The sequence below is a fragment of the Odontesthes bonariensis genome, chromosome 1, assembly GCF_027942865.1.
Source record: "Odontesthes bonariensis isolate fOdoBon6 chromosome 1, fOdoBon6.hap1, whole genome shotgun sequence".
NCBI lineage: Eukaryota > Metazoa > Chordata > Actinopteri > Atheriniformes > Atherinopsidae > Odontesthes > Odontesthes bonariensis.
Genome location: NC_134506.1, coordinates 41,304,488 through 41,542,640, shown reverse-complemented (window position 1 = coordinate 41,542,640; position 238,153 = coordinate 41,304,488). Strand labels below are relative to the sequence as shown.

Sequence of the window (238,153 nt, the reverse complement as noted above, 5' to 3'; positions counted from 1 at the left end):
CTCCTTGAACCTTGAACCGAGCAAATCGTCTGCTGTAGGATTACTTCTCTGAGGATGATGGCAGCAGAGGAGCAGCTAGGAGTACGAGTCCGCATTCGCTTAAGAGGAACAGAGCCGCTGCGCTTCAAATTAGCATCCACAACCAGAGCCATACTTCACCTGCATCAATCCATTTAAGATGATTAAAGCTAAAGCAACTAAACGGAGTTACCGACAGATTTGAAAGCAACAAAAATAACATCAAAAACACAGCAAACTACCAAAAGAGAAACAAAAGGAGATAGAAAATGACCATAAATGCCACACAAACAACTTCAGAGGCAAAAATGAGCAAAGAACACGACACAAAAAACTACAAAGTAATGCGAGATGAGCACACCAAAAACATTAATGAAAGGAAGACATGAAAAATCTTAAATGATCAAACTAAGAATCTTTAAAATCGTTCAAATCTAATGCCGAATGACCGTAAAGAGATGCAAAAATACTTAAAGATGATCCGATATAACCACAGTGAAAGTCAAAGATAATCCAAATGAGACACATAACGACTCAGAATAGATTCAAATGATAAAACAGCCACAAACAAATGGCTGAATGGCTCAATGGAGACATGTAGAGTGATGCAGCAGAGTTTCAAATCAGCTACAAATCAGTTCAGGAACATCTGTCAGATAAACACTCAGTGACACAAACTTTTCTAATGTCAGAGCCCATGGTTCCCTAATCCGGCCATGCTTTCAGCATTTGTGTTCAGTCCAGTCAAGTCCTGACAAGCCTGCTGCTGAAATGTTAAAAACTGTCTCCATAATGCATCATTATTCATGAGCAACATATAATAAGCTGAAAATATAGTTTTCACCAAAACCTGCTACAGCTCGATAGATGGCGGCGTTGGTGTCCTGCACCAGGATCATCTACTGTATTTACTGCAACATTACTGGGATATTTATGCAATTTAGAAGGGTTGTTAATCATCTCAGAAGCTCCAGAGATCCCGAGAAAGTTATAAAAATAAATTACATAACATGAACTTGGCACTAGCTTCATACATATATTCTTAAACTGAGCAAACATTGTTAAAATATCTGTAATTATTCGTGATCTAAAGCCTGAAAACATCCCCACAGGCTTAAAAACAACTGTCTGTTTGGTGTACAGTAATATAATCTGATTCCCTTTGGAGTATTTACTCTAAATTCAGGGGGTTGTAAACCAGTCAGTGTTGCACCGAGCGGTCCAGTCAGCCACTGCCCAACATTCCTGGGGGCCCCTTCACTTTTAGATAATTGCTGCTGCCTTGTGGGAGAGGAGGAAGTGCCAAAGAGGACAAACAAAAGCAAATTAGTGGATGCAAATCGTCGCTTGAGTGAAAGCACTCAATCTATGGTTTCAATAGGCTTGCGCAATAACAGCTGGCTGAAGTCCAAGCCTTGTTTTACGATAAAAAAGCAAAAGAAAAATCATTTATTCCTCATTAAAGATTCGATCTGAATGCAACTAAAGGTGTCTGATCTGTGTTTTAGTTTGATTTATTTTTCCTGTGGCTACATAAATAGTTGATGGTTGTAAATGAGCACATGCAGCTGCTGCCGGTAAGTATAGTCGCTCCCATGGAAACACAATGATGCCATTCATAACTGATGATTCGGTTTTATTGAGCGCACTTTAAGTACATTAAAATTTTTGGAGGTTTTTGAATAAATAAGAGCCGAATACAAGTTATCTGTGACAACTTTGAACTTGTATGTCCCCCATCACATTCATTCTGAGAGCCTGAGGTTCAGAACCTAAGCTTGGACTGTTATTTGGAAATTTGCCTACACACGACACCCATCCAACACCTTTGATCTGAAACCCTGCAGTGAACCAGACCGCATCACTCACATGCTCTCATGGCTGAACTGGTGCCGATCCCGACTGTCAGACAGAAAACTTAACCTAAAGAAGTCAAAATGCCCTCATATTGTAGAGACATGTTCACCTTTGACAGCACAACACAGCATAGAAGCGTCAGACCGCCATTTGGCTCTGCTTCAGTGTGACTTGGCACTGATTCTACAAACCTGCTGGAGGGATGGAATCCCATTCTTATTAAAGATGAAGGAGGTTTGGTCCAAAATCTGCCATTTGAGTTGCTTATTCTTAAAGTCCACAGCATATCATTTACCTAAATGTTCATCCTCATTAAACCATGACAGACCTCCTCGTCCTGAATAAGAATTGTTCCTGTTTTTCCTCACACTAATGTGGGAGTGTCAGTCATTAAATGTCCACGGTCCACATCGGTTTCTGTTTATTAATGTCTCATAGATCTAAAAAGCTTTCGGATAACTCCTGCTTTACTCAGTTCAACGATGACTTTCCAATTAATTGCTTCTTTTTTCCTCTGCAGTACATGACTAAACTTAACTTTACTAAAAATGTTTCAGCTGGTTGCTTTAAATGGGAAAGACAGCAGGGTAAGGGTGAATTTACACAGTTATACAGGTTGGTGTGTATGCTGGTATCAATAAAGAATAATTCAAATTCAAGTTTAACACTGTGACACTTCAAGGGGCTTTACAAGAAGTGATTGAGTACAATATTATGGGCTGTTTTCATTCTGTTGTGTGTCACAGTAAAGAGAAATCTGAATGGAAAGGCAAAGGTCCGAACAAATATGAAAAGCATGTGCGTATCGAGCTGTGGGGGGACTTTGTGGAACAGTCTGGAGACAGAAATAAAACAAAGTGCAAATATAATTCTGTTTAAATAAAAGGTACAAAAAATATTTTTAAACAAGTACATGGAAGAGGAAGGACGATGAGGGATAAATATATGAATAGAATAGGGTTAATTGTTATATTGTAATTTAATTAGTATATGGTATATATTTATTTATGGGGATAGTTGTATATATATGTATATATATTTTCATATTTACATTTATATTTACAAGGATATTTGTGTGGTATATATTTATTTTTGTGATTATATATTTATTTAGATATTTAGGAAGTGTATGTATGGCATATATTTATAAAGGTGTATTGTAGTTAGGATATTTACAAACTGAAGAGTACTAAAAAACTATTGTATTTCTTCCCATTCCTTTTTCAAACAATGTGCGGTGTTTTGTTATGTATTAGCACTTTAATGTGATTTAATTTTTTTATTTCTCTTTTTACTTCTTTTGTATGTACAAATAGTTCCATACATTTTCTTTTTTATACATGTTCGAAAATAAAAATCTAAATCTAAAAGCTGTTAATTTACCCGTGGATCTGGGTTCCCTCAGCTATAATTATGAGCTGTGGGTACTGGCTGAAGAAATGAGACTACAAATTAAATTCAAAATGAATTCACATTCATAATGTTCATATTCATATGCACAGTGTACAATGAATGTTATGTTGCTCTAGTGGTCATAACGCACATACACAGACATATTGCACATTTCAAGGAGGTTTAATCCCTAAATCCTCTGAGGGGTGTTTATGTTCACACAAAAGGAAAAAAGCTCTTTCTCACAAGAGAGGCTCAGAGTAGAGTCACTGCTCCTCTGCATCAAAAGGAGTTGGTTTGGGAAGCTTTCCAAATGCCTCCCAGAGGAGGTGTTTTGGTCACCTCCTACCAGGACGAGGCTTTGGGGCATACGGCGACTTGCTGCTGAGATTACATTTCTATACCCACTTGGGAAGATCTCAGCGCACCCTTGAAAGAGCTGGAAAAGATATTTGGAGAGCAGTAGTTCTGGGGATCTCCGACCAGACTGTTGACCATGCAACCTGGTCTCAGCTGAGTGGCATTTAAACGGATGTATGCATGTTTAAAAGCTGCTGCAAGTGATCAACATTTGTAGGGAGCACCATGCTTCTACAGTGGCCCAGAACAGACAAATCACACATGGACTGTCGTTAGGTCCTTTTGCATTCTTAAAGGGATAGTTCGCCTCTTATGACATGAAGCTGTATGACATCCCATATTAGCAACATCATTTATGAACATTTTCTTACCCCCTGCTGCGTCCTGTGAGCAGAGTTCCAGCCGAGTTTTGCACGCAGTGATACGAAGGGAGAGAAAATAGGGCCAAGCGATTGTGAGGTCTGACTTTTTCCTGGACAACGATTTTGTGATGCAAATGTATTACTCTGTTGGGGAGCGGTCTGTTGCGTAGTGGGTTAAGCAGACGCCCCATGTACAGAGGCTATAGTCCTCGCTGCAGCTGGCCCCGGTTCGAATCCCGCATCGGAAAGCCCTTTGCTGCGTGTTATTCCCCCTCTCTCTGCTTCCTGTCTCTCTCCACTGTCCTATACAATATAGGCATAAAAAGCCCCCAAAAATATATATATATAAAAAAATGTATTACTCTTTTGAACGCATATTGTTTTGAGAAGCAAAACACTTTATTTTTTAAACCCCAGCCAACTAGCCGGACTACTTTCATCAACACCAAAACGAGGCTGGAACTCTGCTCACAGGACGCAGCAGGGGGTAAGAAAATGTTCATAAAAGATGTTGCTGATATGGGATGTCATGCAGCTTCATGTCAAAAGAGGCGAACTATCCCTTTAATGACCTCTGTAATTCCCCCCCCCACACACACACGGTGTCCAGGGGAGACTGATGAAATGTGAAGTTTTCAGTCAGAAGTAAACTGTAACTTAGTCTCCAGATGTCAGTGAATCCTACACACTACTCCTTTAACTAAGATTAAAGAAACAACATTACATAGATAGAAAAAAAATAACACACAAAAGTGTGAATGTATTCAGTAAACTGTTCAACTAAAATACACTGTGAGCCCCGAGACTGGAAATGAACATTCAGGTCGGGAGTCATGTGATCAGATTGAGGTCATGTTAACAATGGCTCAATTTGACTTTGACACCCAGAGCATTTTTATACTTGCAGATAGTCCCAACCTTAAAATAGGCATTGATTGTGTAACATATGGGTGTTCAGTGCCGCATCAGAGACATGATGAGGTCTGTTCAATCAATGGTCAGTGATACTAAATAATTAAAAGCTATATTAAAATTAAATGCATATAAAAGAAAGTTCCTTTACTCCTTTTTTCTCTGGTTTTTCCTTTAATTTGTCACTCCAATTAAATGTTTGGCACATTTGTTCAACAGGCTTATTTCCCTTTTAGTTGGCTAACAAGTGAACAGATTTGATTTTTTCCTCCTTTATTAATTTGTATTCTAATGTGAATATTAGAACCACAGCAATAGAAGGATACTCTCTAAACACTGAGCAAAATCTGAGCAAATATCTGCCTCACCTGAGCTCCACAACAGTTTCCTGCCATAATGTCCCCGAGTCTGAGAGTGCTGCAAGATCCAAACAGGCAAACAGCATTCAGTCATACAGCAGGATGAAGGGGTTTGTATGATGGCAGTGACTTCTCTCCAGATCTGGTGCCATTCCTCCGACTCATCAGAACCACACACATCTCTTGGAAGAGCAAAGAGCAAAGAGCACTGGTGTGGTTTTCAGTCTCGCTCTCGGCTGACAGCTTGAGCAGGTTTCCCTTTCCTTTAATCTTATTATGGTGGGAGAGAAGATAAAGCTCAAGTTCACTAAAGACCTAAAAAAGTCCGGAGACAGGAAATCTGAGGTTGACGTACAAATAAACCTCTTAAAACAGACAAGAATAGAGTGAGGTGGAGCACAGAGGGATTAAGTCATCCGGACAGTTAGAGGGTCACATAGTCCAGCTACTGTATTTTTCTAACCATCACTCAAAAAAATATATAAAAAGAACAGATTTTTATTTTCTTCAAGTCTGTGGATCACTATGGAAGCTGAGAGGGTCCTTACATGCATATTATTTATTTTGATGCTGTTATCTTAAGATCATGTGAATAATATTCTGTTATTTTGAGATACAAACCTACATATCAGTGACTTTGGCCATTATTTTAAGGGTGGCGATATTAAAGAAATGCTTCAAGCATGGCTTCTCTTGGCTTCTGTAAGATAACACCCTAATAAATTGGCTTTCAGAGCACTCAAATTCACTGTACCTGCTGTGAAAGTGGTAAAGGATACATGAGGGTGGATTACCTGCTGAGATGCAATGCTTTCCAGTTGATATGGTGTATGACAAGTTTCACAAAGAGAAAGTATGTTTTATTCGGGTCTGTTCTTTTTCTTGTTAGACGGTAGTGATGTTAATTTATAAATTAAATAGAATAAAATTGATTGAACAAAATTAAATTGAATTAAAAAAATGTATCATGAATATTGGTCAGGGAAGTTTGGTTAGACTGACTTCTATGTTTTGTTTGCTTGCTTGTTATTGTCTAATATTTTATCTTGAGTGTTATAACAGCCCATAATATTGTCTGTTATTCGTAATATAATTAATTAATTTATTAACATAAAGTCCGTGGTGTAACCTAATAGTTACACCACATGGCCATGTTTAATCCTATGTAGTTTAGCGCCAAAAAACAAGCAAACAAAAATAAATATGCATCGATTTTATTTCCCTTTAAATTTTGCTTCCGGTACGCCCGTGTATTCACTCCGATGCTTGGTGGAACCGTTCTTTTTGTTCCGGTCTCACTGTAAGCTAACATGGCAGCGGAGGGAGACGTCGATTTGGACCTCGAAGCCGAGGAAAATTGCACTGGAAAGCCGGTAGAAAAGCCTCGGAAACATGACAGCGGGGCCGCTGATTTGGAGAGAGTCACGGACTACGCTGAGGAGAAAGAAATCTCCAGCTCGGATTTAGAAACGGTGAGAGCTGCGGGCTAACGTCAGCCAACAGCAGCATGCGGCCGCCACTGCCTTCACTGTCTGTGCATCATGACTGCTACAAAACCACATCATATGTTTAGTTTGCTTTAAGTTTGTTGGCCTAGTTCCTTTTTCACAGTTGAGCTGTTTTCATCTTTTAAAAAAACAAAGTTTATTTGTGGTTCTATTATCTGACAGTACAGTCCACTTTCCGGCTAACTGAATCGCAGCTTGCTAGCTAAATCCATGTACTTTGTTACTTTAGCAAAACAAATGTTAAAGAAGCTTTAAACTTCATCAGCACAAGAATGGTGGAAGGAAGCATGGTGAAATTAACTAGGCATCAAACAGCTATGAACTATAAATATATATAGAAAACGATCAGTACCACCACTGTTAGTTATGGACGAGGGGAGATCTACACGAAAAGTATTTTTAGGCTTGTGAACTGTTTGCTGTTTTCTACCAATTTAAGGTTTTTAGATGGGACACACGAAAACTGCCCTCAGAAACGGCTTTTTTGTAACCAATAAACTCATTTTATTTCTGTACAGAAAGAAGCAGTCATGGACTGTGGATGATTGGACTAGAGTGGTATTAATATAAATCAACAGGGGAGATATCATTACCTCTGCAGTAAATGCACAGGTGGACACTGACATTCAGGCCACTGGAAAACAAAAAAAAAAACTAATTATTTTATTAAAAAAAAAAAAAATGTTACCTAAAAATTTGCCATAATGTTGTTTTATGATTTATTCATTTTTCTTTAGTTTATTATTATTATTTTTTTAAGCAGATGAAAAAACGGAGTGATTGAGTCCAGATTTAGTCAGATAATAACTTCTTCTACCCTCAACTAATTCCTCATGTCTGCAGAAGTCTGTGAATTTGAAAATGAATGCTGTATAATTATAAAAGAACTGAAAAGTTTGCTTTATATTCAAGTCAGAGCTTTTTAATTCTTTCTCTTTGGTGTTTTTCACTGAATCACCACAGCAGTTCATTTTGTTTTTAATTTGCAGCCTGGATCAAACGGATCAGCATTTCTGATTGAGTTTTTAAAATGATCTCCCAATTCAGTGTACACCACTTTAGCTGCATTACATGGCATAGTTGTATGTTTGTCTGTTATTGTAACAGGAAATAAATGGTATTTTCACCTGTAAAACCGAGCTCATGAAGAAAAGAAATGGGAGTTTCTTGTCTCAAATATGCAGGTGACAGATTTATGTATCATGACTCTGATTAATATAACAAAAACGATCAATTAGGAGCTTTAAAGTCAACGGATGTTTGATAATTATTAGACGTTTGTGTGAGAATAACATGAAGTGTTTCTTCCTTCAGGCCATGTCAGTGATTGGAGACAGAAGGTCAAGAGAACAGAAAGCCAAACAAGAGAGGTGAGTTCAGTGAGCTGTTGGCTCTGAATTGAACAGCCTTTTTCTCCACATGTTCAGGGTCGTGCTTCCCTGACAGAACTTGAAATGCACACACGACATGGGCTGCTGTTGTTTGTGCTTTCAGAGAAAAAGAGTTGGCCAAAGTCACCATCAAGAAGGAGGACGTCGAGCTAATTGTAAGTTGTTGCTTTTTTTTCTGTCTTTCTTGTTAAATGTCAGTTGGGGATCATTATGTCCTCTTTATCAGTTCGGGTAACATAAAACCCACACGCGTGTTTTTTCTGCAGTCCATGACCGAAAACATCCAGAGTTTAACCCACTTTAGACCATCCTGTTCCGTAACAACGGGCATTAATCCGTTTGAACAGACCCTGGTCTTCTGTATTCTTTTTTTTTTTTATTATTATTCTTTTTTGGGGGGGTTTTGTGCCTTTTAATGGATAGGAAAGTTCAGAGAGACCGGAAGCAGGGGGCAGAGAGAGGGGGAACGACATGCAGCAAAGGGCTGTCCGATGTGGGACTCGAACTGGGGCCAGCTGCAGTGAGGACTATAGCCTCTTGTACACTCAACCCACTATGCCACGGACCACCCCATGATTTCTGTGTCCCTTTAAAATGTCTCTGCAGAGATTTCTCTGTTTCAGAAACAAACAGACTTTGTAAACAAAGCATCTTAACGGTCATTTTTTAAAATATATTTTAGGGAGATCTGGGGTTGGATGCTTAAAACAGGAAATGATTTTTCCTTGGAATCACATGCATTTATTGAATGAGAATGCACGTGAGCCTGGTGTCTCCTCCCATCTTCAGCTGTGAATTTATGCAGTCGCTCCCTCAATTGTTAAGATTTAAAAACGATCTGCGACAAAGATGACGAGACGTTCCAGAAGGCAGAACCAGACTAAAATATTTGGATTTCATGGAGCACCGAACATCGAAACTAAAGTGAAATGTGGGTTCAGTTTGTTGAAGGATCTCAACCTACAGGAACATTAATACAACAATCATCTGAAAACTCAGGCACTGTACTGTACACTGTGTGGTGTAACCATGGCAACAGTGTATCCTATTAAAAGGTTGATCCCTTACGGATGTTTAACCTCAGCCGAAAGGCATCGCTTGAGCTGAACTGGGGCGTGCCGTTCCTTTAAATACTGAGACATAAACTGGGGGAATGAGTAGAAGGAAATGGGTTTTATTTGTCTGTAGTCACAGAACAGAAACTAATGAATAAGGAACCAGTTTTGGACTCCAGCAGCTCTGTGGCATCCTGGAAGAGGTGATAAAGAAATAGTTGGACTTGATCAGCGAGGTCCTCCAACACCAGAGCAGCCTCACGTGTCCATTACATACCTTTTATTTCAGCTAATGTCAGGAAAAAGAAAATATTTTCAGCTCCTTTATTAACGCAGGCTCTGTGGTACGGGCTGAGTTTGAGTCTCCACTTCATGTCGGACAGATTTTAGAACACACACTGAGTTCTGCACTTTATTCCTGTTTAAATGCTAGTTATCTTTAATATAATTGACTCGTGTAACCTCCAGTATTGACAACTTGCTGCATATTAAACTCGTTATTATCGTGTTAACTTGTTAATTATTTAAAGCCGATAAATATTTTATCGCGCATTAACGCAGGTTTTATTATTGTAAAAGTCTGTTGAATGCATCACATTCACACAGTTACAGCAAACACCACGAAGCATGGAGTAATACAATAAAGATAAACTAGCAGGTAACATCACCGTTACAGGTGCTCCTCGGTCTCTGTGTGAAGCTAACGGAGCTAACCGGCACTACTTCCTGTTTTACTTGTTTCAACATAAAAGCACGTATTTCAAAATAAATTTAAAAAAAACTCCTGCATTTATAGCCAAGTTGAATTGTCTTCTCAGCGTAGTAGTTCCAGTCTAAAATATCACTTAAAGGCAAAACACACAACTGATAGCAGCAAGTTATTCAAGGAAACAGACAGTGGAGCGAGGCTTCTACATAAAAACTACAGAAAGATGCTGATGTTAAAAGTGTGTTTGCACAGCAAATGTTATGGCACTTTCACTTTAATCGTTGCCCAGACCTAATATATTTATATACAATATGTCGTATTTAAAGAGCATCGTTAGTGTCGGCTGAAGCACCAACTTCTCTGCTCTTTGGGGATGAAAAACAGCTCCACATCTAAGTACATCACACATTTTGTTGTGATGAACAAAAAGAGATTTTTGTTTTCATCTGTTTAAAGTTCAAAAAGTCGCGTTAGTTCCTTTTCAGAATCGCTTTGCCCGTTGTTCTTTGTTTAATCTCTCGCTTTTAGCCCTAATTTGATTCTTGAACCTTTTTATATGTGGACATTAATCCGATTTTTGTGGCTGTGCAGATGTCTGAGATGGAGATTTCGAGGTCGGTGGCAGAGCGCAGCCTTCGGGAACACATGGGGAACGTGGTGGAGGCTCTGGTGACTCTGACTAACTGAGCAAACTTTCTCACACTGTTGGGGGAAATCTACCCAAGTTTTTTTTTTTTTTAAATAAAAGTCAATGCTTCAATTTTTCTCCTGTGTTTGTTTGTAAAAAGGATGAGAATAACTTTAATTAAAACAAAGTTACAGAAATTAAGCAGAACATCTACAAACTACAAGCCGATTATTTACAAAACAAATCGCTGCTTTCAGCTAAAATCTTTTTTATTTTCTTCGGTTAACGTCTCCCATCCAGCTGAATCAGTCTGTGGGCTTCCCTGGATGCGGCTCAGTCTCTGACTCTCCCCGATGAGCATCTCAAGTCTTCCTCTTGTTGACGGTGGGCCGGTCGAACACGTCCCTCACGCCGGCCGCCTTCTGCTTGAAGAACTTGCTGTTCTGAGCGCTCTCCTGGGCCCAGGCCGAGTCGAACGACGTGGTGTCCTGGTCCACCAAGTGGGTGTACTTTGTGCGTCCGGACCGGCCAAAGTTTTTCACCTTGGGAGGAAAACGAACCACGTCAGATGAATTTCACCCCAACAGAACAGAAGGCATCCAGAATCAGGAAGCTCCGTCCCGACAGAAAACACTCGAGTGTGGATCTGCTTTTCTAAACGTGGTTTCACCCTAATCCCTGATGGGGGACATTTTTCTCCACTTGGGATGTACTTTCTCCTCTAATTTCACACAGGAAATGGTAATACTCATCATATTTGGTCCAGTTGTGCATTTGAATTTCAAACACACATCATATACAATGCAATATTTCATTGTGTACAAATTTTTTATTTTTTTTTTTAAAAATCAGTCAACAGAAAAATTCAAAATCCCTAAAAATCAATGTTGTTGCTAATCATTGACATATCCCAGACCATAATTATCCCTACTCAATAATTCCACTTTGCATTCCATATTTTGAAAATACCGGCACCTAAAGGCTTAAAATTTGGGCTAAAAAGTTCAAATTGGCAGCTAAAGGGTAAATTTTTTTTTTAAATAATTGAAAACTTGGTAGTTATGATTAGAACTGAAGTGGAATAAAAGATTTATGAAAAAAAGTGGAAAAAAATACTAATATATGTTTTTAGGTCGTTTTAAAAGGGAAAAAAATGTCTTTTCAGAAATTTTTTATATCAGACATAGCAAAAAATTTTTAAATCCCTAAAAGTCAATGTTGTAGCTGATCATTGACATATCTCAGACCATAATTATCCCCGCTCAACAATTCCACTTTGCATTGTATATATTGAAAATATAGCAGTCTTGGTGGTTTTTTTTTTTACAGAAATTTGGCGTTTACATCATAAACCAGTATTTAAAGGGTTACATTTTTGAAAATAATTGAAAACTTGGTAGTTATGATCAGAACTGAAGTGGAATAAAAGATAAGCGGAAAAAAATATTAACATATGCGTTTAGGTCGACAAAAATGTCCCTTTTCAGAAATTAAGTTGTTTTAAATCAGGTTATTCAAATGTCTACCAACAAGGAAGTCTGTAAGTCTTCAACCTTCCCAGAGTTCTGGATAACTTTAAACTGTCTTCCACCCAGAGACCAAACAACTACAGAAACAGTTTCACAGCAGAGCTGCAGACGGTTTAATCACCTGAACATCACATCGAGCTTTGACGGGTTTACGGTAAAATTCTCAGAGTCCAGCTCACAACAAACATGAAACGTGGCTGGAAGCGGCTCACCTGCATGACTTTGGGTAAGATGGTTTTGTTGAAGTGATCCTCCAACGTCGGAGCGCTGAAGTCTCTCTTGTAAACGTCCTCCTCTTCATTCTGCAACACAGATCACACGTTTAAAACTACACACCAATCACTTCTTAAGCTGGATTTCCAGCCGGCCCGTGACGTCAGAATGGCGTTTCAGGCCTGGCGCTTTGCTTTGAAAAGACGGCGCAGCGCGTTGTCGTGCACCGGTCGATTTTTGTAACTCGGCTGTGCCGAGAACGACGAACCGGATGGACCGATGTGAGACCGGCTCAGTCAGGAGGTGCGTTTGTACGACACTGCAGTGAAACAGCACAGGGACCAACGTAAACTCCCAAAACTGGTGGACAGAGATTGGCAGAACTTTGGGGAAAGAGGGAGAGTTCTGTAAGAATCAGGGCTCTAGACTAACTTTTTAAAATAGTTGCACTGGTGCGCACAACGTTTTTCCTTAGGTGCACCAGAACAAAAGTTAGGTAAACCCAAATTTTCAACCGCATTGCATTTAACACAGCAGTTTTACAGGTTCACTTTATTTATTTATTTAAAATCGGTGTCCATATAGGCAATATTGACTTGTAAATGATTAACGAGCAATCTGGTCAAAACAAAGTTCTTTATTTGAAGCACAATTCTACAAACTAACTGAACATAACTTACTAACTACTTAATGAAACTTACTGAAAAAGAGTTGGCGCTTAAAGTGCCTCACTGGCCTGAAATTTAAACTTAAAACATCTCAAGATAAATGAAATAAAAAGAAAATCTAAATTAAAATTGCAGGTGTTTTAAGGGCTTCAAACTGAACATCTCATGGCTCAATGTCTTATGGACTCCCAGTGGTGATGCCGGGGGCTTCAGGCCTTCACCTCTATTGGCTGAATCGTCTTGGCTCACGAACTTCGTGAAACACACGAAGCATTTCATCTCCCAGATACTGCAGCAGCATCATTGATGACAGAGTTCCTGCTCTTCATCGTTTTCTTCTCCACTTTCGTGGTTGTAGAGTAGCGGTAACCTTCACGTAGCAGCGCCACCTCTGTGACGGAGAAGATTGCAACTACGTCATGACGTCATCAACGCCGCTCGCGCTAGCTGACGCGGCGACCATGCTAGAGCCTTTAAACACTCAAGGAGCCACAAAACCCCTTTGACATCTAAAATGAAGACGAAATTATCTCAAACTTAAATTATCCACCTGCAGCAAATCCAATCCGGATACGTTTCAGCAAAGTCTGTGTTTTTATTCTGGAAATGTGTAGCTAGCTGACGCGGCAACCATGCTTGAGGCTTTATTGTGGGACCGTTGTTCTGACGACTTTTAGAAAAATGAGTAATTCTCTCAGCCAGGAGAACAAATTGCTGCCCAAACGCTCAGAAATACCGACGTATTCTTACGTGGCTCGTTATTTACGGTGGGCTCACATGCTTTAAGGGGTGCCTTTCATGGTAAATGTGTTCAAATTCACTGCATATTAACTGAAGTTTGTCCGATTGTGTGAGAGAAAGATGATTCTGCTGCTTCAAACCACCTCTGTGGGAGAGCATGGCAGGTGTAAATACAGCTGAACTCGCTGCACAGACGTCTTTAAGCCGTTAAGATGGTGAATTTGTCAGGTGAGGTTATAAAAATCAGGATTTCATTCGAGCAGAAGGCGACCGTCTCTGGGAGCAGCTTTGTTACAATTAGCTGCACAAAGAAAGGAGCTGAGCAGCATGTGTGGAGCGCCCAGGTCGCTTTTACACACCCAACATGTCTGCACGGATTTTAAAAGCTCGGTTCTGGTTGGACTCAAACATCTTGATGTTGCATCCTGATGAAGATGGAAGCGCATTTAAAATGTGACAAAAACAGAATAACGGAGGATAAACCTAACGAGTAAACACAAGTCGGCCTGTCTCCATAACAAATTTTGCTGGACGATAAATTGTCTCAGAAATTATTGTGATAATATTGTTGTTCTGAGATAATTTTCATCTAATACAATGATAATGGTCTAATAATGCCGGCTTTTCCACGATGCTAAAGGTCAGCATCTCTTTAGCACACCCCGACTTTTTTGTCTTTATTAGGCGTAGCCGACTCGAACTCGCAGCTAGCTTTCTCTCTGCCTGGTGCCGACCGGTATACTTCTCACGTGGCTCTTTAGCTGCACTCTGTGGTGGGCTACGCCAGTAGTCCCGCCTCCCCACACACCATGTGACTGACATGAGGGTTCACTCATCGTTACTCTTAAGGACGAGAGAGAGAGAGAGAGAGAGAGAGAGAGAGAGAGAGAGAGAGAGAGAGAGAGAGAGAGAGAGAGAGAGAGAGAGAGAGAGAGAGAGAGAGAGAGAGAGAGAGAGAGAGAGAGAGAGAGAGAGAGAGAGAGAGAGAGAGAGAGAGAGAGAGAAGCCGGGGGCTGCCGGGGGCTGAGAGAGAGAGAAGCCGGGGGCTGAGCGGAGGCAGCCGGGGGCTGAGCGGAGGCAGCCGGGGGCTGAGCGGAGGCAGCCGGGGGCTGCGCGGAGGTAGCCGGGGGCTGAGCCGAGGCAGCCGGGGGCTGAGCAGAGGCAGCCGGGGGCTGAGCGGAGGCAACCGGGGGCGGACAGACCCACAGCGATAAGAGAAAAAGCTGCACTCACCATGAAGAAGGCTCCTCTGTGGTAGTACTTCTGCAGGAACTTGTATTTGCCCTTTGAGGCTTTGTTGGTGATCTGCTTGTTGCTGTTGCGCAGCTCGGCCCGGCGCTCCTCCTCCGTCAAGCTGTGGAATCTTTCAATCTCGGACTTCTCCTTCTCCATGCTGCAGGGGGGCGGGGCACGTTATCATCCTCAGTGCGTTTTCATAAAGGCACAAAAACATCACCACTTCCCGTCACCGGGGATTTTAATCGGTTTAGATACTCACACTTCTCGGGCTTCTCGGTCCCTCTTGATCCGCTTCAGCTCTCTGACCTTCCAGGCTTCGTATTCTTCCTCCTCGTTCTCTCCGTCGGTGTCCAGGGCGTCCAGGGCAGCCAGAGTGCGCCGGTTCTCCTCGTACTCCTTCTTGGCCTCCTCCTCCACAATCTTGAGGGTGTAGCGCCGCCGCTCCTCCACCTGCTTCTTGGCCTCGGCCTCCAGCTCTCTCTGCCGCAGCTCCTCGGCTTCCCGCTCTGCCACCGTGACCCTGTCCTTTCTGCAGCACAAACACCAGCATCACACACGCACTCCAGCAGCTTTTTACTACTTCTTTATTTATAAAACACTTTAAAACAACAGCAGCTGCGACAAAGTGCTGTACAGACGGAAATCAATAAACATGCAAAATATGGAAAAAGACAAACAGAAACAATAAAACACGATTAACAGAAGTAAGAGCAAAAGTCTCAACATGTGTTAAAAGCCAAAGAATAAAAATGTGTCTTAAGATGAGTTTTAAAAGTGGACGATAAAGGGGCAGTTCTGATATGTAACGGCAGATCGTTCCATAGTTTGGGAGCGGCAACACTAAAAGCTCCGCCTGTGTTCGAAACCGCATTCTACATACTTCCATTCTGCATACTCAACGATCAGACAGTATGCAGAGCGTTTACCCACAATGCATTTCGCTCCTGCCCGAGCCGAAATCAGCCGGCCTGAAGCTGATTTCACTTAAAGGATAAGACCGATTTTTTGACATTGGGCCCTTGATTTCACATTATAGCATGATGTTCTACTCACCCCTGCGTGTTGTTGGTCATTTGGAGCTGTTCCGAAGATATTCGAGAGGCGTCTGGCTGCTCTCTTGAGATATTCGGCCATGAAACGGTTTCCTATGGGCAAGCTTATAGAGGCACAAACTATGCTGTTTGTAATTTATTAATTACTCTACACTAGCACTGATAACGTGGAGGTGCGTCGCTTACTTAAAAAAATCCGGGTTATTGTCATTTTGATTTTTTTGTCGTAAAGTGGGTGTTACTGACGTCCTTGTCGTGCTACTGCCACAGACAGCCCACAGACCTGCTGCCTATTTATTCATTCGGCTAAAATTCAAAATTAGTAACCCGGATTTTTTTAAGTAAGCGACGCACCTCCACGTTATCAGTGCTAGTGTAGAGTAATTAATAAATTATAAACAGCATAGTTTGTGCCTGTATGAACTTGCCCATAGGAAACCGTTTCATGGCCGAATATCTCAAGAGAGCAGCCAGACGCCTCTCGAATATCTTCGGAACAGCTCCAAATGACCAACAACAAGCAGGGGTGAGTAGAACATCATGTTATAATGTGAAATCAAGGGCCCGATGTCAAAAAAACGGTCTTATCCTTTAAGCTCTAAACTCTGTAAACTTTAGCAACATTTGAAACATTTTCAGGCGAGAAAGTAGTCGTTTAGATCCCCAACGTGTTGAAAACCTGACAAAATACCGGCTGTTTACAATTTTGTTCCCACGAATTCGGCGCTACTAAAGCCAGCCGCAGTGAGCAACGCACTTCCGGTTATTTTCACAAAATAAAATACCCGTTGCCTTTTATCATAGGGAAAGCATTACGATACAATTGGTGCTTTTGTTTTGAAAACAGGAAGTGAACCTACCCTCGTTGTAGCTAGCTTGAAACTGCCGTTTTGACAGGAAATGACTATCGGCGACGTCACGTTACGTTGCATCTTGGGTAGTTTGAGTATGAGTAGTAACCTCATAATGCATACCCAACATTTCAGAGAACCTAGTATGCATCCGGCTAACTCTAAAGTAAAGAGCGTTACAGTAATCCAGCCCAGTTGTGATGAAGGCATGAATTAAAAAATCTTGTCTTAAAAGAATTTGCTTAATCTTTGCCAGCAGCCTAAGATGATAGAAACGGGACTTGACCACTGCTCTACCTCCATTTAAGCCTCAGAGGCAGTTCATGCCACATCTACTTTGTCTTCCATGTCTTCTCTGAATGATGAACATGAAATTAAACTTATTTTAAGGTAACTGGATGCAGCAGAAGATGAGCTGCAGCATGTCTCCACTCTGCTTCACTAAACAAACACACAGCTCAGAGATCTTCTCAAGCTTAAATATTTCAGACGAGTCCTTCGTCTCAAAGCTTCCCAAACTGGACCTAAAGTGGAACCAGCCATCAGAACCCAAGCCTCCCTGCTTCACTTTGGAGCTCTGCATTGGTTCCCCATGCCGGCTCTTCTGAACTAGTTGCTCTAAGACATAACTTGCTCTACTCTCTCCATCATAACGAAAGGCTGTAATGATGATTTCTGGACATTTACATGAAGATGTGAAGCAGAACACCTGACACAGACTGCTGAGCGCGTTTCACTCACTCAGTGGGGTCACATGGCCCTGAAAGGATCGGATTATTGGCTAAATTACAATCAGATTGAGTTATTAAGTGCATGTCGACACCTTGATCTGACAAGAAATTGGATCGGATTAAGACCCCGAGATAACTGGGTTGAAAGTCACACTAAACCTGCTTGTAGACGCTGAAGCACGTGGTGAATTAGACTTTGCGTTCTGCGCATGCTCCAGATGTTTTCCCGGGGTCGTGACCCGGAAGTCAAAGGAGACGATATTCCTGTTGCTGTCGCCGTCAGAAAGAAACAAACAACGCGATGGAGAATGCTCCGTTGGGCATCGAGTTTGTGCAACAAGCAGCTCATCACAGACCAAATGTAGAGGGACGTAGCTTCATCTTGCTCTGCGTTCTCCATCTTTCTCCAATGCCTGAGTTTGTTGTTGTTGTTGTTGTTGGTGAAGAGGTCAACAGGAAGTGGCTCTATTAGCAACAGTTGAAATGGGTACAGCGCCACCTATCATACCGGGGTATGACACGCTTTGTGCCTCTGATCCCATTCATTCACCGCCATATATCCAAGGATAATTACCCTTGCTCAACTCATTCTTATTGTAATTTAGCCAATAATCTGATCCTTTCGGTGCCATGTGACCTCACTGACTGACTGGAAGCTGGAAGCACATTTATGGCTTTAAAGGAATTTCTTTTCGGTGGTTTCGGGTCATACTTGCGAATGAAAACAGGTTTGAGTCTCGGCTCTGCTTCGTCCTCGCTGTCCGTGTACTCTTCATATTCGGACTCGGACTCGGACTCTGCCCCCGACTTCCCCTCCTCCTCCACCTCCATCACCTCCATATCTTCGTTTTTTCTTTCCTGCGCCCGCTGACGCATCATCGCTCGCCTCCTCTCTATTTCCTGCGCGGAATCAGACGTGATTAAAAGTTTGTTCACAGCGAAACGAAAGAAAAAGAAAAAACAGAGAAGTGTTTGCATTATAGCGACCTCATCATCCACTTCTTCCTCTTCTTCCTCCTCCTCCTCCTCCTCCTCCTCACTGCTCTCCTCGCGCTCCGGGTGCCACGTGCCTTCGTCAGAGTCTTCGCTGCTCTCAGCCACGACTTCAGGCTCCACGATCTGTCTGTGTCTCGCAAGTCTGTGCGCAAAGAGAAAGGAAGCATTTCAGCGCCGCTAAACGTCGCCGCCACTTCAGTTTTTCAGCTTCTTCAAAAAGCCGAGTGATACCTCTCTTCCACGTCCTCAGAGACGCGGTTCAGCAAACGCTTGAGACGTGGGTCAGAGACGTCCTCTTCCTCCAGCTCCACCTCTGGCTCCGCCTCCTTTCCCGTCTTCACGAACTTGAATTCCTCCTCCTCCTCATCCGACGACTCCATTGGAGCGTAGTCGGGACGTTTACCCGACACATACCTCTTCACCTTCACCTTCTCCATGGAGAGCTCACCTGGCATACGCACAAGATGGGAAAGATAGCTTAGATCTACTACATCCTGAAAGAAGACACTTTGATCAGGATAAACAACCAAACGGATCCAAAAAAGCATCAATTCTTTACGTTACGTCACATCACTGTTAAGACTGAAAATAAGACATCTTTATTAACTGATTTTTCCTTTTATGCTCCAAAGTAAAATCTGCAACCACACTGACAATTACTTCCTTTGTTAAATAAAAGTTCAAGCATATTAAGAAACTACAGATTCAGGTTTGGTAAATGTTGTTAGCAGACTTAAAGCAAATTCATCACATTAATTGTTCCAGTTTCAGCTTCTTAAACGTAATGATTTGATGTTTTTAATCTGTTATGTGCAAGTTTAACCTGAAAACTATGTACATGCTTAATAGTTGATTGGTCAAAACAAACATCTGAAGTCACATTCAGCTCTGGGCAATGACTGAAAGAACAGGAACAAAAAGAACTACCCGTTACATGATTGAAAATCCAATATTTTCCTTTTCCAAAGCTCACACTGACGCATCTCAGTTGAAATTCAAGATGTACACAAACTTCAATCTAGTGCTTTAATACTTATTCTCTAGATCTGCATGCAACATATGACTTATGGTTGAAATTTAGAGTGCCAGAAAGGCATTACCTGCTTATAAATGAGCTTATACATTTATTTTCCTCATGACCAAAAGTTTCCTTTTAATCTCTCAACATCTGAATTCTAAAATGTAGTTAATGATTTCTTAAGTCAAAATGGTCTCTTACTAAGGTAATAACGTTAGTGCTCATTTCCTCACTTCAATACAACCTGCAAGCTGATATTTTGCAGGCAGCATTTCAGATAAAAATGTGTGTTTATTAGCTTAGCGATGCTAACGTAGCTAGCTGGCGAACCAACAAGTCTCACCTTTCTCGTTCCGGATCGGCACGGCACCGGCCGTGGACTGGATCGGTGGAAGCTTCATATTGATGGATTCGTGACTAGACATGATTGCCTGGTCAACGATTCAGAGCTGGACAAAAATTACACAAAAAGGGATATTTCACCGAGCCAAATGCGCTCGACTTCAGCCCAGTTAAACGGAAGTGCGAGAACGGACAGGAAGTGGATTTATTCCGGCAGCGGTTTCCGCCTGTTTGAAAGCAGTTTGAATTTCAAAGGAAATAATTTGCGATTGTTTTTTAATAACTATAACGCAGATGTGAACATTTTCCATCCTTACTCTATTATTTAAGACAAATTGATGAACAGGAGAGTAATTTTTTTTTTGAGCGACAATCTGATCCACACTCCACACCAGTTTGGTGGCGGTAATGCACCTATTCATTGTTTGCCAACTGCAAATAAACACAGAGAATGATAAATATAACTCACTACAGTTTAATTACCAAAGCTAATTTCCTGGATAAACACCAACTACAAGTGACAAAATGAGAAGAAGGATGTGGATACTTCGTAGAATACCGCCCTCTAGTGGTTCTTGTATCAGATTTTCTACACAACTCGGGTCACTAATACGGTCTCATTTTGACCTCATGAAACTTTTTAACTCTTTTTAACACCGACAATAATAACTTTCATTAAGTTCAATCTCGTCAAACAAAAGCTACAAGTAGAAAATGAATCAGCATTACATCTTTTATCCGACAATAACAACTCAAACATGCAATCACTAAACCAACAACATGAATTCAGTTGGACCCTTCTGGCAGAATCATGCAATAAATAGTAAACTGTTAAGCTGAAGGACTATTATTCCACGGATGTTACTTTGCTGGCATGGTTTGGGGCAGGGTTACTCAAAACATTTGTATCCTGATGGAATGGGGTCTCCAATGCAAACATCAATGGGGTTTCTGAATGGATTAATGGGTATAATGGGAATCAAAACCACCAGGTCTGCATCTAACTTCCTTTATTTTGTCACCTGCAGGTACATCAATCTGTGAATTCATATTTTACAGAATTTACCGACAATATAGACAAAGTGTAGCAAAAAATGTGTATGAAATAATATGCGTTATTGCTTTAATTGAGAATGTTTTTTATTTGGGATTGGAACAGTCTGTTCTCCAGTGTGCTGCGACTTTGCCGTCAAAGCTGGACTCCTCTCTGTCTGAACAGCTCGTCCAGCTTCTCCTCCAGAGCCGGGTTAGTTCCTTTCAGGCCTTTCACCACCTCGCAGGCCCACAGAAAGTACTCCTGGACTCGCTCAGCTGTCCAACCTGCCAAGCACACACACACAAACTGTGGGAACTGAATTCATTAAAAGAACTTTACTGGTATCAGTACTGGTTCTAGCATTGGAAGTTTTCCTGGAATACAAGAATCTGACTTCTTTGAAGGGCCCAGTTTCATGAAAAATTAAACAAGCCAGCAATCCATGAAGTAGTCATGGTAACGGATCTTGTTTACACTTTACTGTGTAAAACTGTCTGAAATGAAAAGAAAAGCAAAAATCTACACAAGAATCCCATCATATTCTTCTTTCTTTTGCCATACTGTCACGACTTTGTCTGATTTAGAAGTGAATACAAACCATGTTTCCTATCAGTTATCTAACTGTGCTACATCCTTATATAACTACATAATAACTACATAACTGAGCAGATAAGATCTTGGGCGTGGCTGCAGCTTAACCTTTGTGCGGTCTTAACATTGTGTTTACTCCCTTTGTCCTACGGGTCAAAAATGACCCGCCCTACCAAAGCCCCAAAATACAGCAACTTAATTGAATTTTAAATCCAAAATCTAATTTGTATGATGAAACCACCTGTTATTTATCTATTCAACTCAATTAAATACATTTTTTATCATGTATTTTTTGTTACACAATACAAAAAGACAATCACCAGTTTTCAGGATTACACTTTTTTTTTTTTTTTACCACCAACTGTCAGTTGGACCAACAGTTTTCTTGTTTTCTCAGTTTTCTTTTACATAATAAAGGTTTATTATTGCTATTATATATATGTGAAGTAATTACTTCTGAATTTGAGAGAGTGTGCGTTGCCTTTGAACTTTTTTCTGGTGTTTAAATGCTTTTATAATTCACGGGTCAAAAATGACCCATAAGACAATCTTTGTACCCTAGTGGTGTACAGCCCACATGGACACATAAACAAAAATAAAGTATGACTTTTTCTAATGATGGGGTCCCTTTAGGAAAAGTCATAACATTTCAAGTTGGAAAAAGATAGTTTAAGGTATTTTTTCTACAGCTAAACATGGTAGTGGGTCACTTTTGACCCGCAGGACAACAGGAGGGTTAAGTGGCGACAGAACAGAGAAGTGCTGACCGACGGGTGTGCAGCGGTTCAGGTCCCTCAGGTTGTACAGCTTGTCTGCCAGCTTCACCAGTTTGGCTTGCCGGCTGCAGTGGGCCGCGTGCTCCACCTGCAGGTGCTTCCTCTCCTGCTTCGGCAGACTTTTGTCATCCGTCACTTCCCGGACGATGCGCGAAACAACCGGCCCGAATTTAGCTTCCAGCTCCGCGGGGGTGGTGTCCGTGTCCTCCACTGTGTCGTGAAGCAGAGCGGCCTGCAGAGACGGAAACGTCACACAGGCTCAGCAGACAGACAGGAGACACATTACCCAGAGTGCATCTGACCAGGTACGATAACAACGACGTACTTGCAAAACCTCGATGTCCGTGACTCCTCCTTCATGGCTGAGGATTCTCGCCACTCCTTAAAAGTACAAGAACAGAACTATATCAGAGAGGAAAATCAGCAAGAGATTCTTACTGTTTCATCACTAAAGCTGCAGATGACACAACTCATGGTCCTTACAGCAGCAACAATGAGGACGTAAGGACTACTAACTGCCCTGAGCTTTCCCTGAACACACGGAGGTTAGTCAGAGATTTTAAATCGATGGCCCTGCTGCGTAGGCTGACAGCTGCAAATCACAGAGGACTGGAAAACTGACGGCACTCTCAGAGAAAACAGAGAAGCATTTACACTTCAAAGGTAAACAGTGAAACCCTCCACCAAAGCATTCAGGCCACATGGATCACTATCAATCAGCATACCCCGAAAAAAATATGAATGGAATGCTTTAAAGGGATAGTTCGCCTCTTTTGACATGAAGCTGTATGACATCCCATATTAGCAACATCATTTATGAACATCTTCTTACCCCCTGCTGCGTCCTGTGAGCAGAGTTCCAGCCTCGTTTTGGTGTTGATGAAAGTAGTCCGGCTAGTTGGCTGGGGTTTAAAAAAATAAAGCGTCTTGCTTCTCAAAACAATATGCGTTCAAAAGAGTAATACATTTGCATCACAAAATGGTTCTCCAGGAAAAAGTCAGACCTCACAATCGCTTGACCCTATTTTCTCTCCCTTCGTATCACTGCCTGCTGTGTAGACCGAGCAGACCGAGCAGCAAACACCGTAACAGGCGCAGCTGTCGGCAGGCGGCAGTGATACGAAGGGAGAGAAAATAGTCCCAAGCGATTGTGAGGTCTGACTTTTTCCTGGAGAAAAGTTGCTTTTGAACGCATATTGTCTTGAGAAGCAAAACGCTTTATTTTTTAAACCCCAGCCAACTAGCCGGACTACCTTCATCAACACCAAAACGAGGCTGGAACTCGGCTCACAGGACGCAGCAGGGGGTAAGAAGATGTTCATAAATGACGTTGCTAATATGGGATGTCATACAGCTTCATGTCAAAAGAGGCGAACCATCCCTTTAAAGTCGTACTCAACATATTTTCTCTTGCAAATATGTTCAAAATTCTGTGACACCTTACTCAGTTGAAAGCATCTTAGAACTCTTACAATTTCTTCACCAGTTCGTTTTAAAGTACGCAGGTCTGTTTGTGTTGATAAAATACAGAAATCACTGAGATTCCAACAGAGAGAAGAGGATTCCCAAACCGATAATAAAGAAATAATTAAAGCCTCATTACGGAGAACAAATGTTACAAAGGTGCAATCTTAAATATCTGGTTACAACTTTTAAAGAACAGCTCTTAAATGTTATGCTGTGTCGCTGAATAAGTCTCACTGGTCAAATCTAATGCAGTATTTTTGAAGCCAGCATAATATCAATATGTGAAAGCTTTCAAATGATAAATCCAATTATAGAAGTTTGAAGCAACTATAAATGAGACACAAGTTTTATGTCCAGTCTGTTAAAAGTTCATTTCCACAGCTGTGATTTAAGAACAAACCCATAAGAAAGTTTTTTTCACATTCAATTTTAACTTTGTATCTAAAACGTTTTGAGGGAATTTCTCAAAATTCTGACTTAGTGTCTTCAAATTTTCATTGATTATTTGAAATTTTTGCAAAGTAGCTCAAAATTCAAACATCTGACGAAGTGTGCGAAAATTAAGACTAAGCCTATAATCTTGAAAATAAACATTTATGCCAAGTGTCTCAAATATTTTTCGCTAAATATCTCAGTATCTCAGAATTTTAGAGATACCATCTCAAAATAATTTTGACTAAGAAACTACTACTTAGGCTACTACTTCAAAATTTGTAATAAGACGTATTTCGTCAATCAACATATCAACATTTATGACTCACAGTCTCAGAATCAGAATTATAAATGTCCCATAGATAAAATGAATAGTAAAACCTGGTTTTATTCTACCAGCACGGGCAGGTTTCCAACCCACCAATGGGGTGGTTAATGTACGGCGTTCCCTCTGGATCTTTCCGTCGCTGGTTACGATGTTTGTCCGCAGCGAAATTCACAGTTTCTAACAACAACGTCGCTCCTGAATTCATTCTGAAACCCACTTCGTGTCCAGTGCCTTATCTTTTTACGCCACTTTGGTAGTTTCAACTGAGCAGCGTCATATGGTTTGAGTTGTGGACTCGCTCTGTGACTCGCTCTATCGAAAGTGTTTTAGTCCGTTCCTTGTTGTGTCCGGAGGGAAACAGCAGCTCACATGATCAGTTCCGTTTTATTACTTCCGGAAGCAGGTAGCTACTACTGTCAGCTTAACGCTTATTGCTGACGTTTAAACAGAAAAACCCCATCTTAATTTATGTTATATGTTTAATGATTTCTGTGGTAAATTGTTTCACACCGATGGCATCGTTTTGTCGCCAGTTTTAGGCGGCTAAATTGATATGTCAGGTGTGTTTTTAGCCTATAAGCTAACACAGCTGTCAGGCTTACCACAGCACAGATCCCTGCCCTGTACTGTGTGTTTCTGTTCCTGGTAGCATCTCCGGATTTGCTTGTCATCTTTGTGCAGTAGTAGTGGTAAATGAATATTTTTTTTGTCTTCGAGCAGTAGGTGATTGATTGTTGTCCTTTCGTCGTTCTCGTCCAGAATGGCTCACAGTGCCAGGAGAGATTCCCCGGAGCTCCCTGACTTTTCTCTGCTGAAGAGACTGGCCAGAGACCAACTCATTTACCTGCTGGAACAGGTAGGAACGGGTCTCCTTACTTTGTGCCGGCTGGGTGCCACCTGGCTTCAGCTGAGGATTTTCCACTTGTATTTTCACTGGCTTTATCTCACTTACTACACAAAGAACATCAATAATTCCACACCAAACATTGCTATTGCAGTGGAGATATCGCACATCTGACCACATCCCACGTACAGTGTAACAGCCAAGAAGTGAGGATGAAACACTTTGTGTACTTTTTATTTATTTATTCATTTTTTAAAATATTTTTTTCATTTTGTTTTTATTTAAAATGGAGAACAGACATAACGATAACAACAACACTAACAACATCCCGGCTTAGACATTTTATTTTCCTTTTTATTTTTTACTCAAAGTATTTTCTCTAGGGCTGGGCAACGATTAAAATCTTTAATCTAATTAATCACATGATTTCTCTGATTAATCGCAATTGTACGCAAAGTCCAAAAATTAATTCAAAAGTAGTGTATAGCTTTTAGCATTTAGTTTTATTTTAAATGTGCTGCCATATGAATGAAAGTGCCATAACATTTGTTGTGCAAACACACTTTTAACATCAGCATCTTTCTGTAGTTTTTATGTAGAAGCCTCGCTCCACTGTCTGTTTCCTTGAATGACTTGCTGCTATCAGTTGTGTGTTTTGCCTTTAAGTGATATTTTAGACTGGAACTACTACGCTGAGAAGACAATTCAACTTGGCAGTGTTTACAGATGACTTTGGTTCTGTCGACTCCGCCGTCTGGAAGAACTTTAAAATGAAAATGGCCGAGTAAAAGTTCCGTACCCTTCTCCATGTTTGGTGGATCCGCCGATTACTTTCTTTTCCGGTTCCACAGCAGCAGACTTTTACAAAATAAAAGCCAAAATAAAAATCTGGCCCCCGGTTCGCATCGGATGGCCCTGTGCTGTGTGTTGTTCCCCCTCTCTCTGCCCCCTGCTTCCTGTCTCACTGAACTTTCCTATCCATTAAAGGCACAAAAGCCCCCAAAAAATAATAATAATAAAAAAACCTGCATTAATGCGCAATAAAATATTTATCGGCGTTAAATAATTAACTAATTAAAGGTGGGGTAGGGGTTCTTTTTCTGGAGCATTTTTTTACATATTGCTTGAAATACTCTTCACACCCCCATTGCAACCAATTAATTAAAAGTTTTGACACAAATATGAAAAGTTTTAGTAGCCTCTAGAATGTACAATCAAGGAAAAACACTATCCAATCATACTTAACAATGATTGGATTCTGATGCCGTCTATCAAACTACAATCTGCTCCTCCCTCCCCCTCCTCCCCCCTGTGCACGTACCCTGCTCCGTGAACGAATTACGCGTCCAGAAGCTTGGCAGGAAGCTAAACTAGAGCCAGCTTGGCTAGCACATAGCATTATTAAACGTATAGTTAGCATATACTAAATACTAAATACGGCAACGATCGATGCTTGCTGTCAGAACAGCGCTCGTGCACCTTCGTGCTCTTGCGCGTTCATGTACTCTAGAGGCGTGCCTTCGGGGGGAAAGTGAAGAAAAGGGTTGGGACTTTTTACCTGTGTATTTTCAAAATGCAGCTTTGCTGGACTCAAAATCCAGGTTCTCCTACCCTACCTTTAACTCGCCCAGCCCTAATTTTCTCACATCTCGCCCCTGTTTAGGTGTATTTGTATGAATGTCAGTGTCAAGCTGTTTAAGGATATTTCTTATATTTAAGTCAAATCAGTTCTTCAGTCAATTTTATGATATATCTACTTGTTCAGGAGGCAACAGTGGACTCTGGGTTGGTATACAGATTAAAATGACCTGCCTAATATTGTGTGAGTTCTCTTGCACTTCCCAAATATCTCTAAGCTGTTGGTTTAAAGACGTGGAACCTCTGAATGAGTCCTGTTGTGTCTGGTCCTCTGCGGATTGCCTCGGGCTCTATGACATGCTCCCCAAGCCAGTTTGTGGTAGTGTGACACGGCACTTTGTCTGGCTTCTGGAGGATGATGCTGTTAGAGGCTGATGTTACTATTGGCCGTGTGTGTCGGTGGGTTTTTAACGCTATTTAGTTTCATCTCAAAGTAACCTCCACATGAATGCCAGGACCCAGGGTTCTATAGGTTTTACCAGTGCATTGTACGAAGATAATCCACATTCCTCACTTCATCCAGCAGTGGTTTTATATTCCAAAGAGGAAGAGGTCAGAACCTCGTTTGTGACCTCGTCTCTTGCTTCTCTTGTCCCGCAGCTTCCAGGGAAGAAAGATCTCTTCATCGAGGCAGACTTGATGAGTCCACTGGATCGCATTGCGAATGTGTCAACACTAAAGGTGAACCATAGGAATCTCATCAGATTCTGGTGAAAAAAAATGGATTTCCAGCAGCTTTTTAAAAAAAATCTCTCTTTTGTGCAGCAACACGAAGTCGACAAACTCTACAAAGTGGAGCACAAACCCATCGTCAGCACCTCGGATCAGTGAGCTGTTCGCCTTCACACTGCTGTAACACACAGTTTCACACACACACCTGACGGGACTGCCTGACAATGTGGTTTTTAAACATTTTCTACAGGCTTTGTTTTCTGATCCGGCCGAGAATAAAAACTGTGAAGTGGATCTGTGGTGAGTACAGCCGTTTTATCTCAGCTCAGCAGTTTTATTGTGGATATTTTAAAGAATTGTGTCGTCAAAATGGATGAAACTGAAATAGCACACGTTACACATCTTGTTTTGTAACTGGTTCAACCCAGTTTTTCCATCTGAACAGCCTTGATTCTTTGTTGCAGAGATTCAGCAAAGTGTTGGAAGCACCCAATTAGAGGTTTTGGTCCATATTTATTTGAAAGCATCAGACATAAACTGATTGTCACGTTCCAGAAAGCAGTTTTAGCTGTTGTGAGCTTTGTAATGTGGCGTGTTGTTTCCACATTTAAGATTTACAGGTGGACATGCTAAGCAGTAGGGCTTTGCAGAATTTATTAAGTGAATGCATCAATATGCAAATTTGAATGAAAAAAACTTGAATTTTCATGATTATTTAATTATTTTGTAAGTGTTCCTTTACTTAATCATGTTTATGATGATAATAAAACACAGGAAAAAGTTTTCAGGCAAATAAAAATACTCGTATTAAGTAACTCAGAAATGTTTATAGAAAACTTAAATTTCCCTTTTGGGGTGCTAATCTCCATTTGCAATGAACAAACTCAAGATTTTTTGTGTGCTTATATAAATTTGTGGTGTTTAAATTGAAGGCGATCAATGACTTTTCCTTGTAGGCTGCTGTCTTTTTTTTTTTTTTTTTTTTTTTACCAGCTGTGTTACAGGCACTGTTCGAAAAAAAAAAGAAGCATTTACAGTGTGTATTTGTGCATTACGGATAGGTATTTAAGTTAAAACCAGCCGTGTTACAGGCACTGTTCGGAAAAAAAAACATTTGCAGTGTGTATTTGTTTCGGTTACCATATGCATTTAATTAAAAGTTTAAAAATCCTCACATGTAACATCTTTCTGTGTAAATATCTCATATTACTATGTGGCCACCCGCGGCTTATAATCCGGTGCGGCCTATACACGTACAAAATGGATTTTCTTTTTAAAATGAGAGGGTGCGGCTTATATTCAGGTGTGCTCTATAGTCCGGAATTAACGGTAGTTTTTCCTTAAAACTGACACTCATTGGAGTTCTTTTTAACTAATCCTTATAAAATTCCAACACTAGTTAAGCAGTGTCTTAAATACTTGAGCCAGCCAACAACAACGTCACATTCAAAGTCACGTAAACCAACATCTTCTGCGGCATCACGCCTGTAGAGCCCAGATCTGCTCACTCGCTTCAGTGTCTCGCTCTAAATGACTTCTTGCTTTTACTTGTATGCTGTATATTTAACACATGGAACGATGGCCGGCGTTTCATGCAATGTAACCACTTGTTCCAGATGTGGTCAACGCTGACAAGGCAGCAGGAAAATTCAGAAGATACAAAATAATCTTCAACCCCCAGAAGGTACGCCGCCCCCCCCTGCTGCTGTGTCCAGCTTTAACGAGTTGTTGGTGCTCAGCTGCTGTGTTTCTCTTTCTGCTCCTCAGTTATATGCATGTGAGGCTGTGCTGGAGGAGCAGGGCATCTTTGGGGGTGAGCGTTTTTTGCTTTTTTAAATTTTTATTTAGCAGCAATAATCGGTGTGTGTGAGAGGAAGTGCTGACGATGCTTCTGTCTCCTCACAGATGTAACCGCTGATGAATGGGCTTTCTACCTCCTTCCACTTGATGACGACATTATCAGTCTGGAGCTGCCAGAATTCTTTCGAGACAACTTTCTGGTAAATACATGGTTGGCCGCAGTCATTCACCAGTTCGTGGCTTTTTAACTGGTCCTTCCGAGAGGGATAGTTTGCCTCTTTTGACATGAAGCTGTATGACATCCCATATTAGCGATATCATTTATGAACATCTTCTTACCCCCTGCTGCCTCCTGTGAGCCGAGTTCCAGCCTCGTTTTGGCGTTGATGAAAGTAGTCCGGCTAGATGGCTGGGGTTTAAAAAATAAAGCGTTTTGCTTCTCAAAACAATATGCGTTCAAAAGAGTAATACATTTGCATCACAAAATCGTTCTCCAGGAAAAAGTCAGACCTCACAATCGCTTGGCCCTATTTTCTCTCCCTTCGTATCGCTGCCTGCTGCCGCCTGCCGACAGCCGCACCTGTTACGGTGTTTGCTGCTCGGAAGCAGGGGACTGCTCGGTCTGCACTTCGGTCTGCACGGTCTACACAGCAGGCAGTGATATGGAGGGAGAGAAAATAGTGCCAAGAGATTGTGAGGTCGGACTTTTTCTGGAGAACGATTTTGTGATGCAAATGTATTACTCTTTTGAACGCATATTGTTTTGAGAAGCAAAACGCTTTATTTTTGTGGCCCCAGCCAACTAACCGGACTACTTTCATCAACACCAAAATGAGGCTGGAACTCTGCTCACAGGACGCAGCAGGAGGTAAGAAAATGTTAATAAATTATATTGCTAATATGGGATGTCATACAGCTTCATGTCAAAAGAGGCGAACTATCCCTTTAAAGAGCATCGCTGTATGCATGCCAGCTTGGGAATGTGGTCATGGATACCAGATTTAAATTTCAGCATACGGTAAAATGCCTCAGTGTTGATAGGTTCTGTCGGCATGGTGGGATTTAATCGACTCTCGCTGCTCCTGTGAGGTAGAACAATCGGCACGCTGCCTGCTGGATCCTCAGCAGCTGGCAGACATGGAGGCTGAAACATTCTGCTGATGAAAAGCCTGGCCCCCTCCACTTGGAGGTAGAGACCAAAAGCAAAGTCAGGGAAGAATAAACGAGGCGGAAATATTGGATTTACATTCACCACATGGGCACAGACACGCCCCATGTGAAACTGGGACAAACCACAAAACTCACTGGTTCCACCATTGTTTGGTGGATAGTTGCTAAGTTTCTTAGTTTTCTTCTCTGGTAAAATGAGTGTCTTTCAGTTTTTCAGATTTTCTACGACTTTGAAGGACACTTTTGTTCTGGTTGTTGACAGAAAATCATTTTTAAAGCCAGTTATCTAATGAATCAACATGAAGAGGACTCGCTTATAGTCAGACACTAAGAGAAAAACAGTGCCGTGCTTAAACATTTATAAGCACAGCTTAAAATGATGGGATGATGCTTTACACTGGAACATCCTGTTTTCCATGTTTTCTGCTCAGTTGAAGTATGAGCAGCCAAATGTTGCATGTAAAACCTGAACATTTCCAGGCAGGAGACCAGCGCTGGGTGAGGACAGCTGGCAGCGCTCTGCACCTCCTTCACTCCCTCTATGGCCCATTCTCAAAGGTCTATGGGATTGGACGCTATTCTAAGGTATCAGTGACTAAAAGACACATCCTGTCATGAAGTTAAAGTTTTTATTTTTAACTTTAATCATCTTAGATTTGGTTTCTGTGATCATTTTTGTACTGAACTGAACTGCCAGTAAATATCAGTGTCTGACAACAGATGACTTACGAGTCGTGGAGGGAGCAGGTGGAGGAGGGAGAAAAACAAGCTCATCGAGCTGAAATCGGGAACGTTTTCCTCATCGACCGCGGTGAGAATCCACGCCTCCTCAGAGGCGGCTCGCACGCCGGGCTGTTGTTCCTTCCCACCCTAACAGCATCACTGTCTTTGCAGATGTGGACTTTGTCACTCCTCTTTGCTCACAAGTCGTCTATGAGGGACTCGTGGATGATATTTTTCGAATCAAATGTGGTGGGTATTAGTTTGTCCACACTCATGCTGCCGTTTTAAAATGCATCTCAATGGTGGCCCCTTAAAGGCCATACATTCATACAAATAACTGGAAACTGGTTTCCAGGCTATAATGGCTGCAGACTTTCTGACGGCATCAACATAAATACTTAAACAGGCAGTGAGGTTGGTTGTTCTAACATGTAGCATAGGTGATCAGTTTAAAGACGGTCCTTACGAGCCATGCAAATGCTATATTGCAGAGAAGTAGTATTCCAGGAAGGGTCGGTGTGTGGAAAGAAGTGAGCACAGCAGCTCGATGTGGACAAAGACACCAAAATGTACCACGTTAGCTGTTTGTGAGACCTTAAAGGGATAGTTCGCCTCTTTTGACATGAAGCTGTATGACAACCCATACTAGCAATATTATTTATGAACATTTTCTTACCCCCTGCTGCGTCCTGTGAGCTGAGTTCCAGCTTCGTTTTGGCGTTGATGAAGGTAGTCCGGCTAGTTGGCTGGGGCCACAAAAATAAAGCGTTTCACTTCTCAAAACAATATGTGTTCAAAAGAGTAACACATTTGCATCACAAAATCGTTGTCCAGGAAAAAGTCAGACCTCACAATCGCTTGGCCCTATTTTCTCTCCCTTCGTATCACTGCGTGCTGTGTCGATCGTGCAGACCGAAGTGCAGACCGAGAAGCAAACACCGCAACAGGTGCGGCAGGGGGCAGCAGGCAGTGATACTAAGGGAGAGAAAATAGGGCCAAGCGATTGTGAGGTCTGACTTTTTCCTGGAGAACAATTTTGTGATGCAAATGTATTACTCTTTTGAACGCATATTGTTCTGAGAAGTAAAACGCTTTATTTTTTAAACCCCAGCCAACTAGCCGGACTACCTTCGTCAACACCAAAACGAAGCTGGAACTCGGCTCACAGGACGCAGCAGGGGGTAAGAAAATGTTCATAAATTATATTGCTAATATTGGATGTCATACAGCTTCATGTCAAAAGAGGCGAACTATCCCTTTAAATATGTCATCAACTCAAAGAAAAATCAGATGTTTGTGTGGGTAAAAACAAACGTTTGCATCTGATTTGGAAGTCCTGAGCTGCTGTGATCCAATCAAAATAAAATAAAATGTTTTGAATTCCTTGTATTTAGATGACAAAATGTGTATATTTGATCATTTTGTCAGATTTTTCAAGACAAATCCACTTTGTAACTTATAACTCCGCCCCCACCTGTGTGGTTTTTCTTGGTGTCAGAGCGTTCTCTCATTGTAGCATCTCTTCTGCAGGATGTGTGGAGTTTGGTCCCGATGGGACCTCCTCTGACAAAAGTGTGAAAGTCATGTTGAACTCCCAAGATAAGGTAGGATTGATGTTCGAGCTGAAGTCTCTGTCGCTGCAGATCTGCACAGGATGATTTGAAAGCAAACGTTTGCGCTGTCGCGTCTCGCAGGTCTTCAGTGAAATCAGAAACGAGCATTTCTCCAACGTCTTTGGATTTCTCAGCCAGAAAGCCAAGAACCTCCAGACCGCCTACGATGTGAGGAGGTATCCCTGATCCTCATCCTTCACTGTAGCGGAGGTGTCTGACGCGGCTAATGCCTTCTTTTCTGTGCAGAAGCGGCGGGGGATGGACATACAGCAGATGAAGACGTTTGTGTCAGAGGAGCTGAAAGGCTTGAAGCAGGAACACCGGCTGCTGAGCCTACGTGAGGGTTACCGCGGTGAACCACATACTGGAGGGATTCTTCCGTTTTCCGATTATGACGCTGCATCGTTGCGTTTTCTCTTTCAGACATCGGTGCCAGTGAATCTATAATGAAGAAGAAGACCAAGCAGGATTTCCAGGAGCTGTTGAAGACGGAACACTGTAAGAATAATCTGCTCATACATCAGGTCCAGGTTTTAATCAGTGTTCTTTTCAACTTCCTGACAGATTGGTGCTTTTTCTGCACATGATTTGATAAATGCACCTTTGTCTGATGTGTTGTCTGTATAACTGAAACCAAACTGTGTTCGAAACCGCATACTTCTCCTACTACTCCTACTAACTTTTTGAGTTAGCATGCGAGTTTGAGTAAGCGAGAAGTTCCCGGATGCATACTAGATTCTCTGAAATGTTGGGTATGCATCATGAGGTTACTACTCATACTCAAACTACCCAAGATGCAACGTAACGTGACGTCGCCGATCGTCATTTCCTGTCAAAACGGCAGTTTCAAGCTAGCTACAACGAGGGTAGGTTCACTTCCTGTTTTCAAAACAAAAGCACCAATTGTATCGTAATGGCTTTCCCTATGATAAAAGGCAACGGGTATTTTATTTTGTGAAAATAACCGGAAGTGCGTTGCTCACTGCGGCTAGCTTTAGTAGCGCCGAATTCATGGGAACAAAATTGTAAATAGCCGGTATTTTGTCAGATTTTCAACACATTGGGGATCTAAACGACTACTTTCTCACCTGAAAATGTTTCAAATGTTGCTAAAGTTTACAGAGTTTAGAGCTTAAGCGAAATCAGCTTCAGGCCGGCTGATTTCGGCTCGGGCAGGGGTGAAATGCATTGTGGGTAAACGCTCTGCATACTGTCTGATCGATGAGTATGCAGTATGGAAGTATGTAGAATGCGGTTTCGAACATAGCCCATGAGTTGAGCTTGTTTGCAGACTGAAGATGGTGACTTTTTCTGTTCCCTCAGCTTTACTTGAAGGATTTGAAATCCGTGAATGTATTTCTTTCATAGAAGAGCACATCAACAGACAGGTGGGTGGGGTTGATCCTGGTCAGTCTGCTCAATCAGTTGCTCCCAAATCTTTCATTCTGATTTTTTTTTTTTTTCCCCCGTAGGTCTCGATGATAGAAAGTCTGAGGCTGCTTTGCCTTCTGTCCATCACAGAAAATGGTAATCTGTCTTTCTCATGATAGCAAAAAAAAAGGAAATTATTCACATGTTCACAAATCTGTGATTCCTTTTTTTCTCACAGGACTTCTGCCAAAAGATTACCGCTCATTAAAAGCACAGTATCTTCAGGTGAGCATTGGGAATCAGGCCTGCATTCATCCGCTGGTGCACCATCCTGAAATGAATGTGAACTAGTTAATTTTAGGATTATGAACTTGCTTCAGGAATTTCAAATGCTGAACTTTGAGTTTGAATGATATAAATTTTTAATCTGTGTGAACCAAACTTTAGTTCTTGTGAACTTCTGAACACTCAGTGGGTCTACATGGTGAGATTAATTGGATAATAGCTATAGTTGGGTTATGCTCCTTATTTAAGCAAAGGTAATTATCCTTGGATATATGGCGGTGAATGAATCGGATCAGAGGCACAAAGCGTGTCATACCCCGGTATGATAGGTGGCGCTGTACCCATTTCAACTGTTGCTAATAGAGCCACTTCCTGTTGACCTCTTCACCACCAACAACAACAACAAACTCAGGCATTGGAGAAAGATGGAGAACGCAGAGCCAGATGAAGCTACGTTCCTCTACATTTGGTCTGTGATGAGCTGCTTGTTGCACAAACTCGATGCCCAACGGAGCATTCTCCATCGCGTTGTTTGTTTCTTTCTGACGGCGACAACAACAGTAATATCGTCTCCTTTGACTTCCGGGTCACGACCCCGGGAAAACATCTGGAGCATGCGCAGAACGCAAAGTCTAATTCACCACGTGCTTCAGCGTCTACAAGCAGGTTTAATTTGACTTTCAACCCAGCTATCTCGGGGTCTTAATCCGATCGGGAGTAACCCGATCCATTTTTTGGTCAGATTAAGGTGTATACATGAACTTAATAAATCAATCTTATTGTATTTTAGCCAATAATGCGATTTTTACAGTCAGTGGGGTTGCATGACACTGAAAGGATCAGATTATTGGCTAAATTACAATAAGATTGAGTTGAGCATGGGTAATTATCCTTGGATATATGGCGGTGAATGATTCGAATCATTGGCACAAAGCGTGTCATACCCCGGTATGATAGGTGGCGCTGTACCCATTTCTACTATTACTAATAGAGCCACTTCCTGTTGACCTCTTCAACAACAACAAACCCAGGCATTTGAGAAAGATGGAGAACGAAGAGCAAGATGAAGTTACGTCCCTCTACATTTGGTCTGTGATGAGCTGCTTTCAACTGAGTTATCTCAGGGTCTTAATCCGATTCAATTTCTTGTCAGATTAAGGTGTCTACATGAATTTAATAACTCAGTTTTATTGTAATTTAGCCAATAATCCGATCCTTGCTGTGCCATGTGACCCCACTGAGTGTGACTGGGGTCAGACAGCCCATATAAACCACAGGGATGACTGGAAGAACCAATCCTGACCGTTTCTGGGGTGGGGCTTGTCAGCTAATTTACATACCTTGTGAAGAGACTATCAATAGCTACTGTAAGCTACGAGGAGAAGTTTTCTGGGAGCTACCTACCCAGTACAATAGTGGCCAGAAGCTATCAGGAACTGGCTGCTAGTTGCTGGGCGGAGATGTGGTTGAGGTCAGATTAGTTGACCCCCATTCACTGAATGAGAACGAGTCATAGTTGAGCCAATCTAAGGCCATGAGAGTTTTTTCTTGGGATGGGACTTTAATTTAATGGGAGGTTAGTTTTTAACTCTGTGTACAAGAAAATTATGAAACATTATTACGTTTCTCAGAATCAGACCACCTGTGTTTGTGATGTCCTGTTTAGTAACAGACACAAGCATCCAGGACAGTCCGTCGGAGAGCATTTAGAGACGGATGAACACGTATCAGTTTGATTCTTTGTGATCCCTACTGACAGTGAGAGAAATATGCCTCGGCCTCACTTTGATCACATGTCTCTGGTGTAATCTGTAATATTCTCGCTACCTGACCTCGTCAGAGCTATGGAGTGGACCACCTTCTCACGTTTTCCAACCTGAGACAGTTGGGCCTGCTGGTTGAGCAGCAGCCTGGGGAGACTCTGACGGCTATGGAGAGCAAAGTGGGCAAACTGGTCAATGACCGAACTGCAGGTGAAACAGACCTTAATCACACTTTAAAGGGATAGTTCGCCTCTTTGGACATAAAGCTGTATGACATCCCATACTAGCAATATCATTTATGAACATTTTCTTACCCCCTGCTGCGTCCTGTGAGCAGAGTTCCAGCCTCGTTTTGGCGTTGACGAAAGTAGTCCGGCTAGTTGGCTGGGGTCACGAAAATAAAGCGTTTTGTTTCTCAAAACAATATGCGTTCAAAAGAGTAATACATTTGCATCACAAAATCGTTCTCCAGGAAAAAGTCAGACCTCACAATCGCTTGGCCCTATTTTCTCTCCCTTCGTATCACTGCCTACTGTGTAGACCGTGCAGAACGAGCAGTCCCCTGCTTCCGAGCAGCAAACACCGTAACAGGCGCGGCTGTCGGCAGGCGGCAGCACGTAGTGATATGAAGGGAGAGAAAATAGTGCCAAGCGATTGTGAGGTCTGACTTTTTCCTGGAGAACGATTTTGTGATGCAAATGTATTACTCTTTTGAACGCATATTGTTTTGAGAAACAAAACGCTTTATTTTTTAAACCCCAACCAACTAGCCGGACTACTTTCGTCAACGCCAAAACGAGGCTGGAACTCGACTCACAGGACGCAGCAGGGGGTAAGAAAATGTTCATAAATGATATTGCTAGTATGGGATGTCATTCAGCTTCATGTCAAAAGAGGTGAACTATCCCTTTAATCACAGTTGCATGTGTATAAGACAGATGTTATAGTTGTGTTTGTTTGTACTGGTTTGATTCTTTCTTTGTTTGGTTTTGCAGGAAAGCTGACCGATGCCTTTTCCTCTCTGGCAAAGAAGAGCAATTTCAGAGCCTTGAGCCGAAAGCTCAATCTGGTAAATGGCGGTAATCATAGCTGTGTAAAAAACGACTTTAATCTAGGGCTGGGCGAGTTAACTCGTTATTATCGCGTTAATTTGTTAACCATTTAACGCCGATAAATATTTTATTGCGCATTAACGCATTAAAATAAAAATAAACTAGCAGGTAACGTTACCATTACAGGTGCTCCTCGGTCTCTGTGTGAAGCTCACGGAGCTAACCGGCGCTACTTCCTGTTTTACTTGTTTCAACATAAAAGCACGTATTTCAAAATAAATTTTAAAAAAAACTCCTGCATTTACAGCCAAGTTGAATTGTCTTCTCAGCGTAGTAGTTCCAGTCTAAAATATCACTTAAAGGCAAAACACACAACTGATAGCAGCAAGTCATTCAAGGAAACAGACAGTGGAGCGAGGCTTCTACATAAAAACTACAGAAAGATGCTGATGTTAAAAGTGTGTTTGCACAACAAATGTTATGGCACTTTCATTCATATTTAAAATAAAACTAAATGCTAAAAGCTATAACTGCTTTTGGATTTTGCCTACAACTGCGATTAATCAGGGAAATCACGTGATTAATTAGATTAAAAATTGTAATTGTGTCCCAGCCCTACTTTAATCATGGTGAAAAATACCTTATTTGTCCAAACCACACTGAAAAGATGTATGTTATTAAGATTAGTGTAATGTCTTGTGTGAAGGTGCCGAAGTCTGATGAAGAATACGACCTTCGTGTCCCCCGTGACATGGCTTACATCTTCAGCGGCGCTTACGTCCCTCTGAGCTGCAAACTCATCGAGCAGGTGAGTCCATCAGCTGGGCTCATTCGCTCCACTTGGAAGCGACTTAACACAACTTAACATTACATATTATTTTATTTCCGGTGTCTTTTGTGTAGGTGTTGGAGCGGGATGGTTGGACAGGCCTGGAAGAAGTCACCAGACTCCTAAATGGCCATGAATTTGCTGTTACAGGTTTGATTACCAGGAGAATTAATATGTTATTTGAGGAAGCTGGAGTCACTGTTTACAAATCCAAAGTAAATCCGCATCTAACTGCTTCGGATCATTGAGCACAGAATGTTCTCTTTCACATCAGGTAGCAGCGGAGCCGATTTAAAAGCAAAGAATGACGCTCAGCGGATCATTCTGGTGATGTTCCTTGGTGGATGCACATTCTCTGAGGTTTCAGCTCTCCGTTTCCTCGGCAGAGAGAAAGGTAAACATGGTCTGAATGAGGAGCTTTTAGGTTACCACACTTTAACATTTTTTGTATTATCATTATTATTATTATTCTTAGTGATCCCGTGCCAGTATCCTTAGCACTACATGTCCGTTCTGTTGTTGCACATCCAGATAGTTGAGTTTTTTTTATTTATCGTCATAACTTCCCTACAATTAAATAAACTGTCAGACAGAAAAAAAATCAATAAGTTTAACTACGGTTGACTTGTTAACATTAGTTAATTCAAAACTATTTCTTTATTTGCCAAGAATTAGTAGTATGTCCTTGTTTTAAAGATGAGTACTTTTTAAAACTACCCAAGTAGTGTCCTGGTATAAATGTATTTTCCTAAATTAAAGAAATTCATGCAATGTAAATGTGTAAAAATGTGTTTTGCATTTAGTATTTGACACTTAATTGTCTGACTAGGTGTATCCCATAGGATATATATATATATATATATATATATATATATATATATATATATATATATATATATATATATATATATATATGTATATGTATATGTATATGTATATCTACCACTATAATGTAGTACTTACAGGGAAACTTACTATAAAATTACCCAATGAAAGTTATCCAAAAATTACAGTCACAACAAAATATCACCTTATTGTTGTTGCTGAAATTAAATGTATGAAAATAGGTGAAAAGATCATTTCTGTTGTCTCGTTCCAGGTTATAAATTCATTGTGGTAACAACTGCCATCACGAACAGTTCAAGACTAATAGAGGCTCTGCTGGGCAACCAGGTATGAAGCCGGACTGCCTGACAGAAATAGGACGCATTCCTGCTACCGTTTGTCAAGCATTTCTCTCAGCACAGATCTGTAAAAATGTACAAAGCGAATAAATGTGTGTGTTTTTTAAAAAAAACGTGTGTGTTGTTGTTCTTTGGATGTAATTTGTTGCATAACCTCAATGTTTCCGCTTGGGTCTTCTGTGAGTTCATCGGTCAAAAATGAACAACGGTCACTTTCGTGTTGGAATGCTGCATCTCACCGCACCCTCCTTGTAACCGTTGCGTTTCTTTTGGACTACCAGAGCAGCCGTAACCGCTCGGCGTTGGGCGGTTGCCTTTTCCTGATCAACTGAAGAAACGGCGGCCCGTTTTGGTGTGCTACAACACGCGCGCTCTCAGAACGAGCCAATCACAGAACAGAATGCTGTTGCACGCGTATTTTGAACCGTACAAACGGACTAAACTGAGAGCAGGCAGAGAGGAGTCGATCTGCAGCTTGTTCTTCGGATAAGTTTCGGTTATTTTGTATTCACCACCGTCTGGTCTGGGATTTAACGATGAGAAAGAGGTAAGAGTAAAGTTTTTTTTCCACGGTTAAGTAACGTAAAGTAAGACTAAATTAAAGTAGCCACCTTTAAATGAGATACAAAAAATGATAGCTAATCTGTAGTCAACGTCTATTTGCTTAAACTATAGGGCTAAGACCGTTTAATTTGCTCTTAATATCAAACGCGACTAAATGATCTATTTTCTGGAATATAACCTTTGACAAACGAGCTGATCGTGTCCGTCATTGTAGCGAGGTGCTCGCAGCAGAGGCTGTGTCGTGCCTGAATAAAGCGCTGTGCCAGTTGAAGGACATTTGGGAAGAGATCGGCATCCCAGAGGACCAGAGACTACAGAGAACTAATGTTGTCAAGAACCACATCAAGGTGAGCTACCGTTTTGAATGTCTGATAACCCCAACAAATTCATCTGGTGGGATTGTGACGAGGTCAGACACGTTTAGATGTGTTGATGTGAGAGAGCAACAGGTTGGTTGTGCTTGGAGAGGAAAAAAATCACTAATCCACCTGTTTTCTGAGACCTGTTGCCATGCAACATCTAGTCCTTTATGAGCAACGTAGTTATTTCCCGTCTTAGATTTTTGTACCCTACTAGTTTACAAAAAAAGGTTATCTTTACATCTTAAAACAATTTGAGTTCAGTTTGCTGGAAAAGGACATTAAGACGTTCTTAGATGTTACATCCAGTTCGCTATATGTTTCAAATATGATTGTCCTTTTGATCTTTAAACATGGGGACTTTGTATGAGCTATTTTTCAGTTTGTTAATCCATCCACTTTTTGCTGATAACTGTTATAATTAGTAATGAAGCCGGAAAGAATTTATAAAAGTTGAATACTCATCAAATATCAAAAACTTTATGCACTTTGCAAAGTATTTGACTTGTATCATCCTTTCCTGACTGCTTTTTATTTATGTTCTCGATCTTTGGCTAGTTTGACCGTAACATTTATTTACACATAACATTTATTTACAGTTACAAAATTTCCGGAGCTCATTTCATTAGTATTTGCAAACAGCTGTGGTTAAATGTCCAAACACAGTTATTACGACGCGTACCTGAATCAGACGGTATGTTTTCCTGGAAATAGACAAAGTCTACAATAAATGACTAATATGTCTCTATTCCTGACAGCCAAAACGATCTTCACAAAGCTTTGTTCCCGGATGCACAATCATCTACCCAAGCTGATTTAATTTCCCACATTTGTCCAACAGAACTTACTGGAAATGATGATTAAAGAGGAGGAATCTCTGAAGACGAGACTCATAAGCAGCATTCAGATATGCAGGACTGAAATGGAGAAACTCTGCTTGGAACTCCATCTTTCTGTCTTTGAGGTGACGGCTTCTTTTTCACTGTTATTAACTATTGATGAACAACTGTTGACTGGGTTAAACCTTTTGGACATTACAGCTCCTCCTAAATAACATTTTCCACAACTTCTGTTTACAGAAGATCCTGTAGTTACTCTTTTTTATCTCAGATTTGATCTCAGAATGAATTTGTTATCTTTTGCGTGTGTTCAGGAGGAGGAAGGCGTCAGCATGCTCCAGCAGGAGAAGAACATCCGCACACAGGTGGAGGCTCTGATGAAGGAGAAGGCTCAGCGCATGCAGCAGCTGAAAGCTCTGCTGGACCAGGAGCAGGACCTGTGTGACATTTTGTGCTCCATACCATACGGCATCACTCCAGACTCTGTCCCCACCGTGGAACAGCTGGATAACTTCCACCAACACATCATCAACCAGAATGCAGAGAAGGTCGGGGCTCTTTCATACATCTACATCTCCTCTGCTTTGTTATTTTAACTGTGTGGACAGAAAACCTGTATTTCCTGTTGCAGACACTGTAACCACGGGGCTTCTGCAAAGCTTTGTCATACGAGTAGTCCGAGTGAAATTCACCAAATTCTCTTAACGACACACGCTCGCCATGAATAACTGGGTCCACTCCTTTTCCTGCTGCTGGTGCATTAGCTGCCTGGAGGGTCACCATGAGCAGTGAGGGAGGAGACTATTTCTGAAATGGAGGGGAATAAAACTAAAGCTAACTTAAGCTTTGAATGAGCTATTTTCAGTTTGTTAATCCATCCACTTTTTGCTGATAACTGTTATAATTAGTAATGAAGCCAGAAAGAATATATAAAAGTTGATACCCATCAAATTTCAAAAACTTTATGCACTTTGCAAAGTAATAATAATACATTTTATTTATAACGCACTTTACATTTACAACAAAATCTCAAAGTATTTGACTTGTATCATCCTTTCCTGGCTGCTTTTCATTTATGTCCTCCATCTTTGGCTAGTTTGACCGTAACATTTATTAACAATCTTTAAAAATAAAAACTAATACTGTACATTTCAGATACCTTATTCAAATTTTTTTTTATTATTCTTAATTTATATTTTTATTCATTTTTACTCATATTTCAAATTTAATTTTAATGATCTTTTTATTGGTAGCAGGACAAGGAAGAATTTCACTGCACATTGTACTGTGTATGATTGTGTATGTGACAAATAAAACTATCTTAAAAACAAAAAAAAACATTTATGTTTACGCAGGAGTTAAACTACTAAAGTTTCAGCAGATTAGTTCAACTTTTTCGGAGCTCATTTCATAAGTATTTGCATACAGCTGTGGTTAAATGTCCAAACACAGTTATTATAACGTGCACTTTCTGTCATGTTTCCAGGCGAAGCGTTACGCTGAGTTCATGGAGCTGAAGAAGCAGATCATCTTGCACATGGGGGAGCTGGACCACACCCCCGAAACCAGCTTTGAGAAAGATATCGTCTGTGAGGATGAGGACTCCTTCTGCCTTTCCAGAGACAATATTACATCGCTCAAACTGCTCCTGTGTCAGGCAAGATTGTTTTTATAATGGACCATTATCTCCATGGGATAAAGCGCTTAGTGTTTGATAGAAATTGTTTTTAAGGTTTCCATCACACTCAGGTCTCGCTGCATATGACAGTCCTGCTGATTCTTGTCCATTCTAATTGAGATTTTAATCATAAACCACCCAGTTGAGGGAGTATTTTGCACCTGAGCTGCTGAGTGATTTTTTTTTATTTTTATTTTTTTTCCTTGGTCCGTGTTTGTCCTGCAGCTGGAGGAACGTAAAGCAGAGAACGAGGCGATGTGCGAGAGTCACAGAGAAAAGATCCAGCGGCTGTGGGACAGACTGCAGGTTCCCCAAGAGGAGAGGGCCATTTTTAACGAGCACATGGTCGCATCCAAGAAGAGGAACCTGCAAGCGGTGAGAAGACTGAACGGACCCGTCTCAGAGCTGCTGATCTCTCCAGTTCATCTATTCTTCGTTTTTTTTTTTTTTTTTTGGTCTGTTATCCACGATCAGCTATGAACTGCGGTTCATTTCACGCTTTTATTTTTCTTCCTCAGTTACAAAGTGAAGTGCAGCGTTTAGAGGAGCTCAAACTGCTAAACATCCGCAATGTCACAGATGCCATCCGCTCGGAAATCGCCGTGTTTTGGGAAAAATGCTTCTTCAGCATTGATCAGCGGCAGGAGTTCGCGCCTTATTTTAGCGGTGGGTTCTCTTGTTTGATGTCTAATCGCAGTTTTTAGAAAATTTCTTCCAGCTGACACTGAATTGACCCTTTTTATTTATTTATTTATTTTTATAGAGGATTTTAACGAAGAGCTGTTGGCTCTGCATGATGATGAGATTCAGCGCTTAAAGCAGCATTATGAGGATCACAAGGAGCTTTTCGATGGGGTCCACAGATGGGAAGAAAACTGGAGACACTACCTGGAGCTGGAGGTGAGTGTGCTTGAGGTTTTTTTTGGGGGGGGGGGACTGCAACAAAGCTTCTACTGAAAACCTAATGGATAATCTTAAATATTTGACTTACTGTAGCTGGCAGACCTTCCTGTCTGCTCTCAGCTGTCGCCACTGAGTCCAGGCAGGAAGAAAGTATGAGAAGAGTTGTGCTGTTGTGGGGAGCCTTTAAAATAAAAAAAATGCTTTGCAGCTTGTAGGTTGAAACATCTTTTTTTTTTTTTTTTTTTTTGTTCAGGGCTGGGCAAGTTAACTCGTTATCGCGTTAATTATTTAACGCCGATAAATATTTTATCGCACATTAATGCAGGCGCTACTTTCTGTTTTACTTGTTTCAACATAAAAGCACGTATTTCAAAATAAATGTTAAAAAAAAACCTCCTGCACTTACAGCCAAGTTGAATTGTCTTCTCAGCGTAGTAGTTCCAGTCTAAAATATCACTTAAAGGCAAAACACACAACTGATAGCAGCAAGTCATTCAAGGAAACAGACAGTGGAGCGAGGCTTCTACATAAAAACTACAGAAAGATGCTGATGTTAAAAGTGTGTTTGCACAACAAATGTTATGGCACTTTCATTCATATGGCAGCACATTTAAAATAAAACTAAATGCTAAAAGCTATACACTACTTTTGGATTCATTTTTGGATTTTGCTTACAAATGCGATTAACCGTGATTAATCAGGGAAATCATGCGATTAATTAGATTAAACATTTTAATAGTTGCCCAGCCCTACTTTTTTTTTTATTTATTTTTTTTGCCGTCACAAGGGAACCTAAACCATAGAGCTCAATGATGCACTGCAAACTGAATGCACCAGTGAACAGGAGATGCTATTGTAAGATCTTGTCTCACCTGTTCATAGCCGCCACGATATGATTGGTCTGATCTACAAATGGATTGTTTAGAGCTCAGCGAGATGAGCTCTCTAGCGATCGTGATTGGGTGAATCTTGAGAGAAGTTATGACCCCAACACGGTCAAACTGCTGTGGCAAGAGTCACTGTCATTTCCACGCCATAAAACCCCGACTATTTCTACATCACTAAATTAATTCAATGTCCATGCTACAAATGCTGCATGCTGATGTGACGATTTCATCTTCACCATTCACAGAAAAAAGCGACGGATCCCACGAGGTTCGCTAACAGAGGAGGAAACCTTCTAAAGGAAGAGAAACAGAGGTCGGACCTGCATAAAAACCTGCCCAAGGTAAAACACCAACGCCACGGTTCATTTTCTAACTGCAAATGTAAATGTACTTTATTTATACAGCCCTTTATAGACAATCCTTACGATGTACCAAAGTGCTTTACAGAAGGTAATAAATAGATTTTCAAGTTTATTTATTTAACAAAAGGACAGCATGTATTACTAGCATTTAAAACAAAATGCAAAATATACAAGATTGTAGCCATAAGGCTACAATCTAAAGAGAAGAATAAGTATAAACAATAAAAGAACAGTGAAAGCAATAAAATAAAATGAGATAAAAGTGTCATCATTCTACTGGGTATTAAAAGCCATCCTAAATAAGTAGGTTTTTAGCCTAGATGTGAAGCGGCCCAGGTCAGAAATAAGACGCAGCTGGACGGGGGGCTTATTCCAGAGCCTGGGGGCAGCTTTGGGAAAAGGCTCGCTCACCCCAGGGTTTGTATTCTGACCTGGGCACTTCCAGCAGAAACTGATCTGTTGACTTCAGAGCTCTACCAGGACTGTTAAAAGCTCAGATAAATACGACGGGGCGAGGCCGCTAAGAGCTTTAAAAACAAACATTAAAAGTTTAAAATCAGTTCTATAAAGGACAGGAAGCCAATGGAGGGAGTTCAGAACAGGAGTGATGAGCACACGTCTGTTGGTGTTGGTTAAAGACGGGCAGCAGCGTTCTGCACCAGCTGAAGGCGGCTGAGAATAACTTGAGAACTGTCCCAATTCTGACGGTAACGTTTTTTTTGTGTCTATTTTCAACAAGCTGGAGAAGAAGTTAAAAGCCCAGATTGATGCCTGGGAGAGTGAGCAGGCTCGGGAGTTCCTGGTGAACGGCCAGAAGTTCCTGCAGTACGTGGAGGAGCAGTGGGAGCTGCACCGGATAGAGAAGGAAAAGGAGAAGCAGGAGAGGGTGAGCAAGTTGATTCTGATGATCTCCGCCTGCGTTTGCTGCGAAACGTGTTGACTCCTCCTCTTTACAGCAACTAAAGAAGAGCAAGCAGACCGAGGAGGACATGCTGTACGGGACAGCAGTGCGGACCCCGAGCAAACGCAGATTCCTCGGCACTACGACTCCAAACAAATCGCGAAAGATGGTAAACTCGCTTCCTGACTAACTTGGGTAGACTGGAGTCAGCGCTCGCCGTCTCTTCAGCACTAACCCGTCTCGTCTCTTTTGCCAGTGTAATGCAACCTCCAGCATTTCTAGTGGCACCTCTAACAGCACCATGCGCTCCATGTATGGTGGAACTGTCTGTCGATCGCCTGTGCCTCGCCCTCCCCTCTCTGCAAATAAGGTTGGTTTAATTCTTAAAACTTTAAGAAAGGGTGGAGGGACACAAATATACATGATCAAGCAAGCTTTGGGCTAATTTAGCGCTCGAAAGATGGATCTTCAGGGCTCTAGAGTGCAACCTTTTTTTCTCAATGGTGCGACTAAAAAATAATCTGAGGTCGCATCGGTGCAACCACCCATTCGAGGGGGAAAAAAAAGTCTCCGCGACTCTGGAAGTCTCCCTGTGGTTCAATAACAGACACACATTGGACCCATAGCGTGGTCTAAAGCAATCATCCGAGGGGCATGTGACTGCAATGGAGGATAGTCCATAAGACATTGAGCCATGAGATGTTCAGTTTGAAGCCCTTAAAACACCTGCAATTTTAATTTAGATTTTCTTTTTAGTTCATTTATCTTGAGATGTTTTAAGTTTAAATTTCAGGCCAGTGAAGCACTTTAAGCACCAACACTTTTTCAGTAAGTTTCAGTAAGTAGTTAGTTTGTTCTGTTAGTTTGTAGAATTGTGCTTCAAATAAAGAACTTTGTTTTGACCAGATTGCTCGTTAATCATTTATAAGTCAATATTGCCTATATGGACACCGATTTAAAAAAAAAAAAAAAAAAATTAAAAAAAAAATTAAATAAATAAAAACAAAATAAAAATAATAAAAATTTAATTTAAAAAGAAAATGAACCTGTAAAACTGCAGTGTTAAAATGCAATGTGGTTGAAAATTTGGGTGCACCTAACTTTTGTGCTGGTGCACCTAAGGAAAAAAAGTTGGGCGCACCAGTGCAAAAAGTTAGGTTTAGTCTAGAGCCCTGGTCTTAGTTTATCAATCAGACAGCAACTCATCAGAATTAACAAGCTTATAACATTCACATTTATCCACCTTCTGGGGTGAAATATGGCTGATTTGTAGAGTTCTGCTGCACCACTCTGCATTTAAACCACTCAGAGCAGCATACATGTTCTTTACATCTGATTATATATGCTTTTACATTACACGGCAATGCATGTTTTTAAATCTGTCCTTGTGTTTGTGCAAAATCTTTCTTAAACGGTCAATTAGAACCTGAAAATCTCCCTTCCTGTGCTGGACTCATCAGTTCATAATCGTGATTTTTGGGGATATGTAAGACTTGTCTGACGCCTTCTCCCTCCTGCTGTGGATCTTCCAGACTCCAGCAGCACGGACGCCAGGTGGCAGCAGACCGCCGCACCCAAAGATTCGCGGCTGCAACAAGGAGAACGAGGCCCAGTCGAAGGGGACCCCTCTGAGCGGTGCGTTGCAGACCCCTCCCTGTGCACAGCGTAACTTCAGCATTGCCTCTGTTGCCAGCACATATTCAGAGTTTGTGGTAATGTACACTTTTGTCTCTAATCTACCCCCCCCCCCCTCGCTGTGCCATAACACAATTCAGTATATCGTGAAAAGGAAAATGTGAACATGCTAATAATGTAAATTTATATTTTAGAGGGACTTGGTCAACACTGAATCTGTTCAGTCAAGGTGTGTTGGGAATCCTAAGACTTTGCGTTAATCCAACTAATCTCTGTTCTTTGTAACTGCATGGATGCTGCAGGCAAAAAAAAAAAAAGAGCTCTACAGAGAAACTTTGCATGTTTTTTAGCTTTAAAGTGTTTGCTGTAAATAAAATGAGGCATTAAATGGGATCCAGGGGGTCAAGTTCAAGAAACAGATCTGTGAATTTAAGGGATTTCCAGACACTAAAACACAGAAACACACTCGTATACACAGCTCAGCTGAAAAGAAGGACAACATGTGGAGAACACATGTGACTTTTATAAATGGAATGAATTTAATTAAGGGAGACTAAATCAAACATGCGGTCAGAACTGAGGGGGGAATGTTAGTGGCTTTCAGTCGTATTGGTCACATGGTTAAATCTGCATGTGCAGCAGGGGGAGGCGGCACATTACCTTCCTGAAGGCACAGTCTCAATCTCATCGGGATTTATTGTCAATTGTACTTTAAGGTTTTTTACTTCTGAGTCTGGTCCATTTTTTTACATTTTTTTTCCTTTAGCACAAGTTTCTTGGGTTTACCTTGAATAGCTAACGCAAATTAGCTGGCATGAACAGACCCGACTTCGGTGTACTGTTCACCTGAACTAACGCCACCGCTCTCCAACCTGCATAAGCAGCTATTTTGTCCTCTCACTGTTTGAAACTAACAGCCTTCACAATGTAAAGTGCAACTTGTATCTGTTGTTAAGGCTTCCCGGTTTCTCTCCTTAAATGGACACACTAGCGGTTTCATCGGATCCTAAACGATTGGCAGCACGTGTCATATTATTAGCCTCATTTCCACTATGCAGTCCGGTATGGGTCGGTTCAGAACGGTTCGCTTATTTCAGTGTTTCCACTACCACCAAAGCGTACCGGTCCCATGGAACCCGTTATCATTCTGTAACCCTTCTGCTTGGGGTACCGAGCACACAGGACCGGTTCCAGGCTCTGCTCTCCGGTGTTGGTGAGGAGGCTGTGCAGCGGGAGCTCGATGGCGCTGTGCCAAACCAAAAAGTTTTCCAGCTGATTGCTGCAAAAATGGCAGAGTGGTTTCAACCGGACCACGAGCCAGTGTGGCATTAAAGGGATAGTTCGCCTCTTTTGACATGAAGCTGTATGACATCCCATATTACCAATATTATTTATGAACATCTTCTTACCCCCTGCTGCGTCCTGTGAGCCGAGTTCCAGCCTCGTTTTGGTGTTGATGAAGGTAGTCCGGCTAGTTGGTTGGGGTCCCGAAAATAAAGCGTTTTGCTTCTCAAAACAATATGTGTTCAACAGAGTCACATTTGCGTCACAAAATTGTCCATCCAGAAAAAGTCAGACCTCACAATCGCTTGGCACTATTTTCTCTCCCTTCGTATCACCGCCTGCCGCGCCTGTTACGGTGTTTGCTGCTCGGAAGCAGGGGACTGCTCGGTCTGCACTTCGGTCTGCACAGTTTACACAGCCTGTAGTGATACGAAGGGAGAGAAAATAGTGCCAAGCGATTGTGAGGCCTGACTTTTTCTGGATGAACGATTTTGTGATGCAATTGTATTACTCTTTTGAACACATATTGTTTTGAGAAACAAAACGCTTTATTTTCGGGACCCCAGCCAACTAGCCGGACTACCTTCGTCAACACCAAAACGAGGCTGGAACTCTGCTCACAGGACGCAGCAGGGGGTAAGAAGATGTTCATAAATGATATTACTAATGTGGGATGTCATACAGCTTCATGTCAAAAGAGGCGAACTATCCCTTTAAGCTGAAGAAGCTTGGAGGTGGTTCCAAATTATGGATGTTATTTGCTGTTATTTGCTATTGACGCTTCGGCACGCACTCCGCCCACCCCTGAGGGTCCCCTTTGTACAGTGGGAACGCAAAGCTGACCCGACTCGTACCGTACCGTTCTGAACCGACCCGTACCGGACTGCATAGTGGAAACGAGGCTTTAGTTTCACTGAAACCGACCTCACGTCCACTCCTCTTTTTCCACAGCGAGACCTGTCTAAGGCCTCTGACGCCAAGATCCAGCACAACATCCTGAACTCCACCTCCACCACCAACCTCTGACTCCACTCTGATGGAAATATCATCGTCCTTCCAATGAGGTTCCAATCTCATTTAAAAAAGCATCATTACCGTTCACTCGTATCAGCGTTTCTAAGTATAAGAATGTAATATATTAAGTGTTAAATCAGTGATGAAACGAGAGCAACGACTCTTTTATTGAGGCGTTGAAGGTGCCGTCTTTGTTTGGTTAATCACCGTCGGAGGAAAAAGGTTTGTCGTCAACGAACACTACTTTGGCTTCCCGATTCCGTCTGTTATTGAAATGTATTAAATGTTGTCTGTATTTCAACTGCACACTTTTTTTTTTTTTTTTTAAGACAAACGGAAGAAGGTTTAGCTTTCTGGGGTTACAGACAAAATATGTTATGAAGACATTGCACTTTTTATTGAAAAAAAAATATTTTGCAGCATGTAGTGTAATTTTACACAAGCTCACACTGTTCTTTCCAAATCTTTTGTTATAAGTGTTTTTTTTTTTTTTTTTGTTTGTATATATTTCTCTATTTCCTGGTTTCTTTATAGGAATGTACTGCTTTTTCACAAATGTTTGGCCATTAACTGTTGAATTGATGCTGTATAATAGTTTAGTTAAATCATATGAATTCACTATTATGGCTGATTTGAAGAAAGCTTTTCAAAATATAACATACGTTTTTCAATCATAAAGACTGGTGTGGTTCTTGTTTCAGTTTTGTGTTTGAAAGTGTTTAGTTTGACTTGCTCCAGCTTGTTTTTCAGCATTTTGGAGTTTTTATCTTTTATTATCTCAGTCGTAAGAGAAAATATCAAAGATTTTCTCCATTTTGCACCTTTTTTTGTGGCTCAATACAATCAAGAGAAATATAAAATGCAAGATTAGGTATCGATTCCAAATTCTTTTCAACCTTATTTTAATACTGATATTTTTGGAAGATTAATTTAAGAACTTTAAACTAAACCATTTATCCACTGAGCCATTATAAGCCTCTTATGCAGTTTAAATTAGAATTCCTCTGACATGGTTCAAAGCTGTAGTTCAACATTTAAATGAATACTCTAGCAGTGTCTTTAGAACAGGAAATAAGCATAAATAGCTGATTTAATCTAAACCACTTAAGCTATTTAACAGAAGACTCATTTGACTTTAGCAAACAACATCTTAAGCATCTTTAATTTAATCAGTGTTGGTTAAACTAGTTTGCCGTTTGTAACCTTATCTTGCTTTGAATTTGTTCTAACTTCACTGACCTGTTGCAAGCTCATGTGTATTTTTTTTTTTTTTTTTGCATAACTGGACTTCTTTCACAGACTTTTCTGGCAGGAAAAACTTTGTTTAAATGAATAGTTATCAGTCTTCATTTTAAGTTGTCTTAGACTGAAAAGCTGCATCTATGCAGTCTCCAGTCAACCGTAGATCCTATTAAGAATCACTAAATAACCTACTCCACACAAACTTTGGCTGCGCCCGCAAGCCAAATAGTTAAGGCTGTTATTATCAAAGAATATTCGAGGATTCTTAAAATGGAAAAAAGTTGCCTTAAGATTCATGAGCACCTCAAGTAATGAAATGGAAACGTGGTAAATTGCATTATTTAGGTGTATTTTTGCTTCTTTGTCATTTTTAGCCTTCTTGCTCTTTCAGTTGACCTGAAATGAGGTTGACCTTTACGCCAGGGCATGGTCACAGCTCACTTTGTTTTTTAATAAAACAAGCTGAAAAAATGTATATTAATCTGAAAATTGTTCCGAGATTGATTGAAAGAGAACAGACAACTTCAGCAACATAAATATATGAAAAAAGTCATTGCCCTGTTGACAGTTTAATTGCATTGAATGTGTCTTTCTGTTTGGAGATCATTGCTCTTTATGGAAGCCCCCGGGTTTTATTTTGAAGGGTTGACACCGGAAGTTGTTTTGATACCGGTGACAGACTTCCGGAGGAGGAACCTGAGATCAACGAGAATCAGCATGCAGGCTGAACACGACAGTGAGTAGCGATGAAAGGTTGACTCAGTTTTTTAACGAATTGGTTGTGTCCAGCTTGTCACGAACATCTCAGCCATGTCAGGAGCGTTAGCGCGGCTGCTCTTCTACCCGACGCTAGCTTACAATGTTGTCATGGAGAAGGTGTCCTCGAGGCGGTGGTTCGACCGGGTCGACGAGACGGTCATCCTGGGAGCGCTGCCGTTCAGATCCATGACCAAACAGGTCAGACTGTCAAACACAGCTGGGGGAAAAGTGGCTCTGAACTCACAAACTGCATGTGTGTGTATAGTGTGTGTTTTGTTAAAAAAAAGAGGTGAACATTTAGAGTTTAACAAATAATTAAGTAAGATCCTCGAAAGGATCCTTTAAGTTTTTCACTCTGTTTTAAACACACATCACATGTACAGTACATAGGAAACTAGCTGAAGCAAGATCTCCATGGAGCAGCACTTGGGAATAGGGAAGAGATTTAAATTTTAATTGTAATGAGAAGAAACAACCAAAATATAATTTATTTTTATCTTGCAGTTTTGGTTGTGGTGCAGGATTTTGGTTTTGTATCTCATCTTGCCACAAGTTTTATTCTAATTTATTTATTAATTCATTTGTTTATTTAAACAAAGACTAGATTTACTGTTCATTTATTCCATCTGCTGTATAACACACAGCACAGCACAGACTGCATGTGTGTGTATAGTGTGTGTTTTTGTTTAAAAAAATAGGTGGACATTTAGAGCTTAACAAATAATCTGGGACAGAGACGTGTTTACCGCTGTGTTTTCATGAGCTCTCTGTGTTTGGGAAGTGAATGAATCTGTTGCTGTTTGAGGCTGTTTTCCCATTGTTGTTGGATAAAAGGTTTCAGGGCCTCCTTTGTCAAGTTTTACATTTCCTAAAATACCAGATTGCTCTCAATAGGTGACAGGTGCGGTCTGCACGCAGGCCAGTTTAGCACAGGTGGAGTCCTAAAATGATGCAGCCACTCGGCTGTAATATGTGCAGAATGTGGTTTGTCTTGTTGGAATTAGCAAGAATTTCCATGTAAAGGCAGCACAGATCCTCTGCCGTTCAGATGTACAATTTAACCATTTCTTTCACCAAATGTAGACGTTTTTAAATCCAGGTTAAAAACACTTATATTCTGATGTCTAAGCATGAGATCTGCACGATATATTTGAATTTATCTGGACTGTTGCTTGTTTTTAAATTCATTTAAATTATTTTATTTGTTTCTCTTTATATTCTTTTATGTATTTTTCATGCTTCTTCCACTCCCTGCTGCAATGCTTTTATTTTTATGTAAAGCACTTTGAATTGTTTTGTACTTGAAATGTGCTACAAATAAATTTGATTTGATTTCTCAGTGTTCACTCATACCATGACCAGTTTGACTTGTGGACTGATAAGAAGCTGTTCTCTCATCTCATGGAGGATTCCCAAAAAGAATCTGAGATATTGGACTAATCAAATCACATGTCAGTTTTTCCACTTGACCTCATATCAACTAAAATAAGCTAAGGTTGTACTTGTTTCAGAAGAGAGACAGTAATTAAACGCATAGACTGTTTGAGCAGACTGACACTGAGGACTGATCCCGTAACCTTCCGGTTATCTTAAGCAGCAAGCAGCAATGTTATTGGTCCCAAAGTGGTGACCAGCTTTTCGACTGAGTGTGTTTAGCTTAAACTGATAATGGCTGTTTATTGTGTTGCAGCTGGTTGAAACAGAAAATATTCGAGGAGTTATCACCATGAATGAGAATTATGAGACCAAATATTTCTGCAACTCGGCCGAGGTGAGTCTGCCTGAACGTCACTACGCTGCATGTTTTACTGTTTAATTGGGCTGCATATGTATCTAAAAGCCTTTAAATCAAATGGACAGTTTTCTTGGTTGGTGAAATCACACCATTGAACGCCACAGGTGTTAAATAAGGAATCCGTTTGTGTGCGCTGTTGGGTGCAGGAGTGGCAGGCTGCTGGTGTGGAGCAGCTGAGGCTGAGCACCGTGGACCTCACCGGCGTCCCCAGCCTGGAGAACCTCCACCGCGGCGTCGAGTTCGCCCTGCTGCATCGAGGGCTGGGAACCAGTGTGTACGTCCACTGCAAGGCGGGGCGTTCCCGCAGCGCCACACTCGCGGCTGCATACCTCATACGGGTCAGTACAGCACCGTGAGGAGATGGGCTCAAATTCATTCTGGTCACCAGCGATGATTAGATGAGAAAAAACTGAGTATACAGAAGGATATTTTTAGTGTTTAAACTATTGAACACAAATAGAGTGAAATGGGAATTAGTTAAGTTCTTATTTGATTGATTGATAAATTTTTATTTTCGAACATGTATAAAAAAAAATGTGTGTAACTATTTGTAAATACAAAAGAAAGAAAAAGAGAAATTAAAAGTTAGTTTCCCACCCCTTTTTAACTACTCTTCAGTTTGTAAATATCCTAACTACAATACACCTTTATAAATATATGCCATATATACACTTCCTAAAAATCTAAATAAATATATACTACACACATATCCTTGTAAATGTAAATATGAATAAATATATATATATATATATATATATATATATACCATATACTAATTAAATTACAATATAACAATTTAATTCACAAATGTTGTTTTTGAAGTTTATCTTGATGTAAAATAAAAGTCAGAACTATAAGTTGCGTAATGTTCACATACTAGGGACAACATGTCGTTTGGGTGGATCTTTTGCATTTATTGGCTTTATTATAAATGGTCTTGGAAGATGGCAGTTATGTGAATAAGGCATCTCCTGCAGCGTAGCACAAGTGAAGCGCTGAACTTCAGACTCAAAGTCTTTACATAAACACTCTTTGGCACTTTCCAAACATTCGTCAGTACTGGTGTGATGTAATCTGTTTCTTTGCAGAAGATTTCCATCTCGGCAGCTTATTTATGAAGAACAGATTACATGATTGTACCTTTTAATAATTTATTTAATAATCAACACAGTTAAGTGATGAAACTGCATAGTTCTGATCAATGACCTTCTTTCAAATCAGTTTAAGTGGCTGTTAAATTGGATTTCTAGTCTTGTGGGCAAAGAGCACACAGTGCCTCCCTTTGTCTTTCACTGATTGGTTTAAATTGAATGTTGACTGAGTCTTTTTGTGAGATTTCCCACCCTTATGCTCTTTTTATTTATTCACATTTTAATCTACAACCAAAGTGGTGCATTTGTAAGGTTACTGGTCCCAAACATTGTTTCTTTGGTAACATTGGGAGTCCATATGTTGTAGTTTATTGTTTCTTTTAACCTTTTCTTTAACAAAACTGGCCACAAACCAGATGGAACAACTTCCTAACTAACCTAGCTTCTCCCCTTTTATTATTATTTGTCACCTTTTAAAGGAGAAGTTCGTTTTTCTTTTTTTTTATTTATATATATATATATATAAAACCTGGACCTTATTTCTGGCATAAAATACGTTCATCTACTCACCGATAACAGTTTGGTGAAAGTCGGCGTCCTTCGGAAGATCTTTAGATCACTGGAGATCGGCGTATATCCATATAACGGGAGAGAACAGAGCAGAGACAATACAGCCTCTAAATGAGGCATTATCTGTCTTTATTTCACCAATACTTTAAGACCAATGAATGAATGCGTACTATTGCACTGTTAGCTCAGAGCTGCCGTGTTGCTGTTATCGGGGCTTATGGGGGCTCATTTAATTCTATAAAACTGGTGGAAAACTAAAATAATTAGCCTTTCCCGTCACTGCAGTGAAGATGTCATTGAACCGAAAAAAGAAATCATTTTCTTGCTTTGAACACAGGGTGCATAGTCTATATATAATATGGAATTGCAGATAGATTTGGAAAGTACCACTAAAGTTATGACATTAAGCTGCACAACAAACTTATAAACTTACTGCACGTATAAAAAGATCTAGTGAATTTAATCACATAGAAACCTTGTTTCAGAACAAATTCATCAAACGGCACCACTGCAGGATAATGATGTGTCACTGGCAAATACTAAATCCAGTTAAAATGTGCTCATTTAATTGAGTTACTGAGATAAAACTGCTAAAGATGTTGTTGTTCATCTGTAGCGTGGAAGCTGTTTCTGTTGCAGCTGACAGTGGAAAATAAATCTGATATTTTCATTGCTGAGTCTGAGCTCGTCGTTCCCTTCTGCTCAGTCGGTTGGTTTTGACACTTTGTGCCTTTTTCCTGCTGACAGTTGCACTGCTGGACTCCGGAGGAGGCCTGTCAGAAGCTGGCGTCTGTTCGACCGCACGTCCTGGTGCGCTCGGCTCAGCTGGAGATGCTCAGGACGTACCATCAGCAGGTGTGCGGACAGTCCAGCTGAGGGGGCGGAGAGGCCGCTCTGAACCTCGCTGTGTTCCCACTGAGGCTGGAACACTGGGCTCAGAGCATCAAACACGGCTGCTTTCAGCCAGTCGTCCACATTTACAATGTACAAAATGTTCACCTTTGTGTTTTTTAATATCGGGTTTTCATGAGTTTTACCTGAAATGGCAGGGTTTTTTTTATTTATTAATGACAAATCAGTAAGCAAAAAGACAATTTGGAATCCTGTAAATCATATTACTTTCACATATTTCTATTTCTTCCAAACCCTTTGTCTGGTTTAATCCAACGACACCTAAATACTTTATAAGAAAATCCACATGGTAATGCTATCAGCATCTATTTTTAATGATTCACTCAACTCCAAATTGTATGCTTTTGGCTGAAACTGGACTATATAAAGAATTTTTAATTATTAATGTTCAGTGAAGACATTGATGTGTTTACTGGAGAAGTTTTATTGCAATTTAAGATATTTTCCTACAGTGGCCTTTAATTAAATTACTTTAAAAGCATTAACAATGAAGTTGAATAAATATTTGTAAAATGAATACAGAGTCGTGGTGTTGTTGCTTCTATTGTCATCATTTTGACATTTGAGTCTTTATTTATTTTTTATTTGTGACATGAGTAACAATTCATCTGCAGTACGTTTGACCACTTGTAGTACAAGCTACATTCATAGACTGCTTATTAATCTGTAAATTGGGCACATTTGTTTGTCATACACAGACACTGACACTTGTAAGTCTATCAGGGGAAATTGTATTAAGTATTTTGTCCAAGGAGTCTTCCAAATATGGAGTAGATAATCTGGAATTTGAACCACCGATCATCTGACTGGTGGGTGACTTCACCTTCTGATCTACAGCCATATGAATAGTGGTAAATATAACGGCAACAACAAAGATGTTAAAATATAGCCTGTCTTCAGTTGTTGGTACACTGTTCTTATTTCATGTTCATTCTGATGTGCAGATGAAATTAAGATCCTCGAAAGCATGCTTTTAAGTTTTTCACTCACTTTTAAACACATATAACACCTGTACAGTACATAGGAAAATAGCTGAAGCAAGATTTCCAGCACTTGGGAATAGGGAAGAGAAAAAAAAAAAATTCCATTGTGATGAGAAGACACCACCAAAATATGATTTATTTTTATTTTAAATCTTGCAGTTTTGGTTGTGGTGCAGGATTTTGGTTTTTTACCTTATCTTGCCACAAGTTTTATTCTCATTTATTTATTAATTAATTTGTTTATTTAAACAAAGACTAGATTCACTGTTCATTTATTCCAGCTGCAGTATAAAACTGCGGAGCCCTTTGGGATGTGCACTTTCCTTTATCCTCCGCGCCGGTAGGGGGCGACAGGTCGTTGGCGGTCTTTACCATCATTCAAGTGAGCAAAGATGGCGGCGTCGCTAGTGAAGTTTGTCCGCGGAGGTCTTGGAAGGAGCATTAACAGTAAGTTGTCTTGACATTCACTTGTGGTTATGCAGACTGTGGGCTGAAATGTCTAATTTCAGGCGGTTTCCATCCGCATGCTTCTGAAAACGGTATGTATTGTTTTTTAACCGTCAAATGTCTCAGGTTTGACCTTCCGAGCTAGCTAACGCTGCCGTTACATGACGGAGCCGAACCGCAGGCATGATGGGCAGTGTGTTGTTATTGTGACAGAGATTATTTGAGTAACAACGCATGATTGTGCAGATGTGTTTTGAGTGGAAATAGTACGGAACTTTGTTTTTTGTCAGCTCCTCTGTGGTATAACGTCAGTGTTTTGACTCCTTCCTTCTGCTTCTTCCCTTCAGTCGCCCGGAGTTCGTGTCTCCTCCAACAGCAGGTCAGACCGCAGAGCTCCACCACCGAGACCCGCCGTGAGTAAACACTAAAATAAAAAACCGAGGCAGGGATCTGAGACTGTCATTGATCATTTGAGTACTCTCTCCCTTTAACAAACGATCAAATAATTAGCTTTATTCCTCCAAAAAAACATACAGGTATTTATTACAACTCCAACACTTGGCTCCAAAACTAAAACCCATTTATTGCAACTTACCCATTTAGTGCTTTTAAGGGCCAGTGCCAACAATTAGATAATAATAGAGTAAAGTCAACTTACTGTGCAACATGGCTAACATGTAAAACTATGAATACAAACTTAAATAGTAAAGGCCATTTGGCCTTAGTTTTGTCTTCTTAAAACAACGTTAAAAAAAGGATTGCACCTTCTGCAATTACCCACCTGAGAATGAATGAATGAATATAAAAAATTAAGATGAAAAGGTATTCAATTTATGAAAATAAATGCATATAAAATAATTATAAATAAAAATCTGACTTTTTTCAGCTGTAATCTCAAAACAAACTTTTAAATGTTCCTAGCTGAGGTAGAGAGTGTAAAAGGGGTTATTTGATTTTGGCTATACTGTCTTGCAATTGAACCTGAATAAGTTTACAACTTAAAAAAAAAAAATCAAAGCTAAACATCATATCTAGTCAAATCACATCACGTCATCACTACAAATACAGTATGCTCTGGTACGTTAAATCAGCTAACATCAATGTATACGTTACTTTGTGTCGGCGACGCTTGATGAACTCGCGTTAACAGCTGGATGCTTTCGGTTCAGCTGTTGAATCACAGACGTCGTGCTGTTATACGCCATGTCTACTTTGCAGTAGTCACATTGCACCTTGTTGTCTTCTTTTTTTTTTTAAGTGTGAAATGATCCCAAACTTTGGACATTTTCTGCCGTTTACGGACTGTTTCTTGGCTCAACTGAATTCCAAATGTAACACGCTCTGATGGCGTGCTTCCTCAAAAACGGTCCGCGTGGAACAATGATCCCTGCCCTGAGCATGGAGCATTATGCACGTCATAGGAACTTACCGAAGCTTCGAGGCAGGGTTTTTCCATCGAGGATTTTTTGTAATCGAGTTACTCGAGTAACTCGAGGAATTGTTTCAGCCCTACATCAGAAACTGAGGAACAGGGTATCAAAATCTCTGGAGACAATCAAGTTAGAGCAGATTTGTAGGATCACAAAATACTGACCTCATGTCATAAATCTGGAGGTTCAGCTCGGACTCGCATGTAAAAATACACAACATGCATACAAAGAGTCTGTCAAGCTGAAATGATCTGAACACATCCCAGCAGCTTTAAAATCTTTACTCTGGCTTCCAGTCAGTCACAGAATAGATTTTAAAAGCCTGCTGATGGTTTACAATCTGTGATCTGTTCAGAGAATATAAACCCAGCAGAGCTCTTAGATCCAAGGACTCAGGTCAGCTGGTCCAGTCCAGAAAACTGTTGCTTGTTTTTAAATTCATTTAAATTATTTTATTTGTTTCTCTTTATATTCTTTTATGTATTTTTAATGCTTCTTACACTCCCTGCTGCAATGCTTTTATTTTATGTAAAGCACTTTGAATTGTTTTGTACATGAAATGTGCTACAAATAAATTTGATTTGATTTGTCTCCTCTGTCCTTTGTGCAGCCACCGTCAGGCCCAAAGATGCCGTCGCTCACAACCAGCTGGCAGCATTTGGAGAATATGTGGCTGAAATGATGCCCAAATACATTCAGCAGGTTCAGGTGAGTTCATTGGCTCAGAGCAAAATAAAGTGCAGCCTTTTGTACTGCTAATACTGGAGCTCATGCTGGTGCACTTCAGATTTTAAAAAGGTCCACCAATATGCTGTTCAGCTTTGAAAGGTTTGAAATCACAGCTGTGATGGTGTTGTCAGCAGCCATGATTCTTCATATGCTTTTAAAGTGGTCTCAAAGTTGAATATCTTGAATGAAAGACCTGGAATGTGGCTTTTTGTAGGTGACGTGTTATAATGAGCTGGAGGTGATGATCCATCCCGACGGGGTGATCCCTGTGCTCACCTTCCTGAGAGACCACACCAACGCCCAGTACAGGAACATGATTGATCTGACGGCTGTGGATATCCCAACCAGGCAGAACCGTTTCGAGGTAGCTGTGACACCACAAATTACATCTCCATCCTAAAAGGAACTGATATAAGGTTACTCAAACTGGGTCGTCATGTCATGGTTAACGCCCTGCTATTCCTAATGAAGCATTAAGTGCCGGTGTTGACCGAAAAATTTAACCCAATCAGAACCCACTAGCTGCCTAATATGTGATTTTATTTTTGTTTGTTTTTAGAATAAAACTGCATATGATTGGTGTTTGAATGCAGCATACAGTCACATGACAAGGGGCTCCATTTAGTTTAGTTTTAGGAAGGCGACAAACTCACCCGCTAACCTTGGTCTGAGGTTGATAGCCAAGGCTTTTAACCCTTTTTTTTTTTTTTTTTTAACCCATAGCGTTGCCGTGGTAATGCCCAGTGGAGGCAGCAGATGACTAGTTAATATCTGCGTAAACTTGGGTATTAACTAGTGCAGTGGTTTTCAAAGTGGGGGCCGCTAGGGGGGCCTCAGAAAATTGGAGTGAAGATAAATTCTAAAAATAGAATTCAATTTTTTTTAAACATCATTATAAAAAAATTGTCACATTTTTTTTTTATTCAGTATTGTAAAATATAATTTATAATAATATATCATATCGAAATGTTATTTGCCATGCTTGTCTTTCTGATTGGCTGCCAGTCAAAACATCGTAGACCTGGCGGTTTGCGCCTGTTCTCAAGCAGCTCTGCTCCTCAAGCTAGCGTGTAGGTAGCTTAGCCAAAATGGACAGATTTTTGACTAGGAAGAGACCGAAAGAACTGGCCGACTAAAATCAGAAAGTATGAGGCAGCATACATTAAGTTCTGCTTTACAGCCATACAGAAAAATGGCGTCCTCTCTGGAGACCCTCTGAAATGAGTGTTTAAAACCTTCGAAACTTCAGCGTCATACAATACAACACAAAAACATCCGGCAGAGTCTGACTTCTTCAGACGTAAAGAAGAGCATTTAGTCAGGCTGCATTCACACAGAAAGCTACTGTCCGTGAAGAAAAGAAAGAAAATGCGTTCTAAAAGTTGTAGCATTGTCTGTGGTTTGCAAAGGGGGTCCCTGGCCAGAAGCTAATACTGTTTGGGGGGCCTTGGCATGGAAAAGTTTGGGAACCCCTGAACTAGTGCTTTAGATGCGCTTGTTTCCGCCTGGGTTGAATGAGTAGATGTCTTCTCATTTGCCACCACCGACCATTTAGTTTCCAGTGCCAGCACATAGTTGGTGTCGGTTGGGATAAAGTCTCAATAGTTTGAATTTTGTCCCTTTTACTGCTCCCTAAAGTTGGACATCCAAAGTTTATCGCTTCTAATATGACTCGTGCTCAACTTGTGATAAAATATTCATGCAAATTCAAACAGACAAACAAACCAGTCAACCACAAAACCTTCCTCGCTCTGCATTGTTTGTATGTTTGTTAATCTGTCTTTAACCCATAGGTCCAAGTACCTTTCCACCATGCACCCCTGGTACTCCCAGGTTAACCAGGCATCTGAATGTTTTGTAGTGATTATTTGTGTGTGTGTGTGCTGGTTTATAGATTGTGTACAACTTTCTGTCGCTGCGCTACAACTCTCGCATTCGCGTCAAGACGTACACGGATGAGCTGACACCGGTGGACTCGGCGGTCTCCGTCCACACGGTGGCCAACTGGTACGAGAGGGAGGTGAGTCACAGCCTGCAGACGCACTCTTTAAGATTCACTACAGCTTGTATTTATTACCTACATCTGTCTTTAATCGAAGCTGTGTTCAACAGCAGTGAACATTGAAGCTGTTTTATTCTCCACACTGGCAGATAAAACCAGAGTAAACTCTGCATTTAAGGCCAGACACTACAGATGAACAGGGTAATATTTTAAAATAATAGATATCACCATGAAACTTCCTTAGTTGATTACTTATACAAGTATGGAAAAAAATCTATATTACAAGTTTTAGAAATGTGCATGTTTAATTATGCAAATTATGCATTCTCATTAAATATGCGCAAATTTGTATATATTTCCTGAAGCTAGATCTGAACATATGATAAAGCCAGGTGCAAAATTATTTTTTTTCATTTTTGTTAACACAGAAAATGAAAAGAAAATTACATCATTTCCTAGGAAATCAAAATATACTGTCCATAGCCTAAAAAAACATTGATTTTCGTCATATTTTTTTTTATTATAATGTCACATAAATCAGGCCAGGAATGATTTATCAACAAATCCTTCTGTAAATATCTTTGGAATACTGTTAAGCGTATAACTGGAAAGTTTGGTGTTAGTAGGTGCTCCATAGGCTGAGATAATGATACTGGAAAAATACAAAAAACTGATTTTGAGAAAACGACATTTAAAGATTTAAATAGGGGAATTCAATACATTTGTATCAGAAACAATAGCTCAAAAACAGAATAAATGCTCAGGCCCTTAGTAATACTAATATTGAATAAAATAATCTTATTAATAAAGAATAAAAGCTCAATACAATACAATAAAAGATCGCATATCAGTTCATTGAGACGTGTATGATGTCATTAACTCCCCTTGGTTTCCTAGCAACAGTTTACGGTCAGGTGGGCTGCTTCCCAATGATTCATCGGCTAATCTAATAGATTTTCTTTTATTGCATCTTGCAAAGCGCAAATTGTGGCTTTCTTTTCTTTGAAAGTTGCGGTGTTATGGGGCATTTTCGGAGCGTCAGAGTCCACCACGTGATGCGTCCGAGCGAATCACGTTAGCAGAAACCAGCAGCAGCCAATGAGATTTTGTCATTAGCTATAAATCCGCCTTTAGACATTCACGATTGGTTAGTGATAGAAAGGAAGTGCCGTTATTTGGGTGACATATCATTGTGCAGGAGACTCAGAGCTTTGCAACGATACCGGTCATGACAGACTTCAGTAAATAGACGAAGCTCGGCATGGCGCGTTGGAATGCTAATTTTTTGGTAAATTCGGGCGAAATGTACTGCTGCGAGTAAACGAAATGTAATAAAATAAACATTTTAATTTATGTTTTCAACGTTTTCTTTATAGCAGGTTGAAAGAACACATATTGAAGGAGTAGACCACTGCATGAAAAATCACTGTTTTTGCCTGCCGTGTCTCGCCTTAAACAGGTGTGGGACATGTTTTATTCTCCACACTGGCAGATAAAACCAGAGTAAACTTTATTTAAACAGGTGTGGGACATGTTTGGGGTGTTTTTCGCCAACCACCCCGACCTGAGGCGCATTCTGACAGACTACGGCTTCGAAGGTCACCCCTTCAGGAAGGACTTTCCTCTCTCTGGATATGTAGAGGTGAGTTCTTTTTTTCCTTTTTCAATTTTTAGAAAAACGATCTTTATTGTGAGATCTTTACTCTCAAGGCTTCTTATTCGGTTGGGTTTTTATAAGGAATGATGGTGAATTCAATCATTGTTCAAATAACTGTTTGATTGTGTTCCCTATTTTTTTCTGAAAGACGTGACCGTTGAATGTGTGAACATCAGAGTGACTTAGCGAGTGAATTAACTTGCTTGTGTGTGTGTTTCTGCAGGTGCGTTATGATGATGAGTTGAAGCGTGTGGTGGCGGAGCCCGTGGAGCTGTCGCAGGAGTTCAGGAAGTTTGACCTGAGCACACCCTGGGAGACGTTCCCCGCGTACCGGGAGCCCAAAGAGCCCGCCCCCAAACTGGAGGCCGGCGACACGGCCCCAGAGAAGAAGTGATGCCCCTCTGTCATCACATCGTTTCGTCCGTTCTTGTACTTGTGGGATTCCAGCTCCTCGAGAACCTCCTTCAAATATTTATGTACATAAAAAATACTAATAAAACTGTCATTAAATGGGTTTTATGGTGTTTTGGTTTTTTAAATGGGCCTCATGGGACATGTCCCTCCCCCCGTCCCGTCCCGTACTTATGGCGGCAAACATCGCCGATAAAACCCATGATTAATGTCCCGTTAGTTTGACTAATTTACATTGCAGCCTGATGTTTGTGTGCTACAACTAATGATGCGTTCCAGTTGTACAAGGATGTCGGAATTTCCTCGATCCAAGTCAGATTTTTAATCTGAACCCCATGTGAAGTCTGATCCGGCTCGGAAAGTCGGATTAATTTTACCAGCCCTACATAGAATTTATGCTTTTTTTAATGTTTGTAAGGCTGGGATGCGCTGGGACTGCTTAACTTTGGGGTCACATTGTGTCGAACTCCAAGTTCCGAGTTTCATTGTGAATGAACGCACCAAAGGGACGACCGACGCTCCCCAGGGTCCTAAAGAGGAACGGGTTGCTGCACGTGTGTCTGTGACAGAGCGGATGATTTCAGTTCAAGAAAAAAAGAAAGAAAATGAAGCAGCCTTTGTTTAACAAAGTTTAGTGTTGTTTATCCATGATTTCTAATAATTCTACAATGGCTTTTTAGTGCAAATATTGCAAACTATGCAAACTATTGGATTACAAAATGAACTACTTGAGCACCAGTTAATGCCCAAATAACTCAAAAATAACTTATCGAGTTAAAATCCCATCTGTGCCCCTGGGTGGGATAGTTCTAACTTACAAACTTTTTTTTTTTATGCAGTTGTACTAGAGTCAGCAGGCTGTAATATATTTAGTTTTCCAGCCTTTTTTTTTTTTTAACCATCCTGAGTTCATGGGGTTTTTCCCCACGTTTTTAGTTCTGTGTTTTGTCATGTCACGTCTTAGTTTTTAAGTTCACGTTTAGTTTAGTTCTTCCATTCTTTCCTCAGTCCCCATGTTCAGGTCATCAGCTTCACTCACTCACCTGTGTTTTCCCCATCAGCTGCACTCACCCTCCACAGTACTTAGTCTCCCGGTTTGTTCATGTTCATTGACAGATCCTCACTCGTCACTGTCTCAACCAAGTTGAGTACCTTTCTAGTCATTCCAAGTCATAGCCATGTTTTGTTTTCGTGTCGGTTTAGTTTTTGGTATCCGGCTCAGCCGCGCTTTTTTGGGAAAATAAACCAAGTTTTGTTTTTGAAGAATCTGCATCCGTGTCCTCCCACGCCTCGCACCCACCCTTACCTGACACTGAGTTACGATTTCATGTCTTATATTTCACTATCTTGGTGGTATATGCAGGTAAAGGAATGTCGTTTTAAAATGAAAGCATTTATTGATTGATGTAAACTCATCTATATATTTATAAACCTCACTTATTTACTTAATAAGACTAGTTATTGCTTACTTTGGCTTATTTATGTGTTATTGATTGAATCTGATGTACGTGCAGAGTTTCTGCCACACAAGAATCATCCACCAGGTGGCGCTGCATCACTAAATATGAAATCACGAAACTGAAGAATTATTTTTTTTTAGATCTCTTTTCTGCATCGTCAAAGCAACAGCTTTCACAGATAGAACAACAGTCCAGGTTGTATGTCTCCTGTTTTATTTCATCAGACATTTTCATTGATGCATTCATTTTACATGTAAGAAACAAACCTTTTCAAACTGCGTGAGCCAGACTACAGAAAACGACACGTGGGTCAAAATGTTTACCAGTCATTTCTTCCGGAAGGGTTTGTGTTGTTCAGTTGTTTTATGAACTAAATTAGCATTAACCGGTAAGCGCTGAGCCACATTTTGACCCGTGTCAGCTCCACCATCTTTCTTCAGCACGATCAGAAACAGAGAAGCACGGACCAAAAACATCAAACATATTTCCGAGTACTGTACAGAAAATCCACTTGTAAACGATACACAGTTAACAGGCAGCGGCTGGGCCTGTGATGCTGCTCAGCAGTCATGAGAAAGTTTTTTTTTTGTTTGTTTTTAAATGTTATTTTCAGTTTCATGCATTACACACAGTCCCTCTGAGCGCTTCATAATTACACACCACAGGTTCTGAGCGGGATTTGTCAACACTTTTGCAGACGGATCATAATTTCCTGAATTGCGGGTCTGGCTGAGGCAATCGGAGGTCCATCCCTGTGCACCGCTGCTCGCTCTCTGAAGCCGACACGGAGAAACCACCGAGGGCCAGACCGTCACTAAATATATTAACTGCAGTGGGACACAGTCGCAGTACCATTTCAGACTGTGGAAGAATGGAAATGTCTGGAGTTTTAGTCACTTTCTCAGAGGTCACGGCAGCCGAGAACGACAGAAAAATGTTGATTATGTTGACTATGAGACTCACTGACAGTTCCAGTTTCCCAGGAAGGTTCCTGGTACCCAGGAGCTCACAGCGAGGTTAAGACCACTCTCTTCAAAGTGTGATGATAGATTTAATGTTTTTTTTTTTTTAAGTATTTTTTTGGGCTTTTTATGCCTTTAATGAGAGGACAGTTGGAGAGAGACAGGAAGCAGGGGGCAGAGAGAGGGGAAAGTTAAATGTTTGAACTCATCTCTTCAGGAAACACTACCCTGATCTGCCCTCTTAGGACATCACCTGTTCTGTCCCAGAGATCAGTGACAGTTTGTTCCTTTTACAATTCAGAAGCACAAAATAGTTCTAAATTCATAAAAGTGACAAAACTCTGACATTTTTGTTGTGCATTAGTGTGTTTAAACCATAGTTAATGTCAAACATCACATCACACTGTCATCAGCAGTAAAAAAGAAAAACTAGTGTTTAACAACACTGAAGTGTGGCATTCTGCGGTGCCGCTCCACTGGGGAAGGTTATTTCATAAAAGTCAAGGTCCATGACAGTTTAAAGAGTATCATCTTTTTCCTGGCAGCGTGAAATCAAGCAGACATGCATATTACAGCAGCCCGGGAGAAGCAATTCAATTTTCCCCCCAGTGGTCGCAGTTTGAAGACGCGAATTAAACGCTGCTACAATTAGAAATCAAATTATGGTCCAGATCCCCGCAGGCTCAGAGGTGGCATGTGGTCAACAGTTGGACGGATATGGAGTCTGCACATTCTTCCAAAACGGTGTCAGATCTCTCCTGGTGTCAGCTGCTCCCCGCTACAGCCGAGAAACTCCCAAATGACCAAAAAGAAAGACTCATTTCGACACTAAACACACACTTCACATAATATCACATGCCTCTAAAGACAAACAAAGGGACTTCTTACTTACAAGCAGAAACACCAAGTCTTTGACAAGGATAACAGTAGCACTTAAAGGAATATTTCACTTAACAATGAAGATTAACTGCATGCACTGAGGTGTCATGTAAAGCTCCACTAAACCCTCATTACTTAGATTAGAGCCTAAACTGGGCTTTTATTCATCATAATGTAACTTTACACTGGAAAAAATGCCCCTCCAAAAATAAGTAAGAAAAACAACAAATACAAGACGTTTTTGCTTGAAATAAACAAAAAAAATCTGCCAATGGAACTAGTGAAAATCGGCTTGTCAAGATTTCTTGAAATAAGATGTGATATTTGGGACTTTTGAGATAAAAGTGATCTTGAAATTAGCTTAAAAACCTCTTCAAATGTAAAAAAAAAAAGCTTGTTTCATATGATATGTGACTCAAAACAATTTGTTTTCAAGACTTTTTCATTTAACAAGATATTCCAGATGTATTAAAACAAGTCCCTATATCTGGCTGAAATGGTACTTGTTAGGCAGTTGTGTCTTATATTAAGTGTAATGAGATATTTGACTAGAAATGAGACAAATATACTTGGTAAGACTGATTTTTTTCCAGTGTAGCTTTAGTATTTTCATGTTGCACTACTTTATCCTCTACCTTTCAGAGACAAATGCTTCCTACATTTATCTGACATGTGGCTTGGTTTGGTAAGAAAAGGCTCAGCAAGGCTTGTTGTCTTCCATTACAAGAAGTTCCATTTTTACCACTTGTCACAGAGATCAACTTTTGTCCACATTGGCACTGAAAAAATGTCTGTACTTGCTGAACTGACCAATATATGGATTTCTTTCTTAAATGGTGCCATTTAATGGGTTCTGGTGCATCTCTTGTCCAATCAGGACTTTCCATGTCTTTACGTTGGTTTGGTCCAGCTTGCTTGGAACCTCAAATTTTAAAAAAATCCCCCAAAAAGTTGAGATTTGTCTATTTTTACATCAAGCGTATGATAGGCTTTTAAACTATGACGCAACACGCCAATAAAAGTAAAAAATGTAAGTAATTTTGGTAACACTTTACTTTAAGACACCTTTATCTTAATGTAATTAAGAGATGTACATATACCCATCAAAGGGATTATAATACTCTAATTTAGTTGCAAACAGATTCGAGTGTTAATTAATTATTAATAATATGTTAAATTAGTAAAAGAACAGTTGAAAGATAAGCTTTAGTAAAAATACAAATAATGTCTTTTAATAAATACTTCAACACCCTCGTATCTGCTTATAAATACATTTTGATATTCATGTACTGGGAGAGTAAAGTGTGCAATGATATGCAGTATTAACAGTGTGGTACAGCACAAAAGTCGTGATCCAGCCCTCATTTCTCTATCATTTGCTTCCAAGAAGCCAGACTTTCCTGACGTTTTTTTAAAGTGGTCTTCAGCAACAGTTCTCCAGCTTTCTGAAGGTCTTTCAAAGTTTCTCTTTGGACATTTTTCACTCATTTTCAGTGTAGTCCTGACCATTTTCAGATGAATGTGTGCCTTTACTCTGACCTATGACTCATTCAAGCAGAAAAAAAGGCTCCTAACTCAAGGGATGGACCAGTGTTGTGTCGACACATAACAGACAACTCAGCAAAGAAACAGTTTTAAATTGGATCTTTTGGCTCTTTGTTACCAGCAGCCTGTTATAAATACGCATCATTTGTTCTCATTTTGTTGCATCTGTAAAAAATGTCAAAGATAACAAAGTTTGACAGACAGAAAACAGGATTTTTTACAAGGTGATTTGAGGAAACTGGGCAAGTGGAGGACAGAAGAAGAAGTGTCAGGCCTAAAGAACTATCTACAGCAGATGAACAGGATCTGAAAGTGATGTCCTTAAGAAAGAGGAAAAAATCCAGCAAAGACCTGACACAGGAGCTGAGAGATGCATCTGGACCTTCAGCTGATCCATCTGCTGTTGGCCCAAGCCTCATCAGAAATGGGCTCCATGGAAGGGTGGCTGTCAAGAAGCCGTTCTTAAGGAAGGGAAACAGAGAGAAAAGGCTGAGCTGTGCCAAAGGACACAAGAAGTGGGCTGAAAATCAGTGGCAGCAGGTCTGATGGAGGGATGAATCCTCCCCAGAGCCCGGAGCTCAACATTACTGAAGCAGTGTGGGATCATGTTGGCAGAGAACGGAACAAAAGGCAGCCCACATCCAAAGAAGAGCTTTGGGATGTCCTTCAAGAAGCCTGGAGAACTATTCCTGAAGACTCCTTAAAGAAAGGACAGAAAGCTCGTCTGAGAGGGTTCAGGTTGTGCTGGAGGAGAAAGATCAAAAAGCAAATTAAAATAAAGCAAATCACTGCACTTACTTCCCATTTTCCTGGCATTTCATAAAGAATTGAGGGGCTTTTACAAAGTATTGTCATTTTACTAACACAACAAGGTGCTGCTGCATGATGAACATCTATTCTGCATACATTTAGCCTTTTACACATTTGTACTTTTTACTAAGATTTTGGATTATTTGTAGGTTAAAGTTTTCTATTTTTACTGAAGGACCATGTTTGTTTCTTCCTCTACGAGGACACCACCAGAGAATATATATGTGTGTGAGTTTTCATTGTAGAGTGAAATATTCACTTTTGAGTGATGGAGTCTTGTCCTGGGAAGCCATGAGCATAAAAATTGAAAGGAGATATTCTTTAAAGCGCTGCACTCGGTCCAGAGAGGTCCGAGAGATTTTGTGAAGGAACTCGTATGAAGAGGAAAGAGCCATAAAAGCAACATTCATTACAAATAACTCGGAGACCCTCCCAATGCCCTCTGTGGACTCTCAGACTTGACATGAATCCCTCCCACAGTGTTCTGTCCGGCGCCGATGCGCCGCAGTTAGGGCCTCTTGTCGGCATATGAGTGGCTGCCGGCGGTGTTGATGGGAGAGGTGGAGGTAATATCTGGGTAAACCAAGAAGCCGGTAAAGGTGATGTACTTGGCGTGGTTGCTGTAGGCTCCAAATCCATCTCTTTGGTGTGAGTAGAGCCAGACTGTGTCTCCTGGTTTCAGTGCCAGCATCACGCTCTGACTCTGCAGAGCCTTCTCGCCCTGGCTGTCATCGTAGATCATCGCCTGCACCTCCAGGTGGTTTTTCATCAGCTTGACGGACAGCGTCTTCTGGGGCAACTTGCCTACGTTGAAGGAGAAGTAGTACGCCCCGGGTATGCGGCAGGTGAACAGCCCCTCTGTCACGTTAAAGTCCTCTCCGATGTTGACGAAAGCCGTGTCGAAACTTATGGGTTGGTGCTGCGGCATGCCAACCTGGTCTACTCCCAGAATGCTCTGGGTGCGCCCCACAGAAAAGGCAGACCTGTGGTCATCCTCATCGTCATCACTCTCCTCCTCTTCTTTGTGTGTCGGCTCCTTCTCCCCCTCTGTGTCCCTCGTCTCGGAGCTCGTGTGCTCTTTGGCCTGGTTGCTGTTCGGCAGATGGACGTCATCCTGCTGGGGCTGCTGGGAGTTGTAGGCAGGGTGCTGTTGGTGGTGGTGGGTCTGGTAGCTGTAGGTGTCTGGGTAGATGAGGTAACCGTTGAAGGTGGTGTAGTGTCCGGTGTTGCTGTAGAGCGCATAGCGAGGATCGCCATGGAGACGGAGCCACACGGTATCGCCAAACTCAAGCTGCAGCATGACACTCTGGCTCTGCACCTGAGGATAGCAGCAGATTTTATTATCCTGCTATCAAAGCATAAATAGGCCTGTTTTACATCGGGGCGCTGACAACACACACACATAATCCAATCACGTACCTTCATTCAAAGGAATAATCCCCAAACTCTTTCTGTAAGAGCCTCTGTAAGCTCTGACATGATAAAAGAAGAAATAAATATTGGAACCACAGGCTGAGAGGCCATGTCTAGAATCCTATAGCCTATTGTATAAAAATAAGTACACCCCATGCAATATCACTAAATTGTTAAATTGTCTTGAATTTCCTTTGGGATCAATAAAGTATCTATCTATCTAAATAACAACAAAGTGTTTCCCCTATAAATAATCGATTATTTCTAAGGTGAACAGTTCTCCTATTTGATGTCAGTAGCCGCATTCGGACAGAGCCGTTCTAAGAACGGTCCTCCTCGAATTTCGTTCTGATAACTGTCCTTCCCCAGGGGAACCGTTTCAGTTTGCACTGAAATTCGCACATGAGTCGGGACCCTGATAGGGACTGATGGGACGCAACCGTCTGCGACAGCGACGTGTTACTTTAGCGCCACATGCAACAACAAAACAAAACCCGCGAAAAGTAAGGAGAGAAGAAAAAAAAGAAGCTAATACCTTCTCTCTACATTGGTATCACTATGGGCTGTGTAGACCGTGCAGACCGAAGTGCAGACCGAGCTGTCCCCTGCTTCCAAGCAGTAAACACCGTAACAGGTGCGGCTATCGCTAGGTGGCTGTACGCATTGATATGAAGGTAGGCAAAAATAGCGCCAAGCGATTATGAGGTCTGACTTTTTCTGGAGGGACGATTTTGTGATGCAAATGTATTACTCTTTTGAACGCATATTGTTTTGAGAAGCAAGACGCTTTATTTTCGGGACCCCAGCCAACTAGCCGGACTACATTCGTCAACGCCAAAACGAGGCTGGAACTAGACTCACAGGACGCAGCAGTGGGTTAGAAAATGTTCATAAATGATATTGCTAATATGGGATGACATACAGCTTCATGTCAAAAGAGGCGAACTATCCCTTTAAGAATACAGTCTTTCATTTATTTCTGTACTTTGTCTAAAGCAGTGTTTCTCAGTTCTGGTCCTCGGGACCCACTGCCCTGCATGTTTTCGATGTTTCCCTCCTCCAACACACCTGATTCATATGATCAACTCGTCATCAAGCTCTGCAGTGGCCTGATCAGGAGCCATTCATTTGAATCAGGTGTGCTGGAGGAGGGAAACATCGAAAAACATGCAGGGCAGTGGGTCCCAAGGACCGGAATTGAGAAACACTGGTCTAAAGTATACCAGTTGGAGGATACCAGTGTAGCAACCATCGTCAGACTCAATCGACGTCTTTTTTTCAGCCGATTCAACAAGTAAAATTGGAGCTCACTCTGACTGATTGTCCACTGTAGCGAGTGAGTGTCTGAGAGGAAAGGCGGTACTGACGACCGAAGGCCGACAGGTTATCCAACAGGTCACACAGCATCTCCTCTGATTTGTCATCTTCAATTCTCCAAAACAAGCAACATTTTCAGAACCACGTGGCCATGAGCAGTGAAGACGCAGAAAACAAACTGGTAATCATGACTCAAGAGAGACCAACTCGATTTGACACTTTGGAAAAACCCAAAGCATGTGCTGCTTCACGTTGGTTCGGTGGGCATAATGGAGGGAAAGTCACAATCCCAGAACTGGCGACTGGCGTAACTATGACTACCCTGAATTGAAACTGGATTCTGAGCTGGTGAGCACTTCTTCTGCACGGCTAAGTCTCTAAAACTGGATTCTAGCTATTTCCCATTGTGTTCTAGTGGCTTGTTGCAAGCCGATAGCCAGAATGAGCGCCTGTGTTGATTGTTGCTGATGGTGTAGTGTTCTGCCAAGATCGTGCGACTGTGGTGGCTAATATCTAAAGGGTCTAATACCATATAAAGTGTGTTAAAAGTGCATGGCTGAATTTAAATGAGCGTTTCGCTGTGTTACTACACCCGATTAAAGCTTGTCTGCTGTAAAGAAAGCTATGTGTAGTCTTTTTTACCAGTTCAGTCTTATCAGTTCGCTAACACAAGTCGCATTTTTCACAACTGTTTGTCAACTTGATGTGAGAAATAAAACAAATAAGTTTTAAAAGCTTTTTCATCTTGTGCTTTATATGATTCAACCACATCATTGGCTGTATTTGTATGGGGGCTCCTAGCATAAACGTGTCTGGTATGTGGACTTCCACTCCGAATTTGGGAGTGGCTTAGATCAGAGAAGTTAGTTCTGGTTCTGGTTTCCAAGATCTTTGCCAGCTTTAATAGATAAGTTTGACACGATTGTCTACTTTTCTTGTTGACATTGACGAAAACTGCTCATTTCTCAGTCCTTGTCAGCTCTCTAACTCAGTTCACTGCTCCCAGCCACGATGGCTCCTGCCAGAGACAAAAACATCTTGGCTGGCTGCTGTAGTTATTGGAGGATATTATTCAAACAGAAGGAAATCTTATATTTGTTCAGGACTATTTTCAGCCGGGGATTAGTGCACCTGTGGTGCTCTGGTGAATTGTTCTAGAAGCACGATGGGTGTGTGTGGGATTGAGTGAAAATAAATCTGAATGTGTTGTTCATAGTAATGAAGAGACCTGGGACCCAGTGCAAAAGTGTTGCTCACTGATCTGCTTCGTTACACAGGAATAAGCTCTGTTAGGATTTGTATTTATTATGGCTGGGCAACGATTAAAATTTTGAACCTAATTAATCACATGATTTCCCTGATTAATCACGATTAATCGCATTTGTACGCAAAATCCAAAAGTAGTGTAGTAGTGTATAGCCTTTAGCATTTATTTTTATTTTTAATGTACTGCTATCAGTTGTGTGTTTTGCCTTTAAGTGATATTTTAGACTGGAACTACTACGCTGAGAAGACAATTCAACTTGGCAGTGTTTACAGATGACTTTGGTTCTGTCTACAGCAACAGACTTTTACAAAATAAAATAAATAATAAAAGGGGGTGGTCCGTGGCGTAGTGGGTTGAGCAGGCGCCCCATGTACAAGAGGCTATAGTCCTCGTTGCAGCTGGTTCGAGTCCCGCATCGGACGGCCCTTTGCTGCGTGTTGTTCCCCCTCTCTCTGATGTTTCCTATCCATTAAAGGCACAAAAGCCTTTAAGCCTTTTTTTTAATAAAAAAAATAAAATGAAATAAAAATAAAACAGGCGTTAATGCGTGATAAAATATTTGTCGGCGTTAAATAATGAATGCGTTAACGCGTTAATAACTCGCCCAGTATTTATATAAAATACTTATTTGGATCAGTTCATTGTTGGTTTTGGTATTCTCATGGAATTTGTTGACACCAAGAGTTATGCAGAATGTCACCAGTGTCGTTCTGATGACTGGCTTGTTTGCGACACCAACCCTTATTTCTGAGCCATCAAAGTCTGAAACTTACCTTCCTCTCCTCTCCAGCGTTCTCCTCATAGACGATGGCCTGCACCTCATTTCTGTTCTTCATCAGCATCACAGACAGATCTTTGTGGGGAAACTTTCCCACTGTGAAGGAGAAGTAATAGGCCCCGGGGATACGGCAGCGAAACAAACCAACCTTGGCGTCAAAATCCCCCCCAATGTTGACATAAACGGTGTCAAAGGTCACGGTCATCTTTGGTCCGCCTTCCATGCTGTTGGTTCGTGCCACGGAGAAAGCCGAGCGTAGCTCCGCGTTGTCCTGCAAACGGGCGAAACCCATGGCGCCGCTCATGTGACTCAGGCACAGCAGGCCAGTCAGCACGCTCGCTTGGAGCAGCATTGTATCTGTAGAAATCCAAAAAGAGAAAAGAAAAAAGGGTTTCATTACATAGAGTTTGTGCAGCATTGTAAAGTTCACATAAAAATCCACAGATGTGACATGGCTAAGGTTTTAGTTGCAGGACGTAAAGCCGGCAACGTGTAACCAATAAATAAAATGTACGTTATGAAGCTCGTTTTGCTGGCTGTGCTTCTGTTCTGAGTGGATGGAGCCCATCTTTCTTACGTCTCCCTCATCATGTAACTGAAAGAGATTTAATGAATCTTCCGGCTGCCTGAGGACTGTTTATTCATTTTGTCACTTGACTGATCATAGCATTTGTAATGCTATTTTTTATTTATTCATACAGGATAATATCCCGTCTCATAATTTCACGCGCCACTGCTCATCTCTGTTCCTTACAGATCATAATTTTTTTGTTCAAACCACACAGCACTGAAGAGTTCTGAACTACAAAATAACCCTTTGCTGTGCATGACCAGAAAAGGAGAGTATCTTTAAAACTGCTGATTGTGAAAGAAATAAACAAAATATCAAAGAGTCAGGCCCCAGGGTACTAATGTATGTTAGTACTTTTACTTCTTATTGGAAGTCATCAAATAACAAGAGTGGAAAAAAAAATGAACAGGAAGAATATGTCATGGTCTTTGGTTTAGTGCTCTGGTCACTTCCTGTTTTAATTTGAAGAGATTCCCGCTTGTTTGTTCTGTTAAGTTTTACTTCCTTTCCTGTGTTACACCTGGTTTGAGTTACTGATTAACTCTCAGGTGTTTTCTATCCCCTCATCACTCCCTCAGCACATATACTCCCAGGCTGTGTTCGAAACCACATACTGCATACTACATACTAGCAAACTGCATACTTCCATACTCCATACTACATACTGCAACAATCAGACAGTATGCAGAGCGTTTACCCACAATGCATTTTGCTCCTGCCCGAGCCGAAATCAGTCGGCCTGAACCTGATTTCCCTTAAGCTCTAAACTCTGTAAACTTTAGCAACATTTGAAACATTTTCAGGTGAGAAAGTAGTCGTTTAGATCCCCAACGTGTTGAAAACCTGACAAAATACCGGCTATTTACAATTTTGTTCCCACGAAGTCGGCGCTACTAAAGCTAGCCGCAGTGAGCAACACACTTCCGGTTATTTTCACAAAATAAAATACCCGTTGCCTTTTATCATAGGGAAAGCCATTACGAAACAATTGGTACTTTTGTTTTGAAATCAGGAAGTGAACCTACCCTCGTTGTAGCTAGCTTGAAACTGCCGTTTTGACAGGAAATAACAATCGGCGACGTCACGTTACGTTGCATCTTGGGTAGTTTGAGTATGAGTAGTAACCCCATGATGCATACCCAACATTTCGGAGAATCTAGTATGCATCCGGGAACTTCTCGCTTACTCAAACTCGCATACTAACTCAAAAAGGTAGTAGGAGTAGTAGGAGAAGTATTCATTTGCTCCTTGTCAGATTGTTTCATCTTCTGTGCTTCCTGTAGTTTTTTCTCAGTGCGTTTATTCAGTTTGTATTTTCCCTCTTCTCTGATTTTTTTTTTTTTTTCTTTGGATTAATCATAGCGCCTCAACCATCTGCCAACTGTGCCCGTTGCCAATTCAGGACAGGATAAGGCTAAAGAACTATATAAGGACTTATAAATGGGAAGAATGAAGTGCAAACCAAACAAATACAATATGCCACAAGAAAACCAGAGAAAGTCAATAAAAATGTGCAAAATGACCTACATGAGTCACAACATTAACCCAGAGAAGTGATAGAAATGACTGCAATGTGAAACAAAAAGACATTAAGATTTTGGGATTTTTATCCACGTCTAAACAGGCTAACTCAGCACAGTGGCTGTGAGAAATCTGTTTGAACAAGCTGAGTTTCTGCACCCTTATTTTCCAGGGTTGCCCTTAATCAGTTTGACAGTGGACTTTCTGGAACCAGGCTGACACAGATCAACACGTCAACACCATAAATTTTTAGCATTTGACCATCTCAGAGTGGTACAAGCATTACATCTGATATGGCTTATTCAGAAATACTATCAGTGGATAAGATTAGACCTGAAAACTATACATTCGAAAGCAGCGTCTCCTCATCCAAACTGACCCGAGGCACATGATTGCTTTCCTCTGGAGGTTCTTCTTATTGTTAAATAGTTTACGCTGTTATGAGGTGCTTTCTCAAAGAAAATAGTTAGGTTTGCTTCTGCAAAAATGTATAAAGAAAACTTTAATTATGATCTTGAGTGATCAACACGATTATGACTGGAGCAGAGGAATGAAATTGGGGACATTATTTTTCATTGACCTTATAAATTGACTGTGGGTCATGAAGCCAATGTAAAAGTGTCATAAAGTGTGATATCACTGCCATTTGATGCTGGATCCAAAACATTTCTGGCTCCAACAGACTCGCATTCAATGTATCGATTCAGTCCTTTTGTTTAATGTTCTCATCGTCATTCTGAAAATAATTTCATCATGTAAAAGAAATAAGTCCTTAAAGAAACACACAGAGCTACTCCCCAGGTCCACCCTCCACTCCAAATATGGTTACTTCTGGCTCCACAAAGGCCAGCCTGGGTTTGTGTTCGTCCATTCATTTATATACAGGCTATGGTTGCTATAGAGCCGCAGAAATGGCATCTGGAGTATATGAACAAGTCAGCAAGACACTAATATTCAAAAAGGTCATTTTAAGTTCTAAGATTTGATTATCACATAGAGATTTTTCTTTATCCGTATTTATTTATATCTTATTCATTTCAACTTCATAATGTGCAATATTTTTTATACTACTTTTTGGTCACTTTATTTTTTAGTACTTGCTTTTTCTCTTTTTTTAATCTCTTGTTCATGTCTGTTGTTGCATTTCTTGCTGTATTGCTGCTGTGGCAAGTGAATTTCCCCGTTGTGGGATAAATAAAGTATAATCTAATCTAATCTAAGCCTAACCAAGTTGGTTCTGCGCCAGGAGAAGAAAAATATCTCTGCTTTATAGATGCGTTGTCATCTTCCATTGTTTGTTTTTTTAATTTACATTTCAGCACACATAAATGTTGATATTTTGCCTAAACATCACACCTCCTGACAAGAGAAATAAGATGTGATCATCAGAAAGAGACAAAACCTCATTCTTAAACAAAGACCAAAAAATAAATGAATAACAAAAATAATGAGTTAATATAACATGTGATCCTAACATAATAGAACAAGCATATATTTTTCCATAAAAAAGGCGGTATTTGTATGTACCTAGATGAAAGACGCATGCTAATTGCTGAGCTGTGTTTGAGTCATTCAGGCAGATTGCTCTCTGTAGAGAGGCTATTAATGTGTCTCTCATTGTTTCATTGTCCTCCTCTAATTAACCGACAGAAAATAGACACACACAGGTGGAGCTGTCAGCACTCTCAAAGTACCGAAAACAAAAAAGGTCTCAGCTTATCATCTACAAGCTAGCGACCCAGAGGAGCAACCTCAGCGTTCAGTTGATGTCACAGTTTCCCTGTCATATTATCAGTCTTTATTAGCATGTTATGTCCTTCAGGAAACACTTTATGCGATATCTGCAAATGGAAACGGTCTAAATCCAATAAGAAAACGTGCTAAAGAGTCTCTCACGTGCCAGATGGCTCCGTTAACTAGCACAGTGATGCGCTGTGCTAATGTGTTCAAACTGAAAATGCTAACATGGGCTTAAAACGTTAGCACTTTAGCATTTGCAAGTTTTGTTAAGAGCTAAGTGAGAATTAGTTTTGGGGAAATATGTTTTCTAAATGAAAGATAAATGCATTGTACATGGTGGCACAGCTGTATACAGCTAACCTCAGGTAGTCAGACCCAACTGTGTCATCAAACTTTATGAATGTGCATTTTGAGTCTGAGAACTAATGACCCATAAGATCGAGACCTATCAGACCCTCTTTTATTTTTTATTTTATGTTAAACACGACCATAGTTTACAAAACCAGCACAAAGCTGTTCAGAAGACGGCTTTCAACTGGTGTTTGATGCCATAAACTCATTAAGAAAATGTGTCCTTAGGTATAATAGATCAACAAGTGTTGTCATTTTCTCTAGAACTTCTACAATCAGACTTCTTTTTGCAACCAGAAGTCTACCTGCTACGGCACATTTCCACTAACAACAAGGCAGAGTGACTGTGGATAGATGGTACGACACAAATTGCTGGTGCTTAAGTCTTTTTTTTTTTCCAGCTTCCAACTACACCAACGAGTTTTTACATTTATCTTCTTTACCAAAGCAATATGTGATAGTTTTTCTTTTCAATGTAGAGGAGAGGATTCAACTAGCAGCTATTTCTTTGTTCTAAGGACGTTGAAGCAAATTAAACTTTTTCTCGAGGTGATACTACCTAAACTGAAACATGAGATGCCTACTTCCTGAGTTGAACCATGCAAAGCTGTACCCTGTTTTACTGTATCGATCCAAGGTGAGGTACACTCACACAAATGTTCTAGACTTAAAACTTAAACATAGTGGAAGCACCCTCAGTTCATGAGTATCCAACATGGAGGTGAAAACCCAGTGATGGCAGCACCACACCCAGCAAAGTTTGGCCTCACTCACACAGTACAGACCTAAGAAAGAAGCCCAACAATTTGTGTTATCAAATACATGATAAACAATGCTGCTTAAACTGAAACTACTTCATAGTTTTCCTACTTCATTATGAAGTGCTGGTGCTAAACAAAATGAGTGCTCTGTACTGTATTTCAGTCTCGTTTCTGGTCATAATGCAGCCTGTCATCTCTGCAAGACACAAAGGAGCAGCACTGGTTCTAGGCTAAGTGAAAAATGACTTTATTTTCAAGAGTTGATGATAACTTTTCTAATACCTCCCATGCTGTACTATCTGGCCTCCAGCAAATGACAAATGGATCTTTTTGTCACTCTTGCGGGTATGTCTGCATGAAGTTGTGGGAAACATTTACATAAAATAACATATCTGATGACTGAATGCGATCACTAAACCTGACAGATAAAGCCATTAATGTAATGAATCTGATGTCAGAAGAGGGCATTCGCTGCATATTTGGCTGTAGAAAACACATCAGACTAATCTGTCATGTCAGAAGCTTTAATGGTTGTTTCATCATTCACTATGAATTAATTCTATCGATTCTATCATACCACCGTGAAATCAGGAAGTCTGGCATGTCAGCTCATGAAATCTACTGTCTAATCATTAGTTTTACATGTATATAAATGTATATATTAGGGCTGGGCGAGTTAACTCGTTATTATCGCGTTAACTTGTTAATTATTTAATTCCGATAAATATCTTATCGTGCATTAACGCAGTTTATTTTCTAAATTTAAAATTTTTAAAAAAATGTATTTTATAATTGTAAAAGTCTGTTACTCACAGGCTTTTATTTTGTAAAAGTCTGTTGCTGTCTGCTGTGGAGCCGGAAAAGAAAGTAATCGGCGGATCCACCAAACATGGAGAAGGGTACGGAACTTTTACTCGGTCATTTTCATTTTAAAGTTCTTCCAGACGGCGGAGTCGACAGAACCAAAGTCATCTATAAACTCTGCCAAGTTGAATTGTCTTCTCAGCGTAGTAGTTCCAGTCTAAAATATCACTTAAAGGCAAAACACACAACTGATAGCAGCAAGTCATTCAAGGAAACAGACAGTGGAGCGAGGCTTCTACATAAAAACTACAGAAAGATGCTGATGTTAAAAGTGTGTTTGCACAACAAATGTTATGGCACTTTCATAGCACCAGTAACTTTCATATGGCAGCACATTTAAAATAAAACTAAAAGCTATACACTACTTTTGGATTAATTTTTGAATTTTACGTACAAATGCGATTAATCGCGATTAATCAGGGAAATCATGTGATTAATTAGATTAAAGATTTTAATCGTTACCCAGCCCTAATATATATATATATATATCCTTTCCTGTCTATAATGTGTACTCTGTGTATTTTTGCCGGTTGCAATATATCACCACCAAAGCCTTAAGTTATTTGCTGTTGAAACTAAATGTTCCTCTTTTATGTTTAAACTAAATCGACCGCTTTAAATGTAAACTAATTATAGTGTTTAATTGTACTTCAGGCACTGAGGCACAACTGATCGTTTTTTGTCTGATTTGTCCCTCTGCTGTTGGGGGAGAAATCCATTCTGCCAGAGAAAGACATGCTGCAGTATCAACTTACCGCAGACATTATAACTGTCCACAGCCTGAATAAAAACATACGCAACTGACAATGCAGCACACATGCGTGTATGTATAATGGCTGCAAGAAACACTGTTGAGTTTGTGTGCCAGTGTAGCAGCAGCATTTATAACTACTCATGTTGACAGACTACTCCACAGAGAGAGTGAAGCTTCAGGTTAAAAAAAAGCTCTGAAAGTATAGATCAAACAAACATCTTCCATAATGAGCACCCACGAGAGAGCGGCACGGAGAAAAGACCGGAGAGGAAAACAGTGCAGCTGAATTAGTTCATGCAAATATATAAAGAAAAGTGTGGGGCTATGCAATTTTTTTTGTATTGTACAAAACAGGCTCTTTCTCTTGTCCTGTCCTGTTCCACGGGGAACAGGTAAACGGCATCACTCATAACTGTTGGCAGTTTCATCTTTACGTTTATCTAGATTTCTGCCTGACATTTATACGTTTGTTTGATTTAAAAGTGTATAAAGTATGTATGCAGCAAAATTCTGGAAACGGTAATCAAATTATTGCTTTGGGATTATAACCATTTAATTACCTGCACAACTGCATAACTAAATTCTAACAGAATTAATGTCATTGTTTGCTGATGGGGGCTTTCTTTGCCTCGGCTTATCAGTCCAGTAAAACGCCTTAATGCATGTTTTTCCTCTAAATTATTCATCAGGGAACTAATGGTAACACTAACAGCCCCATCGTGTTATTCTTTTGCCTACAATGACATCGTGCTCTGCAAAACAATTCGCCGCAGATTACCCACCATCTTGTTGGAAGTGGAAACATAAATACCACGGGAGGCGAGTGCAAAGAATTTATGGAAGACGATATGAGGATGCAGGAGGTGGGAGTTGCTGCTCTATGTAAGCGGCTCTGCTGGGGTGTTTTAAAAAAAAGTTGGTTCAAACAAATGTGTTATGTTCACAGGAACAAAACATCACAAATAGAAAATGGATAATAAACTGATCAAAGCAGGGGGGCTGCACCGTTTCCTCACAGAAAGAGGGTTACTGGTTCGAATCCCAGCTGGAGCCTTTCTGCGTATGTTGTCCCCGTGTATGCGTGGGTTCTCTCCGGGTACTCTGGCTTCCTTCCACTGCCCAGAAACTTGCATGTTGGGTTAATTGGTGGCTCTAAATGGACCCCAGTGAGTGAATGTGAGCGTGGATGGTCGTTTGTCTCTGTGTGGCCCTCTGATGGACTGGCGACCTGTCCAGGGGGTACCCCGCCTGTTTCCCAGTGACAGGGGATAGGCTCCAGCCCCCCCTTGCGACTCTTGGTTGGATTAAGCGGGTACAGAAAATGGATGGATGATCAAAGGGAAAAAGACCGGTAATGAGGATGTTTCTGTCAGTGGTGACTATTATTTCTGACTATGCTACATGCCATGAAGAAAATACATTACTGGCATCTTGAGGGAGTTAAAGCAACTCAGATTCACTAAAGGCCTCAGTATGCTTCTCCATCACCTCTCCGTCCTTTCGAAGTTCTCCGTCGGGCTGTCGGATACGCAAGGCAGTTCACCTCCCAATCAGTAGGCGTCGCTACATTAAAGGGATAGTTCGCCTCTTTTGACATGAAGCTTTATGACATCCCATATTAGCAATATAATTTATGAACATTTTCTTACCCCCTGCTGCGTCCTGTGAGCCGAGTTCCAGCCTCGTTTTGGCGTTGACGAAGGTAGTCCGGCTAGTTTCCTTGGGTCCCAAAAATAAAGCGTCTTGCTTCTCAAAACAATATGGGTTCAAAAGAGTAATACATTTGCATCACAAAATTGTCCCTCCAGAAAAAGTCAGACCTCACAAGTGCTTGGCGCTATTTTTGCCTCCCTTCATATCAATGCGTACAGCCACCTAGCGATAGCCGCACCTGTTACGGTGTTTACTGCTCGGAAGCAGGGGACTGCTCGGTCTTCACCACCAGGCAGTGATACGAAGGTAGAGAAAATACGGCCAAGCGATTGTGAGGTTGTTTCTGAGAGGAAGGTGCTAAACCAGAAAAGTGATTCCAGAAATTATGTTGTTAGCCGACCAATCACAACCCTTGCGGTCTCTGTAGGTGTTAAAATTGGCTTAAATGGCAGACCGGGCTTTTTCCTGCGCTGCCCCTCAGCTGTGGAACGCTCTGCCTCCACATCTGAGGGCTCCACAGACTGTGAAACACTTTAAAACCGGCCTGAAAACCTTTCTTTTTACCCAATGCTTTTAATGATCTCCCTTCAAATACATTTGTGTATTTTATTTGCATTTTACTGTCCCTGCTTTTGATCTTAATATTTGTCTTTTATCCCACTGTAGAACTTTGAGATTTTGTTGTAAATGTAAAGTGCGTTATAAATAAAATGTATTATTATTATTATTAAATCAGCCTTTAGACGACCTATGAGTAACTGCATGTAAAACATTCAAAGACTTACAGTAGTGACGTACCTATTCATTAATTTCCTATACCTGTGGAAAATATACCTTGCCAAGCAATGCACAAACCTGTCTATTGGGTGGAAAGTCTTCTTGTGAAGTTTTTACACCAAAAAGAGAGGTGTTTGATTGAGTTTTTAAAACCTGGCTACACCTGCTAAAACAAGTTGATTGAATCCTTTTCCGCAGCCAGTAATAATGTTTTTACCCTCAGTGCTCTGAGGGCTACAACAAACACCCAACTGGAATTACATCGAGTTTCTGCCGATCCCAGGGGACAAGCCTGTAGCTGCGGGACAACATGAAGGGATGGCATTATAGTACATATTGCAGACAATATTAGACCACACTTTCTGAAAGGCACGATTCTGAAACACTTAGACTGGTAATATATTTGTGACTGGACCACAAACAGCAGTGCTGTGAGCGAGCTGCCAGACCATTAAAATCAATTAGTTTTGCCTCTTTTTGTCGAAAAGTTGTTTTACTTTGATTCAGTGCCTTCTAGTGAGGTAATGCATTTGGGAAATCCACTTTCCTTACTTCCACTTTTCCACTTTACTTTAAAAAAGTACCCCCACTGAAAATTTGCACGTGTTGTGATTCCATCAATGCCGATCGGAGCCTGAGCCGATAAAAAGTTGCTACTACTGCAGAATCATTTGGTGCGGGACCGAATGCAGACTGAACATTTTTCCTTATGTAAATGCCTCTAATGTTGTGTTCCTGGATGACAATTGTGTTGTGTTTCTACTCGAATCTCACCACTCAGCTGCTTCACTGGAGCACTCAGTCATTAATTACCTTAATGAAAAATGTTTACTTGTTTCAGGAGAACATACATTCATTTTCCCCTCTACGCTCCTTAGCCCTTCAATAGATTATAGCTGATGTAAACCTAATGTGACTCTAGTAGTTGAATGCAGTTTAAAGCTAATTGTCAGTCTGACATAGTTTGGATAGATATAAAAATAAGACATTAATTTACTGAATTTCTATTTACAATAATAATCTATTAATCTGCCTTTTGTCTGCCTTTCTCACTAAGATTTCTTTGACATTTCATGAAAATATTTTGCGCTGTAAGTCAGAAAAGAAAGAAAAAGGCAGTGTGACAATACTGGGAGCTGTGAGTAAACACTCAGTGGGGTCACATGGCACCGAAAGGATCAGATAATTGGCTAAATTACAATAAGAATGAGTTGAGCAAGGGTAATTATCCTTGGATATATGGCGGTGAATGAATCGAATCAAACTGGCGAAAATGCGAATGAAGAGCAAGATGAAGCTACGTCCCTCTACATTTGGTCTGTGATGAGCTGCTTGTTGCAGAAACTCGATGCACAACGGAGCATTCTCCATCGCGTTGTTTGTTTCTTTCTGACGGCGACAACAACAGTAATATCGTCTCTTCCGACTTCCGGTTCACGACCACGGGACAAAAATCATGAGCATCCGCAGAACACAAAGTCTGATTCACCACGTGCTTCACCGTCTGCAAACATGTTTAATTTGACTTTAAGACCCCGACATAACTCGGTTGAATTTGATCCTATCCAATTTCTTGTCAGATTAAGGTGTCTACATGCACTTAATAACTCAATCTCATTGTAATTTAGCCAATAATCCGATCCTTTCAGTGCCATGTGACCCCACTGACTGGTGCAATATCCTCAAAAAAGCTTTCAAGCTGTGCCAATAAATGTTAGTTTTTAAAAAGTTTTTTAACTGAAGTAAAAAGACAAAATTGTAAACAAGATTTTCATCACTGTCAGTGTGGACGTATCAGGGGGTGGGAGACTGTATTGAGAGAAAATCCACCAGAGCTGACTTTTAAAAAAAAATCAAACAATTTCTGAAGAAAACCTGAAGAAAGTTTCAAATCCGACTTTCAATTCTTTACAATTCTGTGGTTATGTAAAAATTGGTGATGTAAAAATTACTTGGCGATAAAACCTTTTCTGATTCTGTTTCTGATTACACATTTTTACATTTTTGTTTAACTTCATGCCAACACAGCACATGGAAATGCTGTTCAAGTGAAAGCCTGCATGCCTCAGTATCAGTGGCAGCTGTGTCATCAGGACAACATGATCCTAAAGGGGGATGACTCAAGGTCTCAGGCGAGCAGTTGCTGTCTGCATGAACGAGTGACTCTGGCAGCTTTGCTCTGTGATGCCCGAAGCAGAAGCAGCAGCGCAGAGCTCCTGGTGTGTGTGTGTTGCAATGTTGGTGTGTTTTCTGACGCCTGTTAGAGAAAACACAAGACAACGCTGCTTAAAGAGTGATCGATTCTCTGTTTGATTCTCAGGTTTCCTGCCTGTTTTTTGGGCTACAAGTTAAACACACTTTAATACACGATACATCATGACAGCTATAAAGTTGTGATTCTCTCCAGTACCAACATTCAGAACCATGGCGGGGTGAAGAGTCTCTTATGTAGGTGGAAGTGGGAGGTGGCGGAGCAAGGATATAGAACATGAGATTTAGCATGGCAGCTGAATATGTAACATGACTGAAAGGTACCTTTAAATGTGAACAATTACTTAATTCTTTCAGAATGGATAATATAATTTTGAGGCATCTCTTTAAGACACAGTTGTGTTGACATAATTTAAGACTTGTGAGTTAAATTAGTGCGCTCCTGTCCTTCTTTATTGTCTGGATGTTTGATGTCCTTAAGTCCCATTACAGCAGAAATAACACTTTTCGTGAATGCACCTTTTCCTAATTCAGTGAATGGAGATCTGTAAATATGCTAATCTGATCTACCTGTCTTGTTTAGACAATTATATGTTAACGTAGTGGACCTATGGGTCTTGAACGCATCCCAGGTAGTCAACACTTAAGCACCTCCCTTGGCTCCTCCCCATGTTGTGTATATAAAGCCTCAAAATGGCTCTATTCAGCCTCTTGCTGAGCTGGTGTGGTTACCTAATCCTGGTGGTGAGTAGGGTCCCCGTTTCATCCTGCATGTGTGATGCAATCTTTGGTACTAACATGTGTTTTTGTCTTTTTAGGTTTACTTGCTACTGTGCTGTGCTGTTTTGTTAGTTTGTTTGTACAGTTCTGTTATGCAGTTTTGTTTGGTTCGCTCTACTTTTGTTTTGCTTGTGTAGTTCTTTGTCTATTTCAGTTTGATTATTGATTAAGTGTTAGGTTTGTTAACCTTTCCTTTTGTCATTCCTTTTTTTTTTTCCTTTAGTGTGTTTGTGGTGGCTTTTCAATTGTAGTGTTGCACCCCAGCTTGAGGAGGGACACGCATCCAGTAGTATGCCTTCCACTGAGGCATCAGCCCACTGATTTTAATTCTCTGTTGGTCATTTGCCTCTTTTGGTATTGTTATAGCTAACCTTTTAGCCTTCTGTTAATAAAAATATTTGACTAAATTCGTCTTGTGTTTAACCCTTTTTTCCTTGTTTCTTCACAGCAGCTTTACTCAAGTTTTATTCATAAATATAAATATATTTGCTTTCTTTACTGTCTCTGCCTCCTCAGTCACGACCCTGTGTCCTTACAGCAATTGTTTTAGTTGTCATATCCTGGGGTGCAAGTCCCCAGGTGGCGTTGTTGGCTCTAAAATTCCATCCTTTACTCCGCTCCTTACCACATTAACAAGAGAACAGTCTCAGCCTCACAAATAGCCTTTTTCAATGACGATGGGCAGCAAGCAGGTCTCTGAAAGCTAACATTGCATAGGCTCCAGAACTTGTGCTATGTGTTGATCAAACGCTAAAGCTCAAGTTGGCTGGAACCTAAAGGGGAGACGACAACCAATTTCATACCTTAAAAACCATAAACTGTAAAGACACCCTCTTTGAAAATAATGAACACGTTGTAATGGGCAGTTTTTTTTTTTTTTAAATTATATTAACACTAAATTTAACTCCACCACGAAGATTTTTCTCAGCTTTGACTTCTGTCTTTTCCACAGAAGCGAAGCTAAAGGACTAACACCAACACACTAAAGCAGCCCACAGCTCAGATTGGCCACACATTTATGAGACTACCCCCAAATATAACATGTAAACTTGTAAGCTAAATTATTCAAGGACATATGTAGTGGTAGTATGAGAATGACAATATAAGACTGTGTCAGTTAAGAGTCAAAGCTGCTGGATTAGCAACCAACCAAAGCCGCAGCTATTGACGGATGCTTTTTTGCTCAACAGGCCAGTGAGTGGTGCATTTCCAATTTTCTGGTATGTTTAAAGTTTTAGGAAGGGAATGCGTCAACATTTTGATTTGACTTCAGTTTCTGCTGCAGCTGTGGCATCTTGGAGCAGCTCGCTAACTTCTCATAATAGCCTCTACAAATCTAAGGCCTGATAAAGTCTTGTGGTCTAGAAGTAGAATAAGAGTCTATTTCATAGAGCTAGTAGTAAAAGCATATGAAAGGAAAAAGCTTAGGTATGTGGAGTTGGGGGCAGAAGCAGAGCAGCGAGGATGGAAAGTTAGGATCTGTCCAGTGGAAGTAGGATGTAGAGGATTTGTTGCAAAGTCTGTTGTCTCATTGTTGAGGGAGCTGGGTGTAAGTGGACAGAGTGTGAGGAAAATAGTGAAGGAAGTGTCAGATGAGGCAGTAAAGTCTAGCCCGTGGACTTGGATTAGAAGAAGCAATAGTAGCTGGGGGCCCAACAGGGGGAGCACTTAGGGTAAACAGACTCTTGGAAGAAGCAAAGAAGAAGTTCAAGATATATTTAAGTGGAGGGTGTGGCCCGTGTGAGCCTATTGAAACCAGGCGGCCATTTCAGGTGAGTTGGCCTGTATGGCTTTGTTTTTGTTGGCATTGTTAGTGACTGTAGGACTGTTTAGGTGAGTTTGTCTGCTGAATCTGCTCATGTGTCTTGTCCTGCCTCCACCTCTGGCACCCTCTATACTTTCATTACCCTCTACCCGAACCAGGGTTTGAATCTCCAACCCTGCTGTGACTGGTGTGCAGTTGGTGAGACGCTGGGGTAGCTTGTGGAAATAAAAAGATGGTTGTTGTGGTGTGAGGGGCAGTGATGGCTGCATTAGGGGAGTGATTCTGGGACGCCAGTGATCACTGTCTAGCCTCCTGGAGGTGTCGTGGGTCCAACTAGACGAAACACTGATGAAAGGAGGTTCCCACCTGATGACCCCAATGACATGTTGGTCAGCACTGCTCACTGGTCTATAGGGATTATAGGGATCAAGAGGTTCTTCATTAGGTACTGAGCCAGTATTAGAAGATTAATTGTTGAATTTAGGGAATTATTCGCTGAGTCTGGTCCATTGTCTTTTGCAGCACAAGTTTCTTGTGTTTACTTTGAATGCTCCTCATAGCGTTCATCAGTTCCTCACAAAAGTGCAAAGCCCCACCTCAGAAACAGTCATAATTGGTTCTTTCACATACGGGTTTCCTGAACATGTACTTCTAAGACTGTGGTTGATGCTCTGCAGATTCCAGCTCTCTCTTCTGATAAAGAAGAGCGGTGGGTGATTATTTTTCCTGCCATATGATCTTGACAAAATCCCTCTGACTATGATCATAACAATGTTTGACATTTAGTCAGTCCAGTCTGGCTTATACTGTCCAAAAGCATGAGCCCTTTTTGAAAAAGACAGAGGGATACATCATCTCATGTTTGTGTGTTTTTAAGACAGCAGAAACATGTGAGCTGAACCCCTTTTGTCTTTCGTAAGGTCAGCCGATCAAAGATTTCAGCACCAGCTGTATTTTTAGATTGACCTTCATGCATTTCTGACTGTATGTGGTTGATTTTGAAAGCATCTCACAGACTTAAGAACTGTTATCCCCTAAGCCCTGAGGTGCGATCACGACTCTTAAACTATATTAAAGGACCAAAATGTGTGCGTATCAATGTGGGCATCCTCCTTGTTTCGCCGGTTGCACCACAGTGAATCAGACATCTGCAGGTTCATTGCTTTACAGGCGTCCTATTTGTTCAACTCATATATCACCTCACAATCAAATCAAGCACCGCCTCGTAGTATCAGCAGCATCTTAGCTTCTACTCCATCTTCCTCTCATGTTGCCCCTTTTCCTGAGATTTGTCCTGTGTCTAAAAATAGAGGGAGGAGAAAGGCTGATTTTTACTCCCTGGGGAAAGATCAATAACTGATGATTGAGGAAGAAAAGGAGGACAGGAGGAGGGAAAGGGAAATGGAAAGCAAAGAACAAGAGAGAGTCGACAGTGAGAATCAAAAAGGTTTCCTGTGAGAGTGGATCTCGTACATAACGAGAATGTATGGATGTGCGTGTGGCCTATATATCTTTGGTGCGTGGGTGGAAATGTTTGTTTCTGTTCTCGCTGTGTAGGTTGCTTTTGGTGAGCATATGAAGAGATATGTGCATGTTCAGTGCTGATTAAAGCTTTTTATTGTGCAAATGCATTGCCTTATATAATATTGTTTTATGCAGAATATTTGGCATGTGGATATATTTTCTCTTGGGCTGGGCAACGATAAAAAATTTGAATCTAATTAATCACATGATTTCCCTGATTAATCGCGATTAATCGCATTTGTACGCAAAATCCAAAAATGAATCCAAAAGTAGTGTATAGCTTTTAGCATTTAGTTTTATTTTAAATGTGCTGCCATATGAATGAAACAGCCGCGGCTATTCAGAGACAACACGGGAAGCCGGACAGCCTCTCCCATTCTCTGGCGAAATTGCTACATCTTCAATGTTAAATTGACGATAAAACAGTTATTCACAAAACACAAGATATGCCCAATACTGCATTTACTTTCATAACTACAACATGTTGTCCTGTAGCTTAATAAAGTGATTTGTTCTGAAATCGCCGCCGTTCACTGAGGAAATCATGATATGAAGCCGCCACTAACAGCCAGGCTTCCGAGCCGAGGGCTGCCCGGCTTCAGGAGGGGGCGGGAGAGTCAAGTTTTTTTCTACAATTCTAGGTCATCATTGGCTAAATCGACAAAAACTCATAAGTTCCGAGGCTGCCCGGCGTCTCTGGGGGTAGATTAGACGTGGGCGTGTCAATATGAGGGGCTGTGTCGTGATGATTGGAGTTAATGTTTGTCCATCATGAGAGATGTGGCAGCCGAATTTTTTAAGCGGGGAGAAGCACGCTGGAACTTCAGTCCCAAAGCAGATATGAAAGAGACTGGTTGTCTGTGAAAGTGCTGTCAGAGTTTCACTCATACTTTTAGTTGTTTCTTTCCAGAATTCATGCTGCCCATTCACAAATGTTACCTTTTTTAAGAATAAGTATTCATTATGACAGGGAAAAATGCTCCACAGATTCTGATCCAGCCATTTACAGGCCTTAGATTCGATCATACTTGATTTTGGCCTTGCTGTGTGAATTTTCAAAGTCACATTCTTTCTGTGTGTTTGCTGGGCATACTTGTCATACTAGACACAGCTATGTTATAACTAATTCTTTTTAACTTTGCTATCTTCTGCTTTGGGATGGCACGAGCCACTACAACCCTGAACGCGTAATATGGGCTTCCCCTGTTTTAAAAGTCAGCAGCCGCTACTGGAATGAAAGTGCCATAACATTTGTTGTGCAAACACACTTTTAACATCAGCATCTTTCTGTAGTTTTTATGTAGAAGCCTCGCTCCACTGTCTGTTTCCTTGAATGACTTGCTGCTATCAGTTGTGTGTTTTGCCTTTAAGTGATATTTTAGACTGGAACTACTACGCTGAGAAGACAATTCAACTTGGCAGAGTTTACAGATGACTTTGGTTCTGTCGACTCCGCCGTCTGGAAGAACTTTAAAATGAAAATGGCCGAGTAAAAGTTCTGTACCCTTCTCCACGTTTGGTGGATCTGCCGATTACTTTCTTTTCCGGTTCCGCAGCAGACAGCAACAGACTTTTACAAAATAAAAGCCTGTGAGCAGCAGACTTTTACCATAATAAAATAAATAATAAAACCTGCGTTAATGCGCGATACAATAATTGTCGGCGTTAAATAATTAATGCGTTAACACGATAATAACGAGTATACTCGCCCAGCCCTAATTTTCTCATGTTGATGGATATGTGATTTTTACATGTCTTTAAACTTGTGGAACTGCTGGACCTTTGGCAGAGGAAAGTTGTCCCATTCACGTCTGATATAAGATTCGGTTGTTGTATTCTGCATTTTTATGAAGCTTCAAATGTTGTTGGGCAAAGGTCTTGCACCTAGACTCTTCCACTACGAAGCCATGCTGTTGGATTAGAGGCAGTTTGTGATTTAGTACTGCCTTGGTAAATGACATCATCTTGATTGGAGCATATGTTGCTCTAAAATCTATATATGCCTTTCAGCATTGATAGATCCTTGTGAAGATGGGAAAATTTCCAGCTCTGTAGGCTCAAATGCATGTCCATATAGTATAGTTTAGTATATGAGGTGCTAAACACTGGAAACATCCAAAAAAACGTGCCCCCAGGCCTGCAGAGGAAAGTCTGAGGGATAATTCACTGATAATCAATAAAGTTTACTGCATATGTACAATGTGTGTGCAAAACTCTTTGGTTTTTTTACCATCACAGATGCAGGATTTTGACCTGAGTGTCAATAACAAGATTACTTATATGACTTATTTTTTGCATGATAGAGCATTAACCTGCATTTGTGAAGGGCACAGAGATCTGTGTTCACAGACAATGATTCCTGCGAGTGTTCCTGAGCCCATGCAGTGATTTCCATGACAGAATCAGTTCTGTTTTTAATGCAGAGCTGCCTGAGGTCGTGGGTATCCAGTTTCAAAAGACACACCGAGATGTCTCCAGATTCTCAGAATCTTTGGATGATATCATCTACTGCAGATGATGAAATATTCTTCTCAATTTTACATTGAGCAACATTATTTTGAAATTTCTCCTTGACTCAGAGATGCAGTTTTTTTGCAGATTGCCGAACCTCTGAAAATCTTTACTTCAGACTCTGACTCTCTGACTCTGAGGTCCTCTTTTTATACCAAGTCATGGTACTGACCTGTTGCCAATTCACCTGATTAGTTGCAAAATGTTCCTCCAGATCTTTCTTTTTCCAACCACTTACTTTATCAACTTTTCATTGCCACTGTCCAAACTCTTTTTGAGGCCATAAAATTTAAGATTAACTAATATTTTTCATGAAATTTTCAAATGTTTCACTTTCAACGTTTGATATGTTTTACATGTTCTATTTTAGATTAAAACAAATGTTTCATGAGATTTGGAAATCTTTGCTTTGTTTTGAAAATTTAGTTTTAGCTTCAGCTGACATGAAATGTGTTTGAACCACAAGTTTGCACCGACCGCTCTGACTTGTTTTCTTCGGCTCCACATGAAAAACATATCTGAATGGGATCATATGAATGTTAAAGGGGCACTAGGTAGCATTTTCACCTAAAATTATAGCCTTCAGGAGTTTACCAAAGGTTAAACAAGTCAATAGTGAGCGAATGAAGCCTGTCTCGCTCCCAACAGGGGTCTGTATGCTGAGAATCCCAAATGTAACTTCGGCAGGAGCGACCCGCCTCTGAAGTGTGGTGATGCGCGAGAAGAGTCGTTTGTGTTTACGGCACTTAGCTAGGTACTGTATGCTAGTTGTAGTTGTAAGCCATGTGTTCGCTTGCGTTGAAGAGCCAACACCAAGCGTTTCCTATTCTGCCTTTCACAGACTGAATATGAAACGTTCGATGTTGGCACTTCCCATCTTTGTGAAATTTCTCCAAGCGTGATATTGTTCATCTACCATAGTGTCTGATCTGCGTTTTAGATCGTGAAGAGACAGGTGATGACGGTGCTCTAATTCCTCCTGAGTTCGAGACGTAGCCTAGCTTCAAAAATACACGGACTGACCTGATTAGAATAAGAATAACGTTTTGATCCGAACAAGAATTGTCATCTACACATGAAAATGGATTAATTTGTTCGGATTATGATTGTAATCGGAATAGTGTAGAGCTAGTCTGCGTTTATTGCGGCGTGTGTTGGTAGTGCCTGCGCGCATCTGTCTAAGATGTAACTTTTGTAAGTGTCTGCTAATACAAAGGAATCACTCCACGAATACACCATGATGAGGGAAGAATCCCATTCAAGATCAGCAACAGTCCATCCATACATCCATTATCTTCCGCTTGTCCGGGGGTCGGGTCGCGGGGGCAGCAGCCTGAGCAGAGAAACCCAGACGAGCTGTCCCCGGCCACTTCCTCCAGCAACAGTATTATAGCATATTATCTTGAGTTCTCTCTTCAGAAAATCTCTGATCATAGTATCTTACGTGGGCAGTCTACACTTGTGAATCAGATGACCTAACTGCACTGACTAAATAACACAACGGCAGCATTCGCCACGATGGTTAGTTAGTGGATGTGTATAATACAAACATGCAAAACAACCAAATTATCATAGGACAATGTACAGAAGACATGGTCGCTGTCATTTATCTGCCAGGTTGCACGAATAGATCAGAGGTCTCATACATTCATTGCGCTTTCGGGGAAGGGGGGGGGGCATTTTTACGACAGTGTAGAATTTCAGGTTACTGCCGCTATACTACCTTGTATCCCTTTAAGTGTGAAGTGAGAATCTTTAACTTTCTGGGTAAATTCATGTCGTTTTTCAAGGTTTTAAGATCTGAACGGATTTAAAATACAGACACAAATGAATAAAAACGGCAACAGCTACGGTGGATAGAGTAAATTTGAGGGAAGTCTTCTTCAGGAATTAATTTAATCTCTTGGAATATCTGTGATATGCTGTTAAATCTGGGAAAAAGCAGGTCAGTCTGAGTTGATTGTTTATCCAGCTCAGATCAGACACAGGTGGTAAATAACGTCATTTCAACCTTTGCCAGATCAGTCGATTTCCCCTTCTGAGTGTCGAGTCTTCTTTGGAACGGGTGTAAACCGTCTCAAGTTAAAGTATACAATTTTTTACACAAAAATGGTAGTTTTCTTTATTTTAACCACCTACATTTAATCTTATTCACAGATAAATCATGTCCTCATTTTATTGTAAATCCCAGATTTTCTTTTTAGGTTATAAATGAATAAGTAGTTTTGTTCGTCCTGAGGGAGTTTTTGCAGTGCATGCATACAGATCGTGTGCTGGTGTGTGCATGCATGATGTGAGTGGATCTCCGCTCCACGCTGGGCCATCTGCTGTAGGTGATAACAAACACATTAGACCTCAGACTGAAGCTAAACAACCACCCTCCAGCTCTCCCCTGCTAGCTCAGGATTAATACTTCGTATTACCTTTAAGTCTGCTCTTAGAACTTGTTAACATGTTTTCATATCTCTTCCAACTACAGTGTCACCATTAAATGTCATGGGAGTCCATTTAACACATAACCAGACACTCCTGAATTCATCTTACAGATAGGACTGGAGTTAAGGGACATTTCCTCCGTGATTTGAGTTTTCTGCCTGGAGCTTTAATGATATTTCATATTAACGCCCATTGGCTATATTTAAGGTGAATGGTTTGCTTTGAGGTTGGCTTTATTTGAGCAAAAGGGCTATTATTTTGTGTTTGCAATGATTAATTGAAACGCTTGATGTAGATGAGCATTAGTTTGGAATAAGATCTGCATTTTAAAATGTACACATGATGGACACATGTTGTCTTTGTTTCTAAACTGACGGATCATTTTCTGTCCAATATGTCCTCTCTGACTTCAAAAGCCAACGGATGTCCACAGATTTTAGTGGAGGATTTAAGCTCGTTCCTCCAGTGAAATGCAAAAAAAGTTCAGGCACCGTTTAACCAGTCGAAATTCTGTCTCTTCAAACAGAATAAAAAATGACCTGATTTAAAAAAGAAGGCATAAAGTTCAAAGTGAGGCATTTCTTTTATATTTTCAGCCAGATAACTTTTTCCTTTTACAGTTTCAAAACTTCAAAAGAACAAAAAAGAACGGGGCCTGAAGGAAGAGTCTTAGCCCCCCGCATGATCGGTGCAAGTGAAGCCCCCTTTTGGCATGTAACACAGCTTATTAACTCTTTTTGGAGCAGCTAAAGAGCCATTTAGTTCTTGCTTTTGAGCGATTCCTCCTGCACCACACTTCCTGTTCTGTGAGGTCCTTGGGCTCTCTTGCACGCACTACTCTTCCACAGTTTTGACAATCTTTACGATGAGTTGCTGTGAGGATCAGCTCACGAAAGATTTCCTGTATAGGATTTTATTTGCTGTTGTATTGTTGAGTTCAGACCCTTCTTCAGCTTATTGTGTGCAGAGCTGGCCTCATACTATACAATCTATCCATTCTTACAAACTGTCAGGATGTCTGAAACAGTCCTGTTCAGAAATGCACATACAAAATGTTCATCGGTGCAAATTATAGCTATATTTATGTAAAGTTGAATAATACAGCACATAACCAAATTGCACATCTCAACAATTAATAGAAAAAGATTGACTTGAATTGTTTTGCTACCTGAGTTCTTTTCAAATTGATTGATTGATTTTTTTTAAATTTATTTATTTACTTAGTCATTAATTATTATCATTATTATTATTATTAGTTAGTAGTAGTATTTTTATTAGAATTGTTATTATTATTGTTGTTGTTAACATACAATCATTGTAAATATTAACAATTTTTTGAGCTACTTGACTAATTTGAATTTCCCCCATTGGGGAATGAATAAAGTATTTTTCTATTCTATTCTATTCTATTCTATTCTATTCTATTCTATTCTATTCTATTCTATCAATAAGAAAAAATATATCAAGACATGTCTCCTCATAATTTTTGCTCCTTAAAAAGAATCAGGCTATAAAAGCCCATAAATATCAATAAGAAGGGGGACAATCTGTCTGTTGCCTAGCAGATGTAAAAATATCAGTTACCAAATAATCTATGATAAACTGTAATATAAGCAGCAAGGGAAACTGCCAGAACAATGTAGTTTAGATGTCCTATAAAAAGAAATTAAAGCCCTCGTTTAATTCCTTTGTGATTAATTACACCGAGCAGAGAAGTTAAATCAACCCGTTTCCATGGATGTTTTCCTTTTGTAAAATTAACAACCACAGGAGGAAATTGCATTGTTGGCAATGTGCACATGGATATTTTGGATGGATAATTGCCACATGGAATGTCTATCTATCTATCTATCTATCTATCTATCTATCTATCTATCTATCTATCTATCTATCTATCTATCTATCTATCTATCTATCTATCGTTCTATCTATCGTTCTATCGTTCTATCCTTGTTTATCCATTCCAGGGTTGCGGGGGGGCTGGAGCCTACAGTATCCCAGCTGTCTTTGGGTGAGAGCTGCCATATGGAATAGAACTAAGATAATGTGATGGTGCCGGAGGATAGAGATCTTCTCAGTACTAATTGAGAAACTGCTACCTGAAAACACTTTGCTTCTTATCTTTGAGTTGCTCTTCAGGAATCTTGCATTAGGCAGCTGCTTAGAGGAGCACTTAGCTGCAGATCGTTGGGATAAGGTTTGAGAAGTCAGAATGGTTGTTCAGAACTGGTGCTAACGAGCATCCTGGGTGTTCTGACTAATGATGGGTCATGTGCACTCTGAGAGCCGGCTCTTTGTAGTGAATCAGAAGTTTTTTCCCATTCGCTGCTTAGGTTTCACTTTCAGTGCTCAGTCCCAGCTCTGGTTACGACAGAGCTTTGTTATGATTGGCCAGCATGACGACCAGCATGCGGCATTCACGTGAGAATTAAGGATGTATGGGAGCTACCTTGAGGAGCCCCTCATCCAGAAAGCAGAAGACCCACTGAGCTGGTGGCAGGCCAAGGCCTCTTTCCACGCCTGGTGAAGGTGATGGAGGGGAGACTATTGCCCCTTTTCCACCGCCAAGCTAGCCCTACTCTACTCGGTTCGATATAGCCCAACACTACACCACACGACACGGCACCAGTAACATTTTCTTTTCCACCCAAACTGTGGCCTGGAAGTGGGCGGAGTCGGCCCGTTCACCACTAACGTGACGTCGGTTTCAGTTGACTACAAAGTGTCACGCTGCGGTTAGTCAAACGTAAACACAACGATGGAGTGTAATGTGTAATGCAGTTGACAGTTCATATTGTTTAGTTAAACCAAGCTCTTTATTAAAAAAGACAGTACGAAAGTAAACAGCAGGCGTGTTGGTGCCGGTGGAATGCAGATAGCAGCTGTTGCCTCAGCTGCAGATTGCGATGCCAGTGTCGGTTCTGAAGCCTGCGGGATTGGAGGATCTTCGCTGACATTATTAATGATAGCTTGAGTTTGGTTCTGTGGATTTGTTTGAAGTTTATTGTTCATTTGTCCAATAAAAAAGTTTAATTGAGGACATTATTAATGTTAGCTTGAGTTTGGTTCTGTTCTGTGGATTTATTTGAACTTTTTTTGTTAATTCGTCCAATAAAAAAGTTTAATTGAAATAAACAAATGTAAGAGTGATTTTGTCACAGAATAAATGCACAGAATTAGGCATAAGGTCTCTCATAAAAACACTGAAAGCAAAAGGGTTTTCAACACATAAACCATGATTTTTTTTTTTTGCAAAGTTAAGGTAAAATGTAGGCTACAAAAGATCCTAAATAAATAGCCGTTTGGGAGTCGAAAGAGCCGGCTCTCGGAAAAGAGCCGAACTTCCCATCACTAGCTCTGACCACACAGATGGACAGCTCTAAATGAATGCACTCAGGACGCATTGAGCTCCAGTTGCTCGGGCTACATTCAGAGCTGGTCCAGAATGCTTTCAGTTGTTTATCGGCCTGCTTATAAAGTCTGTGCCCTGGACCTTAATGAAGGACCACATACAGACCTGACGTAATGCTGCAAAAAAACGCGTACAAACCCACAAGATGTATCACTGATAGAAAACTTGTCCGTCTTTGCTGTTCATTTCTGCAGCGACAGTGAGCACAGCAGCTTGCACAGCATTAAATCTGTCCTGTCAGTCCCAGGAGTCAGCTTGTAACAGACCTTTCTTTAAACAAGCTCCATTTGCTGCAGCAGTTTGGCTTTCTCTCTTTCTTGCAGGTTTTTCTTCATTATTGTGGCCTGCAGACCCAACTTGGAAGCTTCTGTTGTCTCAAGTGGGATTTCAGTCAAAAGCTAAGTAGACTGGCTACATTTTGATGTCGCAGGATCAATAGCGTTTATATTCGGACTAAGAGGAGCTCATTTACATACTTAGAAACTACTCTTTCTAATCTATCAGTAGTTTACAAAGTGGCTTCATAGGTGAGATTTTTTTTTTTGGGATATATTGTACCCACTGCAGTCACCATATTGTAAAATGCTTTGCATTAATTAAATCACAGTATTGGTTTCCAATGGTAAGTTCATTATGGAACCACCTAAACAATCTTCAAACAATTAAATCCTTAGCTTTAAGTCGTTTGGATATCAGCTCACGGAACTACTCAAATTAACAGAAATTCTGAGGATACATTTACATGCCACTGTAGCTGTGCACCTAAAGCGGTGAAGGTAGAAGCGTTACTTTCAGTCAGTTTAACCAGCTTGGGCTCTATAACTTTTTGAAAATGAGAAGCCAGTAAGTGTAATTTGGTCTAAAAATAGCCTAATAGTCACTATTCAGTTCTGATCTACTGCAAGCAAAAAATCCGATCTGTACTTGGTGGAGCTGGTTTCAATCTCTTTGTATAAATCCATCTATTCTCTTCACCCTGAACAATTCCCTCCCCGCACTCTTGCACTGCCACCCCTTTCTCTCATTAGATCAAAGCCATACAGAGATCTTTTGTTGCGCTGCTGAGGCGAGCACGACTGGAATAACAAAGAAACACTCATCACACTTACGCACACACTCTCACAGACTATTGTTATTGTTTTTTCAATGCTCCTTCATTTACATATAGAGATGATATTTCAGCTGTTTCCATTTTGGTACCATTAGCAGATGGTACCAAACACTTCGTGGAGATGTTCAGAATCTCTCCCTTGTTCCCTTCTCCTTATATTACAGACAGTGAGAGGTTTATTCTACAGCTGACGGTAGATCAAGATTTCAGACAGTTATATCATGTCAGCACTTCACTTACAGCTGCAGAGGGGTTCTTGGTGTAAAACATTTTCTTTTTTTATGTATCTGTATGATAAATAATCAGTTTATACTAGGGCTGCCACGATTGGTCAACTAGTCACGATTATGTCGACTATTAAAATCGAATTTAATAATTGAGGCATCATTTTTTTTTTAAACTTTGTTTTTCTCTTAAAAACTGCTGCAGCACCTTCCACTGTCTTTACACCAGTTATACCAGACGGGCTCTGGTATCATGGCTACTCGGCAACGGAGCTCAAAGTGTGGGATCATTTTAAAGGGATAGTTCGCCTCTTTTGACATGAAGCTGTATGACATCCCATATTAGCAATATCATTTATGAACATTTTCTTACCCCCTGCTGTGTCCTGTGAGCAGAGTTCCAGCCTCGTTTTTGCGTTGACGAAGGTAGTCCTGCTAGTTGGCTGGGGTTTAAAAAATAAAGCGTTTTGCTTCTCAAAACAAAATGCGTTCAAAAGAGTAATACATTTGCATCACAAAATCATTCTCCAGGAAAAAGTCAGACCTCACAATAGCTTGGCGCTATTTTCTCTCCCTTCGTATCACTGCCTGCTGCCGCCTGCCGACAGCCGCGCCTGTTACGGTGTTTGCTGCTCGGTCTGCACTTCGGTCTGCACGGTCTGCACAGCAGGCAGTGAAGGGAGAGAAAATAGCGCCAAGCGTTTGTGAGGTCTGACTTTTCCTGGAGAACGATTTTGTGATGCAAATGTATTACTCTTTTGAACGCATATTGTTTTGAGAAGCACAGGTCGCAGCAGGGGTTAAGTCAAATTTGATAAACGATATTGCTAATATGGGATGTCATACAGCTTCATGTCAAAAGAGGCGAACTATCCCTTTAAGAAAACAAAAGAGAAAAGTGTGCAATGCAATATCTGCAAGGCAGAACTTGCCTTCCACGGCAGCACAACTGCGATGCACGATCACCTGAAAAGGAAGCACGCTGTAGCTGATTGGGACAACGATGAAGAGGGACCGTCGTCTCTGTAAGTTAACTCGCTAGTTAGCTGCTAACAGAGAGCTAACTTACTACTTACTCATATTGATAGCTGTAAACGTTAAAATTAGCTATGACGATTTGATTCATTAGCTTTTGCACATATGTTTCATTAAAGGTTTAATGAACTATCATCTTAATTCTCTTTATTTTTATTTAGCATATACTTTAAACACTTCAAGCTGAAAGCTAATGATGGTTATATAAGAGCAGCTGCATGCTGGTGCGATAAGCTGTATGTTTTATATTCAATGTATGATATGATTAGTCGACTAATCGAAAAAAAAAAATCGGTGATTAGTCGACTATCAAAATAATCGTTTGTGGCAGCCCTAATGTATACTGCGTTGTACAGTTGCATACAGTTTTCATCGTTTATTTCCAAAAGGTTTAGGAAAAAGCATCCAACAAAGTGACCTTCCATACCTCAACCAGATTCCATCATTCCTAATTTCCAGGCTCCTATAAAAGACTCCATTTATGTCTCTGTTTGCCAAATCACAAAGGATCTTTTTTTATGAGTTCAGACAAATATCTATTGTGAGGCTCCAGCTCAAGGCCAGGCCCCCTTCCTCCTCCCAGCTCCACAACAAAAAGGAGGGGCAGTGATCGGGGGGCTGTTGATTCCATCTCTCCCGCCGCCATCTGAGCAAAGAGCGCCTTTGAAAATGACTTCCACTAGAACTGCAGCCTTGCAAGCCACACAAGCAGAGAGTCAACAAGAGAAGGTCTACATCCTCAGCGGCTCAGAGGAAAGAGGCCTGATCCTGACTGGAAAATAACCATTGCCTTTGACTGTTTTAAGTGGCTTTGATGCTCTTTGCTTGCTTTTGTTTTAAACAGTGTCGGTGCTTTTTGAAGGATTTAAAACAGCAGCTATATTAGATTCTGAAGGACACAGAAACTGACAATGTTTTTTTTTTTTTATTTCTGCTCATAATATATAATAGCTGAAATCCATATCTGGGATTTTGTGATTTTATTTTTTTTTTGTTATGCAGCAACGTTTAATTTCCTGGCATCTTAAGAACTCGTGTTTCATGACAACGAGGCTGAGATGCAATCTTTCAATTCAAGACATTTTTTAACAGGTTAACTCACAGTTATGAATCTACAGCTTCAGAGTTCCATCTCACTACTGTTTAGCTGCAACCGCCACAGCTTTACTGTTCTGGTCCAGTCTCACTGCACCCAAAGTAGCATTTTCAGAAGCAGCTGGCAGTTGCTGTCAGTGACAAGATTTGGAAAACCTACTTTATTGTCCATACTCAGCATTAAACAGCAGGAAGCTGCAGGCTTTGCTATACTTCAGAGGCCTCATTTATAGTAATGTACCTTGGATTTTACTTTTACTTCGTCTCAATCATCCTTAATAGTGTGCTTACATTTGACTTTGCCTTCAGAAATGAATTCCTCATGTTTTTTTGACTAATAATTCCCCGCACGTTTCATAAAACTCATGTAAACTTCTCCACCGGTAATTTCTCCAAACATATATGACACAAACTCCAAATTGAACAGTGTGAAAATCCCTTAACATCAAGCTGAGACTTGGATAGAAATAAGAGCATTTCCCTGACCAAGTTTAGAAATAACCACAAGACGTTGTTTTCTCTTCTTACTGCCAATGTGCATGTTTAAATACCTTGCTGACAATAAGATCCTTTGTCTGTTCTTTCAGCCCGGTCTCATGGGGAAATCTGAAATACTCATCTGAAAACGATGTATTTGGGCGAATGAAAATGAAATCTGTTTCCGTTTTTTTTTTGTTTTTTTCCGTTTTGTACTATGGGGGCGGGACTCGTCTGCCAATAATCATGAAATTAATAATTTAATGTGATGTGTTATTAAAGGCTCTGTTTTAATCAGAGGTGGGTAGTAACGAGTTACATTTACTTGAGTAAGTTTTTGAAAACATTATACTTCTAGGAGTAGTTTTAAATCACTATACTTTTTACTTTTACTTGAGTAGATGTGTGCAGCAGAAACTGTCCTCTTACTCCACTACATTAGGCTACAATGAGCTGGTTACTTTTCTTCTTACCTCTTTGGTATTCTACGCCTCATTATTTTTATCCCCCCGCGTACGCCTCATTTTAATGTTTTATTCTGACAGAGAGAGAGACTTCCACCAAAGGCTCTACCACCTGACTGTGTTCCACCAATCAGACGCAGCCGTGCAGTCTGGTCACGTGACCATACTCAATCTCAGCGGCGGGACGGGTTAGCTTTAGCATTAGCAGTCGTAGCAAACAAACAAAGAAACAGATGAAAAATGTCAGAACCAACGGTGGGAAATGAAGACGCAGACGAGGCCTCATACTGAAAGCATGTTTACCTTACAAAGAGTGAGAAACAGCAGCTACATTATGTGTCTTCTGTGTCAACCAAAACAAACGCACATTTCAGCAGAAACTCAACATCTAACTTGAGGAAACATGTAGCGCTAAGTTTCCTAAATTCATTTTTCCCCCCATGGATAGGTGAATGTTTGTTTTTTAGGTTACATATGGGTTACATATGTTTTAAACATTTCCTATTCACTTTTATTTTTTATTGAAGTTCTTGAATTTACCTGGATTATTTTAATTTAAGCTATTTTGTTATTATTGAATTCATTTTAATTTATTTTATCAATTGGATGAACTCTAATTTGCCTAAAGATGATTATTTAGTATTTTTGTCTGTCTGATTGAATGCTTGTGTTAACAAATAAATCAGACGTTACTCAACAGTTACTCAGTACTTGAGTAGTTTTTTCACCAAGCACTTTTTTACTCTTACTGAAGTAATTATTTGGATGACTACTTTTTACTTTTACTTGAGTAAAATTTTTGGCTACTCTACCCACCTCTGGTTTTAATGCAAGCCGGGACTTTTTTCTAGCCTGAACCACCTTGTTTTAAATGCCTTCATTGACTAATGTGTAAAACAGTGAGTGAAAACACAAGGAAACATCAACTCAATGCAAAAACATGTCAAAGTTACTTGAAGGCCTCAGTGATCAGGATGGCATCCACTTGTAATAACACCCCCACCCTCTCTGACCTCCAAATGCAGACGTCTGAGCCTCAAAAATCTGGTGCAATACTGAAAATGTGACAAAATGATGAGATGCTGTTACTCTTTGAAGTTATTTTGCTGTTGAGTAGCACAAAAAATAAAAGAACAGAGACTCATGTCTGCAGACACAAATCAAAAGATTGAATTTCTGTTCATTTTTATTCAGACGAGTTAACGTTTTGTAGTTAGACCGGGTTGTTTCGTAGGACCCAGCAGTTTACCTACATTTCTACAGCAGCCCAGAACATACGAAACAAACACTGGCTCTTGTGAGATGTCTTTAGCGATGTCTAAGTTTAACAGTTTAGCTCTGGAGTTCAGTAGGTTGCAACCTGGAACCTAACCAGTAGATGTCACTACATCCATCGCTGCTCTTAAAGTCATCCTCAAAACGGTCGTATCTATGGAAACGTATATTTCAACAACATTTATAAGACGAGGAGCTTTTTTATTTGCTGTGTTGTTTGGCGAAAGAATAAATTAAAAAAAAAAATGGTAACAGTTTCTACCTGGTTCATTCGACTTAGCCTGAGGCTGAAAATCAGCTCTGCTCTGCAACATATTTCATATCCAACCCTCAGAGTGCAGCACCCATAAAAAGACACAACGTTGCTTTTCTGCAACCCTGTTCCTCCCCCTGCCGCCTGCCTGTACATGTGTATTTGGAAATGTTCTTTTCTTCCAAAATGCATTTCAGCAATTTCTCATCTGACCTTGATCTGTGTCATAGAGTCCAGCTGAATCTGTTGTGCTCGCAACAGTAACAAGAAAGGGTGGAAAATGTTGCTGTGGGTAAAAACACAGAGTCATTTGTCATTTATTTATTTAAAACAGGGACAATGCACAAAAGCATTAATCGTGAGAGAAGAGATGCCTTGTGCCAGGTTGTAGCAACATTTGCTAATTTCCACCTGTAGTAGAGAGTGCAGTGGATTCCCCTTGGTATCATCATGTTTAACTGGTACAAAATGGCGCTGCTGACACTTCACCTTGGAAAGTTTTTTAAAAGACTAGAAAAATGCACAAACACTTAAATGTTATTTATTTCTTAAATTTGAAATAAAACTGATCATCTTGTCAAAGTGCAATTTCCTGCTTGGGTCCCGACTTCCTTGTGGTTGCTTTTTTGACATGGACCACCCACTAAAACATTATTAAAGGCTGAGCACATCCTGCATAGAGTCCAAGATGCATCCAGACAGCAGCAGCCACACTGAGTACGAGCACCACAACACTAAAAAAAAAAATTGCTCTCATTGGATGCAGAGGTAAAGCTGATCCAGGAAGGCCCGACTGCACAATCTACTGACCGGACTGGCTGACAGCCCAGTGCCACACACCACCGAACACCCCCAGGTTTCCCATGACCACGCTCCGATGGGTCCCAGCTGTTTAGCAGCACAAATCCTGCACAGAATTCCACAGCCGGCTGTAAATTGTGGTTTGGTGGATTGGTGAATAGAACAGTTTTGTGCATCACTCTTACAAATGGCCAGAGGCATTAGGGAGTCAGACAGACTGTAACGACACTTTGAGATAAAGCAACTTGAGAGAGCAATAAAAGAGAACATAATTTTCAAAGTGTCTGCTGTAAACACAGCTGCAAATAAATTATCTTGACTAGTGCAACGGATTCATCCACAGGGCACCATGAATATCAGTATGTCGAAATCCATCCAGGATTATTACAAATTACAACATCATTGTGGTCTATCCAGGTCAGTTAGAAAGGTTAATTCTCTTATGACCATCTGAACTTTCATGGTAGTTGCCTAAAGCAACCATTGATATATTTTAGGGCTTGGCAACGATTACAATCATTAATCTAATTAATCACATGATTTTCCTGATTAATCACGATTAAAGCAATACTATGTAACATTTCTACCTTAAAATAACAGCTTGAAAAAAACTGTGCGGCTAGAATGAGTTTTAATATTACGATTGGCCTGTCTCCTATGCCCTTCGGGGGTCTGAGTTGGAAAAACTGCGCTATGTAACTTTGCTGGACCGGCCCGGGAGCTGAGCGGAAGTACTTCGACTTGCTTTCTGGCACACCTACTGCAAAAAAAAATAGACCCCTCTCACGCTCCCAGGTATAAGGCTAAGCTAGCGCAACATTGTCAGTACGATCATCATGGCAGAGGCACCTAAGAAACAGAAGAAGACGTTGACTGATGAAGCAAGGAAGAGAAAGAGAGAGGCCGACAAAGCAAGAGACCGGACTAGAGTTGCTCTCAGAACAGCCTGTAGGGGGAGCTCCATAATGGGCTTTTTGAGAAGTTACATCCATTGCTTTAATCGCATTTGTACGCAAAATCCAAAAATGAATCCAAAAGTAGTGTATAGCTTTTAGCATTTAGTTTTATTTTAAATGTGCTGCCATATTAATGAAAGTGCCATAACATTTGTTGTGCAAACACACTTTTAACGTCAGCATCTTTCTGTAGTTTTTATGTAGAAGCCTCGCTCCACTGTCTGTTTCCTTGAATGACTTGCTGCTATCAGTTGTGTGTTTTGCCTTTAAAGGGGAACTCCGGGGCATTTGAAGCGCATTTCCATTGCTAGAGGTTGTCAAATACTGACGGTAGGACACAGACCGGTGCAAATCTGCGCTCCCTGTGCGGAGATTGCGCTGTTTGCGCAGCCTGTCATGCTAACCAAATACGTGGTGGCTAAGGGGCAAGAACTAAACCTTCCACATAAAACAACAACTTGCACACTGCAGAAACGTCACACCACTTTATAAACCATCCGACAATAAAGTCACAAGCCTTACCATCAAAACCATATGCATGGTTCTCACATTACTGGCATGGGGACGTTACAAAACAACGTTATAAACAGCATGTCACTTACCGGTTGTCGGTAGGCGCGCGCATGTGAAAGCCCAAAAGAGTCAATGGACGATAATCCCATATACAAAACAATTATCTTCTCTAGAAAAACTGCGTTCAAGTATTTAAAACATTACAACAATACATGCCCAGTAATATTGTTGTAATGTTTTAAATACTTGAACGCAGTTTTTCTAGAGAAGATAATTGTTTTGTATATGGGAGTATCGTCCATTGACTCTTTTGGGCTTTCACATGCGTGAGCATACCAACAAGAGGTAAGTGACATGCTGTTTATAAAGTTGTTTTGTAACGTCCCCATGCCAGTAATGTGAGAACCATGCATATGGTTTTGATGGTAAGGCTTGTGACTTTATTGTCGGATGGTTTATAAAGTGGTGTGACGTTTCTGCAGTGTGCAAGTTGTTGTTTTACGTGGAAGGTTTAGCGCTTGCCCCTTAGCCACCACGTATTAGCCTCGTATGACAGGCTGAGCGAACAGCGCGATCTCCACACAGGGAGCGCAGATTTGCACCGGTCTGTGTCCTACCGTCAGTATTTGACATCCTCTAGCAATGGAAATGCGCTTCAAATGCCCCGGCGTTCCCCTTTAAGTGATATTTTAGACTGGAACTACTATGGTGAGAAGACAATTCAACTTCGCTGTAAATGCAGGAGTTTTTTGTTAAATTATCATGAATACGTGCTTCCGAATAATTCCGAATAATTGAAATGTGCTTTTATGTTGAAACAAGTAAAACAAGAAGTAGCACCGGTTAGCTCCGTGAGCTTCACACAGAGACCGAGGAGCACCTGTAACGGTGATGTTACCTGCTAGTTTATTTTTATTTTATCACTCCATGCTTCGTGGTGTTTGCTGTAACTACGTGAATGTGATGCATTCAACAGACTTTTACAATAATAAAACCTGCGTTAATGCGCGATAAAATATTTATCGGCGTTAAATAATTAACAAGTTAACGCGATAATAACGAGTTAACTCGTCCAGCCCTAATATATTTCAATCTGGACTTAAAGTGAGTGTTTCAGGAGCGCACTTTCATGCCCTTCTTACTCCTAAACACTTTACTAATTGTGAGTCTTTACATATCTAGATTAAGCGTCTAATGGGTCGTAGATGATAAAGTGACTATTAAGATGTTAGGGAGCACGCCTTGAATGCAAGTGATTCTGTAAGATTAGAGCTGGATCAAGAAGTTGGACCTATAATGGATGTTTATACCAAATCTTTTTCTTTCAAACTGAATTTAGCCAATGTGTAGGCTCATTTCGGGGACCTGACCGCCCGATTATTCATATTTTGCCTGTGTCCAACATTTAATCAGCGAGTATAATGTGTAGGATTGGAATTATGGCCCAAACCACACAAATAAGGTCTTAAGTTGTGAAGTATCCTTCCTGTGAGCTTGGAAATGTGCAACATTTGTACACTAAAAGAGAGATCCTCAATATTAAGGTCAATACAGTCCAGCTCAGCATAGAACATAATAAGTGCAAAACCTCCCAATAGACAGACTCCTGTGACCTTTCACACCTATCCAGTGTTTTAGCCTGCTTCTATCAGTGGTTCTGAATGACTGAACCCTAGAAAAGAAAAAAGACCCCCTGAGCTCATTAGAAAGAGCACAAAAAGGTTTTTAATTGAATCTTTTCAACATGCACTTTACCTCGACAGAAAAATCTCTGCTCGTAGATATTTTTGGAAGGATCAATGCTCTGTTTGAGCGCCGAGGGGTTTGACTGATGTTCTCAAGCTGCCTCAGCTGGACACCTACCTGCTGGGAGACCGATATCAAAGAGCCAGCATCTAGGGTTGGGCAGTCATGGAAGTCCACACCTCTGAGGAGAAGTCAGTTTCAAAGTCCCTGAAATCACAGGTCGGCCCTAAATGATTACACCTTTTTGCTGTTTATGCAGCAAAGATTTCTATTCTAAAGAAATGTTCTCATAGTTAATACATCAGATGTGTTAAAACAAAAGTTTTGTGGGTAGAAAAGTACCTGGAGCCCAACCTGAATATTTTTTGTGGCCTTTGGTTTGCATTTATCAGTCTCACAGCCTTAGTTAGGAGGTATTATTATTTTTTATCAAATAGGCCACAACAGGTCAAGTTCAATTCTACTTTGTCTGATATAACCTCCTGCAGTATTGGCGCGCCCCAAGGTTGCGTCAGCTCACCATTTTTGTTTACGCTATACACTAACGACTGTGTCAGTTCTGGGCCAAATCAATACATTGTCAAATTCTCAGATGATACTGTTATTCTTAGCCTGCTCACTAAACATGATGATTTGAACATTCACCAAACAGCAATAGATACGTTTGTTAATTGGTGTGATTCACACTTCTTACATATTAACACAAAAAAAAACAGTGGAGATGGTGTTAGATCCTAAATCCCTCTGTGGCCAGGGTACAGTGGCTGTACATGGCCAGGCTATTGATCAGGTGAACACTTTTAAGTACCTGGGGGTGCATATAGACAGCGATCTCAGCTGGCGTACCCAGGTGACCAATGTCTGTGCCAGAATACACCAGCGTCTACATTTTCTGCACAGACTTAGAGTCTTTGGAGTATGTAAAAACATCATGTTAATCTTCTACAGAGCCACGATAGAGTCTGTCCTCCGTTATGGGATTACCTGCTGGTTTGGTAATCTCACGGTAAAACACAGGGCAGAAATCTCAAGCCTCATCAAAACAGCAGGCAGGATTATGGGGGTGATGTCCCCCCTTAACCCACAGGAGCTCTTTGAGCAAGCCACTTTCAGTCAGGCGAATGTCATTGCATCAGATGGTGATCATGTACTAAATGGGGAATATATTCTTTTAAACTCTGGGAGGAGGTTTAGACTCCCTCTGTGTAAACACAATCGCTACAAACATTCCTTTATACCTCAGTCTATTAAGATACTGAATAAACTTGGGAAAAAATGGGATTGAGTGGGACAAAAAGGGACCTCTGCAGTTAGTGTTTGTACTGTAGGTGGTGATGGTATGGAGTAATGACCATGAGGGTACTAGCTGAGAGGGGGGTATACATGGATGAATGTATCCTTGTTTTTACTATTTTTCTTAAATTATGGAATGAAGAAATTCTAGATATTTATCATAGAGTGAATGTGTGTTTGGTTCTGGAGGATGGGTTGGTATTGGGAATGCTTATGCACCGAACAGCAGTTCAGAGTACCCACCCTTTTTGGAGTCCCTGGAGGAGGCACTGGAGAGTACTCCTCCAGGAGTCTCCCTCATCCTACTGGGGGACTTCAATGCTCACGTGGGCAATGACAGTGAGACCTGGAGGGGTGTGATTGGGAGGAACGGCCCCCCCGATCTGAATCAGAGTGGTGTTTTGTTGTTGGACTTCTGTGCTCGTCACGGACTGTCCATAATGAACACCATGTTCAGGCATAAGGGCACCAGGACAACCAAGGCCGTAGCTCGATGATCGACTTTGTGGTTGTATCGTCGGACTTGCAGCCGTATGTCCTGGACACTCGGGTGAAGAGAGGGCCGGAGCTGTCAACTGATCACCACCTGGTGGTGAGTTGGCTCCGCTGGTGGGGGAGGAAGCCGGTCAGACCTGGCAGGCCCAAACGTATTGTGAGGGTCTGTTGGGAACGGCTGGCGGAATCCCCTGTAAGGAGGAGTTTCAACTCCCACCTCTGGCAGAGCTTCAACCATGTCCCGGGGGAGGTGGCGGACATTGAGCCCGAATGGGCCATGTTACGTGCCTCCATTGTTGAGGCGGCTGACCGGAGCTGTGGCCGTAAGGTGGTCGGTGCCTGTCGTGGGGGCAACCCCCCGAACCCTATGGTGGACACCAGTGGTGAGGGAAGCCGTCAAGCTGAAGAAGGAGTCCTATCGGGCCTTTTTGGCCAGTGGGACTCTGGAAGCAGCTGATGGGTACCGACAGGCCAAGCGGAACGCAGCCTCGGCGGTTGCTGAGGCAAAAACTCGGGCTTGGGATGAGTTCGGGGAGGCCATGGAGAACGACTTCCGGACGGCCTCGAAGAGTTTTTGGTCCACCATCCGGCGGCTCAGGGGGGGAAAGCGGTGCACCGTCAACACCATGTATGGTGAGGGCGGGGCTCTGCTGACTTCTACTAGGGACGTCGTGAGTCGGTGGGGGGAATACTTCGAGGGCCTCCTCAATCCTACCGACACGCCTTCCGATGAGGAAGCAGAGTTGGGGAGCTCAGATGTGGGGCCTCCCATTTCTGGGGCTGAGGTTGCCGAGGTGGTTAAAAAACTCCTCGGTGGCAAGGCCCCGGGGGTGGAAGAGGTCCGTCCTGAGTCCCTCAAGGCTCTGGATGTTGTAGGGTTGTCTTGGTTGACACGCCTCTGCAGCATCGCGTGGACATCGGAGGCAGTGCCTCTGGACTGGCAGATCGGGGTGGTGGTCCCCCTCTTTAAAAAGGGGGACCGGAGGGTGTGTTCCAACTATAGGGGGATCACACTCCTCAGCCTTCCTGGTAAGGTCTATTCGGGGGTACTGGAGAGGAGGATCCGCCGGAAAGTCGAATCTCGGATTCAGGAGGTGCAGTGTGGTTTTCATCCTGGCCGTGGAACAGTGGACCAGCTCTATACCCTCGGCAGGATCCTGGAGGGTGCATGAGAGTTCGCCCAACCGGTTTACATGTGTTTTGTGGACTTGGAGAAGGCGTTCGACCGTGTCCCTCTGGGACTCTTGTGGGGGTGCTCCGGGAGTATGGAGGACCCCTTGATATGGGCTGTTCGGTCTCTGTATGACCAGTGTCAGAGTTTGGTCCGCATTGCCGGCAGTAAGTCGGACATGTTTCCTGTGAGGGTTGGACTCCGTCAGGGCTGCCCTTTGTCACTGATTTTGTTCATAATTTTATTGGACAGAATTTCTAGGCGCAGCCAGGGCGTTGAGGGGGTCCGTTTTGGCGACCTCAGAATCGGGTCTCTGCTTTTTGCGGACGATGTGGTTCTGTTGGCGTCGTCAGGCCGTGACCTTCAGCTCTCACTGGAGCGGTTCGCAGCCGAGTGTGAAGCGGCTGGGATGAGAATCAGCACCTCCAAATCTGAGACCATGGTCTTCGGCCGGAAAAGGGTGGAATGCTCTCTCCGGGTCGGGAATGAGATCCTTCCCCAAGTGGAGGAGTTCAAGTATCTCGGGGTCTTGTTCACGAGTGAAGGACGAATGGAGCAGGAGATTGACAGACGGATCGGTGCGGCGTCTGCAGTGATGCGGGCTCTGTATCGGCCCGTCGTGGTGAAGAAGGAGCTGAGCCAGAAGGCGAAGCTCTCGATTTACCGGTCAATCTATGTTCCTATCCTCACCTATGGTCACGAGCTGTGGGTAGTGACCGAGAGAACGAGATCCTGAATACAAGCGGCCGAAATGAGTTTCCTCCGCAGGGTGTCTGGGCTCTCCCTTAGAGATAGGGTGAAAAGCTCGGTCATCCGGGAGGGGCTCTGAGTAGAACCGCTGCTCCTCCGCATCGAGAGGAGTCAGATGAGGTGGCTCGGGCATCTGGTGAGAATGCCTCCTGGACGCCTCCCTGGTGAGGTGTTCCGGGCCCGTCCCACTGGGAGGAGGCCCCGGGGAAGACCCAGGACACGTTGGAGAGACTGTCTCTCGGCTGGCCTGGGAACGCCTCGGGGTCCCCCCAGAAGAGCTGGAGGAAGTGGCCGGGGACAGGGATGTCTGGGTCTCTCTGCTAAAGCTGCTGCCCCCGCGACCCGATCCCCGGACAAGCGGCAGATAATGGATGGATGGATGGATGGATGGATGGATGGATGGATGGATGGATGGATGGATGGATGGATGGATGGATGAATCGAACTGGTCCAGAAAATCCGGAGATATCCAGAGCTCCTCCACAAACTGAAAGAATGAGGACTGGTTTTACTATTAGTTGTGTCTGCCATGTGTTAAAGACCAAGACCTGTGTTAAAGTAACAACTATTGAGTGTGGCTTCGGTTCAGGGAGGCCAGAAAAGTCCAGTTCAATGTGCATACCGATACATTTATCAGCTGATCAATCAGCAGACAAGCTTCTAGACTATATATATTAACCTATGACCAAGCATTATACACTGAATTTATTCATGCCAACTCATATAAACCTCCCAGTTCATGTCATGAATTCATGTGACCATGCGATATCCTACAAGTAACTTAAGTTTGGAGGTTTATGCATTTGCCAGACGCTTTTATCCAAAGCGACTTACAAATAATCGTGCAACTGATGAATATTTGGAACAACAAAAGTTACTTTATAATTGGCTGGTAGGTGGCTGTTAGCTCCTGTTAACCCCTTGTATGCCTGCACCTCGTCCATTAATTCTACGTAACAAGACAACCTCAGTTGTTGTCATCTGGGTTTGCCAACTCTCTGAAATGAAATTAAGAATTGAATGAGGTGATGATGCTTTTATCGATATACAGTATTTAGCTGTAGGATGTCCCATTCATCCTGACCTTAGGCTTATAGGCAGTGACTTCAACCATTCGATAGGCCCATGTGTTGTACATACATTTAATCAGCAGGGTTTCCACAGATCAACCATCTTATCCTTAATATTCATCTCCAGCTGTTTAACACGGTTTTTCAAAAATAGGGAACAAAGTTTGTTCCTTACCTGCATGATAAGGAACAAATGTTTTGGTTTTCAATTATGGGGCAGTTGTGGTTTGTAAGGAATAGTTGACAACCCTTTTGTTATGGCTTACATGGCAGTGTGAGAAATAAAAGATGTGGTGTGTGAGCCTCACGACTAGAGATTGAGAGATCACCTGAAGTTTCCACCTGAAGTTTTCCAGAATATCCATAGAAATAACTGGGTCATTGGTGAGCTGCATGGCAAGTCTTTTGGTTTCTTTGTCTTTCGCTGCTCCGCTTTAGTTATTTCTTAGTGCCCTGGTTTAGTCTGCGTTCATGTTTGGGTTTTGGTATTTTGTGCTCTAATTGTTTCTTGTCTTTAAGGTTTCGGCTACTCCGTCGCTATCCGTCAATCCGACTCCGTGGTCACGGAGAGGCTATTAAACATTCAAAGTTCTCCGTCGGGATGTCAGATACCCAAGGCAGTTCACGACCCAATCTCGCGTCGTCTATCGTGAAAGTGGTTGATTGATTGTTCACCTTCCGGCTCCGTTCCACTCCTCACAGTGAACGATGGCGACCGAGAGAGAAAGACTGTTGTTGGAGTTGGAGCTTGTTGATATTGAAATGCAAATAATTTTGACCAAATGTTGACCGGCACACAGTAAACTCTTTCAAAAATGGCGGTTGTTGTTGTTCTGAGAGGAAGGCGCTAAACCGGAAAAGGGATTCCGGAAATGATGCTGTTAGCCGACCAATCACAACCCTTGCGGTCTCCGCGAGTCTCCGTCGCTCTCTGTAGACGACCACAAATCAGCCTTTACCGCTCGATGTTTTCTGTTTTCTCGGTCTCGCTTCCTGGTAATCACTCACCTAATGTCACTCTACTCATCAACCCTCCCAGTATTTGTAGCTCCCTAGTCACCTCAGTCATTTGTCAGATAACATTGAATCGTAAACTACATGTATTTTAATGCCAGCGTCTTTAACCAGGTTCGATTCCAGGCATTTTTTCCAGTGCCTTTCTGTGTGGAGTTTGCATGTTTTCCCTTGTCCAGGGTGTACCCCGCCTCTTGCCCAATGACAGCTGGGATAGGCTTCAGGCTCCAGGCTCCAGGCCCCCCCACCCGCGACCCTAAATTGGATTAAGCGGGTATATAAAACGGATGGATGGACGGTCATTAACCTGGGCTTTTTGCTGTGTTCTGCGCACCTCTCCTCAGCAGTTTCTGTGGTGTGCGTGTGTGCTTGGTCTGCAACAATCTCTTGGCGGGTGATTCATTTCAGATAACATCCACTTAAATGCAAGGACACAAGGTTTCCCACCCAATTATCTGTAGCATCTTTGGGTGGTGAGCCAGCAGTTTCTGTTGTTTTGGGGATTTTCCACATCTTCCTCCTGCACACTGGAAAAAATGCCCCTCCAAAAATAAGTAAGAAAAACAACAAAAACAAGACGTTTTTGCTTGAAAGAAGCAAAAAAATCTGCCAATGGAACTAGTGAAAATCGGCTTGTCAAGATTTCTTGAAATAAGATGTGATATTTAGGACTTTTGAGATAAAAGTGATCTTGAAATTAGCTTAAAAACCTCTTCAAATGTAAAAAAAAAGCTTGATGAAACAAGCTTTTTTTTTTTACATTTTACATATCATTTTCACACATCATTTGAAAATGATATGTGTCTCAAAACAATTTGTTTTCAAGACTTTTTCATTTAACAAGATATTCAAGATGTATTGTCTTCAAACAAGTCCCTATATCTGGCTGAAATAGGCAGATATAGGGGACAGTTGTGTCTCATATTAAGTGTAATGAGATATTTTGACTAGAAATAAGACAAATATACTTGGTAAGACTTTGATTTTTTTCCAGTGCAGCTCTTTGTGAGCAGTAACATTCCTCACACAAACAGTCAGGGGAGAATGAAGTGGGTGCAGAACCTGCATGCACAGATAATAGAAAATAAACACTTCAACTCCTCCACAGTTTTATATCGTTCAATCTTTTTTCTTCTTCTCTGTTAGTGGACTAATTTCTTTTTAATTACAAAAGAGCTGACACAATCGCTCACCTCTTTTCCCTCCTCCTCCCTTTTAAAGTGCACAAAAAGATGAAAAAAGGGAAAAGCCGGGGCGCCTAATGAGCACCTCTGCCCCTGCCTCGCAGCTACAGGCTGATGTAGCAACCTGGTCACTTGGGAGAGATATCAAAGGGAGTTGGGGTAGCTGTTATCTGGGGGTGCAGTGACAGAACCCTGCTGCCGCCGTCCCTCTCATTAATCCCTCTTCCTCCCTCCCTTCAGTGTTTCTCATCCTCCCATCCTCAACACTTGTCACCGTGCTGTCAGCTGCCTACTCAGCTGTAGACACGCGGACCTGCCTGGGGACCGGATGCACCGAATCAGAGATGGAAAGAAAGAAAATAAGATTTTAAAGTGAAAGCCAATATTTTCTGTCATAGCTCACAAGAGAGGAAGACACTGGAAAAAAATCCAAGTCTTACCAAGTATATTTGTCTCATTTCTAGTCAAAATATCTAATTACACTTAATATGAGATACAACTGTCCCCTATATCTGCCTATTTTTTTTTACATTTGAAGATCACTTTTATCTCAAAAGTCCTAAATATCACATCTTATTTCAAGAAATCTTGACAAGCCGATTTTCACTAGTTCCATTGGCAGATTTTTTTTGCTTCTTTCAAGTAAAAACGTCTTGTATTTGTTGTTTTTTGACTTATTTTTGGAGGGGCATTTTTTCCAGTGCATTCTATAAACTCCAAATCCATACTGTGGAACCTCCTCGTTCCTTTGGTGTAGTGTGAGGACAAAGAAATCCCAGAGGAGAAACACAAAGCTGTCATTTCACCAACTTAAAGCTGGAAGTGAGAAAGAAAAGGAAGGGAGAGAGGTAAGTTGGTATGCAGCCAGGAAACCCAGCAGGGTTTGATCCGTCCATGACAGATGGGACACAAGCAGCCTGGACTGGCTGGCTGCTGCCTTGGCTCATTATGAGTGTGATTACACGGAGCAGATACGTGTCAGTCATAAAAAGGGGCTGGGTGGGATTTCTGAGCTTTAAACATTCATTTAGGAAATATGTTGCATTTCTTTTGGCATGCTCTCATGATCTAATGCAGAATTGTGTTAACAGATACTCAGCGCACCTCTCAGATATATATATATATAAAAAGACACATTTTCAGCCCTGAACATATCATCGGTGAACTTCATGTGCTGGTGTCAGATTCTTAGAATCAAAGAGCTTCCTCTCAGAAACGCCATTTTACGTTTACACGAGGAGTAATCCTTGTATGCACGCAGAAATACACATGAGCGATAAGATTAATCAGTCTAATGCGTAAAAACAGACCGATTTTATCATTCACCTTCGTTTAGTGCAAGTGAGAACACTGAATGGGAGATGAGGAGAGGGTATTGATGCAGCGTCCCTCTCCAGAGACTGAAAGGGAACCACACACAAACTCGGCTGTAAGCCTCATAGAGACGCTCGCAGCTTTGCAAAGCTCTCCAAAGCTTTGCTTTCCACTAAATTCCAGCATTATGCCAGCGTGTTGATTAGCAGTTACAATGTTTATCAAATTTAAAATGTTTGCATGTCAATGTCAACAGTTCAGTCTTCACACCGAAATAGTTGGCATCAATGTGTGAAGTAAATATCTGAATGTCATGATGGTGCTAGAGGAAAAAAGTTACCTTTTCCTTTCTGCTCACTGTATTCACTAATACTGTCTCTGAAACGGCTGCTAATGATGCGCAATATGTCCCATGTACCGCATATTCAGCAGTGTGAGGCTTAAAGGGATACGCCACCCCCAGGCATTGTCCGAATCTCACAGCACTGACCACTGCATGGTTTCGCGTAATACATACATGCTTGCGTCACCGATTGAAATATTACTCCGCTCAATAGTGTTGCGTTGGCCGATGATTTTTACGGCCCGCCCCAACCTGACCCATCGCGCAGCCAACCCAGCCCGCCCGACCCGAAAGATTACACAATGATTTTTAACCCGACCCCACCCAACCCGCTTAAAAAAAAAAATTAAATGAATAAGTATTTATTTATGTAGGCCTATTAAACACAAATGCACTGTCTGCGGCCGCGCAAGGGGGTGCGTAATGTCATAGGCTGCCAAAAGCTGCGCGCATTCATCCTTAATTTCCCTTGCATCAATACAGTTGCTACTCTAAAGTCTTGACCGCAGCACATCCATCTGATGATTATGGTTGTAATTCCCCTTTTCGTTGCCACATCAGACACCCAAGCTCTGTGCATGTCATATGAATTTAGAGAGAGAGAGCTTCACGTGAGTAGGCTGCCTGTTTGCTTGCATTCTGCGATCTTCAGCATTGGTGCCGTGCGCAGAGGGAGAGAGAGCAAGCACACAAGTGCAGACGCTGTCGATTGGCATTCTGCTGTCTTGGATGTGCGTAGGTGTGATTTTAACGGTGTAATTATGATAACTGTCTGTGATCTGACCCGACCCGACCGCAACCCGTGGATTCTAAGAAAATAATGGCCCGACCCCACCCGGCACTGGAGATCGCCGTATATCCATATAACGGGAGAGAACAGGGCAGAGACAATACAGCCTCTGAATAAGGCATTATCTGTCTTTATTTCACCAATACTTTAAGACCAATGAATGAATGAACACGTACTATTGCACTGTTAGCTCAGAGCTGCCGTGTTGTTGTTATTGGGGGCTTAAGCCTCATTTCCACTATGCAGTCCGGTACGGGTCGGTTCAGAGCGGTTCGCTTATTTCAGTGTTTCCATTATCACCAAAGCGTACCGGTCCCATGGAACCTGTTACCATTCTGTAACCCTTCTCCTTGGGTTACCGAGCACACAGGACCGGTTCCAGGCTCTGCTCTCCGTTGTTGGTGAGGAGGCTGTGCAGCAGGAGCTCGAAGGCGCTATGCCAAACCAAAAAGTTTTCCAGTTGATTGCCGCAAAAATGTCAGAGAGTGGTTTCAACCGGACTGCGAGCCAGTGTGGCATTAAGCTGAAGAAGCTTGGAGGCGTTTCCAAATTATGGATGTTATTTGTTATTTGCTGTTATTTGCTTTTTACGCTTCGGCACGCACTCCGCCCACCCCTGAGGGTCCCCTTTGTACAGTGGGAACGCAAGCTGACCCCAAAGCGACCCGACCCGTACCGTACCGTTCTGAACCGACCCGTACCGGACTGCATAGTGGAAACGAGGCTTTATAGTAAGCTTTCTACACATTCGTCTACTGCAGCGGCACGTGTCGATGACGTCATCCCTGTAGACTCCTTTGTAGAAAGCCCTCTTAAGCCCCGGATAACAACAACACGGCAGCTCTGAGCTAACAGTGCAATAGTACGCGTTCATTCATTCATTCTTTCATCGGTGAGTAGATGAACGTATTTCATGCCAGAAATAAGGTCCAGGTTTAATAAAACCGAACTTCCCCTTTAAAAAAGTTTTTCCAGATTGTCTTCTTACGATAAAGATTTTTCCTCTTTGTCCCTTTACAGTTTGACTGTTTATAAGATGGATTAATAAAGGTCATAAATCGATTTCTTATGTCACATTTACTCAGCTCTTGACAGGAAAATGGTTTTAATTTTTTTCTCCCAATCTGTCCCTGCCTGCTGATACATTTGCACTTGCCCCCACTTTAGAGGTTCAGAAAACAGAGAACACAAACAGAATAACGGCCATTTTAAAGCTTCCAACTGGAATGATTTGCTGCTCATCTGACCAAAAGTAAACCCAGGATTTCAACCCTCAGTGACAACCAACACACTCACAGGTTAAAATGTTTCCATGCTACACATTCAGAGCACCACATACAATATGTGCACTTGTTGTGTTTCTGTTTGTCTTTTTAATTAGATTTTCCCTCCATGCACAAGCAACTCTTAGGTCTGGTGATATATATATATGTTTTTCTTTTCTGTAGCAACAAAGAAATGTAAATTAGACATGCTTGACTAATTCGAACAGAATAAACGAGCATGTGTGGTGTCACCAGAGGGTGACAACATAGATAGTTCAGAATGTAAACAAGCCTGAAGAAGGAAAAATAACTGCGGTAGAGGAAAAGAATATCTGGGAAATAACATCATACCTGGGAAGAAAGCAGTCAGACTTGTGAGTTCAGACTAGAAACAGCTCGTGAGTCACATGATTTGAATATTTACCAGGTTGCCGGGGTAGAAGCGATTTGCAAAGGTGTCTCTCTTCCCCTCTAATCCCAATCAAGTGTCACAGATTCCATACAGCTCACCGTATTCTGAATATGAATCTAAAACAGCGTAGAAAATCTGGCTAATATTACATGGTGAAAGACACTGAGGAATGTGAGAAGTTATTGGGATTTTCAGAGAAATAACCACGTGGCCGTATCATTCTCAGGGAAAAGGCGCTGAAAAACTCACCAACAAAACAAACCAGCTGCTAAATTATTTCATAGTAAATGACACATCAAGATATCTTTTAATTTATCTGGACTGTTGCTTGTTTTTAAATCCATTTAAATTATTTTATTTGTTTCTCTTTATATTCTTTTATGTATTTTTAATGCCTCTTACACTCCCTGCTGCAATGCTTTAATTTTATGTGAAGCACTTTGAATTGTTTTGTACATCAAATGTGTTACAAATAAATTTGATTTGATTTGAAGAATAAATCCCTCAGAATGAGTTAAATCAAATGATTTGTGGCATCGCAGAGGGAACACATTTCTCCTTCTTCTTTTGGTCTCTCCCTTTTATCAGGGGTTGCCACAGCGAGTCGATCTCGCATCATGGATTCGGCACGTGTTTTTACGCCGGATGCCCCTCCTGACGCAACCCTCACCGTTTCCCCGGGCTTGGGACGGGCTCTAGAAATACACTTTCTCGTGCTCCCCACAGAGAGAGAATGCATTCCCACTTCTGTAATTAAGGAAGTCAATTTAGGTTCAGCCGGTTCTCTCATAAACTTTCAAGTTTCTTATTAAGCAGCGATGACTTATCTCCAGCAAAAGCAGCAAATTCCCACCATTTCTCATTCTGTTCTGCATAATTTAAGTAAAGAAGCAATTAGTAGTGCGCCGGCTTGGCATCATTAAAGAACTGTACATGCAAACCAGAAGTCAGTGACTCCTCAGTGATTTCTGAATGCAGGGCTGCAGAAGGAGGTTTGGTTTGTGGAAACTGTTTGCAGCCTGTGTGAGTGTTCTGAGTGTTCAGGGTGTTGGATAGAGACAGATTAGTAGCACAGAGGGATTATGTGAAGATGACACCATGCTACCGATGTTTGCTGCAGTACCGGCGTGTTTCTCAGCTCAGAGCTTATTCTATAACCTGTTTATGCACGCTAATCCAAACCTTGAGGTGTAAAGATTAAAATAACCTGTTTGATCTTTTTCTTTTTCGTTGTTTTCACACTCGTTGTTTTCACTGCTCCAGAGTTGGTCAGGTATCTCACTTGATTGATTTCCTTCTGCTCCTGCACCCTGTGTGGGTTGCTTGTTGTGCTATCAAGCTTTCCAAGCCCAACCCTTCACCCCGCCTGGTTTGAGGATTCTGCTTGGTGCTTGTTCACTCTCAGAAAATAAAGTACAGAAGTGTACCTTTAGGGGTACTATGGCTTGTCGCTGGGGCAGTACCCTCAGAAGGTATAGTTTTGTACCCTCGTGGTTTGTACCTTACAGAGACAAATCTTGTACGTCTGGTGTAAATTTTGTATCCTTATACTGAATAGCCTAACACAGAGTGTTTATTGTACCCCAGCATGTATATATGTACCTTTTACCACTTGAGTACATATATGTACCTTTTGGACCCTCAAAAAGGTACATATATGTACATTTTACCACTTGAGTACATACATGTACCTTTTGGACCCTCAAAAAAGGTACATATATTTAAATTTTACCACTTGAGTACATACATGTACCTTTTGGACCCTCAAAAAAGGTGCATATATGTCCATTTTACCACTTGAGTACATACATGTACCTTTTGGACCCTCAAAAAAGGTACATATATGTCCATTTTACCACTTGAGTACATACATGTACCTTTTGGACCCTCAAAAAAGGTACATATATGTCCATTTTACCACTTGAGTACATACATGTACCTTTTGGACCCTCAAAAAAGGTACATATATGTACATTTTACCACTTGAGTACATACATGTACCTTTTGGACCCTCAAAAAGGTACACATATGTACATTTTACCACTTGAGTACATACACATACTTTTTGGTCCCTCAAAAAAGGTACATATATGTACATTTTATCACTTGAGTACATACATGTACCTTTTGGACCCTCAAAAAGGTACATATATGTACATTTTACCACTTGAGTACATACATGTACTTTTTGGACCCTCAAAAAAGGTACATATATGTACATTTTACCACTTGAGTACATACACATACCTTTTGGCTCGAAAAAGGTACATATATGTATATTTTACCACTTGAGTACATACACGTACCTTTTGGACCCTCAAAGGTACATAAATGTGCATTTTACCACTTGAGTACATACATGTACCTTTTGGACCCTCAAAAACGTACATATATGTACATTTTACCACTTGAGTACATACATGTACCTTTTTGAACCATCAAAAAGATACGTATAGGTACCTTTAGGACCAATAATTAACCCTAGGGGGTACATTAGTATAGATTGTACCTCAGGGGACAAAAAAGGACTCGTACTGTACCCTTATTTCTGAGAGTGTTGAGGTGATTTTGACTGCAGCAGAAATCCCACATTCAGTTTTTTTGTGGAACATATTGTTACTGCAGCAGCAGCCTGGTTAAGCATCAAGAACAGCCCTCAGTGCTCCCGCCACAGCTGTGCAGATGAAAAACTCCATAACACCAGCTGTCAAGATTATTGGACAGTCAGGAAGGACCTCTTTAATATGGCCAAATATTTTGCATAATGCTTCATGACTGCAGTACAGCAGTTCTTCCTGCAGCCCTTTTACATATTTCAAAGATCAAACCCCCCCAGATGATGAAGTGAAGGTCGTTCAATCAATTAGCTGCTGCTGTTGTCTCACCCGGCAGTATTAACACATTCGTGCTGATGGACATCAATGAGCGAGACGGCCTACTTTCATGAAAGTCGTTACGTCTTAAAGAAGGAAAAAAATTAGACTCAGGCGTCCAGACCGGAGCAAACAAAAGGGATGTTTGAAACAAAGACGAACAGCTGATTTAGCCATTTAATTGGCACTTTTTTGCATGTTAGAATATTAATCATTTAAAGTATTTTCCTATAATGCTGTCGGGCTGTTATTTGCAGTTATTAAGTCATTCAGCGGGCTACAAATCTTTAACTTTTAATGTTTGATGAACTTGGAATATGAGTGAAGCTTTAGTAAAATAAAGAAATTACTTTTCTTTATTGTCCCTACTATGGGTCTTTGAAGCTCAAGGGCTGGTTTGGGTTTAAAGTTTGGGATATTTCCAATAATGAAGGAAAAAAAAAAGAACAATCTCACAGTTTTTAATTGACATGATTAGAATCTAATGATATTTATGTTGTACTTAGAATAAACGCATCTCATAACTACGATGAATCATAATCACCAGATAAAGGGGTCACATCTATTCAGTTCAATTAATTTTTATTTATACAGCGCCAAATACAACAAATGTTATCTCAAGGCACTTAAATAATACAGTCCAATTCAAGCCAATTGGAATTAAATTCATTGTAATCATAATTATTTATAAAATAATCTGTGAAATTATATCCGATTTCTTACTTTATTTGTGAATAAGTTATTTAAAAAAAGATCTGACATGTCTACAGTCTCAACAGCAGAGTGATCAACAAAGAAGCTGCTTTCTCAGTGTTATTTTTAAGCTTTTTGACCTGCCCTGAGGTGACCACTCGGCTTATTGAACCCCCTCCTGTTGACTTGGGCCCCTCGGTGCAATACAGGAAGCCAACAGTCCCAAACTTGGGTTTTATGATGGAGAGTGATTTTAAATTGGACCGGCAAATTGGTGCAATGGTGAAGTCCAGCTTATTTCTTTTATCTTCTTTTAATACGCACTTTGAAACAGTAATCCACGCCTTCATTGCACCTCAGCTGGATTACTGTAATACACTTTATCTTGGAGTCAGCCAGGCCTCCCTCACACGTCTCCAGTTAGTCCAAAACGCTACCGCTCGCCTCCTAACTGGAACACGTAAGAGGGAGCACATCACTCCCATTTTAGCCTCCCTCCACTGACTGCCAGTGCACTTTAGAGTCCATTTTATCCTTCTGCTCCTGCCCGGTGCCTCAGGTCAGCTGATCAGCTGCTCCTGGAGGCAACGAGGGCCAAACAGAAGCTCAGAGGAGATGGAGCCTTTGGTCCTAAACTTTGGAACGACCTCCCATTTCACATCAGACAAGCCCCTTCACTGTCCATTTTTAAAACTCGTCTTAAAACCCATTTTTATTCCCTGGCTTTTAACCCAGCATGAGACTCTGTTTCTGTTTCTGTTTTTGCTTTATTGTTTTTATCGTTTTAATATTGTTCTTATACTCTGTGTTGTTATTCATGTACAGCACTTTGTTTCAGCTACAGCTTCTTTTAAAGGGTTTTATAAATAAAGTTGAGTTATTGACTACACACTAATAATGTCATAGAGATAAAGGTTAATTTTCAAGGCATTGGGGTTTAATGGTCAAAGGTTAAAAATTCTAAATGCAACATAGAAAATAAAACTGTCCCGTTTGCAGATGATGGAGTTTTGTCAGCGGTTGTAATTAAGCTTAAGCTGAAAAAGGAGGATCTGCTCCATTTGCTCCTGCACTGCTACTCTGCGTCACTTCCCTTTTCCCACGCTGTCAGACTTTCCTTTCACGTCATTTTGATGTCACCACTCTGGTCAAAAATCTGCCTCCTCCTCTTCTCAGGCACATCCTCTCCTATTCCCTTCCTCCATAATGTCATGCTCAGCTGGGATGTCCCATTGGAGTATAAGTGCAAAACATTTCTAATCTACTTCTTTGCACCTTGATACATTTCTTTCCATATTTTTAGTTGAACTCATAATCATATACAACAACTTGGTTTCACAGCAGTTCATTAAACTGTCACAAAACTTTTCTGGATTGATGTCCATAACTTTCCTTTTTCTTTGTAAACGTCATAAACTGAGTGATTACAAGATTTAAAGAGCCAAAAAGTCTGAAGTTGGATGGTTGTGTTCGTTCCCGTTTGTCCCATTACTCTCTGCATATATATTTTTTTTGCTGGTTGATCCTTTCACTGGTTGTTTGGTTAGATTTAGGATCATTCCATGGCTTGTCTTTAAATAAACACTCATCTACAGCATGTTTGAAATCTCTTTGGGTGACGAGTCTCGCCCCATCTGCCAGACACACAAACATGGCGCCAGCACGAATAAAACCTCCAAACGGGACGCATTTATTCATGCTGGCTGTCACAAAAAAAAGCCCGTTTCACGTCCATCTGCACACAGAGCCATAGCAGTAACCATGGATTTGTAACATAAAGGCCAATCAAAGGAACCACCACAAACATAATGTTCACATTTTTCATAATTCAGCTTGAATGGTAAACAAATGTACAGTACAGTGCCGTAAACGACTAAGTGTTTACGGTACTGTACTGTGGTTTTGGCTGTCTGTATCACATCACCTGACAGCCATCTTTTACTGTCTCTGGGATTTGGAGGCAGAAGCCTTCAGTTTTTAAAAGTTTAACAAATGTTTGGACTTGAATCGACAGGAGAGTTTTGCCATCTTGTTCCAATATAAATATCAGAGATACAGTTTTACATCTATGCACTGTTGAACCACCCAAAATCACCATCACAGCCCGATCTGCCCTAACACAATGGTTTTTGTTTCGTGCCTTCTTCATTTTTTCATGTGAACAGGCTGTTTATAAAAGTGGCCGCGGGGGTTATCGCTGAGGAAAATCTTTCACTCAGCTCGACTGAGCCCAGCATTTTATCCAGACGGGGGGACTATAGCACGGCACAAATGTTGGCGTGACATAAAAAAAACATGTACAAAGCTACACAGCTCCAGCTGAACTTTGTTAAATCTTCAGAAATTTATTCTAGTCAGTTAAAATCCTCATGAAATTGAATTAAATGTATTTTTTTTTACATTATCTGTCCTGTTTCATACATCATCTACACATCAGCATGTGTTCCATCAATGATAAAAAAGTTTTTTTTTTCATTTTTTTTTTTCAAACAGCTCACTTAGGAGAATATACTTACTTTACATCCAATTAAACGGGGCAATATAATTCTGATTTTGATAGAGCAGATACGGTAAAGTGGGCGTCGCCTGATCAGGTCAGAATAATTAGTGCAGAACACTGAGACAATAAAGGATGTTTGTGATATTTAAGGCCTTTGGACCACAGATGCGTCATATCCAGTCACATTTGCCCCTGCCGTACCCCTAAGTTTAGCTCCATATTGCCTCTTGCGGATTTCTGAGGACATGCAAACCGACATAACAAACAAACGTAGGATACACAAGGCAGCCGTTGTGAACACGCAAAAGCATAATTAAAAGAAGGTAAGTTCTCGGCCTGACACTAATCACCAATTAGTGCTCATATGAAAGCGATTTAATTGGGTTATTTGGCTCTTAAGTGATCAAACAGCCAGTTCTACTAGTTTTAAATAAATATCACTAGTGGACACTGTGTTATTATGGTTTACAGCATATTTCTTACAATATACATTGGGGTACTCTGCACAAATAAATGGAAAACAACAAATAATATCTATTTTTCTTTTCTCATCGTTTAAATCATTCAAAGGACTGTGTTTCTACTGTAGATCCACATCTGAAAAACTTTTCAGAGCCGGCTCTCATGCCCACAGGGGTGGTGTTTAGGTGGAGTATTCCTTTACTTGTAGGGTTGGGTTCTATGCTGTGTGTCTCAAAACTCTCTGGTCCTTTGTTTGCTTTTAGAAGAATAGAATAGAAAAATACTTTATTCATCCCCCAATGGGGGAAATTCAAACTTCAATTCAAAATTTTTTACAACATAAATAACTGTTAAAAAAATATATACTGCTATTCAATTAAACGGGAGATTTACGAGCAGCTGGATGCAGGCACACAAACACTCCCAGATGCTGTAAATAACACAAGCATATGTGCTTACAAATGTTTAATCTGCACACGCGCTGTGCCAGATGATCAATCTGTAGCCTGCAGCAGCCATGTGTTACTCTGATGTGGATTAAGATACTTTATCTGCAGACAAAAGGGCTCAACCTCTATGTGAAAACCCCGTCTCAAGATAAGCGAAATCTCATCACTTCAGCCTTATTCATAGCCTCTTCCGGGGGAACTCTCTGGTATCTCCAGCAGGGATAATGACAGATGAATAAACCATGGGATATCCGTGCATACTGCCTCTGCCACGCTGCTACCTGCTGTGTAAAGATACTCCAAACAGGACGAGGCATGTGTGGCTCAGCTCAACATATAAAAGATGCAGGTTGTCCCCCACTTACATCTCTGTAACCATCACCTGTGATGTCAACACTCCGTGAGTACATTACAGCACACACATCCCCTCCTCTGTCTCTGTTGAGATATTGCTGTTTCTGGAGATCGGTGCAGATAAATAATGCATGCTGCTCAAACGCGGCACGACTGCTGAACGCACACAGACTCCACGGTGCTTTTTTTCCCACCAGCACTTTTAAAGCATTAGGGAAAGCATCCTTAAAATATCACAGCAACACTTTTTACGCTGCCTTTTGTGTTCGGAGCTCATCTGGAAAACGATGCTCTTGCACTTATCGGCAGAACAGAGAAAGAGCCTTTTCAGTGGTGGATGCTGACAACCAGCCCTCAGGATGCAATGACACCTTCACTGCTTCGTGTTCACGCTGCATGCCTGCACACTCCCAACTTAGACTACGCCTGAAGTTCTTTTGTTTTCACATTCACACCTGAAGGTCCACATCATCTTTCAGCATGTTAAAAAAAAACAGCCTGAGAACCCAGCCAACAGAGGAGGAGGAGAAGAGATGTCTCACCTGGATGTGTGCGTATGCTATCCTTTGTCCTGGCTGTGTGTGGAGCGCAGAGCTGAAACTTCTGTCTCACCAGCGCTGTTGGCTGCACCTCCCCTCCTTCTTTACTCTGCCTCCTTCTCCACCAACCCTCCTCTCTCTGCCTCTCTCAATCTGCTCTCCCACCCTCCACACTCTTTTTTTCCCCCTCCATCTGCCTCTTTCTCCATCCTTATGTCTTCAATCAACCTGCTGATGATGTTGGCTTTGAAGATTTATTAGGCGACCCCCCCAAAGACGACTTAACACATAGACGTGCACTCACACAACCACACAATATATATTTATGTGTTTAAATGTGCTAAGTAGGCTAAGATCTGTGGTTTCAGAGGTGCAATGCGTACCACTGCAGTGGAGCTACTAGTGAGATTCACTCAGATATGATGCTCTGTGTAACCTAGATCCAAGTGTGTGTGTGTGTGTGTGTGTGTGTGTGTGTGTGTGTGTTCACCTGTGTTTGCTGGTTGTGCATGCATTTGTTTGCGTGTGTTCGGAGATAATAGAAGGGGAGGAGCAGCCATGCAATAACAACCATTCTTTTTGGTGACGGGCTGCCAACTTGCCCCCCTTTGCTCATTGTTGGGAGTCATTATCTCACCTCTGGGAGGCTGGAGGGAGGGGTGGGCGATTGAAAGGGTGAAGAAACAAAGAGGGAATACATGTATTGCCTTGAAATTGAAATTCATCCTACCCCGTCTCTCTGTATAATCTCATTCAGATTCCACAGTCTGTTGCTCACTCATATTTAAATGAGCACTTGACAAAATCCCTCCCGTGCTTTTGCTTTTTCTTGGCCAACGCTTGGCGGGCTGCCGCGCTCTGTTGCATCCCAGCTCGCTGGCTGCCTCAGCGAACCGTCGCACTCTTTGTGTTTTGGCCAAAGCGCAGATATAGAATTAAAAGAGTGGGCAGCACACAGCGCAGCGAGGCTAAACAGATCTAATGTCACACTGGCAGCATGCGTCAGCTCGGACCGGGGCGGTAATGGAGTGTGAAGCCACCAGAGCTCAGACACCGACACCGACAGAGGGTTTTGTTTACTCATTTCAGTTATTCTTGGAGGAGTTTACACAACCACACAAACCCACTGAAACATAGCTGTAGTTGCAAACATCCAAGTGAATAACCGTTCATGAAATGTTTGCGTTTTGGAAATCTTTGTTCAGCATTTTCTGGCCTTTAAAATTTAGAATGACTTTGATGAACTATTTTTCTTATTTTCAGGTCTTAGTAGGATAAAATATGAGAAACATTTAAGTTGTTCCTCTTATCTACCCCCAAAAGGAACAAAAGCCTCAGAAGGAGTGGTTTTCACCCAAGTTGTGTGAGAGTGGACCAGATCTCAGAGATGGGGACTCAAGTCGACTCGAGTCTCTGTTTTGATGACTTGTGACTTGACTTGACAAAAAATAAAAAACTTGAGACTCGACTCGGACTTGGAAGTTAAAGACTCGGCACTTGACTTGACTTGAGACACGATGACTTGAATGACTTGAGTGTTAAGCATCTGGCATAACTTCGAACTTTGTTCTGACCAGTAAGTGCTTGTCAAATTAGCTAATATTTTCCTGTTAGCCTAGTCAGTAGTCAGCTAACGTTAGCTTGATATGCTACGGGGTGGACAGGTTGGACACATTGGCCAATGATGTTTACTGACAGTTACTTATATCTTTGTGATTCTGCAGGTAAAATTGCAATAATAAGGTGACTTGACTTGTTACAGGACTTGACTTGCCGAAGAAAAAATTACTTGAGACTTGCACATACGACTTGGTCCCATCTCTGCCAGAACTTCACCCCTGCAGAGTTAACTGAGGGGATCGTGGGAGTTTGACCGTAAAGGCTTACGACTGTGTTCCTCGAGAGATTCTGTGGGGGCTGGTGAGGGAGTATGGGGTAGCCTACCGGAGCCGCTTTCACGAACTATCCGGTCCCAGTATCGGCAAAACAACAGCTGCGTCCGCATTCTTGGCACTAAGTCGAACTCATTTACAGTGCGTGTTGTACAGTGCAGCGGCTGCCCCTCGTCACCGATCCCGTTGGCGTGGTTGTGGAGAGGAGGACGTGTAGTTTGGGAACCTCAGGGTTGCTTCTCTGCTTTTTGCGGATGATGTGGTTCTGTTTGTTTTTTTTCAAGCCATGACTCACAGCTTGCACTGGGGCAGTGCGCCATTGGGGCTCCGTCAGCTGTAAAGAGGGTGCGCTGCTCCTCTGCGTCGAAAGGAGTCAGCTGTGGTGGTTCGGGCATCTGGTTAGGATGCCTCCTGGTCTGCTGGGAGGAGGCAGACCCAGAACTCGCTGGAGGAATTATATATCCCTTCTGGCCTGGGAACGCCTCAGAAGTGGTATGTACAGGAATAGTATTTATTTATTTTTTTACTCCAGCCATGTATTTTGCAAAACCTAATGTAACCTGGCTAAATAGGCTCAGGACACAAAAATCTTCTTTCGGGGTCTTTATTCTGAACAGAAAAATTGGTGTTCAGTTTACGTGAAAAAGAAAGAATAAAAATACAACTCAAAGTTGTTTACAAGTATCTCTGGTACAATCCTTCCAAAAGAAGACAAAACAAAATAAACCACTTTCAGAGGGCTGTCCTCTATACACTTGCTTTTTGGCAAAGCAAAGGTTTCTCAAGACACAAGTTCTGACAACAGAAGTCAGTATACAAGTGCAAACGAAATATAATAAGAGTGCAGAATAACTACAATGGCTAATCACTTCAAAACGAACAGCGCACAAATTCACAGTTAAACATCTTACATTCAAAGACTTTAACAAACCCTCATTGAATGTATGAATATACTGACGTGGTTATCCGTCCACAACACAAGACAGGGCAGACACGAGGCTCTACGCCATTACGGGAATCAGACTCGTCCCATGAATCCGCTATGCATCAGCAAAATACAGAGGCATCAGTACAAAATACTTAACAAAAACATGGTCATGAGTTATTTCTAACAGTCTTACAGCTATTATTTCATGCCACTTGTTGCACTTAGAAACACATTTTACCTTAAAACAACAGTCCACTTTATCCTGAGCCAAACCCACATGTCCGTGTGGCTGTAAACAATATGGCGTCTGACATGCGGGTATTCTTCCGGACCGCTAACCAAACACCACACCCAAAGGTGGGACTCCCTAATTGAGACAGTGCCATCCGGTGGCTTAAACGTATAGTCCCCTTTTTCCACCTGGCTACACTAAACCTAACCATGTACATTAAAGGCAGGGTAGGGGATCTTTTTCTGGAACATTTTTTTACATATTGCTTGAAATACTCTTCACACCCCCATTGCAACCAATTAATTAAAAGTTTTGACACAAATATGAAAAGTTTTAGTGGCCTCTAGAACGTACAATCTAGGAAAAACAGTATCCAATCATTGTGAACGGACCGTTCACAATGATTGGATTCTGATGCCGTCTATCAAACTGCAATCTGCTCCCCCCCCCCCCCCCCCTCCTTCCCCCTGTGCGCGTACCCTGCTCCGTGAACGAAGCTTGGCAGGAAGCTAAACTAGAGCCAGCTTGGCTAGCACCTAGCATTATCAAACGTATAGTTAGCATAAACTAAATACTAAATACTAAATACGGCAACGATCGATGCTTGCTGTCAGAACAGCGCTCGTGCACCTTCGTGCTCGTGCGCGTTCATGTACTCTAGAGGCGTGCCTTCGGGGGGAAAGTGAAGAAAAGGGTTGGGACTTTTTACCTGTGTATTTTCCAAATGCAGCTTCGCTGGACTCAAAATCCAGGATCTCCTACCCTACCTTTAATTCTGACCTTTTCATTCAATTTTAACTTCAAACACCAACCATTTGTGAGTTAGAGCAAAGAAAAAAAATCAATTCTGGCAAAAATTATTGAAAAATTTACAAAATCTTGTGATCTTTTGCTTGAAGGACAGGAATTTAAGTCCACCCACCAGCCCCGAATACCACATTTGTGTCCTTGTCAAGAGTGTTGACATCAGCTGTCAAGATCAATAGAATTATGAGTGTAAAAGTCATCAAGTGACAACAGTAGTGGAAATGTCATCAGTAGCGCAGTGGGAGCTTTATCACAGAATTGTTTGAGGTTTGACTGTTGAGTGTTTGACTGAACTCTGTTAATAAAATCGTGTTCCTGTTGTGTCTGCTCTGCAAAGCCACCTGCCTGGAAGGCTGACAGGGCCAACTGTTTGAATCTGGATTAATCAGATTTCTAGCATCTTGGATACATGCATTAATAAGCATGTCTTTTAGTGTATTTATTATTAATTAGAGCTCAATGTTGATGCAAACCCAGCCTCTGGTTTTTAAAGACCTAAATCAGCCTTATAATTACCAATGTGTTTTTCTTCAACACATCATGTTTCCCACTTTGAAGATTATAAATGATGTTAGCGATGACACACTCAACACTGTTTTTAAATGATCAATTAAAAAAAAAAAGGAAAATAGAGCAGGAACTGAATCAGCTTACATTCCCCTAATGGCCATCTATTTCTGGGCTCTTTATTCTGCCATCTGCCACCTTCGGCAGGTGTTCCTCATCCCGCACGATGAGGCCAGCGTACAGCAGAGACTCAGCTAATGACCAATCCCAGCTATCAGTTAATAACGACCCCTGTCCCTCTCATCTTTTTTTTTTTGCCCCTCTTTTTTTATCCTGCTCAACATCACCGTCAGTCTCTCGCTCAGCCTCTCTTTGCCGATCCATCGTCATCAATTCCTCGATCCAGTTGGGTTCAGCCAATTAACCTGCAGCAGGTGTAACTGTGCCAAGCAGAGATATGAACAGCAGCAGTGACTTGCTTCCACTCTGTGTAAGCGTGGGAAACAGAGCGCTTGTGTTTCTGTTGCTCTTGGTGGGAGAATGTCAGAGTTGTCTTCGTTGGCATTAATTAGTGAGAAAAGCATCTGCTGCAAATGAAACTGCTCGTCCAAAAACCTTTGAAATGTTACGCCTCAGAAATACTGATTTCAAGAGCGGAAGATGTGGGAGATAACAGGGATATTTCATCATCAACACAAACAGCAGAGCTGTGGTTCTCAGTTTTCCCTGTACAGGAATTAAGACTCGTCCTCGGATAGAAGGTGACATGATGCATCGGCTGCTTCAGGCAACCTTGATAATAACAAAGAAAAGCCTCATGAGGAAAAAGAGACACAGCAATAAGCCTGCAATGACATCTTCATGCTCCCTGGCATTATGTTTTATTACTGTTCCTTGCCACCCACGTGGATGGATAGATGGAGGGAAGATGGATGGGTTCATAGATGAGAAGAAGAGTAGATATAAACGTGTGGAGATTTAGAGGATAAGTGTATAAAATTGGAAGAGAAAGGCGAAAGGAAGAACAAAAAAATCTTTGGGAAAACATTTACTTTGCTCTTTATTAGTCTTTACTAATACAGGTTGACCACAGAAACAATAAAGAAGGACAAAGCATTGTTAAAGCAGCAGTTTGATTTGCCATCTTTCGTTTATTCTCTATAGACAAATCCATTGATTGATTTTTTTTTTGCATGATTTTTTTTTGTTTAACTATCATATTTACATGCATCATTTAAAACAAAAGCCAAAGTTTTAGCCTTTTCAAATGTTAATATATCTAGATTTTTCAGAGTTTGAGAAATTAATTTACTATGCAGCTTTAACTGTTTTTTACATTGTATTTGATTTTTTTCTTACATTTACAATAATTGTACTTATTTGTATTTTAATGGGCTGTACAGAAGCTTTACAAACACAACTTAGGGGTGGGCGAAAAAATCAATTCATGTACATATCGTATTTTTTGTATGGGATTATTTTAAAAATCGATTTTTCTCCCCTGAATCGATTGTATTACGTCATATCCGTGTCCAGAAAAACTTCATGAATTCATTACATTAAGTTATGTTAAAACTAGCCCACATTTGTGCTGTGTGGACATTTCAATTAATTTTTAACTGTAAACTTTAAAAAATGCCTCGTTTTGTCTCAGTTGAAATAAATGTCAGCTGCTGGACTGTCTGACATGGACTGATGTGCATTGTTTATGGGAACGACATTCATTCTAGAAGTGTATGATTCAACTTGTTTGTTTTTTAAGGAGGAAGAAAATTGCAATTTCTGGTTATATCAAATCGCAATACTTGTAGAATCGCAATGATCAAGAATCATGATACAAATCAAATCGTGACCAAAGCATATCGTCCCACCCCTAATACCACTTGCATGCTGCAGGACAGGTTATAAAAATCAGGCGATGCTGTAGGAAACAACACATAAAGGCTCCAGTATGTCAGGTATTGTGACATCAATTGTCATAAACATGATTTGATATTGTCCTGACTCGAGTTAGGACAGAACCTCAAGAAAAACCTTGCAGGAAAAAGAAGAAGTTTCACAAAGAGGAGCCCCAGCTGGGGTTCATGCAGGTGCTAACCACTGCAACACTGCCGGCGGCAGCCGGTGGCAGCCGGTGCTATCTTTCAGTAGGAGATAGATATATTTTTGGACATCTGGAAGCACAAACCTCAACTTGATACACAAAAAATGTTAATACTCAGCAACTGGGAGGAGCCACAGAGCTGTGATGTTCAAATTTCCGATGTGGAGCTTGTTAGCCGAACTTCCACATTTATTAGCATAATATTAGCGTTAGGGCTGGGCAACGATTAAAATGTTTAATCTAATTAATCACATGATTTCCCTGATTAATCACGATTAATCGCATTTGTACACAAAATCCAAAAATGAATTCAAAAGTAGTGTATAGCTTTTAGCATTTAGTTTTATTTTAAATGTGCTGCCATATGAATGAAAGTGCCATAACATTTGTTGTGCAAACACACTTTTAACATCAGCATCTTCCTGTAGTTTTTATGTAGAAGCCTCGCTCCACTGTCTGTTTCCTTGAATGACTTGCTGCTATCAGTTGTGTTTTGCCTTTAAGTGATATTTTAGACTGGAACTACTACGCTGAGAAGACAATTCAACTTGGCAGTGTTTACAGATGACTTTGGTTCTGTCGACTCCGCCGTCTGGAAGAATGAAAATGGCCGAGTAAAAGTTCCGTACCCTTCTCCATGTTTGGTGGATCCGACGATTACTTTCTTTTCCTGTTCCACAGCAGACAGCAGCAGACTTTTACAAAATAAAAGCCTGTGAGCAACAGACTTTTACAAAAATAAAATAAATAATAAAACCTGCGTTAATGCGCGAAAAAAAAAAACGATCAGCGTTAAATAATTAACGAGTTAACTCGCCCAGCCCTAATTAGCACTAATTCTGTCAAGGCTTCCTGTTTTTTTTAAGTATTATTAAATGCCTTCCTACATCTTTGATGCTCTGGTGAAACACAAAGCACTGCAGACACATAAATTAATGTTTTTTCCTATTCGTTATTTGCCCAAAAAAGGACCAATAATATAAATGAACTGATTTCTCTGCAGTGTGGGTAGTTTTCGTACCATGCAGTGAAGCTGCGCTGAACGTGTAACCTTCCACATAACACGCACAAACTCTCTTTTCCTCAGCCAGGGCCTATGTCTCAGTGGAAATGTGTGCAAATAGAAATGTAAATAGATGAGTAAATGACTGAGTGTTCCTCCACCGCAGTGCTGTAACAGTCTAGTTTCATTAAAGGGCTCCTGATTTCCTTCTGGTTAATTATTCATCACAGTGATTCCACACAAGTGCTCAGTCTTTAGTCGGAGAAAGGTAGCGCCTTCCACTTTATTCAATATTTAAAATATCTGGATCTCTTGCAGTCAGACTGAGTCACTTTTGATTTGTTGCATTTCATTTTTCCTTATCAATTCATGTGGAAAAATTGTTAATATCTTTAATGGCTTTTTAAAAATCTCGGATGCATATCACATGTTTTATTTCCTGACTTTCCTAAACACAGATGGCAGCCAGGTGTGCATCGTAGCCCGTAAAACCCTTTGGCACCACATTTGCATGCTAAATGTCTTCCTGGAGCCATAAATCATCATCTGTCTCATGCATATATTTCAAAAACTCAATTAAGAAAAGATCAGGTCTTATGATTACACTGCTGCTTACTGATATACTGCAGAAAAATCACAAGGACTTAATTCACCTTCAACAGTAGAAGGTGGTGTTAGAAAACACGTTTTTCAGGTTGTTCAGGAGTTGTTATAATGAACATCAAGGACTCCAGCGAGCATTTCTTCAGGTTGCACGGGGCTGTGTCACTGTGGGCTGCCCTAGTTTCATCATTAGGTCTGTTTTTATGGAACAAGCTGGCAAACTAAATATAGCTGCACAGTGGGCACAGACTCACAGCAGAAAGAACAAAACCAGCGCTTTTTTTTTTGCTTGTGATGAATGCCGACGATGCTGCGATGTGGATGAGTCAGAATTAGAAAATAACTCTTTCCTGTTACTTAAACAATTAGTCTCAGGATGCTCTGTAGGTGTTTTAGTGTCATTTTAGTCTGAATATTGTAAACAATAAGTTATGGCAACAAAAAGCAATATGACTGAAACATACTAACATACTTTTTATAGTGTGTGTTCAACTTCTACCGACTCCCTTTTTGACATAAAAGATCCATCATGAGTAGTGATGGGAATTGTTGATAATTTAGCAATTCCGATTCCATTATCAATATTGCTTATCGATTCGGTTCTTATTGGTTCTGTTATCGATTCTCCCCCGGTAGTAGAAATGGCTTTGGTTGCATTAACACTTTAATTTCAAGTGTGCACCAACCTGCCTGCCTCTGAGCCTGAAGCTGTATGACATCCCATATTAGCAATATAATTTATGAACATTTTCTTACCCCCTGCTGCATCCTGAACTCTTTTGAACGCATATTGTTTTGAGAAGCAAGATGCTTTATTTTTGTGGCCCCAGCCAATTAGCCGGACTACCTTCGTTAACGCCAAAACGAGGCTGGAACTCGGCTCACAGGACGCAGCAGGGGGTAAGAAGATGTTCATAAATGATGTTGCTAATATGGGATGTCACACAACTTCATGTCAAAAGAGGACAAACTATCCCTTTAATAACGCCATGTCTCCTTTTTTATAATACTGTGTGTTTGACCCTCGGTGCTGTGACAACAGGTCAGAGCTGTACTGGAAAGCCTTCTGTGTGACACAGGTGGAGCACCACAGCTGCTGCTCTAACATGTAACAACGCCACAGCATTTATCCACTCCTTCGTGATGTCATCTGATAAATTCGTTTTTAAAATCTTATGATACAGATTACCTTGCTATTTTTAGTTATTACTGCCGTTATTTTTAACAGCGGTCCAATGCGTTTACACCTTCTGAACAACTACGCGTGACTATAAATGGCCGGCCTGAAAAACAAACGGCATGTGAGCCACGAGTGACGACAGAAAATGTTTTCATGGACGATGCAATCTGCTGTTTATCATCCGTGTGGCATTTCAGGACTTCGATGTGTAAATTAAAGGCGGGACACATAGGCTCATCCATGGAGATGTGTTTTCTCTGTCATCAACAGCGTAATGGATGATGAATGTGAGACACACAGCCAGATCATTTCAACGTGACTTTCAATCATTTTTCATTCGAAAAGTCCGAACTGTGAGTTCTCTCAGTGCGACACACGCCGGCTTCATTTCCCAACTTGTAACTGTAATCCTGTTAGTGCACGTTGAAGCCGTTGCAGCTGAAAATCCAGACAATTTCACACACCTGTCCTTGACACCTCTCTATTCCCAAGTTTCTGCCTGTCCTCCTTTTGTTAAGTGTGTGTGTGTGTGTGTGTGTGTGTGTGTGTGTGTTCATTCACCCTGACGATAGGCGGAGTTGCTGTCACAGTGTGAGCGCAAATATCCTTGTGCCACATTTTGAAGATGGTGATGGCAGGCAATCATCACAACACACACACCCCAGCACACACACACAAACAGGTGGTAGTAATCTCTCTGTGCTGACATGACCGTCTCAATCTGCCTCTCTGCCCCGAGGCCTCCATCATAGACTTGATTCAATTTGCCTCCATCAAAATGCAATTTCTCAGCTTCGCCATTCCAGCCCGCCTCTCCTCTTCCTCCACCCCTTGATCCTCCTCTTCTTCGTTCTCCCATTCCCTCCTTGAATCTCTTTATCGTCCTCTTATCTCACACCTCGCCTCTTTCTGTCTCGCTGCCATTTACATTCTGTCTCTCACCTCATTTCATCTCTCTCCCGCTGTCCATTTCCATCTCTCAGGTTGGATCCTGATATTTCCCCGGGGCCTCTCTGCCGGCCCGCTTTGTGTTGTTTGTCTCAGGATGATCAGCCCAGCACAGGGGAGACGGGATTCTGTGGCAACTTTATCCCCTTTCTGACCGATAGATGCTTTTACATCTCTGAGGTCCGTGGTGATAGCGGTTATAAAGAGGGGAGGTGTGGCACCGCAGTTTCAGGGCCTGGAGTCTCTCCAGGGTTTCTGCTATTTAGTGGCTGCAGGAAGATTTTCGACAGCCAGCAAATGGGCACATTAAAGCATATGATACTCAAGTAAAACAGTTTTAAATCGGGCACCTTAAAGGCAGACTTCACAGTGTTACATAACACGTAGAGTTCCTGTCCTCAGGGGGCCAGTAAGACGGGGTATAAGTAGTATGAAAGGGTATTTAGTTAGGACTGTGCTGGCCTGGTTGGCCTTGATGTGTCTATTAACATGCTTCCTCTAACACACTCTGAATGGTTACGTGCACAGCTGAGTTGAGCTACTGTGACAGCTTGGCTTGGCCATTTAACTGGATTGCTGTCCATATTCCAACATATATATATGCATGGAAAGAGAAACAAGTTATTGACTGGAGTATGTCTGATACTGCAGTGCTATGGACTGTGTTCAAGATGTTTTGCTGCTTCTGACTCTTTCTGTGTGAGATCATGGCACATGTAATTATAGCTGAATTCACTGCACAGATGGTGTGTTTAAGTTACTTGAACGGGGACTTTTTTTTTTTTTTAGATGATGCTGCAGTCGTCAAATCAGATTTTTATAAGATCACAGTATCTTTTGACATGAAGCTATATCACATCCTATATTAACAATATCATTTATGAACATTTTCTTACCCCCTGCTGCGTCCTGTGAGCCGAGTTCCAGCCTCGTTTTGGCGTTGATGAAGGTAGTCCGGCTAGTTCACAATCGCTTGGCCCTATTTTCTCTCCCTTCGTATCACTGCCTGCTGTGTGGACCGTGCAGACCGAAGTGCAGAACGAGCAGTCCCTGCTTCCGAGCAGTAAACACCGTAACTGTCGGCAGGCGGCAGTGATACGAAGGGAGAGAAAATAGGGCCAAGCGATTGTGAGGTCTGACTTTTTTTGGTGAACGATTTTGTGATGCAAATGTATTACTCTTTTGAACGCATATTGTTTTGAGAAGCAAAATGCTTTATTTTTTAAACCCCAGCCAACTAGCCGGACTACTTTCGTCAACGCCAAAACGAGGCTGGAACTCTGCTCATAGGACGCAGCAGGGGGTAAGAAGATGTTCATAAATGATGTTGCTAATATGGGATGTCATACAGCTTCATGTCAAAAGAGGCGAACTATCCCTTTAACTGGCTTAAAATTGTGTGTTTAGCCGTCTGACAAAAGAAATATGTGGAAGAGCAGCTTTACTGGGAGTTTGGCTGTGTTAGTATACACCTACACCCTGCTGTTTTTGCAGAAAGATTTAACTTTGGAGCATGTACAGGCCCATGTGAGTCTAACTGAACATATACATACAGGAATGATTAGATTCTGGGTGTGACAGCTTGTTTTTAGAGCTCAAATGTTATAGGATTTTATCATACTGACACATTTGCATGTTTTTGTTGTGGTTAGCACTGTTGTCTCTGCAGCAACAAGATGTCTTATGTCCAGGGATTTTAGTGACTTTGCACCAGAGATGACCCCTTCTGCTTGCTGTAGAAATTGACAAAATCCAATCAAATCTGTAACCATAATAGTGCTTTATTTGATATTCAAATAATTCGATTGGGTGCCGAAGTTCATCACTGAATTTGTATGAAGAACGAGGACATGGAAGCACATGGAAAGAGGATGCACTCCATTGGTTAATGGAGCCTTTATAGTTATTATATTAACACCAGACATCAGTAATTTGCATGGGCAGATCAGTTATTCTGTTGTATCTTTATTGCCACCTCCGAAGATGCTTTATTTCGGCTTCAAATTGTCTCTGACTTAGTAAAGTGTTCAGCATGTTTACTGTTCACCACAGCTAATTTATACAACTGCTCTGTTAAATTGCTGATTACGTTTTGATGATAATAGTTTATATCTGCCTCCAATTTTCTCTCAGAGTAAACAGACTTGCAAAGAGCTTATAGCTAACAGCTTTTTTATGGCACCTTCTTCAAGTGCCTACTCTCAAAGGAACAATAAATAGCTGCACTATGACGAGACCCACAAACTGAAACACCTACGTGTTTTTCATGGCTGGATTTTGATTAAATTTTTACTGAAGGGAAGTTTGATATCAGAAGCCCCTTTCACACTGCCGAATAACCCGCGTTTAATTCGCGAATTTAGCGTGTCCGCTGTTGCGTTCACACTGCCGACCCGGGCTGCCGCGTCAACTCGACTCGCCTTTCGACCCGCGTCGGACCCTAGTCTTTTTGCCGAGCCGAGTTTGATGTGAACACAATCGACGCGGGTCGGACGTGGGCGTGACGTGAGGAGTTTAAAAGACAGAATGGACAGCTGATTCAGAACAACAGCGACAGGTGAGGACAAGTTTTACTCTGTTTTAGCCTACATCAAGTTCGAGACATTTTTTAATATGGCCAACTGGGGAGACAAGGAGGTCCGCGAGCTCCTCAGCCCCCGAGCAGAGGACGTTATTTACCGCCACATGTCGGGGACGGTGAAGGATGGACATCTGCTGGAAGGGCTGGCGAGAAAGATGGGAGAGCTCGGTTTCCCACGCAGCAAGACGCACCGTAAAGTAACATCTCCATGAACTGCATTGCAAAAACGAGTTCTCAAGGTGTCCCGCCATCGTTTGTTTGAAAAATTTGATGCAGACAGGTGTATTTAACCCTACCTCCGGCGCATGGCTTGTGCCTACGTCATTGTACACGCCCAGCATTTTATGTGTTTCGTGTGACGCTCTGCCACTAGGCAACGCCCCCTGAACTCGGCTTCAGGCGACACGGGTCACCCTGACACCCCAAGCGTTCACATTGCTCGACGCGGGTCGAAGGTGCAATTTGGACCCGCTAAGGTAGCGGGTCGCAGTGTGAAAGGGGCTAGAAATTACATGACCCCTTTCACATCCCTATCAATGACATAGCAAAAAGTTTCAGCCAATATGATTGCTTGCCTGTGAAGAAGCCTGCCTGACGACACCAACGCCTTTCTGAAAAGTTCAGAGGTTTTCTGCTCTATATGTTTGAAGAGGCTGCACAAAAAAAAGGGGGCTCGCTCTGAAAAAAGAAGCTGTGTGCAGCACGTTTTCCTCAAGGCAGAAATACACTCTACTCATTGGGAATTATTATCTTTAAATGGTGCTGGCACTCAGAAAGAAGCATTCTGGACAAATTACGTCAACTCCATAAACAGAAGTACATATTTATTTGCACATCAATGAACTCACTGTACCAAGAAAGTTTTAATGCAAACTGGATCAGAAAGAATAGGCGATGGAGTGGGCCCAGCCGCAGTCTGTCCAGCCATAGTTGAAGAACTTATGTAGGTGAGTGAAACGACCACTGATGGCATTGGAAATGGCTTCTTTTTCATCCTTTTTTGCACTTATGGTAATAGTATCACTTTTAGGGTGAGTTACATCCATCCATCCATTTTCTATACCCGCTTAATCCTTCAGTCGGGTCTCCTATTGAGCAAGAGGCGGGTGCACCCTGGACAGGTCGCCAGTCCATCATGGACACAAACAACCACACACTTTTAGAGACACCAATTAACCTAGGCAAGGCAGGTTTATTTGTACAGCACAATTCAACAACAAAGTGATTCAAAGTGCTTTACAGAGATATTAAAACAGTAGAAATAAAAAGCATGATTTAAATTTTAAACAAAAAAGGAAGAAATAAGAACAATGGATAAAATTAGGAGTTAAAATGTGATTAAGTTTTGAAACTCAAGCTTCAGATTTGGAGCTTTATTCAAATGCAGCTGAAAACAGGTGTGTCTTAAAGACACTGAGTGTTTCAGCTGATCTGAGGCTTTCTGGGAGTTTGATCCAGACATGTGGAGCATAGAAGCTGAATGCAGCTTCTCCACGTCTGGTTCTGACTCTGAGAACTGATAGAAGACCGGATCCAGATGAGCTGAGGGGTCTGGAAGGTTCATACTGGGTCAGGAGGTCACTGATGCATTCTGGTCCTGGACCATTCAGAGCTTTATAGAGCAGCATCAGAACTTTAAAGTCTATCCTCTGATGGACAGGCAGCCGGTGTAAAGACCTCAGAGCTGGACTGATATGGTCCACTTCTTTGGTCTCAGTGAGGACTCGAGCAGCAGAGTTCTGAATAAGCTGCAGTTGTCTAACTGACTTTTTAGGTAGACCTGTAAAGATGCTGTTACAGTCATCAAGCCTACTGAAGATGAATGCATGGACTAGTTTTTCCAGGTCCTGCTGAAACACATCAGATCTTTTAACCTTGAAATATTCTTAAGGTGATAGTAGGCTGACTTTGTTACTGCCTTAATGTGTTTTTCCAACCTAGCATGCATGTTTTTGGACAGTGGGAGGAAGCCGGAGTACCCGGGGAGAACTCCACTCAGCCGGGAGTTGAACCTGGAACCCTCTTGCTGTGAGGCGACGGCAGGGGCGTAGCACCAAATTTGGGGCCCCAGGAACAACCACTACCATGCATATTTGAACCAACATCGACCCTATGTTAGGCTTTTGGGACACTTGTATAGGCTAATAGTTATTTTGAAAATAAATACATTTAAGACAAATATGGCTTATATATCACAATTATGTGGTAGCCAACAAAATGGGAGATTATTTTTTAATTATTTGACTTCGGCTGCTATCACAGTGGTATGCAACGGAATGGGATAATCAGTTACTGTAGGCTGTAATTTTGACATTTGGGCTCATCTTTCTTGGGAAAGAAATCAGTCAGCAGTTGCTTTCCTTCATTTTGTTTCCTCTGTTTCTCTTCCCTTTCTTTTCTTTCCTGAAAGCCTGATTTTTTTTTTTTTTGGATGACATCTTTCATGTGCCGGCTGCTGCGTTTAATGCCTAATAATGAAGTGAGTGAAATTTATTCATTTACAATCAAAAGTCCGCCAGACTAAACCAATGCCCACAAACCACTTCCCAACTACTTTGGTATTTCCACAACTCAATGACAAAATTAAAGAGAAGTAGAGGGACAAGCCAAATTGCCAGTGTTTGTAATTTTATTTGAGTTAATTTGTATTTTGAGTCATTATTTTACATCAATTTTATCAGGAGAGATTTGAACAAAAAAAAACAATCTGCTAAGAAAGAGAAACAATATGTCATTTGATCGTGACATTAGTCCATTCTGGGTCATATTTCTATGAATAAGGGTTTCTAAGTTTTCCTCCCCACATGCTAAAACGTTGCCTGACCACCAACCTCCACAAACACAACCTCAGCTGGTATTACTCTTGGATCACCAAGTTAAAAGTGTTTCTCAGGAGGCAAGAAATCCATTCTCCAGTCGAAACTCCACCACGGCAGATATTGGTTTTCCTGATAGTGCTGCAGCACATGTGGCCCGTTGCTGCCCTGTTCCTGCGCGTTCTGCTCCATCACACTGATCAGAGCCGACAGGGACATCTGAAGCTGCTGAGCCTCGGCTTCTGGACCAGCAGCTCTCCACTGGCAGGTCATCAAGACTCTCGGGCACCTAAATTGATCTTCACGCATAAATGCACAAACACAAAACTCACGACTGCTGCGGTGGAGTCCTCATTAAAGAGCAAATCGGCTCTAAATCAGGTTCTGCAGAGGACATATTGTTGCATTCCTGGCCCGGTTGCCCCACGGTCATGAATGTCAAAGCTAATTCACAGTTTGCCGTTAATGAAATCAGAGTAAATGCACATTGAGTTGCCAAGTGAGTGTAAAGATATTTACAAATGTATTCTCTCAAGTTTTACTTTGCAGCAGCATTTAAATTCTGAATCATTAGGAAATTATGATCAAAATCACAATGTAAAGGTTCAGAAGGTCCTTTGTTCCCACATCCATAAATTACTGTTAAAAACAGTAACTGCTGAGTTCTTCTCAAATTGATGATTGATTTTTTTATTTTATTTATTTAGTCATTCATTATTATTATTAGTTAGTAGTAGTATTTTTATTAGTATTGTTTATTATTGTATTATTATTGTTGTTGTTAATATACAATCATTGTAGATATTTTGAATTTTTTTGAGCTACTTGAATAATTTGAATTTCCCCCATTGGGGATGAATAAAGTATTTTTCTATTCTATTTCTATTCTGTTCTAAAGAAATAGGGGCTAATATACAGATATTACTTGGTGCTATTGTCAGCTTCTATGGCTGAATGAGGGGATGTTCACAGAACTCGTAAAACTAAGAGTGTCTATCCTAACTACTTATTTTTCCGTCATCACAGATTGTACCAACTTTCAGTCAGTAATGAGCTGCGAGTCAGTTTTTATACTCCCAAGAAGGCAAAGACTCTGTTTCTCATTAGCTACTCGGTGCCTTGATCAGAAGGGTTGATTAGGTTCATGCTAATTCCTACTGATGCTACTGACCCTCCGATGTCAAGCAAAAGAAGATATGTTACAATGTGGAAATACTACCGGCCCATTTTATGGCCCAAATATGGCTAAGTACGCACTATGGTGTTGTTTGTAACGCAGTAATACAGAGCATTTATATTTAGCTGGACGAGCCACGAATGAAAAACAGTCAGATTCAGAATATACCCACCTCTTAAGATACCACACACACCTCTGAAAGAGGGGTGAGAGTCTGGAGGAAGTTCTGCTTGGCCACAACAAAAAAACCAGTACCTTTACTATCTTAATGGGGTTGTCTTCTGGGAGGATTTTTAATTGTGAGCCTTTTTTGAACTTAAATGGTGATAATTTCATTCTGATTTATGGTTTTAACACCATTTGTCAAAAACTACAAACTGCTGTGATGAGGACCAGAGCAGGAGAGGAAGAAACGAGAGATCATCCTGCTGCAGAGAAATTCATCATCATCATCATCATCATCATCATCATCATCATCATCATCATCATCATCATCATCTCAGAAATGAACATTTAAGACCACTTCATGCAGAGTCTAAATACTGAACAAATTCTTCCCGTAATTCAAGAAGGAGACACAATCAAACCTTCATTATGAAACTGATACATCACTGAGGATGAGTTTATCTATCTATCTATCTATCTATCTGTCTGTCTGTCTGTCTGTCTGTCTGTCTGTCTGTCTGTCTGTCTGTCTATCTATCTATCTATCTATCTATCTATCTATATATATTGAGATTATGTTGCATTAAAACCAGGCCTGTGAGGGAATTAAGTTTTATAAATGGGATTAATTTCACAAGTCTGTAGTTTGTCATCATTAGTAGCAAATTAATTATGAATTCATTTTACCTTAACCTGGTAACCTTGTTGTTTCCAGCAGTAATCAGCAGAGGAACACAGCAGACGCATACAGACGGATGTGAGTGGATTATCAGGTAGAGTCTCGATTAGTCCAGGCTCCAGAATAACTATCTGAAAGATGTCGATCATTGTGTTCAGCGTCTCAAAGTGGAAATAAGAAACAGGCTTATTCTGATTTATGACACAATCGGTCACTCGTCATGATTACATCTACCATCGAGGCTCCATGCCAGGCTTCAGTTAAGACACACTGGTACTATTACAGGCCACAGTTTCTGGGAAGATTATAGTAGTTAAAACTATCAGCTTCCTATTTTTTTCAGATTGCCGTCCAGAGCATCGTCTGTTGAATGTCATCAGAAGTAACAAGGTTTTATTCTTGGCTGGCATGTGACACCGTCAGCTGAGAACTAAACACGATTATTCAGAGTGTAAAAAGCCGTTTCCTCCTCCTGATTTGCAGGATAACTCTGTGAACAGGGGTCATGAATCTATTTTTACAATCAATTGGCAATAATATTTATAAATTGTGATCAAGTGAGATTGAATTAATGCGTCAAATCTGAAAGCTCTAATTAAAGCACTAGTTTTCATTACCAAGAAATGTAGATGTCGGTTCTCAACATTCAGGACGAGGATTAAGGATTGGATTATGCTTATAGAACAATGAATTGGATCATAAATGGCTTTAATTGGACCGTATATTTGAAATGCCTTGAGGTGATGTTTGTTATTATTTGGCACTTTATAAATGACACCGAATTGAACTGAACTAACACTAAGGACGAGGGTTAAGGAGCAACCTAAAAGAGGATTATGATAAACTGTGAGGGACCAAGCTTAAGTAAGGACAAAGGTAGTCAAAAAATGAAGAACAATTTCAATTTAAAAGTTCAAAAATTAATAAATCCAAAAAAATCAAATATGAATAACAATTAAATCATACAAAAACAAATTTGGGCCCAACTAAAATGAGGTCAACTAATTGAACACTAACAACACAACCAAAAACTGACCTCCAAACAAAGAACCAAAGGCTGCCTAAATAGGGACGGAGTAACCTAAATCTGCCACATGAGGGAGCATAATAAAAGGGAAAAATTACAAAATTAGCTACAGCAAGATATAAAACAAATAAAGCAAAACTAACTTTAACTTAGCACAAATAATAAGTGAATGTTAAAGTGACAAAATTAAGGAACTAAGACCAAATTTAACAAATAAAGTACCCCCCCAGTCTTTTAGAAAGAGTGGTATGTTCCAGGCTTCCTCCTCCAGCTGATCTGAATTTGCAGCACCTAAAAGCAGAAGAACAAGTGTAAGTAAATCATTCAAAAAAGGATCTAAAATATAGAATAAATAAATACTAACACGATGTGGTGGTGGTAAGAGCATCCACCACACAAACCCAAAGCTTCGGTAGAGGAAAACTCAAGAAAAATATCCTCCTGGGCACCTTGCAACTTCTGCAAGGGATAGCAGCTGGGTGGGTGGTACATAGTACCGGTATGTATCTGCTTTCTAACAGCTAAAACAATGGGCACATCTGTATGTGGCACAAACCATCCGAATGTGTCCTTGATGCATGGGTGTGTTCACACTCACATACATGTGAGAATGAGACCATCAAAAAAAGCAAAATAAATGTTTTTAACTTTATTCACTGGAGTAAAAAGTTCATTGATGACATAATTCAGCTTTAGTAGCTTTTTTTCAAAAGAACAACTATATCAGAATTAATTCTAAATGAGAATATATGCAGCTGACAATATGAATTTATTTCATATTCAGATACCACCTTAACTGATCCTGACGGCTGCTTCATTATACTGCAAGAATTTGTTGAAGCATAATTCTTTCCATGTTCAAACAGATTTTATATTTTCATTATTTGATTCACTGAAAACTGTTTTTGTTCATTTTGCTCCTCCAAAATGATTCAAGCATTTGTTGATGTTTTGATTCTCATCGTCCTGTTGATGAGCCAGTTTCAGCCCAGCTTTAGCCGTCGGACAGACGGCCTCACATCTGACTCGAACACTTTGGTATCCAGAGGAGTTCATGGTGGACTCAGTGACTGCAAGGTGCCCAGGTCCTGTGGCTGCAGAACCAGCCCTCCATCCTGATGTTTGACAGCTGTTATGAGGTGTTCATGCTGATATGCTGTGTTTGGTTTTCTCTACGTTCTTTCTCACATGACTATAAATGTGCTTGTATGTTTTAACTCAGCACAGTGCGAGCTGATTCGTGTCAAGATGTCCCAGATCCCCTTTAATGCCTCAGTCTGCCCCGATGCTCGGTTTTGTTTTGCAGCACACTGAATCTCTCTGCTTTCCTCTTATTTCCCTTTAGTTTTTCAAAATATAAGCCTGAAATAAAGCCAGATATCAGAGACGAATCTTTGGATGGTAATGTATGCTATATATCAGCATAATGCGAAGCCTGCGGGTGGATCTCCTCGCTCCTCGGAGCCCAATTATACGGCGTGTGTTGTGTGAGCAGTCAGGCTGTGCAGACTGAGCCCCAGATTGAGCCGGCACCAGAAACCCTCTCCCATCTTTGCTTTGACACCCACTCACATTCGCATTTACTCAACTATAGAAACACTTGAGCACACACATCCACGGTGTCGACGATTTGTTCACATTCAGCAGGGCATCATGTATCGCTGCATTGTTGTTTATACCGTCACGCATGTAATTAACTCGGCAGAATTTATTCAAGGATGCAGGCAAAGGCAGAAAAGTCCTCACGCTCAGATTGCCGCCATGTGTTCTCATCGAACTTATCATCCACTTAAAGAAAAGGAAACAAAAGTCTTCTTGAGTAACAGATGTACCAGTGTAATCTGTTTTAAACACACACTACATGCAACATAAAATCCCACACATCAACACTAAAGTAAAAGCTGCAACACACTTCACACACAAAACAACACAGATTGTTTCAGCAAATCATTTTTAACTAGGGCAGTTATTAAAAAAGTCATTTCCTGTCACCATGGGATTGCATAACATTAGGAATGTTTTAAGAGTAACCTGGCCAAGTTTGAAGTCTGTAGCATTAAATCTGTAGGACGAGTTCGATCATATGCAGGCGTGGAATCGGTCAAAAATGGCACAAAAACGCACTTTCCATCCAAAATGGCCGCCTTCCTGTGGACGTGGCACATTGGCGGGACGAAACTTTTTTGTGCGTCTGGGCATGATGAATGAGTGTACCGAATTTCGTTGTCCCACGCGAAACTAATCCTAATGCGGGCACCATTTTTAAGCATTATAGGGGGCGCTACAGAGTCAATGAGCGTCTCCCAAAAATGTAAAGTTTAGATTCTTTCATGTCGTCGACTGGCAGGTGGCGCTCGCAAAATTTCATGATTTTGCGAGTACCTTTTGTAAAGAATAAGAAGAAAGAAAAAAAGAAAGAAAAATAATAAACCTTACAGATACAATAGGGTTCTTGCAGTTTCACTGCTCGGTCCCTAATAAAAGGAGATATTTGTTTTGCAAGTAAACTCATATCAGGGTAATTGTTGTAAGCCATCGTATATACTAATCAGTCGTAAGTTTAGGAATGTGTTGCACAAGTTGTTTGAGAGTAGATGTCACGTCAAATTCCCTCTTTAAATTAGCAGGAGCGATGGATCTGATGATGCTCGAGATTTTTTCCCGGGGTCGTGAACCGGAATTCTGAAGACACGATATTCCTGTTGTTGTCGCCGTCAGAAAGAAACAAACAACGCGATGGAGAATGCTCCGTTGGGCATCGCGTTTGTGCAACAAGCAGCTCATCACAGACCAAATGTAGAGGGACGTAGCTTCATCTTGCTCTGCGTTCTCCATCTTTCTCCAATGCCTGAGTTTGTTGTTGTTGTTGTTGGTGAAGAGGTCAACAGGAAGTGGCTCTATTAGCAACAGTTGGAATGGGTACAGCGCCACCTATCATACCGGGGTATGACACGCTTTGTGCCTCTGATCCCATTCATTCACCGCCATATATCCAAGGAGAATAACCCTAACCCTCAAATAAGGAGCAACTCAGTCTTATTGTAATTTAGCCAAACCGATCCTTTCAGTACCATGTGACCTCACTGACTGAACCACCTGAGCGATGTGTGTAAACTACTGCTTATAAGCCGATACTCCCCACCAGCTTGTTTACAACTGAAGAAGTCTTGGATGAGAGGTGAAAAACCTTCTACAGCTACCCGTCTTCGATGACCTGCATGACTGAGAATCTACACCAACATCTTATTTGTATGATGTGTCCCCGAGCTCAGACCACAGCCCACAAAGAGTAATGTAATGTGGAAGGAAACAGAGGAGGAAGTGCAACTTTTAAGTGAGTAGCAAACCATAAATCAAATCGTTTTCCAGTCTGCCAACTTATTAAACTAGCATTAAGTCGACGTGATTCTTAGAATCTGCGTTGTTCTTTACAGTCACAGCCTGTTACGATTCAGCATGAGTCATCACCGAACAGTCTGCGGACATCGAGCATAATGTCAGAGCCGAGATCATCAGATGCCTGTCACACAGTGAGCTTACATGACCACTGAAATCAAGCAGTGAGTAGCTGCCATAAAGGGATACATATTCATACATAGGACCCTTTTCCTTTCCTGACGGGTGAGCTCGATTTAAAAGCTACTGTCAGGTTTAGTGAAGGAAGCGGACCCTGTGCAGTGCAGAGCATGTGGAGGTGAGAGGCGCAGCCGGCAGGTGGTCTTTGTGAAAAACAATATGAGAATCAACAGGTAACCGACTCTGGAACGTGAAGAGCCAACGACCACTGAAAACCAGGAGCATAAATACGGTGGGAACTGACGACCAAATAAGAGGTGAGGGAGGCAGTCAGCCAAGCAATCCAGGTGGGACACATGAAAGGAAGGAAAACTCAATAGATTAAACATGGGGAAACTCTACAAAATAAAATAGGAAGTAACTAAACATGAATGAACCAGAATACAAAACCCTGTCACATCCATGGGGTTTTCCTCATGTTTTTAGTTTTATGTTTAATCATGTTTTAGGTTGTTTATGTTTTGGTTTTTGAGTTCATGTTTAGTTTTAGTCTTGCCATTTTTTCCCCCTCACTTCCCAGGTCATAAGTTTCACTCACGTCACTTGTTTTCATTTTCATCCCAAGCTCACCATTCCCACGCCACGCCACGCCACGCCACGCCACGCCACGCCACGCCACGCCACGCCACGCCACGCCACGCCACGCCACGCCACGCCACGCCACACGCCACGCCACGCCACGCCACGCCACGCCACGCCACGCCACGCCCCGCCACGCCACGCCACGCCACGCCACGCCACGCCGCCCCACGCCACGCCACGCCACGCCACGCCACGCCACCCTGCACCACGCCGCCCCACGCCACGCCACACGCCGCGCTGCGCCACGCCACGCCACGCCACGCCACGCCACCCCGCGCCACGCCACGCCACGTCACGTCACGTCACGTCACGCCACGACTTAAGCTAAGTGCTTTTTATGCCATGTCAACTTATTTGTTTTCTCACCACAGTTATAATCATGTTTTTGTTCCCACAGTCAAGTTTTGTCTTCCGGCTATTTTGAAAATAAACCCAGTTTTGCCTTACACCTCTGGAGTCCGCGTCCGTGTCCTGCCAACCCACCGATTGTGACAAACCCATTATAATGATAGCTGCTCAACATGGCAAAACTTTGCTTTTCAGACCAAGAATGATCAGCACCCTTTGTTTCTGGTGAGGTAGAATAATTACTTTTGTACAAGAGGTCTGCTGGAAACAGCTGAGTGCTTCCCTGACTTCAATCACAGCATTATGTCGTTGAGCTGTACTGGTTATTGGTGCTACTCTCTCTGAGGTTCCAGTTGGGACAGTTTACAGACTTCTGAAAGGAGGTCTGAGCAGGTAAATCAGAGGCTGCAGCTGCACCTACTTGGACTGAGCAGAGAAGCAGCCGTGTTCATTCATCTCACCTGAGCACTTTAATAATGGACAATAGTGGCTTTTGTTGCAACATATTTTGGGTGTTATGCCCATGCTCTGTTAAACTATGCCAAACATTAGAGTGATGAGAATATTATAGTGAGTATTTAGGACTGAGAGACAGCTTACTTATATTGATATAAGGACAGAAAGCAGGGGAAACATTTGGCCTGGGTCGAAACAAAGTTGAATGCTGCACCTGCTTATTACTATTTATTACTATTTATTACAGCTTATTACTATTTATTTTTTTAATATTTATACTGCAGCTTACTTATAATGATATAGAGACAGAAAGCAGGGGAAACATTTGGCCTGGGTCAAAACAAAGTTGAATGCTGCACCTGCTGCACCAGCTTATTACCATTTATTTTAATTTATTTTGTCTTTACACAAACAGATCTGTGAAAGTGACACACTGCGGTTTTATAGACTGCCAGTCTTGTCTTCGCCGTGAGGTTCCTAAACCACTGGAGACCAAAAAAATCCCTGCGCCTGCTGTTTACTGTAACTATCAGGAAAAACATATATTTACGTGTTCTAATTCAAACAATATGATGTTAAACGGTGAACCTTAAACTTACAGGCTGCTGTCTTTATGTTTCCTGATAAATACCGCATCATACTTCACACGTACAGTTGTATAGATTATGTGTGTTTCTGAGCTATTGCACCATCCCTCTCTGAGACAGATTTGATTTTCCGCACAGCAAGAAGAAGACTCCAGCTGGCAGTTAAAAACAGAACTAGCATTTTTTCATTTTTGCCTCAACTCTTCAATTGGCAAAAATTCAAATCTGCATCTCTTGGCCTGTCTTGTTTCGTTCCGTGACCCGGCCTCGCCTCTTACCATCTATTTCTGTCTCGCCCTCACACAAACACTCCTCGGAGGTTTTTCTGTCTTCAGGGGTGTGAATGGGAAAAGATGCAAGGTTGGACAGGGGATTCTGGGACGGATGAACTGAACAATAAGGAAGGTGTCATGATGTCGGAGGGTAATTTCATGCATACTTGTGTCTTGGATTTGATCTGATTCGAAACAAAAATGAGAGCAGAGACATGATGAAGAGGATGGAGGAGGAAAGTAGTGACTTTGGGAAGCAAAAAGTAAACCCAAGCAAATATATTCCACTGTAGCAAAACAGAATACATAATTAATTCAGTATGCAACTGTTTGCTAGATCAAGACTGACTCTGCTTTCCCAGACTCTTTCATATTCAAGTTTTCTTATTATGCAAACAACATATAGGTGCAGTTATTTTCTATTCCATAACGTCTGAAATGCATCGAAGCCAATGACCAAGTTTACCAAATGGAATAAAATAGAATAGAAAAATACTTTATTCATCCCCCAATGGGGGAAATTCAAATTAGTCAAGTAGCTCAAAAAATTATAAATATTTACAATGATTGTATATTAACAACAATAATAATATCAATTCTAATAAAAATACTACTACTAATAATAATAAATGACTAAATAAATTAAAATACATTTTTATTTAAATAAATAAAAATTTATAATAAATAATAATAATAAATAAATTGTGCGTATTCTGTAACATTTAGCACAGTTAGATTTTTTTCATCCTGCTTAAAGTCTGGAAAAGTCCTGAAATCCTCCACCAAAGTGAACCTTTACCTCCATAAAGTTTGACAGGTGAAAGGAAAATGCAGCAGATACAGAATCAGCCTGTGCATCAGCATCAGGTCGGATGGAAACTCAAAACACTAAACGTTACCATTTGGATGCAATGAAAACCTAATGCATGATACTACACAAATAAGCATTTCAGTCTACACTGTAACGAATTGCTGTATATTTACGGTGGATTTACAGCAGTATCCGACTGTGTTGGACAATAATTGTAAAATACTGTTGAATATTCATCCCTCACATGTAAATTAACAGTTAAATCAGTCATTTAACAATACCAGAAGATAACTGTAATTTAACAGCAGAAAACAGTATTTGTAATGAATTGCTGTCCAAATCCAAAATACGTTATTATACTCTTAAATAAATTACGGTAGATGCGCTGTAAAATGACTAAAACAGTTATCCTACCGTCATATACTGTAATCCAAAAAACGGTAATATACTGTTAAAATAAATTACAGTAGTTGCACTGTAAAATAACAGTAAAATACTGGCGTCCCTGCTGCCAGTATTTTACTGTTATTTTACAGGGAAATTCTTTACAGTGTAGGCACAGTCATGAAAAGAAGATGATGAACACAGATGAACAACGGCACATGACACATTACACCGTGTCATTATTTATTCAACAAAAAGTGAGCCAAAATGCAGAGGCAGTGTGTGAAAAGTCCATCCTTGTTGCTTCTGTGGGAGTTAAGAGGGAAAAGTAGCAGCCAGGTGCTGCTGATCAAATACAATCATCTCACATTTCATTATGAATTTGGTGTCTGTGAACAGAGATTCAAGCGGAGAGCAGTGTTTGGATAGATGAGCGGTGTGAGATAAAGAGAAGTCCTGGGAAACATGAATCAAAGGGACGAGGGGAGGTGTGGAGGGAGCATGAGGAGCATGCATGCCCAGAGGAGGAGAGGGTTCCTGGCACTGAGCAACATCCACCTCCTACTGGGTTACAGACTCTAAATTGTGATCAGAGGTTTTAAAGACTCCACTGGGCCACAGACTGTTAAGCCAGGCCACAATTACTCCATGATGACACAAAAAAACCCCATTTAACTTTAAAGTTCCCTTTAACTAGCAGCGATTCCCAGCTTCAGACCTCCAGCCTTCACTGATACACTAACTTGATGCCTGATAACATGGGACTGAGTGATACGCAGGACTTAAATGGAAGCCGGCTGGATTTTTTTTGTATTTTTTAGCTCATGTATGATTTTCTCGTTTTTGTCGCTTTTTTGGATGACAGAAGAAATGTCTTCAAGATCCAAAAAGAAGTCCAGTTTCCCGTCTTCAGGTAGCCTGGGAATTCCCATGCTGCTTTGCGCTCGATTTCATTCTCACTGCAAAGTCAGCCTGGAAACCACCGCCCTTATTTTTGCCAGAGTTTGGGAACCAATCACAGAACGGGGGGCGGCAGCAAGACGATGACGACGTCTATGCGCTACACCGAAGCTTGTAGAGTGTTAATTCAACATGACAGCGGACACAACGTTACCGTTCAATGCAGCCTTAGAAAGTGTTTCGGAGTAGATTCACCCTAGGGTCATTTGAACCGTGACATCCAGCCAAGTAGCCCACCTGAAGTTTTTCCGATATTGGCTGAACATCAGCTGAGTTACTGAGTTATCCCGAATAGCTTAGTACAAGCGCTAACGGACCCTGGCAGTATCGCCAAAATTACCACACTAAAATCACATGCCATGAAACCAAACTTCTACAGTAGTACAAATATGGTCTGTACTCACAAAACGATGCATTTGGAAGTTTGTACATAGTCCAGGAGTTTATTATTATCATCAACACAAGCCTGATAGCTTTTCTGCTGCTAAAGCTGCGTCGACGTCACTTCTGGGAGCTGGGAGCTTCAAAGTGAGATGAGGGTTGATCTACTACTGTAGACAACAAAGCAAGGCTGCTCAATTTCTCCATTATTAAAATAAATTCACAACTCTACAACATAAATATTCATGTAGAATATAGCATATAGGCCTACTTTGTTGTCAATTTAAGTAGCTTAGAGCGCAAGTTTACTTTTATTTTCCATTTTTTTCTTCTTCCTCGTCGAATTTCTGTCGTCATCTGGTAGAAGTGATACAATTGGCTATGAATCGCGCGCAAAGCAGCATGGGAAATACCTGACGTCATTTGATAGACATTCGTAGCGCCCAATAAACGGCTCTAGGCATTCGTAAACCACGCCTCAAATACGAGAAAATGCACACCTAGTTCCCAGACCACCATCTCATCGAGATTGTGGACGCGTCAGCCAGGCTAGTCTTCAGGCTGAAACTGTCAGACATTTGTGTCTCGTTATCTTTGGTCACAAGACTGTGGCAACAGCGGTCTTTGAGCATCTAACACTGTTCGATGTAAGACTTACCTTTTCCAATTATGATTAAACATAGCCCCACTGCTCCCTCCCTTCTTTCCTCTGGGACGGTCAGGAGTTGCACAGTGTGTGCCCAGCTCTACGTGCAGCAGTCAGAATGCTCTCAGTTTGGAGAAGCAGGCAGAGGCGCCGGTGACGAGTGGAACTAGCAGCTGCTGAATCAGAGACGGGAGAGGAGCGGTCCTGAATGACTTTGGATCATTAGCTTTCCGGCTCAGATGCTGCAGCTGCTGCTTCATCAGGGGACAAACAACAAAGGGCAGCTTAAGATTTGCTTTTACACCTGTGCGAATTTTTTCTTACATCTTTATTAGGGCTGGGCGAGTTAACTCGTTATTATCGCGTTAGCTCGTTAATTACTTAACGCCGATAAATATTTTATCGAGCATTAACGCATGTTTTTTAAAAATAAAGTAAAATTTATTTTATTATTGTAAAAGTCTGTTGCTTACAGGCGTTTTATTTTGTAAAAGTCTGTTGCTCACAGGCTTTTATTTTGTAAAAGTCTGTTGCTGTCTGCTGCGGAACCGGAAAAGAAAGTAATCGGCGGATCCACCAAACATGGAGAAGGGTACGGAAGTTTTACTCGGCCATTTTCATTTTAAAGTTCTTCCAGACGGCGGAGTCGACAGAACCAAAGTCATCTGTAAACACTGCCAAGTTGAATTGTCTTCTCAGCGTAGTAGTTCCAGTCTAAAATATCACTTAAAGGCAAAACACACAACTGATAGCAGCAAGTCATTCAAGGAAACAGACAGTGGAGCGAGGCTTCTACATAAAAACTACAGAAAGATGCTGATGTTAAAAGTGTGTTTGCACAACAAATGTTATGGCACTTTCATTCATATGGCAGCACATTTAAAATAAAACTAAATGCTAAAAGCTATACACTACTTTTGGAATAATTTTTGGATTTTGCGTACAAATACGATTAATCGTGATTAATCAGGGAAATCATGTGATTAATTAGTAATTAATCGTTGCCCAGCCCTAATCTTTATACAACCACAGTTCCCAAAAAAGTTTGGACGCTATGTAAAATCTAAATAAAAACAGAATATAATGATGAGTAAATGTCACATTTTATTCCCAATACAATAGCGAAAACATAAAAATGTACAACTTCTTTTTTAAATTGGTGTTACACTAAGCCAAAACGTATTCTCTTCTGGTTAATTCTCCTGGAAGAAAGAGAAACATATTGCACGATACTTTTGTATATAGACAAAACATAAACAGCTCAGATTTACAAGCAATTTCCTACCAAGCCAAAATGATCTGTAATCATATTTATGTGTTGCAGTAAATACGCTGCTTTTACTGTTGCTATGAAACTGGGATTTTTTTCACGGTCAACTCCATGACCCATTTTTGTCTTTGAATCTATCCAATAAAAAGTAGTAGAGTTGGTGTCAGCCAGGTGATGATGGTAACAACACATTAAACTTAAGCAAAAACACTGAAATGAGGATCCAAAACGGTGTCAAACTCCAGAAAGCATAAAAACAACGGCCTGTGACTCAAATAGAGAACCTTTTTCTGCTGTCCAGGGACCCTGACAACAAACTAACCCATTAGCGAGGAGTCTTGGCATGAATGAATGACTGTGTGTGGGTGTGCAGGGTCTCAATAGTTTGGTACCCTGTCTGCCATTACTGAAACATTCTCCCCTCTCCTCTGTTAACGTGCTGTTGCTATGATACCGACCGCACATCTTTACTCCTCCACTCACAAACAGCCTGTGTGTGTGTGTGTGTGTGTGTGACATCTTTCTCTATTCCTCTTGACTATCACTGACACATACACACATGCACATGTGCACTCTTCTGTTTAAATCATACCTTCACACCCTGAAAGGTCACCTGTTTTGCAGTGAAGGAAGGTGTTCTTTTCTTCTCACTCCCACTCGCCTGCACACACGTTCCTGCCTCCTGAAACCCGCCGACCAATTTAACAAAAGTGTCGGACTGACTGGAGAGCAAGTGGGATGTTTCAGTCACCAAACAAAATCCCCATCATGCACCAGTTCTTTTACAAAAGGAAACAAAAAGGTGCACAGCGTATGAACCCCAGTGCAAAATCAATAGCTGAAAGTACAGCTACCATGAGGCTCCGACGGTGTGCCAGTGGAAAACACTCATGGGATATCATGGGTTTTGTTGTATACACACTGTGCAAAAGAATGAACAAAAAAACAGATGTTTTGATTCTTAGTTATTTGTGTCGGCCAATACCTTCCGGTAGGCATCAACAACGAGCAGAAACACACCCTAACTTCATCAAAACGAAGAGGAAATGATTTGCTCCATGATGTCGACAGCACAGAAGTCGGATGGGATTAAGCGATGAGCCAGAAGGCACCGACAGAACATCTGTGGCACATTCTACAAAAAACTGTGTGCAAGTGGATCTGAAAAAGCAGCTGCTGCTTTAAGGACAAAGGGTGGTCGCACCAAACTCCGAGATAAAAACTTCACAATTTCACTTTCATCATTCATGATTTCATGAACATTCATGATATGGAGCATGTATATACGGAAGCCCTAAACGGCCATAGATACATACATTTTATTCCATCCGTTTTCTCGTGATAACGAGATAATTAGCCTCCGTTTTCTCGTGATAACGAGATAATTTGCCTCCGTTTTCTCGTGATAAAGAGATAATTTTCCTCCATTTTCTCGTGATAACGAGATAATTTTCCTCCGTTTTCTCGTGATAACGAGATAATTTTCCTCCGTTTTCTCGTGATAACGAGATAATTTGCCTCCGTTTTCTCGTGATAACGAGATAATTTTCCTCCGGTTTCACGTGATAACGAGATAATTAATTCGAGATTCGAGAAAGGGGGGTCAAAATGGGTACACCTTTGCCAGAAATACATATAAACACATATAAACAGGGGCGGACTGGGGAGAAAAAGTGGTCTCGAGAACTGTTGAGTTGTAAATGCATGTGATGTAGTTATCCCATATATACTCTGTTTTTGTATTGATCAAGAGTGTAAGCAGAGTTGTGCCTTGTTCATTTGTGTTAAGGTCGTAAATTCCAATGTTAGGAATGCGGCCTGAAACGTGACACCCCCTTTCCTCTCTGTTGAGAGTTGTTGTACACACCCACTTTTGAATAAAATTGAGGAGGCATGGGGAGCAGCTTTAGAGTTGATCAGGAAGAAGCTGTGAAGGCTGTCTCCTCATCAGCTCTCCTCATGAGTTAAAAATCCTATAACGTCTCTCTCTTCTTTATGAAATTGTAGGTATTTGAACCTGACAAGAACCATCGGTAAATTATCTCGTTATCTCGAGAAAACCATCAGAAAAAAGTTTATACGTACCCCGTCCGCTCTGGGCTTCCGTATATATAGGCAAGGCAAGGCAAGGCAATTTTATTTATAGAGCACAATTCATACACAGGGCAATTCAAAGTGCTTTACAGCTACATAAAATCACAAGAAGGCAATAAAACCATTAAAAAGGAATAAAAAAAAAATAAAAGAAAGAAATTAAAAAAGAAAGAAATTTAAAACCCATTAAAATAATCATTAAGTAATTAAAAAGTGAAGAGTGCAGATATATATATACACTTAACTGTCATATATATATATATATATATATATATATATACATATATATATATATATATATATATATATATGTATATATACAGGGCCAGATTAACTGAATCTGCCTTTATTAAAATGACCAAATGTCGCAATGTTAAGTGAAAGTTACACTTTTCTCATGAAAAACTGTCAGAGCAAACAGTTCGTACATGTGTTTCATATCCATGTATCCATAAGGCACATGTGTGATTTATATTGTGCTTTTATTTGACTTTAAGTGTCTATAAAACAACTTATTACAACACTGTAATCATATCTGTGATATGTAAACACGATGTGATTAATGTTTAATTATCTCAGAAACTCCTTTTTATGGTATAACTGTTGCCTGAAGTGTGCAGATTAACAGGTTTAATGGCTGTAAAATGCAGTCTCGTGTTCAGGCACACAGAGTCGGACATGGGATGGATTGTTGGTGTTTATCTGTACACATTTGTACTCGTGTGAGTGTGAATGTCTGCAGCACATTAGGTGAGAGCGACGCCTCTAAAAATAAGGCGTTCTGTGGAGGGCCACTTTCTACTGGCAGTGAAAATCTTCCTAATTTTAGTTTTGCCAGAAAAAAAGATTGTGCTGAGCTGAAAGATGAATCCCAGCGCCGCTGAGCGATGAGTCGCTTCAGTCAAACAGACTGCTGAAGGGCAAAGAGGCAGACAAGCAAGAGTAAATGAAAGCATGTATTACTGTTGACTGTCCATGCGGCTTTCGGATAACCCAGCCACAACGTTTGCTGCTGTAATCGCAGCCTCGTTTTTCTTTTTCTCAGTCGAGTGGAACGAGTCATGTCAGTCCTGCCAGTTTCTACATCATCCGACATTATCCTGCTCCTGGTAAACATTTGGTGCAAAAGTGTCCTGCACAAATACCCCGACACAGGCATGGCTTTAAGGATGTCCGTCCATCACCTGGTTCACCAGCTTGGTACCAAAATAAAACATCCACTGCATGAATTTCAAGGTCCCAGAGGATTAATCATTCAGTCTGTAGGAGCCTGGGTCCTGTTTGGGTTTATTGATATTTGGATAGCTATTTGAGTTTACACGTTGAAATATGATTTACGTTAATTGTAATAAAAAAGGAGCTACTTGAAGAATTTATTGACAGATAATTCATTTAATAAGTTATATAACTTAATAACAGTTTAATTCAGGTCATTTATGTGTGCATTATTTAAAAAGGTTAAAAAATTGCAAACATTGCCTTTAATTTGTTGTTAATCTCGGGAGAGTGTGGTTACTGGAGTCATTTTGGTCAGTTTTTTTACCTTTCTCTCTCTCTGTCACTCTCTTATATGTTTTATTTTTCTCATATCGGATCATTGCTGTACCATTCTTTATGTTTTTTGGAAGCAAATTGAGGAACAAAAGAGGATCTTGTGGAGTTTTTATTTTGTCGTGGATGTGGATGAAGAGAGAGAAGAGCGTTAAGCTAATGGCTTCATTAAGGAACCTAAAAGTAACTTTTAAAGGTGTCAGGTACTTTTGGTTTTAGATTAAACATCTCTGTTGTTGCTACCAATTTTGAACAACAAACGAAGGAGCACCGTCGCCTCACAGCAAGAGGGTTCTTGGTTCCTGGTTCAAATCCCAGCTGGGGCCTTTCTGTGTGGAGTTGGGCTGTGCGTGGGTTCTCTCCAGGAACTCCGGCTTCCTCCCACCGTCCAAAAACATGCATGTTAGGTTCATTGGTGTCTCTAAATTGTCCCTCGGAGTGAGTGGTCGTTTGTCTCGTTTGTCTCTGTGTGGCCCTGTGATGGACTGGCGTTCTGTCCAGGACTCGCCCAATGACAGCTGGGATACGCTCCAGCCCCCCCGCAACCCAACAGTTGGATTAAGCGGGTATAGAAAATGGATGGATGGAACAAATGAAGGCGTAATTTAAACACTCCCCTTTTTGTCAGCGCTCATTAACAATATAAAAAAGCTTGTGCTCCTATACATTTAACCCCTGTCAGACAAGATGCAGGGTATTTCTGCTCAACACATTATGATGATGAAGATTTGAGGAAAGGCAATAAATCACAATCAAAACCAAAGATTTAAGTTCTTTAAAGTTTTTTGATTTCATGTTGCAATTTTGCAGCAGAAGCAGAGACTAAAAGGTTTTAATAAACGCTGACATTTGACTTAAGCGACTCAGAAAAAGTTTAAGGAGGTTTTTCTTGAAGGGATTTTCCAATATTGGATGATTCAGTTTGAATAGTCAGAGATGGATTCTGACTGAAGAGCTGCTCAGAAGAACTAATTTAGCCATCTAAAACAACTCAGACCTAAAAGATTTCACAGCAGTCAGAGAGATTTCTATTTATAGGGAATTTAGCAGTGAATCAGTTGTTGCATCAGACTGATGTTTGAGCACCATAAACATGTACCTGCAGGACTATTTCAACTCTCAGACGCATTATCTGGCTACAGTCTGACTTTGAACAATTGAATTTGGAGCAACTTCAATCAGATGAACTTGATTACGTGTATTTTAAAAGCTCAGTTTCATCTGTATGAACACAGTAAAACTTTCTTTATTCTTTGGAGACAAAAGTACACAAACAAACACACTTTGCTGTTAAAGCCTCTCTGTGACTGCTGTTCCTGACACCAGTGACTCACAGCTCTGTCCACGGCCAGGAGGTGACAGAGTTAAATACTGAATTTTCATTCATCATTTTGTGTGACTTTTCAAACCAGAAGGGAATATCATGTTTGTATTTTGCCGAATGCATTTTGTTTATTTTGTTATGCATTTTCTGATATTGTAATAAATCAGCTGTGTTTAACATTTGTGGTGGACTGACATGTCACAGTGGCTGATGGAGATGTTCTATTGACCTAAAGTGGGAAATATGTGGGAGAAATAGAAGGTCGTATGTGGGGGGGACACCAACAACAGTGAGAACAAGAGCAGTCAGATAGCTTAATTTCACAGTTTTAATGAAACCACGGTCCTTTGCCCATTCTCCAACTCTTAATTAAACTTTAAATGGCAGTTTCATCTTGCAAAACAACAGACAAATGGTTGTTGACCTGCTGGAGGAGTGATACTGCCAAGTATCAGAGTAAAACATGGTGGTGGGGATGGAGAAGTACCGCTCCATCCTTTAGAGATATGCTCCAAACTCATCATGGTGGGGGGAGAATTTTACAGCAGCAGGATAACGAGCCCAAAAACTCACGATAGTTTTGAGTTGAGGATGATCAAGAAGACTTTTCTCAACCGTCAACTGAGCTGACAGCCTCACAGAAAGTTTATAAGGTCTGTGAACACTCAAAGGTCTGCTGTATGTATCCACCCATTAACATCGTCATGTGCTGGTCATCAAGGGAATAAAATGGACCATTACTGCCATCTTGTGGTGTAAGTGTGCAATTGTATTAAGTAAGTATCTAAATATCCCAAAGTAGTAGTTGGCAAATATATCTGATGTACTAATTAAGTTGTTTTTTGTGATTTTTTTATGATCACATAACTGAGCACACAGATGGCAGCTAAATGCATTACATCATATCCTTTACAGCACATGCAAAATATTTTCATTCATGTTCTTAACTCTGTAATCAAGTCATTTTAAGATGATTTTCAGAGTATCCCAAATTTTCATTAAAAACATTAGATTTTCTTATGAAACGTAATTGCATTCGTATACATTTAGAGACTCTGGCTTCACAGTAATTTGCAAAACATTCCCCTTCTTAGACATTTTTACCAATGTTAATTAAATCTTTTGTGGGGTTTGTATAATTTCACCAACACAGCATGACACTGTGATGGTGCGAATAGTTGCTTCTGTAAACCAAACAAGAAAGTAAGTCTCTTTGGGAGTGTCCCTAAAAAATTAGATTCACACAGCCACGAAAACTTTTTTTGCCCACTCCTAAAAACACAACTGGTTCAATTGCCTCCAGCTGGATGGGTTCTGCTGGTGTCTTTCTTACTCCAACACATTTAAAGGGGAAGTTCGTTTTTTTTAAAACCTGGACCTTATTTCTGGCATAAAATACGTTCATCTACTCACCGATAACAGTTTGGTAAAAGTCGGCGTCCTTCGGAAGATATTTAGATCCCTGGAGATCGGCGTATATCCATATAACGGGAGAGAACAGGGCAGAGACAATACAGCCTCTAAATAAGGCATTATCTGTCTTTATTTCACCAATACTTTAAGATGAATGAATGAATGAAAAAGGTCCAGGTTTAAAAAAAAAAGACTTCTCCTTAAAATGTTTCCTCTTAAACTATTTGAGTGTTTCGTTGGCAGCATACTACATGGGTTTTGGTCATGCTTGAAGGTGAACTTGTCCATGCTCATCCAGTAGGTGGCCCTAATGACTGGCGTCATTGTCACTAAACCTGTAGGAATTATAAAGCTACGGCGTCCGGCAGGTTTTTGTTTTTTTTTTTCTCCTGGTGGCACTTGCCGGGCTCTGTATAAAGCCTCATAATGACATTAATGACGTGAAAATGTACAAGAAAGTGAAGATAGTACAATGCATTAGAACTTAATTGAGTGGCTGACCTATGCACTATATCCTTAAACATATGCATACTCTCTTGAAGAAGCTCAGTGGCCAAGATTCATTGCAAAAGTAAGTAGCAGAAAGACTCCAAAAAACCCCACTGTGTTAACACGATGCCAAGGAGGAAAGACATCAGCAACGATCTCAGAGAAGCAGCTGTTGCTGCCCATCAATCTGGGAAGGGTTATAAGGCCATTTCCAAACTATCTGGAGTCCATCATTCTACAGAGAGAAAGATTATTCAGAGGTGGAAAACATTCAGGACAGCTGTCAATCTTCCCAGGAGTGGACGTCCCAGCAAGGTCAGAGACCCAAGAGCTACATCTCAGACTCTGCAGGCCTCAGTTAGCATGTTAAAGGTTAAAGGTCACCCCAAGGTCAGAAACCCAAGAGCCACATCTCAGACTCTGCAGGCCTCAGTTAGCATGTTAAAGGTTAAAGGTCACCCCAAGGTCAGAAACCCAAGAGCTACATCTCAGACTCTACAGGCCTCAGTTAGCATGTTAAAGGTTAAAGGTCATGACAGCACAGTTAGAAACAGACTGAACAGGTATGGCTTGTGTGGAAGGGCTGCAGGAGAAAGCTTATTCTCTCTAAAAAGAACATGGCAGCACAGCTTAGGTTTGCAAAGCTGCATCTGAACAAACCACAAGACTTCTGGAACAATGTCCTTTGGACAGAGCAGACCAAAGTGGAGATGTTTGCTCATAATGCACAGCAGCACGTTTGGAGGAAACCAAACACAGCATATCAGCACAAACACCTCACACCAGCTGTCAAGCACGGTGGTGGAGGGCTGATGATCTGGGCTGGTTCTGCAGCCACAGGACCTGGGCACCTCGCAGTCATTGAGTCCACCATGAACTCCTCTGGATCCCAAAGTGTTCTAGAGTCAGATGTGAGGCCGTCTGTCTGACAGCTAAAGCTGGGGTGAAACTGTCTCATCAACAGGACAAAGATCCCAAACTCAGCAGCAGATCTACAGCAGAATGTGTGAAGAAGAGAAGAATCGAGGTGTTGCAACGGTCCAGTCAGAGTCCAGACCTCAGCCTGACTGAGATGCTGTGGTGGGAGCTGCAGAAACCAGAGCTGCAAACCTCAATGAGCTGAAGCAGCTGGAGAGAAGAGTGGGAACAAGATTCCTCCTCAACCAGCAGAGAGACTGAGAACGTCCCACAGGAAACCATTACTTCAAGTTTTTACTGTTAAAGGTGGTTCTACAAGTTGGTGAATTATGATGTGTACTTGTTAAAAAGAATATGGAAACAATGTGATATGTCATGTGTTCATTTGAGGGTTGTGGTTATATCTTGTTATATCTTATGTTTTGTAACATAAAACCTTAAAAGTGAAAGACTTTGTATTCTGCAACTGAATCATGTGTTACTTCATGTGTTTCTCCATAAATTTCTTAATATATTTCTTCATGTGTTTCTTCTTCAGAAATTTGCCCCTTGAAGAGGAAGCTGCATGATGGGGCTACAGAAGAAGAATTGTGAGAAGTAAACATGAAAAAAATAAAAAGCAAACCAACACCCACTGTTTTTTTTGTGTGTTTTTTGTAACAAAAGAAGGCAGATTTCACAAAGACGGAAGCCTTTTTTTTCTTGGTGTGTATCATAGTCCTTCTCATTAAACCAAGAGAAGCTACAGAAAAACGGAATCTCTGATCATATCAATGATTTCTGAAGAATCTTCCATATAAGATGTTAAACAATTAATATATTTTTTAAAAGATTAAAATTAAATGAGATCACAACTATTTCTGAAATTAACTTTAAGCTGAAGTTGCATAACTGTACCGACTGCAACACTTACAACTCTACATGATATGCCTGATGAGGATGTGATAACATTTAGGTGAAATGGCCATTTTTTAAGATTCCATATAAAATACATTCTGTGGTTAGACGTCTCGATACGTTTCTGAATCTTTTTCATTTAAGACACTGAAATAAATTAAAAATAGAAAAAAAGCCAGTTTCTTGTTTACATTGGGTAATATATTGTGTAAATTACCCTCTAAATTTCCAATGCAGATGTAAGATGTTAAACCAATGACCTGTCGATAACAAAAATCATAGAATTCTTCTTCTTCTCAGCAATAAGCTGTTTTTGCCTTATGTAGAGCTTTCTTAGAAGTTATAAATTAGTGTAATGCTACACTATATTGCCAAAAGTATTCACTCACCCATCCAAACACTTAAATTCAGGTGTTCCAATCACTTCCATGGCCACAGGTGTATAAATTCAAGCACCTCGGCATGCAGACTGCTTTTACAGACATTTGTGAAAGAATGGGTCGTTCTCAGGAGCTCAGTGAATTCCAGTGTGGTATCATGATAGGGTGCCACCTGTGCAACAAGTCCCCCTCTTTTCTGTCTTCTCAAACCCCAGCTGGTCGAGGCGGATGGCCACCCTTCCTGGTTCTGGTTCAGCCAGAGGTTTCTTCCTGTTAAAAGGGAGTCGTTTCTCTCCACAGTCGCCTCAGGCACCCTCAGGACGGGAGATTGGCCTGAAGACAAGTTTCGGTGCAATCTGTTGGTTTCCTTAGCCAGGAAATTGTTTTTTCTATTGACTCATATAAATGAATTGGATTATTTTGAAAATAATTATGATTACAATGAATTGGACTCCAATTGGCTTGAATTGGACTTTATTATTTAAGTGCCTTGAGATGACATTTTGTTGTAATTTGGCGCGTTATAATTAAACTGAATTGAATTGAAATAGTGCGCAGAGGTCGACAACTTTCTGCAGAGTCAATCGCTACGGACCTACAAACTACATGTGGCCTTCAGATTAGCTCCAGAACAGAGCGTAGAGAGCTTCACGGAATGGGTTTCCATGGCAGCTGCATCCAAGTACATCACCAAGTGCGATGCAAAGTGCCGGATGCAGCGGTGTAAAGCACGCCACCACTGGACTCTAGAGCAGTGGAGACGCGTTCTCTGGAGTGACGAATCACGCTTCTCCATCTGGCAATCTGATGGACGAGTCTGGGTTTGGTGGTTGCCAGGGGAACGGTACTTGTCTGACTGCATTGTGCCAAGTGTAAAGTTTGGTGGAGGGGGGATTATGGTGTGGGGTTGTTCTTAAGGGACTGGGCTTGGCTTAGTTCCAGTGAAAGGAACTCTGAATGCTTCAGCAGACCAAGAGATTTTGGACCATTTCATAATCCCAAATCTGTGGAAACAGTTTGGGGAAACAGTTTGGGGATGGCCCCTTCCTGTTCCAACATGACTGTGCACCAGTGCACAAAACAAGGTCCATGCATCTATGCATTTAGCAGACGCTTTTATCCAAAGTGACTTACAAATGAGGATATAACATTACAGCTAACATTAAAGCTAACAATAAGCTACATAGAAGGACACCACTAGTTAGGCTCTGTCAGAGGTGACAGGGGTGACAGTATAAAGAGTGCAGTCATAGAGGGAAGTACAGGATAAGTGCTAGGATAGGAGATGCTCTCTGAAGAGCTGGGTCTTCAAGAGTTTTATGAAGATAGATAGGGAGGCCCCTGTTCTGGTAGCGCTCGGTAGGTCATTCCACCATCGTGGAACGACACATGCAGAGTCTGGATTATCTTAAGCGTGGTGTAGGTGTAGCGTGCTCTCAGGAAACACAGAGAACGGACATGTTTACATTAACCTTCCCCCCTTTTTCAAATGTCTTGACATCGAAAACATTTCACTGTTTATGACCCTTTCAACGGATTACCCAAAGAAGATAAGGACCCAGATGTGAATTCTAACCCACTGGAGTTCCTCTGTGAGATTCTCTCCTCCACGCCAGCCACGCATAATAAATTATGCAAACTGACACCCTCTGACAGAGAAACAAACCAGGCTTGCTCTTCTTTCCTGGTCTGTTACAAGGAATGTTCAACTCTCCACTTTTTTTAGAAGATTAGAATCAACCCTAATCATCACTTTTCTTGGAATAAAACTGTTGAAATCGGAACTGCATAAATCTACAGATCATTTTGAAACATTCGCCATTCTTTTACATGAAGTATTTACCAAGTTATGGAATACTGGAATTAATAGAATCCCTTTCGTGGAGCCACAGCGCCCCCCAAAGGACATGGATAACGGACACCTTTCACTATGTCAGCCTAATAACCATGGACAATTTCAACTATGGATGTTTAATGTTCTCATTATGTGCAATGCATAACCCAATAGTGTTCATTCCAAAGAGCTGGAGATCATTCTAATTAACAGTAACCAAAAGTTGTCATACTATTTCTATCATGATAATATGAAGTATTGTATGCTGATAACCAAGGCAGGAATTTCACGAGGGCCACGAGGGCCATGGCCCTCGTGCCCTCCCACTTTGGCCTTGTGCCCTTGAAAATTATATCTGCCATAAGGCCACAGTGGCCTTGATGCCCTCTCTGACTAAGTTTTGCGGTTAGCAGTCTGCCTCTTTTCTGACACGGCTTAAATGATCAATGAGCATCTGGTGGAGAAAAAAAAAAAAATAAAAATCAGCGGTGCGCTTGATTTGAGCCTGGATTTACACCGCTCGGACGGTCTATGATGACAGTTGACATCAGTCTATCTCCGCCCACCCCCTCACGCGTCCGTGTGCGTAGCCAGCTGATTCTCCGCTGGAGGTGAGGTAAGGTTTTGTGATGATCCTGTTTGCCGTTAAGTTTTTCATTTGTCCAGCTTTAAGTGTAATTTTATGGATAACATTACTATTTCTTGCTCGTATGGTAATACATAATTATAATATTTTGAAGTGTTTTTGTTACTACTTGGATAAGTTACATTGCAGTTGTGTTCTTTTATTTTTATCCAGTGCTAGGCAGTTAGCTAACAACTAGGCAGTTAGCGCTGTGTTGTTAGCTGTCAAAGACCTCTGTGCAGACTAGGTTCGTTTGCTGCTCGTTTATACCAGGGCTCTAAATTAACACCCGCCAAATGCGGGTGAAAGTTATTTTTGGCGTGTATTAAAAAAAACTCACTAGCCGGCTTGGCCGATGATAAATGAGGAACTTTACCATCTATTTCGCGGGACGCGCGAGCGCAGTTTCTATGGGAACGCATCTGCCGAGGCTGCCGTTCTAGGGGAGTGGGTCACTCTTGGTTTGGAAATACGATAGACGCCGGTGTTCAGCCGATTTCTCCTACTTGTCGAGAATTACTACTTTGTGCATGCGCCGAGCCGATTTTCTAAGTTTCGTTTTCACGCCCATAATGTTTTGCTACCCTGCGTCTGATTATTTTCTTTTTTGGAAGACATGCAAAGTAATAAAACACTTATCGTATTATAACAAGCAGTTAGCTTAACATGCACAAATGGGGTGTCATTCACCATTTGATTTTTGTATTTGGGACACTTCTGTCTTTATTTAGTTGACTCTGCTCCATCATTGTGAATGAATGCATTGAGAAGGGGGAGCATTATTTGACAGCGTGTTATTGGTACAAATACAGACGCAAACACTAACAAAACGTGGCGATGGTTGGGACAGCCGGCCGTGAAGAGAAAAGATATGCCTGCCAAAGGAGGGGAGGAGGATGATATTTTGAATATATTGAATCTGGCATGGTGACACTTTGTGAGAAAAGGGAAAAAATGGAACTGATTTAGATGGATCCGAAGACAGTTCAGAGAGCTCGGACGATGTTTAAGCATTTCACAGTATCCATAATTCCATAATTAGTCTCTGCACATAGTTTTGTGTTTAATTTTCTGCATTATCTGCACTAAAACATGGTTAGAAAGTTGTTAAATATTTCCATTTTTGTAGATTCAGGGTTCACATGAATATAGATCAGTTTTAAAGTTATTTTTTTATTTACAAAAAATGTGACCCTGAATAGTCAATAATGTGTGAGGGTTGAGGAGTAATGAAATGTTAGAATAAGTTTTGTATGTACATAAGTTTAATTATTGTAATTATTTTAATCGGATATACATTCCCAATTTCACTGTAAAATGAATTTAAAGCTTTAGTTAATAAATTGATCAAATGAATTCAGTGGGTCTCATCTGTCTGTGGCTAGTGGATATAAATTATATCGCCCCATTTTCAAAACGCAATCAAAATACCCATTCACATGTCTTGTGGCATGCCTGAACTGTCCACAAAAAAAAATACATTACACCCACTGGCCAGAACTAGCTTAGTTAGCTTAGCATAGCAACTGCCATTCACTTACATTGTAAGTGACGTCCTTTCAACGTAGGCCCACTACCACAGTCTCACAGTGAGCCAAACATGTCTGTGCTATAAGAATCCTGTGTAGTTTTAATAAAAAAATTGTTTAATTGCAATTTGGTGTCCATTGAATGCTTAATAAGTGTATATATAAAAGTATTGTAAATGCATATACAATCGTAGTCACTTCATATCATATGTTAAATCATTGTTTTAATTTATGGCCTTGGTGCCCTGGCTTTTGGCCTTTGTGCCCTTAAAAAATTGACAACTCAAAAGGCCAAGTGGCCTTGCCCCTAAAATGACGAAATTCCAGGCCTGCTGATAACTGTTCCATGCTCATATTTGTGTTTATGCCTGCTCGCATGCAACATTATTGTCTGTTAGGAACATTATGTTGTATAAATCAGTGTAACGTAGGTAAATGCGTTTGAAAGAGAGAAGTTTCTCCTTTTCTTCTCAGTAACCCCCCTTTTTAGCTTTTTGGGTTGGGGGTCAGCTGAACACTGATTGGACGAAAGCTGACATGTGACCTCGAGTTTAAAGCCGAGTCGCGCCGAAGATTCGCGCTCTTCTCATTTACTCTTGTCAGTCTCTCCTCTCCTTTCTCTCTTATCATTTTCTCTCTGGTCCCTTACGCTCCGCAACTCTCTTGTCCTGTCTCTATTTTACTCCGTAACTATTAATTCCCAATTTTTAGACTTCCTTTTTTTTATAAAGTCTGGCCCGATACACGCGAGTGTTGGCTAAATCACACCGCCCGGCCCAAGAAGAACAGCCGACTCAACGCCACCCAGCCGGTCACCAAGGAAACGTGGTCTCCAACAACGACGCCCAGCCGCTGGTAACCAAGGAAACGTGGTCTCCAAGGACTGACGCTCACCTTGTAAAGAACCACTATACTCTACGGCAAAAGTAAGGCGCATAAAGTCTGATATCTTTGGAGCAGTGGAACTCTGCTGAACTCGGAGTGCTGAATCCTTCCTCTGGAGGTGATGGTTGTGCAGAGTTCCGTAGGAAATAACCGGCCGAAGTGATTAGCCATAGAAGCTCAGTGTGAAGGCCCAGACTGTATTAACGTTTTAACCCCAGGTCACTAGTCCTCCCGTTTAGCTAAGTTATCTCTCCCTTTCAACCGTGTTTCCTTATAACTATTGCAAAATACCCATGTTCTGTCTCTTATCAATTGTTTATACACCTATATACCTGTGCAATGTTGAATAAATGTTTGTATTAATCCATTTAAGAGCGTCACAGACAGTTACTAAGCCGGTTGTCACTTCAAACAGAACGTACGAATCAGAATGAGACTGATTATTAATTTAACATACCAGGATCGTAAGATTTTAAACAGTTTTCCTCTTTGGACTGTATAACTTAAATAAGTCAAAACAAAACAAGAGGTGGTGCCCTGCTATTTTCGAGGTAAATATTAATTAATAACGTGCCAACGCTACATAGGCACCGCTAGACGACAATCCGTTGACAACCGGAGTGACGGAGTCTTGATGTGAGCCTTTGCGAGAGCATTCAAGTAGATGGGAGCTGTTCCATTAAGCACTTTGAAGGCTAACATCAGAGACTTGAATTTGATGCGGGCGGCTAAGGGTAGCCAGTGGAGCTCAATGAACAGAGGGGTGACGTGTGCTCTTTTTGGCTGATCGAAGACCAGACGCGCCGCCGCGTTCTGGGCCATCTGCAGCGGTTTCACAGTACAGGCTGGGAGACCAGTTAGGAGAGCGTTGCAGTAGTCAAGGTGGGAGATGACCACAGCCTGCACCAGGATCTGGGTGGCATGTCGGGTTGGGTACGGCCTGATCTTTCTCATGTTTACCAATGCAAAGCGGCACGATGTTGTGGGAATAAGGTTAAGGCAGCTGCTCAGTGTTGTATCGTCACCTGGTGTTGGTAAAAGGAAAATATAAAGAAATAATAGTCCTGTCCCATCAAGATATGGACTATCACATTCCACAGATGCTTGAATGGAATGAGATCTCGTGAATTCATAGTCAACATTGGAGGTCACTAAAATTAATGTTGCATCGGTGTGTAATTTTGCCAAAACAATGTCGGACTCCGTAGTTTTCTCTGGACCTGTGCCAAATCTGACCAGTGATGACATGTTTAGCCGCATGTCGTCCTACAATCGCTGGTTGTCTAGATGGTGTCCAGCAAACAACGTGGGCTACATGGATAATTGGCAATCTTTCTGGAGAAAACCTGGTCTGATTAGGAGAGACGGTATCCATCCCACTTTGGAAGGAGCAGCTCTCATTTCTAGAAATATGGATGAATTTATTTGCCACCCTAAAACATGACAACCCAGGGCTCAGACCAGGATGCAGAGTTGCAGTCTTCCACACTTCTCTGCAGCTTTCCACCTGCTGCTACCCACCCAATCGATTAACACAAAAGGAGCAAATCCTCTTGTGCAAAAAGAAATTATTAAAACAAAAACTTTAACTGAACAAAAACATCAAACTATTAAATGTGGTTTGCTGAATATCAGATCTCTCCTTTCGAAGTCTCTGTTAGTGAATGAGTTGATTTGTGATCATCATATTGATATATTTAGTCTTACAGAAACCTGGCTGCAGCAGGAGGATCATGTTAGCATTAATGAATCAACTCCCTCTGACTGTTTAAATGTTCACGTTCCTCGAACCACAGGCAGAGGAGGAGGAGTGGCAGCTATTTTCAGATCAGGGTTACTAATCAGTCCCAGACCCAAGATTAGTTTGAGCTCTTTTGAATCTCTGATTCTCAGTTTTTCCCACGCAAAGTGGAAATCACAGAAACCTCTTTTTTTTTTTTTTTTAATCATTTTTATCAGAAAGTCATCTGGAAACTGTCGTGTGGAAATTCCGTTGCAGCTTCCTGCTTTTGGAGGAGCTCAGCTAACTGAAGCTAATTAGCAGCAAGATGCCTCCCTTTTCCACTGACGATTACCACAAGCTACTCCAGAAGATAGCAATACTGGAAACAAAAATGTATCGGCTTGAAGTGAACGTGGAGATAAATGGACAATATGGGAATGAAATTACTCTGCCAGTATCCCAAAACACTGAAAGGGAGCAGGCTAACAGGAAGCTAACTGGCACCACCGGGACATGGCAGGAGCCTGGTGTAAATGGAAAATATTCAACCAGTACTCCCTGGAACTCCCTTGGTGCTAAGCCAAAACACTACAAATCGCCTCCCTCAGATGTGGGAAGACGGTTATCAGGCAGAACCCAACACCTAGAGACCCACAATGACTCCGAGTGGCCTGCACTATCACACAGGAATGTCTCTACCCCGATACCAAAGAAAAAGCAACGATGGACCGAGACCACCACCAAAACCAGGAGCAAATTGCCACAAGACACAGGAATTCTGCTAGAGAACAGATTTGCTCCACTTTCTCAAAATCCTGACTCTCCAAAAGAACGCTCATCTCCCAAAACCGGAGAAAGGTATGAGGCTAAATTATATGCTACAAGGCCACAGAAAGAGCTAACCACTGGGCCTCAAACTCTGATAGTGGGTGACACAGCTGTGAATGAGATAAAACGTTTTTGCAGCAAGAAAAAGACCAAAATACTCTGTTTTAGTAACGACATGGTGTGTGATATCTCAAAGAAGATCCTGGACATTGTTGCTGAGCATCCGACACTGAAATCACTCATCATACACACAGGAGCCCTTGATGTTGTGAAGCAACAATCGGAGGTATTAAAACAAGACTTTATGGACCTGGTAAACAAAGTTTGATGCACAAGTACAGAGGTGTTTTTCAGTGGACCTCTACCAACAGTTTGGAAAGGAGATGAGAGATTCAGCAGACTGATGATGCTAAACAGATGGCTCAAAGACATGTGTGCTGCTCATTCAATGAACTTTATTGACAATTTCAACATCTTTTGGGGACGCAGGCACCTCTTTAAGGCAGATGGATTTCACCTTAACAAGTCAGGAGTTCAGTTGCTAAGCTCCAACATTTTTTACTCTCTGCGTCACACACCAGCAGCCCCTATCAAGGACGAGACAGGACAAAACGATCCAAAACGACGGATAGGACAATGCTCTGGTGAGGGCGCTGAGACAAGGACTGACCATGGAGGACAGCAGATCCAGATAGAACCTGCAACGTCATCATGCTCACCCCAAGATAAGGAGTCTTCACCAGCCCCAACAGCCCAACAAGTGGAGTCTTCACCAGCCCCGGCAGTCCAACAGGCGGAGTCTCCCCCAGCCCCAGTGGGAAACCCCCAGTCTTCGCCCCCCCGGACCCTACCCAGCCCCCAGCAGTCTCCACTCAGTCTGGACTCCTCACTTCTGGATTTCCCGGACAGGATGAAGAGCTTTCTCAATATTGGAATACAATTGACACCACGCCAAAATCCCATATTCTTCCCCCCTAACATCCCACCTCATCCAGCCCCTCCCATTCCACCACGTCCATCACGTTGGAAACAACCCTCAAACAGAAGTGATCAAGCCCCCCCACCTCCTCTGAATCATCATATCTGTGAGTCTGACTGATATGTGCCGGGTCCAGGCTGTAATACTGATATCAAGAATGCTCTTCCCCAGATAAAGTCAGGGCCCTATGGAGTTCAGACAGCCTTTTCAATCCCTGTGATGACAGGAAACAGAAAAGTGGTCAAACTGGTGAGAAATAAAAAAGGTTCAGTTAAATCTACCAATCTATTGAATATAGTGTGTCAACCCCGAAACACACCAATATCACCTGTTGTCTCCACGAGATTAGCCCTACTCAATATCAGATCACTAGCCAACAAATCATGACCTATAATCTAGACTTTTTATTTCTTAGTGAAACATGGCTGACTGAATGTAGCTGTGATACCATTCTCAATGAGGCCGCACCAACAATTTTCAGTTTTATCAATAAGTGTCGAAGTGGTAAGAAGGGCGGGGGAGTTGCCGCCATTTTTAAATCAGTCTTTCAGTGCAAAGAAATTTTACTTGGTGATTTTAGCTCTTTTGAATATCTCTGTTTTTTAGTAAAGGGGGATCCAAAAGTTATCTCCCTAATCATTTATAGACCACCAAGATACCCAAGAACTTTCTTTGATGAGTTTGCTGAACTGCTGTCAGTTATCTGCACTGACTATAACTTTTTATATCAAAACTGGGGATTTTAACATTCACATGGACAATAACATGGACACTAATGCCAAAGAACTCTGCTCTCTACTTGACACTTTTGGCCTCCTTCAACATGTGAATGGACCCACACATACTCGAGGCCACACACTGGATCTGGTTATCTCTAAAGGTGTTGACATTTCTTCTGTTGATATCAAGGACTTGGCGCTCTCTGATCATTTCTGTGTGTTCTCTGACTTACAGTTAACTCCAAACATTCAGTTAACCCGTGTGTCTGTTAGAAAAAGGTACATAAATGAGAATACCAGTGCTAAGTTTATGGAAGTTATAGCTATGTCATCAACTGCTTGTGCAGAGACAGTTAATGAACTCTTAGATAACGTTAACTTGAAAATCTCAAATGTCATGGATACTGTTGCACCTGTTAAAAATAAGATGATCTTGAGCGGAAAGCGAACACCATGGAAAAAACATTATGATGGTAAAGGCCTTGAAAACAGAATGCAGGAAAGCAGAGCGTAAATGGAGAAAAACTAAACTTCAAATTCACCATGACCTCTACAAACAAAGTCTTTGTAATTTTAACCATGGGTTACTCCGCGCTAGACAGGAACACTTATCTGAAATGATTAATAAGAACATCAACAACACTCGTGCTCTGTTTGCTATGGTTAATAAGCTGACAGCCCCCCCAAAACAGATAGTTTCAGAACTCTGTTCCACAGAAAAATGCAATGAATTTGCTTGTTTTTTCAATGAAAAAAATCAAATCTATAAGGCTAAATATCAACATAAATCAGCAAAATAATAAAATAACGCAAACCTTAAAACCACCTAGGAATCAATCAACTATGATGTCAGAATTCAATACAGTTGACCAAAAAACCATAGAAGAAACAGTCCAGCATCTTAAACCCTCGACATCCTGTCTTGACACAATGCCATCTGACTTCTTTAAAACTATTGTAAGCTCTGTCCAAACAGATTTGCAGCAAATAATAAACTGCTCACTTCAGTCAGGCACGTTTCCTAAACCCTTAAAATTAGCTGCCATCAAGCCACTCCTAAAAAAGACAACATTGGATGCTTCCATTTTAACCAACTACAGACCCATCTCAAATCTTCCTTTTATTGCCAAGATTGTTGAGAAAGTGGTTTTTAATCAACTCAGTAACTTCTTGAACTCCAGTGGACTCCTCGACAAATTTCAGTCAGGTTTCCGACCTCACCACAGTACAGAAACGGCTCTTATTAAAGTGTTAAATGACATAAGGTTGAACACTGACTCAGGCAAGGTGTCAGTTCTGGTCCTGTTGGATCTCAGTGCTGCATTTGACACTGTGGATCACAGTATACTGCTGAACAGGTTGGAAACCTTGGCAGGACTCAGCGGGACAGTCCTAGAATGGTTCAGGTCCTACTTGGAGGACCGGAGTTATTTTGTGACCATTGGAAGTAATCAATCTGATCGAGTGGCTGTGACATGTGGAGTTCCTCAGGGGTCAGTTCTTGGACCCCTTCTGTTCACCCTATACATGCTGCCTCTGGGTCAAATTCTGAAGAACTCTAAAGTCAACTACCACAGCTATGCAGATGACACACAGATATATCTCGCACTGTCTCCAGATGACTGCAGTCCTATAGAGTCATTGTGCGACTGCTTAGAGCAAGTCAAAAAGTGGATGAACCAAAATTTCCTTCAGTTAAATCAAGAAAAAACTGAGGTCATTGTGTTTGGCAACAAAGAGAAGAGGTTTGCTGTCAGTAAACATCTTGAGTCACTGTCTCTAGAAACTAAAGACCAAGTCCGGAACCTCGGCGTGCTGATAGACTCAGACCTGACCTTCAACAATCATATCAAATCAGTCACCAAATCAGCCTTTTATCATCTTAAGAACATAAACAGAATTAAGGGTTTCATGTCCCAAACAGATCAGGAGAAGCTGATTTATGCTTTCATCTCCAGCAGACTTGACTACTGTAACGGTCTCCTGACTGGACCCCCCCAAAAGAGTCTCAAACAGCTGCAGCTCATTCAGAACGCTGCAGCCCGAGTTTTAACCAGAACAAAGAGATCACATCACATCACCCCAGTTCTCAAGTCTTTACATTGGCTCCCGGTCAGATACAGAATAGATTTTAAAGTTCTGCTGCTCGTCTACAAATCACGGAACGGTTTAGGTCCAGAATACATGAATGACATGGTAGCAGAGTATAAACCCAGCAGAGCTCTGAGATCTGCTGACTCAGGTCAGATAGTGGAGCCCAGAGTTCAAACTAGACACGGTGAAGCAGCTTTTAGCTGTTATGCTGCACACAACTGGAACAAACTTAGCCTGGCGACGCCATCCTATGTACTTCCGCCCAAAGATTTTGGCTCCGCACATAGTCTGGCCAGATCACCCTACCTCGGTTCGCTCAGTGTTTTGCCAATCAGCAAACAGTTGCGAGTGGTGACGCAGAACTCACGCGCGGAGTCCATTGTAGTCCATATAATTGTAGTTCAACCGCAGCGGAAATAAACATGGCGACGGAAGAACGCTAGAAGCTATCCATGAAGTTGTCTCAACTCTGGAGAGCATTACACAATTAAAACAAGAGTAAGAGGAATGCCTCTTCAATATTGTTAGTGGCAAGGATGTCGAAGCTCTCCTTCCAACTGGCTTTGGGAAAAGTTTGATTTATCAAATGGTACCGGTATAATGAAAGCGGATGTGGGAAGCGTGATTCGCGAGCTAGAGCCTCGCGAGAGTAAGCATGAACCTCGGCGCATAACCAACGTCATTTCTAAACATTATGATTGGTTAAGGGAACTCTGTTACTCCAATGAATTTAAGTTGCTGGGTAAGGTCCCGCCCTCCATGGAAACGGATTCCTCTTGGGTTTTCCAAGACTGTTTGACAAAGTCAACAGTCGGCTTTCGCCCAGGCTAGAACAACTACCAGCAGAACTGAAATCAGCCACAACTGTAAGCACTTTTAAATCCAGGTTAAAAACATTTCTCTTTCGGTGTGCTTATGGTTGAGTTTATATTTTTCTTTTCCCCCTCTTTTTTGATTGCTTTAATTTTTATTCTATTTTTAATTTTTTTCTTTAAATTGCTTGTTTTTATGCTGCTTTATGCTGTTCTTTTAAATGCCTTGTCTTTATGTAAAGCACATTGAGTATGAAATACGCTATATAAATAAAGATGCCTTGCCTTGCCTTGCCTTGTGTTTGTTGTTGTGTATCGTCCACCTGGCCCTTATTCTGAGTTTCTGTCTGAATTCTCAGAGTTTTTATCCCAGTTAGTGCTGAGTACAGATAAAGTCATTGTAGTGGGTGACTTTAATATTCATGTAGATGTTGAAAATGACAGCCTGAATATGAACCTTAATTCTATATTGGACTCTATTGGATTTTCTCAGAGTGTACACAGACCGACTCACTGCCTTAATCACACCCTTGATCTTTTGCTGACTTATGGCATTGAGAGTGAACAGTTAACAGTCTTCCCTCATAACCCTGTCTTATCTCACCATTTTTTGATAACCTTTGAGTTTACATTACTTGACTATACAGTTTCTGAGAAGAAATTTACATATAGAAGGTGTCTATCAGAGGATGCTGTAACCAGATTTAAAGAATTAATTCCATCATCCTTTTCTTCACTGCCATGTGCAGATATGACAGGACGACTACCTAAACTTTACTCCAGCAGCACTTGACTCTCTTGTTGACAGCACTATAGTTTCAATGCGTACAGCACTGGACAATGTTGCCCCTCTGAAAAGGAAGGTAATCAGTCAGAAGAGGTTGGCTCCTTGGTATAATTCACAGCTGCGTGCTTTAAAGCAGACTGCAAGAAAGCTGGAGAGACAGTGGTGTTCCTCTAATTTAGAAGAGTCTCAGTTAGTCTGGAAAGATAGTTTAACAACGTATAAGAAAGCCCTTCGTAAAGCTAGAACTGCTTATTATTCATCACTGATAGAAGAGAATAAGAATAATCCCAGGTTTCTTTTCAGCACTGTAGCCAGTCTGACTAAGAGTCCGAGCTCTGCTGAGCCAGGTAGTCCTTTAACTCTCAGCAGTGATGATTTCATGAGCTTCTTTATTAATAAAATTGTTTCTATTAGAGAGAAGATTGATGGAGTCCTTCCCACTATTATCAGTGATGTATCATCAAGTACAGCAGCTTTAGAAGTATCTTTAGAACCTGATTTGTATTTAGACGGCTTCTGTCCAGTTGATCTCTCTGAACTAACAACAGCAATAGTCTCTTCTAAACCATCAACTTGTGTTTTAGACCCAATCCCAACCAGACTGTTCAAGGAGGTTTTCCCATTAATTGACACTTCCATATTGGATTTGAATAATCTGTCTTTGTTGACAGGATTACAAAATAACGTCTGGCTCCTTGGAAGCAAAATATTAATAAATAAGAAGTGGCTAAAGACTTCCTCTATACAGTTCTGCAGTTTCCTTCTTTTAAAATTATTGCCACTTCGGTTTTTAAAATCAACCAATCAGAAACAACGTATTGGAATGATGACAGACAGGAACAGACAACCTCAACCACAGGTTGAGCTGCTTATAAACAGAGTATCTGACCATCATCTGCATCCAGACTCAAACTACAACAGATAAACTTCTCAAAGTCATTAGTGTGTCTGCTAGTGTGTCTTGTCCTGCCTCCACCTCTGGCACCCTCTATATTTTCATTACCCCCTACCCGAACCAGGGTTTGAATCCCCACCCTGCTGTGACTGGTGTGCAGTTGGTGAGAGTGAGTTGTATGGCTTTGTTTTTGCTGGTATTTTTAGTGATTATAGGACTGTTTAGGTGAGTTTGTCTGCTGAATCTGCTAGTGTGTCTTGTCCTGCCTCCACCTCTGGCACCTTCTATACTTTCATTACCCCCTACCCAAACCAGGGTTTGAATCCCATTCCCGCTTATCTTACGTCTTTTATTTCTCCCCCTACCCGAACCAGGGTTTGCATCCCCACCCCGCTGTGACTGGTGTGCAGTTGGTGAGAGGCTGAGGTAGCTTGTGGCTGTAAAAAGATGGTTGTTGTGGTGTGAGGAGCAGATCTATATAGGGAGTATAGGGAATTACTCACTGAGTCTGGTCCTTTACTTTATTTTATTATTTATTTTTTCGTTAGCACAAGTTTCTTGTGTTTACCTTGAATAGGGATGGCTCAGGTAATCCTGAAACATCCCATAGTTAAGCTGCTATAGGCCTAGACTGCTGGGGGGCCTCATCTGTCACACCTTTCCTCACTTTACTCTCTTAATGTATATGTGATATTATTGTGGTCATTAACTCGTGTTTCCCTGTTCCAACAGATATCCTTTGAATGGTGTTACAGTGCCACCGCCGCTGCGGCCCTCCCCCCCTCCCCCCCTTTCTGTCTTCTCAAACCCCAGCTGGTGGAGGCGGATGGCCACCCTTCCTGAGTCTGGTTCTGCCAGAGGTTTCTTCCTGTTAAAAGGGAGTCGTTTCTCTCCACAGTCGCCTCAGGCACGCTCAGGCCGGGAGATTGGACCGAAAAACAAAAAGTTTTCAGTGCAATCTGTTGGTTTTCTTAGCTAGGAAATTGTTTTTGAATTGGCTCTATATGAACGAATTGGATTATTTTATGAATTATGATTATTATTAATTAATTGAATTCCAATTGGCTTGAATTGGACTTACTATCTAAGTGCCTTGAGATGACATTTGTTGTATTTGGCGCTATATAAATAAAAATGAATTGAATTAAATTGAACATTTCACAAATGTTCCAATTAAAGCTGCAGTCGGCAAATTTTCAAAATTGCGAGTCTAAAGTCGGAAAATTCGAACTGATACAACTTTCAGGTCCCTCCCCCAACCTCTAACAAGCTCCGAATCGCCCCCCAAACCCCTCCCCCTCTGTGGACGAGGTTGTGCACGTGAGTTCACACCAGTGTGAGCGCACACAAGCTGGGGCAGACTCACGCTCAGCAGCGTGTGCACAAGCTGTGATTGACAGGTAGGATTCCTCCACCCTAACTTGATTGGTTAAAAACAGCCGGGAGCGCTCGGTTTTTGCAAGCATGATTACAGGCTTCAGAGGGAGCTACAGATTTCGTTATTTTTCCTAAACAGTCTATTTAATATTCTACTTCCTGAATCCCATGACAGTTCAAGCTAATATGACTAAAAAAAAGTTGCCGACTGCAGCTTTAACGAGGAAGCTGCATGACAGGAGTACTGAAAAATAATAGTGAGAAATATATATGAAAAATAAATCAAATGTTCTTGTGCTTATTGGCTTTGTAAAGAAGAATTTCACTAATAACTTCCTAAGAAGGAAGCTTTTGTTTTTTTTGGTGTGTATCAGAGTTATTCTCATTTAAAGAAAACTCCTGCCTAGGAAGTTATACAAAAAAGGAAAAAGGAAGGGTAAATCTCAACTAATGTTTAAAGGAATAATTGGTGCAACAGAGCTTATAACCTTAATTTTTTTTTTTTATTAAGTTATAATATTTGATGTTATAATCTTGGTTGTTGCTATGAACCATTTTAATCTTCTTATATACTGTTATGGATTGTAAACATCTATGTAACTTGTAATCTTGGTGCTATAATGTTTTTTGTTATATCTTACTCTCCATAGTACAGTAAGGACCACACTTTGTGGACATATATTCGATAATAGGATGGAACCGGACCGAATTGGCAATAAAGGTTATAAAATTAGACGGTAATGGTAAGGGTAATCATTAGTATAAAACAGGGACTTTTTGCTTAGATTTACTCAAGAGTCAGATTCCCTAAGGCCGTCCGCTCTTTTTCCCCACCTTTTACATAGGGTGGTTTTTTATCGAATGGACGAAGGCTGACCTGCAGGTTCCCTACAGGCACACATAGAATTCATAGGTGAGAGAGACGTGGTTGTTTAGCCATGTTAAGGAGACCTGTAGGCTGGTTTTACCATTACCATTACTCAAGAGATTTAGCTTACCTACTCTAAAAGAGTTGAAATAATGTGCGCGTAGGTACGTAAATAGGATCTTAGCTAATTAGATGACTCTGAAATTGAGGATTTATATACAATTAGGATGTTTAGCTATAGATGATGTCAAACAATGAGGCTTTTGTTGGGCCAGGTCCACAGATAGGGTTCAATCACTTGCTATGACATATATTTGGAATATCATTTCATTTAAGGGGAGAAATATGTAGTGTCTGATACTTACCAGCTGTGCGAAGGAGTGCAGGAAACAGGGCGTCTCAAGATAGGAAGTTCATATAGTCGAACATAAAACATTTTGAGAATAACACACTCCCCATTAGTGCATCCAGGAGAGGCTCACCAGATTTGTATACCTTATCCTCTGACTATGTGCCTGTGGACGGGGGCGCGCATCACCTTCAGGGTCACCAAATAGGGAAAGGTTTTACCTTACTTAAAGGAAGAAACACCCACAATGACACAGAGATTGCACGGACATTTGGGCTTTGAAGATCTCTCCAGACTGGACGCATCATTCTGTAATTCTGATATGGTCCTGGTTGACAATAAAAGGTTTCTGTGTTCGACCAAGTCTGTGTCAGCAGAGTTCTTCCTGTACCATCTACATGTCGGATTGTTTGAGGGCGACCATCCACAATACACCAAAGTAGCTTAACATGAACAAACAAAATAACTCCTTCAGAAAACCTGTAGAATTGTTGCAAGACAACTTTAAAAGATTACAAAATAACGTCTGGCTCCTTGGAAGCAAAATATTAATAAATAAGAAGTGGCTAAAGACTTCCTCTATACAGTTCTGCAGTTTCCTTCTTTTAAAATTATTGCCACTTCGGTTTTTAAAACCAACCAATCAGAAACAAAGTATTGGAATGATGACAGACAGGAACAGACAACCTCAACCACAGGTTGAGCTGCTTATAAACAGAGTATCTGACCATCATCTGCATCCAGACTCAAACTACAACAGATAAACTTCTCAAAGTCATTAAAAATTTCTCTTCTTTTTATTAGGCAGCTGTGGAGGATTGCCATCATGTTCCCAGCTTTCCTCTTCCTCCTCATCCTCTCAGTGATGGATGTCTCTCTGGTAAGATGGACTCTGAACTCTGTGATTGTGATGGAGACTAAGTGCTTTCCTATGATTACTATGCAGTTCTCACAAAATCTGGTTGATACATGCGCATTGAAAAAACAAAACTTACAAGCTTGATAGAAATTTTAGCTTACTTACTTCAACAGTATGAGATTTAAGATTAGTTAAATGAAATATGTGGTCTTATCAGTTATTCAGTCGATAGTAAAAGAAACGTCTGCTAAAATACATTATTAAGCAGAATTGCTTTCATTAATCTTTTTTGCAATTGCAGAGCGCACCGACTGTCCATGAAGATCAAAGTGGTGAGTTGAATAGTAAAGGATGTCCACATGTCAGACATGCAACATGTGGATATTTTAAACCTTAATTATTTATTTCCTGTTTTCCTCAGATGAATCTATGGACTTCTCTGAAATCCTCCCAAGACCCAAAGGTGACATATGTAATACAATATTTTCACAAAATAAAGACAATTTTTCAAGATTTTCAAAGGAATACTACCAAACATCTGTCATGTGGCTTCTCTTTGCTTGATGTCAAATCTGCTATGTTTGACAAGATGTCTTAAAAGATGTGAAAAAGTTTATTCTTTTCACTGTTATCTTACATCTTATAGATTAGAAATCAAGTAACAAAAAAAAGTGGCAGACTAAATGAAGTTTGAAAAAAAGTGGTAGACATGTTTGTCATCTAAAAATTAAAGATGTATATATCTTTATAATTCGTGGTGTTGTGAAAATGTTCTTAATAAGAGAAGAACAACTAAGTTATCTTTTTATCTGTCTATCTATTTCTTGCAAGAAAGGTCTGTCAGTCATACAGAAAGCATAGCAGTCTGCAGAGCTAGAGACCAAGGGCTATAGCTACAAGGAGTCTTTATACAAATGGGCTAGACAACACAGTGTTGCTATAAGCCCGTTGCTTTGCTCGCACAGTGTTCTTAGTTGAGTCGAGACAATAATTGAAGGTCATGAAACTCTTTCATAAGAAACATGTAAAACTCTCCCATATAAAGAGCTAAGACAATGCATGTATTAATTTCCCATTACACTGGTTGGAATATTCATAGAAGTGCTTTTGTTGTGTGACAGAGACACCCATGCTGGAGGGAGACGTTGCTATACCGGATGCTTCAATCAGGAATGCAGACCCATGCACTGCCACAGGCTGCAAGTGGCCTAAAACCGGAGGCTACGTCTATGTACCCTATTTCATCGGCACTGAGTACAGTAAGCCGCCCTGACTTTGCCTTATATAAACCAGACAAGTCACCACTAGCTTTGCTTTATTAGTTATGGCTTTAGGCTTTTAAACAATTGTTAAACTTCTCTGTAGATTCGATGGAGCGCACCATCATCACTAATGCCCTGCAGGACATCAGCCAGCGTACCTGCATTCGCTTTACCCCTCGGAAATCGAGTGATCCTAATTACATCCATTTCTTCTCTGAAAATGGGTAAAAACACACACACCTGTGCTAAGATGAATATACACACAACTGAAACATCCTCACTGAACAAATAATGAATGTTTAAAGACCTTTTTAGTGGATGTAGTGAATGTATTTTTTGTAGTATTACTGCTCCTACATGAAATAAAGGATGTAGGTACTCTTGTCATCGTTTAGTTAAGCAGTGTGTTTGAATATTTGTGTTTCTCATACATTCTCATAACGAAAGTCAGATAAATGCAGCATCAACTTGATAAAGATACCTTTGTTTGGAAATACTTGTTTGGAATGTAGTAAAGAAGCAGTCTGTACAGGGATACAAATAATTTTCATCAGTTTTATTACCAGTTAGATACTAACTAGAAGCATTTTAGCCTTTATTAGCAGCTGCAGATGAATGACATGAGTTGTGTGATATTGCATCTTAAGCAGGAAACCCTTCTGTTTGACCAGCTAACTTCAAAATTCACCTAATTAACACAAGGAACTAAAAACGTTACCATCAACAATGCCTGCTCATTCTTTCACTGTGTGCATGTCAGGTGTTGGTCCTACATTGGTAAGCAATCTGGTGGACAGATGATCTCTCTGCAGAAAAGAGGTTGTTTGCACCACTCCACAGTGCAGCATGAGGTGTTTCACGCTTTGGGCTTCAACCACGAGCAGGTCCGCTCTGATAGAGACAGCTATGTATGGATCCTCACCCAGAACATTGAGCCAGGTCAGTTTACACAAAAAAGCTCTCTGTTTAGAGGTATTTCTATGAGTTATGAGGATAAAAGGAATACGTATAAGTATACAATCTGTACACAGAAGTGTGTACCAAAGTTTCAAAATAACTTTGAAATAGTGTATTTTAGCCACAAATATTCTGACAGCATGTTTTGGACTGTAGAGCTGTCTGCATTTGAACTGATGAGCCATCGTTCCAGAACTGTCACTGAAAACTTGTCTGTTCTTGATACCTGGACAGGACAAGAGGGAAATTTTTATATAAAGCAAACAAACAACTTGCAGACTCCCTACGACTTCAACTCGATCATGGAATACAGCAAGTGAGTTTTTGTGAAAGTATGCATGCATGTGAAAATAAACAATGGGTTGACACTCTTTTCTGATGTCCTAACTGCCTGGTGCTCCGTTATGTGTATGATAGGGAAGAAAGATAGGACCTGATATGAAATGTTGGTAGTATTATAGAAGGTATTCCACATCTGAGTCTGGAGGAGCAAGGAGGTCATAGAAACGAGTCATTCTGCAAAAGAAAAACTACACTAATGTTTTATTGTGTCTTTTTAAAGTGATGCCTTCTCCAAAAATGGGCAGCCAACCATCATTGCCAAGAGCAACCCTAACCTTCAATTCGGACATGCCACGAAAATGAGCAGTAATGACATCCTCCGTGTCAACAGGCTTTACGAATGCTAGAAAGAAACACCCTGCATTATCTCAACAGAATTAAGTAATACTGTTGATGAGAACATAATAAATAGGCTGCTTCATGCTTCTCATTGTATTTCATGATTATTTTAACCTGCACTCTGTGGCATAAAGTGTTGGCCTCCAGATACCACAGGTGCAGGGAAACCTGCTGGATGACGATTGTATTCCATCTCTTTCTGTTGAGGCCAAACTCGTCCCGGTAACCATCAGTGAGGATATGTAAGCCATCAAACTGTTGTAATCTGATTGAATGCATTTGCCTGCTTCTCCTGTGCTTTTATTTGGGGATGACTGATGAGCTTGTTGTTCAACATCCTGTCACCCTGAAGCAATTGTAGTCTGGCACAAAAATATTGCATGAAAAAAAAGTCTGAATAAATCTAAAAGCAAAATGTTTCTGTTGTCATGTTGCGCTGTGAACATTGTCTGTCATATTGTATATGAACCAGAAGCTTCCTCTGAAATGAAGGAAACAGCTGTGGATGAAAAGGAGGTATTGATGCATTGGACATGAATTATTTAGTCTTTCATGACAGCCCTGTATAATTTTTTCAAGTTGAAAGTACAAAAAGATAACTAACCAATCTTCCAAAAGTAAAATTTCCATTTAGCCAGATTGCTCCAATAACCTTATACTCAGAATATAATGTGAATTATAGCAGAAAGAAAAACATTAGACATATTTTTCATGTACATATATGTCCCAGCTATATCAGTTGTATGCAAGCAGATGATAAACAGAGCTAGAAAGTTCTGAAAATAGGTTAACATCCTTATTTTTCTGTTAATAAATAATGTCAACCTCAGTGTAAATGTGAAAATTGATTATTTTAATGGACACGTAAAAATAGTTATTTAATGGGAAAATGTTGCATTTATCTCTTCAGTGAGTTTTTGAGTGTGAATGTAAAACAGGAAAATGCGGTGCTGGAGCAAAACGTATTGTACCTTATCATCAATATGAAAACATGGCTCTGAGAGTAAATGTTCTGCTTTCATTAACTCAATTAAATATGATTGGTGTATAAAAAAAAATAGAGGCAGTTCTCACAGTGAAAACCAATGCATGAATATGCTGAGTCAGCTGCATTTCTACAAGTAATAGAAAGGTGCTCACTTCGTTTAAGCTACAAGTAACAAAAAGTTGGCCATCTGTGGAGATCATGAGAAATTAATTTAGATGTCAATATTTCAGTACTCAGCAGATGAATTTTGCTGAACTACGTTCGTGGAAGCCCAGCGGCAATGATTCGGGACGTTTTCCGGTTAGCCCTCCCGTCTCACAAAAATAAAACTTAGGTTCGGAGGCTGGAAATTTCTTTTTCTATCCACGATGGCCTGTCACTGTCCGTGCTCCATCCCGGGAGATTGCTCGAGGGATCCCACTTCTTACACCAAACTGTCGTGGAAGTGTTTTTCCCTTCCTGTTGCCTCTGATGAGAAATGAAATAGAGACTTATCTTTTTTTGCTAAGATTTTATTTTCTCTGCCAAAGAAAAGGTCAGTGCAAATGACTTTGATGGGCAAGTTTGACAGATTGTCAGGGAGGGTGGGTGCGAGGCGTAGAAGGACACGGAGGCAGACTTAAAAAAGTAAACTGATTTATTATTTCAAAAAACAAAGTTAACACAAAGCGCGGCTGAGCCGGATGACGAAAACGAGACTGTGAAAACAAAACATGACTGACAAAAAAACAAAAGACTTACTACTTAGCTTGGTTTGGCATGAAGATGTGGCGTGAAGGTGAGAGGATCGGACAGGGTGCATGGGAAAACGTGGAAACTAAATACTGAGGAGGGTGATTGGTGAGTGAGTGCAGCTGATGGGAAAACACAGGTGAGGGAAGTGAAGCTGGTGGCAGGGCAGGAGAAAGACTGAGGTGGCATAGTATGGCAAAAACTAAAAACAAGACCTGAACCGAAAACTTAACAAAACTAGGACCTAAAAACTGAACTAAAAACTAAAACATGGTAAAATTAAGAACTTAAACAGAAACTAAAAACGTGGCAAAAACCCACAGACATGACACGGATAAAATAAATGAATGATGCACTTAAACACAAGGACCATGAAATAATTCATTTAATAGTTATGTATTATGTTTTTTACATTAAATCTATCAGCATTTTAATTAATGACACATTTAAATAATGAAATGATGTAATTAATGATGTATTTATTTATTTAACTTTGGCACTTTTACTCCTCCATAACATCAAAGCTAACAATAAGCTATGTAGAAGGAAAACTACTGGTCAGGCTCTGTCAGAGGTGCCAGTGTAGAAACAGAGTGTAGAAATAGAGAGAAGTACAGGATGGGAGATGCTCTCTGAAGAGCTGGGTCTTCAAGAGTTTCTTGAAGGTGGACAGGGACGCCAATGTTCTGGTAGCGCTCTGTAAGTCATTCCACCATCGTGTAACGACACATGAAAAGAGTCTGGATTTTCTTAAGCGTGGCGTAGGCTACGCTTAAGACAATCCTTTGACGACCAGAGTGATTGAGTCGAGAGATAATTAATTATCATCACTATCATCATCATTGTTTTACAAAACTAAAACAAAATTAACTGTTTTTGCAAAAACATATTCAAAAGATGATCATTTGGGTGTTCCTTTTAAATGTAACAATCATGACGAGTTTAATTCGATCTTTAATTTATTCAATATGTCTAAAAAAGTAGATAAGAAAACAAAAGAGTGTTGCAGGGTCAACTTGTGGTTTTTCTTATCGTTTCCTTTTTTTTTTTTTCCCTTGTCCTGTCCAGCATTATGGCAGCATAATTGTAATCTGAATACCGTTTATGCTAAACACATTTGCTATACCAAGGGAAGTTTTATGAATGTAAAGCTCCCCTTGACGCCCATCAACTCCTCATTTTTATTTATTTATTTTTGTAACAATATTTAACATGATATGATAATAGTGCCGAACCGGACCGGGGGACAGAGAGAGAGGGAAAGCGAAGAAGAGAAAAAAAGAACAGAAACATGAAGAGACAAACATAAAAAACAATGAAAAATCCGGCAACCAGCTGCTACACCTGTAAAAACAAAACTGAAGACGATTCACGGCTTTTGTGGGGAATCCAACCTTAGAAGCACCGGGAGCACCTGTAAGCAGACAAGCAGAGAACAAACACACAAACAAAAAAAACACAAGCAGCAGCAATCTCATAATACACAGGTGACCTCAAACCACAGGACAGTACAACAACTGCTTAGTGAGCATGCTGCTGGGCTGATGAATGTGTGTGTGTGAGTGTGTGTGAGAGTGTGAGTGTGTGTGTGTGTGCATGAACATGCAATACACATAGATGGTCCCACATAATAAGCATGCTTAAATATCAGTGTATAGTGTCACAATCCCCCCCCCCCCCCCCCCCCCCCCAGCAATCAGAAGCAGGCCGAGAGGGCCCCCAGACCCAGGCCACCAACAGCCCACAAAGAGCACAGAACCCGGGAAGCCCACCATAGGGACAACCACGCATCCCCCCAGAAGACAGCAGAGGAAGCTCCCGGACAGAGCCCCCACAAGCATCGGGCAGAGCCCCCCCGGCGACCAGAGGCGGCAGCCTACCAGCCCCGCCAGGCCCCTGCCACCCAGACATGGGCCGCGTGCCGGAACCGGCCCCCGCGAGCCCGAGCGCCCCGCCCAACACCCGAGAGGGCCAGGCACCCCAGACAGCCAACCGCAGTGGGCAAGCACCCCGGGAGTCAAGACGTGCCCACAGGTGGGTGAGGCCGCGAGCAGCGGGGAGAAGCAACGCCACCCCCCCCATCAGGAACAGCACAAGCAGGCCAGAGGACAGCAGGACCCAGACCCAGTCACCCCATAAATCATATAAGAGAAAAAAATAATAATAATAAAATAAATAAATAAATAAATAAATAAATAATAATAAAATAAATAAATAAATACATACATACATAAAGAAAAAAAGAAAAAAAACACACCCACAAACACTTGCACAGCACATGCATCCATCCCCCACCTCCGCTGGAGTGTGGCGCAGCGGGCACATCGTGGATTGTGGAACTGGGAGCGTGGCCCTCCAGGCAGCCTACATACCCAAAGAGCCCCGCCCACCAGATACCACTCAGTGCTTGGCAACCCAAAGGCACCCACCCCACCCCAGATGGCCCCTACAAATAAAGAACAAAACAAAACAAAACAAAACAAAACAAAACAAAACAAAACAAAACAAAACAAAACAAACGGAAAAAAAACACAACACAACAAACAAAAACAAATAAACAACAAACAAACCACACAATCACTCCAGTCATAACAGCCCGGGCCTGAGAACCACCATCACCCAGGCCCACCCAAGCCGCCCCCAACAGGGGAGAAGCACCGCCACACCCCACCCTAACAAAGAACAGCCTGCAGGCACATGACCGCACCGACCCACCTTCAAGGCGGCGTGCCCAGGGCAACCAGACCCCCCCGGGCACAGGCAGCGCCCAGACACCAGGGCCCAGGCCCAGCACTACACCCCACGCCAGAGCGGCGTGGCCACCCGACCCAGAGCCAGCGACCACCCTCCCATGCCCACCAAGAGACCACGCCCAACACCGCAAGACAGCTCCACCCACAAGTCCCCCAAACTGCCAACCAGGCCAGACACACAGTCCCCCCAGCAATGATCAACCCGGCCCCCACGACTCGAGAGACCACCAGAAACCCCAAGCCACACAGCCCCCCCCCCAGCACACAACCGACCGCCCAGAGCGGCGGGACACCAACACACCGCTGATAAAGCTAATCAGTGGGGACCAGAGAGAATGAAATTCAGCCAGTTGATCTTTTGAGGAGGCAAACATTGTTTCCATGCTAATATAATCTAAAAGAAAATTTCTAAACTGGTTAATACACAGATTCCTCTTTGCTTTCCAGTTCATGAGAATAGTTTTCTTTGCGATACATAGCACTGTGAGGACCATGTGTGCGGAGTTAATTTCCATGTTGATGTTGTCCAAGTCACCCAGTATGCACAGTGTGGGGCATGCAGGAATACTACACTTTAGCCATGTTGATAGGTCCTCACAGACCTCAAGCCAAAACTTCTGGACAGGCGCACAAAACCATAAAGCGTGTGCATAATTATCAGGTGTGTTATCTGTGCAATGTGTGCAGATATTTGAGTGTGTTAGATCCATCCTGAACATCTTTTGTCCTGTATAATGTGTTCTGTAAAGGATTTTGTATTGTATGAGCTGGAAATTAGGATTTCGAGTCATTCTGAAGGTGTTCAAACATATTCGTTTCCTTTTTTCATGTTTCTATCTGGTGTCGTGCATCTGTATCCGTCAAACTGAAAACTAAAAAAGAGCTATAGCTGAAGACATCGAGACAAAGCAAAATGTGAATAAATGAGGATTCACTTAAGACTATTGCACAGTTTTAACATTTTCTTCCTTTGAAAAATATTGCTTCCTCATTTTTTCAGCTCAACCAATCAGAAACAAAGTATTGGAATGATGACAGACTGGAACAGACAACCTCAACCACAGATTGAGCTGCTTATAAGCAGAGAGGAGCTGAGCATCAGCTGCATCCAGACTCAAACTACAACAGATAAACTTCTCAAAGTCATTAATAATTTCTCTTCTTTTTATTAGGCTTCTCTCCTTCAACACTTGTGTTCAGCTGCGGAGGATTGCCATCATGTTCCCAGCTTTCCTCTTCCTCCTCATCCTCTCAGTGATGGATGTCTCCCTGGTAAGATGGACTCTATGATTGTGCTGTCCTGTGATTACTATTCATATAAAAATATATACATTTCCTTTTTGTTTTGCAATTGCAGAGCGCACCGACTGTCTATGAAGATCAAAGTGGTGAGTTGAATAGTAATGGATGTCCACATGTCAGACATGCAACATGTGGATATTTTAAATCTTAATTATTTATTTCCTGTTTTCCTCAGATGAATCTATGGACTTCTCTGAACTCATTCCAAGACCCAAAGTTGACATACGTAAGACACAAGCTTCAAATTATAAATATACTGGGTTGACTGAAAAAAAATTTCTAAGGAATATTGCCAAACATCTGCCACATGGCTTCTCTCTGCTTCAAGATGTCTTAAAAGATGTGAAAAAGTGTGTTCTCTTCACTGTTACCTTACATCTTATAGATTAGAAATCAAGTAACAAGAAAACAGTGGCAGACTAAATGAAGTTGGAAAAAAAATGAAGACGTTTGACATGTTTGTCATCTATAAATTAGAGATGTATATATCTTTGATATTCATAGAAGTACTTTAGTGTTTGTGTTGTGTGACAGGGACACCCATGCTGGAGGGAGACATTGCTATACCGGATACTTTAAGCAGGAATGCAGACCCATGCACTGCCACAGGCTGCAAGTGGCCTAAAACTGGAGGCTACGTCGACGTACCCTACTACATTGCCCCTAACTACAGTAAGCAGCCCTGACTTTGACTTACATGAGCCAGACAAGTCATTCAAGTAAGATCTATGGGACTTTTAAACAGTTGTTCAAACAAATCAAACCTCTTTTCAGCTTCGATGGAGCGCGACGTCATCATTAAAGGCCTACAGAGCTTCAGCCAGTCCACCTGCATTCGCCTCATCCCTTGGAGTTCGAATCATCGTGATTACCTCTACATTAGCTCTCAAACTGGGTAAAAACACACACACAAACACACACACACACCTGTGCTAAAATGAAAAGAGTGGTCAGATGATTAATGCTTAATCAATTTTTATCTTTTTATCTTTTCTGTTTCAATTTTTATTGAGTTTAGAAATGTGTTTGACTTTCAGTGCGTATCATATTCTCATGACTAAAACCTTCAAACCTGATAAATTTACCTTTGTATGGAATAAATGTATTAAAGAAGTAGTCTGCACAGGGATAAAAAGGTTTATTACAAGTTAGATACTAACTACAAGCATTTTAGCCTTTATTAGCAACTGCAGAAGAATGACACGAGTTGTGTGGTATTGCATCTTAAGCAGGAAACCCTTCACAAACAACACAAGAAACTATAAACATTATATCAAACAACTCTTTTTCTCGCTGTTGTTAGGTGTTGGTCTTACTTGGGTCGTCAAAGTGGAGGACAGCACATCTCCTTGCAGAAAAATGGCTGTGTGCACCACTCCACGGTGCAGCATGAAGTTCTTCACGCTCTGGGCTTCAACCACGAGCAGGTCCGCTCCGATAGAGACGAATATGTTCGGATCCTCACAGAGAACATTGAGGAAGGTCAGTTCACGCACAAACGTTTAGTTTCAGTGTTCCGTCTGTATAAGTTGTAGGTCTATGGATTTCAAGACTGAATACACGATTATGGTATATTTTGAAGTATTTGTACAGCCTGTGCTCAGTTGTGTTTTACCCAAAGTTTCAGAATGACTTTGTGATAGTGTATTTGAGTTATGAAAGTCAAACAATGTTCTGACAGCATTACACTTTCAAAAGTTGTCACTGAATATTTTGTCTGTTGTGACACCTGGACAGGAAAAGCATTCGCTTTTGAAAAAAAGCCGACAAACAACCTGAAGACTCCCTATGACTTCGACTCTGTCATGCAATACCACAAGTAAGTAGTTGAGCTCGTACATACATGCACACGGTCCTGCCTGGTGCTCTGTGATGTCTATTGTAGTTTTTAGGAGATTTTGCCTGACATGGTTATTTTGTTCTGATACTGGTGGGGATGGGTTTTCCACATTTGAGTCTTAAAGGTAGGGTAGGAGAACCTGGATTTTGAGTCCAGCGAAGCTGCATTTTGAAAATTCACAGGTAAAAAGTCCCAAACCTTTTCTTCACTTTCTCCCCGAAGGCACGCCTCTAGAGTACATGAACGCGCACGAGCACGAATGTGCACGAGCGCTGTTCTGACAGCAAGCATCGATCGTTGCCGTATTTAGTATTTAGTATATGATAACTATACGTTTAATAATGCAAGGTGCTAGCCAAGCTGGCTCTAGTTTAGCTTCCTGCCAAGCTTCTGGACGCGTAATTCGTTCACGGAGCAGGGTACGCGCACAGGGGGAAGGAGGGGGAGGGGGAGGGAGGAGCAGATTGCAGTTTGATAGACGGCATCAGTATCCAATCATTGTGAACGGTCCGTTCACAATGATTGGATACTGTTTTTCCTAGATTGTACGTTCTAGAGGCCACTAAAACTTTTCATATTTGTGTCAAAACTTTTAATTAATTGGTTGCAATGGGGGTGTGAAGAGTATTTCAAGCAATATGTAAAAAAATGTTCCAGAAAAAGATCCCCTACCCAACCTTTAAAGGGCGAAGAGGTCACAGAAACTCTTTCATTCAGTCATTCTGCAAAATAAAAACCACAATAAATTGGTTGTCGTCATTTTTAATTGTGTCTGTCCAAAGGTATGCCTTCACCAAAAATGGGAAGCCAACCATCCTTGCCAAGTGCGACCCTAACCTTGACTTCGGACACGCCAAGAAAATGAGCAAGAATGACATCCTCCGCATCAACAGGCTTTACGAATGCAATTAGAAAGAAACACCCCGCAATATCTCAACGGAATAGAGTTATACTGTTGATGAGAACATAATAGTTAGGCTGCTTCATGCTTCTCTTATGGCAAAAAGGGGTCAGCTTCAGGAAATCTGCTGGATTGTATTCCATCTCTTTGGGTTGAGGTCAAACTTGTACTGGTAACTATTAGTAAGGATTTCTAAGCCACCCAGCTGCTGTAATCTGTAATCTGCTTTTCATTTAGCTTTGATTTGAGGGTGACTGATGAAGTTGTCGTCTTGTCGCCCTCGAGAAAGAATTAACCTTGCTTGAAAAAAGAAATAAATCAGAAGGCAAAATGTTTCTCCTGTCATGCTGCTCTGTGAACATTGTTCTTGTTCTAACAATAAATGTATTAAAGAAGCAACACGTTGGACATGAATTATTTAATATCATCAGTGGAATGATAACTGAAAAGATGAATAATTCAACTCTTTCATGTAGACTGCACTGGGTTAAAAACAATAATTCACACTTTTCAAATTAGCAGGCTGCTTTCCTTAATGCCAAATATGTCTTAGGTTACAGCGTCGTAATTCAATTTTACATTCATTCGTCCCAAACACATTGGGCCTCATTCTCAAACAGTTCTTGAGAATTTCTCTTAAATCCTTCTTATGCACTTTTTAAGAAGATTGTAGCATGGGCACTGCCTTGCGCCCCGGGGGGTGCCCTGCCTGTGTCCGGGGGGGTCTGGTTGCCCTGGGCACGCCGCCGTGAAGGTGGGTCGGTGCGGGTCCTGGTGTCGGGCTGGTTGCTCTGGGGTCTCTGATGTGCTTGCAGGCTGTTCTTTGTTAGGGTGGGGTGGGGTGGCGTGCGGTGGGGTGTGGCGGTGCTTCTCCCCTGTTGGGGGCGGCTTGGGTGGGCCTGGGTGATGGTGGGTCTCAGGCCCAGGCTGTTATGACTGGAGTGATTGTGTGGTTTGTTTGTTATTTATTTGTTTTTGTTTGTTGTGTTCTGTTTTGTTTGTTTTGTTTTGTTCTTTTCTTTATTTGTAGGGGCCATCTGGGGTGGAGTGGGTGGGTGCCTTCGGGTTGCCAAGTGGCTCCCCGAATACGCTGCGGGCCCCGGACCTGGTGAACATCGAGCCCTCCTGCTCTGTGGCGGATCCCAGGAAACAGGGGTGCCTGTTGCAGCCATTCCTTGGCTGCCCTCTCCGGGGGAGCCTCTCTCCCCCGGTCTTCTAGATCCCCATACCCCTCTCCCTTCTGGCTCCTGTACACAGCACACATTCACACACGTAGGGTTTGAGGGCGGGTGTGTTCTGTGGGGGGCAGCGGATGGGTCCACGAAGGTGGTCCCCTTTGCTGCACTCTGCAGCCCCCCGCCCTTGTTTTAATTACACCTTAGACATTACTAATCATGAGACACACACACACACACACACATTAGGTTTTGGGGGGCGATAGCACTGAGTGGTATCTGGTGGGCGGGGCTCTTTGGGTATGTAGGCTGCCCGGAGGTCCACGGTCCCAGTTCCACAAGGTTGCTTGCCCCTCAATTTTAAATGCTCACTATTAGGAAATATCAAAGAGCCGGAGGGGGGGAGGGGAGGGGTCTTCCCGCACCCCTGTTGCCTGGTTGCTGCCTGGGGCGGGGGGGCCAGGAGGAGGAGTTGTCTGGTTTGGGGTCTGTGGTGGCTGGGGGGCTGCTGGCCCCTGGATGTGCCCGCTACGCAACTCTCCAGCGGAGGTGGGGGATGGATGCATGTGCTGTGCAAGTGTAGGTGGATGTGTTTTTTTTTTTTTCTTTATGTATGTATGTATTCATTTATTTATTTATTTTATTTTTATTATTATTATTATTATTATTAATTAATTTATTTTTTCTCTTATATGATTTATGGGGTGACTGGGTCTGGGTCCTGCTGTCCTCTGGCCTGCTTGTGCTGTTCCTGATGGGGGGGTGGCGTTGCTTCTCCCCGCTGCTCGCGGCCTCACCCACCTGTGGGCACGTCTTGACTCCCGGGGTGCTTGCCCACTGCGGTTGGCTGTCTGGGGTGCCTGGCCCTCTCGGGTGTTGGGCGGGGCCCCTGCCGGGGGGTTTTGGTGGCGCTCGGGCTCGCGGGGGCCGGTTCCGGCGCGCGGGCCATGCTGGGGGGGGGGGATTGTGACACTATACACTGATATTTAAGCATGGTTATTATGTGGGACCATCTATGTGTATTGCATGTTCATGCACACACACACACACACACACACACACACACACACACACATTCATTAGCCCAGTAGCATGCTCACTATGCTCACTAAGCAGTTGTTGTACTGTCCTGTGGTTTAAGGTCACCTGTGTATTATATGAGATTGCTGCTGCTTGTGTTCTTTTTTTTGTGTGTGTGTTTGTTCTCTGCTTGTCTGCTTACAGGTGTTCCTGGTGCTTCTAAGGTTGGATTCCCCACAAAAGCCGTGAATCGTCTTCAGTTTTGTTTTTACAGGTGTAGCAGCTGGTTGTCGGATTTTTCATTGTTTTTTATGTTTGTCTCTTCATGTTTCTGTTCTTTTTTTCTCTCCTTCGCTTTCCCTCTCTCTCTGTCCCCCGGTCCGGTTCGGCACTATTATCATATCATGTTAAATATTGTTACAAAAATAAATAAATAAAAATGAGGAGTTGATGGGCGTCAAGGGGAGCTTTACATTCATAAAACTTCCCTTGGTATAGCAAATGTGTTTAGCATAAACGGTATTCAGATTACAATTATGCTGCCATAATGCTGGACAGGACAAGGGAAACGGAAAAGATTGTAGCATTCACCAATGTTTTCTCATCAATTTGTTCTTTGCTAAGAACTTATCAGATTTTTTAAATAACTTTTGGTAATTTACAAATATTTTTTTTATTCTAAAATGAATAACATTAAGTGAATTCATCAACTAGTGGCCTTTCTTCATCCCAGGTCTGCTCACAAAATTGAATATTTACTGTTGCTGCAAAATATTGCAGATCACGCCCTACAGAAGGAACAAATCTTCAAGACTATGCAGACTTTTTTGCAGGGAGTGCTGAGTAACTTTTTGGACTTTTTAGGCTACCAAGAGCTGTTCTCATGGACCTTAGCAATCGTTTGGAGCAAGGGAGTAACTTTTATTTTGACATTGGTGGGGACACAAAAGTGCTTTTTTTTTTTTGCATTACCAATCATAAGTTAATGGCATGCAGATGCTGTTAACGAGCCATCCTAATGTTTAGGGAGTTGGTCTTTAAATCACAGGGTTGCAAGCTCAAATCCCACGATTAGGCTACCTCTGTTTACACCTGGAGTGACCTTGAGCAAAACAACTAACCCAACATTGCTCCAGAGACTGTAACCAATAATGTGTTCTTATAAGTCACTTTGGATAAAAAAGTCAGCTAAGTGTTATGCAATATAACTCATATAATGCAGGGTATCTGCACATTTTTTATCAACAAATTTAATGACTTTTAAGACCTTTTTAAGGCCTCTAAGAATAAAAATGAAGACCATTACCACGGCAAAAATATATATAAAAACTACACTCTAGGCTGTTCGGTGTTGAAAAAAAGTCCAGTGTGAAATGTGTGCTTCAGTGTCAACATGATCGCATAAGATTCGAACGCACAAGGGAACACCACACACTACAGGACAATCGTGCCCAATTGTCACACCTCTGCGAAGGAGCGTGTTTTCGCTGCCATTTATCTTTCTGTTTGTCTGAGGCTCTGAGCAAAATAAATCCATAATTGAACCTAATTTTCGAGTTATGTCTACTGTGCTTTTACAACTAGCAAAACAATTTTACTACCCAAGTGAACTTAAACCAGAACTTTGGACAACTCACGTGAAGCACAGACTGGTTTATGCAATAGTCAGCTGTCCATATATGGACAGTGACTTTGCATTGCATAAACCACACAACAAAATTTAATTTCCTTAAAGTATCTCCAATCTAATCAAATAAATAAAAACGAGCACAGACCACTCATACAGTCAATGGCATGTACCCATAGAAAAAATACACACTCACACACATCACACAACCTGACTATCGGCTGCTAACAACCATGATCAGTAACTTACACAAACCCAGACACATAATGGCTCGGCGGCCAGCAATCGGATAAACCAATGAAGTGAATCAATCCTGTGAAAGAATGAAAACAAGTGAATGAAACCTGCACTCACCCGTTATGAAGTTAACTCTGCCAGCCCCATACTCTTGCCCCTGCTCAGCTAACTCCTTGACGTCGGGTATGGTTGGTAACGTTACTGCGGCTAGCATTAGCAACGAGGCTGCTAGACTTGCTAAATCGGTAAGCATTAGGCTACTGAAGAAAGCTAGTCTTTTTAGCTACGTTATATTATCATCTTTCTTCTCGGCTATAAGTTAACCTTTGTTCACGGCCACTGGCCCTAACCTGACGCGCTAGCTGTCAAATCACCGGAAGTTTTCCCCGGAAATACTGGCGCACACACAAAACGTCAGCAGTCGCCATATTGTGCACAAGAGCGATAGAAAATCGTCTCTCCAGACATATCTTTCTTTCATTTCGCCCAGATGAAATTTAATGCCACTCTTCGAAAATCGGCGAAATTTAAGACATTTTAAGACCTTAAAAAAGTATTTTTTATTTAAGACTTTTTAATACTTTTTAAGGATCCGCGGAGACCCTGAGTAGGGGGCTGAATATTGGTAGGGACGTGACCCTAGCGTCCCTACCCAAAATTACGCCCTTGGTTTGGAGCCAGCACTGCAGAGCCATACACACTGGTGCAACTCTGTTTCACCATGGGGGTGTTAGGGCTTGTGGGTTTTTGGTTTTTAGTGTTTTGTTTCTATTCTGCTTTCTTGTCGTTTAGTCATTTAGGTTTTTTTTCAGTTTGTATTAGTCTAGTCAGTAGTTACTGTATCTTTCACAGTGGTGATTCTAGAGATTTATACATGGGGTGGCAGAGGGGTGACAGGCATATATTGTAGGGTGGCAATTTTTTTAGGAAGCCCATCTTACTTTGTACTTATATGAGCCCATTTACAACAGTTTTTTCAACACCCAAGTGTGATAAATTTAATATTTGGTCTACATACATGAGCATTCTACTTTTTAGTACATTAAAACAGTGCTTCCCTTGGGATTATTGTAGCAGCAGAAATGTTTTCCAACCCCATTAACAAAACATGTATATCAACTAATTGCTATACAGTATCAAATTTACAGAAACTGTATGCGACGATTGCTGTGCAGCAAATCTCTTAACAAACTCATCCAAATCTAAATTTTTTGCACGTTTAGACTCAATACTGAGAATTGCTAAACCTGTGAGTCTGTTCTCTGACATAGTTGAACGTAGGTGATTTTTGATGAGTTTAAGAGCTGAAAAACTCTTCTGTATGGTTCCAAAAAACACAGAAATTCTGCTAGCCTTAGCCACCACTAGCATACTAGCCAATGCCAACTAGCAGACTTTTTAAGAACGGTTCATAGAAAAACAATGATATGAAATGCCACAACTTCAATTGGTTTCAGTTCAATATGTGAAAGGCTAGCCAGTAGCTAGCTAGTTATCAACGTTTTTCAGTTAGGTAGCGCCAGCTATTTAGTTACCGAACTGGCTTGAAAAGCTATCTTGTGGCTAACCGTGACATGAGGTAAAACGTAGCTAGTGGTTATCTGGAGATTTTTTTGTGCAAATCCGTTTCATGAATGAGACCCGAACTGGCTTGAAAATAATAATAATAATACTGTAGTGACTTCACGGAGGCTCTGAGACCGGCGGTTCCCGAACTGCTCTTTATTAAGTTTTACACTAGCAGTACAATCAAAGAACACGGGTGACTCTCAGTCCTGCTCCGCAACCAACCCCAGGAGAGCACCAGACCTGCCCACGCCCACTCCTCTCCCCCAATCACCAGCCCACACCTGAGTGACATGACCTGCGGTCCAGTGATTGACAGGGAGAGGAGGAAAGTGTCCGTGTGCTTTTACCTTAATTCTGGGTCGTTACAATACTTTTATTTTGTACAGCGCCTTCCATCTATGAGGAATTATAAACGTTTCGAAACCATATTACACTTTGATGCATGTATCATGATTTTGTGTGAATGACAATTTATTTTCGCTGCGTTTGAACAACAGGATTACGATATACATTTGTGGTCAAATATGTACCGCAAGTTTAGCTATGGGTGGGTGAAGTCACACTCTGAAGTAGACCTGCGCTGTGGGTTACAGGGGGCTGGTGACCGTGATCTGGACTTCACTTCAATGATTCACTCCAACTTTACTTAAACTCTAGTTGTTACTTCTTCAAATGGGTTGAAGACACGGACAAGAGGCTCCTCACTGTCAAAGTCACCACAACTTCAGAGTCCGGCTTACTTCAAACGTTCACTTCATGTGCTAGGTTTCGACATACAGCAGGATAAATTAGCTGCTAGCCTACTGCTGTCTGTATCCTACTCATGAAAGTACCTAACTTTCGAGATAGCCTACGTATGCTGCTCCTGTCCTGAACGGTTTCATATTCAACTTATCCTGTTAGCAACAACAAAAAAGAAACTGACTAACTGGTTTGCAGGCTGCGGTTTTAGCTAAAACGTGTGCCCTCCTCTCGTCTTGTGCCCTCGTCTTTTAGCTGTTCCTCTTACATAAAGTTTGCTGAATAAAGTTCCCCCACACACTCAGAGCAAATTACGACATAAATCATTATATTACCATACCTTATTGTATGAATCCGATAAATCCAGTTAATGGATGCGGGCTCTCTGATCCTGTTTCGCGGGAGCTGCAGGTGACAGGCAGTGTTCATCTCGCGTTGGCTTTACTGAGCAGGGTTGCCAGATGTTGAAGGATAAAATAAGCCATAGCCGCCCAGACCTGCATGGTCACTCGAAAAACTGATCAGAAACCAGCTCTCTGCAGCATCAGTCCGACCATTATTGTGTTAGTTCAAAATGTAAAACTGACCCTAGATCCGTTAGCCAGCCATCACCATTGACTGACAGCGTTTCTCTTGTTTGTTGTGTTGACGAACTTGATCAATTACCTATCAGATCTAGGGTGGCCATCGGGGTGACCAATGACATTTCAGTGGTGGCCCTGGCCACCCTTGGCCACCAACTAAAATCGCCATTGATCTTTCATAGTTACATTTGTGGTTTCTCTCTCTTTTGGGGTCAGTTCGTCTTGTCTTGTCTCAGTTCAAATCAAATCAAATCAAATTTATTTGGTATAGCACATTTCATAAACAAACAAATTGCTTTCAAAGTGCTTTACATAAAATAAAAGCATTGCAGCAGGGAGTGTAAGAAGCATTAAAATACATAAAAGAATATAAAGAGAAACAAATAAAATAATTTAAATTAATTTTAAAACAAGCATGCAGATTTCATGCATAGACACATGAGAAAAGAAATGTCTTTAACCTGGATTTAAAAATGTCTCCATTTGGTGAAAGTTTAATCTCCACTGGCAGTTTGTTCCACTTGTTTGAAGCATAACAGCTAAATGCTGCTTCTCCATTTTTAGTCTGGACTCTGGACTGGACCAGCTGACCTGAGTCCTTGGATCTAAGAGCTCTGCTGGCTTTATATTCTCTGAACATATCACAGATTGTAAACCATCAGCAGGCTTTTAAAATCTATTCTGTGACTGACTGGAAGCCAGAGTAAAGATTTTAAAGCTGCTGTGATGTGTTCAGATCTCTCAGTCCGGGTTAAAACTCCAGCAGCAGCGTTCTGGATGAGTTGCAGATGTTTAATGCTCTTTTTGGGAAGTCCAGTTAAAAGAGCATTACAGTGATGGAGTCTGCTGGAGATGAATGCATGGATGAGTTTCTCCTGGTCTGTTTGGGAGAGGAAACCTTTAATTCTGTTGATGTTTCTGAGATGGAAAAAAGCTGCCTTAGTGACAGTTTTGATGTGGCTGCTGAAAGTCAGATCTGTCTGTCATCAACTTAAAACAGCTTCAGAAACAATTTAATAAAATTCTTAAGAAGATATTGGTGAATGGGGCTCATTGTTCCAGAATTGTATTTGTCCAGGTGTTCTCTGGCAAAAATTCTCGCCCAGATCTTTTCTGACAGCAAAGTCTTCCTACTTGTACACTTCCCATGAAGAAAAACCTTTCCGATAGTGGATGATGGGAGGCTACCTGTACGTAATGTGAAGGCCTTGTAGCACTGATGGAGACTTCTCTTTATTCATTTTAAGGTCTGATTTTATGCTAAACTTTTTAGGAGGACTGGCAAGTTGACACTTGTTTGAAATCTTATCTGCTTGTAAATTATTTTCAAAACCGCGAAATGGAACTAAAGTCTCAGTCTTTGATAAGAGAGTCTCCTTGAAAGTGCTCCGTAGTGAGAACTAATAAGTTTTCTTAACTTAAGTTTGGAGTAACATTAGCCCATAAAAGCCCATAAAGACAAGGAAACCAATGAGGGTTATACGGTCAGTTTTTTTCTTATTATTTCCTGTTTTTTCACCTTTTAATACTGTCTCAACTTGATCTGTCAAAACCACAAACTTCTCGTTTCCTCTTAAATGAGACAGTTCTGAAGACATTAAGAAATACTTGAATCCACGAGAACACGACTGATCACTCCCCTGATCTGGGGTAGTGAACGGATACGAGCGGCTGAAACGAGTTTCCTTCAGTGGGTTGCTGGGCTCAGCCTTAGAGATAGGGTGAGGAGCTTGGCCATTCAGAGGGAACTTGGAGTAGAGCTGCTGCTCCTCCGCATCTAAATTAATCAGTTGAGATGGTTTGGGCATCTGGTTAGGATGCCTCCTTGTTGCCTCCTTTTGGAGGTTTTTTGGGCACGTCCCAGAGCTCACTGGAGGGATCATATGTCCCATCTGACCAGGGAACGCCTCGGGATCCCCAGGTGGAGATCGTCGTCAGGGAGAGGGATGTCTGGGTTTCTTCCCTGGACCTGTTGCCTCCACACCTATAGCACCCTTTAAACCTTGTCTAGGTTTTAAAAGTGTTTCTTATGAACCCATTCACATGCTTAGTCATAAAGTATTTCTATATTTGGAATCAAAGTAGTTGTTTAAGCAATGTTACTGTTGATGATGATAATTACAATGAGTGCTGAAATTAAGTGTGGGACATTAGGCAAAAAATGACCCATACAAAGTGAACGTAAACTTATTCTTTTATCTGTTTCTGATCTTACATAAAAAGACTGAAAGGCACTGAGTATCCTGTTTATTAGGGCTTCTCTAATAAACGAAAAGTAAGGGCAAACATACAAAAATATTTTCAAATTCATGAATGTTTTACCCTTTTCACTGAAACGGCTCATTTTAGCTTACGTAATGAGAGATTTTGTAGTAAATTTGAAATAAATGCAAAGCAGAAGCATCTTCACCACTGGTTTTAGATGTTTTATGTATAAAGTAATTAAGACCAGCTCCACTTAGACCTGCTAAAAATACTGCTGACTCAACATATTCATGCATTGGTATTAAATGGAGTTACGCCTGCTAGTTCAACAGCCAATTCGAGCTGCTCTGCTGCTGAGTTTCCCGCCTGAAGGAATTAATTAAATGTTAAGATAGATAGATAGATAGATAGATAGATAGATAGATAGATAGATAGATAGATAGATAGATAGATAGATAGATAGATAGATAGATAGATAGATAGATACTTTATTCATCCCAATTTGGGAAATTATTGTGTTGCAACAGCGTACAGTATAAAAGATATGTAAACAATTAAAGGAAAAACAAGCAAATAGAATAGAATAAAAATAGAGAATAATGAATAAAAATACAGAATAAAAATAGAGAATAACAATAATAAATAATATAAAAATAATAATAATAATAATAAAAGTTTATTAATATTCACAAACAAGTTATCTGTCTGAACTTTACTTTGAGATGCGCCTCTACTTTTGATACACCAACGATACTAAGGTGAAAAAATGAAAGCAGACATTTACTTTGAAGTTGTGCTTTAAGATTAAGATTACTTTATTGTCATGTAGTCACACGAAATTACTCCTCTGCATATGACCCGTCCAGGTTGAACAGGGTCACACTCGTGGAGAAAGATGCCATGCACTGGAGCGGTGGGCAGCATGGGGGTACGGTGCCTTGCTCAAGGGCACCTTGGCCATGGCCTGCCACCCCTCCAAGATAAAAGGAATTTGTCATTATTATATTATTTTCAATAAGAGCTGTAACTCATAACAGATTAAAAGGTTACTTTCATGTAAAAATTCATTACTTAAGTTTAGGAAGAATGATTCGTATTAAGCTTAAAATGTAAACATGGTTCTATGCATTATCTGGGAAATATGGCACTATGGCATTTATATTTTTTGTGTCCATCTTATAGTTTTCACTGTGTAAAAATAGGAGAGAATTAAAGTTGCATCAGTCAAAGCTCTCAGCATTTTATTTTGAGCCACTCCAACCACTGAGCCACGGCAGCCCTGCTTTTATAATGTTTAAAGGGTACGAGGGTTTTTCTCTACCACAATGCAACATGCATTTTATACATTTACACTGAAAGACTTGCTGAAGTGATTCATGCAACATCTTAACTTTGAAATTTCACATCTTTGAGCAGAATATAGTTTACACCACTCCAAAAAAACAGACATTTGTTTATACTGATGGAATGTGAACAGCTATGAAGGTCAATGAACATGTGTAAGAAAGACACCAACAAACGACTTTTCTGTACATCTTAGGAAAATAAAAGAACACTACTGCATCGTTATGATAGATATTTGGTATTTTATTTGAGTTCATGTTTCTCAGTCATCGATGACACAAGGTTGTATTTTAACAACTTAAAGAAAAGGAAATAAGAAGACGTGAAAGTTATCCTGATAACATTCATTTTTACAAGGCAGAGAAGGACATTTTACTTTTTAGATAATTGTCTAGCCCTGTATATCATCTGCTTGAACACAATTCATGTAGATGGGATGTAAATTATTACATTTTTCAGGTGCTGTTCTTCATCAAAAGATTTAGTTTGTACTGTACATGTGAGAATATTTACCCAAAATGTATTATATGCATATGTATAAGTAATGAGGTAATTCTTGAGAAAACACTGGACAAACTAAAGAGCAGCTTCAGCAACAGACTCATTCGACCGATGTCAGAGCCTCTATTACAGAGATGGACTAAATCTACCCGTCACCTTCTGCACTCTGTACCTCATACTGGAATATTTACTTCATATCATATTTGCCAATATAACCATATTATATATCATATTTACACAACATTCTAATCATTTGCACATTCTAGTTACATATTCATATTCATGGTATATTATTTGTCCCATTCTGTGTTTTTATTTTCAATTTCTTCTTCCTCAGTTTTTTATTCTATTGTATTTTATTGTATACAGATGACTTATCTATCTATCTATCTATCTATCTATCTATCTATCTATCTATCTATCTATCTATCTATCTATCTATCTATCTATCTATCTATCTATCTATCTATCTATCTATCTATCTATCTAAAAGGTTTTTGTTGATATAATGTCTTGACCTCCACAAAAGATAAAACAATAGCAGTAGAACCGATCTGAGTCTTTGGTGCACCACTGACAAGCTGAAGTATCTGGAGGTCAACCACTTCGTGCCGTACAATTCTGGTTGAGGACAAAAAAAACAAAACATGAAAATCAATCACTAGTGTGAAGCGGCCTACTTATCGTACTCTTGTAAAAAAAACCATGACATGAAAAAAATCCGAGACTACTCACAGCATCTGTAAAGCTTGTTGATGCGGGCGATGTCATTTGGGCTCATTTGACGGGCATTTCCGAAGTCAAGGTTATAATTGGACTTTGCAACAATGGTTGGCTGCCCATTTTTGGAGAAGCCATATCTTAAATGAGAAATACATTTAAGTTAGAAATAATTTGATCAAAATAATAAAACAGCGATTATAGACATGCTTGTTAGCCGGATGCCTGTCAGGGAGAGAATCAGAGATGAACCTTTATTCATTTTGCATGCACTTACTTGTTGTAATGCATGATAGAGTTGAAGTCGTAGGGAGTTCTCAAATTGTTAGTTGGCACCTTTCTGAAATTGTATTCTTGTCCTGTTAAGGAATCAAGAAAGGACGAAACAATCACATACAGCCATTGAACGTTTGCTGTTCAGAAAATGTTGCAAGCCCATGTTTATCCAAGTCTAAAATGGAATATTTTAGTAACTCGTGACAATGGGGCTGTGCAATGAAGGTTTTTGTTTTGTGTGCTGACCTGGCTCAATGTTCTGGGTGAGAATCCTAACGTATCGGTCTCTGTCAGAGCGGACCTGTTCGTGGTTGAAGCCCAGAGCGTGCAGAATCTCATGCTGCACTGTTGAGTGGTACAAACAGCCATCTTTGTTCAAGGACACGTACTGTCTTCCAGTCCGACGGCCCAGGTGAGACCAACACCTGAAAAAAGCAGGCGTTGTTCATGTTATGGAAGAGTGTCCTATAGCTCAGTACCAGCGATATCATTTATGAACATTTTCTTACCCCCTGCTGCGTCCTTTTGAATGCAAACTTGTTTTGAGAAGCAAGATGCTTTATTTTTTAAACCCCAGCCAACTAGCCGGACTACCTACGTCAACACCAAAACGAGGCTGGAACTCGGCTCACAGCACGCAGCAGGGGGTGAGAACATGTTCATAAATGATGTTACTGATATGGGATGTCATACAGCTTCAAGTTTTTGAATGCTTGGAATGGAATATTTTCATATATTGTACCGCCCACAGCTGGTGAGAGTGGTGAGAAGTTTTTATTGAGAGTAAAATGGCATTAGAACTTGTTAGGACAGATGTGTGTGTGTGTGTGTGTGTGTGTGTGTGTGTGTGTGTGTGTGTGTGTGTGTGTGTGTGGTCCTACCCATTTTCAGGGTTAGAGAAGAAGTAGAGGTAATAACGATGACGATCACCCGCAGGAACAAAACGAATGCAGGTGGATTGGCTGATGCTCTGCATGCCTCTAATGATGACGTTGCTCTCTGTGGGAGCTGCAGAAATGTTTAACAGCTGATTAAAAGTCCTGTAGTCCGGCTAGTTGGCTGGGGCCACAAAAATAAAGCATTTTGCTTCTCCAAACAATATGCGTTCAAAAGAGTAATACATTTGCATCACAAAATCGTCCCTCCAGAAAAAGTCAGACCTCACATCGCTTGGCGCTATTTTCTCTCCCTTCATATCACTGCCTGCTGCCGCCTGCCGACAGCCGCGCCTGTTACGGTGTTTCCTGCTCTGAAGCAGGGGTCTGCACGGTCTACACAGCAGGCAGTGATAAATAAGAAGCAGTTAGCGACACGTTGCATATATAATGGAGACTGAATTTCATGTCAAGGAGAAAACTATAAACTTCGACATCTCTCCAAAGACCTGTTTTTTATCATAGATTTACATCTGGTAAAAGCCACAGGAATGTTTATTCTTGTTTTCTGCCTTTGTCTTCCCAGAATCATTTAGACTCTCTTAGATTGCCTTTTTAATCTTCCATTTCCCAAATCTGTTCCCTGAAACAGCGCCCACAGCCACTGATTCATCCACTTTTTTCTTCTTCTTCTTTCCTATCCGATTACATTTAAGTAACAACAGAAAAAAAAGTAAATTTACACAAAATGAACAGTTTTGAAGCAAAAAGGTTTTTTTTTTGGTTGTTTTACATGATGGAATGAGGGCATGCAAGGAGTGACAAGATGATACATTATTATGGATCACTTAATGCAAACTTTAGATTAGATTATATGAGATTAGATTCCCTTTATTATCCCACAATGGGGAAATTCACATTGTTACAGCAGAAAGAAAGATCCTTAGCCCAGGAGAAAGATAAAGACAAAAGAAAAACAATAGAAAGCAGATAGCATCAACAATAGCAGCAGTTGTACACGGGCTGGTGAATGGCACAGTGGAATAGTGGTTATTGCACGTTAATTATTGCACATTTGATCTTATCTCACAGTGTTTGGGTGATTGTTAAGCAGTCTGACAGCAGCAGGAAGGAAGGACCTGCCATATCTTTCCTTCACACCCTGAGGGTGAGGGAGTCTGTGGCTGAAGGAGCTGCTTGGTGCACTGATGGTGTCCTGCATGTGGGTGGGAGACACTGTCCATCTTTGATGATAGTTTTTAACATTAAAGATTAACTAAATTTTTTTTTTTTTGTGCATTTCTTTGTCGTGTGTCTGTCAAAACCGAAAACTTTTTGTTTTCATTTTGTCAGTTCCGAAGATGAGAGTAATGAGGAAACACTTTTAGAAGAGAATGAGGAAACACACGATGACACGACTTCCCTGAAGAGCAGAAATACAGGAAATAAAGAACAATTCTCACTCTGGGGGACTTTATCTGTCCCGTTGTGTCATCTTTTCCATCGTGGCTCATAGCTGAGGATTACTCATTTTTCTTTTGTTTCTTTAATGGAGACATTTATGGAGATAAGCGCCTGCAGAGATTTGAAGAGGTTTTTAAGCTACCGTATTTTCCGCACCATAAGGCGCACTTAAAAGCCTATAATTTTCTCAAAAACAAAAGTGCGCCTTATAACCCGGAGCGCTTCATATATGGATTTATTCTTGTTAGCTTACGGACCCCGAAGCGATTTTGTGTGGCTCACGGCGCTCTGTCAAAATGTTTTAGTAAGACTTTGGTAAACTACAAAGCCGCACCGCAGCATTACGGCTACAGTAGTCATGAGCGTAGCGGAGTAATATATGTGATTCACCAAAATAATAACAAAATTGAACAGCGGGTTATTGAACAGAGAGCAGCGGGTAGAAGCGTCTCTACAGTCTCTATTCGACTGAAGGCAACAGCGTTAGCACGGGACATGAATATCAGTGCAAACAGGGCGTTCAAAGTTAAACTGCGAGCTGCGTGGGAGCAGTGGATGACAGAAGGCGAACACACATTCACCAAGGGAGGGAGACAGCGCCGGGCGACTTTAGCTACTATCTGCCAATGGATCGTGGATGCCTGGGCTAAGCTATCAGTCTCAACTGTGGTCCGATCTTTCGCGAAGGCCGGTGTTCAGTCGATTTGTGCCACTTGTCGAGAATTGCTACTTTGTGGTTTTGCGCATGCGCTGAGTCGATTTTATGAATTCGTTTTCGAATCATCACTGAACTGCCAGGTAACAGCTTTATGCGCCTTATAGGCCGGTGCGCTTTATATATGAAAAAAGTTCGAAAATAGACCATTCATTGACAGTGCGCCTTATAACCCAGTGCGCTCTATAGTGCGCAAAATACGGTAATTTCAAGATCACTTTTATCTCAATAGTCCCAAATATCACATCTTATTTCAAGAAATCTTGACAAGCCGATTTTCACTAGTTCCATTGGCAGATTTTTTTGCTTATTTCAAGCAAAAACATCTTGTATTTGTTGTTTTTTTACTTATTTTTGGAGGGGCATTTTTTCCAGTGTAATTTTGAGACCTCGTAAGAATCAAATTGTGTTTTACTAGTTAAACTTTCTTTTTCATGTGACTGAACCTGCATTCACATTCTGCAACGCTGCAGCAGGGCAACTTAAATTGAGATTTTAAAGAACATGAATCGTGGCCACTGAGAAATGTGGCAACTTTTGTTGCCACCTTTTTGTGGTATTTGATTGGCTTCTTTGTTTGCCAGTGAAGAACATCCTCAGCTGAAGCATAGAGCTTGACTTTAAGTTACACATCGAATGCACCTTTCAGTTTTCTTTAAATATCACTGGCATCCATTTTTATCCTCAGTTACTCGTGCTGTTATGAGCGACACATCTCAGGAAACGACAGATTATAAGAGCTGATATATCTTGTGATATAATTCACGAGGAGAATGAAATCAGTGAAATGTTTGACTGTAACTTAGCACAGAATATAGCTTAAACTGCTGCATGTATGTGTCATTAGTTTACTTCAGGGAGCCTTTGAGCAGTCATGGTGTTACTGCTCATATCCATCAACAAACACTCCCACTGACAACCTGTATCATGCTGCACAATCCTGTAAAATAATGGACCAGTACTGCCATCTTATGTCACCGTATGATTTTTATTTTTTATTGCAAAAGCTATTACAAAGCCATTGATTACAGATATAGTAGATCTGGAAATTATACACCTCCCCAAAAAAGCAAGACTCTGCCAAGTTATCAATTATTGCTGAACATTTACAACAAGTACTGACTAATATTGGATGAGTTAATGTTCTGTGTGTTTCTAGTTTGACATGAGAGTAAGAGAAAAGTCTCATCCACCACTGATAGTTTGTGTTATTCGCACCTACTTAATTCATTTCACAAGCCGGCAAGATGCATTCACTGCCATCACTAAAACAAAGCAATGCAGAGATGAGCAAATGTATACAATCAGATTACAGATGCTGAAAGAAGGCTGAAATCCCCCCAAGAATACAAGCCCAAGGTCGGACCTCAGCAGAAAGATCCACAGAAGTCACGATGCTTTCAAAAGTGGCTTTTTATCTCCTGGAAATGCCAATTAATTGCTTTTATTCTACAGAAAAAACAGCTCACACAAAAGCATGAATGAGCAGCTTTTTTTGGCCCTTTGAGATGATATTCTTGCAGGAGACAAAATCTGGACCTTTGATGTAAAGCTGACGAGCTGAGATACCTGCAGGCCGACCGCTTCACGTCACCATGTTCTAGTCGGGGTAAAAAGACATAAAACCTCATTAATATGAGAGTAATAGCTGAGTTTTTAACAACAGAACTCCTCAATGAAATATACGACCTATATAATACTATATTACGGGGTTTATTTTGTACTCACAGCATCCGTAGAGCCTGTTGACACGGGCGATGTCGTTGGCGCTCATTTCTCTGGCATTTCCAAAGCTCAGGTTAGGATTTGATTTGGCAACGATTGTCGGTTGCCCGTTTCTGGAGAAGGCCAATCTTAAAGAAGGCACAAACACATTTATTGAGCTATGCACTGATTCCAATAAATCCCTGAAGCTGCAACCTTTGCAGTATGATTCCTTTTGTTTCTGGACAAACCAGCAGCAACGTGTAGGCCTGCTTTCATTCTGCGTCTGCAGCCGACACACAAAGCTGAGACTCTCAGACGACCTGTGCACACGTGCACCAACTCACACCCAGAGACTCACCTGCTGTAATGCATGACCGAGTTGAAGTCATATGGAGTCCCCAGGTTGTTAGTGTTAGCCTTTACAAAGTTGTGTTCTGCTCCTGTGCACACAAAGTATCATAATTAAAAAAATAGTTTATGAAAATAACACTTAAAGGCATGGTTGGTAATCCTGGCCCGTCTATCCTGAGAGTAATCTATACATGATGTATTTAGAAAAAGGGCTGAAAGTAATCAGACCTCTGTGGCAGCTGCAGGACTGACAATAAGCTGACCAATCCAAGCTCCTCGGGCCAAGGACAAAAAAAAACAATCAGATGCCTTCATGTCTGGTTCTGCCCGTTCAATATCGGTACAGCGATATCGGTCAGGCCAACCATGCCTATAAATGTTTGGTTTTGTGTCGCTGTTTGTATTGGGTTTTTTCAACTGGAATCCTACGAGGTTATTAAGGTTACTGTCATCTTATTATTGTGTAAAAATATTTTATTCTGAGAGTAGAGGTGAAAATCCAAAGGAAAAGCAAAGCTTGTGTGCTTGCGTGCTTGTTTACCTGGGAGAATGTTCTTGGTGAGGATCTGGACGTTTTGGTCTCTGTCAGAGCGAACCTGCTCGTGGTGGAAGCCCAGAGCGTGGAGGACCTCGTGCTGCACCGTGGACCGGTACAAACAGCCATTACTCCTCAAGGACACATCCTGAGGTCCGCCTTGACGGCCCAGGTAAGACCAACACCTTGAAAATGGACATTTCGGATTTATTTTGGTTCGCCATTGTTACTTTAAAGTAAAGTCTGCTGGTCAAATGGACAATCTGCAGCCCAGCGGTTCAGATCCAGTGATCCACCTGCTATGCTCCTTCAGGTGTTAAAGGTGAAATAACAAGTAACAAGTGTGCTGGATGCAAGGAAAATGTTATCACTGTTGTTTTTAAGACATGGAAAGTATATCTACACTGGAAAAATTTTAAGTCTTACCAAGTATATTTGTCTCATTTCTAGTCAAAATATCTCATTACACTTAATATAAGACACAACTGCCTAACAAGTACACTTTCAGCCAGATATAGGGACTGGTTTTAATACAATACATCTGGAATATCTTGTTAAATGAAAAAGTCTTGTAAACAAATTGTTTTGAGTCGGATTTTATATGAAACAAGCTTTTTTTTTTCATTTGAAGAGGTTTTTAAGCCAATTTCAACATCACTTTTATCTCAAAACTCCTAAATATCACATCTTATTTCAAGAAATCTTGACAAGCCGATTTTCACTAGTTCCATTGGCAGATTTTTTTTTTTGCTTGTTTCAAGCAAAAACATCTTGTATTTGCTGTTTGTCTTACTTATTTTTGGAGGGGCATTTTTTTCCACTGCAAGTAACAAGTGTGCTGGATGTAAGTAAAATGTTATCACTGTTGTTTTTAAGATCTGGAAAGTAGATCTGAAGCTTCCTCATACTTCTACTTTACCAAAACCCTTTTTCCTGATCGACCTGATGAATATACAGGCTAAGATTTTACTTTAGAATTACACGTCTGATTTCTTTTAGAAAAACAGCATGAAGGAAAGCTATTGTCCTGCAAATTAAGATAAAACCTGTACTCTTTTAAAGACTCTTGAAGCTTTCTTACTCATAGATGTGTAACAATCGTGTTAATGCAGCAAAAGCTGTCAGATATATGCAGGGAAGGAAGAAGAGACTAAGTTCCCACCCAGTTCCGGAGAAGAAGTTGAGGTAATCGCGATGCCCGGGATTCCTCCAGTGGAAGCGGATGCAGGTGGACCGGTGGAAGGAGAGCAGGCCGTCGATGATGATGTTGCGCTCAGAAGTGGCTGCAGGGAAAAACAGGAGGCTGATGAGACAAGTCTTACAATCACAATATGATTGTCTGTCAGATAAATGTCAGAGCCACTCACAGTAGGAAGGGGAGATGGTGATGGGCACGTAGACATAGCCTCCTTCTTTAGGCCACTTGCAGCCTGAGGCTGTGCACGGGACTGCATTCCTGCTTCTGGACGGGGCGATGTCGTCATACATCAAGTGTGTCTCTGCAACACGACAAAAACACACACACAAGTTTACACAAGGTTACAAGTTTCACAAGACAAAAGAAAACACTTACGGCTGCAGGAAACTTTATTTTAGTAGTAATTTTTTACTACTAATGTTTTACGACAATTTCATTTATAATCTATCATATTTAAGAAAACACAGGCAAATGTTAGGAGTTATTCCTCAACATATCTCTTAAATAATCAGCACAGAATCATAGCAGCTGACAGTTTCTTTTCTTTTAATCAACTGTTTCTTTTTTCTGCTCTTCAATCAGCTGCATCTCTTTTTTCTTCCCCTCACAGATGCTTATATTTTCTCCAGAGAAGTCAGATTAAGGGAGATTTGTGTCTTACTTATGTCAGCATTGGCTTTTGAGATGATTTCAGAGGCGCTCGTGGACTCATCTGAGAAAAACAAGATACAGACACATGGAGATTAAAGTATCCAAACTTATTATGTTGAGTTCAGGATCTGGAAATCATTTATTATTCAACTCACCGATTTCATTTCCACTGTCAGACTGTGCACTCTGCAAAACAAATGCATACATTTCCACATTTTTTTACAACATTTTCTATTGTTTTATGACATTTTAAGCAGGTATTTTTGTTGCTGTCAAGTGAAAACCAGACATCTGTATAATGGGTTTTAAATTCTCCTGAATCCTAAAGGCTTGGAAACCATCAGAATCCTCTCAGATATATTAAAAAAAAAAAATCAAAGCAAGTTTGTTAAAATAAAGCTGAAAAGCAGCCTGCGTCGTTCTCACTAACTTACCAGAGGAACAGCCGTCATCGAGAGGAAGAGGAGGAGGAGGAGAACTGGGGTCATGATGGCGGCCCTCTGTAGAACAACGTCAGACCTGGAAAAGCAAAAATCTGAACAGTGGTCAGAAATTAAGACCAAATCTGGTCAGTAAGCGTTGAAGATATGAGAAATTAGATGAGAGATAAGATGAGAGAGGAGTTACCTGTTGTTCAAGGAGTTTGATGCCAGATGCAGCAGGTGCTCAGCTCCTCGTTATTTATGTACAACTCACAGAAGGTGTGGCTGAAGCTTTGCGTCAGTCTGTACACGACAGCTGTCAATCATTTATGTTATTTACATAACATTTGTGTTGAAAAACTGAGCAGTAATTTTCCAGGAAGGAAATCAAATCAAAGACACAATTACTTATCTGAGGGATGTATTCAGATTTTTTAATTATTACCCCAATAAAATGCTGTTATTACACACTGCATAATATATTACTTTCTTATAAGACAAGATAAGATAAGATATAAGATAAGTATGGATAACAAGAGAGCCATAAGAGCTCTGTGAGATATATATATATACACACTCATATATATATATATATATATATATATATGAGTGTATATATACACACACAAGGGATATTAATAATAGAAATATAAATTAAGAAAATAATGAGTTTGTACGGACAATGATACACTATATACAAACAGCATTTAACTATTAATGAGTGCAAATATTTCATTTCTAAATGTGAAAAGAAAAGATTAGCAACTCGTGTAGAAAGTTAACACTTAGACCTATTAAGAGGAATTTAGCCATATAAAAAAAGGAAATGAGAACCAGAGAATTAGGTAAGAAATTAATTAATTGAACAATAATTTGGCCTGAGCATCCAGTTTCGGGAACATGTGTAGAAGAGGCTATTTTCACTCAAGTATTGTGCTTTCTACGCTAAGCTGATGAGAGCACAAAAGCCTTCATGAGGCTACAAGTTAACCAAGCTTAACAGCAGCATGCACGTGAAAGGATGAGTGATTTTCAAGTGATTTGTGGCTCGTTATGTCACCTGCGACAGAAGTGGTTCAGCCGGAGTCCTGAGTGCATGAACAGAGGTTGCAAAATTAGAATCGAGGAACATCTTTTTGTTGTCGTGTTCCTGTCACTGAGTCTATTGTACGCATGTTTTCTTTTATTAAATCATTCTGTTGTAAATTTCACCTCTTTTTATGGTCAGTTTGGGTATATTTGTGGTCATTATGTGTCTCTGAGGTCCATTTGTGTTTCTTTTAGTCATTTGGATTTACTTTGGTGTCTTTTTGAGGTTATTGTGAGTCCCTGTTTTTAAGTTTATTTCAGTGTTTGTGTGAATGTATTTAGTTTTTTGGACATTTTCAGAGTCTTTGTGGTCTTTTTCCATTGATTAAGTTGTCTTTTTTTGGGGTTATTTTTTATTTATTTTAGTCATTTTTATTTTTTTGTGGTCACTTTGTCTTGTTTTATGGCCTTTTTCTAGTCTTTGTAGCCTTTTTCTTCATCAAGAAAATATATTTCAATGGACCTGAAGTCAGAGAGAATCAGGACAAAAATCACCTTGAAATAGTTGTAGTTTTTGCAATTCATATTATTTATTTTTTACATTTATAGAAGAAAAGTATAAGAGGACTTTAAAACTATGATTAATTAAGACTCAACAATAAAAACACTACTCTTTTAAATGTATTCACCTGGAGATATCATTAAACATCATTATAAATCAATATAAGAAGTTAAATGAGAAATATCCTATTTAAAGGTGGGGTAGGGGATCTTTTTCTGGAACATTTTTTGACATATTGCTTGAAATACTCTTCACACCCCCATTGCAACCAATTAATTAAAAGTTTTGACACAAATATGAAAAGTTTCAGTGGCCTCTAGAACGTACAATCTAGGAAAAACACTATCCAATCATACTGAACGGTCCGTTCACAATGATTGGATACTGATGCCGTCTATCAAACTGCAATCTGCTCCTCCCTCCCCCTCCTTCCCCCTGTGCGCGTACCCTGCTCCGTGAACGAATTACGCGTCCAGAAGCTTGGCAGGAAGCTAAACTAGAGCCAGCTTGGCTAGCACCTAGCATTATTAAACGTATAGTTAGCATATACTAAATACTAAATACGGCAACGATCGATGCTTGCTGTCAGAACAGCGCTCGTGCACCTTCGTGCTCGTGCGCGTTCATGTACTCTAGAGGCGTGCCTTCGGGGGGAAAGTGAAGAAAAGGGTTGGGACTTTTTACCTGTGTATTTTCAAAATGCAGCTTCGCTGGACTCAAAAGCAGGATCTCCTACCCTACCTTTAATTCTGGGTGTTCTATGTTAAATGACATTCCAGAAGTTTGTCACTTTACTGGAAGCTCCAACTGAATATTAACTTCCTTGTGAGAGAACAAAAGGCTTTTTTTTTTTATCTGCCAGGAATGTGAAACAGCTGTATCTGTTTGGTTTCACATATGTCATGCCAACCCAGTATTTACAGTCTCTACTTCCTGTATCTACATGACAATCAATCTGATCTTAATCTTAAACTCTTGAAGTACACAGATATGTATGTAAGCATTGCACTTTTACATGAAAGGCTATAAAAGCTGTAGATTTATTTAGATTTTCTGCTAATATTCTTTTATAGATGCAGCTTATGTATCCTTTGAATGGCGTTAGTGGGTTTTCCCCTCTTTTCTCTCTTCTCAAACCCCAGCTGATGGAGGCGGATGGCCACCCTTCCTGAGTGTGGTTCTGCCAGAGGTTTCTTCCTGTAAAAAGGATTCGTTTCTCTCCACAGTCGCCTCAGGCACGCTCAGGACGGGAGGTTGGACTGAAGACAAGTTTCGGTGCAATCTGTTGGTTTCCTTAGCTAGGAAATTGTTTTTGAATTGGCTCTATATGAATGAATTGGATTATTTTGAAAATAATTATGATTACAATGAATTGAATTCCAACTGGCTTGAATTGGACTTTATTATTTAAGTGCCTTGAGATGACATTTGTTGTATTTGGCGCTATAAAAATAAACTGAATTGAATTGAATTGAAAAAATGCTGTTATTACACACTGCATACTACATTAGTTTCTTATAAGGTAAGATAAAAGATAAGACAAGACAAGAAAAGATAAAATAAAAGATAAGTATGGATAACAAGAGAGCAATAAGAGCTCTGTGAGATATATATATATATAGATAGATAGATAGACAAGGGAGTTTAATAATAATCTAAATTAAGAACATAATGAGTATGTACGGACAATGATACACTATATACAAACAGCATTTAACTGACCCATACATCACCCCCTGGCTTTATTAAGCATATTACTTTCTCCGCCGATATAACATCTTGTCAGGTAACCACACTGAACAGTAAACACTAACACTTACGCATACTGGCTTGAAATAAAACTTAGAACTATGCATATATAGGTAACACTAGTATACATAATACACATAGCCGCACAGAGGTAGGTCACTGCTTTATGGCTGTGAACATTTCACCCCCTCATCACCTCCATATCCTTTTTCGTTGTTGTTGTTGTTGTTGTTGTTGTTGTTGTTGCTGCTGCTGCTGCTTTTGTTGTTGTGGTTGTTGCTGCTTCTGTTGTTGTTGTTGCTGCTGTTGTTGTGGTTGTTGCTCTTGTGGTTGTGGTTGTGGTTATGGTTGTTGAGTCTATTTGGGTTTGTTTTGGGATTTCTTTCTATCTCACACTTCTACTCTTTTGCACTGTTTTTCTCTTCTTTCTCTCATCCCCAACCTGCTGCGTTTCTACCTCAGTATGTCATATTAAAGGAGAACTGCGGTTTTTTCAACATTAAGCCTCTCTTCTGAGTCGTCTGCAATGTTTTAGAACCCCCCTCACCGCTTTTTTGTTGTTTACTGCTGTCTCCGGTATTTGCCTAATTTTGCTTCTTCTCAACCTGCTTCAGAATGGCAAGTAATGCACATGTCTAGAAAGGTCCGTAAAAGCACAATAAACGTCCGTTTTCAAAATAATCAAGTCACCGGAGTGGTTACTGGTGTGCAATGGTAATCCATATCAAATTTCGTGACGAAAAGTTGCTTCTGTCCTGTTTTATTGGGGTATCTCGTTCATGCTCGCACTATTTTCTTGGCGGAGTAATATCAACGAACATCCAGTGCAAAATGTCAAATAAAACACTGAGGGTGGCAGCTCGTTGGAGTAGCTCTGTACCTCACATTGAGATTTTTTCTTTTTTCTAAATTTCATTCCTGTTTTTTCTTGGAAGAAATTGCATTTTTTGGACAACTGTTCTTTCCTGCCTTGGATGCTGTGCAGCTGGATTGATTTTTCCCAATACTTTTGTATATTTTGATCTTTTGTTATGATGCATAACCATAGCAACAGGGTGGTTTACAACAGGGAGCAGCTGATTAACATTGGAAAAGCAGAAATAATTCGACAACTGAAGCCAGAAATCCCACTGGAATTGAAAAGAAGGCGTCATGGATGCAGAGCAGGAGCAAAGAGGAGAGAAAGAAAGAAGAAGTTCAAACCATCTCTGCCATCCGTCATCATGGGCAATGTAAGATCGTTAGCTAACAAGTTGGATGAACTTCTAGCCTTGACAAGGACTCAGCAAGAATATCGGGAATGTAGCATTATGTGTTTTACTGAGACATGGCTGCAGGATCATATCCCCAACTCCAGCTTCTCTCTGCCGGGCTTCCTGACTGTACGAGCAGATCGAGATTTAAAGAGTAGCAGGAAAGGAAAGGGGGTGGATTGGCAGTGCTTGTCAACAACAGATGGTGTCACCCAGGACATGTTACTGTGAAGAGTCGTCTCTGCAGTCCTGACATTGAACTATTGGCAGTACGTTTTCGTCCATATTATTTGCCAATAGAGTTCACCAGTGTTGTTTTGGTGGCTGTTTACATTCCACCCTCAGCTGCGACACTGCATGTGATGTCATCAGTTCCGTTGTTCCTAAGATATAGACACAGCACCCCAATTCTTTTGTGGCAATATCTGGTGATTTTAATCATGCCTCACTCTCTGCTACACTGCCAACTTTTCAACAGTTTGTCAGCTGTTCTACCAGAGAAAACAAGACATTGGATTTGTTTTACACAAATGTCAAGGATTCATACATTTCCAAATCAAGACCTCCCCTGGGTAAATCGGATCACAACCTTGTTTTTCTCTGTTCAGCATATAAACCCCTTGTCCAGAGACTACCTGTCACAAAAAGGACTGTTAGAAAGTGGTCACAAGAAGCTGAAGAAGCCTTACAGGGTTGTTTTGATGCAACCGATTGGATTTCTCTTTGTAAGCCACATGGAGAGGACATTAATGCCATGACTGAGTGTGTGACTGACTATATAAACTTCTGTGTGGACAACACCATCCCCACCAGAACAGTGAGATGCTTCCCTAATAACAAACCCTGGATCACCAGTGAGCTAAAGGAACTATTGAACAAGAAAAAAAGAGCCTTTAGGGAGCGAGACAGGGAGTTACTGATGAGTATACAGAAGCAGCTCAAAGTCAAGATCAGAGAGAGCAAGGAGGTGTATAGAAAGAAGCTTGAGAGTAAACTGCAGAGGAACAATATCAGAGATGTGTGGTCAGGAATGAAGAAGATCATAGGCCTCAAGCAGAGGGAGGATCGGATGGATGGAAGTCTGGACAGAGCAAATGAGCTGAACACATTCTTCAACAGGTTCAGTTCAGGAACAAGCTCACCATCCTCCCCCCCCTGTTCCCAGCCAAAGAGACATCCCACCCTCCTCTGACCCACAGCTTTCCTGTAACATCTCCACCTCCACCTCAGTCATGGATTCTTCTGCTTCCACTAGTTTGTCTTCAACCCAATCAGGAGATGCTGCTGTCCCCTTTGCCTCCCCCTCCCACTTTTCTGTTTCTAGAAGTCAGGTGAAGAGGCAGTTGGAGAGACTGAACCGGAACAAGGCTGCAGGTCCAGATGGTGTCAGCCCCCGAGTCCTGATGGCCTGTGCAGAGCAGCTCTGTGGGATTCTGCAACACCTTTTCAACCTTAGCTTGACCCACGAGAAGGTACCACTGTTGTGGAAGACATCCTGTCTGGTTCCGGTACCAAAGAAAACTCACCCTTCAGACATCAATGACTACAGACCTGTTGCCCTGACATCCCACATCATGAAGGTCCTGGAGAGACTCCTGTTGACCCACCTGGACATATGTGCTGGACATGGACCAGCACATATCAGGACCCCATGCAGTTTGCTTATCGCCATGGAATTGGAGTTGGAGTTGAAGACGCTATCATACACCTGCTTCAAAAAACCCACTGTCATCTGGACAAAGCAGGCAGCACTGTGAGGATCATGTTCTTTGATTTCTCCAGTGCATTTAACACAATCCAGCCTGATCTGCTTTGTCTGAAACTCCAGAAGACTCAGGTGGAGGCCTCAACAATCACCTGGATTAATGACTACCTGACAAACAGACCACAGTTTGTCAGACTGAAGAATTGTGTGTCTAACCAGGTGATCAGCAGCACAGGAGCACCACAGGGGACAGTACTCTCACCATTCCTTTTCACTCTGTACACTTCAGACTTCCAGTACAAGTCAGACTCCTGTCATCTACAGAAATATTCAGATGACACTGCAGTTGTCAGGTGTATCAGAGATGGACAAGAAGCTGAGTACAGAGAGCTGGTGGACCGCTTTGTGGCATGGTGTGGGAACAATCATCTCATCTTGAATGTTAACAAAACAAAGGAGATGATGTAGATTTCAGGAGAAACTAGATCAGATCAAACCCTGTTTCCATAGCTATATAATGCATATATAATGGAGACTGAATCACATGTCAAGGAGAAAACTATAAACTTCGACATCTCTCCAAAGACCTGTTCTTTATCATAGATTTACATCTGGTAAAAGCCACAGGAATGTTTATTCTTGTTTTCTGCCTTTGTCTTCCCAGAATCATTTAGACTCTCTTAGATTGCCTTTTTAATCTTCCATTTCCCAAATCTGTTCCCTGAAACAGCGCCCACAGCCACTGATTCATCCACTTTTTTCTTCTTCTTCTTTCCTATCCGATTACATTTAAGTAACAACAGAAAAAAAAGTAAATTTACACAAAATGAAAAGTTTTGAAGCAAAAAGGGCTTTTTTTTGGTTGTTTTACATGATGGAATGAAGGCATGCAAGGAGTGACAAGATGATACATTATTATGGATCACTTAATGCAAACTTTAGATTAGATTATATGAGATTAGATTCCCTTTATTATCCCACAATGGGGAAATTCACATTGTTACAGCAGAAAGAAAGATCCTTAGCCCAGGAGAAAGATAAAGACAAAAGAAAAACAATAGAAAGCAGATAGCATCAACAATAGCAGCAGTTGTACACGGGCTGGTGAATGGCACAGTGGAATAGTGGTTATTGCACGTTAATTATTGCACATTTGATCTTATCTCACAGTGTTTGGGTGATTGTTAAGCAGTCTGACAGCAGCAGGAAGGAAGGACCTGCCATATCTTTCCTTCACACCCTGAGGGTGAGGGAGTCTGTGGCTGAAGGAGCTGCTTGGTGCACTGATGGTGTCCTGCATGTGGGTGGGAGACACTGTCCATCTTTGATGATAGTTTTGTTATCATCCTCCTCTCTCCCACCACCTTCACTGAGTCAAGGGGGAAAACCCAAGACAGAGCTGGCCTTCTTAGTCATATTCAAATGGTCTATTAAGACCTATTCATAATTCTTCTTGGAAATTACAGTGATGACCACTTTTTTGTAACTAAGTACCTTCATTTACAGCATATAAATATCATTTCACAACACTTCCTTCAAAGGAAGAACAAAGAACTTGTTCCAAAGAACAATACCATTAAATACCATAAGTCTGATATCATGTAACATCAGAACATCCAAACATATAGAGTTGATCTTGATAGTTTGATCTTGATGAAGTTTTTTTTTTTTAAATGAATTAACAAAGATTAGTTAAGTCATTGGTATACTTTCATATATATAAGGCATTACTTGGTCTTCTGCCTTCCTATATGTGTTCCTTAATTGCACAGAGAGGTGCTGGTCCTTACATGTTGCTTTCTGTTCCACATGCCCGTACAGAACTGGGTAAAAAGGCTTCTGGCTGCTCTGCAGCTCCAGCCTGGAATGTGTTGCAGAATGACTGGAAACTAACAGAGTTAATCTCTTTGAATCCAAACTGAGAACACTTGAGGCTGACTCCACTACGTGTACTTGTTTTTCATAATCTGCTTGTAAATTCTATACTTTTTCTTTCATTCGTCTGTGTTTGTAACTGTTTTGTATTTGCTGCTGCCTATCTTGGCCAGGTCTCCCTTGAAAAAGAGGTTCTTGATCCCAATGGGATCTTCCTGGTTAAATAAAGGTTATAATAAAAAAAAAAAAGATTTGTCTTAGTTTTCACAGTATATCCATTTCTACATGTAACACAAGATCAAATAGTGGAATTAACACTGTGAATCTGAGTTTAATTACTTAGCAGTTCAAATGCTTTTATATAGCTTATGATCTATGAAATCTATGGTGTGAAACAAAACATTTTGTTTTGTTTTTGGAAGTGTGAAGCAGACCGCTGACTCCGAAGAACTGAAAATGACACTTCACAAGGACCAAGAACTCAGGTTTGAATGTAAGGAATTAATAGCCCACTTATGTCTCTTTAACTGCTTTGTATTTAACATTAAAGATTAACTAAATCTTTTTTTTTTGTGCATTTCTTTGTCATGTGTCTGTCAAAACCGAAAACATTTTGTTTTCACTTTGTCAGTTCCGAAGATGAGAGTAATGAGGAAACACTTTTAGAAGAGAATGAGGAAACACAAGATGACACGACTTCCCTGAAGAGCAGAAATACAGGAAATAAAGAACAATTCTCACTCTGGGGGACTTTATCTGTCCCGTTGTGTCATCTTTTCCATCGTGGCTCATAGCTGAGGATTACTCATTTTTCTTTTGTTTCTTTAATGGAGACATTTATGGAGATAAGCGCCTACAGAGACGCACGGTTCCATCGCAGATAGTGAAAACATTCATACTGATTGTGAAGATTTGGGCCTGTTTTGCAGTCACTTGACCTGGTTACGATGCAGTCACTGAGTCGACCGTGAATCCTCTATAAACCAGAGAGATGCCTGCGTTGTTCATTTAACAAATATGTTGTTTTTTTTATCTACACTTAGACTGGAAAAAATCAAAGTCTTACCGAGTATATGTGTCTCATTTCTAGTCAAAATATCTCATTACACTTAATATAAGACACAACTGCCTAACAAGTACTATTTCAGCCAGATATAGGGACTTGTTTTAATACAATACATCTGGAATATCTTGTTAAATGAAAAAGTCTGGAAAACAAATTGTTTTGAGTCTGATTTCATATGAAACAAGCTTTTTTTTTTACATTTGAAGAGGTTTTTAAGCTAATTTCAAGATCACTTTTATCTCAATAGTCCCAAATATCACATCTTATTTCAAGAAATCTTGACAAGCCGATTTTCACTAGTTCCATTGGCAGATTTATTTTGCTTATTTCAAGCAAAAACGTCTTTTATTTGTTGTTTTTTTTACTTATTTTTGGAGGGACATTTTTTCCATTGTAATTTTGAGACCTCGTAAGAATCAAATTGTGTTTTACTAGTTAAACTTTCTTTTTCATGTGACTGAACCTGCGTTCACATTCTGCAACGCTGCAGCAGGGCAACTTAAATTGAGATTTTAAAGAACATGAATCGTGGCTACTGATTCAGATTCAGATTCAGAAAACTTTATTTATCCCATCAGTGGGCAATTAGGTTTGCAGTCCCAGTCTCCATCAATCAACATTAAAGTATAAATAAGAAAAATAGATAGATAAAACATATATATCTTAACACACACATACAGTCAAACACCCTGTCCTGTCAGTGATGAACAGCGCTCAGTAAATCAAATTGTCAGTAATATACTCTATCCCTACACCTTATTTAATAATCTAATGGTTGTAGGAATGAAGGATCCAAAATACCTTTTTGTTTTTGTCCTGACAGAATAATAGCGCCTCCCAGAGGGCATTAATGGAAACTCACCACCTTAAACATGATCAGGCTGACTGATGATACTTTTAGCCTTTTGGACTGCCTGTTTGTTAAACAGAGCACTCGGACTGTTTAGCTGTGTTCCAATAATCTTTGATGAAGTGTTAACAATGCTGCTGAGACTGTTGTTGTCTTTGACTGATAGGCTATTGTACCAACATAAAAAAGAAAAAGTTAAAAGACTCTCAATAAAAGACTGATAAAAGTTACGTAAAATGGTTTTAGAGACACTGAAGGAGTTAAGCTTCCTCATCAGATGAATCTCTGTTGTCCCTTTTTGACAATTGTCTCAGTGTTTACATGAAACTTGAGCTCACTGTCAAATATTGTACCTAAGTACTTGTAAGAATCAACGATTTCCACATCCCCCCATGTATGACACTTGCTATTGGTTCTGCCTTTGCCCTCCTGAAATCAATTATGAGCTCTTTTGTTTTGGCTACATTTAAATCTAAAAGATTATTGTCACACCACTTCACAAATGATGTCAACGCTAGCCCATGACTGGAATGTGGACCTTGGAATAAAGATAACAGTGCAGTGTCATCTGAAAACTTGACTAGGTGGCTTCCTTGTTGGGAAGACCTACAGCTATCTGTGTACAAAATAAATAACAAGGGAGAGAGTACACATCCTTGCGGCGAGCCAGTATTTGAAGTAATAGGTTGGGACAACTGACCATTTACGAAAACTCTCTGTGTTCTATCTGTTAAAAAATTTAAAAGTAGCAGCAATAGTTGATTCGGTACCTAAAAATCATTTGTTAGTCTCTCGATCAGGATATGTGGCTGCATTTTGTTAAAAGCAGAAGAAAAATCTGCAAATAAAAGCCTAACATGGGACCCAGGCTTCTCCAAGTGTTTGTATACTGTATCTAAAATAAAAAGTTTTGCGTCATCTAGTGCTGGGCGGTATACCGGTTCACACCGAATACCGGTTTATAATTTCGTTATGATATGAATTTTTAATATACCGCCATACCGGTGTATTTGATTACACAACGGGGGGAACGCTGCGTCGCGCGACATTGTTTGAGACGGGACCCTTTTCAGTGTTGCGCTTCTAAACACGCATGTTTACTATCTGGGTGCGAGGTGGTAACAAGCACTTGCATTGGGTTGGGTTGTCGAGGTCTAAACACTAGCAGCTGTGAATCAAATAAAGTCGTTTTTTTAAACTCTTACACTGAATGTTTGCTGCTTCAATCCAGATGAGTATTGAAAAATATTTTCCGCGATTGAAAAAGAGACGTGCGTGTTGAGGATGAGGAGCAGCCTGAACCGGAGGTATCAGTCTGAAACAGAGCTGAACAGTCCGACCAGTGTAATTAGCTATGTTATTCATTTGTTTACAATGAAGATGTGGATATTAATACAATAAAGTTCTGTGTGACCAATTATTAACGAAGGAATAATTTTGAAGAATTTTCATTTTTATTTCTGTTCTCAATCTGTAGAAAATGCTGTGAACACCTAATTATGCATGAAAAAAAAAATACCGTGATATACCGTGAAACCGTGATACCGTGAAAAAATACCGTGATATGTATTTTTGGTCATACCGCCCAGCACTAGCGTCATCCACACTTCTACCAGTTTGATAAGCAAACTGTAATGGATCCAGTTTTCCAGTGACCAAGGACATAATTTCAGCTTTAAGGATTTTTTCAAAATTTTTCATCACCAAGGACGTAAGAGCTACTGGTCTAAAATCTTTCAACTCCTTGGGTTTATTTAGTTTGGCTAGTGGAATTATGGTGGAGCTCTTCCATATCTGGGGAATATGGCCTTCTTTTGCACACATATTGAAGAGGCAGGTGAATACTCCACTTAGTTGGTCTGCACAGAAGCGTAATGTGCGCCCACAAACAGCATCAGGACCAGCAGCCTTCCTAATATTGACCTTCTTAAACAGGGATGTTACTCGTTCCTGAGATATCATTAGGTCATTATTATGAACCAGAGTGTTCCTCAACATTTTATCAGAGAAGTCAGATGATTCAAAACGTGAGTAAAATAAATTAAAAGCATTAGGAAGATCACATGACTCAACCCCTTGAACAGTAATAGGCATTCTCCTTTCAGCTTGTTGGTTTAATGATGCCATTGACTTAATTCCTCGCCAGGCGGCTCTAATATCCCCCCCCCCACTGTATTGTTCTTCTACTTTCCTTCTATATTTCATTTTAGCTTTCCTGATCTCATTTTTTACTTCTTTGGACACTGCTTTAATCTCCCAAATGTCCCCAGTGTAGAAAGTCCTCTTTTTCTTGTTAATGACAGATTTAAGTTCTTTCGTCACCCATGGTTTATTGTTCGGAAAAGTGACAGTTGTCTTAGTGGGGATAACCATGTCCACACAGAATGTGACGTATGATGATACAGTGTCTGCAAGTTCATCAATGTTCTCAGACCCCTCCTGAAAGCACTCCCAGTCCGTGCACTCAAAACATGCTTGAAGTGAGGAGATACTGTCCTCTGACCAGACTTTCACCGTTCTCTCCTCATGTTCTACGCGTCTAAAAGAAGGTTTGTACACTGGCGCGAGGTAGACGCTGTTGTGGTAGGAAGCTCCCAAGGACGGCATGGGTATGGAGCTGTAAGCCCCCCTTACTGACCCATAACACAGATCAATAGAGGTAATTTTCTGTGTTGTAGCGCAAGTCACATATTGCTCATAAGTTCTCATAGTCCTACTCAAATCACAGTGGTTAAAATCCCCCAAAATGAATTTAGGTGCGTCGGGGCAAATTTCGTCCAGTTTGTGCGTGGTGTCTGCAATCAGCTGAGCAGCAGCTGCTGCATTAGCGCGTGGGTGAATCTATACCAATGTATAAAAAAGTTGTTGGAACTCACGTGGAAGGTAGAAGGGGGGGAGTGAGATGGAAAGCAGTTCTATGTCGGCGGTACAGATTTTTTCCCTGACCGTGATGATGTTGCAATACCGCTCATTGATATAAAAACACACCCCTCCTCCTCTGCTTTTCCCTGTCGTCTCCGATGACCTGGCTTCCAAACCCAGTTATTGACAGATCCTCGTCTCGATCTTGGCCGGTGAGCCATGATTCCGTGAAAGCGAGTAAACATGACTCCCTGATCTCCCCTCTGGTCTTAGTCCATAATTCCAGTTCGTCAGTCTTGTTGCGGATGGATTGCACATTTGATAGCAGTATAGTGGGAAGCGGTGGTAACTTGCAGCGATTATCCAACCGAAAAGTTTTGAGTCTCAAGCGTAGGCCGCCTCTCTTTCCTCTTTTCCGAGGCCTCGGGGCCGGCGGTTTATACTGCAGTGCCCTCGGGATGGTATCAGGGATAATCCCGGAGATTGAAGTCCGCAACGAGGGGAGAAACTCTCTGCTGTATGCTCTCCCGGTAATTCCAAGTCCACCTGCTTCCCAACAGGTAGGGGAACAGTAACAACGATACAACGATACCGAGAGGAAGAGCACAAAGAGCTCCAAGAGAGTTCCCAAAATTTGCATGGCTGAAAATCACTGACAGTACACATTCATACGCGAAATTAAGTTTAAAAGAGTCCGTTTAAGCAGTTCAAAACATTAAAAGATAGAGACGCAGGCTGCTGGGTCGCACGCGAAGGAGCGCCCCGGCTGAGTCAGCCAAAACATTCCACATTCCACAAACATTCCACTTTTTAGTGCTGCGTTTGCAGAGCCGGCGCGCCCAATACGCGCACTACGCTCTGTGCGTTAAGGCTGATTCATACTCGGCGCAACCTCGCTCATACTAGCTGGTCGCAAATGGCGCAAACGGTCACGTGACCCAAAATTCCGCCACGCCCCCCGTCGCAAGTTAGAAAATCCTCGCGCGGCGCAAGGGCGCGCACACAACTTTTTTTCTGACTTCGCGCGTGCTCAACCGGAAACAGCTGACCAAGAAAAAGAAAAAATGAACACTGCAGAGACCGCGGTGACCGAGAGGGTGCGCCTCTACAAACATCTGTACGACACGTCTATGAAGTTACACTGGGACAACGTTTGACAAAGTTCGTCTTGTTGCAAAGGACGAACAATCCACCATCTCTTCTGTTTTTGCTGCAGCCGCTTAGCTCTGAGATACATATACAGTTCTACACCCAGAGTAAATTCATTCCGCATCAGATGTGCCAGCCTCTGCTGACGTGACACCACAGGTGGCATTGTGTATGCTTTCTTCTAATGCTTTTCAGCTTGTTTCCTCAACAGTGACGCTCGCTGGTCTGGAGAGAACTGCAAATGTGACGCATTCTCGGCGCAAACTGCGCTTATGAGCTGAAGGAACTGTGAAGGGGCTGGCGCTTTCGATGACGTCATTAATGGTTCTCGAGCCAGAACAGTTGCGCGTTTGCGCCGAGTATGAATCAGCCTTTAGGCCCCCCGCGACCCGTTGACAGTTAAAAAAAAAAAAAAAAAAACCCGCGAATTGATTATTGATTGATTCCGTTCTTGCAGCAGCAGAGTGTGGTAGCGATAGGTAGGAATATGAAACGACATATTCCCTCTGGGAACGAAAAAAGAAAATCATTGAAAATGAGCAACGAGAACAGCAGTCAGGTAAGCAAGGCATAACCCCTCTCTTTTTGGTTATGCTACCCATTGACAATTGCCCTTCTGTGGCTAATTTCGTATGGGACAGGAGTGAGAACCGTGAGAACTGTTAACTGAGGAAGACCAGTGGTGTAGTCTACGTTGAACGCAGGTATACGGCGTATACCCACCTTTTTTTTTGGTGGATTTCCGTATACCCACCTAAAATGCTCAGTATACCCACCTAAAATTCGTTTTTCAACATTTAGAATAGCACAGCCACGTTTCATCAACTACCACTTCTCATGGAAGCCTTGTTATAATTTAACAATACAACGACAACACTTCAGAATAGCATTCATTCGGAAATTGCGGCAGTCAGTCAATCTCCCAGCGATTCACTATCAGTTGTTTGACAATAACGTCCCATAGAAACTCTTCTTCTTTGTATTAGTTGAAAGCGGTGATTCTCTAACGCACAACAGCGCCCCCTACAGGAGTGGAAGGTGGAAAACTAAAATGGATGTGTGTGTATATATATTTTTCTTTTTTATGTATATTACATATATAAACGAATGTAATACACATATATATATATTACAATTAATTCATTCTGACAGCCCTTGTGTATGTATGTATATATATAAACAACCTGTCTCAAGATGTGATGGTGTTCTGCTGCTTTAAAACAATCACTCTGTTAGGTCTCGCTCTATGAGGGATGAGTACAAAGATTAAGTGTCACAGGGAGTCCCATTGCCACTGAGATAGACAGCACACAGTCCACACAATCAAAGTGAGTTTATGCTGTCCCTCATGCATGCAAGGGGCAGGTAAGTGCAAAGCTGCGACCCCACAAACATGTTTGTCCCTTAACACGTTAAGACAGCATTATAAATGTGCTGTTACCAGAATGGCAATGACCAAGTCGTAGTGCATTATTAAAAGCCCTGTGTTATGTCCTAGTATTGTAGTACTATGGTACTTAACTTTTCAATGACTATTACAGCGCACCACTGGAGGTACGGCGTGCATTAAGGGGCTACTATTGGTCCCGAGGGGTCCCGAGTCCCGACCCCTAGTTTGGTACCACGGGCCTATGACTGGCCAACTATACAGTATACCCACCTCAAAAAGGTAGACTACACCACTGAGGAAGACTGTCTAACAATCGCGGATCTTGGGAACGGTTTCAAGAAGAAGAAAAAAACATACATTCATTAATTTGCTAAGTACACATTGGAAGTATTTGTTTCTGTAGGGGACATATATTGAGGAAGTGGAGGTTTTTCTGAATGAGACGCGGGGTAAATATTTCTTGCTGCAAGTTTGTTTACCATCGTTAGGCAGGGGTGCATGGCAACGGCAGGGTGATAAAGTAAGCAACACCTGGAGGGTGACAGTGGTCGGGATGTTTGTAGAAGAGCTTGTATTATACTAAGTACAAAAGTAAATGAAGACAAAAGAAGTGTGCATATTCCTGTCATTAGCGGGAGATGAGAGGAATATGCGGCTTTAACCGAGAGGTGTGTCCCTTCTCGCTGCGCATTGGAAGTGCATCTCGCGATATTCGACACTGTTTGTGCCGACTGCAGGTCTAAATAAATAGTAATACTATTCTAATAATATAATAATAGTAATAATTATGTCAAATTACGACCTGGGTCTATTGGCAACGAAAGGGGGATACTACAGCTAGGTTTTCAGTGCATCAATAGAATTACGTGGACAGAGCGATATGGCAATGTAATGTGGAGCTCAACCTTGTATCAATTATTTGACTGACATGTTAACAATAGCAAGGGGGCGTGGTTTTTGCTTGGATAGCCCACAGACTAATAAATGCAGACCTCTTGGTGAATGTATGAAACTTGTGGCATTACGAAGGTGAATCACAATATAATAAACACATTAGTAAATAGTAAACACATTAGTCACAATAATGTATCACAATATTCATAATAACCAATGCTATATAGCATATTAATTAATTTTACATATGAATTTCTTAACATAGGCTATTAATTTATTTAAAACTGTTTTAGACCAGGTTACTAAAAGAGGCAAGCTACTATTAGGGGGCAGGCTATAAACTGAGGAAATACGGTAAATTTAAAATGCAACCAATTTGATGGAGCTAAATTAATTGAAGCCTTATTTATATTTTACAGGCGCTATGCTTAAGTTTCTGACCAGCACAGACTCCAGTCAGTCAGCCAGTGGAGGGCAGCACAATGTTCAGGTAGAACAGGCACAGATGAGCCAGATGCAGCTGATGAGGCAGTCACATGTTCAGTACAGCCACCATTGTCAGAGGAAATTCAGACAGGATCAGATGCTAGTGCAGAACCAGAACATCTAGCAACAGTCTGTGCTCCTCCCAATGATGCAGCAGAATGGCCTTCAGCCTTAACGGACAGTACGCAGCATATGAAAACTGAGCCATTGTTAATTGTTTGCACATTAAACTTGATTTGAGTCAGACAAATTTTGTCTCTGTGGTCTTCGGTTGGGGGGTGTGGGGTGGGCGGTGACTGGATGACTTTAATTATGGGAGCCCCCTGGCATATTTTTGCCTAGGGCCCCATGGTCAGAACCGGCTCTGCGGCTGACAATCAGCTGTCAGCTGTCTGAGAAATGTGGCAACTTTTGTTGCTACCTTTTTGTGGTATTTGATTGGCTTCTTTGTTTGCCAGTGAAGAACATCCTCAGCTGAAGCATAGAGCTTGACTTTAAGTTACACATCGAATGCACCTTTCAGTTTTCTTTAAATATCACTGGCATCCATTTTTATCCTCAGTTACTCGTGCTGTTCATGAGCGACACATCTCAGGAAACCACAGATTATAAGAGCTGATATATCTTGTGATATAATTCACGAGGAGAATGAAATCAGTGAAATGTTTGACTGTAACTTAGCACAGAATATAGCTTAAACTGCTGCATGTATGTGTCATTAGTTTACTTCAGGGAGCCTTTGAGCAGTCATGGTGTTACTGCTCATATCCATCAACAAACACTCCCACTGACAACCTGTATCATGCTGCACAATCCTGTAAAATAATGGACCAGTACTGCCATCTTATGTCACCGTATGATTTTATTTTTTATTGCAGAGGCTATTACAAAGTCATTGATTACAGATATAGTAGATCTGGAAATTATACACCTCCCCAAAAAAGCAAGACTCTGCCAAGTTATCAATTATTGCTGAACATTTACAACAAGTACTGACTAATATTGGATGAGTTAATGTTCTGTGTGTTTCTAGTTTGACATGAGAGTAAGAGAAAAGTCTCATCCACCACTGATAGTTTGTGTTATTCGCACCTACTTAATTCATTTCACAAGCCGGCAAGATGCATTCACTGCCATCACTAAAACAAAGCAATGCAGAGATGAGCAAATGTATACAATCAGATTACAGATGCTGAAAGAAGGCTGAAATACCCCCCAAGAATACAAGCACAAGGTCGGACCTCAGCAGAAAGATCCACAGAAGTCACGATGCTTTCAAAAGTGGCTTTTTATCTCCTGGAAATGCCAATTAATTGCTTTTATTCTACAGAAAAAACAGCTCACACAAAAGCATGAATGAGCAGCTTTTTTTGGCCCTTTGAGATGATATTCTTGCAGGAGACAAAATCTGGACCTTTGATGTAAAGCTGACGAGCTGAGATACCTGCAGGCCGACCACCTTATGTCACCATGTTCTAGTCGGGGTAAAAAGACATAAAACCTCATTAATATGAGAGTAATAGCTGAGTTTTTAACAACAGAACTCCTCAATGAAATATACGACCTATATAATACTATATTACGGGGTTTATTTTGTACTCACAGCATCCGTAGAGCCTGTTGACACGGGCGATGTCGTTGGCGCTCATTTCTCTGGCATTTCCAAAGCTCAGGTTAGGATTTGATTTGGCAACGATTGTCGGTTGCCCGTTTCTGGAGAAGGCCAATCTTAAAGAAGGCACAAACACATTTATTGAGCTATGCACTGATTCCAATAAATCCCTGAAGCTGCAACCTTTGCAGTATGATTCCTTTTGTTTCTGGACAAACCAGCAGCAACGTGTAGGCCTGCTTTCATTCTGCGTCTGCAGCCGACACACAAAGCTGAGACTCTCAGACGACCTGTGCACACGTGCACCAACTCACACCCAGAGACTCACCTGCTGTAATGCATGACCGAGTTGAAGTCATATGGAGTCCCCAGGTTGTTAGTGTTAGCCTTTACAAAGTTGTGTTCTGTTCCTGTGCACACAAAGTATCATAATTAAAAAAAATGTTTATGAAAATAACACTTAAAGGCATGGTTGGTAATCCTGGTCCGTCTATGCTGAGAGTAATCTATACATGATGTATTTAGAAAAAGGGCTGAAAGTAATCAGACCTCTGTGGCAGCTGCAGGACTGACAATAAGCTGACCAATCCAAGCTCCTCGGGCCAAGGACAAAAAAAACAATCAGATGCCTTCATGTCTGGTTCTGCCCGTTCAATATCGGTACAGCGATATCGGTCAGGCCAACCATGCCTATAAATGTTTGGTTTTGTGTCGCTGTTTGTATTGGGTTTTTTCAACTGGAATCCTACGAGGTTATTAAGGTTACTGTCATCTTATTATTGTGTAAAAATATTTTATTCTGAGAGTAGAGGTGAAAATCCAAAGGAAAAGCAAAGCTTGTGTGCTTGCGTGCTTGTTTACCTGGGAGAATGTTCTGGGTGAGGATCCGGACGTATTGGTCTCTGTCAGAGCGAACCTGCTCGTGGTGGAAGCCCAGAGCGTGGAGGACCTCGTGCTGCACCGTGGACCGGTACAAACAGCCGTTTCTCCTCAAGGACACATCCTGAGGTCCGCCCTGACGGCCCAGGTAAGACCAACACCTTGAAAATGGACATTTCGGATTTATTTTGGTTCGCCATTGTTACTTTAAAGTAAAGTCTGCTGGTCAAATGGACAATCTGCAGCCCAGTGGTTCAGATCCAGTGATCCACCTGCTATGCTCCTTCAGGTGTTAAAAAAGGTGAAATAACAAGTAACAAGTGTGCTGGATGCAAGGAAAATGTTATCACTGTTGTTTTTAAGACATGGAAAGTAGATCTACACTGGAAAAATTTTAAGTCTTACCAAGTATATTTGTCTCATTTCTAGTCAAAATATCTCATTACACTTAATATAAGACACAACTGCCTAACAAGTACACTTTCAGCCAGATATAGGGACTGGTTTTAATACAATACATCTGGAATATCTTGTTAAATGAAAAAGTCTTGTAAACAAATTGTTTTGAGTCGGATTTTATATGAAACAAGCTTCTTTTTTTTTCATTTGAAGAGGTTTTTAAGCCAATTTCAAGATCACTTTTATCTCAAGAGTCCCAAATATCACATCTTATTTCAAGAAATCTTGACAAGCCAATTTTCACTAGTTCCATTGGCAGATTTTTTTTTTGCTTATTTCAAGCAAAAACATCTTGTATTTGCTGTTTGTCTTACTTATTTTTGGAGGGGCATTTTTTTCCACTGCAAGTAACAAGTGTGCTGGATGTAAGTAAAATGTTATCACTGTTGTTTTTAAGATCTGGAAAGTAGATCTGAAGCTTCCTCATACTTCTGCTTTACTAAAACCCTTTTTCCTGATCGACCTGATGAATATACAGGCTAAGATTTTACTTTAGAATTACACGTCTGATTTCTTTCGGAAGTTTCTCATTTCTTTTATTTTTTGAAGACTCTTGAAGCTTTCTTACTCATAGATGTGTAACAATCGTGTTAATGCAGCAAAAGCTGTCAGATATATGCAGGGAAGGAAGAAGAGACTAAGTTCCCACCCAGTTCCAGAGAAGAAGTTGAGGTAATCGCGATGCCCGGGATTCCTCCAGTGGAAGCGGATGCAGGTGGACCGGTGGAAGGAGAGCAGGCCGTCGATGATGATGTTGCGCTCGGAAGTGGCTGCAGGGAAAAACAGGAGGCTGATGAGACAAGTCTTACAATCACAATATGATTGTCTGTCAGATAAATGTCAGAGCCACTCACAGTAGGAAGGGGAGATGGTGATGGGCACGTAGACATAGCCTCCTTCTTTAGGCCACTTGCAGCCTGAGGCTGTGCACGGGACTGCATTCCTGCTTCTGGACGGGGCGATGTCGTCATACATCAAGTGTGTCTCTGCAACACGACAAAAACACACACACAAGTTTACACAAGGTTACAAGTTTCACAAGACAAAAGAAAACACTTACGGCTGCAGGAAACTTAATTTTAGTAGTAATTTTTTACTACTAATGTTTTACGACAATTTCATTAATAATCTATCATATTTAAGAAAACACAGGCAAATATTTGGAGTTATTCCTCAACACAACTCTTAAATAATAAACACAGAATCATAGTAGCTGACAGTTTCTTTTCTATTAATCAACTGTTTCGTTTTTTCTGCTCTTCAATCAGCTGCATCTCTTTTTTCTTCTCCTCACAGATGCTTATATTTTCTCCAGAGAAGTCAGATTAAGGGAGATTTTTGTCTTACTTATGTCAGCATTGGCTTTTGAGATGATTTCAGAGGCGCTCGTGGATTCATCTGAGGAAAACAAGATACAGACACATGGAGATTAAAGTATCCAAACTTATTATGTTGAGTTCAGGATCTGGAAATCATTTATTATTCAACTCACCGATTTCATTTCCACTGTCAGACTGTGCACTCTGCAAAACAAATGCATACATTTCCACATTTTTTACAACATTTTCAATTGTTTTATGACATTTTAAGCAGGTATTTTTGTTGCTGTCAAGTGAAAACCAGACATCTGTATAATGGGTTTTAAATTCTCCTGAATCCTAAAGGCTTGGAAACCATCAGAATCCTCTCAGAGGTATTAAAAAAAAAATCAAAGCAAGTTTGTTAAAATAAAGCTGAAAAGCAGCCTGCGTCGTTCTCACTAACTTACCAGAGGAACAGCCGTCATCGAGAGGAAGAGGAGGAGGAGGAGAACTGGGGTCATGATGGCGGCCCTCTGTAGAACAACGTCAGACCTGGAAAAGCAAAAATCTGAACAGTGGTCAGAAATTAAGATCAAATCTGGTCAGTAAGCGTTGAAGATATGAGAAATTAGATGAGAGATAAGATGAGAGAGGAGTTACCTGTTGTTCAAGGAGTTTGATGCCAGATGCAACAGGTGCTCAGCTCCTCGTTATTTATGTACAACTCACAGAAGGTGTGGCTGAAGCTTTGCGTCAGTCTGTACACGACAGCTGTCAATCATTTATGTTATTTACATAACATATGTGTTGAAAAACTGAGCAGTAATATTCCAGGAAGGAAATCAAATCAAAGACACAATTACTTATCTGAGGGATGTATTCAGATTTTTTCATTATTACCCCAATAAAATGCTGTTATTACACACTGCATAATATATTACTTTCTTATAAGACAAGATAAGATAAGATATAAGATAAGTATGGATAACAAGAGAGCCATAAGAGCTCTGTGAGATATATACACACACAAGGGATATTAATAATAGAAATATAAATTAAGAAAATAATGAGTTTGTACGGACAATGATACACTATATACAAACAGCATTTAACTATTAATGAGTGCAAATATTTCATTTCTAAATGTGAAAAGAAAAGATTAGCATCTCGTGTAGAAAGTTAACACTTAGACCTGTTAAGAGGAATTTAGCCATATAAAAAAAAAAAAAAAAGTAAATGAGAACCAGAGAATTAGGTAAGAAGATGGGCTACTGCGGCCACATGATGCAGGCCTACTTATAAATGCACCTGAAGTCAGAGAGAATCAGCACAAAAATCACCTTGAAATAGTTGTAGTTTTTGCAATTCATATTATTTATTTTTTACATTTATAGAAGAAAAGTACAAGAGGACTTTAAAACTATGATTAATTAAGACTCAACAATAAAAACACTACTCTTTTAAATGTATTCACCTGGAGATATCATTAAACATCATTATAAATCAATATAAGAAGTTAAATGAGAAATATCCTATTTAAAGGCAGGGTAGGGGATCTTTTTCTGGAACATTTTTTTACATATTGCTTGAAATACGCTTCACACCCCCATTGCAACCAATTAATTAAAAGTTTTGACACAAATATGAAAAGTTTCAGTGGCCTCTAGAACGTACAATCTAGGAAAAACACTATCCAATCATACTGAACGGACCGTTCACAATGATTGGATTCTGATGCCGTCTATCAAACTGCAATCTGCTCCTCCCTCCCCCTCCTTCCCCCTGTGCGCGTACCCTGCTCCGTGAACGAATTACGCGTCCAGAAGCTTGGCAGGAAGCTAAACTAGAGCCAGCTTGGCTAGCACCTAGCATTATTAAACGTATAGTTAGCATATACTAAATACTAAATACGGCAACGATCGATGCTTGCTGTCAGAACAGCGCTCGTGCACCTTCGTGCTCGTGCGCGTTCATGTACTCTAGAGGCGTGCCTTCGGGGGGAAAGTGAAGAAAAGGGTTGGGACTTTTTACCTGTGTATTTTCAAAATGGAGCTTCGCTGGACTCAAAATCCAGGATCTCCTACCCTACCTTTAATTCTGGGTGTTCTATGTTAAATGACATTCCAGAAGTTTGTCACTTTACAGGAAGCTCCAACTGAATATTAACTTCCTTGTGAGAGAACAAAAGGCTTTTTTTTTCATCTGCCAGGAATGTGAAACAGCTGTATCTGTTTGGTTTCACATATGTCATGCCAACCCAGTATTTACAGTCTCTACTTCCTGTATCTACATGACAATCAATCTGATCTTAATCTTAAACTCTTGAAGTACACAGATATGTATGTAAGCATTGCACTTTTACATGAAAGGCTATAAAAGCTGTACAATTATTTAGATTTTCTGCTAATATTCTTTTATAGATGCAGCTTATGTATCCTTTGAATGGCGTTAGTGGGTTTTCCCCTCTTTTCTCTCTTCTCAAACCCCAGCTGGTGGAGGCGGATGGCCTCCCTTCCTGAGTCTGGTTCTGCCAGAGGTTTCTTCCTGTTAAAAGGGATTCGTTTCTCTCCACAGTCGCCTCAGGCACGCTCAGGACGGGAGATTGGACTGAAGACAAGTTTCGGTGCAATCTGTTGGTTTCCTTAGCTAGGAAATTGTTTTTGAATTGGCTCTATATGAATGAATTGGATTATTTTGAAAATAATTATGATTACAATGAATTGAATTCCAACTGGCTTGAATTGGACTTTATTATTTAAGTGCCTTGAGATGACATTTTGTTGTATTTGGCGCTATATAAATAAACTGAATTGAATTGAATGCAAAAAATGCTGTTATTACACACTGCATACTACATTAGTTTCTTATAAGGTAAGATAAAAGATAAGACAAGACAAGAAAAGACAAGACAAGATAAGATAAAATAAAAGATAAGTATGTATAACAAGAGAGCAATAAGAGCTCTGTGAGATATATATACAGTATATATATACACACACAAGGGAGTTTAATAATAATATAAATTAAGAAAATAATGAGTATGTACGGACAATGATACACTATATACAAACAGCATTTAACTGACCCAAACATCACCCCCTGGCTTTATTAAGCATACTACTTTCTCCGCCGATATAACATCTTGTCAGGTAACCACACTGAACAGTAAACACGAACACTTACGCATACTGGCTTGAAATAAAACTTAGAACTATGCATATATGGGTAACACTAGTATACATAATACACATAGCCGCACAAAGGTAGGTCACTGCTTTATGGCTGTGAACATTTCACCCCCTCATCACCTCCATATCCTTTTTCGTTGTTGTTGTTGTTGTTGTTGTTGTTGCTGCTGCTGCTGCTTTTGTTGTTGTGGTTGTTGCTGCTTCTGTTGTTGTTGTTGCTGCTGTTGTTGTTGTTGCTGTTGTTGTGGTTGTTGCTCTTGTGGTTGTGGTTATGGTTGTTGAGTCTATTTGGGTTTGTTTTGGGATTTCTTTCTATCTCACACTTCTACTCTTTTGCACTGTTTTTCTCTTCTTTCTCTCATCCCCAACCTGCTGCGTTTCCACCTCAGTATGTCATATTAAAGGATAACTGCGGTAT

At 41.0% G+C, this 238,153-nt stretch overlaps 13 protein-coding genes across 21 annotated transcripts; 7 read left to right on the top strand and 6 right to left on the bottom strand.

Annotated features, from left to right (window-relative positions):
• Window positions 1-6,534: 6,534 nt before the first annotated feature.
• hypk (huntingtin interacting protein K) lies at window positions 6,535-10,659 on the top strand. Its single transcript, XM_075466933.1, has 4 exons — window positions 6,535-6,732; window positions 8,083-8,138; window positions 8,263-8,314; window positions 10,515-10,659. The coding sequence occupies exons 1-4, from the start codon at window positions 6,571-6,573 to the stop codon at window positions 10,608-10,610; spliced, it is 366 nt and encodes a 121-aa protein (XP_075323048.1). The 5' UTR covers window positions 6,535-6,570; the 3' UTR covers window positions 10,611-10,659.
• A 19-nt stretch (window positions 10,660-10,678) lies between these two features.
• mfap1 (microfibril associated protein 1) lies at window positions 10,679-20,119 on the bottom strand. Its single transcript, XM_075466931.1, has 8 exons — window positions 19,933-20,119; window positions 18,803-19,019; window positions 18,563-18,713; window positions 18,288-18,475; window positions 15,201-15,470; window positions 14,936-15,095; window positions 12,293-12,382; window positions 10,679-11,093 (listed from the first exon to the last, which is right to left on the bottom strand). The coding sequence occupies exons 1-8, from the start codon at window positions 20,012-20,014 to the stop codon at window positions 10,914-10,916; spliced, it is 1,338 nt and encodes a 445-aa protein (XP_075323046.1). The 5' UTR covers window positions 20,015-20,119; the 3' UTR covers window positions 10,679-10,913.
• A 231-nt stretch (window positions 20,120-20,350) lies between these two features.
• Window positions 20,351-24,906, bottom strand: hddc3 (HD domain containing 3). Its single transcript, XM_075466932.1, has 4 exons — window positions 24,655-24,906; window positions 22,660-22,715; window positions 22,326-22,566; window positions 20,351-21,251 (listed from the first exon to the last, which is right to left on the bottom strand). The coding sequence occupies exons 1-4, from the start codon at window positions 24,764-24,766 to the stop codon at window positions 21,121-21,123; spliced, it is 540 nt and encodes a 179-aa protein (XP_075323047.1). The 5' UTR covers window positions 24,767-24,906; the 3' UTR covers window positions 20,351-21,120.
• Window positions 24,907-24,942: 36 nt separating this feature from the next.
• vps33b (VPS33B late endosome and lysosome associated) lies at window positions 24,943-39,509 on the top strand. Its single transcript, XM_075466925.1, has 24 exons — window positions 24,943-24,964; window positions 25,321-25,417; window positions 27,644-27,724; window positions 27,809-27,870; window positions 27,966-28,015; window positions 29,332-29,399; window positions 29,483-29,528; window positions 29,621-29,715; window positions 31,166-31,270; window positions 31,406-31,496; window positions 31,580-31,657; window positions 32,939-33,012; window positions 33,103-33,189; window positions 33,268-33,358; window positions 33,445-33,519; window positions 34,345-34,409; window positions 34,494-34,548; window positions 34,631-34,677; window positions 36,518-36,650; window positions 37,436-37,509; window positions 38,199-38,300; window positions 38,396-38,471; window positions 38,596-38,715; window positions 39,421-39,509. Exons 2-24 carry the CDS (start codon window positions 25,322-25,324, stop codon window positions 39,498-39,500), a joined length of 1,851 nt encoding a protein of 616 aa, XP_075323040.1. The 5' UTR covers window positions 24,943-24,964; window position 25,321; the 3' UTR covers window positions 39,501-39,509.
• A 244-nt stretch (window positions 39,510-39,753) lies between these two features.
• On the top strand, window positions 39,754-50,515 carry prc1b (protein regulator of cytokinesis 1b). 5 transcript variants are annotated; one of them, XM_075466926.1, is made up of 15 exons: window positions 39,754-40,052; window positions 40,284-40,416; window positions 41,270-41,392; window positions 41,582-41,815; window positions 42,754-42,924; window positions 43,171-43,320; window positions 43,464-43,611; window positions 43,709-43,845; window positions 44,981-45,076; window positions 45,837-45,983; window positions 46,054-46,167; window positions 46,255-46,368; window positions 47,531-47,710; window positions 47,828-47,862; window positions 49,869-50,515. In XM_075466926.1, exons 1-15 carry the CDS (start codon window positions 40,042-40,044, stop codon window positions 49,915-49,917), a joined length of 1,842 nt encoding a protein of 613 aa, XP_075323041.1. In that variant the 5' UTR covers window positions 39,754-40,041; the 3' UTR covers window positions 49,918-50,515. The 5 variants fall into 5 exon arrangements, with proteins under 5 accessions (XP_075323041.1, XP_075323044.1, XP_075323043.1 ...); XM_075466929.1 differs by having other exon boundaries at window positions 47,531-47,633; window positions 49,869-49,956; XM_075466928.1 differs by lacking the exon at window positions 46,255-46,368.
• Window positions 50,516-51,857: 1,342 nt separating this feature from the next.
• Window positions 51,858-56,817, top strand: ptpmt1 (protein tyrosine phosphatase mitochondrial 1). The gene is made up of 4 exons (XM_075472428.1): window positions 51,858-52,130; window positions 53,623-53,703; window positions 53,874-54,065; window positions 56,136-56,817. Exons 1-4 carry the CDS (start codon window positions 51,984-51,986, stop codon window positions 56,262-56,264), a joined length of 549 nt encoding a protein of 182 aa, XP_075328543.1. The 5' UTR covers window positions 51,858-51,983; the 3' UTR covers window positions 56,265-56,817.
• An 830-nt stretch (window positions 56,818-57,647) lies between these two features.
• Window positions 57,648-64,062, top strand: ndufs3 (NADH:ubiquinone oxidoreductase core subunit S3). The gene is made up of 7 exons (XM_075466923.1): window positions 57,648-57,730; window positions 58,078-58,143; window positions 59,771-59,868; window positions 60,104-60,253; window positions 61,784-61,909; window positions 63,414-63,533; window positions 63,772-64,062. Exons 1-7 carry the CDS (start codon window positions 57,676-57,678, stop codon window positions 63,940-63,942), a joined length of 786 nt encoding a protein of 261 aa, XP_075323038.1. The 5' UTR covers window positions 57,648-57,675; the 3' UTR covers window positions 63,943-64,062.
• A 1,547-nt stretch (window positions 64,063-65,609) lies between these two features.
• On the bottom strand, window positions 65,610-127,056 carry c1qtnf4 (C1q and TNF related 4). 3 transcript variants are annotated; one of them, XM_075466921.1, is made up of 4 exons: window positions 126,946-127,056; window positions 108,089-108,178; window positions 74,386-74,747; window positions 65,610-70,933 (listed from the first exon to the last, which is right to left on the bottom strand). In XM_075466921.1, exons 3-4 carry the CDS (start codon window positions 74,740-74,742, stop codon window positions 70,124-70,126), a joined length of 1,167 nt encoding a protein of 388 aa, XP_075323036.1. In that variant the 5' UTR covers window positions 74,743-74,747; window positions 108,089-108,178; window positions 126,946-127,056; the 3' UTR covers window positions 65,610-70,123. The 3 variants fall into 3 exon arrangements, with proteins under 3 accessions (XP_075323036.1, XP_075323037.1, XP_075323035.1); XM_075466922.1 differs by lacking the exon at window positions 108,089-108,178 and adding an exon at window positions 82,602-82,671; XM_075466920.1 differs by lacking the exon at window positions 108,089-108,178.
• A 54,900-nt stretch (window positions 127,057-181,956) lies between these two features.
• Window positions 181,957-185,410, top strand: LOC142381395 (high choriolytic enzyme 1-like). Its single transcript, XM_075466919.1, has 8 exons — window positions 181,957-182,114; window positions 182,395-182,425; window positions 182,515-182,556; window positions 183,215-183,352; window positions 183,459-183,579; window positions 184,116-184,294; window positions 184,547-184,628; window positions 184,875-185,410. Exons 1-8 carry the CDS (start codon window positions 182,061-182,063, stop codon window positions 184,999-185,001), a joined length of 774 nt encoding a protein of 257 aa, XP_075323034.1. The 5' UTR covers window positions 181,957-182,060; the 3' UTR covers window positions 185,002-185,410.
• A 5,122-nt stretch (window positions 185,411-190,532) lies between these two features.
• On the top strand, window positions 190,533-193,908 carry LOC142381379 (low choriolytic enzyme-like). Its single transcript, XM_075466918.1, has 8 exons — window positions 190,533-190,738; window positions 190,824-190,854; window positions 190,944-190,994; window positions 191,303-191,440; window positions 191,543-191,663; window positions 192,072-192,250; window positions 192,506-192,587; window positions 193,391-193,908. The coding sequence occupies exons 1-8, from the start codon at window positions 190,685-190,687 to the stop codon at window positions 193,518-193,520; spliced, it is 786 nt and encodes a 261-aa protein (XP_075323033.1). The 5' UTR covers window positions 190,533-190,684; the 3' UTR covers window positions 193,521-193,908.
• Window positions 193,909-205,239: 11,331 nt separating this feature from the next.
• On the bottom strand, window positions 205,240-207,605 carry LOC142383850 (hatching enzyme 1.2-like). The gene is made up of 5 exons (XM_075469631.1): window positions 207,545-207,605; window positions 206,390-206,516; window positions 205,755-205,933; window positions 205,510-205,591; window positions 205,240-205,372 (listed from the first exon to the last, which is right to left on the bottom strand). The coding sequence occupies exons 1-5, from the start codon at window positions 207,603-207,605 to the stop codon at window positions 205,240-205,242; spliced, it is 582 nt and encodes a 193-aa protein (XP_075325746.1).
• Window positions 207,606-209,545: 1,940 nt separating this feature from the next.
• LOC142385698 (high choriolytic enzyme 1-like) lies at window positions 209,546-213,664 on the bottom strand. 2 transcript variants are annotated; one of them, XM_075472424.1, is made up of 10 exons: window positions 213,632-213,655; window positions 213,439-213,523; window positions 213,160-213,190; window positions 213,015-213,065; window positions 212,523-212,654; window positions 212,318-212,438; window positions 211,162-211,340; window positions 210,628-210,709; window positions 210,291-210,415; window positions 209,546-210,162 (listed from the first exon to the last, which is right to left on the bottom strand). In XM_075472424.1, coding segments are annotated over exons 2-10 (777 nt in total). In that variant the 5' UTR covers window positions 213,493-213,523; window positions 213,632-213,655; the 3' UTR covers window positions 209,546-210,160. The 2 variants fall into 2 exon arrangements, with proteins under 2 accessions (XP_075328539.1, XP_075328537.1); XM_075472422.1 differs by having other exon boundaries at window positions 209,547-210,162; window positions 213,439-213,539; window positions 213,632-213,664.
• A 17,486-nt stretch (window positions 213,665-231,150) lies between these two features.
• Window positions 231,151-235,267, bottom strand: LOC142385684 (high choriolytic enzyme 1-like). Of its 2 annotated transcripts, none has more exons than XM_075472413.1 (10): window positions 235,208-235,267; window positions 235,015-235,115; window positions 234,739-234,769; window positions 234,594-234,644; window positions 234,101-234,232; window positions 233,896-234,016; window positions 232,770-232,948; window positions 232,237-232,318; window positions 231,900-232,024; window positions 231,151-231,771 (listed from the first exon to the last, which is right to left on the bottom strand). In XM_075472413.1, coding segments are annotated over exons 2-10 (777 nt in total). In that variant the 5' UTR covers window positions 235,069-235,115; window positions 235,208-235,267; the 3' UTR covers window positions 231,151-231,769. The 2 variants fall into 2 exon arrangements, with proteins under 2 accessions (XP_075328528.1, XP_075328533.1); XM_075472418.1 differs by having other exon boundaries at window positions 235,015-235,099.
• Between the last annotated feature and the right edge of the window lie 2,886 nt (window positions 235,268-238,153).

Excerpts from the sequence above, each read along its gene's own strand:
- hypk (XM_075466933.1), top strand. The coding sequence starts at position 6,571 with ATGGCAGCGGAGGGAGACGTCGATTTGGACCTCGAAGCCGAGGAAAAT. Across the intron at positions 8,139-8,262 it reads CAGAAAGCCAAACAAGAGAG|AGAAAAAGAGTTGGCCAAAG; the intron begins GTGAGTTCAGTG and ends TTGTGCTTTCAG. Across the intron at positions 8,315-10,514 it reads AGGAGGACGTCGAGCTAATT|ATGTCTGAGATGGAGATTTC; the intron begins GTAAGTTGTTGC and ends GTGGCTGTGCAG.
- mfap1 (XM_075466931.1), bottom strand. The coding sequence starts at position 20,014 with ATGTCTAGTCACGAATCCATCAATATGAAGCTTCCACCGATCCAGTCC. Across the intron at positions 19,020-19,932 it reads GCCGATCCGGAACGAGAAAG|GTGAGCTCTCCATGGAGAAG; the intron begins GTGAGACTTGTT and ends TGCGTATGCCAG. Across the intron at positions 11,094-12,292 it reads TCTTACCCAAAGTCATGCAG|GTGAAAAACTTTGGCCGGTC; the intron begins GTGAGCCGCTTC and ends TTTCCTCCCAAG.
- hddc3 (XM_075466932.1), bottom strand. The coding sequence starts at position 24,766 with ATGAATTCAGGAGCGACGTTGTTGTTAGAAACTGTGAATTTCGCTGCG. Across the intron at positions 22,716-24,654 it reads GTACATTAACCACCCCATTG|GAGTGGCGAGAATCCTCAGC; the intron begins GTGGGTTGGAAA and ends TGTACTTTTAAG. Across the intron at positions 22,567-22,659 it reads CGGACATCGAGGTTTTGCAA|GCCGCTCTGCTTCACGACAC; the intron begins GTACGTCGTTGT and ends CCGTCTCTGCAG.
- vps33b (XM_075466925.1), top strand. The coding sequence starts at position 25,322 with ATGGCTCACAGTGCCAGGAGAGATTCCCCGGAGCTCCCTGACTTTTCT. Across the intron at positions 31,658-32,938 it reads TATTTTTCGAATCAAATGTG|GATGTGTGGAGTTTGGTCCC; the intron begins GTGGGTATTAGT and ends TCTCTTCTGCAG. Across the intron at positions 34,549-34,630 it reads TCTGTCCATCACAGAAAATG|GACTTCTGCCAAAAGATTAC; the intron begins GTAATCTGTCTT and ends TTTTTCTCACAG.
- prc1b (XM_075466926.1), top strand. Across the intron at positions 43,846-44,980 it reads GACACTACCTGGAGCTGGAG|AAAAAAGCGACGGATCCCAC; the intron begins GTGAGTGTGCTT and ends CACCATTCACAG. Across the intron at positions 45,077-45,836 it reads TGCATAAAAACCTGCCCAAG|CTGGAGAAGAAGTTAAAAGC; the intron begins GTAAAACACCAA and ends ATTTTCAACAAG.
- ptpmt1 (XM_075472428.1), top strand. The coding sequence starts at position 51,984 with ATGTCAGGAGCGTTAGCGCGGCTGCTCTTCTACCCGACGCTAGCTTAC. Across the intron at positions 52,131-53,622 it reads TCAGATCCATGACCAAACAG|CTGGTTGAAACAGAAAATAT; the intron begins GTCAGACTGTCA and ends ATTGTGTTGCAG. Across the intron at positions 54,066-56,135 it reads CGGCTGCATACCTCATACGG|TTGCACTGCTGGACTCCGGA; the intron begins GTCAGTACAGCA and ends TCCTGCTGACAG.
- ndufs3 (XM_075466923.1), top strand. The coding sequence starts at position 57,676 with ATGGCGGCGTCGCTAGTGAAGTTTGTCCGCGGAGGTCTTGGAAGGAGC. Across the intron at positions 57,731-58,077 it reads TCTTGGAAGGAGCATTAACA|TCGCCCGGAGTTCGTGTCTC; the intron begins GTAAGTTGTCTT and ends TCTTCCCTTCAG. Across the intron at positions 63,534-63,771 it reads CTCTCTCTGGATATGTAGAG|GTGCGTTATGATGATGAGTT; the intron begins GTGAGTTCTTTT and ends GTGTTTCTGCAG.
- c1qtnf4 (XM_075466921.1), bottom strand. The coding sequence starts at position 74,742 with ATGCTGCTCCAAGCGAGCGTGCTGACTGGCCTGCTGTGCCTGAGTCAC. Across the intron at positions 70,934-74,385 it reads ACGCTGGAGAGGAGAGGAAG|GTGCAGAGCCAGAGTGTCAT; the intron begins GTAAGTTTCAGA and ends TGCTATCCTCAG.
- LOC142381395 (XM_075466919.1), top strand. The coding sequence starts at position 182,061 with ATGTTCCCAGCTTTCCTCTTCCTCCTCATCCTCTCAGTGATGGATGTC. Across the intron at positions 182,426-182,514 it reads TGTCCATGAAGATCAAAGTG|ATGAATCTATGGACTTCTCT; the intron begins GTGAGTTGAATA and ends TGTTTTCCTCAG. Across the intron at positions 183,353-183,458 it reads TTTCATCGGCACTGAGTACA|ATTCGATGGAGCGCACCATC; the intron begins GTAAGCCGCCCT and ends ACTTCTCTGTAG.
- LOC142381379 (XM_075466918.1), top strand. The coding sequence starts at position 190,685 with ATGTTCCCAGCTTTCCTCTTCCTCCTCATCCTCTCAGTGATGGATGTC. Across the intron at positions 190,855-190,943 it reads TGTCTATGAAGATCAAAGTG|ATGAATCTATGGACTTCTCT; the intron begins GTGAGTTGAATA and ends TGTTTTCCTCAG. Across the intron at positions 191,441-191,542 it reads CTACATTGCCCCTAACTACA|CTTCGATGGAGCGCGACGTC; the intron begins GTAAGCAGCCCT and ends ACCTCTTTTCAG.
- LOC142383850 (XM_075469631.1), bottom strand. The coding sequence starts at position 207,605 with ATGCAGGACACCATCAGTGCACCAAGCAGCTCCTTCAGCCACAGACTC. Across the intron at positions 205,592-205,754 it reads CACCCAGAACATTGAGCCAG|GACAAGAATACAATTTCAGA; the intron begins GTCAGCACACAA and ends ATTCCTTAACAG. Across the intron at positions 205,373-205,509 it reads TCTATCATGCATTACAACAA|ATATGGCTTCTCCAAAAATG; the intron begins GTAAGTGCATGC and ends TTCTCATTTAAG.
- LOC142385698 (XM_075472422.1), bottom strand. The coding sequence starts at position 213,492 with ATGACCCCAGTTCTCCTCCTCCTCCTCTTCCTCTCGATGACGGCTGTT. Across the intron at positions 212,655-213,014 it reads AAAAGCCAATGCTGACATAA|AGACACACTTGATGTATGAC; the intron begins GTAAGACACAAA and ends GTCGTGTTGCAG. Across the intron at positions 211,341-212,317 it reads AACTTCTTCTCCGGAACTGG|GTGTTGGTCTTACCTGGGCC; the intron begins GTGGGAACTTAG and ends TCCATTTTCAAG.
- LOC142385684 (XM_075472413.1), bottom strand. The coding sequence starts at position 235,068 with ATGACCCCAGTTCTCCTCCTCCTCCTCTTCCTCTCGATGACGGCTGTT. Across the intron at positions 234,233-234,593 it reads AAAAGCCAATGCTGACATAA|AGACACACTTGATGTATGAC; the intron begins GTAAGACAAAAA and ends GTCGTGTTGCAG. Across the intron at positions 232,025-232,236 it reads TCGGTCATGCATTACAGCAG|ATTGGCCTTCTCCAGAAACG; the intron begins GTGAGTCTCTGG and ends GCCTTCTTTAAG.